The 288,358-nt window shown below is 44.1% G+C and overlaps 3 protein-coding genes and 2 long non-coding RNA genes across 15 annotated transcripts; 2 read left to right on the forward strand and 3 right to left on the reverse strand.

Moving 5' to 3' along the window:
• Nucleotides 1-462: 462 nt before the first annotated feature.
• Nucleotides 463-24,068, reverse strand: RIOK1 (RIO kinase 1). 2 transcript variants are annotated; one of them, XM_077180955.1, is made up of 17 exons: nt 23,901-24,068; nt 22,848-23,052; nt 21,581-21,671; nt 20,519-20,588; nt 20,029-20,071; nt 19,243-19,335; nt 18,409-18,521; nt 18,201-18,281; nt 17,593-17,679; nt 16,848-16,985; nt 16,099-16,202; nt 14,335-14,441; nt 13,235-13,300; nt 11,522-11,641; nt 11,183-11,236; nt 9,930-10,079; nt 463-2,132 (listed from the first exon to the last, which is right to left on the reverse strand). In XM_077180955.1, the coding sequence occupies exons 1-17, from the start codon at nt 23,969-23,971 to the stop codon at nt 2,100-2,102; spliced, it is 1,626 nt and encodes a 541-aa protein (XP_077037070.1). In that variant the 5' UTR covers nt 23,972-24,068; the 3' UTR covers nt 463-2,099. The 2 variants fall into 2 exon arrangements, with proteins under 2 accessions (XP_077037070.1, XP_054491990.1); XM_054636015.2 differs by lacking the exon at nt 463-2,132 and adding an exon at nt 8,212-8,426 and having other exon boundaries at nt 23,901-24,067.
• A 10,555-nt stretch (nt 24,069-34,623) lies between these two features.
• Nucleotides 34,624-35,553, reverse strand: LOC143694481 (uncharacterized). 2 transcript variants are annotated; one of them, XR_013182968.1, is made up of 2 exons: nt 35,435-35,553; nt 34,624-35,075 (listed from the first exon to the last, which is right to left on the reverse strand). It is a non-coding gene; the product is annotated as an uncharacterized LOC143694481 (long non-coding RNA). The 2 variants fall into 2 exon arrangements; XR_013182969.1 differs by having other exon boundaries at nt 35,401-35,534.
• Nucleotides 35,554-35,715: 162 nt separating this feature from the next.
• On the forward strand, nt 35,716-46,377 carry SSR1 (signal sequence receptor subunit 1). Of its 2 annotated transcripts, XM_077181028.1 has the most exons (9): nt 35,716-35,848; nt 37,839-37,951; nt 39,648-39,735; nt 39,909-40,171; nt 40,538-40,614; nt 42,295-42,373; nt 43,141-43,234; nt 43,794-43,808; nt 45,585-46,377. In XM_077181028.1, exons 1-9 carry the CDS (start codon nt 35,764-35,766, stop codon nt 45,650-45,652), a joined length of 882 nt encoding a protein of 293 aa, XP_077037143.1. In that variant the 5' UTR covers nt 35,716-35,763; the 3' UTR covers nt 45,653-46,377. The 2 variants fall into 2 exon arrangements, with proteins under 2 accessions (XP_077037143.1, XP_054489074.1); XM_054633099.2 differs by lacking the exon at nt 43,794-43,808.
• A 12,183-nt stretch (nt 46,378-58,560) lies between these two features.
• Nucleotides 58,561-180,877, reverse strand: RREB1 (ras responsive element binding protein 1). Of its 8 annotated transcripts, none has more exons than XM_054633070.2 (13): nt 180,764-180,876; nt 180,470-180,669; nt 123,973-124,092; nt 122,431-122,633; nt 117,977-118,066; nt 116,493-116,656; nt 97,709-97,853; nt 96,434-96,573; nt 82,871-83,060; nt 78,509-81,245; nt 65,001-65,206; nt 64,463-64,724; nt 58,561-62,346 (listed from the first exon to the last, which is right to left on the reverse strand). In XM_054633070.2, exons 2-13 carry the CDS (start codon nt 180,507-180,509, stop codon nt 61,841-61,843), a joined length of 4,803 nt encoding a protein of 1,600 aa, XP_054489045.2. In that variant the 5' UTR covers nt 180,510-180,669; nt 180,764-180,876; the 3' UTR covers nt 58,561-61,840. The 8 variants fall into 8 exon arrangements, with proteins under 8 accessions (XP_054489045.2, XP_054489021.2, XP_054489056.2 ...); XM_054633046.2 differs by adding an exon at nt 135,329-135,701 and having other exon boundaries at nt 64,463-65,206; XM_054633081.2 differs by having other exon boundaries at nt 64,463-65,206; nt 79,211-81,245; nt 180,764-180,877.
• Nucleotides 180,878-207,620: 26,743 nt separating this feature from the next.
• On the forward strand, nt 207,621-235,236 carry LOC143694483 (uncharacterized). Its single transcript, XR_013182972.1, has 3 exons — nt 207,621-207,945; nt 218,104-227,995; nt 231,197-235,236. It is a non-coding gene; the product is annotated as an uncharacterized LOC143694483 (long non-coding RNA).
• The last annotated feature ends 53,122 nt before the right edge of the window (nt 235,237-288,358 follow it).

The following is a 288,358-nucleotide window of genomic DNA, read 5'->3' on the forward strand; positions in this document are numbered from 1 at the left end:
GGCTAACATAACTGTGAGGTGGCAAAAAGCATCAGCAAAGAGTGGCCCAAGTCTGAAGGCGCTGTTATAGTGCACTGGCACCCTGAAGGCAGGCATGGCTGAGAGCACACACTGATCAATGACAACATGCACTCTGCGCTTTCACATTTAAGGATTTAAATTGTGTTATCTTATTTTTCTCCCTCACTTGTCCCTCTTCCTTTTGGTACAAAACCATAGGTTCTCCTGTACCAACTACCTTCAGGATTTTATCAAAATGCACTTCACTTTCACTTAAGCCTTGCCACCAAACTGATTTAATTCTCTCAGCTCCCATCTCTTACACTTCACCATCCCAGCCAGTACAAAGCAAGAGAACATCACATCACCCAGCCTCACATATTGTCAAAAAATTGTACTCGTTAAACATCTCCCAGAGCAATGCACAGAGCAATGCACAGAGCAATGGCAACAGAACCAACATTGTTGAAATAGTTAATTTTTTTCCAGGTCACAGAATATTCTGAGTTGGAAGGGACTCACAAGGATCATTGAGTCAAACTCTGAAGTGAATGGTTCCATACAGGGATTGATCCCAAAACCTTGGTCTGACCAACTGAGATAATCTCAGGTTGCTAATTGCATACAATTGTAATCCTTTAATTCTGCACAGCACAACCCATAGGCAGCCACAGGGCACTTAATGTAATTGATGGGCTTCCTATAAAAGGGCCTGGCTGGTCACAGAAGGCCAACATCTCATTTCTATTTATTGAAGTTGAAATCACTTTGTAGTAGCATCTGTGGTCATTGCTACTCATTTCCCCACATGAAAAAAAATGATGAGAATGTTCCTGGTTCACCTATGGGAAAGGAAATAGTCCACAAAATAAGTTTGACAGGGATTTGCCAGGATCTTGGGAAAGTTTTATATTTAAATACTTGGAAAGCCAACACTGGAGGCAAGTTGAAATTGGTTTTTGATTCCTTTACGCAATAACAAATTTTGTCTGTCTTTTCTTCACTCTCAAATAAATAAACAGTTCCATTACAGGCTGGAGCCTGTTCAACTTTGAGGAAAGACCAGGACTGGCTTTTCTCTCCAGCATGTGTATAATGCTGAATGACATCTTAATGCAATCACTTTGGGTGGCTGAAAAGAGATCTTCACAAATAGGGTATTTTCTAATTTTTCAGGGCTATAAGCAGTAATCCTTAGAAGCTCAGGGAAAAGAAAAAAAAAAAGCACACAATGGATTCTTCTGATCTCTTCTTTTAAATGCTTTTAAAACAACTTTGAAGGAACCATTCAGTTTCTTCTATTCCACCAACACTAAAGCGCCAGAACACCAAAAATGTGACACGATCAAGAAACCCCTTTTTCAGCTGCAAGCTCTTCAGCCCCATTTTAAGTCAGGCTTAAAGTTCCATTTCCTTCAGTTGAACTTGGATTTGAGCCTTCAGCAGGACTGAGCCCTTGGTCTGGTCCCTTCCCATCCCCAGTAATGACTCGCACCCTGTGCTGCATTGATGTACCTGATGTCAGGGAGTCAAGTCACTGCAAATCTGCCACCTCAGCCATGTACTCCCACAGGGAGTGGCTTTTCAAACTAGTCAAAACTTCCCTGAGAAGAGTCTCCAACTCTCCCTGCTGTTCCTTTGTTCTTCCCCATCTGTAGCTGGCATGTAGCCTGTAGTGAGGAGCTGAGACAAGGCCGGATCATTAAGGCAGAGGGAAAGTACCAATTGGTCACAGCATCCAGAGCAAGCAGTGGTGCAAAAGAGGCTGAAGAACCACAAAGTGACAACCCCTTCTCTCCTCTTTAATTGCTCTTTCCCCTCTACTTTCGTCTCTCCAGACCACTGCTCCATCACTTGAGCTACCACTGAAAGAATGAGTGTTCCCCATATTCACCATTATTAGAGCACAGCAAGTTGTACAAACTGTGTGTTTCACACAAAATGGTAACACCTCCTTACATTTCCTCCAGGGTCCAGGTATCTGTCACACCTGAGGTCCACAGTGCACAGTGGTAGCTCTCAAGTCCACATAAAGGCCTCTTCATAGCCCAGAGAGACACAGTGCTCTGCAACACATGTCCACTTCACACTCCACAAGCTCATGCCTGACTGGGGAGCACAGAATGAGAAACCTGGCAAGAGGAGAGAACAAACAATTCCTTAAGTTTCTTTTCTACCAAGAAGCAAAAGCATTGGAAGCGACATCTTATGTCAAGCACAAAAATTAGACTTATTCTTTCAAACAGTAACAAGCAGCAAACCCTCTGCTCTCTAGTTCTAGTCAGTATCAGCCTTCATCTCATCCTGCCAACTTGCAGCTCTCTGTGCATCCCAAATGCAAACCCTGGCATGCAGACCAAAACTGGTCCTCTTACCACCTCAGAGCAAACCTTACCCCAAACAAACTCTACACTCCAAGCATCTCCTGAGCACTCAATCCTTACTAGATCTAGTGAGAGGCCTGCTTACCCAGCCCTCCCTGTCCAAACCTTGACTCCAGCCTGCTTTGACTCTTTATAGGTCAACAGCAACCTTTTGAATATGGCAACCTTAATTTACATATCACAAAAGTATCAGTCTGCACAGTGAAGAACCCAGAAAGATACTACACCTTTTCAGACTTGCTGTCCACATCCCTAACCAAAGCACTGGTGGAAAACCTGCAATATCTCCCTGCTCAGAATTCAGCACCAAACATCCATTCAGACTTCAAAGAGCTGCCCATCCTGAATCTCATCCATCTTTCAGGCAACCCACAGCCAGCGCTAAAGACAGAAAGGAATGAACAGTGAATTTAATTTCTGGACCCTGGAAGTACCAGCAAACTAGGCAGATTCCAGACATTTCCAGCTTGGCAAGCTGCTGGCTCCATCTGATCATGGGTGTAGATTATGGGGTGAAGGGGCTGCAGAACCAGCTTTGTATCTTTCTTGTTTAGGTGCCAGCTGGTGCTGATCATACCTCCCAGAATGATGTCTGGGGAACACTGGACTTTCCAGTTTCAGGGCAAGGCTACAGTTGGAACTGGGGTTAACACTCAGGGCTGGAGGCACTAAAAAACCAGATGGGTAGGGGGCTGCAGTCAGCTACAGAGAATCAGCCCCGACTGAGTCTGGGGGGGAAGTGACAGCACAGAGCACAGGGCTCATGTTCAGCTTCAGGGGTTGAGGCTCAGATTAGGCAAAGGGATGAAAAGAATGCTTGAGAGCAGGAATGCCAAGTAAATGCTCTGAATCTCTAGTAGATAACTATTTATTAGGCTTCCTGTCCTCATGCTCCCATTGCCAGGCTTCATGCCAGCCCTTAACCCAGTCCTAATGCCAGGAGAAGGGTCACTGGCCATCCTTCACCCTGTTCTGCAGCAGCCTGCTGCAACCATAGCCTGCTGGCTTGGGGGGGGGGGGCAAGAAAAGAGAGGAAAAAAGGAAACAACACCCAAAACCCCCAAGCAATCCCTGCCAGCTGCGAGGCCCAGCCTTGCGGCCTTTGCTGCAGACATGGATCTCTGGGCTAGATGAGAGAGATAGCCTTAAACCTACTGCTGCAGGCTAGGTCTAACATTCACACTCTGCTTAGGAGAGCCTGCAGTTCCAGGCTGGCTGCAGAGGAGGAGGCAAGTTGTTGCATGTCAGGAAGAAAGGCCAAGTTTGTTCTTATGTCAGTCCTTAGAAAAGAAACAGCTATGGAGGGGAGGTGGGGAAGGGAAAAAAAACCATACCAGCATCTGTCAACAACTCAGACTGTGTTTAGGGCTAGTGGTTGTGGCAAAATGATTGCTACCTGTTGCATTACAAAAAAGATGGATGTTTATGCCGGTGAATTTGGGCAGCTGAAGAATTATATCCTTAATATTTTTTAGATTCTTACCACGAGCCTTCATCTTTTGTACAGAGGGAAAGAATTCTCCGTGGTGTTTGCCATCTAGAACCTCTTCCTAAACCCAGCATTAATACCATTGTTGTAGGCCTGGCCTGGCCCAGAACAAATTATGCCCCTATGTCCTCAAGATATAAAACTTTGTCCAAGAGCTACAAATTCAGGAGGAAAAAAACCCAAATAACATCCGGGTGCACGTACAACTCCATCAAATTTTATAGAAAGTTATGTAGATGATTGAAACATAATTAGCACTTTTGACATATTAAAGGAGCTTTGGCACTTTCCAACAGTCTGAGCATGAACTTACTTCTCCCTCTAGAGGACACGGAGATTAGCACAAGGAACATAAGGTTATGTCAAGACCAGAAAAGTAACGACATGCTAAGGCAAAGGGTCGGCATTTTTGCTTTGAAAGTTTACAAGCAGTTCAGAAGGACAAAAATTACAACTGTAAAAACACCGAGTCATTAAGTTATGTGTTTATTTTTCCAGCAATGCTCTGGAAAGTTCGAAATAAATTCTGAGTTAACTTTCTGAGTTAACCTGGTATCCTGAAATCCAGCCCTCACAGCTCTTCATCATCACCTCCATCACTACCTGTGACCAAAACCTGCAGGACACATTGATCCCCAGAAAATGTCAGCCCCGCTTCTTTTGTGTCTCCAAGCACCACAGGTGAGAGCCTTGCCTCAGTACACAGGCCAAAAGCAAGTGTGCAGCCTGCCACAGCTGGTTGTGCACTGTTGCATAGTTTAATCAAAATATTTCAGCATGGAAATCAAATCCCTCTGAGCAGACGTATCCTTACAAAGCTGATTTTACTGGCTTCATCACAGGGAAACCAAATGTACAAAACTCCACCTTCCAATGCTTCTACAGCTACGTACAATAAAATGCATCATGTGGAAAAAGCAACAAATTAATATCAGCCCGGTACAGACCTCGGACCTGAGAGGAGGCCTGGTACCAACTGCTCAGAGTGCAAACCAGCCTTACAGCACTGCAGAACTTCAGAGGAGTGGGGCGCTGAATCCTCCCAAATAACTCCACCACCTCACTAATGAACTTTTTTGGAATTTTACATATTTTATTTAGCAGTTACTCCTTCCAGTCCTCTCCCCCTGAATCCCAGTGAATGACTACAATTTCCTACTTGGAAAGGCCCTGGAAGATGAGATAAATTGCTTTTGGACATTTTTATCTCTGATAAAAGAGTTGTAAGTATTTCCACTCTACATACTTAAGCTTTCTAATGTCACTAAATCTTCTGGCCTCAAACTCCCAGAAATGCATTTTTCCAAGCATCTGACCTGTGCTTGAGAATTTGATGTCTTTCACATGCTCAGCCTGTTTTAAAGAAGTATATTAATAATAATAATAATAATAATAATAATAATAATAATAATAATAATAATAATAATAATAGTAGTAGTAGTAGTAAAAATTAACAGCATCTCAGATTAGACAGCTAATTTCAAGTCCATTCTCACCCACACTATTGCAAACCCCACAGGCAGCATTCTGCCAAAACCCACCCACAGCCTGCCCTCTGCATAAAGCTTTTTTAAAGCCAATCCTCCTCCACTACTTTAAGCCAGAAAGGAGTATCAAAGTAGTTGAAAGTTCTGCTTTTGCAGCTGTAAAAATTCCTTCTGAATGCCCGACAGAACTGGACTCCAATCCATTTTCAGAGAAGACAGAAAACAAAACAGTTGTGCTTTGAAAAACACACCAGACAGTTACCAAAAGCCCTGCTTGCAGAAACATTCCCAAAGCCTCAGCAACAAAGCAAGAGAGTTTATGGCATGGCCTCAGTAAAGATGTTCTCATTCAAAAGGGAAAGAAATGTTAATCTAAGTGCTCCACTTTGACACTGGAACACCCAGTGAGCAGAGGAGAAACATGTTTGCAGTCAGCAGAAGAGAATTCTCAGTCTTAGGGGCAGGTATCACACCTGCACAGTTCAGTCTCACTGCTGCTGGGACATCTCAGGGTCATCTCCTGGCTCCACAGCCCACCAGCACCCCACAGCCCCCCTCTCCAGGCTCTTTTGCTGGTGCTTTGACATGAGGTGAGCTCCACCATGGAGATTCTTGCAATGGCCCACAAGAGACCCAAGAACCCTACCAGCAAGTACAGTCTTGGGGAGTGGAGGAAGAGGGGGTAGGAGGAAAATTATGGAAGATAAAGGGGAAGCATTAGCTTGGAGCTGGTTTTGTCCCCATTATTTTTATACATAGAACTGGTATATATGGTAATGCTACTCTGTCTGCACAGGTGCCAGCAGCAGGGCACAGCAAAAACATGCTGCCATGGCAAACAGAGTGGGCCTTGTAGGATCCTCATCTCTGGGGGGGAAATGGGGTTAACTGAGTCTCTGTGCTACTCTGAAGATTTTTCTTTAGCACAGGATATAAAGTCATGCCATCCCATCCTCATCCTCCCCACACCAATCAGACTGGTGCCTTTTGGTAGTTATGTGTAGCATTCTTCAACCATTCTCTTGCTTTGGGGATCACCAGGAAGATGCTTCATCTCATGGCTCTGGCCCAAGAAGCTTCCCATCAACCCATTCCTGTGGACTGCCTCCCTTTAGTTAGTACCTGTCAGGCCTACAGTGGCCAGGACACACCAACTGCACTCACAGCCCCCCTGTGATGAGCACATACCCACTGCAGCAGCCCTCCCAGGCCATCTGCACTGCACATGGCTTTTCTGACTGCGCTTTACCCCAGGTCCCCTGCCAACACCCCGACCGGGTACACCTGTCCTCCAGCAAACACCTGAGGCAGGCAGCTCATGCTTTGAACAGCCTGCACAGACAGTCCTGCTGCACATCACTGCGAGCAAGGTTCCAATCCAAAATGACAGATCCAGGATCCTGCTACAGGACAGCTAGAGCCAGGCAAACTTGATAAGGCTGTGGTGCATGGCCTGGAGGGAAGACAAGGTTACGTGGGCTGGGACATTTCCTCTTCCCTCAAGCACAGATGAGAGCAACCTCCTTTCTCTGAAGTGTCTCCTCAGGTAAAGGAGGTAAACACCACCCCGTGGGACATGCCCTGTCTCTGGGGCTTCCAGGCTCTTTGCCAAGGACCAGCACCCATCCCTGCCTTCAGAGGAGCCAGACCCAAAGAGAAGGTAGGTGGCTGTCTCTTGTGTCTGACAACCCCCACTCACAGTGATCAGCCACAGACCAGTTTCCTCTGGAGTCATGCACTGCTGAGCTACACAAAATAAAGCACACACAGCTTCACAGTCACTTAGGCTTAGCCCACTTCACTGAAAACACCGAGGTCTGCCCAGTGCACAACTTGCTCCCGGGGAAAGGCAACAACTCGGACACAATTCCCCTCTCCATCCAAAACCTTTAGGCCCTACACCCACTTCCTGGTGCACTGTCTTCATGAATCAAGGCAGATGGGCACACCACAGCCCTGCTAGTCAGCAGGGAGAATCCCCAGTCCAATGGGACTTCAAGGACAAAGCGTACAAAGCTGTTACTGCTTCAGTCACCTTCAGCACTGCACTGATGACACAACCAGCCAGGCTCAGGGCAGCCAGCACTGAGGCCACCTCTGCCTGAACACATCTGTACACAGGCAGGAAATAAGGTGTCCATGCTTCTGGCAGCATCTAAGCCCTTGGTGTCATGAGAATCACCAGTACTCCCTCACCTCTGGATATGGATCCTGCAAGTCCTCCTTCCTTCACTTCCAAGTTGGAGGTTAGCCCCTCTCTTGTGCCTGATGTAATGCCATTTCCAAAATGCATATATTTCATTTCAGTGTCCCAACAAACATCCCCATTTGCAGAGAAAATACCAGTCCTGCTTGTTCCAGTAATGCTGTCTACACTTACATGAGTACTGTATGTGAGAGTGCTATCAACCCCTGTGTGGATGGAGAAAGGGAGCAGAGAGAGAGAAAGAGAGATCTGGAAGCCCTGATGGGTTCCTCTCTTACAAAATTCTAGCCAAAGGCACCAGAGAGGCTGTGAAGGTCGAACTGGGGATTGCAGCCACGTGTGCACTTGGCCATCAATGGAGATGCAAGCACAGGGAGGCAGCAGAGCCACAATGCCTGCAGGGGTATCCCAGGGGACTGTGAGAGCCTGCAGAGCTCAGTTTGCTTCCATACTGTGAAGAAGGCATGGGGACTTATGGAGGAACAAATCAGTGTGAGTTTAGCAAAATGTCAAACCTGCACAGGTAAAGAATTTTAGCAGGCACAAATATTAGACTCATTCTTTCCCATCGAGAAACCTGTATCATACACTCTGTTCAAACAACTACACCATGTTATTAACAAAAAACACCCTCACAGTTTACACTGTATGTATATAAATAAAGGATTTTTAATTTTTTAATAAAGAAAAAAAGATGATGGCTGACTAATCCACAACAAATCATCCCTTTCTCTGAGCCAAAGATGATTTTATTTGCCTTTCTTCATTTTTGCAGTTTTTTCTTTCCTCTTCTTCACATGCTTTGGGATTTTGGTTTTTCTCTTTTCTCTTTGGGCTTCTTTAACCAACTTTTTCCTTTCCTATAAGGAATCAAACACCATTCATTTAAAGCCAGAAGGGAATGAAGATTTTTAAGCAAGTCAATCAATTGTTACATTAACAAGTTAATTAACACATTACATAAAAACAAGGTTATCAAGATAAAGGAATTTTAAAAATCAATAGAAATGGTGAGGGGATAGGAAAAAGGAGATACAGGTTGGGGTGGAGCCTAGACCTGCACACTGCTAATGACAAACTAGTCAGAACCTGAGTTTCATGCAACCTTTGAAGAAAGTGAACAAGAGGCACTCTTAACTGACGCTATTTACACCTAAGATTACAACAGGTTGTCTGGTCTACATTTTCTGCTACCCACAGAGCTACTATAGTATCTGTTTCTATGTGTCATGTATCAAAATATTGATCCAGTAAGTGCTGATAGAGCAAGCTGCTCACCAGCAGGATTGGCAGGAAAGAATGCCATGCTACTGCAACACACCGTAAATCTGTGCCAGACGGAAGGGACGAGACTCAACTAGAAAACAAAAGGTCAGCAAAGTGGAAGGGACAGGTAGAGGTAATTGCTGCTAATCAGTTGTTCAACCTACAGCTAAACACAAGTTACAAAATACCCTCATCTCACACAAAAAGAAGTCCAAATGAAAACCTATCAGATGAGAAGTGGCCAAGACTTCCCTGTTTCACATCTAAAAGGCAGCAGCTCTAGACTGGTAGTGTGTAGTGGAGTGCTGCATTTTTATTTAACAGATATGAAATATATTATCTTACCTTTTCTAGGAAGAAAAACCTAAAATGCCATGTCCCAAATCTTGAACCTCTTAAGCCTGCAAGTTTCACCCTACCTTTTTTTTTTTTTTTTTTTTTTTTTTTGCACAGCACCTAAAAGGCTGCCAAAAGGCTCTCACTCATGAATATGAATGATACACTGCAGGAAAGCCTCACCAAAACTGAGCATATTGTTCCACAGTTTAGAAAATTAAACCTCAAAGAAAACCCAAATCCCAAACCCTAACCATAATCCTTTTGCTGGACTGCATTACATCTCTTGCCCACAGCAAAGCTAGCCAGCCTGTACTAATGGTACTGCAAAAACCACTGTGGTACAAACACTGTCACCAAATCTCCAGCTCTACAGACCAAGTGGTCTCAGCTGTCTGGGCATAAGGAGGTTCATCAGGGACCACAGCCACAAACCTGAGCACCAAAGCCCAGAAAAGTAATCAGAGGAAGTGAAAGCTGTCCAGGCTTCACTGAATTCTACTTTGTGTAGCCCTATAATTTCCTGTAGAGATCTCTTTTCTAGCTTTGCCTAAGCTACAGAGAGCTGTGTTGCACACTGCTCTACATAAAACCACCTTTAATAAAGCACCCCCAATGAAATTCACTGCCTCTGCTCTTGTTCTCCACAACAGGAAAGGTCCACAGCTTGTTTCAAGAAGAAGCAAGAATCATTAAGTTTGGATGTTTTTGTGTCATATAAGCAAAGGTGGGAAAAAATAAACATTTCCCAGGCAGCTGACCTTTTTGTCCATGCTAACTTCAGCAGGTTTATCTTTGGGATGTACAGATTCTTTACAGCCCAAATCAGAGTCCTCTGAGCTGCCACCACCACCATCATCATCATCAGAGTCTGTTTCTGAATTGTCTGCCTCTTCAAGGAGCGCAGGAATCTGCAAGATACATCAAGAATTACATCAAATCAAAACCAAGAACCTTAATGGCAGCACAATACACATACAGATGCACAATGTATATATATATTCACAGAAAAGAAAACAGAATCTGCTGCAATGAAGCCCTTGAGCAATCTGATGCTATCTCCCTTACCACAGCCCTCACTGAGTTTCAAGATAAAGAATGAGAAGTAGGTTAAGCCAAACTAAGAAAAAGGAATCTAGAATGTACACCACAGATTCTTTTAGGTCAGGGCTCAAAGCACAGCTGTTATTTGCACTCCCAAACTAATTTCCCTAAGTTAAACAGCAATTTGCTAACATATGTGGAAGCCTATTTTTAATTATCCTTGGATCATGCCCAAATCTACCTTGGGGGCACAGTATGTATTCTATATTGCAAACACAAATATCTGCACTGAACACTCACTTATTCTTAAACAAGCCTGGAGACTGTGTTACAGCCTGATCCCATCCATATTTATATTTCCATTTTAAATCAAGAGTCTACACCACTGCTAGAGAATATTCACAAAGTAAGGAGGGGGAACCCACACAGGGCTTCTGCCTTGAATGACATGGCTCCAAGTGATCTGTATCCAACTTCTCATCCAATCTACTTTACAGAAGTGTCACTGTCAAGTACTTCAAACACAGTAAGACATAATATTTTATGGCTTATACTGGAGGACTGTTCTTTATGCAATATTACAACAGATACCCTATCACATCAACATATCTGATACTATATCTGATAACAGAAACATATCAAAACTTGCAGTCATGCAACAGTTTAAATCAATTACATTTTCCAAAATCAGAAAACATTTTCCCTCATCTTCACCTTAACTTTAGAGATCATGGCCACAACAAGGATTTTAATTTCATTCTCAAGCAACCCAGCATCAGCCACAGTGCAGGGAAGCAACTTCTGTGTTGTGCAGACACTGCCATGCCAGACCCATCCTGACACAAATGGTCACTCTGCATACAAAGGCTTCTTTCATGGTGTCAGCTGCAGGACCAGGCATTCTCTGAACTACCTGTAAGCACTTTTCTGAAAATGGATAAAATGAAGGATTTTAAAAAGACCCTCTCACCTTCTGAACACCAGACAAATCCTTCTTCAGTCCTGTCACAGTCTGGTAGAGAATCTGCTCCAAGGAAGAGAGGAAGAAATTGCATTATCCAATTATATCTTAATTCTTTGTGCCCAGAGAAAATTACTATCTAAAAATAAATTTAAAGAAATAAAGACCAGGATAAAATCCACAATGTTAGCATTAAGCACGAACCAGACACTTTTAAAGTACGATATAGATTTAGTACTCCACATCTTGGTAGCAATGCTTCTTTTTTTGTTTGTTGCTAACAGTTTCCAGTAGGAAGAATTCATATTCCCTCTCTCTCTTTTGCAGGGCCTCAGCATGTCTACTCACATTATCTTGCTGAACATTCAATGCCATATCCTCTTCTTTCAATTTCATCATTATGTCCACATCTCTCTCATAGTTTTTAACTTCAGTCAGAGTTCGAGGTATGTAGGCCTTCTTAAATACCTAGCACAGTGAAGGGAAACACAGAGTTACTAATTTACATATAGTGTCATGATGTTCTTCTCTCCTAATTATGCATCCTTAGGAGAATAATCACAAAGAAACAACAAATGAACATAGCAATCATCCCTCACCATTTGAATTACAGAGTTGTTTTTTGTTTGGTTATTTTTTTGTAGGGGCAGACTTAATGTGCAACCTAGACATTATTGATAGATCACAACTAAGAAAGCTCCTTCCTTAACCTGACTCACACCAGCCCACTTACAAAATTCTCCAACTATCTCTTAGCCCATTTGAGTCCTAAGGTTTTGTATCCTAAGAATTTTTCTAATGCTTTTATTGTAATAATTATAATGCCCTCAGGAGGCAACTCCATTGCAATGCACTGCTAGAACTTAATCTCTTTATGTAACAATACCCGCTTCAACCTACAGTACAACTCTAAAAAGGTTCTTGCAGCAGTACAGTGCAATAAAAACTAACTGCAGTATCAATAACATACTTAAAGTTTGTCACATTTGGAACAGTCTTTCAGCAAGCTTATGATCCTACCAGATCAGAGAAATGTGTTTTGCTTCTCTGTTTCATGGTATCAGTTCAATCCCAGTACAGATTCAGTACCCTTCATGATGACTGCTCATCTGAGAGCTGTGCACAAAGCACAGTTCCCCACTTCCACAGAGCTGCCCTTACTCAGCTTTGCTCTTTAGCATGGGAAGTGGCACAAATTAGCCATGGTCACATGTAAAAGTCTAAGACAAATGAACTGAACTTAGATGCTACGAAACCACCTCTCTTAGAGGTCAGTACCTCATATAAACAAAGGAGTAACTTGCTTGCAGAAGATGGGCTTGCTACCAAACACTTGAATCTGACTCTACACCTGAGTAGTTTTATGCTGAGGTTATACTGGGAAACAAAAAACATCTTTCCTTGGCAAAACCTGAAGCAGTTAGTGAAACCTGCTGAGCTCCAAGACAAAAAAGTCTTGAATAAATCAAGTTGTACTGACCCACAAGATAAGAGGCTTTTGTTGGTTGTTGGTTTTGTTTTTAGACTCTTCTGGAACAGACAGTTAAGACTAAGATGGAAATGGTTCTATCTTTACATTAAGTATTTCCAGAACATTAACAGCTTTCTGTAATGGATTTGAGATGGCTTCACTGAATGTAAAAGCAGTGGAAGAACTGAATTAGACTGGGAGTGGAGCTAGATAGGCAATTTGGCCAATGCACTTATCCAAATAGCCTGCTTCTGTATCACTGCTCCAAAACCACTAGCACAATCAGATCTCTCTACTCAGGTTTTTTATTAACTAAACCTGAACTGGAAGATACATCAAGAGACATAGATGTCAGCAAACAAACTGGTTTAGGAAATAGAGTATTTGCCTTCTAACAGCATATTGCTGTCAGCTTTTACACATGGCATCCCTTAATACTTCACATCTCAGCTAGGTCAAGATATCTCAGCATCAGAAACAATGTTTTGTTTATCATCAACTGTACATTTTTCAAAGGAAACACAACATATTTCAGTGTTTAGAAGAGGTAAGGTTAACATTAATTTCATAGCAGGAACAGAAATCCTCACTTCCTCATCCACTTTATCTTGACTGGATCTTTCCTCTTCTGTTCTTTTCGATGCTATTTCCATTGCCTAAAGAAACACAAAATATTACAAAAAAATTATCATTCTTTAGAATCGCACCACTAAGCCTTTAGAATCACATCCAACTATTCCCATCTGTGTTTCTCCCTGTGCTCCACCGTCACTCACACGCACTCCAGCTGTCCCTGTGGGAATGCCTTCAGCGACACCTAATGGTGACCAGCCCTGCTGCGAAGCACCTGACAGCTGCAGATCAGGGCCGTACCAGCAAAAAAACCACACGTGCAACTCCTCCCCCCCAGACCAAACTGCGGCAGGCCCAGCACGGCTATACGACATACAACACCAGTCTCCATATAAGCACGGTTGAATTTCTGCAGAGCTCCTCCTTGCCAGAAAGGAAGAGCTAGCTTAAAGCATCCTGATTCTTACAGCACCTCAAACAGACATTTGAGTCTTCATGATTAGACAGACTTTCTTGTAGTGGTGTTCGCAGGGGTCCCAGGACGAGGGGAGAGATGAGAATCTGGACTCCATGTTTCAGAAGGCAGATTTATTATTTTATTATATATATTATATTAAAAGAAAATGATATATTAAAACTATACTAAAAGAATAGAAGAAAGGATTTCATCAGAAGGCTAGCAAGGAAAGAAATGGAATGGAATGATAATAAAATCTTGTGACTGACCAGAGAGTCCGAGACAGCTGGACTGTGATTGGCCATTAAGTAAAAACAACCACATGAGACCAATCAAAGATGCACCTGTTGCATTCCACAGCAGCAGATAATTATTGTTTACATTTCATTTCTGAGGCCTCTCAGCTTCTCGGGAGAAAAGATCCTAGCAAAAGGATTTTTCATAAAATATGTCCAAGACACTTTCTGAGACAACATGCAATGAAAGCAGTGTCACTCTACAATGGTATAAATGGAAAAGACCTATATGCATTTTTGAAGCACTAGCACAACAATGTCATGTGCTGGCTTCCTTAGGATGTAGAATAAATGAGATGATGGAGCTTGAACTAGATCTGATTTTGCTGTCCTCTTACTCAGTAACAAGGCCATGAGGTCTTACCTTAGACAGGTAGTCATCAATGTTTTCACTTGTGATAGAAGGATCAGTAATAAATTCAAACAGCTCCCTCACTGTCATCACGGCAACATTGTGCTTCTGGAAAAAGTCTGTCAGGAAACAAGGGAGAGACAAAACCCATTAGTAATTCCATCTAACATACACAGCTTGGATGTTAAAGTGACAATTCCAGCAAGCCAGCAACTCTGATGACTTGGGGAAGTCTAAGCAGCACATTCTACATCATATGGAGTTTAGTTAACAGATGATTCTTGGTCATCTGAAATAAAACTGTTCATCTCCCACATGCAACAAACACTAAAAGGAGAAAAAGAGAAAAACTGCACAAATATAAAAGCCAAATCAATTTCAGCAGGATCCTGACTTAATGGAGTATGGGCTAAGAAGTAAAGAATTCAAGACAGGTGTAGTATTTGCAATGACTAAGATAAAAAAAATATTTCAAATAAGGAATGGGGACCTCAAACTTTTGCCAGAGAGAAACAAGTGGCCACTGAAATACAGTACATTATGATCCACCCAAAAGGGAAGACACATTGATGTCCTAGAATCTTCCTCGCTACTACACTCAGAATTGCTTTCTTAAATCAGTTATGACCAAATTCATAGGCTGCACTTCTGTTCTGAAAAACAGCAGCAAGTGACAATGAGGACTGTTTAACAAGTATTTTGTACTTAAAATTCCCAGAGGATCTCTCACTGTGAGAAATTAATCATGGAAGGATTAGAAAAGCACTTAGTTTGGCGGCAGCTCTCCGTGCTCACTGAACCACAAATCTCTGCAAAGATCACACCTAAGGCAGAACCAGGTGTTTCTTACAGTCTCTGTAGAAGGCTTAGACAGAGAAAGATGCAGTGACAGAAAACAAACAAAACAACACCAAAACAACTGCAACTCACTGAGACACTAGAGTATCTAGGTAGAGGAGCTCAAATGACACGCATAAAGAGCAAGGGTGCGGCTAGCTAAGACAGAAGGCAGTTACTAGAAATGCATGAACTGAAAAGGAATAAGGAAAACGTAGCATACAGGACATCAACAACATACAGCATGCACACAGTTATGTGTGCACACTAATTATGTGCCAGACTTTCAAGAGTCTCTGTAAAATAAGAAAAAAGTCAATGTGAAAAGAAAGGGGAGACAAAAGCAGCCTATAAAGAGAGATTTTTTTTGTCCTCACAGACACACCCTACCAGGAGGTGTGTATCTGTTACACAACATGTATATTCACACATGAAGACCAAATTCTCAAGAGAAAAACACCATTAAACTTTACTTATCAAAATACTATGACAAGTGATAACATCTCTAATTAATTACTCTGTGCCTCAATCCTCTCAGCTGCCCTTAGTGCAGGGAACTTTATAACACACAGAACCATCTTGCCAGTTGAGGAATCCCAGATGTGGATCCAGCTCACAGAAGGCAACACATCAGTATGTCTGCACAGTATTTTAAGTAAGGGAAGTTAAGATTGGAGTGAGCACTGCTGCAGACTCTGAGATTCAGTCATGGCACTCATTTAAGAGAGATGACTTCTAGCAAAATAAGCTGCACTACTCTGAACTCAGCACAGTACACTGCTCCCTGAGGAAGTCACAAGAACACAGGAGAGGAAGTATTTTAAAGCAATCTTGACAGCTTCTACAGTCAGTTACACCTGAAAGAATATAAGGTGAACTAAGTCCATCCTGCTAAACAAACCAGGTGTCAGAACAAGGGCTGGAGGGAAGCCCCCTCACCGTTAACGTTGGCACAATCCTTGCGCAGGAACTCCAGCGCGTGCGGGTGGTCGTGCTCCACGGACTGAGACACGTCAATGATGTACACGTCCCCTCCATGGTACCTGCAAGGAAAACCCACACAGAGCTGCACCAACTCCACCAGATACTGAGGGGCAGGGAACAAAACATGCCTCAAACTTAAGAAGCAGCAAAAAAAAATCTTAACTTCTTTCTTCAGCATATGCCTTGTATGTGAGGGCCAGGGTGGCTTTTTTTAGTCAATCATTTCCCTCCTCTATACAAGCTGTATAATTAAACTTTTTTTAAAAGTAGTCTGCTCATGAACAAAAAAAAAGCAGAGAGGTGCATGAAAAAGAAATAAAACAAGAAACAAGTTATAAAAATATAGCAGTGAAATGATACCTAACTAATATAAAATACCTTACATAAAAATGCTACCTTACTAATTTTTGCTGGAGTTGATGGGTTTTTTTCCAGTCTGAGGGGGTTTTGTGAGGTGATTTTGTTGTGTTTTTTAAATTTTTTTTCTTTCTTATTTTATGGTTTCGTTTGTTTGCCTGTTGGTGTTTTTTAACAGAGAAAGCTCAGATTTGGGCTAAAAGCTACATAATTAATTAGAAAAGTTACAAAACCCAGTAACGACAAGGACCCCACCCTCGCTGAAAGGTACATCAGTATTCTCACATAGAGGCTGCCAATGCATACATTTTAGATGTCACAATTCAGAGCAAGGATTAAAAACATACAGCATATTAAATTCACTGAGATCTGCATGAACAAGTCTGGCATCTTGGTACATTCTTCTCATGTACTGGATGATCTGCAGGTACAGCTCCCGGACTTTGGAGTCAGACAACTGAGCATTCTTCAGCAGAGGAGCAGGTCTTGAAATTACAAAGAAAAAAAAAAACAACAACAGAAACTAAAAATATAGCCAAAACTAAATAGAAACTAAATACTTTTTCCTTTTTCACACCAGCTGCAAATACTTCAATTGCTGTGCCTGAATCTTTCACTCCCTGAGTATGTCAAGCAAGTCAGGATGAGCAACCAAGTGCAAGGAGCCAGCAGGAAGGGGAGCAAAACCTTGCTACATGCTTGCCAAAGATTCTGAAGCTCTATTTTCAACAGGAGTGAATTCGGACCGTGCTACATTAATGTCAGCAACTACAAAACAATAAACTATCTTCATGATTAGCAAGCCTTTCCAGCATTAATCTCTGGTTAAGCCACTTTATGAAATCATTTTGCACACAACCAAGGCTTCAGAATCACACAGATTGCCTGCAGTAGTAGCTGACAAATGTCTGGGACCATTCCACAGATCACATGCACATGTTAACTTTACAGCCCTAGAGTAACTGTAGGTAAATTCAGATGGTTGGTTTGGCTGGTTTTAATAAACCTTTGGGAAAAGCTATTACTAAATTAAAAAACAAACAAACAAACAAACAAATAAATTTAAAAAAATTCTTTTCTAAGGATACTTACCTATCACCTTTACCAATAAAGCCCATGACAAGCACATGACTCCTTAGCATAATTGGCTCTGGGCAAGGTATCTGGGCTGTATTCAACCTGAAATACAGGAACAAAGCCAAAAAAAAAAATAAAAACCAAACTCTATTTGCTTTGCACCAGTGCAAGGAGCTCTGCAGCTTAGAACATAACACAGTGAGAGGTCAAGAAAGTGTCCCTTGTGAAGAACTAGGAAATGCACACAAAAAGCCACAACCATTCTGACCCTTTTTTCTAAGCATTCCTGTGTCAAAGAATCTTTTAGACAGTTCAAGTTAATCCTAGATTAACCCATATCACAGAGTGTGTTGCTGCTCAGCAGCAGCTATTTCTAGCTTCTCCTTGCTGTTCAGTCATGTCAGACAGAGTTCAGACACTGAAGAGCTTCAAGCATTAGCAGGAAAACAAAAGATCTTTATTCTTCCCTCCCCTTTTGTTTCTCTCCCATAATGAAGCTTAAGACACTTTCCTGAACACTCCAGAGACCCAATAGGGTAGTGGTAGCCAAAGAGAGAGCATCTCCTCTAAACTTAAAAGTTTTTGTAACCTCTGCATGATGAAATAAAAACAGGAAGAATCACCTTATTAAATTCCTCATTTCTTTTTCGGCCCACGTCTTCACCATTTTTCTTGGGTTGCCTTTGCAGTATCCATGACGAAATCTTTAAATAAAAAAATAAAAGACAACAGGGACTCTTAGTCTATCAACACAGCATGAGCACCAGTGATTTTAATATCTTTCAAGACAATCCCTCTTCCCCAGTAAAATCAGGCAGAAGTCAAACTCACCTGAATTCACCACTGACATACTTATCCCGATCTTTAAACATCAGAATAGAGGTTTTGTAAATCTTTATTGCTCTGTTCTCCCCATTTGCAGTACTGGCATGATATACATTGGCCTATTAGATTAAAAAGGGAAGAGATAACATTAAAGAAAAGCTCTTTAAAACAACATAGTCTTCTCTCTTCTTCTCATTCTGACACCTGAAAAAGGGCTGATCCCACCCCAGCCCCTGTGTGGCACCCAGCTGAAGGAGACTGCACACCAGGGCAATCCTTTTTCCATGAAGGGCAGCTTGCAGGAAGTACATAAGATGGGGCAGGGGTGCAACAATGCCCTCAGAATAAAATCAACATTGCACAAGAAAACTCTGCCTCATGCACACTTGGGAGACTGAAGCAAGCCCTTGTGTGAAGGGTAAACTTGAGTCTGTGCACTGTTCAGGACCTAAAGCATGGGCCTAATGTCTCATGTTTTCACGTCTACACAGGACAGAAGTACGTCTTGAATTGGAATTATCTGGGTTTGTATGGTTTTTAGGCACTATTTAATACTATGGGTATACATAACTTTGCTAAAACCTTTTGTTGAAAGATGCAATTAACAACATCCACAAATTTAAGATAATATTAAAGCATTCTTAGAAATCTTTCATACTTAGGAAAATTGGTTTCCTTTAACAGAAATATTTTTTTTCTTAAGATAACTTCTTACCAATCAAGAAGCACAAAATATGTAGAACTAAGCCCAAGTATTTCACTACATTTTCTGAGCATCATAAACTTTCACCCAGCTGGCTAAAAAAAAAAGCCTACTACATTATTTGCAATAAAACTTACTTCCTTCCCTGTGCTGATGCAGCCATTGATTTCTGATATGATACCTCTAGAGAGCATCTTGAACAGAATGATTCGGGTCCTTGGGTCCAACACCTCAAATTTAATACAGAAAAGTCAGCAGAGAAAAAAAAAACAAATAATAATGCCCAGTCCTACTATCATATTAAAGAAGCCTGGGCATCAGAATGTTCTCAAGGATCAAATAATAATCTGAATATATAATAATAATAATCACTCAGAATTTTACCATGAATCTAGGAAGATATTTCACTTTTTCTTCAAAAATTTTTTTCTCTTTTTAAATTAAGCATATGTCTTCAATCTAACTCTAGAAGAGACAAAGAAATAATGTCCCACCCATAGCTGCATTAAATGTTTTAAAGTAAGATATATCTTGGGATACAGATAACATAACTGAGATAGGACAGCCATGTGGGCTCAGCCCAGTAATAATTCAGTCTTGCTAAAGAAGAAAAAAAGAAAAATGCAAACTCAGCATTTTTTCTTGTTCTTTGGAATGCAATAAAAGCTTAAGATGGAATTCTGCATTACACATATAAACAAATCACAATGTTAAACACAAAAATGAGCTCTAAAATGTTTATGGAACCAAAGTTAACTTTCATATGTGAAACAAAGAAAGAAAGAAACAACAGGTCTCTTCAGCATAACAAGAGAAACAGAATTCCAAAACTCTGTTCTTGCTTTAACTGTTTTTTCATTGATTCCAAAATTCTACACTATTTGCTCTGGTCAAAAGGGAATTTTGATGAACAAAGGCCTTACCTGTTCAACTGTTGCTCTGTCTGACTTGTCTTTGACTCGGTACCTAGCAGAAGTGAAAATAAAATGTTACAATCCCATATATGGGCTGGGTACTTTGACAGAGCAAACTGAGCCATCCTGTGCCAAAGGTTAAGATGACAGCCTTAAGAAGTAAGGCTTTCAGGTCATACAAAACCAAAGGTTTCTCCTGCAGACAGAGGGATGGAAAGGAAAACATCAACAACGTCTGTAGTAGGGGAATGACATCCATCACTTCTGTCTTACTATACCACACCAACACAATCATTTGTGCTACCAGTGACAAAAGATTCAAAACCTTGGATGATTCCAAAAACTGATTTGGAAACCAAAAAATTGAAGACCAAAGGGCAAACTGCATGTAGACAACTAACTTCATTTTTCTTAACAAACTTATTTAAACAAGGAAATATGCACTATACTTCTGGGTTTAAAGTATTTAAGTGAAAATAGAAGCATAAGTAATACTCACATGTCTGCTTCCTTCTGCCTAGACTTTTCTGTGACTCTGTTTATAACAGAATCATCAAAATTTAACTTATCTGAAAAACACATAAGAAGTGATGAAAAAAAAACCAAAACCCCAAACCCAAAGAAGTTTTCTACACACCAGGGTTAACCTAACACTTCACTCTGTTTACATTTCAGGGCAGGACTATAAGGTAACAACACAGATGAGTGAGACAATTCCAGAGACTTGGAAATGTGATACCAGTAATCCCTTTTGGATAACATCTCACCAATAAATTTGTCTGTTCTTTTCTTTTCAACAATCAAATGCCATTTTTCTTAACACAATAAATAATAGCCTCCCAGATTCTCTTCAACAATGCATTTAAATAGTGTTTGATGAAATGCTAAATGTATAAAAACTGCTGTATTTGGCTACAAATACCAGCAGCCTTCACCCTAGCACCACTTTGTTATAAAGGAAAACCCAACCTCTGATCTCTACCGTGTCAGAAGGTGCCAATCACAGCTACCCCTACTCCTGACAGGCTGTGCTGAGCAGCGACTTCCATCTCAGGGCAAAAGTCAAACCACACCAGCTGGGACAGCAGCCTCTTCACTCAGCACAGGATCTCTGCTCCTGGGAGAGAACTGCTGCATAATGTACCCCCTCTAATACTACAGGGGACTACTGCATTTGTCTAGAAAATGCAGCTTTGGTAGCAGCTGTGGGAATCACCAACATCACAACAGAGAGTTAATTCCCTCCCCCCACTCAAGCAGCTTTTTCCTAAAGACAATCCAGGGAAGAAAGACTTCATGTTGCCTGGAGAAATCAAGGAGAAATAAAAGGCCCCAACAAAACAGCCATATGGTTTTGAAGGTGGAGAGAGAGAGCAGTATGACAGCCAGTTCTTGGAGACTAAAGGCAACTTCAAATACAAAAAAGCCATTTTTAATCTCTCTGGCAAAGGGTAACTCATCCATTCCAGGGAGTTCTGGCTTAACATAGGCGGAATTAGTCTGAGAATGTCACAGAGTGGCAACTGTTTAAAATAACAGACAGCAGTGCAATTATACTCACCTAAATTGATTTTGTGTTCAAATTTTCTTAAAACCTTGCCTGCAGGGGTTGACAGTTTTGCTGAAGAGCAATTAGGAGTCTGTCTATTTGCCTGAAATAAAGGATTTGTTAACATAAGTCACGTTCTGTACACAGCCCTTTGAAATTCAAACCATTTCATTGGAAAAGTCATCTCAAATGCCTATGCCTAAAGCTGTAAGATAAAAACCACATGGAATATAAGGAAACAGATATGGATTAACACCAGATTTTACTTAAATCAAGAAAAGAAAATACAGGTAATACGCCAGTTAAAATTCTAAAAGTGCTCCAAACCAGAGTTATTTTTTAGTCTAGGAAGCTACAAGTCTCTCACACAGCACTTTTTCTGTCTGTAAAAGGAAGAGAATAGAAGACAGAAACAAGGAATAAAACAAGAGGGAAAAAATGCAGAGGCAATGAACTGAGAAAACTTCCCAAGATTCTGTCTTTCCTTACATGTAGTCCTCCCCAAACACAACTAATACCTGAACATGATTTCACCATCATTGAACAGCATAAACCTCTAAATAAAGGCAAGAATATATCACCTAGGACAAATGCTGCCAGACACGCTATGCTATGCTATGATCAGCACCACTCTGATTTATCTCAACTATTCTGCTAAGTTGGTATCAATAGGAAAAATGAGGTTTTGAACCTCTAGTGTCCAAGCTGATGTGAGAACTAGCACCCTTCTTACCTTCATGAGTGCTCTCCATTATGCACAACACCAGAGTTTCTATGCCAACACCATACACTCTAAATTAATTCACTTCAAGCACCCCCCTCCATTTCCCATGCTTGTATTTTTCTTTGTCTTCTTCACTATGAAGTCAAAAATAGAACTGGTTTCACTCCGGATAGGACTAGCAGATAGTCTAAAAATAAACAGAAAGGCTGGGGAAGAGGCTCAGAAACACAGAGAACAAATACCAAAAAGTAAGGAACATCCTAAGGGTGAGCAAAGAAAGAAAAGTTGAGAAAGGTAAGGAAGAGAAGAAAACTGCAGTGACACAGAGAATCCAGCAACAGGGTTTGAGACAAGAAAATCAAATGGAGGTTGGGCTACAATGTACATACACATACAGCAGGTCACAGGAACAGATGCAAAGGAAGGGGATTCTCTCAAAGAAAAATTTCTGCTTGCATTTGTCCCCAACATAACATTAACAACAAACAAAGCCTCCGGGCTGGCCCCATTAGCCCTTGGGCACCCTCAAAGCCCACAGAATAACCTTCAACATACCTGTGGATTGCATCCACCAGCAGCATTGTGGCGCTTCGTGAGTCTTCCCACCTCATCATCCCAGTCCCAGTCTTCATCTTCCTCTTCAGCATCGTTGTCATCATCACCATCTCCTTCCTCAGGATTAACTTCTTCACATGTGCATAACTGGCAGCTCTCAGGGACCTCACCCTCTTTACATGCTTCTGTGTCTTCCACAGATTCACTGAAAAGAACCACAGATGTCTCTATAACTAAAAATTATTGTTAGTCACCAAAAATTCCATACACTTATCCCCATAAATAACTTTACATTTTCACCCGTGTTTTAATTCACTGAGTCCAGTTCTGAGGCCCTCTATTCGGGAAGGATATTGAGGTGCTGGATCAGGTCTAGAAATGAAGCTGGTGAAGGATCTGGAGCATCAATCCTGTGAGGAGCAGCTGTGGGAGCTGGGGGTGTTTAGCCCGGAGGAAAGAGGCTCAGAGGGGACCTTACCATTTTCTACAATTCCCTGAAAGGAGGCTGCAGCCACGTGGGGGTTGGCCTCTACCCCCAGGCAGCAAGCGACAGGAAAAGAGGACACGGCCTAAAGTTGCAAAGTTGCACCAGGAGAATTTGGAAGAATTTCTTCACAGCAAGGGTGGTTAGACATTGGAATGGATTGCTCGGGGAGGTGGTGGAGTCACCGTTCCTGGAGGTGTTTAAGGAGGACTGGAGTTGTTACTCAGTGCCACGGTCTAGTTGGCAAGGTGGTGCTGGGTCACAGCTTGCCTCGATGATTCCAGAGGTCTTTTCCAACCTAACTGATGCTACCATTCTGTCATGTCAATTACATGTCGCGGCTTTCTGCCAGGACAAGTACGTCCCAAAGCAGCACACATCATGGAAAAGGGAAGCCGAGAGACACACGCAGCCTTTCTTCTCATCTCCTCCCGTAGCGGGGCAGCACCGCCCGCTCTCCCTTCCCCGCTGCCGGGCAAGTCCCAGGGCTGCTCCCGCTCTCGCTCCGCGTGTCCGCCCGGCCCGGCTCCCCCAGCGCCCTCAGCCCCGGCCCCGCGGTGCGCCCTCACCTGTCCGAGCAGTCCGCATCGTCGAACTGCCCCGGCACGACCTGGCTCATCACCAACGCCCGGTAATCCATGGCGGCGGCGGCGGCAGGAAGCAGGAATTACCGGGAGGCAGGAATCACCGGCAGCCGGGATGCCCACGGCACGCAGGCGCCAGCCCAGCCCGGCATCTACGGCGCCGCCAGAGGGACCAAAAGCAGCGCGGGCGAGCGCGGCTGGGATGGGCCCTCCCCGCTTCCCGGGCTCCTCCCCGCTTCCCAGGCTCCTGCGCCGGGAGGGCCTTGAGCCGGCAGACGGAGGGGCTTCTTACAAGGGCTTGTAGCGGGGAATGGCTTTGCACTGAACGAGAGTAGGGTTAGATTCGATATTAGTAAGAAATTCTTTACTGTGACGGTGCTGAGGCACTGGAACAGGTTTCCCAGAGAAGCTGTGGATGCCCCATCCCTGGAAGTGTTCCAGGCCAAGCTGGACGTGGCTCGGAGCAACCTGGCCTAGTGAAAGGTGTCCCTCCCCAGAATCACAGAATGGTTTGGGTCGGAAGGAAAATTTAAGATTACTTAGTTGGGATGGAACTGAGTGATCTTTAATGTCCCTTCCGACCCAAACCATTCTGTGATTCTATGAATCCCCAGCAGCTGCCAATACATCAATACTGAACTGTGGTACATCTGTATAATATTAAACAATTTAGCCTTAGTGCATTTTCAAGCCCTTAATTCTTGACTGGAAATGACCATTCCTGCCACAGATTCATGGTTGTTTTCCCTGAAACAGATGATGATCTGTGTCCTCTGTAGTAGATACTGAGAAATTTTATTTAGTGTACTCTAAAATATTAAATTCCAATCTTTATTAAAATAAAGCTCTAGTTGAAGCCAAAGGAATTCCAATTTTGCAAGCCTGGCTAGAAGCATCTTAGCTTAATCTATAAACAGATTATAATATTATTATATACTGTTTATATACCTATATAATGTAGAATGAAGAAAATAAAAGTGAGTGCTGGGCTTTTGCTATCTGGTACATAAGGGCAAAATTTTAAAATGCATTCTCTTTATTTTTGTAAATGTTTTTACATAATCCGAGTGGTATGTATAAAAGCTATAAAAAACCTGTGATTGTGCAGAAAACATGAATGCTTGTGCAGAGATACCTTTAAAATAGATTTGATACGATAGGTGTCATTTGCATCTGCAACACTTCCATAAAGTCAGCTCTTTGAGAGTTTCTGTGCTCATTTTCCCCAATACACAGCCACCTCAGCAGAAATCAGATTAAGATCACCTGTTTACTGATCTTTTTCCTAGAACCAGGTGTTGGAGGACTCCTAATCCCCGTGGGTTAATCCATGTGTATAGAGAAGGTGCTGTTCTACAGGATTATTTCACACTCTAATAAATTATTGAGTGCTCTTAAGTAAACATACCCATTTATTGTAATGACAAGGGACTGTTTGAAACATAACACTGCCAGAGGATTTCCACATTCGTTTTTATTCATTCTATGCTTCAGGCTTCTGCGTAACTTTTTCGACAGCCTTGGAGTGCAGCCCACTTTTTTTGTCCCAGGCTTTAAGAGCTCCTTTGGAAGCAGGCACAAACTGTTCTACAAGCAATTCAGCTGCAACAGGGTTAATCCACTAGGCAACGGTGATACTTTCAGAAGGAGAATGGGAAAAAAGGTGTCTGAGACCTACCAGTTATCACCCCTAATCCATGACAGAACAGACATCTATCAGACTATGTATTTAGCTTGGACCACTGTAGCTCCATGTTCCCTGTCCCATGAGACTCCTCAGGAAATACTACCTCCCTTACTCTTCATATGGCTACATTATTGTATTTCCTGAAGATTAGGAGTAAAAATGTTTGCTAACACTCCAAGATGCACTAATTCTCTACTTAACATGACATATTATGTAGGACAGACATACATTCTGTTCACGCTGAAGCTGGGAAGCTGGGTACAGAGACCCTAGGAGAACTGCAGTGCTGCTCCTTCCTGGAAGAAGACTGACTTGAGAGGACCACCAAGAGCTTCCTTTTCATATTTGCAGGATGAAATGTACAACTCAGTGGCAGGAAAAGATGCTGCCTGCCAGCTTTGTGAAGCAACCTGTGCTTCTGAGCCCATCTTGGAAAATCTGACATGCAGTATGTTCTTGTTGGTGAGGCTAAACATGAGAGGGAATTCAAGTGCCATGTGCTAAATGAGCAAGTTATAATGACATTTATCTGTCACACTCCCCTCCCCTGCCAAAGTATGCCAGGCAGTACTTGGTAGTTCACAGTGCTGTCTAACAGATCTGTAGCTGGTGCAAAGCCCGTTTAAATCAACAGACTTTGTTAGATTTTGAGGTCAGCTCTTACTGCCATGGCATGAGTGAAGCACATGAACAATATGGACTGCACAAAGCAGGGAAGACTTGAGAGGGAGGAACAAAGCATGGTCAAGGGACTGTGAGATGATTGACATGAAAACCTATCTGAAAATAGAAAATGGCATCTATATCCTGAGCAGTTATTACAGCAACACAGCAAGTGACCAGGATCTTCTCTATCTCATGCAGTATGATTGATATTACAATATTCTAAGCTATATTTCCACTTTGTACAAGACATTGGTTTAAATGGAACAGGCTTATATATATATATGAAAGAAAAATTAGCTAACTTGAAAACTGCTGTGAATGTTCATGTAGTTCCATCATATTTTTGATAGAGGACTCCTGATGAAGAAGGATACACACTGAGGAGGCCAAGTGATACATTCATTAAATTCCAAGCAAAATACCTGTTTTCCTCAGCTGTATTATCTCCATGAATATCCTCTGAAAACACTCTAAAAAACTTAATTCTTCTTTTAAGTCCATATAAATTTTGGGATACCTCTCAGAAAACAAGAGTCTCTAAGCCATAGAAACACTCACTGTAGAACCAACATACCTTTCTGCATAGTCAATGGACTATGGAAGCAGTCTTTGGGTGTGGATACATTTTTCCCAGAGAAGGAATCCCTAGGCAAGGAAGAACAACCACATCAAAGGAGAGTGTTGGGTTGGCAAAAATAAGACAATACTAAAAAAGAGTGCAGGAGCCTGGGAGATGTTTCATTGCCAGAATAATTATCAGTTAAGCCTGTTGTAGGTCCTCATGAAGGGCCATCTGCAGAAATATGGAGTCACTGCTGGATTGCATTAATGAAGTATCCTCCATAACAGACATGTCTTATTTTCTCACTCAAACTCTCACCCTGTCTCTCTATTCTACATACTCAGGTTTTGATACTGAGGAACAGTTTACTGGAGAAGATAATTTGAACCAGCTAGCTATACTCCCTTTCCAGAAGAAGCCATAGTAAGATTCCATGGAGGCTTGAATGATGAAAAAACCCTTCTCTATAAAATTAGTAGAAGTGGTTTTTTGTAGTTATATTGCAAAATTTTATAAGTAAGTGCCAAGCCTTACAGATGTATGACATAAAAGAGAAGTGCTAAGACAGAGGTCCTGGAGTTGTCCCTTGAATTAACTGAGTAATGAATGTAGGGAGTAATGCATTTGCATTGCAGTTCCCATTCTGATTACAAATAATTTAAAATTTTAATTAATATTTAAATTAAATTATGTTTAATTACAGTTATTACAAATTTAAAACATCAAATTAAAATTTAAAATTAAAGAAGTTACAAATTACATGCTTTTGGTAGGTAGCCACTGGACAACAAATATAGCCTCCAAACAATTGGAGAGAGACTAACACAAGTATATCTGATTCTTTCCATGAGAACACAGTGCACATACCAGGCCTGATACAGTAAAACAGAGAAGTGAAAATAGGTATAAAGAATAGTGTAATACACAACAACAAAAGAGGAAATACTCTCAGAGGGTTTCCACCAGAATCTAAAATGCTTTTTATTTTTTACAGGTTTGGTGTTTTTTTTCAGTTACAGGTGGTGTAAGAAAAAAAGTAAATAATTTAAACATGGTGGATCAAATGTGACTTCTGTTCATTGCTAAATTTATTATATATCTAGGAAATTCAGTAAAAAAATGTATAGCCTTCTCCCAACAGACTACCTCAGTAGCATTTCAAACATGGTTTTTGCCTTCTTTCTTTGTCTTCAGCAAGTAAAATCTCCCTTTAATCGACCTCCTCAAAATTCAGTAAAGAGAACAATTCTTAGAGCATGGAAGACTATTTAATTTCTTCTTTCTTTAATGTTAACATTTATTTTCTTGATTTTCTACAATCAAAGGGGTCAGCCAACAGCTGAATTTTGATTTATTGGTGGGTTTTGTTTCCTTTTTTAAAATTCTTGCTTTAAAATCTGGGATTACTGTATGTTAGGGCAAAATCTGAAAATTACACTCTTTAGACTTTTCACCCCACTGGAACTTGATGCAGGTGCAAGGATTGTAGGCACTGTATAAGGGTGAACTTCTTAATTTTCATCATTTTATAATTTTGCCTACACTGACTTATCTTCACAGATGGAAAATTTCCACTGAAGTTGGTAAAAAATTAGTTTGCATAAACTGAATGCAACCTCTTCTTTTGCAATAGCAGAATGACACAACTCCACTACTACAGTAACAGTATGGGTGAAGTTTACTCACATTTTTCCTCATTTGCTTTTCCACTTTCTCTGAATAGAATGCTGTCAAGCCATGTGACCTCTCCTTCTTCTAATTAGTTATGATAGAAAATGTTGTTCCCCCAGGAAATGCTGAAAGTTGGTAAGGACTTTTTACTCCAGCATTTTGGGGCATTACTTGCTGCCAAGGAAGAATGAAAACAGGGAGATAAATGAAGGGATAAAGATGATCCCGCTGAAGGGAGTTTCTCCACTCACAGAACAGGGAGCTACTTGCAGCTCGCTGTACACAGCCCAATCTTGTTGTCCTTCTTCCTCTTTATGTACAGCATGATTTGGGTGGAGTGATAGTCATATATATGTTCTTCATTAAGATGTTAGCACATGCAGTGATGGTCATATAGATGTTCTTCATTAAGCTTGTTAGCACATGCAGGGATGATGCTTTAATCTTTAAACCACCCCTAATTCAACAAAAGTTACCTTTTGACCATTGTGTCCTTCGAAGTTTCAGTGACACAACTTTGTTTCACTCCTCTGAGCCAAAACAGGAGCTTCCCATCTCTACAGGTCTCCTCCTTTGGCCAAGTCAGCCTTTCTCAGTGTCAGCTACACAATCTCCATCTGCAGAGATAACAGGGAATGCGCACAGTGTATCCACAGATAGTAAACCTTAGCCCTGGCCTGGCTCCTTGGCCAGCATCCTGCAGCACTGAGGGAGGAAAAGGAGGATCCACACAGAAATGGCTCCTGTCCTTGGAAACAAAATTCCAGGGAGAAAGGGATGACAAGCTGGCAGAAAGTCAACAGCCACTATCTAAATATAACAAGCTGGCTCCTTGGCTTAAAATCCTGCAAGCTGAACTTGAAAATGAGCAAGCTGAGATGAAGAAAACACAACAACAGATTTCTGAGTTCAGAAGGAAGAACCAAAATCTGCAGCAACAGAGGGTGAAAGACCAAGGAAAACCACATCCTGCAGCTCAAAACCAATGGAAAGAGATATGATATAGTCAGAGAACGACAGACAGCTACAGCATAATTCAGTCTGATGTTGTAAGCACCGAAAGTATCTATAATGTACAATCCTAGTTGCCATGTGCAGCAGTTCCCACTTGCCAGGTGCAGCAGTTCCCCTTCCCTTCTAGGGACAAACTTCCACAGATTCCAGCTGAGGGTTCTGTTAAAAAAGCTACTTTAAGAACTTTAAAGGTAAGATAGTGCTCCTGAAGTCCTTTACTGGATTTGAATCCAAGTGTGGAATTCTGTATAACACAGATATTTATGCAATAATCTAATTTCAAGCACTGATGAAACTCTTTGCAATTTATTATTTCAAGTAAATGAGGGAATAAAAAGATAATGAACTTTTTTTTACATCTTCAAGAGGAAAAGGAATGAAAGGATCAGAATGTAAATGTTGCATAGTATGTTAACTTCTCTCTTTCTTCAAGTTTGCAGAAGCTTGCAGATGGTTTTATATGTGTCTTGCATGGGTTGGGAAACATTCAAAACTGGACGCAATATTCTAGATGCAATCCAATAGAGATGTAGAAGTCACTCACAAAGAAAACAGATCTGCTTTGTTCATTTTCCATGGCATGAAGTGTAACATCTAGAAATAAATCTTCAATTTTCCTTTGTTTTTTCCTTTAACATTGACATCTCTATCTTAGCCATGGTGGCTTTCTTACTTACTAATTACTCCAAATGCAATTACATGTACACGTTCTCTTACTGGCTATATTTTGTTTCCCTATTGTACTTTAGGCTTAAAATAGAATTTTGCTTTCACCATATGTGACAATATACTCACAATGATAAAACCAAGAGATTGGGGGTTGCTTGGATATACTCAATGCTGCTAGCAAATACTGCTGCAGTATATGTAGTGCACTCCCTAGGTGAGAAACACTGGACTTGTGAAATCCATGTGCACAAATCCACCAAATAGCCATCCTATCACTGAATTAGTAGCAATAATTAACTTGCAGTGTAGAATAAAAATAGCTTTTTATCTTTTCATGTCAACAACTTTGTTTCTACTTTTCACACAGAGGGAAGATAAAAAATCTGGTGGCTAAAAATACTCCATGTGCTTTAAGCTGTATATATTACAAAACCATCACCCCAACCCAAGTGTTGCACAGAATCTTAAGCTGGGCAACCTTGGACAAGGCCAAAGGGACCTCTGAAGTTCCTTTCCTGTTACCATCATATGGAGCATACAGAATCCATAAATCTGATTAAGCAATCATAGTTAACAATTACAAATTTATCTACACTATTACAGTTTTCATTTGATGTTTTCCAATTCTCAAAAAAAAAATCGAATTATTCAGTCAAGTTTGTGGAACACAATTTCCCATGTATTTCTCCAAGAGAGATCTCCAGAGAGGTATCCTTCTCCTTTTTTTTTTTTTTTTCTCATATAAAATACAGAATCTGTGTGTGGTTGAGACAATTTTCTGCAATAGGGTAGCTAAAATTCCTTCCAGCAAAAAAACTTGGGAAAGCACCAGCCTTCAAAGAACCACCACAGGCAAAAATTGAGCAGATCTCATTAAGAGCTCCTGTGAACACTGGTTTGTCTCCTGTACTACCACCCAGTCAGAAGAAGCTGACAGGATTTCCAGGGATGGGGGTTGCTGCATGACCTCTTTCTGCGTGCATCAATTTCAGATATGTTGATTCCCCACAGTTAAAATCAGTGGTGAGAAAGAATAATGTCAGCTTGACAGGTCTAAGTGGGAGATTCTCACTGGAATTATTAATAACTACCACATACAATAACTGTTTGTATTTTGAAAAGTACTATAGAAATTAAGGGGGAAAAAAGCCTGAGAATTCAATATTCATATAATTTTTTCTCTGAACTACAGAAAGCAATGAAGAGATAAATCTTAGTACGATTATTTTTGAAAAACTAATGTTATCTCTTCTGATTTCAACAGGCATGACAAAATATGGAAGGGTACAAAATCACCAACTATTAGAAGAAGATTTTAGAGCTTTTGACAGTTTCTGAAAGCAAAAAAATTGACTTATCTGTGAGCCCCAGAAAAGTTTCAGAAGAAAATAGCAAGCAAAAATAATAAGTTACATTTTTGGGGTGCACTGGAATAGTGGGTTACTTATCAAAACTACTGCATCAAGCTGAACCTGAAGAGAACTGAGAAGGATGCAGTTCTTGGCACATGATAGCAACTGCAAGGTATTAACACCTACAGCAATGTCCACAGAAAAATAGCTGAGAAAAAAATAAACTCTCTAAACATTTTGCTAACATGTAAAATTCCATGAAAACTCAGGGAGCAAGGGATCCTCCTGATTGTCCCAACAAAATTTCCTTCTACAATACAAGCAAGCTCTCTATCCTAGTCAGATTATATTTCAGCCAGCTTTTTCCTGACACAAGAAGCGCCATCCAAAAGTGAGAAACTGGAAGCAGAAAACAGGTTAGGACTGTACATGTGACACTGCTCCTTAAAGTGCTTTGCTGAATTTATCTCTCATAGAAGGTTCTGAGTAAATAATGAAGAGGTAGTCCAGCTGATTATTGAACCCTTGGCCATGCCAAAAGCAATTACTTGCTTTTGTAATTATTTTTGCAAAAGTAATAAGTCTCTATATAAAGTTATTTGCCTTTTGCTGATATCTTCAAAGGGGAAACAACACATCTGGGAGATTCATTTAAGAAATTCAAAATGGAAATGTAAGGTAAATATTACTTATAGATCACACACTAGGAATGCTCACTCTTTTTGTAACACTTGTTATGAAATTGAAGGCACATTTCCTCCTAAGAGTTTTACGTGTAATTTTTAACGGAAAACCCTTTTTTAAATGCAGGATACAATTCTTGTACATGACTGCAATCGCATTCCCAGGGGCAACATGAACTCTGAGTGAACATCAGTCTTAGAATTAGCATCCAACATAACAGATGTCAAAGCTCAATGCCACAATAGTGGCAAATATTGTCAACACTTACTTTATTATGCCTGGGAATAAACACACAGAGCAGTCCATGCAAAAAGAAAAAAAATCTCTGCAGCTGGTTTCAGGTTTTCCTAGAGACTTTTCTTTCAAATTATAACTTGTTTAATGTGGGTAGAATGCTTAGCACAAGAGAATGCAGCCTAAATGGCTTCCAGGTACAGCTGTAACATCGGAGTCAGTCTTGGCTTGGTTGCTGAAGCTGGTCAAGGCACCGCAATTATTTTCAGATAAAATTTTAATTAACATCTTTCTGTGCCTCCACAACATACAAACCCAGTAAGAGCACCACACAGGTTAATTAATTAGTAACACCAAGAACAGTTAACTCAGATGGAAAAGCAGCACTTAAAGTACATAGTCACTGTGTAGAAGACACGAAGTGCTTCAGATCTGGCAGTGCTATATAGGAAACCTCCTACAGCATGCCAGTATTCTTTTACTTTCCTGAAGAAAAAATAACTAGCTGCTTTCCCCCCCCCCCCCCAAAAAAAAGTCCTCCAAAACAACCAAACCACGACTAGGATAAAGGCATCACCACCTGGTGAAAGATCTTTACAGAAAAAGTAACATTATATCTTTGGGTGGATATTACCTGACTAGAAATACTTTTACCAGTAGCAATGAATGTTTTCCAGTGTTCATACTTACACATCACGTTCAGTCAATACTTAACAGCATTTCAGTAACATTGTCAGCATGTTAAAAAAAGATTAAGCTGAGCTAGAATGGTTACTTCTGATAAATTTTTTTAGTGTAATTTGCAGGTTCAAAATCAAATGAGGGAAATTGAAAAATGAATGCCTCAAGACTACATTTACCATTGTCATGACAGCAAGCTGCATATGCCCAAATGACAAATTAAAGTTACCTCAAAATATAGAATGTATCTTAACACTACTCTTGTTTCATTTTACCTTGTATGCAAATTGCTGGATAAACTGTGGGAGAAAAGAGAAAGCATGGAGGGAGGCTGGTTTGGGCCTTGGCATTTTTATTTTCACTGAATGTTTTGATTGTAGGGTTTGGGAAAGCTCTCCCTTTTAACATCCCTTGCATTGCACTTAACAAAAGGTCTACTGAGATAAAGGCAATGTATCAGTATCATATTCATTGCCTATCATGCTTTGGGAAACTTTCAATTAAACCAGCAAATATATGACTCAAAACCAGCTATTCTAGAGCAACATGGAATTTTGAGATTTCCATAGCACCTTTATTTCAGTACTATGCTTTATCCTTGGTCTGTCCAGAGGTATGTTGGCCCATAGAATCACAGAATATTCTGAGTTGGAAGGGATCCAGTGTTGTCCAGAAAAAACTGGACTTGTTACCTGGTGTGCGATAAGCCAATAATTTCACACTCAAGAGAGACATTGATAATTTTTTCCAGAGTTGCACCAGCCTGGCTGCTCAGTGGTATTCCACAAGTCAAGCACACCACCTATCAAAACTTTTCACTATTTATACATTTAGCAAAGAAAGGCATTAACGTTCATTATCTACAAGTTACATATTTCCCTTATTAAGTCGTATTCGATCTTTTATTGGTTAATGAATCTTTCACTTCTCATGCTAATTAATCCACATGCTCAGTCGTTCTCTGCTTAGGAGTCAGGGGGTTTCTGGGGTCGGTGGCCTGTGAGTCAGTGGCTGTGATCTCCATGTGCCAGAATTGCCTTTTATCCACACAGAGGTAATTCAGCACAGTTACTGCATTTATCGTCCTTATCTTGAGAGTTCTGCCAAATGTCCTTGTGGTCTGTAAATCCTGCATTCTTAGTGTTCACTATTATTGCTACATCCTTCTTCCCAGGCTCTGCCCAGGTCTGAGATCATTGTAGCATGTCAAGGCCTAAACCTCAACAAGGCACTTCTACCGACAACTAATTTGTCTTTAGACATCACACAGAGCTTGCTTGTTGGCTGCTGTTTGACAGATTACATCCTCAAATCCCACATTCTGCAGCGCCACGAGGACCGTCGAAGTCCAACCCCTGGTGCCATGCAGGACCGCAGACCGCCCGATGTGCCGGGAGTGCTGTCAAAGGCTCGGTGCCGCCGGCCCTTCCCGGGAGTGGGACCCCGCTCTGGGAGCTGTTATAAATGAGAAGCTTGACTAGGCCAATATTCAAGCAGCAATCAATTTATTATTTAATATGGTAAAGTATGAGCAATACAGCGCTGGGTACAGTGAGGGAAGTTTTCCCTCCAACTACACACCGATAGTTGAGGCTTACAGGTATTTACAGGGGTACTCATAAGCTTTCTCAGCAGTTTCTATTCCCAATTTTTTCTCATTAGCGGTTTCTATTCCCAATTTTTACGTCACAATTCTATACACTATTGTGATTTAGTTTTTCTCAGGATGTATCCCAGAAAGCAGTATTCCCAGATGGTGGTGGTTTGGTTTCCAAAAGAAGGAAGAAGCAACCCATCTGGTGAAGTCCAGCTCTCCAGATGTGGGTCCACCTTTTAATTGCAAGGACTATAAATCTCGTAACAGTGATGTCCAGCTTCCCTTGGTTGAAACTATTAATCCTTGAGTTGATGTTCATCTTCCTTTCTCAAGCTGCTTTTCACTGTTTTGTTAAGGCGTGAGATAAGCATGTTTCCTTTTTATATTTTCTAAAGCTATAGTTTCAAGGATACCAGCTATATTCTAAAATTATACTTCAAAAGGTTATTATTGCAAAACTCTTTAAGGCTTAACTACAAGCAGAAAGTTCCTGCCAAAGAGCAACATCCTTAACGCTTTAATTCAAATGCTCCTAAATCAACTTAAGACTTATAAAGGTTAATTGCGAACAAAAGATAGGTTCAAAGGCCTTCTTCCATGCTTTACTTTCCTCAGTTATTATTAGAATTCGTCTTTATAACTGTCCCATGGTCGGTTTCCACACGTACCACAATCGCAAATACACACGTTGCCTGTATGTACCTGACACGAAACACAGCTTTGTATTTCACAGGGCGCTGTCCGAAGGCTCCCGGCAGGCTCGGTGCCGCCGGCCCTTCCCGGGAGCGCAGGAAGCGCCGCCCCCGCCGGGCGCTCACGTGGCCGCCGCGCCTCCTGCCCGGCCGAGCCACGTCCGCGGAGGCGGAGCGGGGTGGGCACGGCCCCGGATGGAGCAGCGCGGGGAGGCGGCTCCAGCTGCCGCTCCAGCCCCAGCGCCCGCCGCCGCCGCCATTTAGACATCCCGCCGCGGCAGCCAGCGCCGGGACAGGGTGCGCGGGAGGGCTCGGGTCGCCGCCGTCCTCATCGCCGCCATGAGCCGCCTGTCGCAGCTGCTGCTGCTCGCCCTGCTCGTCTTCCCCGCCGCGCTGCTGCTCGGGGACGCCCGTGGCGGCCCAGGTGAGGGCGGGCGGGCGGCCGTCACTGCCGGGGAGCGGGGCCGGTGGGTGTGTGCGGGTGTGTGGGGAGATCTCCGCGGCGCCGCGGGGAGGGGGAGCCGCTCCGGCTGGGCCTGCGGAAGCTCCGCCGAGAGGTGGCGGCTCCGCTCATTCATCGCCCCGGCCGCCCGCGCACGTGGCGGCCGCTGCTGCCGGGGCTGCGGTGCCCGCGGGGCCCGGGCTCGTTCGAGGCTCCTGGAGGGTGCAGGGCCGCGCTCCGGCCCCTCCGGCGCAGCCACCCGCGGTGTCAGGCAGGGCCCCGCGGGCACCGGCCTCGGGCCCGGCCGTGACAGCGGCCCGGGAGAGCTGGAGAACCCCTCCTGAGGCGGCGGCAGCGGGTTTGTCCTTCTCCCCGCTCGCCCGCGGTGCTGGTTGCACGTTCCCTAGCAGATGCGCTGGCTGCCACCCTGCCTTCCCACCTCGTCTGCCGCCACCCCCCGAGTGTCCTTGGCGACACCGAGGAGCGCTAATCTCTGTTTACGCTGTGGCGTTATCTGATTCACGATCTGGAAATTGCCTCCCTACTACTAAGTTTGGGAAGGCTTTTCGCCCAGCTCCTGCAGTGGGCTGCAGCTCACGCCGTGTGCGAGTCCTTTCCCAGAGCTCTCCCGCTATTGCCACATCATCAGCCCCTCTGACATCCATCGGAAACACCGTGAGGGGTCTGAGGGTGTGCTGGGCAGCCGATGGCAAAGAGCGCCTACAGCCTATCTGTATGTTGTTCATTTTTAATTTAAAATCCCGCGCCTTTATTTGTAAGAATTTTTGTAGAAATTATTTTTTTTTCCACACTTACAAGTTTAAAACATCAAATAAAATCACTGTAGTTAAGGCTTAGGTAAAGTATTGCACATGGTCGAGCAAAAGTCTTTCAGTGTGCCTTCTAAAGACACTTGAGAGGAGAGGTTGGGTTTGCTCTCTCTAGCACTAACTGGCAATTCTTAAGTCCTTGGATATACTTGTCCTGCTCAAGGATTCCTATTTCCCATGAAAATTTTAAAATATTTCTTTTAAATTTTGTATTTATAGCAGCTAGGTCTTTTTTTCAGACCTATGTAAATCAGTCATCCATTCATTTCTACTCTTTCCTATTCAGAAAACACTACATTTGTTTAAAAAAAAAAACTGTCATTTTGTGCACGTGTTTTAGATCTCAGCCTTGCTTGCGTGCGCTCTGAACTGCAAACAGACAGAACTTTGTCCCGTGGCCAGTATTTTTATTAATCATATTTGCCCAGTGTTTGAATGTATGAGGCTTGGCTCCACGAAAGCAAAGAGGCAGTGGACTATCAGATTGCACTTGTCTTGGAGCCTTGCGCTAGGTCACGTTTCTTTTCTGACTGGTGGTGTGGTTCTGTTGGATATATGGCTATACCTGATTTTGAGGAGATTGTAGTCAGAAAGATTTCTTTAGTTTCAAAACTTGGATGAAAATAAGTACCCAAAAAAACCCCACAAAGTAACTTTTTCGGTACCTTTCAAAGTGTTCTGTTACCAGTGTGCTAAAAACTTGTTAGACATGCTAGTCTTAAAAGAAACAGTAGTTACAAATTAATTTCCTGTCAATAGGAATGCCTTATATTCACTTTTGTAATTGCAACCTTGAATTATTTTCACATATTTAATGTAACTTGGTTGCCTTCTGCAAATTTAGGCGTTGCTGTGTGAATGCTGAACTTTTTGTCATCCAGCTGTAAATTTTTGGTTTTGAACTTAGTGGCGGATAAATTAGTAAATGAGAAAGTTTTTAGCAAAGGAAAAAGGCTGAAAGATCAACACAAGTATCATTTGAATAGGAGTATTTTGCAACTGAGGCTTCAAAACACTGTATTGGGCAGGTTTTTAAGAAGTTCCTCAAATATTAGTTTGAGAGTTGTACTTAAACATCAGGTTTTTTGTTGATTAACGAGACCTTTAAAAGACTTTATTGTATTTGCATTTTGTTTTGGCAGGTTTATTAGTTGCAGCCCAAGATGCTACAGAAGATGAGGAAGCTGTGGAAGATACTATAGTTGAAGATGAGGATGATGAAGCTGAAGTTGAAGAAGATGAGCCAACAGACTTGGTAATTGTGCATGAATGTTACTTCAAAAGTATGAATTAGACCAGAAATGCTTGAAGCTGGATAACTTAAATAATTGAATTTACTTACATTGCTTTTTTCAGGTGGCTATTTCCATGTATCTGATTAAGCTTGTGTTCAGTTTGAAGTGTCAGAAGGATTTATCTTTTGTTTCTGAATTACCAGTTGAAAAGCCACGTGGGGGCAACCTGATTTCTGACTATCAAAACTGTAGGCCACAAAAAAAAAAAACCCAACAAAAAAATCCCAAACAAAAAAACCCAAACCACCAAGTGAGAGAACCACATTCTCATAGGAGCCCTCTGTAGTCCTTTTCTATCTGAAGCTTCACCTTGGTAAACTGAGAAGAACATTGGGGGATAGAATGACTTCATTCTGAATTCTTTGATACTGATTTCTAAGTGTGACAGAGTTCTTAGTTAAGCTCAGAATGAATTCTAAAACCCTTGTTAAAAAAAAAAAACAGCTTAGTTTACAACACAAACTCAAAAAATTGCCCAGAAAATCAAAAACAGAAAAGTGAAATGTTTTACATAGTTTTCTGATCTGCTTATAGCAGTGGCATGTTAGGCTTGGTAGGCAGTGTGCTTAGAGTGGTGCAAAATTTTTTCAAATCTCTGATGGACATTAGTAGGAGAAAACATGCATAACAAAAATGAAGATTTTGTAAAGTGTTGCTTGATTCTATGAGATTTTACTGCTGTTATTAAGTTGGTGAGCTTATGGCTCACCAGCTTTGCTAAGTTGTAGAAGGTATACTATGTCAACATTGACAGAATATTATTAAATAAACTTTTGGATGTAATTTCCTTTTAATTATTTTTGGCTCAGGTACAAAACATGGTGCTTTTTAGGCAGTTTCTTTTATCTGTCACTCAAATAAAAGGGTTTTTCATAGTGTCTTGGAATCAAGATGCTGCATGCTCAGCTGTGGTTCCCTAGTTCATAGTATGTGTATGACTGATCCAGTAGGACTTCCACTGCTTCAGGAGGTTGTTTTAGCACTGAAATCAAATGATCCAACTGACTTCTCAGCACTTGGCTGAGACTGTTCAATACTGGGTCAGCCTTGTTTTTGTTTGGTGGGGATGGTGATGATCCCATGATCCCCAAATGGAAAATAAGCTCTTAATGCTTGCATTTGTCAAAAAGTGATTCATCACAAGGTGAGCTTGAACGAGTCCGTGGACTTACATAGTTCTAATAGCCTAACTATTTCCAGGCATACATAACACTTAACTAATTAAAGCTGAATAGAAAATGTAAACACTCCCTGTAGCGAAAATAACTCATTTGTTTTATGGCTGTCTTTATTTTGAAATGCTTGTTTTCTAACTGGAAATAGCTTAAATGTGAACACTTAACGTTTAGATTCTATTCTTTCCACCCCCAAACAGAAGCATTACTGATGCTTTTTGATTCCAAACCCTTCAATAGAGCTAAATGTGGTTCAGGTTAGTCACTGTGTAAAATATAACAAGTAGAAAGATAAATGCTGAAAGGGATGCTCAGCAAATCTAGAGGGAGAACAGACTGTGGTGCTAATCCTGCAAGAGCAGGATTTGGTACAAATACTTGCCACTGTTCCTTGCTTTGACATATGGGATTCTCACGAACCAAGCATGGTTTTAGCTTCACTGTTCATTATAGAGTTTTTCAAAAAAGTCTCTTGTCTTAGACAGAAGAAAAAGAGGAAGAAGACTTGTCAGGAGAACCTAAAGCCTCACCCAGTGCTGATACAACCATCTTATTTGTGAAAGGTGAAGGTAAGAGTCCTCTGCTAATCCACCATTCTCTTTACTGTTGCTTAGACTACACCAGTGTTTCCTGAAACAGTGAAACCACAGAGTCTAGATATCTAGTTCTAGATACTCTCTGTTTGACTGTGTGTGGTGCATGAGATTTCTCATGGTTGAATTTTTTTTTGTGTGTGTTTCAGACTTTCCAGCGAACAACATTGTAAAATTTCTGGTGGGCTTCACCAATAAGGGTACAGAGGATTTCATTGTCGAGTCTCTTGATGCTTCTTTCCGGTACCCTCAAGACTACCAGTTTTACATCCAGAACTTCACAGCTCTTTCTCTGAACACAGTAGTTCCACCACAGAGACAAGCCACGTTTGAGTACTCCTTCATCCCTGCTGAGCCTATGGGTGGTCGTCCTTTCGGTCTGGTTATCAATCTCAACTACAGAGATGCCAGTGTAAGCCTGATGCTAGTTCATCTGGAGGTGTCAGGAAGGAACTGCTTAGTCAAGTACCTCTCCAGAGAGTGAATGCCTCTGTAGTATTTAAGCAAATCAGTGGGTACATAAGCACAGCAAGTGATTGCCTACATGCACCAAAAGTTGTATCAGCAGTGGAAGCTGGGGTGTCTTAGAACTGTAGAGGACAACAGAACATTTGTGCTTTTATGTGTTGAGTGAAAGTAGCATAACTTGCAACCTTGAGAAAGTCTTGTGCAGGAGTTACTGCTTTCTAGAATTTCTCTAAGAACATGAAAAAAGGTAAACATTTGTGTATGTGTTGAAGAAATCAGTTTAAAATGTCATGTGCAAACTTTGTTCTAGGGCAACGTTTTTCAAGATGCTGTCTTCAATCAAACTGTTACAATTATTGAAAAAGAAGATGGGCTTGATGGAGAAACGTAAGGAGACTGGAGATCCTGGTTTAGTTGGTGCACTGGTAGAACAGGTTATTGGTGGTGCCATTGAAAATAGTTCTTATATTGTCATTTTATTGAGTGTTAGGTCTGCTGTGTTTTGTGTATGTTGTAGCAGCATTTGACAGACTGAAAATACAAACTTTTCCCAAAATTAAGATCTCTATTGTTAGTGGGAATCTTCAGGACTGGTACTGTGTCAGTGAGAAGTTGACAGATGTGCTTTAGCTCAGAGGGCTTAAGCCTGGTGTTATTCAGCTACATAGAAATTCAAAGCTGTTAAGCTTCTGTTATGCTACTGTGCTTTTTCCTAAGAGCTAAAAGATGCAGGGAGTCCGTAGTATCAGGCTGTGGGTCCTGCTGTCAGGACTGGAATAACTTTCTTCTGAAACACTGCAGTGTAATCTAAGTTTACATAAACGAAAAAATGTATTTGGAGTACCAGAGAGCGCAGCAAAGAATGACTGACTTCCTCTAAACCCTGTTTGTAGTAGGTATCTTCCAGGAGTGATTTTTTTCAGACTTAGGTAGATCTGACACACCAAATATCTTTCAAGCATATGCTGTGCTAAAATGCTATTAAATATTGTAGCACTGGAATGGAATTTTAAGTGAAGCTGGGAGTTAGAAAAGTTCATGTTCAGAAATATTTGCAGACAATACTGAATATGTGAATTGTCCTGGCACAGGTAGAAATTGCCTGTTGAGCAAGCTTCCTTTTAAAAAAGGTGATCCAAAAGAAATAGCTGTTGTGTTCGTTTGTAATTCTCAAATACAATGGTATAAATGAAAGAACAGTTGGTCACATGAAAATGTGTGATGGTCAGAAAAAGGAGCTCTCAAAACAATTCAGATACTAGAATCAGTTTGTGTGAATGTCCTGTGAACAGATAATTGCCCTATAGCAGGTATTGAAATTAAGTATCTTCTTCAGTTTAACTCCCTAATTTCCTTTATCATAAATGAGAGTTCAGATGTTCAGCTTGGAATAAGCTTTTTACTTGTAAATTCCTTAATCCCCAAATCAATTTTAGCTATAACTTAGCTTTACTTTTGCTAAGTATCAGCAGGTACTTAAGATAAAATTCTTCAAACCAAACCAGAATGCACAGATTAAGAAAATTGATATTGTAGATAGAATTCTAACAGTGGAACACAGAGCAAGATAAGCAAAGTCATTCAAAGCTCTGTTGCAAATTATTAGTGTCTTAGCAGTACTTGTTTTGCAATAGCATGCTAAAAGCATATAAGAGACTTTGAAGGGTTTTAAGTGATGAAAGCTGTCACAGACCTAAATATTGCCTGTGACCCAATATCTTGAAACTTCGTGATAGTGCAAAAGAATTGTTAAAGTTAGTGAATTTCAGTATTTATTTATTATAACATTTTCCTAATTTATACAGCATTTTTCAAACATTCTGTTGTTCAGAATTATATTTATGATTACAGTTTCTAAAATCCAAGTCAGAATAATTGCATTATAGTTGTTAGAACTTTAGTTTCAGATTCCTTGGGTATTTTCCCCTCTTACCCCCTACAGAAGTTCTTGAGAAAGTTTCAGTGGATGTGCGCCCAAAGTTAGGCTTAATTTCTATGCCTCTTCATAAGCTGTCTTCAAAACTTGACATTTTTAGTTAATGCATTGTTTCTTAAACTTTTTTAAAGGATCTTCATGTACATGTTCCTTGCTGGACTTGGTCTGCTGGTCATTGTTGGCCTACATCAGTTGCTAGAGTCTAGGAAGGTGGGTAGCATGTGTGTCTGTGTACTTGTTAATACAAAACCTTTCTGATGTGAAAAGAAAACAATTCAGTGATTGCTTCTGGCATATGATGGTAAAGGTGCGAGATTTATTTTTAGAACCTTAGAGGTTACTGGGAAAGCTAGAGTGTTCTTTAAAAATATTCCTAATGGAAGATACTTTGGTTGCTGAGCCTTGTGCCCTTTGGGTCTGCCCTTTGGCTCCACACTGAAGTGGTTGAATTGGAATACATTGTAATCACTGGGTGTCTGTGTCTGCTGATCCAGTACTTACTTTCCCCATGCTCTCTATTTCTGCCTATTAGTCTAATCCAGGTCAGACTTCAGGGGAAAACAGCTGTCAGTCCTTTATTTAGTTCTTAGCAAAGCTTTGCCATAATGTTGATTATTTTGCAAGGTCAGATCACATGTGACAATATTGTGCTAATCTGTGAAAGCAAAATAAAACTTGTCATCACAAAGTTTGACTGATCATCAGCAAAAGGTGTAATGAATTTGCCCAGGTGTGCATGAAATATTGGTGCCTTTATGTGGAATAAATGTTGTAAGGTGTTAGAAGTGGTAATACAAAGCTTAGGGGAATAAATTGCTACTGGGAAAGACAGCTCTGTGTATTGACTAGCCTTAAGTTTGTACCTTAGTGAAATAATTGTAATTCACTAAATATTGCTTTTTTAGTAATTTCTAATACTTGTGCTATCCAAGTCTTACTTAAAAGAAAAAAATCTTTCTTCTTTCTTGAATTTTCAGAGGAAAAGACCAGTACAGAAAGTAGAGATGGGAACATCAAATCAGAACGATGTTGATATGAGCTGGATTCCCCAAGAAACTTTAAATCAAATAAGTAAGTAGTCTGCCTTTCACAGACTAGACCATAACAAACCTAACTTTACTACTTAATTGTAAGTGAGTAAGTAGCTGATACCAATTTCTTAGAGTAGCATGTATCTTCTAGGGAATTACAAATTGTCTCAAGCACTGTACTTAAGGATGAGATTATTACTTTAGCAGCCCATTCCTTGTATAACCAACTTTATTGGTTGATAAGATAATGACTACTGGTGACTTTTATGATTTGTTCTGTAGAGTATTTTTCAACAGTGTAAGATCTCTACCCAAAACCTGGATTGCAAAGATGGTTTAAATCGGAGAAAGTAGATGTCATCTCAGAGTTTCTGAAAGTTGTTTGGAAGTTTACCTATAGACCAAAGTCTTAAGTAAGCATTAGAAGTGTGTTTTAACTAAAGACACATAAATACTTATTATTAATGTCCTTCACAAATCCAAAAGTTCTACTTGATACCTGAAGTGCCATCACTAAACCCAATATCTGATTTCTTTAGACTGTGGATATTTCTAACTTCTCTTACTCTTTCTTCTCTTTTGCTTTCCCATGGCTTCAGTGCAAAGTAGAAGAGGTGAGGCAGACTCTTTGTGAGCTGAAAAGTGCTTGGTGTGTTGTCCATGTAATAATTAAGCATGGATAGAAGTACAACTTCCTGCATGCTGTGACTGGTGCTGTAGCCTGAGCAGTGAAAGATGCAGAACAGATGCACGCAATGGCATACATTTTATATACTTCTAAATTAATGTTTTCATGTATTTTCTGGATCTATTTCTGGTTATATTGTAGGAACATAGTTTCAGTAGACTGTTGATGAAGTATTGTTGTCTTCTCTCACGGTTCCTGGAATCCTTTTTCTAAAAGGCAGATGTTCATTTTGCCTTCCCTGCTCACCTTGGTGTATCAGGCTGATAAACTCCTGCCATCAGTAGCAGTCACTGCTGTGAGCTGAGAAAGCCTCAGTGAAGTGCAATCTACACGAGATGCAGAGAGTTCAAAAACCCTTTGCAGGAGCTGCCCTTACTAGGCAGGGACTGCTGTTTTGATCAAATATGCATATTCTGACCTTCATTTGGTGCAGAAGGCTAGAGGCCTTAGCTGTGGTATGAACTTGTGCCAGGAGTTAATGACTTTGGGCTTTTTAAATTCCTTTACCTTTTTTAAGAGTACTTGCACCCCATAGGTTTAAAGACTAGTGCTTTACTTGTGAAGATAAAAGCTTTCTTGTACACTTTCTTCTGTTATGCACTAGAATAGTATAAAATCCAGACACAGGAATTGGAAAAGCCTCCCTCTAGCAAGAAAAACTGAAGGTCTAAATACTATTTCTTGCTAAAGAGCAAGCTGACTTTAAAAAGATTCAAATTCTGGTAATGTTTGGGCCCTACCACCATCCTTTTCTTAAGCCAAATAAGTATTCATATCTGAGCACTTGAAGTTTAGGAAAAAAAGAATGGTTAAGTTGTTCTTAATTGCGGTTTTCTCAGCTCCAGGTTAGTTTCAGATAGAACTCTACACTAGAATTCTTTAAAATAATGGCCTTTAAGATATCTGATATCTTTTACTTTTTTTTATTATTGACACTTCATACTGTACTGATTGGCCTGTAAGGGCATGATGGCTGCTCCTTATGTTTGCACAAACTCTAACCAGGGAGGCTATTGGAGATTGTTCTGTTTGAGAAAATTAGTCACCAGATGCACATTGCAATCGCTTCAGCATTTCATGGAGAGTATTGAAGGTTATTGAAAGTGTTCTCTGCAATAATCATAGAACCATAGAATGCTTTGGTTGGGAAGGGGCCTTAAAGGTCATTCAGTCACATGTGGATGCTTCCTAGAAAAGTGCAGTTTTCCACAACAGTTTTCTTCTGCTGTTAGTTGTCTGAATGTGGAAATAGTACATGCAAGACATAGCTGTCTAAAGAAGAGTCAATCTTACATTCTTCAGCCATGTAAACTCAAGGCAGTGGCCACCCAAACAATTCATTTAACTTTCTAAAAGTGTAATTACTGAACATGAAAATTTTCTAAGCAGCAAAGCCTGGAGTTTCACATAGGGATGACAGGGGTTTTTTTTTGTTTTGGGTTTTTTTGCATTTTAGTAACTGACAAATAAGATAAACCTTACCCTGTTGTTGCATGTTACAGTATTTTTTGTTACCTTCTATTTATGGTGCTGGTAGTTAAAAAGCCTTAACAAGTTGTTTGAACTGGCTTCTCTGTGGTGATGCATTGCACTAAAAGGACAGCTTGTCTTGTGTTTGGGAGGAGAAAAATACATGCTCATGTAACAATTGCAATTTATGCAACTATCTCTTTTTTTTTGTTTGTTTGTTTTTTTAATCTAGATAAAGCTTCACCGAGGAGGTTGCCCTACAAGAGGGCACAGAAGAGACCAGTGGGCTCTGATGAGTAATGTTAACTAGTGCAACAGTTGAACCTTTACTAATTCTGCCTGTTTGGTTTTTTTGGATTGGAGTAGTGCAGAGAACCCATACCACCATAAGGAAAATACTGCTAAACATTTGGACTGAACAGATTAACTGAATGGTGTTTATATTACTGAAAATGCACTTCTCTTTTAATTTTTTTTTTTTAATTGTTGGGGGTCGGGGGAGGTAGCCATTAAGATTTGTGCCTGCGTGTGTAAGCGGTTGGTCTTAACAGAAACGTGTTACCTGAAATGTGCCTTTAGAGTTCTTTGTAATGCTGGCTTGTCATCTGTACATTGTCATTGAAGGATTTCTCTCCTCTCCCTAATCTGAATGTCTGGTGACTTTAATCTGTCTTGATTGTATCATATCTGTATCAGAACCTGAATGCAATTGTTCTTATTCAGTCAGTAACGTTACTCTTTACAAGGTGCGCGCACAGAAGTTTGTGTGTGGGGTCCTGTCTCAGTGGCCAGGCACTGATCATCTCAACTGCTGCATAGTCTTCATTCTAAAGGCACAATTGGGTATAGCTGCTTGTAGTGGTAGATGTTTTGCTGCTGTTTTGATCTGGGCATGCAGTGACCTAAAATTCTGAACTTAGCTGCATAGATCTTAGGAAGACTCTTGCACAGCAGCAGAACTTGTGAAGCATGGAATTTGTGTGCTGAATTGGTATTACTACATAAATTTCTTTTTTTTTACCCAATTTGTTAAATGGTTAGTTATTGAATTGTGCCAGCATCTTAGGTATTCAGATTATAGTGGTAGTTCTGCAATGTTTACTCAAGAAACTGTTGAATAAGCCAGAACAACTTTTCACTGAGTTCTTGGTTCTCTCTCTTAAGAACTAGAATGTCATATGTATCAAAAGGCCAATTTATTTTTTTTAAAGCTTTACAAGGATTTGCTGTACACACTTGAAACTGAATTTGAAAAACAGTTGGATTCAAATACTTCTTTTTATTGGCGAACTATTTAATTCACCATTTACAGTTTTTAAATCTGAGACATCTTTACACTGGTCAGTACATTGGTCTGAGGTTTTTTTCACCTAGTCTTTCTTAATTAGTAACACAGATGTGTACTCATCAGTAGCTGCCTGTTGGTTCAGTAGTCGAGCAGAAAAGCTGTGTGCAAAATCAAAGCAAGATTTCCTTTTGTGGCTTACATGATTACCAGGTACTGAGGTATTGATCCACATCCACTGTGTTTAGGAATTAACTGACAAGGAAAAGAGCCAGTTTGCAGAACATCAGTTTGCTTGGGCAAGGCTTGAACTGTTTGCATCTCAGCTGCCTCTCTTCCTATCTCTGAATGTTATCTGAAGGCTTGTTGAGTTCAGGTAGAGGCACAGATTTGAGGCCTCTGTTGTCTTTTCCTCCCTTTTGTCATCCCCACCTGTGAAAATGCCCTTTTAGTTCCACACTTGGTCTTCAGGGACTGAACATCTGAGCCAGTGAATGCTGAGTGATCCTTCCAAATCCCTCCACATTGTGTTTGAAGCATCTAGGCTCTGAATCTACCTGTGCTGGCACTATTTTGTTACACACTTGGCCAGAATGAACTGTGTTATTGACTCTCACATTGCTATGGAGAAGATGCTTTGTTCAACTTCCTGAAAATACAGCTAGTCCAGGCAGAATATTTTTTGCAGTTAAGGTTGCTTAATTGTCATTTGGATAATTTAGGAAACAGTTGAATGCTGCCCTCATAAGGGGTGTCTCCACTCAAATTGTGTGGAACAGCTTTATTTGCCTTTAGTAATATAATCTGACTGGTTCTGTGGTAGATTTGCAGGGTTGTATTCCAGCTTGCATTGATTCAACAGAGTGTTTATGGATTAAATGCTTCCTATGCTACAGTCCCATAGTGATTGCAGCACCTGATGCACTGAACTTGGAGGTTCCCTCTCTTGTATTGTGTCTCTGACCTGGTGTCAAGAGGGGCTTTTTTCACCTTCTTGGAATAGGTCATCTTGAACTGTATATTCTTAATTCTTCCTGAGATTTAAAGGTACTCTTTGAGGGGGTGGTGATGATACAGTGGTATGCCAGGAAAAAAAGACAAAGGATCAGAACAGAGGATATTAATTTGTAATATCCTAGTTTTATTTCTACAAGTAAGAAGTATTTGAAGGCTGAGCTCTCTTCTCTGTAGTCAGTGGCTGATTTCCAAATGCTTAAGCATGAAAGAAGAGAGAAGGCAGCTTGCACTGGAACCAGCAGTGGGAAAGTCCAGGTGTACCAAGGCTGTTTTTCTGATGATACAACATGGCATTCACTGTAGATGGTTCACAGTGACTTTCTTAGCCAGAAGCAGTTCATAAGAGCAGGAGCCAGTAGACCACTGCTGCTCATGATGAATGTCATAATATTTTTTAATTACTTGTTTCTCATTAATTTGTTGTAGTTGAAATTTAGCAGTAACATTCCAACATGCAGTGTGGTAACTGAACTTTGGCATCTCTAGTATTATTTCTAGTGAATAAGCCAGTCTATTACACTCAGTTTTCTTAAATTGGGGACACAGAGTTGTTGCTTTATCGTATTGGTTATAAACTTTTATTTTGGTACTTGAATTTTATACCCAATTTTTAAACAGGGATAGCTTAGTGTCACAGGTATGTTGCTGGATATAATTATTATTCTCAGCTGAGTAGAATGTAGTTTTGCTTCTTAAAGATGAGACAGCAGCAATTCTGCCTGTCTATGCCACCCATTTCCATTTGGCAGCACAAGCATCTGTATAATCCAGCATTCTTACCAGTTCTCAGCCAGCTTACTACACTGCCACACAACTGCTCCTGGGGGGTGCTGAGAGGAGTGACAACTGTGAAAGAAGCTGTGGGCTAGGGTCTCTTTATTAGTAAAAGATCATAAAATGGTTTTAGAGAGCGAATGAACTATGGGCTTAGAGTGAAGGACCTCTGTGAATTCCTTTCTCACAGCTCCTTAACTTAAAAAATTGTGAAGACCTAACAATTCTACATTTGGGGTAGGAAAAACAGCTTTAGAGTTCACATCTACAGAGGCAGCAAAGCATTAATTCAGGCTACCCTTGAACTGCATGTGACACCTGTAGCCCTCTGTTTGCTGTCTGCTTTCTGGCAGCAGTTCATTTTTTCCCCAGTATCCTTCAATCAGAGAAAGAAGAGTGGCTGCTCTCAGACTCAAGGATTGAAGTTCATTCTCCATGTACAAAATTATTAAGGTGTAGGCTGTGGAGCTGGATGGAACAGAGTAGAGGTGGCAGTGCTTCTGCTTGCTCTAAAACATTTATGCTCAACGTCTTCCTTAGCTTGGAAAAGGTGTAATCAAAAGTATCATTTACTGGTTATTCCTAGAATGCATGGTGCTACACAAAATGTTGCAGGTGAGAGCTCTGAATTCATTCAAATGCTAAAGTAGGCTGGTTGTGCTGTTTCTCAGTGTGCTTGATGTACTGAGCAGTAGAGAGTCTGTTCTCTTTTCTTCTCCAAAGGAAGGACAGTACCTACCTCATAGGAGTGACATAAGGGCTGTTTCAAGAGTGTTTGAAGTTATTTGGGACTTGCACAATACACTTCCATGGAGATAGTAAGACACAGCACTAGTGTAAATGGTTGGCAACTGTACACATAGATCATACTGTACTAATTTAATCCCCTCACTGACCAGAATTTAGCAGCTTTACACTTTGACCATTTCTAAAATACACAGAGGAGTTGCAGTTAACATACAGAGGGGAGAGCAAAGCCAGAAAGATTTCTTAGTTTCTGCAAAAATTTATAGGTGGGCTAAGTAACATTATTCTGATATTTTTCCATTTATCTCTAAATTTTCCCAGGGAATTTTTCTAATCAGTTGATACAGATGATTGTTTATGTAGCTACAATCAACAGTCAACTTAAGAATGACTGATTGTTTTGGATGATTAAGTTCAGGTGATGTATTGCAACTGAAGTGTTAAATTATCATTTAATTTCTTACCTCCTGACTTGCATTTATAAGTGAGATCAGATCTCTTGAAAACAGCTGCAGGTTTTTTGTAAAGTATACTTGATTTTTTTTTCTTAGCATTGTGTAGCTTTTTTTTTTTTTTAATAAAGCATGAGTATGGCACCAAAAAAGGCCTTTTCCTTGATAAGCAATCGGTAGTAGCAAATATGCAGAGTGTAAAAACATGCCATTCTTAAAAATCTGCCTTTCTACATGTGTAATTGGAATGGAAATAATATTGAGCAAGTTTCTGTGATGTTTTGGACAATGGACTAATAATTAAGATTAGAATTCTTTTAAGGGAGGGCCCTGGGGAAATGTTCAGTAAATTCCTGAATTCTGATGGGTTGAAAGTGAGCCATAGTGCCCTACATTTCTAGAAGGAATAACCTCCTGTTAAACCATAGGCAGCATAAAAAGGATCTGTTAAGATGCTTAAAGATTGCTGAAGCACAAGGCCAAATCCTTCCTGTTTTTATGTGCATGCTGTTGTGTGACCAAGCAAATGCTCACATTCCATGCAGTTACTCTGAAAATAGCAGTTCCAGCAGGTGTTCTGCATCCAAACAGAAGAAGGTAAGGCTTGTTGGGGAAAAAAGCCAACAAAAAACAAGACAAGGTTTAAGAATAAAGAATGCTGGGACCCCTGTATTTGTGAGCTATATCTGTGGGTAAAAGAGGGGAAAAACTAGAAGCAGATGTGTTGATGTATTTTTAGGTCCCAGAACACATAAAAACTACTAGAATTTGAAGCCTACCTCATCTTTCACTGAAAAGATCAAGATAGATAGATTGCAATAGCTGGCTCAGAAAGAACAGAGACCAAGACCAAGATGAGGTCTTAAAAATCTGTCTGGCTGTCTCTTCTGTCCGCTCGTGTAAATAGTCTTGGCTATAAATTTATATTAACCATGATGCAGTAAAATTTCAGCATGACAACATTGCAGGCCCTTAGCTGGTAAGGCAAAGCTGAAATTTAACCTGCCTTTCCTCATCATTATCAATCTGTTCAGCCTGCATGGAAATCACAACTGTTTTCCCTCTGCCACCTAAGTTCACATAATGAATCGGTCACTTGAGAGCTCTCTTTCACACAGCAAAGAGAACACTTGAGTTGATGCACTTGGTCTCACAATGGTCTGAGCCGATTTTCAAGAGGACCCCACCATCTATGTTCTAGTAAAGGAGGTTCAGTCCTGCCCTGCTGGGCCTGGATGAAGCTACACTGTGTATTTTCCATAGAGATGAGGCTGCAGCAGTGGAGCATTAACCCTGGAGATAAAATACAGTACTAGGTTCACTAGATGGAAATTATTACAGCCAGCAATTCCCCCATCTGCCAGCTGAGGGATCTCCCAAGCCTGTGACAGCTGCTTCTCCTAGCAGACAAGCACAAAGAGAGATTTGGCCCCTTCTCAAAGAGCAGGTTCTAAAGGGAGGAGTCAGAGCAACTGTGTCTGGACTTTCTAAATCATTCCATGCTTTATCTTGGCCACTGAAGTAAGTCTGGGCACTGCACTTTTCTGTGCTGTTCAGAAAATAACAGACAAATGTGAAGCTTGAACTCAGAAAAACTGTAAATGCTGGTGTCTGGTATTACTTCCAAAAAAATTCAGGGCTGTGGCCACCTATAGGGTCAGCCAAATTGCAGAGGTGGAGCTTATAGTGACACACTGCCTCTGCCACCTGGTGTTTGGCCCCACAGCCAGTTTTCCTTAAAAGCTAAATTAAATTAGATCTTTTAACCCCATGTGTACCTTGACCACATGCAGACACAGATAGGTTCCCATTCAGCTTTTTCACGCAGGCTGAATCCAAGAGCCCAGACTGTTCAGAACACTGAAGGAGCTCCCTTGGCAGAGCCTGGATCCACAGCCCTGCAGAAGCAAGCAGGGGACAGGACCTTGCCCTGAGAGGGGATTTGATCCAGTATCAGGTGGCAAGTTTTCCACCCATAAGTTTTCAAGAGTAAGAGAAAGAATGAACAAACACCCTGTTTTCTTTCAGAGAAGTCTACAGAGCAAGGAGGGCAGTTAAAATGCCCTGTTGCAGGTTTCCATTGGAAAGGAAAAGCTAGAATTTAAATAGCATCTGATGACTGTTGAGCACAGTATGGCAAACATTGCCACCAAAATAACAGGTTATATTTAGAAGCAAGTTCAAATACCCTAAAACATTTGATTTGGAAGTGTGTCATATTTTCCTCAGAGCCTGTATTTAAGGCTTGGTTAAGGCTTGGTTGTTTGTAATAGTGGTTCATTCATAGAGCATGGAATTACTTCTCACAGCTGGAAATGACATTTTGCCCAACTAATCCTAACTTGTTGCTGCTATAAAGCAAGTTGGAAACCAGGAAGTACATCTTGCTGTTAGGCACCACAGCAAAGAAAAAAACTGAAGAAATATTTTAGAAATACACTACTCAGGGACCATCTCCTTTCCACCACGTTATTGGCCTGGCAGATTACAGTTCTGCAGCATTCAATTACCATGACCCCAGCTAAAAGTCACCAAGGGTGATGTATGAGGCACCAGTCACAGTCATGCAGCCAGAACAATCACTCAGTAGCTTTTCTCTGTGCTCCTGCAGGGCAAGACATTCCCTCAAGGTCCTCCTGAGGCTGAACTCCTGCTCCTGTGCAAAGCATCTCGCTGGGTGTCATTGACTGTTCCTCCAGTGAGCTGCAGCTCTCCTTGTGGTTACTGCTTTCCTTTCACTGGCAGTCCCCAGGACCATCACCCTGTCATTCCCATTCTGCCGAACTTAGGGAATTGAATGGAGCCAGATGTCACTGATGCAGTGCAGTGGGAATAAGTACAGGCCACCAAGGACCTGCTGACAAACTGCAAAGCATCCCTCAGCTGCAGTTCAGTAAAACACTGCCTGAAGGAACTGGTGGAGAAGCTGCTATCACTTTCAATTGAGTATTTTTCAAATTAAGTACCTTAATTTTTAAGCAGGTGTTTTGCAGCTGCTAAAGAGAATCTTAAGGTTCAGAAAAAGTTAAAAACTGTCAAAGAGGTTTGATAAAAAAAGTAATTGCATTCATAAAAAGTAATAATTAAATGTATTAAAGGCAGCATGTGGCTCTGCATCCTGTTCCAAAATGGATTACCACAGGGTGCCCAGGTTGCTCACTTGTTCAGATCCCTCCCTTTCCATCACCTACAGCCCCAGCTCATTTTCTAGTGAGTTCTGGGTCTTGAGTAGCTGTGCTAGGCAGCCTCTGTGGTTTAAACTCCAAGATGCTGCCAAAGTGATGTAGACACAAGATCAAAGGTCAGGCTCACTGTGTTGTGGTGCAGGCTTACACTGACTGCTGTGTGTATGCAGACAGGTTGATGCATTGATTTTCTCTGACTGTGGAATATTGTGGACCTGGTGCATGTAACCTTGGAGCCTGTAAAGCTTCAGTCATACAGGCATCTTGAAGGCAGCAGCTTAAATGGTGTTAAATATCCTGCCACCAAAAAGGGACTTTTCTGGCAAAGTGTACAAATCTGGGAGTGCTGGATCCCATTCAGCACCAGTGCATGCAGCAGGACGTGGGAGGTACATGTGCTGCCTCCTCCCCAGCTGCTGCCCAGGAGCCCTATGCATGGAGCAGGGCTGGGCTTTGGTAGAACTAAACAGCAATGACAAAGGTTACAGTCTGTTTACAGCCAGGTTTTGCCCTTCCCAAGCACAGGTCATGCAGTAAAGCTTGAGTTGCAAAAACTTGGGAGGAATATTGGTCAAAGCAAGCCTGCATCTCACAGCTAGCACTGCCATCACCCCAAATAAAGTAGAAATACTTATTTTGGGTGCAGATTCCTTGGAATTCAGATGCTGCTCGTTACAAACAACAAACCTAGGCTGTCATTCTCTGCAGGATCAGGTAACAGGAGATGGAAGGAAAGGCTAACACACCAATTGCTTTTGTTACCCAAATACAGCTCCATGTCTGAGGGCAAGGGCCCATGGACCTGTGTGCACACGTTCACAGGAGCATTTATTTCTGCCATTCCTCCTACCCTAGTGCTCAGGGCAGGCCCTGTCCTAGAGCCACCGACCCCTCTGGCTGACATTCTGTCCCAACCTTGGCACATTTTCATGAGCAGCAGGGCCGTGCTCCGTGTGTGGTTACAGCTAAAAATGACTGATGGAAAGTCAGCCCGCAGTGGCGCTGGCCTCCACCGCAGTAACCTCTGCCTCCGAGATTGTAAAAACAGATCAGGCCTTTGGTGATGAAAAGCCTTTTCTCCAGCAGATTTCTCTTATTTACAGCCTCCCATTAACTGATGTTCGTAAACTGCTTCACAACCCTCTGCTGAAAGGCTCTAGAGAAGTTCAAGTGCTTTCACAACAGCGTATTCCAAACACCATCGCCCAGAGTTTCCTCATACACTCCTGGCAGTTTTCCCTGCCAAACAAGAGACAGATCTGGCACAGGAGAAATAAACAAGCACAGCAAAGGAGAAAGCTATTTTCAGTTCTTACTAGTTGGGAGGATTGCTACAACATTTTCTACTGCATTACGCAGTGAGGTTGGGTGAGCCAGAGAAGTCTTGCCATTTTACTACTGTTTAATATATTAAAAACTCCTGCTTCCTTTTTGTAAGGATTTTTTTTAGTATTCTGAGAAGGGTCTTGAGAAATGAAAGTAGGCAATACTAGAATTTTTGAAAAGCCTCAAGAATGCTTCTCAACTCCATTTAGTTTCACTTCTTCAGGGTGATTTCAGACACATCTTGAAATGAAGGCATCAGAGCCCCTTACCTGGCAATACTCTGGAGGTTTACATCTCCCCAGAGAGTTCAGTCAAGCTTGTCATCTGTCAGGCAGCCTCCTGGCACACGTGTGTGGGTTACACATCACTTACCTGAGGTGACACTTGCATACAACAACAGCAAGGCAGATGCTCCTGTATCTTTTGGGATCCATTCTGTGCAGTGACAGCACAGAATGCAGCAGTCTGTGTCTTCACTGCTGCCTTTGAGCAGGCAAGCTGCCTCTCCACCCTTTTTCTCCCAGGTACTAATTGACTCCTTTTTTTAAAAAAGATACTTCTGGAAAAACAGCCTCATAAACATCTTTTTACAATACAAAACTTGATCTTGCTCACAAACAACTCCCCCCTTGCCCACAGCCCAACCTTCGCCCCTCCCCTTGTTTTAAATAGGCCTCCCTGCCCAGCTGAAGCCACTGATGAGGCCTGGCAGCCCACAGGGATGGTGCTCTTGCAGCTTCTGCACCTTTTGTAGTGGTGCAGCTGGTGACAAATCCTAAAAACACCAAATAATTCTGTGCCAAAGCACTCCTCCCTGTGCTATTCTCCCCCTGCCCCTTCCCCTCCTGTCCTCTGATATTTCCTGAGAAATACATGCACACCTCTGGACAAGTGAGTCCCTAACTTGTCACAGGACCAAGGACACACCATCTGTGTCTGACACCAATTCATCCTGTGGGAGAAACACCTTGGGCTTACTTGGCATAAATCATCCTTTCAGGACTGGTGAGAAAAGTTTAAATCACCTAAAAATGCATTCCCTGAAACTGCATTGCAAAAACACAATCCTCAGCTGAGGGGACAAGGAAGGACACCATGGAGGCTGTGTTGAGAAAGGCCAAGAGGTCTGAATTTGCTGAGTGCAAGACCCTGGACCTGCAGGAGATGCTTTAGGCTCTGGCAGGGGCTCCATGAACAAGCCATTATTCCTGTTAATGTTCTTATTTCAAAACCAGAGGAACAGACTGACCATACAAACTCTCAGCAGAGCTTTGGCTCAGGAACCCCAGCTGTGCTGTACCTCCTGTCATTTTAGGGTTGTTTCCAGTTTTTCTAATCCTGTGATCCAGCATGGCACTAATTGCCCAAGGCTAGGGAAATCCTCTGATCCGCCAGCAAATCTGCAGGTACTGGCATCACCAGTTTCCAGACAGGGACAACAGTTTGCTCCTGGATGTTGGTTTCCCTTATTCCTTGGGCATGCACATGAGGACATGGGCAAGGAGAGCAGGTCCAGTGTGTGGCTGGTGGCCAAAGCCAGGAACTCCAGAGCACAGCCTGGAATCCAGGGATCACTGTAGTGATTGCGGTGCTTCCAACCTGCGGAGCACACGCAGCCAGGTGACCCATCATGTCCCCAGCTCAGACGCCACCCAACCTTGGGTGCAGATGTGTATGCAGATCAAGCCATCCCACTAGCAGGTGAGACCTTTCCTCATACACACTCTTCCCCCTTGCCAACCTCAGACCATTTTTCATGGAACATTCAGCTCTTCCCTGACATGGAGGAGGTTTTCAAAATCTAAGTCAATTCCTTTATTTCCAAGCAGATTGGAGCCCAAGTCCCAGTATCTCCCTCACAGCTTCTTTGGCTGTTGCAGAGTGGATGCAGCCTCTCCCTTGCACATTAATTACTGCCAAGGAAGGGGATGAAAGGGGGGAAGTACTTCAGTGCAGCTCCTCCTCAGCTGCAGGGCTCAGCTGACCCACGACACCCAAAGATGCTGGTGCCTTGTTCAGGTTTTACTCACTTCCCTTCCTGATGCTGGCTACTCCAGTACTCAGGTTTTGGGAAGTCCTGGTGTGGCCCTTTTTTCCACAGTCCAGCACTTAAGAGATGTTCCAATTGAACAATCCAATTTCTCCATCTTTTTTTTTTTTTTTTTTTGCTTTGCCAGAGTGGGTGATGAAAAATGGTGCCTCTTTGACATACAAAAAGTGCTGGTTATTCTGTGCTGAGGTCTTGAGTCTCCCTTTGCATGTAATCCTGAACTTCAGGGTTTCCAAAAGTGACATTTTCAATCATAACTACAGAAATGCTGAAAGAAAATGGCATGTGTGAGTCCCCAAACCGGAGACTTGTGAAGAAGGAAAGATATCAAGTAAACTTTTGCCCCTTGCTGCCTTTGCTAGTTGAATTGTGACTAATTTTGAAAAAGGCTTTCTCCAACAGAACAGGCCAAAACACTGTTAAGTGTCAACAGCAAATCACGTCTCATTGCACTCACTTTCTGAAGATCTTGGTGTAGGTGTACAGCCCTCCCATCTCACAAATGCTGGCTACTTTGAGACAGCTGCATAATGAAAAGCAAGGAACTTTATTCCTTTCTCGTTACTTGTTTGCATTTCAGTAGCAGAAAACAAAAAAAAGAAAAGATGCTCCAACCAGGCTCCACATTCTGTTTTGGGGAAGTTTTCACCCGATCCTGCTATCTCCTGCCCGTCCCCACAGCTTCACACTCCACACTGCAGGAAAAAACCCACTTTCCTGGTGCCCCTTGCTGCCAAGGATCCCTCTGGTAGCAGAGGACTTGGGTCTTCCCCAAACTTTAATGCTCTGGGCCAGCATGTGGCCTCCACGCCTGAAGCACAGCAGTGCCTCAAAGAGGGGCTGTGCCATTCTCCCTGTCCATGTCAGGAATTAAGTTCAGCTTCACCCTTGCCAAGGTGGGAAAAAAAACTTTAGGGAATGAGGTGAGGAAGCAGCAAGTTGCAGGAGGCACACAGAGACACCTCCCCACCTCTGCTAACCTGGGTTTTCAGGCCAGCTCCAGCTATCACTGCCATGGGTGCTAGTGTGGGAAGGAGTGGAGGCAGGAAGAGGGAAAGGGAAATGCCAGCAAGGAGCACAGTTCAGCTGGTCTGCAGGGTGTTACCCTGTCCAAGGCAGAAAGAGCAGGGGAATTCCCAACTCAGCAACAGTTGCTGTCAAACTGAGGTAGAAGCAGAAAAGGGCTGCAATTATACTCTTCCATGGCCAAGAACCAAGAACCAAGTGCTTTCTAAGTCATCTGTTTTGTAAGTTATTAGTCACCATCACTTCCTAGCCACATAAACTCATCCCATTTGATTTTACACCTCCTGACAGGTCCCCAGGCCACTTGGATGCGAGCTTCCCATCAGTCTCACGAGAGGAGAGGCGATTCAGGTCAGTGGGTGGGAGAGGGAAAATTCTTTTCTGCAGGTTTCCTCCCTCAGAAATGATGTTTCCACCCAATTAGCTCACCCAGAGAGCCTTCAGAGCTCCACTTCATCAGATATCCTTGGTTTGGGGCTGAGCTGGCTGAATGCTTCTGTTTTAACCTGTCCCTCCCTGGGGGTGAGGGACCAAGGTCTTTAGCAGACCAAGTGCTGTGAGGCATTTTGAACTTCCCTGGGGAAGGTGCAGGAGGCTTGAGGGAGGAAAGCAGCAGCAGTGCAGCCCCCCAGTCTGTCTCTCATTCTGAACCTGGTTCACTTCTCTGCCAGAAAGCACCACCGCAGCAGGACTTAGGAAGATGTGGATGCTCTGCTTCACTGCAATTCTCTGGCCTCGAGAGCTGGATGCACAACTCAGATATTCTTTGGCTCACTGTCCTGTGAAATGGGGTTTATTTATAGGAAGGCATATAAAATGCAGCTAAGGCAGCTCTGACAAGCTAAAACAAAGGATTTGTCTCTGTTTATGACACATGCATGTGGCTTTTGAATACATCCTGAAGAGTTTGCGGCCATTTATGCAAGAAGGAAACTATTGTAGCAGAAACCTACTTAATTTATAAAATAGTGACTGGTATACTACATGCTGAGAGGATGCTCACCTATGTGACCATGGGGCTACCATTAATTGAAAAAGGATCCTGACCCTGTCTATGCAGGAAAATCATCATTTTCTGCTGTCTTCAGTTGCTGCATTGAGGAATTGCACTGGGAGACAAGAAGCATTTCAAAGGGGCCTGGCTACCAGAAGATGGTGGTCAAAATGAACACGAGTTTTCAGAGTGCTGCAATCATCTCCAGCCCAAATTCAGATCAACCAAAGGAAGAGAAACAGTGATCCATTGGCACAGACAAACTCCAGCTTGCACGTCGTCCTCCAGCAGAGCTAAGGCAGAGAGCATCACCACAAACCCACAAGAAGAGCCACGCCCATTTAATAACCTATAATTTTTAAATATAACATTTTATTGCTTAGATGGTTTGATACAGAACAAGTTTTACTTTTTATTTTGAATTTGGAAGTACTGTACAACTGAAAAAAAGAGGAATAAAAGTACCAAAACTATGTGTGATTCTCTGTTCATGTGGCATAAACCAGTCTTGTACACAATTCGTAGCAGCAGTTTAAGTTCCCTTTAGAAAAATATGAATTCTACACATTTATTACTGTTTCCTGCATGGGATGAAATCACTAGGATTAAACTTCCTTCGTGGAGAGAGAAGAGAGAGAAAGGAGACACACAGAGAGTAAAGAGAAGATGAATCATTCTGAAAATGGAATCAGACTGTCACATAGCCCCCTAAAGTTATTTCACAACAGCCTCAAACAAGGTTCTCTCTTTTTTTTTCTTTTTCCTTTATTTTTTTTGCGCTTTCACAGTCAAGTGCTTAATGTAGTGATTGAATTATCTCCATGTTAAGTCCATTGCAACTCAGGCAAAAGAATTTTAGAAGATTTTTTTTTTGTTTTCTTTTTGTTTTGTTTTTGTTTTTTTGTTTTTTGTAAAAGCCCTGAGAGAGGAAAAAAAATAAAAAGATTCAAACGAAAATCGTATAGAGACAAATTAGCTGAACATGCAAACTAAAGCCTAAGATTCACCCATAGTTTAAACACATTATAAATTTCACAGTTTAATATTGGGGGAGGAAGGGAAACAAAAAAAACCCCAACAACAGCAACAGTTCTCAGTCAAACTCAACTAATAAAAATGTCAATAAAATGTGGCAAGACCTTATACTCTACTAGGATATAGATAAATGCTAAATAAAGCTTTAAATCAATAGTGATTATTGCTAGCAGATGTCCCGGCAGGCTGCTGGGAATTAATTACTTGCTACATTGTTCTGCAGCATATAGTTTAGTAATGGCTTCTCCCCCACAGTATTGCGCAGTTTAGTGTGGAGAGTTGCAAAAAAAAAAAAAAAAAAACAAACCAAAACAAAACAACAAAACAACAACCCCAAAATAAACAAACAAAAAATTACAAAAACAAAAAAATACCCAAAATAATAATAATAATTATTATTATAATTATAATAGCAATAACAATTTAAGGGATGCGTGAACTGGTTTTAATTAAGTAGAATGCACCTGGGTAGAGTTTCAAATGAATCATTGGTTGTGATTGATTTATCTATATCTGGCGTTAGCTTCGTTTCTGAACTGGTTCAAACATCCCTATTTAAAAATTAAAAAAAAAAAAAAACCACAAAACACAAAAAAAAAAAATAGAAATCACATATACCTCAACCATTTTTTCTTATTCTATTTGCAAGAATATTACTCAAGAATGTTTCTCTTCCTTTGAATTCTGGACAGTGAGATTTCAGTCTCCAGAAATTTTTCAGAGAATTTTTAATATATAGATATATATAGATATATATATTATATAATATAGACTGGGTCCGAGGCCCACTTCCTCCATGTCTGGTGAGAGCAGGAAAAGCGATTCTGTGGTGGGAAGGAGGGAGGGTCACAGTGCGGGCTGGGCTGGGCTGGGCTGGGGGGCTGCAGTGGTGGAATAGCACAGTGAGGCTCCGGCAATGCTATTATGGCTCTGTCTGTCCCAGAGGTCATGACTGAAGGACAATTAACAAACAACAATAACGACAACAACGACAAGAACAACAAAAATGCTGGGCACTCCTAAAAATGCGCAGCTACAGTAGGATACATTTCGTTTAACCCCTTCAATATTGGAGGCTGGAGTGTCTGTCACCTGTTGCCGGCAACAGGAGCCATATGGAGAAATTCCAGCTGCCAGCATTAAAGGGGTTAAATTACTGATATGAAATTTAGACACACACCTCAAGTCTTCAAGCATCAACCCCAAAATCTCAGGAAGAATTTATTTCTTTTTTTTTTATTTTAAATTAATTTTATTTATTTTTAACATGTCGTATATCTGTAGTTTTATCACCAGTAGTATTTTCTTGCTCTTAGAACACGACAGAAGCAAGACGAGGGTAAGGCTCGCATTTCTCTCTTGCTTTCCACTGGAAGACGGGATAACTTTGCTCTGTGAGTGAGTGCCCGTCACCGAGGTGAGGGCAGCGAGGTCACTGCGGCACTGGCGGTGCCCCTCTCCCGGTGCCCCTCTCCCGCAGCCGGGGCTCCGCTGCCGCCCGTGCCCACCGCAAGGGAGGGAGGGAGGGAGGGAGGGAAGGAGGGAGATGTGCCCCGCACAGGCACGGTACCTCGCTGGCCTCCACGGGACGCTCTGGTCGGAGGAAGGGGTTCATGTAAAGTACAGTAGAAGAGCTGCAACAACAGGAGGAGGAGGAGGAGGAGCTGGTGAAAGCTGATGAGTCAAGAACACTCCGAGACGGGATCCAAGCTGCGCTACGCATCTCCGTGGGCAAATATTGCCCATTGGCTTCTGCTGACTGCAGAGACAAGCGAACTGATGGATTTATAAAATAATAATAAAATAATAATAATAATAATATACTGAAGCAAATCAAACATATGTAACAGCGGGTGCATAATTTCCATAGGTTACGTTGCTATGTAACTCTTCTCTGTATACACGCTCAGTCCGTGAGGGCCAGAAAAAACCCCTAGGATTTAGAAGACACTTCTAATGCTGAAAAGTGGAAACAAGCATGAGGTTGAAATTAATTTGTGTTTCCTGCTTTTGGCTTGAACCACTTTGAACACCTTCAACTGCCACGTTGTTCGTGCCTGGAACAGGCTTAATGCTCCACCATGTGGCAAATGCAAGAACATCTACTGAGAAAAAAAACAATAAATCAACATCTCCTCGGCATCTCCTCTGACTATTTCATATGAAATTCACATCATTTTTCTTCCAGTTATTGGCTATGGTATCCAAGGGCCTCCCACCCCACTGCCCCATTTCCAGCTCAGAGAACAAACACAGCGACTATCACAGATATACAAGAACAAGCTCACGCACACCAATACAAAAGGTAACATTAATGCTTAAATGAAAAAGGGTCCTCTCCAAATAATTCTTTAAAATATTAAAATCATTTTTGAAAAAAATCTATAATACCAAAAGATCTAATAAAGTAGTAAGGCACTCAAATCAGTATATACTGTAGTCTCTTGCATTATTATACTGAAAGGCATATGGCACCACGTCCAGTCTGCCATACTCTTCCCCATAGCTGTAAGGTCGCTCTTCCAAAACCAGACTCCAGAAACCTTGCTCTGCTGGCTTCAGTTTGCCTGCTGAGACGGGTCCAACCTCCAAGCAAGTCATTCCACCCCCAGGAGCTGAGGCGCGCTGTCGGCAGAGGCCAGGATGTGATTCATGGGAGACGGAGCGTTGTGCATCTCCAGCAAGTCTTGGATGAAACCCGAGGGCCTCTCGTGCTCAGAGCTGCCCCGCGGTTCCTGGTCCTTTGCCGCGTGTTTCTGCACGCTCTTGGCGGGCTCGGTGAGGCAGGCACCGCTCCTCTCCTCTCCGCAGGGGGAGTCCGTGACCGTGCCGGCCAGGGGCTCGCTCCGGCTCCCCGCCAGGGACGAGTGGCTACCGACGCCCCCCGCGGAGTCGCACTCGCTTTCGGAGATGGGGTTGGTGCCGCTGTGGCTGGACTCGTTCTCGCTGTCTTCTCCGCACCGCGACTGCGTCTCCTCCTTGTCGCTCTCCTTCCCATGGTTTCGGGCATTTTTGACTTTCTGGTGGATGCGCTGGTGACGGACCAGGCTGTGCTTCAGAGTGAAGGTCCGTTCGCAGGTTTGACACTTGTAAGGTCGCTCACCTGGAAGAGAATGACAACACAAAGTCAGCTGTGAGGTCACACATGCGCCTCCCTCTTGTTTCAAGCAGCATGAAACACTTTGCACTTTGGAAATTCACAAATTGAACATCACATTTATGCAGATTATTTGCTTCTGTACTAGCAAACTAGCTGATGGAGTGCAAGCAGGAATACAGGTAAATGCCCACGGCACAAATGGAGCATTGAACTAAGTGTCTACGAGCTTGGCGAGGCCTGCACTGAGGAGGGAGGAAGGCCGTAAGCACCAGGTGCTCACCAGCATCCTGCCTAATTTAGTCAGCAACTTTTCTGGAAAAAGTTTACAGTCGATCTCTGGAACTCAAAAACCTTTATGAAATCAGTCCACTACGTGGACTCCCTGATGCAGGTCAGCCCCAGACACATGTGGAGAGAGAGAATACTTTCCTCAGCAAGAACTCATTGGAAAACAAAGCAACCACAACCCCACAGACAAAATTCTCCCAAAATACAAACCATGCACACTGCCCCAAGGTGCTGTCTGCCCTGAAGAAACAAAAGTCCCACCCCAACCTGTCCTCCTTTTCCAAGTGTGCCTCTTAAAGACTTTTCAGTGGTGCAGTTCCATCAAGACACCATCTTGTGCCAATGAGCATCAGACTGAGACATGCAGTAGGCAGGCAGAGGTTTCTTGCACACTTCAGTGTGTCCCAAATGTTCCTCTTCTGAGTAAACAAATCCCAAAACCCTACAGGTATCTTTACTAAACCTCACACATTAAAACTGAAATATAAGGAATGTGCAACCTGACAGTATTTTGTCAATATAGTTGAACAAGTGGGAAGGAGACAAGGAGAAGAGTCAACCCACAGCATTGGTGCAAATTCCTCAGCTGAAAATATGTGTATCTGACAGTAGGGGTAGGCCATAGTTACATTTATGAATTTGAAGAAAGCACTGTGCCAGGTTCCTGTTCCACACCTATTCTATGTTAAAACATCCTTCAAGTGTCAAATAAGAAAGAGAAACAAACAGGAAAAAAACATACTGACAAAGCCCACAATAACCCAGTAGGCAATGAAAACAATTAAAACACTGAGTATGGAAATGTCCATGGGCACACATGGTCCATGGAGGTAAAGCTCAGTACTTTGGATATCAGCATTTTCCTGAAGCTTCTGCACTTGAATGAAAATAGGCTCTAGAAAGGGACCTGTCATGTTTCACTTGTGGCTCAGTGGCAGAAGAAAACAGGTCAGTTTTGCACTCAATAGGTGAATATTTATGTTTTAGAAGGGTTGAAGCTATTCAGGCATTACTCTCTGGTGTAGTTTTCTAAAAATCACTGTAAATTACAACACAAATATTTTGTCAATGGCAAAGATCTTGTCTTCAGCAGAGAGAACCTTCAAAAGACACAAAATGTCAAAATGGACCAGTTTTCCCATGTCAGAGCAGCTTGCTGGCAGGTAAAATACATAATTAATAAGGATGAATGATTAATTCACCTTTGAGCTGGTTCATGGCTTCATCTCATTTGCAAGGCACTGTTGCAATCTGCCTATCATATAAAGCAATCCCACTGCCCAGTCAAGTCACTACCAGTGTTCCACCTTCCCTGCCAAGTGACCACTGGATCTCTGCCTTGCACCCAAGCAGCAGGTCGCACACATCATCAGCATGTTACCCATATTAGGCTCAGATGATCAGACAAAACCAAACTCTTTCTCTCTCTCTCTCTCTCTAAACTTTGACTCAGAGGTGAGGTCTCATTGATACAGTTTCTCCACTGCTGGTCAAATATTGGGAAGAAGTAAAGCCACACACGCATGGCAAGAAAGGAGTCAGAAGATGCCCAGGGATCTCCACACTTGCCCTAACCTCTGAACTCTCAAGCAATCATGGGGAAAAGAGTTTGGGAGTTGAAAATAAAGCAGTGGCTGCAATTCTTGCTCCCTCCATAGGCTTTTTATGCAGCATGGGGGACTGGGGCAGAGAAGACACCTTGCAGATACCTTTAGGACTAAAAGCAGTGTCTCCAACCTCAAGTGCCGGCAGCAACCGTGCACCTCCAGAGCAGACACCTCAGTCTGGTGGGACACCTCATGGTCTGTTCTGCCCTCAAGCCTCCTCTTACCTGTATGAGACCGCATATGTCGCGTCAGATCTTGCAGAGACCAGAAACGCTTGTTGCACACAGTACAGACTTTCTTTCTTTTGTCTGCTTTTGCAGTACTCTTAGCCCCATCAGTCTTTGGTTTGTCATCACTGCTCTTCTCAGTGGACTTTCTCTCTGTGCCTTCCCCCTCAGAGATGCTTTCGCTCTCTTCATTCTCCTTTCCTGTTGCCTCAAAGTCCACAGGAGACTCCACTACCTTCAAGTCCAACGGAGACTCTTCCTGCTCAAGACCAGAGTCATGCATCGAGGGAGCTCCTGCATCATCCTGAATGCTTTTGCTTTCATCCTCACTGCTCCTTTCATCCTTTCTGTCCTCACGAATGTGGGCCTTTTTGTGACGGCTAAGAGTGCCAGCAAACTTGAAGGTTTTGCCACAAATGTCACAGGCATGTTTCCTTTCAGTCTGAGAACTGCTGCCTGCACTCTGGTCACTCTCTGCCAGCTTGAAGTCCATTAATTTGCTGGCAAAATTGAGGTCAAGACTTTTGTTACTTACAGAATCTTCCTCAGGGCCCTCTTCATATCCATCCACTTTTTCTTCAGCATCCTCTTCTGCCAGAAGGGAATCGGCCTTCTGCTCCTCCTTGGGGCCGTGCTCACTCTCTGGCAGCTCTGTCATTTCCTCTGACTGCTCCTTCTCCCCACAGCTCAGGTTCAAGGCTTTGTTTCCTGTAGCTAGTGCCTCTGCATCCGCCTGGCTCTCTGCAAGGAAACACAGAGAAACTTTCAGTGGGATTCCCAACTACCAGCTGTGAGTCTGCACAGGGACCCAGGAGCATCGTTTCTGATCAAGCATCCCAACATCTATTTCTCTTGTCTATGACCTAGGCCAGCAACTTACAGCTGAAAAGAGATGAAAATACCACAGAACCCAATTAACAAGATGATACAAACTCTTTCACAAAATGCTTTCTTTTCCAAAACAGACTCACAAACTCAGCAGCTTCCTGCAATAATTTTTAATATAATCACTTTTAACCAGAGAACACAAGACACCGAAGAAGAGCTGAGGTCACTATTACAAATAGACCATTCCAGAGGCACATGGATGTATTACTAATAAACTTGTGTATGAAAAACATGAACACAGACTGAAATAATATGCAACCTGCATATTTATCAAACTAATTTTTGTGTAGCAAGAAATGTTTTTCCAAGGAAATGTAAAGGCCTCACGCAACCACCTGGTACAACTAAATGTGAATACTTAGTGCAGACAGTAACACAAAAGTTAGCTTAAAAAATTGGGTATACACCATGAAAGTGGAAGATGTGTAAGTTTGTCCACACCTGAGTCTTTGATATGCCACTTGGAATCAAAACGTAACAGGCTTTGCTGTTTCACAGTTACCTCACAAGAAGACAAAAATTACCTAAGATGTGGTCCTTAATGGTGTCCTATGCTTACTTACCTGTCTGCAGCATTAATGTTGCTAAAGATGTAACAAATGTCCAAAAAACTGAAACAGGTAAGGTGCTTAAGGAGAACAGAGGGCTGGAGCTGTTCTCCTTCCAAGCTCCACACAAATAGTGCATTAGTAAATAGGAAATAAGCTGGTCAGGCTCTGGAGGCCAAAGCTGCTGCTGATGTAACTGCATCCCCAGTGCCACTTCCCAGGAATTGTTCCAGGACACGAAGTTCGCAAGTGGTGCTTTCTGAAAGCTGAAACTTTCCTTTAAGTCCTGCACCCCGCCTCCTGCCTATTGACAGCAAGCAGCAAAAGGAGCCCACAACCCAGCCAGCATTTCAACATTCATCTGCAAGAACGATAGCTGCTGAGTAACTCCAGGGATTTAGAAACTCTAGGAGAGCAGTGCAAGCTCTCTGTTTGACACAGTACAACATGTGCTTGTCTCCAAACTGCCCAGATTTTCTATTACAGGCTTTTTCCCTAAGCAAGGAGTAAAAACAGAAGATAAGAAGATGGTTCTCAGGCACATATTAGTTTGAATGTAGTCTTGCAACATGATTTGCACTGGGCCCATCTCCTCTCGCTAGTGATAATAAATGGCCACTAAACAAATGTCAAAGTGAAGCAGTGTTTCTGGTGATAGTGAATGATCACTTAATAGTGTGCAATTCTTGGTATGCTTTTTCTTGGGGGAGTTTAAGGGGGAGAAGTGACCTATCACAAAAAGTAATCTCACCTTTTAATCAGAACAGATCTGTTTACACAGACAGTGGATTACACAAAGTTCATTGCTCATCTAATTATCTGCCCGTTAGAACACGCAAGCAAGCCCTAATCTGTGTGTAAGGCCACAGAATGTGAGGATGGGGACGTCTGAAAGCAGACGTGGGCTGCCCTGTCTCATCCCCTGTGAGGTCAGGAAATGCTCCCCTGATGGGATGGATGTGTGTTGGGCTGAAGAAAGGCTGCCAGCACAGCACAGCACAGAGGGGGTTCATTAGGGAGAGGGGCAGGAAACCATGTGAGCTCTGTTAGGATGGAGATGAGTGAAGAGCACAAGGAAACCAAGATGGGAAAAAGCTCCTCTTAATCGTACCCAGAGGGATGTTCTGTAACTCTTTATTGACCAAACAGAAAACAGTGGATGCAGAAGGAGATTTCCTTCCTGTTTTTCAACATGAAACATCAGAAGCAAGGTGAGTGAGGAGAATGTGCATGGGTGGCACTCAAGGTAAGAGCAAGCCAAAACCATTATGTCTCTTAATACAGAAGTTCCAATTTCAACATTCAATGACATACATCATTCATGATTTTCCAATTTTTCCATAACTTTTTCTTCTTCTGCTTCTAGTATTTGGAAAAATAGATCATTTTTCTTACTCATTCTTCAGTATATTCTCAGTATACTCATTCTTCAGTGAATTGTACTTGAATTCTATCTCCTTTCCTCTCCTCTGTGCCCTGGGCCTCTTCCAAGCTGTTATTCTGTTCTTGCACATGTGGCCTACAACTACATTTTCTGGTGCACAAGAGAAAAACACTTCAAGGGATAGGTGGTCCACAGGTAAGTGATGTACTGGCACAGGCAAACAGATGAGGTCTATATAAAGAAAAACAAACCCTTAAGTTTAAACAATGTGCCTTCACAAAGGGCAAAGCCCACTCCAGATCCTAGGAACACAAATGTACAGAGGCTTTCTCTTCTGAAGCTCCTCTGGGCAGGGCAGCCCTGAAGGAACATTCAAAGCTCAGGTGGTGACATAGCCAGAGATATGCTGACACATGTACATGCTTGGGGGAGCGCTCTTCCTCCTCCCCTGCACAAACCACACCTGCCCTTTTCCTTGTCAAGAAGGAATTTCACAGGCCCCTTAGGAAACTTCATGCATGTACCTCACATAAAGCAGCAGTTCCTGACTAGCTGAGCTGCTCTGTGGTTATCTCCAACCTGTGCAGTTGGTTCTGCAGCTGGTGAAAAAGTGAGCTGCTTTGCACAAATCCTGGTTATTGGGGATGGGTGAGAATCAGCCCAGTTCTGCCTCTGATGAACTGGAATAGCAGCAGGGAAGCTGTGAAGGTGTGTGGTAAACACAATGGTTGTGAAGACAATTGGCCAGGTCCAGTGTGAGACTTCTCCTGCAGTGCAAGAAATGGCTGCAAGGGTAGTCTTGCACTGGCAGCTGCTTCATCCACTCCAGCAGAGGTTAGGCCTGGCCTGCACTACTGTTTTCTGCCTTCTTACATGCCCACTGTAGCAACAGAAACCCTGCTGGCCACACGGCTCCAGCAGGCTTCTATCTTACACAAGGAGGAGGATTTTGACTGAGCCTTCAAATCTGGGCAAACATCCCTCCAACAAGACAGAGCTCCTCTCACATGGATAATTCCCATCTCCAGAATTTGGCTGATTTATGTTGCAGAGCAGTCACTCGATTCCAGGCAGTGAAAGAAACAGGATGCACAGGAAAGGCCTGCTGTTTCTTTTGCCCCTTTCCCATTTTTCACTTACTGAGGCTGTAAAATGCTTTCCAGTCCACTTGTTATCCCACAGAATTTACACTTGGTGAATCAAGAGGACAAGAGCAGCGAAATCCACTTCTCAAGGCTTCCACCCACTGCCACTTCTTCAGCAACCATGGGAGCAGCACACGTTACACCTTGTCGTGTGCAACCAGCGTGTCACTCCCCCAAAATGAAGAGAAGAAGGTGACACTATCTGAAGATCTCAATTCTGACACCAGAGTCAAAAAAGATGTGCAGGATAAGGAAGAAAGAGGAGAAGAGCAGGGAAGTACGGACATAGGGAGGAAGGTGACAAAAAAACCACTGGTAACTCAGCTGCTGCCTCGTCAGCTCCTGGGAAAAAAAAAACTTCTCATGAGATGTATTCATAAGCTAAACCTCAAGGATGCCATCTGAGAATCCAAAAACTTTTCCGCTTGCATGAAAGAAACCACTATATAGATGTAGCCAAAATCATTTTTCCTTCAAACTGTGGAAAGACAAGACTGCTTTGCTGAAGTCTATTTACAAATCAAGTAGCTGTCTTTTGTCAGCCCAGTGAGAAGAATCCACTTCATCTTTTATTGGTGGCAAGAAAGAGGAGGGAACTGCTTCCCTACATATACAAACCAAATTATGAAGAGGGACACCAAATGTGAAAAATTTCAGATGAAAGAGGAGATACAGATCAATGTGGGGAGCTTGCTGGCATGATTCTTTTTGTACATGGTTTTATTTTTTCCTGGAACTATGGTGGAATAGAGAGTAGAGCTTGAGACACTTCAAAGTTAGTAGACAAAACAGGAGGTAATGAAAAACATTTTGGTGCTAAAGCAAGTGTTTATTGACAAACATTCCTAACATCCCAAGAGAAGAGTTAGAAAACCCATTAGATAAATAATCCTCAAAATTGGAGTAAACAGACCACTGGAAATGGATATGGTACAAGCAGTTGGCATTATCAGTCAGATGAGCTGATGATTTACTATCTTCCCTACATTAACTGAAATAACCCCAGCTTGTTTTATATTTTACAATAGAGGCAGCCACCACTAGGTGGTAGCAGTTCTAGTAAATTTGGGATTTTTTGGACTCACACACACAATGCTGCTTCTACTTCCACTCATGAACTGGAGAACATCTTTTAAACCCAGAGAACCCACTTGAAAAATTTTGGGTGTTATCTTCATCCATTTTTATTGTAAACATTCTAAATAATAAAATTCAGCCACCTTCATTACATCACCTGCAAACACTCAAGTTAAATATTTAATCATCCCTCACACGGTTGAGAGAGCTTCGACTGTGTCTTCATGCCTCGTGAAATGAAAATATTCAAGCTAGAAAAGGACTATTTACAGTAAATGGAACTGAATATGTCTAGGGAAAAAGAAAAACAATTCTGGGAAAAAACACTTTCTGTCTTTAACACACACTATGATTCCCCAGTACCTTTAACAGAGCAGCTGAAGTCATGATGAAAAGTTTTCAGGATTAGCTCTGACTGCACCTACCATGGGGAAATCTGCATTTAAGGTAGCAGGGGCAAAGCCCACACTATGAGCTTATGATGGATTGCACCATTCAGCAGAAAGGCAGTCTGATGTAGAGCTGCCAATACAGCCAGCAGGCTATACATCGTCTCCTCAGTACCTTCATACAACAGCTCTAGCACTCAGGCTAGAGCAGCAAATGACTCTTGCTTTACCCTGAGCTCTGGCTCTAGAGCGGCTGTTAAACTTTGCCTGACACTAAAAACACGATTTCAAGCCCTTTGTCCTCTAAGAAATACCCACAAATGTAGTTCAGAGGTACAGACAGCTAGAACAGTTTGGAAAAAGTCCCCCACTATACCCAGGGCTCACATGATTTCTGGAGGGATCACAGTGTGCAGATATCTAGAGCAAAGATGAATTCTGCTAAATGCTAATCAGAAAATTCACTGTTGAGTATACTTTGTAAATATTTGTCTAGTTAACACAGAGCAGTTGTGTTCGACCCTCTCACATCAGGGGCAAGTCTCTTTACGAAAGGGATCTTTCCTTATTAAGTTCTCTTTCTCCATTATGTAAGAGATAATCCCTTACCCCATTCCTATCCTACATCTCTGTCAGCTGTATTTTATTGCAAGAGGGGAGCATTAAGACAGCCCTAAGGAGACTAAGGCAGGGCTGCTTTAACATGACGAAAGTGGGCAGTTAATTAAGCTGCTCCACATTTTCCTTGTATGCCTCTCTGCCAGGACAGCTCTCTGCTGGTCTGACTGCTGTGAGCTGGGGGAAATGCCCTCAGTTTGCTTCAGGCACTTTAGGCCATTCCCTTCCTCCCCATGTAGCAAAGGTATGAGCAAGCCCCATCACTTACACAGCCTCCTCATCTCTAAATCCTGCTCTAAACCACCATCCTGTTTTTGTTTTGGTTTAAAACAAGACCAAAAGAAACCCTCTATAAACTTGTTCCCATTGACACTCTATTGAATTGCACTTCCTGTCTTACACCTCATCCTAAAGTTTTGCTTCATTTATGGCTGACCAAACACCATCCAAGCATCTCCCTTCATTCCCTTTCCTTCTGGCATACAGTGAAATCCAGATGACCACTCACTTCCAAGGACAGCCTTCACAAGGACTCTGCATGTGAGCCCTGAGCATGCTGCTTACCCACCCAAAGAAACCACCTCATTTTAAACTTAGCATGGTTTCAAATTCTTAGTTTACTTCCACGGATTTGGAAATTCCTTTTTCTTGGACAATGGAGGGAGACCACAAGTCCAAAGCTGTTGAATGATTCTGAACTGAGATTAACCACTGCCTGGTGAAGCCAGTTATAAATGCTAAGCTGTGCTATAAAGTGCATGTGGTAACTATAACTGTGTGCACTATTGGATCTGGGCTCCCTCCTCGATGCCTAAAGCTGCTATTTGAAGACACAAAGCACTGACAACAAAGCCAATTTCAACAGCATCTATCCCCAGTGCCTCCCAGAAGATGATGCTAGCTCCACACCTCAGCTCCATCCATGTGCTTGCTCCTTTAGGGCTGTTGTGCCAGCCAGATCCGGGAACTGATCTCATGACTACCAGTCCCTCCCCTTGCCCTTTAAATTTTTTTGGGCAGCTGGGTCAGCTACAGCTGCAGGGATGAACAGTTGGGAACAGGTCGAGCCAGTACTGCCAATAAGTGCTTTGTGTTATCCAACCATGGCCCAAGGCCCTGTCTGCCGGGGGCAGGTCGAACCACTCTGACCGGCCCGGCACCGGCTGCTGAGAACATCTACCTTGCACCCAAGTCCTACCCACCCTACGTGCTGCACCAGTGCTCGTCTAGCAGCTTTAGAAATGCTTGCCTCCCCACACCACCAAAGAGCTGAGCTGCTTTAGGACCCCTCTGACTATAAAGAAAGTCTTCAGTCGACTCAAGTAGAACATTTCAGTTTTATTCTGCCAGGAAAATTGTCAGAGGTGAGCACTTTCAGAGCCCTTCCTGCAGACTTTTGTTCTTGGAGGGGATCATGTCATAACACGAGTCTTTCTCTCTCAGGCTGTAGCCATCTGTTGTCTGCATAGGCAGGATGGGCCCACGTGACACTGCAGACACCATGCTACAGCCCTCTGAAGTTACAGGCTGTTAGCATGGTAACGAAGCAACTTAGTCTCTTCATGATAGGCAAGATCAAACCATGTCATAACAGGTCCCCAGCACGGCAGATTGCAAAGCCAGACTAGTACTGAGACCTGTATTACCACATTTGGATCACTGCAAGGCAACCTGCTGTATTAAAAGAAGCAGAAAGGATGAGAGAGGCTGGCAAGACAGCAGACTTTCCCAAACAAACTGGTGCATGGGGATGTAAGAGAAAAATCCTGTGCACACTCTGTGCAATCTGATCAGCAGCTACCCTGAGGTTGAGAGTAATAACTCATTTGTAATTTTAACTACCCTGACGTGCAGAGCCAACTTCTTGTTGCTTTCAAGTTTGTTACTTCCAACAATTTTCCCATGAAACCAGCTCAAAGTGACACAAAGTGACGCTGTCTGTACTGGAGGTGTGAATAACTTAGAGCAACAGCTCCCTTGTGCAAGCAGTTTTCAGGCAAGGGACATGTACCACCATCTGCTGAGCTTCCTTCTTGCACCCATCCCATTTGGTCAGCACAGAGTGTCTGTGCTCACCCTGGGTTTTGTGTCAGCTCCTCCTTTCTGGGTGAACGCCACTCACCTGCCTACAACGGAGCCTAGCATGATCTGACAGCCAACCTCTTTCACTACTGACAAGACAGAGGGGGCAGTATGATGGCAGGTGAGCTTCAGTGCAGATTAACACAAGGTAAAACAATCTAAACTGTACCTTTGTGATGCTGACTACAGTACTGGCAGGTACATCCAGGCAGGAGGACTCAAAGCCATTGCTGATGTCTCTCCAGGATCACTGACATGGCCTGCAGCAGCAGTCAAATTAAAATCAGACTGCATCAGCAGGCTCAGAAAACAACTGGAAGGACCTGCAGACAGCAGCTCCATAAACAGGTTGTAAGGGGAGTGGGCAGGGATGCATCTCCAAGCACGCGACCCTAAGGAAGCAGTTGTGGATGCTAATAGAGCCTTAAGAGCAACAGACCAGAGGAAGTGGCTGTGTCCACATGCTCACACTAAAGAATACATCCTCCTGCTACCAGTGGAGACCAGAGTACCACTGCTCCAATGTGGAAGGGCACTTCTCACATTCTTATGCTTTGCTTGCCTGCAGTGTTCAGCCCAACCAAGTAAAACTTGGCCTTGGTGTTCTGAACAGCTGGGAAAAATTGTGTGTACCACTGTAAGATCCAACATCCTCTTCCTTAGGCTGGGGGATAAGCACATTTCTCCACAGATAGCAGCTGGCAACTCCAGGTTTGTGGAAATTCTGCTAGATTTGGTAGAAATGACACCACCTTTCTGACAGGGGAAGGGCTTCTGGCCTGACGCAAGATAAAATGTATGAATTTACCCTGCTCTGTTATAAGAAACTTCCTTGGTTTTCTTCCTTTGCCTCTGTTATTGCTTGCTGATCAACCACAATATCCTGACTGCAAGCTCCTCAACAGCAGGCTCTCTCTGGAAATGCCTATCACCTATGAGAATTGGACACAATTTCCATCAAAGCCACAGGGCATCTCTCCACTGACTTCAGTGGAATCAAGGCCCATACGTTGAATAAGCAGTAAATTATTTTCCCTTAGGAGAAAGTTTTTCATGTCTATAATTCATTTAAATGACTAGAACAGGGGAGGGACTAAGCACAGGAAAAGTTGAAAGAAAAGCCAGGATCATGCAGTGCAATGAGGACGGCAATCCTGCAAGACATCTTTGTGATGAAGAAAGAGATTGAGAGGATAGTTACTTGTAAAAGGAGATCAGCTCCTGTCACACCTTCCACCTCACACCCAAAACCCCTGAAAACACAGGCACACCACCCACCCCCTGCCACAGCCAGCAGCCTCTTTGATACAACATTGTGGGTATCTCTTTCACTTTCATCTTCTGAAAGTTGGCTCTGTTCTAGTTAACATCTCAACCTGTACCAGGGACTCCCTGCATCTCACAGACATCTCAGGAGCTGCTTCTTTCTCTTCATTTTCTTCCAGTGTCAACACAACTTTTTAGATGCATCACGGTACTGCTTTTTTGTAGGCTTTCAATTCACTCTTTCCTTTTAGATGCCTGCTAATTCACCCATAAATTTATGGCTACAAATATCACTGTTTTTTGCACTTCTATCTGGCTTCATTCACAATGCAAATACAAAACTTCAAAGTCAAGGAGAAATCCTTTTGCTTCACGGTAGCCCAATTCCTTTCCACATTTCTTTTCAAGCATGCAATGACAGGATTAGCTAAGGATTAATTACTTGAAACTCAACCTGCATCTCAGGTCACAATTTTCTCATATTTTCAGCACTTAAAATCTTTGTATCAATCAAATATTTGTCATACAAACCAATATTTGCAACAGATAAAATATACTTCTTTCCACACAGATGTCCTAGCTGGGGGTCTCAAAACCCAAACAAAAATTCCACTTACTGTGCAAACTCCAATCCTCCCACCTGAAGTTGCAGTGCTTTCCAAAAATGTCACCTTTAAAGGCACAAAACCAGAATTTTCAGGAAAAGCAGTTTTCTCTGCCTTCTGTATTTGTCCCTTAAAGGCAACTGCTCTTCTGATAAAATACATTTACTCACTGGAAGGTAACCTAAAAAGTCAATGTGATTTGATTTTTTTATTAAGTTTTTCCATACAAATAGTCATGGCCTGTAATAAAATACATCTGTGCCTAAATATTGACTTGGGACTGACTGTAAATTTTGTTTAGCAGCACAGCAGGACTAGCCTAGTCTGCCTACATTTCATAGTAGCCAACTCTTTGAAGAATGTCTTTTTCAGTATAAAGGGTCACCTGAATAATCAAAGCATGTAAGATCAGTCCTCAAGGTATCTCCTGCCACTGCTAGCAGAAACATGTTATTCACCATGGTAATTACAAATGTTGCAAAATAAAGATGTTTACAATTTTACTTTGATTTAAATCATAAAAGCAAAGATTAAAACTGCCTCAAAGTCCTTTTTTTTTGGTGACTTGTGACCTCCAATCAATAGGAAACACTGAAGTTCATGGGCTAGATATAAGAGTTTTCTATTTATTTATTCCTTTATTTTGTTTATAGATATTTCTTTGTATGGTTTGTTCCTGTTGTTGCAGCAAAACAAAACAAAATCAAAAAACCTCCTCTGCCATTAAATCTCGCTTTTTACAAAATTTAATCTTGGGCCAATAAGACCTGCCAGTACCCCTCTGAAAATATTCTCAAGTGATTCTTTGCAAACAGATTAGGTTATCTATAACAAACTGGTGGTTAAAAACAACCATTACTGTAATTTTATACCGTACCTAGTCTGATCTGCATCCTATAAAAAGGAGCAAAACCAACTGCATCACCTGCAGGGCACATCTTAGTCACAATTCTGAGAATTAAAAAAAAAAAAAAAGCAGCAAACTGTGTCGAACATAGGAAAGTAAATTATACATTAAAGACATCAAAAGAAAGAAAGTATTAAAAGCAAGTGCTCGAGCATGTTCAAACAAAACACAGCTACTGCATTAGGCACTGTATAAAACCAAGCTATGCCAAATTCCCAGTGTCCCACTTGTGAGCTCACCATTAAAATAAAAAGCCACTGAGGAAGGTGTATGCTTCTTCATGGAAATGTTTATGAATTAAAAAAAAAAAAACCCACCAAACACACAGTGGTGTTGAGGCAAGGTTCAGCAGGGCAAAAGCTTCCCTGAGAGACACTTCTGGTTGCATGAGGGATGTGGGTCACTGGTAGCATGTGCATTTTTGCACTTTCACAAAGGAGAAATAGGATCTTGACACCACATGGAAGGTGGCCTCTGTGTTGAAATTTTATTGAACATGAATGACAGACTTGCAAAAACCTTCTTACATCTGTATGGATACAGCAGTTCAAAACTCATAATATACAGATAGCACTTAAATGCTCAGAATGATACACCTTTTCCTCATCCTAACTTAGACCACTTACATGAATTACCTCCATAACAACTTTTCTCCAAACTGACACAGAAGAGCTAGGTCCTGCTTTTTAGATCAAACAACTGCTTTGGGGTTAGGTTTTTTTTTGTAGCAGTGTTAAACAGTCAGCTTGCCTGCTGTGATTGCCTATGGATCACATATCCAACATATGCAGTTTGGAAGCAGATCACTGGGAATTTCATCTCTTCCATTCACGTTAGCCTGTTCATCCTTTCTCTACCCAGGTCAGGGAGCAGCCATCAAACACAGACATTAATAAAGTTCTCTTTTTCTCTTTACAAAGATTAGCTAATAGATTTTTTTCTTAACTAATTTTAAAAAACAGAGCTATCTGACAAGTCACAAGTTATCTGCCTGTGCAATAGGTGGGGATAGGAACACTGTGCAGTACTGTCAATTTCTCCACAAGAAAACCAGTTTGCCCATCCAGAAGATAAAGCCAACAAACTGCTGCATCTATCACAGAGCTGCCAAACTCCCTGCATGCCACCAACACCTGACACCCACCACAAAAACACAGGGCTTGCTCCACCTGAATGCAATCCTCAGGCCTGCTTTGGCACCACCTCCCTGGCCAAAATTTCCTCCACCTTCCCAGCTTAGCTTTGCCCCTCCCCTCCAGCAGGCCCCATGGACGCTGCTGCCACAGGGGAGCTGCTGGAAACTACCAGTTTAGAAAGAAAACACTCATGCCATCTGAAGGCAGATGCCCCAAGGCCAGCCAAAACTTGGTGTGGGGTGGTCCTCCAGCAATAAGTCTCTCTCAACACCGAGATGATGATTAGAAAAGAGCTCAGTATTATCAGTGCCAGATATTCCAGATCACTGCTGGAATGTGGATTACTGCCACTGCTGTAGTATCACCAAAATTCTGTATCTGTGGTGAGGATTTAGTCCTGTTATGGCCACAGTTGCTTGCTCTCCTCGTGGGGATTGCAGCACAGGCTTTCTAAAAGGACAGTGCCCCCTTCCAAGCCTGGTGGTCGTAAGGGAGACAAGTTTTACCAGTATAATTCACGGCTGAGTGAATTTTCCTGTCTTCATTAAGGGTTTACACCAGTGCTGCTACCTTGGAAGTCTGCCATCAATAAGCAGGTCAAACCTCTTAGTCTGGGAAAAGCCTCTCCATTGTCTTCTGTCTCATGGACAGTTCTTCAGTAACTATGTATTTTTTTTGGAGACCAGGGTGTTGGAAAACAATTGAGATATGAGTAAAGCGTTCTCCTTCACCACAAAGTAAACTGTATGCTTAATAAGATGAAATAATTTGGTCTCTGTGGACCAGAAAACAATAGCCTCACTGTTGCACTGATATCTTTCAAGTTATGTCCTCGTGTCACCCAAAGCAAACTGTAATAGGGACTGCTCCACAGCTCAGATTCCCTTTAAACCCCTTAGCTAACCTCTTTTACCTCTTCAGGTTTCCCTCTTTACCACAGTCATTTCAGGAAACCTCATTTTCTTAAAAAAAAAAAAGCAGCAAAAAAAGTGCTAACTTTTATAAGGCCATACTCAAATCCCCTATGTTTCTTATAAACATCCCTAATTTTTATTCTTTATGCCAGGAGCTGAGATGCATAATGAAGTAAATAATATCAACAACTGTGACTGACTTTGAAGGGCACAACAGCAAGTAGAGCTTTGCCCTCTCCCTCCAGAGCAGGATGAGAATCTACTAATTACTTTATTGCAGTGTGGGTGGAAGAATGAGGGAACTTCAAATCAGCACAGCATTCAATGCAGTATTTCCTTTATAGTGAAGAACAAAAAATAACCCCAGACCTAGAATAAATCTCCCTACCCAATTCCTCCTTTTGTTTACACCAGGTCTGAGGTTACTTACACAGCAGCACAATGCTAGAGATTCCATACACATCTCCACACCTTAGGGCATGTGCCCACCTTTAGTTGTCTATCTCTGAGGAGAAACTTTTCCTAGAGGCAGGCTATTATGTAATGCTCAGGATGAGCAGTTTCTCACATCTTCCTTTGATCTGTTAAATAAAAGCCACCACAAAGAAAAAAAAATGCTAAGCACTATATTATTTTATTTTCCTGCCACAGTTCTACACCTATTGTCTCTCATTTTTAGAGATCTTTTTTATCATTACTGATGCTAACAAACAGCCATCAGAAGCAGAAAAATAAACCACGTAAGGCACAATTAAATACTCAACATACTCCCCTTCAAGACAAGAAAATAATAACAAAACAACTGAAACCTGAGCCTCTTTCCAGCTACACTAAATTATGCCACTGAAATCAAATGCTTATTAATGGTTTTATTTACCCTCTGATACTCAAAGACACGGAGATTATTCCATTTCTGAAAAATCTACCACCACCACTGTGCAACAGCAACAGCTAGGGATTAGCAAAATAATAAAGGAAAATACAATTCAGACATCAGAGAAAGGAAGATTCCTCCACAGAGAGGCCCTTCCATGGGGAACAACCTCAGGATCTACAACCTACTGTGAGCACAGAGCATTCTTACCTGTGTGACTGAGCATGTGCCGCTGCAGGGCACTCGCCCATGGAAAGACTTGAGGACAGTAAGGACAGGGGATATTTTGCAGGCAGTCTGAGTAAGTGTTCCTCTTCCCTCTCAGCAGCTTATCCTTGGCAGTTTCCTTCTCATCCTCACTTGTTCCATTTCTGCCACTTTCTTCCTTGAAATTGTCAGTGGACTGCAGAAATGGGCTAAATTTGTTAGTGTCTGTGGTAGCCAGCATCTTCTCTATGCTAGCAAATTCCCCACTTGACTCCAGATCCACACTACTGAGAAGTTTGGGCTTATTTTTTGTTCCTTTCTTTCTACCTCTTTTCTTAGTCAACCCAGCATCAGCAACAGGAGACTGCTCTGGATCACAAGCCTGAGACAGGTCACTGGGCAGGCTGGAGTCTTTCTGAATGGTGCTCACGATTGTCACTTTAGCTTTGGCATTCCCTGATTTGTCACACCCAGCGGAGCTGCTCACTGCCTTGGGACTGGCATCTGCAGCCTCCGTTTTCAGCAAAGTGGGAGCAGAAGACACAGATGAAATGATCTGTGCAATGGAAGCCAATGGTGGCAGCTCTTTAGTTACTGAAGGCTTTGGCAAGAGAGGTGGTGGTGGCTTAGGCCTCAGGGGTCTCAGCAAGGCAGCATTGCCAGGGAGAGCTGGGGAAATGATCGGGACAGTCAAATGCAACGAACCTTTCAGTGGCTGGGGATGTCTGACACCCCGGTTTGTTTCTGAGTTCCCATTGGCACCAAAAACCAAAGGACACTGGAGACAGTTATAGGCTTTATCACTGTTCCCAGAAGCAGCCAGCTCTTGATTCCTGGCTTCACAGGGGACATCATCTTTATCCTTCTTCAGGATTTTGGGGATGGACAGGTCAATAGGCTCCATGGAACAGTCATAAAGGGACAGAGATGAACCAAACAGGTTCTCCTGCTTCACCTGCACAGCACTCAGGCTTTTGCTCTTCTGAGAGAAATCCAATGGCTCATCAAAATCCATGGGGAAGTTGCCCACAGGTTCACGTTTGATGGAAACGTGAGATGATGTTCCCAGCAAGAAGCCGTTCTGTGGCTCCAGGAAAGGCGTCATGGGCTTGTGGTCCATATAAGTGCTGTCCTCCAATAAAGAAGGGTCTGTCTGGCTTTCCTGGGCACTGCAGTCCACCATTAAGATGTAATTCTCGATCTCCTTTTCCTGCACATGCAAGTGCTGCTTGAGGATGTGGTGAATGCAATTCCTCTTGGCCGAAAAGGCCGTGCCACACTCCTTGCACTCGAACGGCTTCTTCTTCTGGCAGCCGCTGTGCGTCCTCATGTGAATGCGGAGGGCCCGGTAGTGCTTCAGGTCCTCTCCACACAGCTTGCACACCGTGTCTGGTGAGCAGAAGGCATCCACCATCTCTGCAGCATTGCTGGTGACATATTCAATGTTCTTCTCAATATCTTTCCTGGTTGTTTTGAGGTGCTTCTTTCGCAGGTGCCTCTCACAATTGGCTTTCACTGTGAAGGGGTAGTGGCAGATTTTACAGATGTAAGGCCGCTCCCCGCTGTGCGTCCGCAGGTGCCGGATCAGCGCTGCCTTGTCAGCCGCGATGTAGTCACAGATGTTGCACTGATATGGGGAAATACCTAAGTGAGAACGGATGTGAGCTCTCAGGACACCAGAGAAGGCAAACACCTGGTCACAGAAACGGCAGGGGTACAAAACTTTCCTCATGGTTGGGGTCTTCTTGTTCGCTGCCCCTGCAATGATGGCTTTGAGTTCTCCTTCTGTGACTTCTTGTTTGATCTTGGCTTCCATACTTAGAGGCAGGAGAGCTTCAATGATGCTGTCCTGCTCCAGCTGTGTCTTCATTTCGTGCTGAGTTAACGGCTCTACTTTGGGTTGGAGGAGCAACTGTGAGGAAGGACTTGATTTGGCTCCTGGCTGGGGTAGATGAGAATTAGAGGCAGATTCCACTGAGTTCTTGATCAGCCTCAGAGGGGGAGGTGGGAGGCTTGGGCTGATGCAGCCAGGGGAGGCTTGCTGGGCACTGATAAGAGGAGGAGGTGTAGAGGTTGCGACAACTGTTCGGGGCGTTACCAAAGGCTTTGGCTTCAGTGGTGGCATATGCTTGAAAATAGACTGCACGGGGACAGAAGGTGCCTTAGAAAGTGGAGGAAGACTGATTTGAGGAGGAGCAGAAGAAGCCATCTTCAAGATCTGCTGAATATCTGCCAGCTCAATGGCAGACTCATTGGAGATGGGTTTCACCACAATACTGCTGTCAGGCTGGATAATAAAACCCTTCTGGAAAGGCTGCAGCGAGAGAAGCTTTATGTTTTCTTTTGTAGGGGGAAGGACTGAAAATGACCCTCCCATGGAGGCAGCTTCCAGAGGAGAGAGGCTGAGCAGACTGGTGCTGCCAGGTTCCTGAGGTAGGTTACTCTTCAGAGCTCTGAGCCGCATTTCTTGGACCTCGTCTTGTGTATTGTCCTCCTGCTTGACAGGCTTGATGTCTTTGGTGTACTGTAGGCCCAAGGATGCCATGAAGACTTTCTGGTCTGGGCTCTCACCGGGTGGGGTTGTGGACTGTGGCTTGTGCTTGTCTTTTCCCTGATCCACCACGTGAGTTTCTGTGTGCAGTTTGAGTGCCGAAAGCATGGGGAATGCCTTGTTACACATCTCGCAAATGAATCGATGGAAGTCACTGATGCACCTTCGCAAATTTGTTTCACACCAGACCTGCAAGACATGCAAAAATATTTAGAGTAGGAATCTCAAACTGCAAAGGCATCACAAGCTGCTGCAAAACACAAACAGTTCACTCTCTCTTCCACTGACTAAGTTAAGAGGTTTAGAGCAGCCCTCCCCTACCCGGCATGAAGATATTCCCACTTCACAGCCTTTAGTCTCCTAAGGGGTATATCTGAATTAGGAGCTGATTCTCCACAAGTTCCCTTCTACAAAAGTAACCTCCTTCAGAAGGCTATTCAGGCTCTCAAATTCTTTTCCATCCTAAATTTCCCTATTAGAAACTTCTCTTGTGTCATTGACAGGACAGGAGCCTCAGCATACTATACAGCAAGGAACCAGGCAGTAGACTATCTCATTTAGCTCTACTACAAAGAAACCAGGAGCAAAGAAAAGAAAAGAAAAAAGAAAAAAAAAAAAAAAAAAAAGAAAAAAAAAAAAAGGCATCCAAGAAGCTAAACCAATGTAAACCAACCAAAATAAAATCCCCCAAAAGCAGATCAATGAAACTCAGAGCTTAAAGCAGAGTGGTTTTTGGTTAGGGAAGTCTGATTACATTTATTCTCCCAAGAAAAATACTAGTAGAGGGCTGGCAAGATCTTTACAGACTTTAAATACTTTATAAAACTTCTCTCACAGTGCAAGCAAAATTATTACAAAAGGAAAATACCAACATTCAAATCCCTTAATAACTTTAAATGTCTGTCATTAATTACAAAAGAAATAAATTTTGTTTAAAAAGTTCTTTCTTTTGATATTTTAAGTTTTATACAAAAACTGTAACAGACTGACAGAAAGACCTACATGCTTCCCTGGTCCAGCAGCAAATTTCAAGTCTACCACTTTGCAGTCAGAAGAGTTGGAAATCAATATTTTAACCCCGGAAGAGTAAGAAAAGTGCAGAAACTAAGCATGGTCCTGGTGGATTGTGCTGTTGATTTTCTAATAGATAATGCAGCTTCATCCAGACCCAAACTAGGATAGGCAAGATTTGACAGCAGGAGGAATCATATCATCCAACAGAAATGTTTATGGCTCTCAGAAAAATATTTACAGACTACCTCCCTGACTTTCCCCATCCACTGTCCTTCAAACTTTACATGACCAACATTGTGGAGTGTTTTGTGAAGGAATCACTGAAGATGTCACTCTTTAGTTAGTAAGGCGACTGCTCAAAGTTTTTTGTATTAAAAACTTTCATATCCCAACTACATCCTTGTCAGAGTAAACTAAAATAAATAATGTCTTCCTTACCATGTGTACTCCCTGTTGATTTCAGATGTAGGATTTTTTGGGTATGCTCAAAGGGGTAAGGATCTAATATGATCAAAGTTTTCCTTCAGAATTTTTTATACATCTTCACACTGGTAGCTATCCACTGTAATGGTGAAAAAGCCATTACAGCGGATAACTGTAATGTTACTGGCACATTACCCAGTGTCAATATTCTTTAGATGAAAAAAGAAAAGGGAGAGGCTTGAAGTGTTTAAAGCCTACATGAACAGTGGTGATGTACCTCCCATAAAATATTCTACATGCAGGATGAATCTTTCAATGACCTCATCAGATAAGCACTGTAGCAGCTGGCACCTAAATCTACTGAGAACAGAGAGTACCTGAGAAATGCGGGGGAACTTCCTACAGGAGAAGTCCGTGAATCCCAAGTCGTGGAAGCCTGCTGGAATTGAAGGGTTGTTCTGAATGAAAGGCTTTCCCATGGGATCTCTGGGAAGCTGCTTGTGGATAACTGCATTGTGGCGCAGTAGGCCCCGATGAGTACGAAAGGTGATACAACAGATGTCACACCTGGAAAGGAGAGGAATGAAACAGAAATTACTTACTGACTGCTGCAAGCTTAAGAACTAGCATTCTTCTTGCACTGGGACATCCTCTTTCCTCTCACCCCATGATACCAAGAACTTGTTAAATGCAAAATAAAGCCACAGTGTATCACCACAAAAGGCCATTTTGGTCACAGTCACTTTCTACCAGTTTCTGGCTAGTAAGTCCACTGGAAGTTTAAAGAATGCGAGAACTGACAATCTCACATGGGCAGACCAGAGAATGGCAGCTGAGATAACACATTCTGAAAATATTTACATTGTCCAACAAAAAATATTTCAATGGCCTTACACCATTTTATTTTTTCTGAAAATTCCTGTTAAAATAAACAACATTTTAAAAAAATCAGCGTCAAGGAGAGGCTAAATCTGACCTAAATAAAAAGCAAATGTAAAAGCAGCACCTTTCATATCCACTACTTAAAACTTACTGCTGCATCTACTCTAATATCTGTGTCAATCATCATCACATTGCTTTTCCATAAATTTTCACTGGTATTTTTTAAAGCTGTTATGAGAAATAGACTGTTTGAAAAGGAAAACTAGTGCTCCTTGAATGGGAGAAACGTTCAGAGGAGGAAGACCTGAAACAAGTTCAACACTTCTGACACTTTTAGATCCCCTTCACAGCCAGTTTGCCCTGAAGAAAAATGCAGAAGCACTGTCTTTTCCTACCCACACTTTATTGCTGTGATTTCTTGTTTTTCTTAAGTTCTCAAATCCCAAAGTCAGCTAAACAAGGGCTTCTCACATAAAACACTGAATTAAACAATCAAAGCTATGCTGCAGGCAGGAAGGGCTATGCAGCAACATTTGGTCAACAAGTCAACAAAGCCTATTGCCTTTTAAATATTTGGTATGTGAGCTCTGCAGCATGACAGGTCATGTCCAGTCTACATTCAGTAAGTGACACACAGTTTCACTCAACCTCAAGTTCCTTGTGGCTATAGGTCCAGCTTCCAGCCAAAACGTGGGTTTCCCAGAAGCAAAACACCAGTGGGTATGAGGCAGTCAGATTTTGTCACTGAGAATGTTATATGCACTAGGAGTTTTTCACATCTGCCTGTGGCCTTGGTTTTCCCCATACTGCCTTTGCTCTCTACATCAAGGAAAAGGACATGTGCCTAGTCATTAAAAAAACATCCTGCAATTAGAAATGGCTTCTGACAAAATCCTGAAACCACCCCCTCCCTGCCCTATCCCTAACAAACTCCCATTGTTGTGCATTTTATCACTACATAAACTCCCACAGCCATTTTTTTATTCTCTGAAAACGAAAAGATAACCAAGTCACCCACAAAGCAACTGGCCTCATAGTCCCTGAGTGGTGAAAGAAGCAAGTGTGAAGTGTATATAACATGACCATTGTTATCACAGTACCCAGAAAGCTTGGACATAAATATGCACTGAAGGTTTAAACTGTTTTAACTCTCCTGTCAATTCACTTGCATCCTACCTGTATAATTACTGCTGACATAGTTCCTGCATTCCATTAAATACCAAACCAATGCCATTTACAAAGCAAATGTTTACTTAAAGAGGTATGCCAAGTGTGACAACAGTCTCAGGGGTGTGGGGTGGGATGGCCAACACATAGTACTTCAGCATCAGTATCCACGGCTCTCCACCAGCTCACTTGGCAGCACCTATTCTGTGATGCAAAGCTTTCATCTTCAGTGAAGACAAAAACACAACCACCAAAACCACTGGGGGCCAAAGAATATTAAAAAATTATGAGTAGTCACCTGAAGAACTTGCAGGCTACTGAAATTAATTGCTTTTAGAGGTGATGAAAATACCTTGCATGAAAACAAGCAGTGCTTCTGACATGTTCCTCCTGGTATGTCAATATACAAACAAGGAGGGTTTGGAAACAATTCTCTTGCACCACTGGAAGCATTGCAGGGACACAGACCCTGACCTCAGGGGCATCCTGAAGCATCTCTGGGGTCCCAATGTGCCTGGCCTGTCCTGGGCCCAGGAACCCAGTGCAGCAGCTGTATCCCCTTGTGTGTGACAGGGCAGGTGCAGCTTCCAGTGATGGCACCACAGAGCTACTGGGAGCACTGACACCTGGCACTGTACCCCAGGATCTGGGCTGAGCAGGAGCCAGTGATCCTTGTCAAGCAGCCACACATCCCACAGAGCAGGGAGGTGCGCCTTATTCATCTTGCACTCCTCCTCGCCTCCCTCTTGCAACATGCTGATTTTCAGCGCTACTTTATTTGGGTGTCCCATCAAAAGCTGCACTTGAGAGTTAATCTTTCAGAGCAAACACCCATGTGAAAGTCCTTCACAGTACACCTGTATCAACTGCTAGCCTCAGGACAGTAAAATTTTGCAAGTTAAAAATGGTGTTTTCCATGCAAAGGGAACCACCACCCCTCCCCTAAACCTAAGTAATATATCTTATAAAAGGAATATAAGCTTTCCCTTTTTTTGAGCGTATTTTTTTTCTCTTTCTTCCTTATCTTTTATTTTCCTTGCTGTGAGTGAAGAAGCAGCAAACAAAAAAAGAATGTGGGACAAAGATTAAGCTCTTTTTTCATTAGGTCAGAAAGAAGCACCTGGCTGAAAAAAGAAACATCCTCATAAATCCTGCCTGTCACCTCAAGCTGCAGGCTCTTCAGGGCATATAAATGCACTGCACCTTGCCCTGGTGGCACAGCTTACAGAACCACATGGGAAGGAGCTGTGGATGCCCTGCCTTCCTCTGTGATCCAGGTATGGATTCCTAGCACCTCCAAGAAAAGCTTATAGCTAATAAGTGTCAAAACCTAACTAGTTAAGGCAAGCATTGCTGCACTGACTAAGTCTTAGGTTAATTTAAAATGGAGTAAGCTGCCATGCCTAACAGTGCATTAACTGGAAGCATTAGGTTTTTTTTAAGGAAGTGTAACTATTAATTTCTCTGTTTTGTCATCAGTACTATTTTCTATCTTTGAGTAGTGTCACTGTCTACAGTACTTTTAAACCTAGATCCACAGTTTAAGAAGGAAAAGAGAAAGGAATCCTAGGTGATATGAACATTTTTTCATCTTGCTTAAATTGCTTTAAAAAAAAAAATAGTAATTGTGGGAAGTCTGAAAAGACCAGCACATCAAATAAAGCATCTGAAACATATGGTAATAGTTTGCTCAAGATGAACGTAAAAAAAAACCAACAAAAACAAACAAACCCGACAACAACAAAAAAACCCCAAACATACAAAAAAACCCACCAAAACAAAACAAAAAAAAAACAACAGAGAGGCCCCCCTCTCCTTAAAATTTCCCAAGTCTGCTCATGTGCAGTTAGTTCCAAGTCAAACATGGATGGCATGGCTGCAGAGAACAGTGATGGGAACAGGTTCTGAGGTTGTCAGCACCACAGGCCAAGCAGTGGCTCAACACCTGTGCAGAAATTAAAGCACTCTACTTGCAAGGCAAGTCTCCAGATGTATCTAATAAAAGCTGCTGTGTTATCATGTGATTGCTAGCCTTGGCCACAGTCTTCAATTTTTCTATGAATATGATTACAGAGTAAGGAGAAAAAAGCTGTTCAGTTCCAAGTATAGAGATTAAATTTTAGGTAAAAAGGAAAAAAATGTTTTTAGCAGCTAAGGCCCCTTTAAAATTACTTTAATTCTCAATTGCCTTTATGTTTTGGACTTGCTCATATCTGTAACATGCAAATATAAATACTAAGGCTCTGGCTCACTGGCAGAGGTATAAAAAACAAGCAGGTAAGGAAACAGAACTCCAAAACACAGAACCAAAATATAACAACGCAAAAACCAGGCTGCCCCTGGTGTTTGGGCCATGTATCACACCAGGCAGGTCTGATTAATTATTACTACACCAGTGCACCTTTTCTTTCTTTTTAAAATTTTCTTAATGCACACAAGTGTATGCATCTTTGTGTAAAAACACACCATTAAAAAGCTTTCTTCTAAAATAATTTCATATTCTTGAAATCTGTAATGCTAATTAGGATATAAAATCATTTTAACAGGCTTTAAGAAATAGTCAGTGCTTTGCAAAACTTGTTTATTCAAGGGGGCAAGGCAGGATTTGCTACACTTCATAAGTGGCACCTCTGCAAGGAAAGTTTACATAAGCAGTGCCTGTTACCTTGCATTACACTCTCCTTTGAGACAACTCCAATTTGTCTGCAGAGGAAATAGCTGTCCTTCTTTAAGAAATGGAAAGACATTTTAGAATGGAAACACAGAGCCAAATTTTTAGCAAAATTAATCAGTCTTGATTTTGATTAAGAATAAGGCAGACAGCCACTAAATCCTTCTAGATTCTATATTTCAGTAGTCAAGACGAAAATGCCAAATATTTGTATTTACTGTTATGTTACCAAGAAATTAAACAAAACACTATGCTCTGCATTACCCGAGACTGCTGGTGAGCAAGTGACATGTACCATTGTTCTGCTTGTACTTCTGAAACCACACAGACTAAAACCTGAAGTTTTCACCCATGTAGCTCACTAATACAAAGTTGCCCATATTGTGGATGTTAACAAATAAAAACAGTCTTAAATTTCTAGGCCTTATCAAAAATAAAAAGCTTGGTACCACTTTGTTCCTTTCCTGTCTGTGCTCTTTAGCAACTTCCACAAACAGAAGCAAGGAAAACAAACAAAAAGAATGAAACATATCCTGAGACAGAAGTCATTAATACACAATTAAGTTATGAAGTTGTCTAACTCCTCCCACTGAAATTCCCAGTCAGTACCGTGTATTTTTCTATCTCTGTTGTTATTATTCTCCTTTCTCTCTTAAAGTTATTTGCAGAATTAATGTGGCTCTCATGAGCAAAGAAATTCCTATGCTGACCTAAAAATAACACAACTGGGTAGCAGAGAAAGATGGGTGATTCCCTGCTGATGACTCATGTCCACACCGGCGGTGGGAGCAGGCTCCCAGCCTCCACACTGGCAATGTCCCCCGCAGCCTGGCAAGGACAGGGAGATGGAGAAGGGATGGTTTTAAATACAAGGGCTTTCACCATCTCTGAAAGAAAAGCTAGCAGGTTACAGACATATTCCCCTTCAGGAAATGATTCCTTTGCTTCTCTTTCACTTCTTCAGGGACAAGGCAGTGAGAGAGATGAAAAAGAGCCAACTGGTTTCTGCTCCTGTGCAACCCCACCCAGGTCCAGATACTCATCTCCTTTTGGATTAAAAAAACCAAAAAACAACCTTTCCTGCCCTCCACACCCAGGGCCTTGGGAAATAACATCCAACAGCCATCACTAATGAGTGATGGAAAAGCAGCAGTGCTGCGAGCCCCGTTCCTGCTTCCCTCCAGGTCCTCCTGCTGTCCTGCAGTGCCCGCTCCTGCCTCCCTCCCCCGCAGCTCCCCAGCGTGTCTGACCCCGAAGGACCGGCTGCTCTGCCACCTCGACCTCGCCCACCGCTGTGGGGATGTGCTGGAACCGCAGGCAGCACCAGGAGCCAACTCCCTGCCAGCTGCAGAGGCTCCCCTCCCCTTCCCTCGTTGCCTAAGGGGACGGACACAGCCCGCTAGATGTTCAGTGCAAGCTGCTTCACAACCTCGGCAAAAGAGGCACTTTTTTAACTTTTCCCTCCTTCCACTGCCCCACTGGCCGTCTGATTTTGTTACCAATGTTCTGTCGCTCTCTTTAATCCTCTCCCTCAAAGAAGCCACCCTTGGGTGCAGCCAAGGCTGAACCCCCTGTACCAACCCTTCTATTAATAGAGGGATGCACAGCGTTATGTACATTCCTACAGCTGCACTGTGGTCCAGGCAAGAAAAGTATCATGTAGGAGCCAGGACAGACCCGATATAAACCAGGGTGATGTTGTGCTTTAGAAATTTGTCAGCATGCAGCAGAGCCAGTGTCCGCACCAGTGACTCCCCCATGAGGGTAACTCCAGTGAAATTAACTGCTGTAAGGTTTAATAAAAAGGTGCAAGCCATGCTGTGTCATGTTTAAACTTCCTTTGTGTGAGAGCAAAGAAAAATGAGTAAAAACTTCTTCCTAACACTGGAATGAATTGCACTTACCAACAACACTTCAACAGTGCCAGATTTAAACACCTCTGCCCTGGTGAAACAGTAGCTTACTCTACCATTTACTTCAACACAATTAACATGCAACTAAGACAAAATAATGGGAAAATGGCAGATGGCCAGCAGACACTCACACGAAGTAGTCATTTTCTCATAATGACTTTTTTTGCTTAATAAAGGTCAAAGTTTTAAAAAACAGAAGTATCAACACTTTGGCTGGACAGAATCACAGAGAAAGAGATGAAGATCAACTTAAACAATGAAGGGTTTAATAGTTAGGGCAAACATATCTGGAGGGCAAAAAAACCTGACCAGAATAGTCCTCTACAGGTACCAAAATTAGAAGCTGCACAACATGCAGAGTAACAGTTATTTGTGCACACCAACTCATGTGAATCTTCTGGTATTCTTTCAAGGTAAGAAAATGAAAAGCTCTTCCTATCTTCTAACACATCTTTCAAATATGAAATCCAAGTGCTTCTGTAATTTTTAAATTAACAGCAAGAGTTAAAAAAGAAATCTATGTGTCCACCATGTTAAAAAAAGGCCACCGCTTTTCATGAGTAACATAAGGAGAAATACATCTCTAGGGGTTTCTCTATCCTGTAACCACCTGATCAGAACAGGGCTCACAAATAGGTGAAGCTGAATCTGGATTGCAGCCCCTTGCCCTTATCTACATTTGCAGGTTAAGATATGCTCAGCATGCAGACATGACTAACAACATGCTGAGCAGCACCCAGCACTCTGAGAGAGCGTGCAAATAAACAAATCCTGCTCCTTAGGATGAGGCAGGCGTGCTAATAACCTATTTTGGCTCAGCCCCTTTTCCCTCCTGCATGCCCTTTTACAAGCAGCTTTCCTCTACAGTCAGCTTTGCATTTACCCACTTTCTATTCTGGCAGCCAAGCTAAGATATTTAACAGCATGTGACACAGCACACAGTTTCACATGAGAGCATCACTCCCTGTGTCCATTCACCAGCCAATATTTTTATCCAGCTGCTCTGGATTCCCAGTTTCCTCACACAATGAGCTCCCTGATGTGAGCTGACCACTTCTAGGGCAGCGCTGGCCTCGCACTGCTCTTCAGATGTTTCCCAGCTCTCTTTTCTGAACAGGAATTTCAGAAGGCATGTAACATGCAGTTCTGTTCTGCTTTTGCAAGACAACCCACTGATTCTACTTCTCCATTTGCTCAGTAAAAGGATGCATTCACCAGCTTGCTTGCATACCCTCTCCTCTGCCTCACCAAGAACTGCATTGTACTGCAGCATATTTCTGGTCACAGAATTTACCAGAGCTGGACTTCATTGTCATCAGCTGTCTCATGGAATTGCTCCTGCACTGAAAATGCTGCCAGCAAGAGATTAGGAATTGGTTCCTAGTTTCTATCAGAAAGACATTGAGCAAACAGCTTGAGAGCTGAATTGGCAGTGTCACATCACTGCCCCTTGTCACCTCCATCTTTGGCTGTAACAAGTTTTGTAGCATTAACTGTATTAGTTCTCAATAACTCCACAGCAATTTCTGCCTAAACTGTCCTTGCTGGTAGAATCTCAGTGACTAAAAAAGGAGTGCTGGGCCCAAAATATAGTATGGCAAAAGCAGAGCTCAAGGAGGTCCATGAACATGTCTATGCTGGAGTGCCCTCCATCCCTCTCAACAAACGTGTAGGATACAACAACCTCAGAATTATCCATCTTCATAAAAACAGCATACTGTTTCTTATTTTGAAATGCTAACAAGGAATGAGGCTATGTGCACATCAACAGTTGTGACAGAGAGAAAAGTAGTATATAACCTCACAATGCTGAATGAAGATGAGTTGTCATTGATCCTTCAAGTTGCTTCCAATAACAGCAGTGTCAACTAGCAGGAAGAAGCTTCCTCTTCCCACAATGAACCCATAGTTCTGTCTCACAGTAAAATTAATTGCAAAAAACATCTAGTTTTCAAACACCTTCACTTCTGCACGTTTGTAGCATCACTAACACTCTCTTCCCACAAAAGGCTTGCCACATGTAGAGAGCAGTGTGCTTCAGAATAAGGAAGTCAGAAGGATTATCCCTACTATATAAGGAGAGAACAGATAGAAAGTGAATTCCTAAACTTGCTTAGATAGGCATTTGCAAAAACACGAATGGCACTAGGGTCTTTTTCTGGCTGTTTTCTTTTTCTTCCTTTTAACATTCAGTTTAATGTACTTTTACATGGTCAGACTACTGCTTCAAAAATCTAATATTGCACTAGTCTTTTCTACTGGTGCTAATGACTGAAATAATCTCCATACTTTAAATATCCATTCATTTCTTTCTTATTTTATCTCCCTAAAGCCAGGGTGCAGAACTGCCTTGAAGAATGGTAACTGGGCAATAAACGTACCATATTCTAAGTAGCTGGTATCTTTTTCACCCAAAACCCACTTCCTCTTGCCTTGACTTAAATGGAGGTGCTCATGCACATTGTCTAAAATGAATAAAGACATAGGTCCAGGTGCCTGGCAGCATCCCACCACACTCTGAAGAATGTGGATGTGCTGGCAAAGGGGGAAACCTGGTGACCTGCCTGCCTGAATTGCAAACTGCACATAACAGCTATCTTCCATTTACCCACAGAGTCCAGAAGACCATTCCTATGGCATTTGTCTACTCCATATTGGTGAAGCCAGGTAACACCAAGAAACAACAACAGCATTTTTCACCCACAGGTGTTTTCAAAAACAAGACCTCACAGTGGTTACCCTGGCAAAACCAGAGGCAGATGACCACAGATCCTAATGGTCAGACTCCTAACACTTTTCTTTCCAGGGTCTGAGTTCTTCTGTTGCTGTGCCTGTTACAGACCTGGGAGATGTTCAAAACAATAGCTTTCCATGGCAGTGTTCAACCTCTATACAATTTCAGCAAAACCTGGGCAGGCTGTTTTGAAGAACAAGGTAGGCTGTAAACAGCTTTTGGTGTCCTTTGATGGAGGTTTTACAGAAGCACATAACCCTGGGGGAAGAGAACTGCTTTTGTTGTCCTTGTGAAAATATGGCCAGGATTTTCAAGTTACAAAGCTTAATATATTAAGTCACTGTTTGGACAGGCTCTGTAGAAGGTCAAAAACTTAATCTCCCCTGAATCCATTCATGGTAACTGGTTCTGGTCACCAGGTCAGCTGTGTGACACAGGCAGAGAGTAACTTTCACACTGCAATGTCTTATTTCTTGTATCTTACAAAAATATAGCAAAACCAAATCTTGTAACTGGAGGCAATGCCATACTGAACCAGCTGTGATCAGAAAGCCTCATGATATTCATTAAGAAGCAACCTTTTACCACATTCAAACTGCAAAACTATCCTGGCTGAGAAATGATATTGGAATGAGTATAAGAAAGGAGGTAACTGCAACACCATAACTAGCTCCCTCCTCCTCTCCTCAGGAAGATACCTAGGCATGAGAGCAGCATAATTGTCTCTTTGCTGCTGTGAGGAAGGAAAAATTAAAAATACTTTAGCTCTTGGTACAGCATACTGCACTAAACCTCCTGGAGGAGAAGGAGAGGAAATAAAAAGGGTATGCTCTGGCTACAGTGAAATCCAAGAGAGGAATTTATAGTTCATGTACTTTTTAAAAAAAGCCACACATTTTACTTTAAGCGTGTTCCATTGTATTTGCCAAAAGAAAGAGGAGAAACCCAGCATAGCATCTGGAGAGGTTTCTCCCCGGGAAATCCTCACATCTCTGCTTACACTGCTGACGTTGCTCAGAGCTGTCAGGTGACCTTTACAAGCACAGTTTCACGTCTGACAGCAACTCTGAGCCACTAAAGTTTCCAGAGAAACTCCCCTGCTCTGTGAGGTTTCTCATTTTCCCTATCGGCTGTGCAGCGTTTCAGCTCTCTGCTAATTATATCAACACTCAGACACAAACTCACCAAAATAGACAGTGTCCTGCGGCCCCAGCTGCAGGGAAGCAGACTTCTTTAAATAATACAGGTAGAGAGGCCAAGGGGGTCAGAAAGCACTCCTGGGCCACCTCCCACTGCTAATGGGCATTGCAGACAACCTTGCCGGGGGCCAGCTCATGTCTTTAATTAGGGTGCAGGGCACGGGGCTTCAAAGGGACAGAGACTGACCAGGGGGTGTAATGCCATGAAGGAGATGCAGTGCCACAGCCCATTGTCAATGGGACAAAGGGCCCTATTATTACTCTCAAGACCAGGGCAGTTCCTACCGTAATTAGGAGACAAAGATGCACGATTTAGGATTTTACATAATCAAGAGATACCCTCCCAAGCAGGAGCCCCTCTCACACAATCAGTGGATTAAGAATTGTTTATTCTGCTGCAAGTAAACAATGAGGTGCTCACTGCTCTGGGTTTTACATGAAAAAGCATTTTTGGGCAAGACAATGGGGAGTGTCTTTTCATCTGACTTTGAACAGCTAACCCTGTGATTTAAAGTTGTTCATTTGACAGTATCTGGAAGGGTGATGGCCCACCCTGTAAATTAGCTGCTCACATACTAATCCCAGGGCTGCTAGACAGCCTTACCTTTTCTGCTGCTTAGCAGACGGTGGTGGGGACAGACAGACTCAGACAGCTCTGGGGGCAAGAGGCTGTATTTGCACAGCACCACTGAAATAGTGGGATTAAAGAACCACAGAGAAGCCAGGCAGAAGTTCCTGCCCATCCTGGCACCTTGCCTCGGCCACGGATGCATCTCTGCAGGGAGGCTGGTGCCACCATCAAGACAGTGCACACTGGTGCACTGCCTCAGAGCCAGTTTGCAATCCTTTATATAGGAGCTGGGGGAGCAAAAAGGAATGGGATGTTTGACCTGTGCCTTTACAACGAAAGGCATTGGCTAGGCAGATTGAGCATCACTTATTTTTGGTCATGACAAAATAGTCTGTCTTGGGCTACTGCCTACTGCAGTAGCTCCAAACAAACCACCAGACCCAGAGTATCTGGCTCTGGCATACACATCCTTCCTCACAGGTCCTCATCAAGTGACTCTGCTTTTACAATATGGGCAATAAAAGGAGACTGGGGGTGTTAGACTCCCTGCCCTTTGCTCACAACACAGTTACTGTGCTTTTTCACTTGTTTGAACTTTTAACAAGAGTTACTTCCCCTTGTCTTCTATAATAAGGCAACAACAGGATTTGATGAAAGCCTTCTAACATTCAGCAGTTTGCTTCCCTGACACAAGTACACCCGTATACACAGGTCTCCTGGTCTACTACTCTAGCAAAATATTCTCATTTCTTCGGCTCTTTCACTCAAAAAAACACCCTTAAGCCTCACCAAAAGGACTTCAATCACTTGTACTCAGGACTGAGAAAGGCATGCTACTTTCTCTGTGTCTTGCTGAATCCTATAAACAGTATTGCAGAACCCTGGGAACCAGGGGATTACAGCCCCTGCTGGCCAAGGATTTTAACCCATTTTGTTTTCGATGAAAGAGTCACCTTAACAGCAGTCCAAACTGCTCTGCTTACTAGAGGATTTTCTGTCAGGCTGGGCCAGGCAGAAAGTGTCATTTGACTTGTCTAGACTAGGACAAAAGGTGTGGTTTAAACCAGATGGGCAGGCTAAGTTGCACCTTAATGTATTAGCTGCCCAGAAAGGACCACAACTTCCTTGTCCTGTCTTCACTGACACGTCTTAAATGGCTAAGGCAAATACCTGACAAAATCCCTTACTATCACCTAGACAATTCTATAAAGATAAGCATCCCAGCACTACTCTTAAACCATACCCATAGAGCTTGACAACTGCGACTTTGATTTAGGGACATGTTCTAGTCTTTGCTGCTCAGCAGAATCAAGGGTAGTAAAATCCATTTCAGGAGAATATTATCCCAAAGCAAGTCTAATGCCAGAGCAAGAGCTGCATAAAGAGGAACAGCATGTCTGCACAGCCACTGTGTCTTTCTGCCTTGCCACAGCAGACTGCAAAGCTGTCAAGCTACAAGGATATCTATTCCATTATCTTATCAAAGCAAGAAAATCCACCTCTCCATTCAGGTCCATGGAGTATAACTTTGCAAAGAGGTCCTATCTTCAGAGAAGTTTCAAAATGAGGGTAATGACCTAATATGTCAGCTGCTTTCTCTAAAGCATGAAGTGTAAGGCAAAATTGTTCAAGACTCCATTTTGTAGGGGTTACAGAGCTCTTACTGGAAAACAACTGCTTCAGCTTTGATCTATAATGAAAATTTCCCTAATTTACTTCAGAAACAGCAAAATATGTTTAATTAACTACTATTGAATGGACCAAGCTTTCAACTCTTTTCCCCAGTAACTGCAACATTAACAATGCCTTTAAAAAGTATTTTACATGTATTTACAAAGGCTTTCTAAACAAAAATTTAGGAGAGGGAAAATTTAATAAAATTAATCCAATTTAATAGAATGGGATGCCTCTGCTCCATGTCATTCTATTAAGAACCTGTATCCAGAAGTGAGTGTTGATATTTCAAGATGCTGAATTCTTCACCCATTCAAAAAGATCATTAGAGTCAAATGTCCCAAAATAAGTTTAAAATATTGACAAGCTTCTGAAAACAGACAATCTCCTTTCTACATGTTTCAACTAGACATGAAAAATTTCTTTTATATCTTGATGTATCTGGCTCTACATTTTTCTGTGGTAAAAAAAAGGAAATAAAACAGTTTCAGGAGTCCCAGAGGCAATTACTTGAATCAAAACACAACATTCAAGCACCTTCCTGAACAATTAATAAATAATTTTTCCTTGTTAGGAAAAGCTCATTTAAGCCAAAATCCACATCATTCCCTAACCTCAAAAGGCCGAAAAGCATAAAACATTTTGTTGAAAGTCTGAAACCAGAAACTCATCTACCTTAACTCACTCCAATGACTGAAAAACCCTTTTTGTCCAGCTGCTGCCTTCTCCACACAGAATCATCTCATAGGATGACACCTCAATACTTTTATCAAGTTTTTTTTTATCAAGTTTTAAGCATCTTCAGTTTATCTTGTTAAAATTTTGCAGCGTTGGCATTTTACAGTTTTATGTAACAGTGATGTGTTTCAATGGGATGAAGAAGGGCTTTAATTTTTTCTAAAAACATTTCCAGCTATTAACTGGCAAGATTCCTGTATTTGCAAAAAATAATAAAATTAAGCCCTACAGCACCCTGGTGACACAAGATGAGACAAACCATTTAAAAACCTACTCAAAATCACAAAGGAGGGCAGCTAAGAGTGCAGGGGGCTGAGGGGCTCCTGCCCCTCCACAGCAGGCTTCTTCAAGCTGTCTGGTGACCAGAGACACTCTGGGCACTATCTCTTACCTCAATGAATTATCTGGATGTGTTTCCATGTGGGACTCCAGCCCATACTTGCAAAAAAAGTCTTTGAAACACACTGGACAATGATAAACTTCATCGTCAGCCCTCTTATCCCCTTCACCGGAATGGCCATCCTCAAGAACCTTCAGAAAAAGAAAAAAGAAAACCTCTCTAGACCAACTCATAAGCAACAAACCAAACTTGCAATCCATTCAAAGTCTTTTACAAAAAGTTGCAGGCTTCATGTGTAACCTTGCTGCAAGCAAACACAAAAGCATTCCTTAAGAGAGATGGTAAGTGCCAGAGCCTTGGCACATGTGTAAGAACATGCATGATAGAAAAGGAGGCTTGGTAGAAGATAAAGTGTGCAGCTGAGTCACAGATATATCAGTTCTAATGAGGAACTGTGATTTGAAGAACTTATAAACCCATGTGTTCATATACCACTGAACTAGCATTCCTCCCCCTTCAGAAAGCCAGGGGAGCTGTCAGCCTAAATTATTTATGCCACTGAGATACTGCCAACTGCTAAGTCAAATGGTTCAGGGAGAAGCAATGAACTTCTGCATGTTTTCTATACTTCTCTTCTGATTAGAGGGAGAAAAGCATGCACAGAGCGAGGGATACTGTGCAAAATGGAACTGCTACTAGCTTGCCATTTAGAGATAGTAAGTGGAGAGTTAAGTCTGGCAGACACCATACATTTTGTACAAATGACTGAGATGTGTTAAAATATTTTATAAACAAAGCCCTAATGGAAACGTCTAGCCCTCAAATAAATATTTTCTGGTCACTCTTGCAACTCCAGTAAGGTAGGATTATGCTACTGTGAAAGGGAAATGTACTGTAGACTTTTTTTCCCTCCAGATCTAGGCAAAAGCAGACTTAAGCTGCTGCTGCTTTTGAAGTAAAATTGTTTTTTTTAAGTTTAAATCACCATCCTCCAAGAATACTACAAAATATTTGGGAGGAAAAAAAAAGCTAGGCGAAAGCAGCAGCCAAAGAATAGTACATCCTGTTGTCATCCAACAATTATTATTTATGAATCAGAAGCAAATTCAAAAATTTAAGCAATAAAGAATTTTAAAAACTGAATTATTTCAATCTCTGAAATTAGAAAATAATATTCAATACCAGACAACTATGTTGGCTACAACAGGATAAGCAAGGCAACTCATATACAGAGCTGCAACAAGTCTGTGCTGACTGCACAAACCAAACAGCTGACAATTTAGGAGGTAACCAGGAACATCTTTTGCTTCATGCCCCATAAAGAACCTTTTTTGCAGGTGTCCTCTCCTCTCTGTCCAGCTCAGCATCGTGACTGAACTTCCGTTTCGAAGACAATCGCCTGCGCTTCAGCGGTGAGGGGGGAGTGGTGCTTGCTGTGCTGTTTGGATCCTTCTCATGAATCTTCATGTGCCTGAGCAGGAGGAGGAAGAAGACACCATCAGCAGGCAAATCTGGGGCAGGAAGTCCAATGTAAATTTTAATGCCAACACCACTTCTAAGATTTGCCTTTAAAGGACACCATCAGAGATCCCATAAACTGGCCTGAACTTCTAAAAAACAGCTGGGGCATGATCCAGCACAGGCCCTTTGCAGTGCCTGGGCCTGTGAGGGGCTGCAGCAGGGAGCCCACAAGCTTTCCCCCATGTCCCAACTCCCAGCACGACACTTGTCCTGCTAACATCTATTTCCATGAGCACTGTGCCCATTCTCCATCATCCATGAGGTCCTGGTTCTGCCTAAACCTGCTCAGCAATCCACATACCCAGCCTCCCTGTCTTGTGGCAGTCTAGTAAGCAAAAGCCTGCAGCTTAGCATCCACTTCTCTCAGTGCAAAAAAAGCACCTCATCTTCAACCGGCTCTCTGTCTAGAGTTTGAGACTGCACCTCAAAGAGATCTGTATATGCCAACGCCAGAGCAACATTTCTTAAATATATTTGTTTCCTTCTCATCCTTAACACAGTGTTGGACCCCAGTATCAAATTTCAAGTGCAGCTTTGAAGTCAGGATTATCTGGTCCCACTGTTACAGTGCACTAGGTACAGCTTGCAAAACTCTGTACTGCCAAGGCATGTTCACAAACCTGCTTTCCCAGGAAAACAACTATTTCTTGTCACAAAGACACAGGAAAAGGGAAAGGAACAGAATTACTCAGGAAGCAGTATCATTAATATCTGTTTACCTGACCCACTTGCCTCTTGGTTTTCTGTATTTGCAACCTGAGGAAGCCACTGTTGTCTAGTTCCCTTCAGTTAGATGGAAGGTATTGCTGCCATGCTTTTTTTTCTGACAACTCAAAGCTCAAATTTCAATTTTTTTTTAAAGATATGGCCTTTAACTTCACTTCAAATTTATATTGCTATTGAAAAAAAAAAAATCAAATGTATGCTACTAGATACAATGGAAATTTTTTGCTCCTAATAGCTAGATATGTTAGTGCAGGAGGGAGCTGCCATTTGTCCATGACTGACTTCAAAGAAACACAATGGAGACAATGTTAATGGCACTAGGGCAAATCTTTCAGAAGTCACATCCACAACTCAGCTCAGGACAGTGCCATTAAACATGACTGCACAATATCCTGTTCTAACATGAGAGAATGTTGTAACCCAGACAAGTCTTGCACGTCCTCATAACTGCTTTGGTGTTATGATATAAAATCTGTTTTAGTTTTGGATGCCAAGGGCATGATGCTTTGAAATAACACATTGGACCAAACTGACCCACAGCAGACCCCACTGGAGCTGCTGGGAAGACTGTCTCATCACATCATGCTTTTTTTTAAGCTCAGAAGCTTTAAAAAAAAATAAGGCATCTAAATCCCTGTCTCAAAGTATAGCCTGTCTCAAACTGCAGGGTGTTGTGGAGGAACAGCCTCAAACCAAAAGCACCACAGGTACCAGAACCAATGTAAGATTAAAATGCCTGTTCAGCTACTGCCTGCTTTCAGCATCCATCAAGGCTGGGGCTGCTTGGAGGATCAGGTCCATGAGGAAAAATCCTGTTGTTTCCCCAGATCCCCAGTAACTCTCACTGGTTGCACAACTGGTGGACAGACACTGGTGACACCTGTCAGTCACATCTATGTGCAGATGTGCCCAGATTAGACATGGAATCATGGAAGTGATGCTGAAATTGTCTGACCTCTTTCCCTGCTGATCACCCATTTGAGAGAAGAAGGAATGCTGAAGGTTTGAGCATTTGGCTCTCTCCAGGTTTGACAGAAGCCAGAGAAAACCCAGAGTGCTGACACAGCATACAGAGTGCTGTGCACTCCCCTGGCCTTGACCCTCTGGTAGCTCTGGCACCACAGGCACCAAAGCAACTGATTCATCCACACAGTGCTACCTTGTCTCACAAAATCTGCGGGAAGGCATCTATAGATACTCTACTGCCTTGTTTTCTTCACTCTTGTTTTTTTTTTTTTTCCCTGTGACACTGATTTAACTTCTCATGCTAGTTAGAGCCTCTTTCATGGGTGATAAAACAGCAGCAGCCTGAGCTGCAGTTGTCTGTATTCACACAAGAATAAAGGAGAAGAAACCAGTTATTTGTTCAAGGGGTTCCTGTCCACAATGATAGAAGATAAAATTCAGAAAGCATCTTGGAACAAAAAGTCAGAATATTCAACTGCACAGCAAAGCAAAACCTGGAAATTTGGATTGTTTGTCTATGTTTTTATTACTTCTTTTTGGTAAAGACTGCTTTCCAGTTTCCTATGTCCTTACTTGATAGTAAGGACAGAGGCTTTTGCTGTGCCTGTCTGTGCCTGCACCCCAGGCACTCACACACAGCCTGACTGCTTAACCCTCTGGCAGCTCAGCTGAAGCACAGCTAACTCTACTTGGCCAGTTACTTTTCAGATAGCTAGAGAGCAAAATCAGTCAAGATAAATCACATTCATCCTGAAAACAAATAACAAGAAAACTGCTATGCATTGAGCATGGGACTTTTTCTTCTCATTTTATTTTAAAGTCTCTTTCCAACCATTAACAAGTATGCACAACTCCTGTTTAGCAGCTACCTATGCAAAACAGCTTCCTTAGGGCTAAGTTCTTTTCTCCTGCTGTTTGTCCACCTGCTGAACTCTGCTTGTTTTGATGGAGCTGGCTCCTACTTGAGAGGGAAGCAATGGCACATCCACAGTACACCAACAGGAAAAACCCTTGGGACCTCCAGATTAGTGCCAGCCCAACCTAGCACCTCTGCCTGGCATGACCTATTGCATGCAAACACACTGGCTTCTGCAAGTCCCAAAAGCAGTCTAGCTATGCTTGAAGTGTGAAGTTTGCCAATAAGGCAGGGCTTGCTAACATGGGCACAGAACCACAGTGATGGAGGCTTTGCTATGTCTGGTGTCAGCCAGCGGCTGCCCCAACTGCTTGCAGTTCTCATTCCTGCAACGTGTGTGCTTTTGCCATGTCCTAAAAGCCACAGCAGAAATCCATACCACAGCAAGGAATGTGGTGACCCCCTTCATGATTTAGTTTTGCACATTTGAAAGGAAGCAGCCTAAGCTATTGAGCTATAAACAGGAAGATACCCTCACTGCACCTTTGACTTTTACTGTGTAGGCCAAACATCACAGCTGCTGTGATAGCTCTATGCATGTGATCATCAAGGAAGAAAAGAAAAATTCTGAAATCAAAGCAGCAGGTTCCAGAGTTCTCAAGGAGAGTCACAACCTGCCCATGTTACAGACAGCAGGTTGTTCCTTTGGCAGGTTAAGCAAGTTTCACTGCATCAAGTTAAGGGTGGAGAGGAAAAAGATTACTAGAGCTACAGCCCAAGATAAGCGGGAAGATAAAGCCAAGAAGTACAAAGGGATAGACACAATCTTCATCTCTCTCTTTTACTTTGCAACATGGATGTCATTCTGCCTCCAGACAACATTTATCACCCAACATGGGCTGAACTTCAGCAGATGCCAAGTCACATCCACATCCACAACCTTTCTTTCAAACACTCCCTTCACTGAGGCTTCTTCTACTTAAAAAATTTCCTAACCATAATTAAGGGGGGGGGGGGGAGTATTTGTGTTGCTTTACTCCTTTAGAGGAGTTTGCCTTGATTAGATCTTACATGTAACACTGAAAATATTCAACCTCACTGTTTAGCCTGCCAAGATACAAGACGAACAGGAACAAAGCTGTGTTTAGAAGTTATTTTCCCTTTGTGACTATAACAACATATTTTGGCCTGACAACATTGGCATACTTAGAATGTAAAAGACAGGCTCATAAGTCAGGCTCGCTTTCAGCATCTTACAGTGATAGAGAAAAAGGATATGACATTCATCAGTTCCAAAAAATAAAGATAAACACTCAACACTTTAAGTGAGAATGTAGTTCAGAAAAAAAGAAGGGCAAAGTAAGGACATGTACAGAAATGCTTATATTCAGTTGCAGATACAAGTGCCAGCAGCTTTTAAGTGACCACTACTGCAGCTCAGAAGACATCCAGAATCACAGCAGATGAAACTTGGATTTCTTTTCCTAAATTAAATCAATGAATTGTGGCTCTGAGCCATTCTACAGAGCAACCAAAGTACAGCAGACAAGTTCAGGAAGGTACAGAGCCCTGAAATCTGCACCTCACAGACTTCCCAGCATGCATGCAAGTACACATGCACTTGGGAAAGTGCTGAGGGTAGAACACTAAAATCCAGCCATGATACACAGGATGACAGGAAGGAGATAAACACTTGAGCTAAATATTAGGGAGGACTCATTTGCACTAAGTGCTAGCTAGCCTTGATTAACCTCTCAAAGAAAGTGCTGGAACTCTATTTGAAATTAGACCAGAGAAAGAACCAGAAAAATTTGCAAAAAATAAATACAAAATGAAAAGAGGAAACTAAGTCTTTTCTAAACATGGTCTGATCCACCTCTGAACTAAACCCTTAATGTTTAAGAACTGCTATGCAAAAAACGTGAAATACCTTGCTATATGATATGCTTTATGCAGCACAGCTGTATAAGAAAAAGCTCTCCTCATAATCTCTTCCTACCCCCTCACATAAAGAATTCCACAGGTGAGCCAAGAGGATCCAATTGTGCTAGGACTGTGTGCCAGTCACTCCTCCCAACAAAATCACATTTTTTCAGGTTCTTGACTGCCTTTCATTCCATCCTCCCACTGAGGATCACCTTCTGCTTCCCCTCTTCTGCCACAGATCTCCTCTCCCCTCTCAGTGTCACATGAACAGGATGACTAAGATGATAGTGCACAAGAATTCCCCTGGCTTTTTTTTTTTTTTTGATTAAGACAAATGGGCAGAAAAAGTTTCCAGCCCCACACTGTAATGCAGAGCATGATTTCAGGAGAGCAACTATTCCACTAGTACAGCAGCAAGTGAATATTTTGCTACTTTACATTGAAGAAGAGACTTCTGTAGTAATAGTAAAATGCAGAACACAAGTGCCTTTTTCCTTTTTCTCTTGTGATGGTGTTGGAACAGTGTCTGTGGGAGGTGACTCATGGGGAGGGCGGGGAGCATGTGGTCTCCTGAAGGGACATGCAGCTCCTGCTGGTCACATCCCAGTTTTTACCAGATCTCTAAAAAGGGCTGATGTATTTTCATAATGCCAAGGGGATTTGCATATTGATAGTATAAGCTTTCTGGAGGTCTCAAAACAGGGCAGCCTACAGTTTCAATGCCAAAACCAGAACGTGGGCAGGTTTTGACTGGCTGGCTCAAGGCTAGAATGAGCAGCCAAAGCATCCAGAAGGAGGCAAATGCAAGATGCAGCTGCTCCTGGCTCTGGGTCCCACTGAATTATGAACAAAACCAGGAGCTTCTGCTTTGCATGCAGATAACCTGATCAGCATCACTTTGGCTCTTGGATAGAAATCATCCCTCAGCATGTGTGGGAATCCCTCACCTCTTAATTCTGGGGAGAAAAAAAGTACACTCTAGCTGCACCTTGAGTTTCCATGCCTCCTGATGTGCTTTAGGTCCCAAAGTAAAAAGGCCTGTCTGGCTTGGAGGCCCAGCCTAAAGGAAGGTATGGAACAAACGGGTGCATTTGCAGCCCCTGAGCAGGGCTTAGGGTTAAGCTTCTCCCTTAGAACTGTGGCAGCACAAGCACTGCTGGCTTTCAGTCAAGAGAGGTTTATGCCAGGTAGGTCTGATTAGAAGGAGCAGCATGTCCAGAGGGGGAGCAGCAAGCAATTTCACTGAGGCTTGGTTGGGAAAGTCCCAGCATCTAAATCAAGATTAATTCTTGAGCACAGAATCCAGTGTATGTATAAACACCCTCCTCCTCCCTCATGTCTGTGGAAATGCAGTGGGGAGGCCAATGAATCCGGGCATTATCAGTCCAGAGAGATCATCTGACAGTGTCAAGTTCAGGTTCTGGCTTCATATCCCACATATCATTATAAGTTTCTCCATTTTACCACTAGATGTACCCTATACTCTACTGTATTGCACATGATTATTCCTCATCTCCCTCGTGATTTCTAGGCAGTTTAGTACCAAAACCAAGTGGAAAATCCACTGATACATCTGATGCTTATCTGAAGACAAGGAAGCCACACATTCAAATCAAAGGCAATCATTCAAATCAAAGGCAAAGAATAAAAATCAGTGCTTTCCATCCTCCACCTTATTTACAATACAATTTGTTTTTCCCCTTACAACAAAAAAAATTACTCAAGTTCTCAAGCTGGTCTGGGAAGGACTGTGCTGGTCAGTACAATTCAGCTGATTCAATTGCTTTATATCTTTCACTGCTTTGCGTCTCAAGATCTTTCACTTACACTATTCCTCCCAAGTAACAGTAAACAAACTAAAGAATCATAAAACCCCTTTTCAATATTAAAAAAAAAAAAAGTCTATCCTTAAGAACATGACCAAATATCTCTGTTTAGAAAAAAATAGTCTGCTTTGTTAAAGCTTTGACATAGGGCCATGGTATCAGAACGAACAGGAGTGCAGGATGCATCCAAGACAGGTTGAAATTTGGACCATGATGGACCATGGGGCACTTCATGCCCCATGAAATGGAAAATGTCTCAAAGAAAGAGAAGACAGCCTTTAAAATTACACTCCTTTCAGTCATGTTATCTTTGTCACATTATCTTTGTCACTGTTTTTGTTTCATTCTTCTTAAAAAAATGATACTTTAGCCCAAGTTGTCTGGAAATGTAGGAAAACACAGGGAACTTCTCTTCAAAGCTCCTGCCATTTGATGCATACAGGAAGCAAATCCTAAACAAAGAGAAAGTGAAGCAGCAGTATTTTTAGGAACAATCATTTAATACCCTGCTGCTAAGTCCCTCCTTAAGAGTCTCGTGAATATGACTGAAACCTAAGTCAAAAGTGCAGTAACATTATGCCCTTGGGTTAAAGACTTTAGTCAGTTGTTTGTTTGTTAAAACATGTAGAGAATCTGTATTGACAACGTATTTCCAGTGTTAATTACCAACATCACCCACTTAAGAGAGCAATCTACTCAGCCCTTGCCAGTTGTGATTACAGGAACCAAAAAGATGCAGGTAATTTTGCAAATCAGACATGATCTGTACTAGGACAAGTTTCTGTTTGTCTTCTCTTTTTGACATAATATTTGTATCCTCAAAAAAATCCAAAAATGGCCCAAAAAGCCCTCAGACACACACACACTTCACAGCAAGTCATGAGACAAATACCAAAATCCCAATCACATGGGAAACTCCCTCTTACAACTGCAGAGCAATTTCAAAACAAACTCCAAGGACCCCCATATACTCTAGAGGTTACCTTAGAGCCCCAAACTCCACCTTTAATCTGATACCCAGACCCTGGGGAAATGACTTCTTTTTCCCATGGAAAACGGCCTCCACTTGCAGCTACTCACACTGGCAGACCGTGTGGTGCCAAACAAGAAATTTGCAAACTTTGCTGGATTTCTCCAAAACTAAAGCTGCCAGCAACTAGGACCCTGCAAGTCCTTAGAGCCCCAAATGTCCCATGCTAGAGCTGAACCCTAGCATGGGACAAACCAAAGGAAGCTGAGCAGTGGAGGCCTCTATGGCTATGCTGGTAGGAAAGTCATTGCAGAGCCTGCAGGGAAAGGGTAGGGTGGGGCAAACAGGTCCCAGGAAGGATCAGATTGGGATGTCCTGACTCATTTCAGCCACATGTGTGCAAGCAGGCCCAGCAGGAGATGCTCCTGCCAGCGCTCCCCACGGCAGCCAGGCAGTGCAATCCTGCCGGCATGGCGGCACACCTCATCATCCTCATGGAGTCTCCAGCGCTTGTCACGCTGTGTACCGAGGCTAAGGTGGCCCAGGGAGCCTCTCCACACAGCAGCATGTGGTGGCACGTGGGTGTAGCCACCCCCTCAGCATCCCCCAGGTGCCACACAGACGTGGCCTCAGCATCCTCCCCAGCTCACACCAGCTGCTGCACCACCTGGCTCCCAGTGCAGTGAGGTTCTCCCAGCAGAACGCATCGCTGGGATGACAGAAGTGCTGTTATTCAGATCCACCAAGGCTGGCTGGGTGTGCTGAAAAAGCCACCGGTGATTGAATTCAAATGACAGATTTCAAATCTCTTTTCAGTGCTGCTGGGACAGTCTGCAAAGTTAGCCAGTACCACACAGCTGCCAATACATGATACCTAAGGATATGTGATACACACACATGCACACAGAGCATTCTATATTTTTATCCTAGAGAAAAAAATTTGCTTTGCTGTGAATAAAGGCAAGTTGTAAGCATGAGAGGAAAGATAATGATCTACAAATCCAGTGAGGGGGGGTACCACTTTTGAATAATTATTCTGTATTCACATTTAAGCAACTACGTGCTACACAGACTCAGCAAGTTCAAACAGGCTGAAATTGATACAACTGCATTCCCAGCTTGGCTCAAAGTTACTCCTATTCCCTAACAGTGACATTGTCAGAACACCTCAAAGGAAAAAAAGGGAGACAAATATTTGCCTGATGATGCTGTGACAGGGAAGTGATTCAAACCATGCCTCCAAAGCAAAGCTTCCCAAAGGACTGCAGAAGAAAGCAGTTTGCATTAACCCTGGCATAAGGGAGGGCAAAAGAGGAGGAAATGCAGTGTGAGCTTCCCAGTACCTCTTCACCAAGTTGTCACACACAGTTTGCATTATGTTCAGAGCAGACCTAAATTAACAGTGCCAAATACTGCAAGGAGACTTCTAAGCTGTAAGAAACTTTTATATGGGCCAAGATCCTCCTTTATTAAACAAGACCCTTCTCAGGCCACCATACTTTCTTAAGCTTGGAGAAAAAAGTGTATTAACAACAGTAAAATCAAGCAGAAGTAATATTTTTTAAATGTACAAAAAATCTGGTCTGGGCCACTCTGACTGTTTCCTTCAATCTTTTTGGAGATTTGTGGTTTTCAGGCATGTCCTTTAGTTACCAGACTATATAACCTTATTCGGTTACTTCACTGCTGATTTTTCAGGAAACTTTATGTTTCAAGAAAATAAGTGTTATTAAGAGGTAAGGATAATTAAGGCCATTTTAAATCTTAGTAACAGGGGGAAGAAGGAGAGAGAGGGAAAGAGAAAATCAGAGAAAGTATATCACAACAGGGAAAAGATTTATCCTAAAGAGCAAATACAGTCAAAAAAGTCCTAGGTATGTCCTGCCTCCCCTCAAGAACCACACCCTTTTCTTAACCAAGCAAACAAAAGCCTCATCTACTTCCCAGAACCAGGCAAGCCCTCTTGCTGTTGGTTCCCTCTCACACTCCACTGTTGAGCAATCCTGATGGCACAGCACAGAACAACTTGCTGCGTCACACAGCTCAAGGAGGAAAACAGAGGGCCCCAGCACTGCTGGGGACGCTGTGCAGATGGAGCGGGGTATCTCTCCCCGACACACACACACACACACGAACGCACACACAACAGACGCACGCACGCAAGGAAGCTGCACGAGATAAGGGAAGCACATCTTCCTTAAAAGCAGGTTCTCCACATTACCCCGCTATCAGCAGCCACCAAGTATCTCAAGGGGCAAGGAAGTAAAAGGTTATCACTGCACACACACAAACTGCAAACTTCCCAGCGCTGAGGATGGCATCCTAGCAAAAGCGGTTTCACATGCTCAGCCCATTTCCTCTCCTGTTCCTGAACATGTGGTCCTCCTTCCTTAGTGTTCCCTTGCTGAGGAGAGAAGCACAAGGAAGAAGTTTCACATCTTGTTACGTGTCTGTTTAGTCAAACTGGAAATAAAAGTCCCCACATGACTGGGCTACAGGAGTTTGAGAACTTTAGCCCTCAAGTGGAATTCATACAGTCCATGAAAAATTGTCACCTTACTCTCCTCTCTATCTGAAACTGTCAAAAAAGATACCACTGAAGTGTCTTGGTGTAAAAAATGAGCCACACAGAAGTCGGGCACCTTCTCTATTTCAAGATATCTTTCCACATGAGTCAGCACTGGAAAGCTGACTCGGAGGATTTACAAAAAAAATCACTTCGAGTGTTTAGCAAACTTCAACTAAGAGACCAGTCTGAAGAACTTGGCATATCTATAGATACCCTCAAGAAACAGAAAACAGTATTTGCATATTGTGTGCTATTTAGCAGTTGTATAATGGCACTACCACTTTAAAGACCGTGTCTTTGCCTAAGCTGTGTACAGCGTGCATATGAGCATCAAGGCTCAACAACCCGAGTGAAAAGAGCTGGCTAAGTCCAAATGACAAGACAGATTCCCCTTGCTTTTTTAATTTTTTTTTTTAACAGCTACAGAAGCTTCCCCCAATGCTGTCAATGTACTGTTATGGAATAGCCTATTTTTAAAAGAGGGGAGGAAAGAAAAAGGAAAAAACTTGCTGACCCTGAGAGGGGGTATGTTCTGCTGTTTGCTGGTTCCAGCATGCTGAACTAGAACAGGTTGAGCAGGTTAGATACTGGGGGGAAAAACGTAAAGCTGGAAGACATACATTAAAGGTGGAATGACAGCAACCACAAATGCAGTTTGTGATAGACTTTTTCCTCATTCTCGTGGGTACTTTGCCCAGGAATCTTTTCAGGGGATAGGAGGACAGGGAATACATGCTCATAAGAGAAGTGATGCAAGTATTTCTGATATGCATGCACAACAGGCTGAACAAAGATTACCTTCTTACTCTCTCAGCAAACTTTCTCACCACCAGCATTTTCTACAGAGAATCAGCCAACCAAAGTACAAGCTACAAGACAAACCACCAACCGAAAAGCGAACAAAACAACACGTTATTTGTTAACCTTGAGAGCTAACATGTCCACAAGAATCACATGTCAGGTTTATGGCAGAGGACTAAAAGCACCTCAACTCCTCACAAAGATCACCTGGATTTTCTAGTGCTTGCTAAGTTAAGGCTTGTATTTATTTTGTAGCTCTTCAAGGTGAGAAGGGGAGGAAACATCCCTGAGAATACTAGACCTTCAGAGGAGGTGATATTCCTGAAAGGGTACTTATGTGGAAAGATCAAGGTCTTGCACTGCTATGTGCTCTGAGACCAGAGTCTAATCTGTCAAGTGGCTTGTGCTTATTTGAACTGTGACACGGGTAACAAAGCAGCACTAAGCCACGCTGAATACGCTCTGTTCTGCAGGAGATTCATGTTACTGCCCCTGAGCAGGGCAGCATCACCCTGCCACGTCAGACCACCTTCTCCTCAACACAAATCCCACCAGAAACCTGAACTCATTAAGACTGTCCCCTTTTTTTGCCTTGCAGAAAACCAAAACATAAGAACCCACAGCCTTACAGTGCACAAGATTAGACTTGTGTAGAGGCATACACAGAGAGAGGCAACACACAGAGAAAATCTATGACTGAAAAATGCACTGAAGTCTCATGTTTAGGTACTGAGGAGCTCTGGAGATGCAAGAATAATGTTCCTCATTGTGTACACTTAGGTTCTCAAGAACAATGGAGCTAATTAAGGTCTGCATATAAATCTTAACTCTGCACTTCCTTGCTTCGCTTGATTCTAATCAGATCTCAGCATTCATGTTTTTGTGCTAACTTCCTTTGCTGTTCTTTAATGATAACTGAAGGGGGATACTGTCCGAGCCTAAAAGCAGCATGTAACACATCTGAAATTGTGGCATCTCCTTTCAGCTCTGAGGGCTCACAGAGGTTCTGTGGCACAGGAGGTCATGCAGAGTCTTTTACTGCTGAAGATACTGGTGGAGGGGTTTTTTTTGAGCACCCTATTTGTGAGCCATGTTAATTAAATAAAAGTCTATATATAGTCTTTCCAGAAGTAAATCTGCAACAGTGAGACAGACAAAAGTTTCTTCCTGGAACAATTAAAAATACTGTAGACTTCTAATTCAAATCAAAGACACAGCGAAACATACTTTTCTCTTACTGCCTTATTGTTGTTGAAAAGGCTTTCTTTCTCTCTTTCTAATTTAACCTTCTTCAAAACTTGGGGGTCCCAGCAGAGTACCAAACACATATTCTGGGTATTATCTGCTGACAGGAGAGGCCAAAAAGCTTCCTTCCACCTGTTTCTCCATCCTTATTTACAAAATGTACTAGCAAAAAACGTAATAAATATTCTTAACTGCAAAGAAAGCCAAAACAGCTATCCCATCTCACCTGCATCCCACAACTACAGTCATCAGTTACGAGAAGCAGAAGTTAGTCCTTTGTGTTCATTATCCCTGATGAAGAATTAGGGCACTTGCATTTGCTGAAGCTTATCTGTCACAAGTATGCTGACAGTGGTTAAATCATTCCCCCACATATAAGGAATGGATTTAAAAGCCTGTAGTACAGCCTTGTTCTTAATATTTAAGAGCACTGCTTACCAATTACTACACTGAAATAAAAGCTCCTTAGGAGATGACCAAAGAGACATTTCTATTGTGCAAGACAATGAGAGACAGCCTTTTCATATGTTGAAGTGTCAATCATTTTCTGTGCAGCAAGCTCCTTGGCTATTTGTTTTTAGCTTCAATATCTTGTAGGTTGAGTTTTTCAAAGCTACAGCAAATTTCCACTTGCAAACCACCAGAAAGCCAACCATGTTGTAATAAGGCAGTTCCTCTCCTCTTCTGGGAAAGAAAAAAAGGTCTTCATCACATTTGGCTATGTTGTTCTGCCTCCAAAACTTCCATCTTAAGCAAATGCCAGCCTGCACGTGCTGGACTACAGAGATCCTATTTGTACTTGGAGGCTGGGCATTGTTACTGTGCTACACCCCACAAAGCAAACACAGCGAACTGGAAGCAGGCCAATGCCATAAATAACATGGGAGCGATTCACAGGTGGAATGCAGGGAGAGGATGGATTCAGCCAGATCTTGAGGACACTTTGCCCATTGGACATTTGCAGAGTCATAGGTGGCCTGTGTGCATGCCTGCCCATGACATACAGACTGTTGTTAAAGGCAGCAGGGAAACCTTTGAAGTGTATGCATCCCAATCCCTATGCCTTTATCAGGATCCAACACTCATTTTCTGAGCAGTGCATTACAATCTTCCAGACTTGCACGCTCATCATGTGCCAGCAAAGATGGCTGGTTAATATGTCAAAATTCACAGATTACCCTCCAGCATGTGCATTTTCTGTCTTTCTCAAGAAACTCAGTCAGCAACACACAGGTGCACATATAAAGTGTTGTTTCAGAAAGACTTGAACATCAGAATATTACCATATCTTGATTAAAAAGACAGCTGTTTATCTCTCCACAGCGTATTAAAATCAGAAGTTTGGGAAAACTATCTAGTACTGAAAGTAAGATTGAGAAATGAAAGTGCCTTCTTAATTAAAAGAAGAAATACCTTCTTTGATAGGACCCTTTGTAAGAATGCTTCAAAGCATAGCTTCTGCGATCCAGATCTTCCAATCTGAGTTTCAAAGACTTCTGCATGTGGTTGTTGCATGTGGTGTTTCACATGTGCCAAAAAAAAAAAATCCCCAAACTTTGAGACCTGCTCCTGAGAGATGGTACATAAACAGCCCACAAGTACCTAAGCAGGATGTAAATAAAAAGCCATACTAAATATTTTTGTCACATATGGGGCAAGGAATGGAAGACAAGAAAGGAGGTAGTAGATACTTTCTACATTTTAGTTTCAAATGAGACACTTCAGTTAGTTTGCATTACTAGACTTATACGGACAGTCTGGAGAAAACCAGCCATGGACAATGCTCCTTCATTTACCAAACTGGGGAAGCTGTGGCTCAAACACATGTGTTATCCCTTTACTCTTGTCAGACTTGCCACAGAGCCTTTAATAGCTTCCCACTGGAAACTGGCAGGAAGGTCATTTCTCGCCTCCCTTTTGGCATTTATACCCCATTAACATTTTCTACTTGCATGGAGAGCATGTCTTTGGCAGGGAGGAAAATATGACTTTAAAGTGATAGGCACGGACTATCCTTAGTCACAGAAATGGAAAAGGAACTGCTGGCAAAGTATCCTACCCCCAAAGGAAACACTTTTGGAGCAAAGCGGAGGCATCACCCTTCCCACTGAAGGCTGATGCACATTCTATTTGAATGCAACACAGTAAGTCAAGGAAATTTTTTTTCTCTACTTCAAGGTCCTTTCCTTATGCTCACACACCACCACTACAACCACAGCAGCAGCCTAACTCCTCTGTCTGCATTTTGGGGAGAAGCAGTGGTAGAGATGGAATAACAGACTGAAATCTCCTATTTGGTGTCAGAGTCTAGACGCAAAAGGGCTCCTCAGAGTTGGCATTATTCACAGATAAACTCCCTAGGGAGTTACTATGACAGTACAGATGGAAAACCTTTGGAAAATCTTTAGTAGTTGCAGTCTTTTGAGTGGAGACAGTACACTGGAAATCCCCAGCTCTTCTACAGCTACAGAAACTCTTTATACACCCCCTTCCCCTCCCATATAGTCTTTGTTCCTGATGGAGATATGAGTATTCAACTTTAACTCACTGTGACTGAGAGAAAGCCACAGGGTCTGTCTCTCTAGCAAAGAAGGGTGAGGATAAGGCATATCCTAAATTGCAGATTTTCTTATGTATTGATCATCACACAGCCAGTTACAGGAATGATGAACTCAAAACTACCATGATCTAACTCTTTCCTCCAGATTCTTAAAAAGCCCCAAGAAAATAATGCTCCCAAATCTCTAATCAGCTCCTGATTCTACGAGGCTTGCTATTTCCAAGAAGATTTGCTCTTTCCAATACTGGTCAAAAACAAAACTCTAAAAAACTCAGCATCATCTCCAAGTCTTCTTCTCCAGAGTAATTCCTGATGCTGATACCAGGCACTAACAGATCTTCCAGCTGTTGTATCAGATGGCACCAACCCTCCACAAACAGTAGGAGCAGCACTGATATGGCAGCAGACAGTCTGACAGCACATCAGGAAGAATGAACAGTTTTTTGTTCTGGACATTGAGCATTCTTCAAAGACCTTTGCTCTCTCCAAATGTGACTGTCCCCATAGAAGGCTCAGGTCACTCTTGAACATTCTGGCAGCCAGTAAGAGAGTTTTCTGAGATACCCAGGGCTCAAGGTTCCCTGTTGAAAATCCTGGCCAAGAGTCACACTGGTCAGAAAGGGAAGCAGGTTTTAACCTCTTTTTCTTATTAGTATTGCACAAGAGAACCTTCCCACTCCACCCCAGTCTGCTGTGCCCATTCAACTTAACTTGTTGATGAGGAGCCAAAGAGTACAACAAAAAGAAATTGGACTTCATATGAGAGGCTATGACTCATTTACAAATGAAGTGTTGCACGTATTGTGGGAGTCAGGAAGGCCAGCATCGATTTCACAAGTGAAGAGTACATGCAACACCCTAGCACAGCTACAGTAACTCAAGGAAGAGATGTGCAGGAAACAGCATTCTCACTCACACCACAAAAGTTCATCTGTTGCACAGTAGTTTTACTGTAATGCAAAAGAGCATCAAGTAAGAGCTCTGGAGGTTTTTTTTCTCCCTTGGTAAAGTGAAGGTGGTGAAAAAATACTTTTGATGGAGATGGTCAACACTTGAGAGTGTAACAGCATTGGTAATAATTTTCTAACCCAAAAAAGCAACCAAAACTTGTCTCCTTCCCTCCTCTACTGAGCTGAATGCCTAATGATGTGGCTGCTTTGAGGTTGAAAGACAGATCAGAAATTTCATTCTGTGATGGAACAGCAGCAGTAAGTATTCCCATGGCACAGAATTTCCCTGGACAAAACCATTCCATTGAATGTTTTCCCCTAAAAGGTCTTTTAAAAGTCTGGATTTTAAAATAGTATGGGCAACTAAATAAGAGCCAGCACATGGCAGGGGGAAAAAGAAAAGAGAGGATGGACATGGCATAAGCCTACACATTTTTCTCACCATTCAGATACCAACGGACCAACTTCTCCCTTGCTCATCTCCTATAAAATAAGCGTATTTGGTGTAAGTGCAGTAAATCCTGGGAAACTCCTGCAGGACCTTCACAAGTTACACTGATTCTTTACCAGCACATCACAAGTTTCTGCTGAACCTGTAACTCCTCTCTCTGACCCCATGCTGTGCAATGGTCCAGGGATACCACCTTGCTGGCTACCAGGGGCACATGAGAAATTTTTTTCTTGTTTTTTTTTTTTGCTGGTTTGGATATATACATGTCACTACTTAGATACTGTAGCACAAAAATAGAGAACAATAAAAGAACTGCACACAAAAGAGGAGAAAGATGGAGTTGTAGTATCATCTAGCTGGTACAGAAGAACAGACATGTCACCACCAAAGAGGTGGCCTGCAGGAGTTACACATGAGGCAGGACCTGGCAAACAGGTCCTTGCTCTAGAACCCTGAGGCAGAAGCAGTTTTGAATGAGATGTGAGATGGATTCAGCCACAGCCCTGACAGTCTACTGGACATGATGCTACAGCTAAGTTTGAGATGCCTGAAAAAGAAATTTACTTCACACCATCTTAGACCAGAAATACCTGTTTCAGAAGGAGGTACTGGTGGGCAAAATGAATGTCTTCCTTGTGAGTATGTCATGGCATCAGGTAAAAAAATTTGATTTCACGATTTCACTTCGCATTTATCCTCATCTGCCTACTTGCACATTCATGCCTTCCTTCAGCAACAAGATCCAGTATTACAGTCAGTTACAGCAACAAGAAAAGGTTATTCACTGAAAAAGACCAGAAGGCACAGTCTGCCAAACACTACTCTCCTTCAGCAGAACCAGCATGTTTCAGTGTGCTCAGGATTTTGCTTGTCATGGGTCGGGGGTCACTCGTTGCAGAGATACCAAGCTCAGGAACAGCATTCTGCTGCTGCAGGGCAGCCCTGCACAAGAAGGAGCTTAACAGAACCAACGGGTACCCATCAGAAAAAAAGACTTTTCATATCAAGATTTTCCTTTCATGAACTTAGGCCCTTCTTAGTGGGGTCAGTAAATACAACACGCCATGCTGCTAATTTCAGGCATCATCTTGTTAAGAGAAAAAATTAAAACCAAACTATTTTCTCATCAGAAGGTACTGATTTCTACTTCTTTTGGGCAAGTCACTGAGTCTGGCAATTCTGGCTATAAATTTGCTACAAAAGCATGCTAAGAATTTCTATATGGGGAAACCTGTATAAGCAAAGGTGACTACATCAATTTCTTATAGACCTGGAGTCAAGTTTCAGGTGAAGCCTCCCTTTCCTGCTTCTAGAAGAGCATAAGAGATGCCTAGTGAGCAAAAACTCAAATAAACCACACAAGCAGTCCTTCAGCAAGCCACCCAGACACAAATATCTGACCATCCCAGAGTTCCACCACTGGAAGTCACCCTTGGATACTGACAGTGGCATCAGTTGCAACTCAGCATGGCCCTGCCTCCCCCACGTCATGCAGAGTAATGACCCGACCTGGCAAACATGGCTCACAACACCTCTGGTCAGATGAGTCAGATGTGTGATTTATTCAGTGCCCAAGGCCAGTATCTCTTTGTCTTCTCCCCTTCTCATTTTTTATCTATCTTGCTAACTCTCCCCAGTTCCAATCAACTGTAAATTAAATAAATATGGAATCACAAAACTGCATTCCCTCTCTTTTCACCCAAGTGTTTAACAGGAGTAAAACTATACAGAGAAGGTAATGCCGCAAGTAGGTATTGCTCCTATTGTGCAGGACTATGTTATCTTTCCTACTGTCATCAAAATCACCTTTTCATTTTACCTATAACACACTGCTTGGAAAATTATTAGTAATAACCAGGAAAACAAGACTTCCTTTCCACACAGAAACAGTCTGTAACCGTCACTCCTGCCCTTTTGCTTGTAAGCAATATTCTTTTCCCCACCTGTCTTACTATTTCTTTATAGGTTGTAAACTCTTTGAAATGGGGACTAAAGCTATGTGGGAATACATGAAGTCTTAATCAGTTCTGAGATGTTCCACCCATGCAAATAAATGAATACTGAATCAAGGGATGAGGGAGGGGAAGGAAAATCCATGTACTTTAACATTTTGTTTCCCCAGTTAACAACTGTACATATTGCTACATCCCTACAAAGGAAACTACATTTGGAAATTTGGACTGCAGAGAATTTGCCAGATCTATAGTGAAATAAGTTGTATGTAGTGCAAACAAATATTGATCTATGTACTTAGAAACAAGATAAAAATACCAAAGAGGCATCTTCTTGGTGGCACTTGGATACTTAAGTACATAACGCCAACAAAACCGCAGATGTTCCACTACAACCACTTGAATCCATGACTCTGAAGCTACAGAATTAGAAGTTACTATATAGCTGGGCTATATATTTTTATCCCCTGAGAAAAATCCATTTGTCATACTATCCATTTGTCATACTACTACTATTACTAAAAAAAAAAAAAAAAGCTGTAACAACTCTTAATAATACTTAAAGAAAGCTAGAACATTTTTCTCAAGTCTGATTTCCTCCCACTACTCAATTCTGATTTCCTCCCACTACTTAAGCATCCTAGTAGCTGTAGTGTGTGTTATACCACATTTGTAGGTCCCAGATACTCCACGTTTCCTGCCCAAGTGTCTTTGCTAGTCCCTCCAAGGAAACAAAACAGCCCCCTGTGCTGTAATCCTTTCCAAACTCCTGGGACGCGATCAGCACTCACCTGTGCATGTTTCCATTGGTGGTGAAGGACTGTCCACATACTGAACATTTATAAGGCCTTTCACCTGAGTGCACCAGCATGTGGCGATCAAGGGAGCTCGCTGAGCTCAGAGACTTTCCACAGATGCTGCAGGAATGGTCTGTCCCTCCAGTGTCAGTGTTATGCTGGAGAAAGCAATGATTTTTTTTTCATTGAATGCCCCTTCTGGAGTGCCAGTAAAATATCAGCAAGAACTATAAACATCTTAAATTAAGCAGCTCTAAAGAGCTACTTGGCACAACACCTTAAATGAGGGTGTGCCCTGTAGATACCTCTCCTCCCCAGCCCTCCTCCCTCAACTACAGCCCCCCTCCTCCCCCCTCATCTTTAACCCCTTAATGCACCAGCACAAGTAGCTGTTTCATACAGCCTGCAATGCAGCATTTCTGCTGGGTCTGCAGCAAAAGAAGATACAGAGGAACTCAGCAACAACCCATCAGACAAATGGTACCTTGGGATACTTTAAGCTGTGCAGTGGTTTGGAGCCATATGAGTGGTAAGGAAAGAGGATGGAATTATGAACTTCACAGCAGAAGACAGACACTTAAAAATAAATTCTCTTTAAAGATATTAATTTTTAACTTACTGCATAGCAAGACAACAAAACTAAACTGCTTCTGAGTGTACATGCAGACTTCTATGGTCGTGAAAATGCATTACAAGGTCAAGTTATGGCCATAGCTACAGTGCTGTATGTACCACTCTTTCTCACTTGCATTCAGAGACTTGAAGATTTCTTCACATACAAAAATATCCCCAAAAAACACCAGGAGAGTTAAGAAAAAAAAAATTAAGTAACAGTTGCAGTACAGGAGGAAAAACTGAAGTAATAAGTATCTAGTGAAGCCAGTCATCAACCACACCTTAGCATCCAAAGCAGAACCTTCTGCTAGAGAAAAGGGCAAACCTCCTTATTAAGTATGCATATATTTCAGGAGGAGCAAGAACAGGCCTGTAGATGACAAAAAAGTGCACTATCCAGTAAAAAAAAAGAAAAAAAAAAGCCTCTCAAGACTGAGAGTCTCTTCTACACTGAGTTGATTTAAAAATTATGTCTTCCTGCTTCTTAATTTGCATGACCAGTAAAAAGATCTGTACTCAAACAGGATAATAAAACAGGACTTAGGCCTCATGATGGAAGTGGTTTTCCGGATCCTTGGGACACCTTAAGCAATGCAGAACAGGACACACATCCTTGTTTGAGCCACTGGGGGGAGGGGGGGTGGAATGCCAGGCAAGGAAGGGAGGAAAATTACCCACCTCAGGGTTAGGTTTGTGGGGTGTGCTTTTTGAAGAAAATGCAAGAGAAGGCTAAAATAAAAGTGAAACAATGGAAGCATTTCATTGGTTTGCATATGGAACTGTTTTACACCACTGCAAAATGCAACCTGGCAAAGGAAACACTCTTAATAAAAGTAAGAAACCAAGAGCTGGTATCTGCATACCTGACGAATGTGCATAGTTAGCTGGTGCTGTGTAGTGCAAATCTTTTCACACAGAGGACAGGTATAGGAAGACTTCTCTTCTTTTGTTTCCTGTGGACAAAAGAGAACAAAATAATCAGAAGGAATATCAATGTAAAAGGACTAGAAACCTGTAAGTGATGAAGATGGAAAAACATAATCCATCCCAAGTGCAAAAGGCCACTGCTAAAAGAATAACTCACATTTATACATTTATCAAGTGATAGATCCCTCAAGCAAGTTTCAGAAACTTCTGAATTTATAAACAGGGGCCATTTTAACTATCACAGAAGTACAGCAGCTGTTTTAACAGCACACAGATACTCAGCAGTAGTAATTTAGGACAGGAAGTGAAGGCAATTGCAAGGAGCTCGAACTGCCAGAAGGAATTTAGCTGACTAGAAAATAATTCCTGGAACATCATCAGAATACATGGGCAAACATCATTATTTTTCCCGAAGATTTTTAATAGCACAAGTTGTCAGAACTTCAGATTTTCCACCTCATCTTGATGGCAAAGCACTATCTTGGTGCCCTTTTGTAGGAGCTGCATGTTCTCCATGGCTGACTCAGAAGGAAGAGTGGCATTTACTGAATCATCAGCACCATTTCCTTCAGCATCCTGTGTTTCTGCTGGAAGCATCCCATCCAGGCACACCAGCCAGGCCCCACCCTTCTGAAGCTCGCAAGATCTGATGAGATCATAGCAAGAAAGAGGTGACAATGCAGGAGTGTACGTGACTCCAAAAAAACCCATTATGAACCCCATCATTCTCTGCCCAGGTGAGAATCAGGAGTTGATGGTCAAGCCACAGTACAAACAAGGAAGCCGACCCGGAGAGCTAAACCTGATTTAAGTATGCCCTTGAGACACGGAGCAAAGCCACCACTCTTCCAGCCAAGGATGAAATGACACACTTGCAGGAACCAAAGCTGTTTGCCTCAATTTGTCCACAAGGATGGCTACTGGATGATGTAAAGGGCATTTTCACAACCTCACCAGAAGCCAGGCATGGCTTATGCACCAACGCCTGTATATTAAAAGGAAGATGATTTGGCACTCAAAATTAAACCTCAGTTTTCAATTAGAATGATGCACACCTCTAGTGACAAGACAGTACAAAAACCATCTCTGCATGACCAGTGGGAAAGCATAATTTTTATGCCAAGTGACATTTTCATTGAAGTTCTTTGCAGTTGTCTTAAGTATTATTAGTAAAAGCTTGAAAACAAGCAAAAAACAGAACCCATTCTCAGCCCTTCTTTAGCTGCAAGCTGATGGATATGAGTGTGTCTATGCATTTCCTCTCTCCACACAATTCTCTTTCCCCAGTGATATTCCAAAGTCATCAACTCAGAAGCAACCATTTCCAGGCTGTCAGACACAAGCACTCACAAAGAACATTGTGAATGACTAACCCAAGTCTCTGTGACAAATTCACTGCCACATTAGGACGGTGAGATGCTGACACAGAGTTAGAGAAAGTTCTTTTTTATGTCTCATTAAGAGCAATATTCCCTCCTGCATGATTTGGGGAACCATTCTAGAGAGTACCCCTATTATGTTTTGTTTTCAAAAACAGGGCCATAATAATTTTGCAATAACTTCTGTGACCTGTGGACATGGATGAAGAGCTGTTACCATTTGTTCTGAAGAAAACAAGTCTTGAGACTTTGTTTCTAAAATGAAAGGATTAGGTTCTCCCACTCCTCCCCATTCTTTTGCTTGTACATGTTTTTCCAACCTCTACATCCCAAAGGTAATCACTGTAGGCCACACATACAGGCCAAGGTCTAATGTACTAGCACTTGCAAAACATTATGAAGAAAGCAAGAAAGGCTGCCATTATGAAGTCTAAACACTTAAAGAAAATTAAAATGCATTATCTCAGTGCCCCTCCCCCAATTTTTTATATACAAACGTGTCATTCACAAACATTTATTCCATCCTACTAATACAACTTTAATTTTACTACATGCAACCCGACCGTGGAGTAATGTTCAGCTCCAATTATACTGCATCCTGTTAAAAGCTGGCTCAAGACAGAGCACAAACACACTGTGCCGTGAGGAAAATCCCTGCACACGTGCTGACAGTTTAGATGATGCTTAATCCCCAGGCTATTTCTGAAAAATTATCAACCCCCTTCTGGTTTTTTGTCCCCCTCCTCTTTAAACGAGTGCTGCAGTTCTACATGATGCACTTGATGATTTCAAAGCCTACTTTCCAGACTGCCTTCTCTTCAAATCAGCAAATTAACAGAAGACAGAGTAATTACTAGTTCACCTTGAAGCAAAGATCAGAAACACACTATAGCTCAGCCAGAGCTGATTAGTATTGAATCTGGGGTTTATTATTAACCAAAACCCAAACTTTCTCCAGTGGTCAGACAGGCTACAAGCTGCATACCGTAACACAGCTCAAGCAAATCCGTTGACTAACCCAATCCAGGCCAAAAAACATTAGCATCCCTACTGTAAGAGTACCCCCATTCACCAATTTAAAACACAGCATTCAGCTACCCCACCAGAGCCAAGTTGGTGAAAACACAGTTCTTGAACTGAAAGATAAAATTAGCAGCTCATTTGTCAGCTACTCTCCCTTTAGTAAGTCAATCTGGCACAACTGCTCTGCATTCAACTGATGGCAAATGCTTTTGGAGCTGTGCTTTAAGTCTGTCTGTTTTTCTCCAGCCCAAAAAACACCTCTGTTACGTTTTTTTATTTTCATCAAGAGCAAAGCAAATGAGAAGTTAACATATATGCAGGTTGATGTGAGAACATGCTTTTTAGACTATGGGTAGACGGCAGCCAAGATAAAGTCAGCATTATAAAGAGAACCATAGACTTTGGGACAAAGGTTCAGGGCAAAATGTTTCACTGCCAACTCGTGGGAAACAGCAGTCAGACCCAGAAAATCAGCTGTTATTATCCTTGAAATTATAATAAGGGGCATATTCTGACCAGAATCTGAGGTCCCTGCATTGCTACATACTAAAACAATTCAGTGCTTTCATTCTGCTAGCTGGAAGTGGAAATTTGCTGTATTAGAGCCTGCTAACAAGATTGATACCCGCTTAGTATTTCACATCTCACTTCTATTTTCTCAGTAATGTAGCCATTTGCCCCTCTGGCTTTAACAATCTTTCAGCCTAAAGACAAATAGGCAATTTACTATGTTTTCGATGTATTTGTTTATTTTTATGCTGTAAAAATCCCTCTTAATCCTGTCACATTTACTCTAGAGCTTCCTTTGATTCGATGCCCACCGAAATACCAGGTGGAATAAAGGTCACCAACACTAATAAACTTCCCTGAAGCCAGACCACATGGTGTACTGGTGGACAGCTGTGTAACAGCACTGCCCTGAGACTGGTCTGGACTCCAGTGCCTCACTTCACATGATGAAATCAAGGAACCAGAGCAGCCCCTAAGTGAGAACATTGTAAATACACCTCAGAGCCAGGTGCTAATCAATAGAATCCCACAAACACAGCTGTCTGTATACTGCCCATTCTTCATTCAAGGATGTGCATCTACAGCTAATGGCTTTTAACTCCTTTCATGCTAAAAAATCCAAGACAAGTCATAAGTCTGTCAACTGGGCAGCTACTCAGCAAGCTATTAATAAACTACTATAGGAACATCACATGAGTCACGCCTCTCAACCTTTCTGGTCCCTGTTACATCTTGATTCGTTTACAAAGTCTGTGTGCTTCACCTCAAGCTCTAAAGTCAAATCCCCATAGGGATTTGGGGTTTTTTTTTTGATATTCTACAGCACCTTCTTTGGTGGAGCTTGGCTCAGCAGGAGAAAAACATGGATATAAATAACTACAGCTTAACTGATACGACTCTCTCCTTTCACTATTTAGATCAATATTGCTACCACCTGGTGCCATCAACGGGTAAATGGAAAAAACCCGATAAAAGCTACATATATTTACTCTGCAAAATTCATACAAGGCATTCTGCACTAGCTCTTCAGGCTTTTATTAACAAGGAAGTTAAGGGCACCTTACACTACACATATGAACTGAGCATCCTGATGAATATTTTGTTTCAGAACCATCTTTAACCATAAATTACTTGAAACCTGAAGAAAGGATGCAGCAGGACAAAATGGCAATTCTTAGGTGACTTTGCTGCTGCTAGGGGCATCTGCTAGACCAGCTCAACATTGCATGGCATTGGAGCTTATGCTCAAATATTTTTTATGTGTCAGTCCAAGCATGTGGACCCTTCTCATTCCCAGTTTTCTAAGTTATGGTCTGGAGAGATACCAGAAAACATACAGAGAGGAACAATGGCAGGGGCAAGAAACAACTGCTGAGGGGGAAAAAGACAAACAGTCAAAGAAACATAAATTACATCTTATCACTTTCCAGGCAGCTGCTTGTCTCCCCTTTGCCCTCCCTGCATTTGGGTTTATGTACCTGGTTCCTCCTGCCAATCCGATTTGGTGCAGGAGACTTTGAGGGGGATTTGACATTTTGAGAATTCCCACCGTTTTCAGCAATCTTCCCCACATTCATCACTGCTGACATCATGGCGTCAATGGAGGACAAGTCTGCTCCGTCCAAACTGTTTGGGGAACTTGGTGATACCTTATAGCTGTTTAAGCTTTCCAGCTGCTTCTCTGGAATTAAAAACAAAAACACACATAGGAGTTCCTAGGCTATCTTAAAAAAAACCCAAACAACCCACAGTATTTTCAGCTGCCTGTAACTCACATCACACTCTGCTGGATCATCATGGAGCACAGGCAACAGGCCATAGTAAGTGGAGTTCTTGTAGCAGGACAAGATTCTCATATTGGAATGCATAGGACAAAGTGTACATTTTTCTCAAAGGACATTCCCATTTTCTTCGTTTTCAACCTTAATTCAATATGGAGCTTATAGAGTGATTTACTTTATACTCTCTTGCTGTGAAATGGTATTATTTGTGGTACCTTGTGATCACCATGAACTAGTAGAGCAGTACTGATGAATGCACACTCTGGCAAGCAGCAATCATTCAAGCAGGTATGTGTTTTAAACAGGACTGCACAATTAAGGCATTAGTAACACAGTGTAGGGTACTGGGTTCCCTTTTAAGCATGGTTTAAACCAGCTCTGTATACAGAATAAGCTAAAGTAGCAAAAAACCAACCAAAACAAAACCTTGTATCCCCCATATTGCCTCTTTACTGCCACAGATGGCACATATGTGATTTTGGTATGCCAAGCCATAGTAGTCCATGGAGAATATGTGTTACATACATGACTAATGTCACAGCTAAAGCTGTCGAGGTTCAAACTTCTCCATCACATGCTGTAAGCAGCAGGGATGCTTCTATCTCTAATACACCTAAAATAGAATCTCTGGTTTCTTAACAAACAGACATGTCAAACACACAGGAAAGGCCTTCTATTTTCTTCTTTACAGGTTTGAAATGGAAGAGGCTTTCAAATTAAACACTCCTTTTCCCTACAAGAAGTTTCCCTAAGAAACAGGAAGACCCTGCAAGTCTACTGCTCTGTCACTGCTGGTGGAAAGCACAGAATCTTAAGATGTTGTGAGAAAGGCACTGCAACAGAAGAGTATGTGAGGGTGAACAAGGAGGAACACGTTTATCTGTGAACACTTGATCTCTGCATAATACTGTCTTTGGAACATAAGTTTGAGGATTATAAACAGGTGGTTTTTTGAGGCTAAGTTATGTGGTGCCAAGTTACTGTGAGCCAAGAAAATCTTTGTTTGGAAGCCTGCAGTGGTAGCTGAGAATTTATGTGCCCATGCTTCTGTTCAACCTATTTTATACTTTTCAGACAGATAAAAGTTAGGGATGGGAAAAGAAATGTATGCACCAGTGCTTCTGTTCAATATATCTTATACTCTTCACACAACAAGGTGTATGGATGGGTGAGAAATGTTTCTACATTCTTAATCAATGCTCTAATTTATAGAGTCACAGAGCTAGTTGAACCAATTACCTTCATCTTTCTCCCCTGATTGACTGTGGCTCTCTTCAGGGTTGCTGGTCTCCTCACTTAGTGTAGTATGTACAGTTGCGTCTGGCTCTTCAGCCTCTTCTTCAGCAGCACCCTCTAGCACTACATGAGGGAGAAGAAAAGAGAAAGAGAGTAAGCTTTTATGGAAGCCATTTTAGGAAAGTAAGACTACTGCCCTTTGTTTTGAGGGCTCCCCTGACTATCAGATAGGTCTGATGACAGAAGCACTCCAGCAGTACCAGTGCAGCCAAGCACCCACTCTCATGAGTGCCCTGGCACTGAGCTGGGAGATGCTGCTGCTTCCACCAGGGGCAAAACCTGGGCAAATAAAGAAACACCCACCAGCTTAGTCTGCAGCATTAAGGCAGCAAAAAATGGAGGAAGAGGGAGCAAGCTAGCATGTCACTGACAGTTGTGACATTTAATTGAGAAACTGGAAGATTATTCTGCACCTAGAGAATTTAGGTGATTCAATTTCATACATGCACTGCTCCCCTTCTCTCTCCTTGGATGACTACCATTTACTCCAGTACATGAATTCATGGTGGCCACCTTCTTCCTTCTAGCAGTGGTAAAATTACTACAGAGGTTTCTGGGACCATTTGGCACATTCCTCACATCCACTGCCCAAGGTTCCCACACAAGTTGAAGATGTAAGTAACCATTGTATGTACCAAGAGAATTCTTCCACACCCCTTTCTGAAACCACAAACTTATCATGCTATCATTGGGGTTTAAGGAAGGGTGCCTGTTCTCTCTGGAGAATGACAGGGCAGTTAAACATCATTTTTAGAAGTGATGGGGAATGATCAACACATGAGAAACAGTTGTCTGCCCACAGCACTCATGGCTATAGCCTCTGGAAAAGGTTATTTGTAAAATGGAAAACTACTGATAGGTTTTTAACAGAGAAATACACCTTTATAACCTTAAAAGCAAAATGTTTATTTCATTATGAAAACAAACACACCGTGGACATTTCATCATCTCAGATTTACAAATCACAACCAGTAAGCTCAATACAGGTTTTCCTTTTATCAAGGGAACAGAGACAATTGCCTTCAAACCACAGTTAAGAGGGTTTCTTCCTTTTAAAAAAAATGACATTCTCAAGGATAACATGAAAATCAGCCATGCAACACATTTTCAAATGCTGTTTGAACAGCATTTGAAAACAATCAATGACTGTGTTACCCCAACTGTCAACAATTTGGAGTGCCCAAGAACAGGCAGGCAAAAAGAAAGGGCCCACCTTGTGCCAAGTGGTTCCTCATTTCACACCATGCCAGACACAGCAGTGGATTCAACCTTCCTACATTTAGCTGCCAACCTTCTAAGGAGCGGCACACAGATGCAGCCTAGAGACAAAACCTGGGACCTGACTAAGCCCAGGTAGTGCAAGGCTCAGGAAAACATCAACCTCTTAACAAACACTGCCTTCCATCTGCACTTTCAAAACCAGAAAAACAGACTAACCTGAACAACTCAAAATAACTTCTCCCTAATTATTTTTGTACTTTTCTGTTAAGAAAATACTAGTGATCCCTGTGACACAGGGATTTCTTGCTCCAAATTGAGGCCAAGCACCCATCCTTCTGTGTTTCCTCTAGTAATTATGGGAGCCATTTATTTGTTTGGCTTTGCTTTAACTGTTGTAACTTTACTGTTATTTTGTTTGTTTTTAAAAAAGGTCCATCTCATTCAAGAGCAACATAATTATTTCTTTCCCCCCTGCCCCCGTCTTATTTCAATCACTTATGTGGTAGCTGACTTACTTTTGAATAAAATAAGCAACAGAATTATTTTCAAGACTGGCCTAAATGTAAAACTGCTTGCTCCCTCTACTTAGCACTACCAAAAATAAGGACCAGTTTGAACTATTTTGAAGTATTTCTGTTACAAAAAGTAAGTGCTTTAGTCCTTACAAAACCCCTAAATAAACAAAATACACAATTCCTTCCAAAATACACATATTCATTCCTCTTTCATTCAATACCTAAGCACATTAATGTCACCACTGATACATCCTGGAAGAAAATCTATTGTGTAACTGTGAAGACTCCTGTGTTTGCCAAGGTAACTTAAAGACAGCTTAGTTGCTTCCCAGAGAACTACAGCCAGAATTCCTAGTGTTGCTTTTAGCAACATGGAAAATGGGAAATGCACTTTCCAGAGAGAGCCTGTGGAACAGGCAGGCATATATGCACAGTAAAAAACCCTACCTACTGTTTCATACAAACCTGCTACCTTGCTCTCTGTTTTTTTTCACAAGGAAAACTATGTATTATACTATTACAGCCTTTTATAGTTTCCATGAGCCAACAGTTATTTTTCTTTTCTGAATCCAAATATTTTCCTCCAAAGGCAAGGAATATATTTAGTCAGAGATCTTGTCCTTAAAACCATTTTCTGCATATTAAAAATTTCCAATTTTGAAAGCAGTCTAGAGATCACAACTGAACTGCTGCTGCATGCTTTTATTTACCTATGTATTTTCCATTCTCTTGCATGAAACAAAAATGCACCACCAAAACAAAGACAACTGCATGAGCAGCACACACCAATTTCAGAAGCATAACTTTCTATTTGCAATAGGATATAGAAACAATAAGAACGCTGGGCCAAATCACTCCTTCCTGTGGGAAAACCCGTGGCAGAGTGCCTTCAGGCAGGAACATACTGAGAGATTTCTCTTGCAGCCTTGTTTTTGGTTGTTTTTTGGTTGGTTTTTGTTGTTTGTTGTTGGTTTGTTTTTTTTTTTTCTTTGGGCTGGTTGGTTTTTCGTTTTGTTTTTTTTTTCCTCTTTAAAAAACTGCATCACTGAGGATGGGGAAGTGTTGGGATTTTCTTCTACAGCACCTATGAAGCTCAGGGAATCAGACAGGCAGCAACCAGCACAGATGCCCTATGCCATACTGCCTTCAGGACTGTAAACCCTCCCAGCTCACACCAAATGCCCCGGCGTAGAGGTTGTGCTGACAGAGCCTCCTTCCTCCCTCTCCCCAAAAGAAAACAAAGACCTCCAGGAAAAAGGATAAACAGGAAATAAGCTGAGAAACAGTGCAGCCTCAGGTTACATTCGACATCGGACCAAAGCCTCTAGGAAACAGGGAAGTGGTCACAAGCATTCAAGTCATCTTCTACTTTGAAGAAACCCCCCAGTGTCACATTCATCCTGTGTGAAAAGGAGGAAAAGCAGAGAGCAAGTGACTAAGCAAGAGTGCTGACAAATGGTAGGGGGGACAGGACCAAACAAGACAATGCAGCCCTCTCTGCACGGCCACACCAAGAGACCTCTGTCTTTTCTGCAGAAATGTGTTCCTTCCACTTGATGAGGTTGCTGACAACTTGAAACTGGGGCAACTTCCATCCCACAGAGAGCTCTGAGGGGCCTATAGCTCCTGCTTCTGACAGTGGTTCGCCCCTGATGCCCCGCACAGCCAGCTAATGGCAGAGAAACTGCAAAAGCAGAGTTTACAAAAAAAAAAATCCAGCACCTTGTTGCTTCCCATTCAGTCTGTACAGGAAGACACTTGCTAGACCTATTTCCTCCTTTGGGATAAAGTGTGACTCCACTGTATGTTAAAGCTGAACCGATCAACAGTTACTCCCCCCACTTTGCTTATGTCTATTTATTTGGGGTTTTTTGTTTGTTTGTTTGTTTTAAGACAACTCTAAATAGCTACAGCTGTCTCGCCTTCTGGTGAAGAGCATCATGGATGAAGCCAAAAGGAGAACACAGGCCACAGGAGAAGGAAGAAGAAAGGAGAAAAAATGATGAGTCTTCAGAGTCACAGTCACTTGACTTGCAACTGAGAGGCAGCTACACAAGCAGAGCAGCACGTCCTGGCCCCAGGGAGCTGGTACAAGTCTCTGTTCCAGATTGCTCCACTGTCTTTGCACATGAGCTCTCCCTTTGGAATAGATAGGAAGAAACGCACAATACAGGCAAGAAGGGGGAAAACCTGGTACACACAGCACAAAGCTGCTTATTGTTCTGCCTTCCGAAAAAAATCCACATTAATGTTAAAAGTAGAAGCCATACACTAATTGGGCCAGGGAAAGATTAACACTCTTGGCCAAATAGTTTTATTGGTTTCATTAAACATACTGTAGTATTTCGTAAAGAACACAGTGGGGGAGAAGAAACAGGGAAAAGAAATGACAGGTTTAGCAACGTGCAGCCCCCCCCACCATGCATTTCAAACTACTTTTTCCCATGAGGTCCAAACAGGAATCCTGAGCCTTCTTCATCATTTCCATCTTAGCAACACTATTAGCTTAGTCAAGGCTTTCCCACTGTTTTTTGTTCTAAGTGGCATGAAAAAAACCCAAGGATCATTTAAATGAAGGCCAGACCTGCTAGTATACAAATTTGGACAAGAACAGAACTTCAAAGAGAGATATCGCATTTGAATAAACAAAGTTTACTGTTTACCCTTGAGATTATAATACCTAAGAATCGCTACACTGCACTCCAAACTGCTTCTGATGCACTGGTCTCCTACTAAGCTTCTACACAGAGGAGAGGATTTTACTCCCAGAGCACAAACGCTCCCAAGCACAAATGGTCGCTCCCACCCCAAAAGTGATGCGCGCTATCACCCGCACTACCTTTTGAACATAACTTTCTGTCAAAGCTGGCAGGAAGGAAAAAGGGTGAAAAGGCATCGTGTGGGAAGAAAAAAGAGCTAACACTATTCAAAGCACTGCCTCAAGGCAAAGGAAAACCAAATGAACAAAGTTTTCCCAACTGACCTTTTTTAATACCAACTCTGCCCTTGCTACTGAAGTGCTGGTGCTGACTCTGCACCCCAGCACTAGAAAATTACACTGGGAGTGTCACCTCACCGTCACCACTGCTGGAGCACCACTACAGGGCAGCCCATGGGAAAAGGAAGACAAGCACAGAAAGAAAGAGAGTAGCACCAGAATATCTGGGGGCTGCTCTTTCACTTAACAGTAAAAACTAAGAATGCTACCCCAAAGCTTTTGAACTTGCTCCTGTAAGTAACATTTTCCTCTACAAAAAAAAAACCAAAACCAAACACAAAACCAACAACCAAAAGGAGTAACATCTATTGAAGGGAACTCTCTGAGCATCAAAGAAGACAGACTCTTTCTATAAACTCTGAGCTATAAGTGAAACAATCATTTTACCTGTGTTAGTGCAGGTACAATACTTTGCCTCTTGAAATAACCATGTGAGTCTACAACATCCATATGTCTAACTTGTATACAGACAGATACACTCAGACATGGAATAAACAAGTGAACCACATGCTCATGGACATGCCTTAAAACTGAGTTCTGGACAATCTTCTGGTGGGAGCGGGACAGGGGAAGAAGCGCTAAACAAGAACAAGATGATCCCAGACTATTTCCAGACTATTTTGCATGCTGTTGCTATAACACCTAACAGTTAGGCTAAATTTTAAATATTCAAACATATTTACTCCTCCTGCTTTATTTCCTTGCAAGCACAATGGGATATATGCGTGCGTTCAGTTTTTATGTAGCTTTTGAAAATCCCTTTTTGGTGACTTATGGACTAGTAATGCTCCTCAGGACTTTGGCTCAGATGACCAGAAGCTTCTCTCCAAAATCCTAGCAGATTTTGAACTTAGGTAATGCCTTTAGTGAACAGCACTGAATCACCACGATACTCTGGCATTACATCGGTGCAATACACTGGAAACAAGGAAGTTGTACTAATATAACAATGAGACACTATACTAGCAAAGCAGGGGTTCCTGGGTAAAATTCACCTTTACAGTCCAACTGGTTTACAGCAATGCACACAGCTACTGGGCAGCTTTAATACAAAATGAATTCATGCCCATCCTCTTGGCCCTGTGCTCCATTTGCTAACTTGAAGAGGGGAGCCACGTCTGCACCTTTTGCAAGTGCTGTGTGCTGTGGGAACAGCCCTCACACAGGAGCCTGTGGTCGTGCTAGGCTAGAAAAGAGAACTCAGGCAAAAGCTGCTCCTGCACCAAGAGTGAAGCGAAAGCGAAACCTGAAGGCCCCCTGGCTCCCAACAGGAAAGACCAGCACACTTGGTAATCACCTCATAGAGTCTGATCTGAGCTTGCACTGAGTTCCTGACCAGCACTGCTCTCTTTGGGGACAAGAGTGCCACACAGAACACACAGCACTGCAAGAACTGCAATAACCTACGGCTGCACTTAGGATCAGCAGCTGCTGATGAATTTTGAGACTTTTCTAATATCTTAGCGCTCTTTCCCCTGACCAAAGACGTATCTGTGAGCTGCTCCTCATTTCTGCTGTTTGTATCAGCTTGTTGGTGAGTACCTGACCCTCCAGGAAGCCTTTGTCACAAAACTGCAGCTAGCTTTGAAGAGTTTGCTCAAGCAAAAAGGATACTGAGATTTGAAGACAGCTTAACAAACCTGGGACCATGAACCCCACATTTAGGCAACAAAAAAAGTCAGGGCAACAGGAGAGTAAAACAAGTGGCTCTAAGCAGACATCCATCCATTCCTTCCCATGTTGACAACTGCAAACACTCCTCCATCCTCATCCTTGCCTGCCTGCACAGCTGTGAGGAGGCCAGTGGGAAGGGAGTCTGGCTTCCCCCAAGCACTGGGAATCACGGCAACGTAGGGGGAACACGGAACAAGACAGGCCTTGGGCTTTACCCAGCACATCCCCTCCCCTGCGCCCTCCCCACTGGCTGAGGAAGGACACAAAAGCAATACTGTCTGTCCTTATAAGCTCTGCTTTGCATGTGTTCAGGGAGTGGGGACAGCTGTGCGGACGGCTCGCAGAGTTCCAGGAAGTCAATGTGTTTCTTGGCTTTAACTCCAGTTTATTTGCCTTAGCTGAAGTGGCGACACGAGAAAGTCCCTTTGAGTCTCCCCTGAGCTGGCACTGGCTGTAGCAGGGCAACACTCCTTGGGACACGGCCTGGGGTCTCTCCCCACACTACCAGTCTTCCCTAGTCCGGCTGCTGCATCTTTCACTTGGGCCAGGGCTGGCTTGCATCCCACTAGCCAAGGGGACAGCCTTGGAAGATGGTGTGGGAGAGGGTGGGACTCCAGAGCAGAGCCAGAGACTGGAGCAAGGCCCTGAAGGCGGGATGGAAGTATCCTGCAAAGGCAGGACAGGTCAGGCAAGTGGCATCACACTGCCTGCCAAAACCACTGCCCACACATCCTGAAGGAGCCCAGGGCGAGTCAAGAGAGCAGAAGGGCAGGGGGAAGCTGAAGCAAGGATGAGGGGGCAACCCCACCGTGCCTGTGCCCATACCCAACAGGCCGAGGAAAGAGAGATGCACCTGTCTGAGGGGAGCAATCCTAGGGAAGCATAGCCCTGGGAGACAAAACCTCATCGCCTGCTGCTGCTGCCATCTCAGACAAGGAAGAGGGGATTGCAAAATGAGGAAACAATCAAAATGTAGCTTTTTATGTTTGTTGCTTGGGGGATTTCTTCCTTTTCACGCTACCTTGACAAACCCACTTGACCTAAAATCCTGGAGAGGATGTGGGGGGAGCTATAGGTTAATGTCCCATCACCTGTGTGCCTAAGCAAGACTGTGCTGAGGAAATGAGATACTTGTCGGAGAGCCCAATAGGTGAGCTAGATGCACTGCACTAGGGAGAGTCAGATAGAAAACACTTCTGAGTAACAGAGAAGAAAAGAGGACCCCCCCCCCCCCTTCAATTACTCCGAATTACAGCACCCCTCTCTTTGACTGAGGAGAGGCTGCAGGCACGCACGGCGGGCGAGGAGGGACTGGGCTCAGCTGGGTAGCTGTGACGGAGATGCTGACATCCCCAACAATATATGGCCAGTCTAAACCACGGGATATCTTGTCCTTTTAAGGTGGGCCAAGAGCAAGCATCTGTGCAGCAGCAGCAGCACAGCCCCAGCCTGCCATCAATAGCCCCTGGTGTCACTGAAAAAACAGGGGCTCCTGTGCCATACCAACTGGCTGTGCAGATGCCTGGGCACCCACCCCAAGAGGAGACAATCCGTCTGGTTGTTCCTCTGCACAGCATCACAGAAACAAGCAGGCACATTAGTAACGAGAGGAAGACAGCCACGAAACCATGCGGCCGGGCTGCTCCCTGGCAATTGGTGCCTGCAGCTGTTGGGGAGGCCGGGAGGGAGGGAGGGAGGGAGGGCCTGTCCCTGTCCCCATCTCTGTCCCTCACCCTGATGGCCAGCAGCTCAGCCAAGGGCAGCTTCGGAGCCAGCACTCAAGGTGAAGGTTTAAAGCAAATCTCGGGAGGGAGAAACAAGCAAACATTTCACCCCCTCACACTTGCTCTCTTCACATGTAGCCAGAGCTGCGTGTGTGTGCAGGACGGGTTCAGCAGGGATTACAGAGGCAGGATGAATCACACTGAGGAAGACACAGAAAATCTTCTGTGCTAGTGCCCTGCTTCTTGTGCGCTGCTCTGGTTGCAATTCTCTTCCTCCAAGATGAGTATGTGAAGAGTTTCACAGAGGAACTGAATGCACAGGCAACTTTACAAAAATCATTCTGAAAATAGGATAAGCTAGAGACCAGGAAAAAACTCCTCTTGGAGTAGCTATGTCCCACATGGTGTTTCACCACTCTAACTGCATCCATATGCTAGCAAACACAGGCAAGCCCAAGGGGGAGAGCATCAGTTTGCTTATTGCAGAGCTCCCAACTCATCCTTTGCAGCCCAACCACACTGTCTTTGCAGGAGATGCCAGCGCACACTCTGCTTGGAGCACTGTACCAGGTAGCTTGCCAAAACATTTTATGCTTCACAAGATAACGCAGCAAAATGAGAAAAGAAAAAGTAGAAATTACAGGGATTTAAACCCATTTCCTGGTGGTAGTGTTGTCAACCACTAAGATTTTATCATGAGCCTGTAAAATCTGATGGTGCTACATTACTGCACAAAATCTCAAATTTTTAATGCCAAAGTTCTAGTTTTTTGATTTTTGGAAAAAGGACAAAAACATTACATGCTCAGCAAAATACAAAAAGCAAACTGAAATGAACAGATTAATTTTAAAGCCTCAAGCTTTTCAGGATAACCATGATCTCAAATGCTCAACCTGTAATTTTTTAACATACAGGGATAGCAACACAGTGTCCCTTCTCTACGCAGTACATTTTGTACTCCGGAAAATATACCTTCTAAAACTAAAATGACTTTTTTAAAGAGAGAAAAAAATTGCAATATCTCAGCATGTTTCTAACATTTTATTTAAAAGCCAACACAGCTGCACTTTAATGTTACTTAAAGATGGAAACCTACATCAAATTACCAAATTTGTTTTAAGCAGACTTAACATGCAAATATTTTGAAGATAGAATGATTCAAGAGTTTGAAGCTCTTCTCACTGCTCTTTTCCAGGGAGCATGACTTGCTGACAGGATTAACTACTGCCAGGCTCACGAAGCTGGCAGACAGCTGCCACATGGCAGCCATTTATTACAAAGCTCCACTCCTCTAAAGTTAGGAAAGAGGCAGACCGTTTCATCTGTGTTATCAGCAGGGTTCCTCTGCCCCACAGGCTTTAGTGACTAGGCTTTTTCTAAACAAACACCTCCTTTTCTCCCCCACCTTGTTAACATCATATCTTCCTGTATTCTGTTTCTGGTCAGCACAGAAACTATTCCTCCTATCACATCCTCCAAACAACAAGAACAACAATCTATAACCAAGATAATTTTAAAAGTTCAGAAACACAAATCATATCCCTACCCTCTTCCCCTGAAATACATTTTTAAATTAGGGAGTTTTAGCTTGAGCTTTTCAGAGGGAAAGCACAGCCCACAGGGAGGAGAGAGAGAGAGATGCTGGAGCAAAGAGACTCAGAAGCATGCTGTACAGCCCTCCCTCTCCCACCCATGCTAGGAGGCACTTGTAATGTCAGCCTCCAGCTGCAATATCCCAAGGGCCTACCCAGCTTTTCATGAGCAAGATAACTGGTAGCACTCCTTCTGAGATTGTATCTTCACGCCAAGCAGACTCTGCAGGCCCACAAGCCAAAGCCAACATCTGCCCCCCACCATAAGAGGCACAAGCAGATCTCAAGCCAACCAACTCCTACAGTGTGCTAAGGACCAGGAACAGATATAAACCAGCTACATAATCTCCATGTGATATTAAGCACAGACAACCATCAGCTGACATTGTCCTGATACTGTGAGCCAGAATTAAAAGATACAAACTAGCGGTTTTAATTTTACAGGGGGTTATTCTAGATATGTATTTGCCACAGATGCTAAAACACCAAAGATCACTCAGACTGACGTTTATTGCTCCGTCCAGGTGAGGGAGAAATCCAGCCTTCAGAAAAATAGCTCTCTCCCACCACCTATGAACAAGGTGCCACAGGTTTTGTGAGCACACCCAGTGGCTTACACCCACTGGCCAGTAGCCTTTGGGCTTGTTTACAGAGCTCTAAATTCTGAAATAAAAGGTTTCTTTCTTGGTTTAGTTAGGTAAATTAATTACAACAATAGATAGTGCTGGCAAGACTCTCCAAGCTGAGATTCACACAGGGAAGCCACTTAAAAAATTTTAAACAGCAGAGCTACTTGCCAGTGGTACTCTTCAGTATGAGTTTTCTTTCTATTTTGAAGTAGATGCAGTGCAAGTAACCTGTGGGAGGTGCTTCCAGCACACTGACAAAACGAAACAGCATCTGTTCATCAAAATAAATGTGCAACACACATGCAAAGAAAGGGCACAGGGATCTTGTTCATCAATTTCTCATGGCATTCAGAAGTCACTCAGCTTTATCAGAGAGTACAAGAAGCCTTCTCAGGAACAATATATCTCTATCTGACCTGAAAAAATATGTGTTTTCAAAACAAGAACTGCATACACACACACACACAAATCCCCCTTCATCCACAACCATATCCAGCTGCTGACCTTCTGAGTTCCTTGTACTATAGTCTATGCTCTGGGACTTTAAAAGCCTAGCAGGCATTTCTAAAGGATTTCACAAAGTACACTGGCCTGGCCTTGTAAAAGCTCATGAGGAATCCATGAAGGTCATCGTGCAGCTTAGACAGTCTGCAAACAGCATAATCCACGTGCTGGTGAGGTAAGAAATGACCAAAGTCGGGCGGATAGGCCTGAAGACTTCTGCAAGGAATGTTTCCTCCAACAATGCTGTAAACCCTGGAGGAAATGCCTGCTGATCTTCAAAGCCCTTCAGTAGGAACAGCCTTAAGTTTCCTGAACATGAGCATTCTGGTTGCAAGGCCACAATCCTCTTAGGCATACAGAGAAAAACATAAAACCAAAGGAAATAAAAAAAAAAATTAAAATCCACTAAGGTTAATAACTGCAAATAAGCAGCAGGACTGACCCTCTACTTTGCAACGAGCTGTCGGATCCATCCAGCAAAGTTTTGATGTTCCTCGGCACAACAGCCACACGGATCAAGCAGCAGCTTACAATCTCTGCAGCTTTCCTTTTTCTACTCCAGGCAGTCCTCCACACGTGCAGACTCCTGGACAGCAATACTCAGTTGTTCGGACTACGAGGGGATGCTACAGCTGTGGCTGCTGCACAAGGTGTCCACCGTAACTATATCAAGGCCCCTGCAGTGTGCTGCACTGCCAGCAGAATTTTAGGTACAGCCTTCAGTTGCCTGACGGGTTTCACAGGCGACCATGAGTAAAGGGGAGTCTGGACACCTGCACACTGCAAAGAATTGCAGGAAGTTTATTTCAGGAACGCTGGGGAAAAAAAAAAAAAAAAGAACAGACAAAATTGTGAACAGGTTTCTTCAGTAAGTGAAGTTTCAAGTTGCTATTCCTCGAACCAAAAACGTCTGCTGCTAGTACAAAACCACCCTCTCCTTCCAAAAATCCAATTCTACTGCTAGTGCTTCACACTTTTCCATGAAACAGATGATACAGACAATTCTTGAAACAATTCACATATGAAAAGGGAAATTAATTTCCTTCTTCTGACTCTATTGATAAATATTTAACAAAAGCATTAGCCTGAAACAAACTAGTATGAACTATGTACAGGTTCAATCCAATTCTGGATAAAGTAGTAGTTGCAAACAGAGAAAAATGAACCAACAGCAACAAAAGTGATCAAGTGGCCTGTTCACCTACCCCAATTTCTGCAGGAGGACAGCAAGAGTCTGCCAGTGGAAACTTGACTAATCACTTTCAAATATGCACATATAGCAAAGCAACATTGAAATATCATCATCAGACCTATGATACTGAAAATCACACTTCTTTTGAGGAGTGATGCTTCCACATTTACATTTTCTGAGGCATATAAACATACACCCCCACACAGCCACCTTCTTTTAATTCTAAGTATGAAACTGCCTTCCTTTAAAGTTTTAAGCCAATATACACTATAACAATATTTTTATTTACATCGATCTTGCTAAGGTCACTTAGAATATACAACCAGAAGTGAAAAAAACCTTAAGTATTTTAAAAGAACCGCAAAATTAAAAAAAACCCTGATATATTATTAATTGATTATGTTATAACTCTTTCAAGGAACAAACTGTTATTTCTACCCAACTGAGAGATTCAATCCTCCAAATTTCACACAAAAATCGTGTTCATTCAGAGCAAAAGTAAAGGACAAAGAAACCTCAACACGAGAACTCATATTTTCACTCAGATGCTAAATAGCAGGAGCTGTTTTCCACTTCCACTTCTTTGCAGTAAGTTTTATATGTCTCATGGAACTCAACCATTCAATACAAAAAGATACAAGAGAAGAATTCAGGCAATCAGTAGCTACCTCAACCTGTACAGCAGACAAGCATGTATTATATATTATGAATGAGTTAAAACAGGAAACTGAAAGGAGAATGCAAGCAAAACCACTAGTTAAATGAATTATTTTTTTACAGTAAGGTAAAAACTTTTCCGAATCTACCCACTCATTTCACACATAGTAACATGCAACTATCATTCTACCAAAAATTAGAAAAGAGTTACCACCAGATTTGTTTCATTCATTTCTTCGTGTGAACTTCAAAATGGGGTTTCTGAAGCTAGAAGATTTTGCCATCCCTATCTAGTAAGAGCTGAAGACAGAAATTGGCCCTTTCCTTATCTCTTAGGGTCTGGCATGCCATGGGGGCTATGAAGGTAGGCACTTTCATAAGCAGAAACATGTTCAGTGTTTTCACACCAAACTTGAAACAATATTCAATATAAATTTGACATAAAAAAATATGAGAGCTTACAGGTTCAAAAGAGTCTCAGTAAATACACCCCTTTAAACTTCCTAAAATCTCCAAACATGGACAATTTCTGATGTAACAAGGTCTTTAAAACAGCAGTAAGCAAGCTCCCTGAAGGGTGGGGTAATTGGGAGGGTTATCACACCTCTGGGGAAGTCACAGGCTCTATCTTGGCAGTGTTTCATCCCCTCATATACCCAGGGGACTGATTAGTTCATGATAAGCAATTAGGCACCCCAGGGAGGACGGTTAACCGTCTTACCAAAACAAAAAGGCTGCACAAATGTAAGTCTCATTAGATTAAAGAAACACTATCTGCAGAACTGCAAATTTGTGTTTATTCCCTTCTACTGGAACTTGCAAGTACTACATTTTGCCTACATATGGCACACACAGATCTCAGAAATCCCAAATTTGAGCACGTACTTGATGCTAAATTGGTAACAAATGCTCTGAAGCTAGTTCTTTCCCAAGACACTAGTGCTGTGATGCAGGAAAAAAGGAGGAGGGACGGAGGGGAGGAATACAGTAAATACTGATTAGAAGATTTGAACTAGCAATCTCATTCAATTAAATTCTCTTCCTCATTGTTGAAATAGTTCCTAACCAAGGATGAGCTGCAGAAAGTGGGTCCTGGAAAGGCTATACATGGCTGAATGCTGATTGAATTTTAGAATGAGACCCCAAGTCAGCAGCAGACCCACCATTACATGCCTTGCTCCCAAAAAAAATGTCTGGGAAGCTCCTGCCTGCTGTGGGGCTTGTGGTGAGGCACCTACGCATATCACAGTCCTACCCATGTTAAATCTTTATCTCTGATGAAGCAGAGGGACAAATTCATCTTTTGCCAACTGATGTAAAGCTCCAACACACCCCAATATGGCTGTTCCTGACTTACATCAGGCTCAATGTATTTCAAAGTACTTCGATGGCTTAAAATATGAAGGAATGCTTTTCAATTAGGTGACCCCCTGTCCTTTTCTGCTCTTTTATCTTTTTTTAACAGTTTGCCATCCAGTGATAGGAGGGAACCCCAGCTGCATAGCCTGAGCTTTTATCTTCTGCTGACCATGCAACAACACAAAGCTCAGTGCTGGATTTCCTGCTGCTTGCCGAAAGGGGCTGTTCAGCTTGTTTAAATATTACTTGCCTTGGGAGCCTTGGAGTTGTGCCCAAGCACTGTACTGTATCTTCCCAGCATCCATTTCAGCATGTACTTTAAAGGTCTTCAGGTTCCATGTACTATGCTCCCTCTCTGCTACGGGAGGAGTCTCCTGACTCCAGAAAAGAAAAGAAACCCCATTCAACTCCTCCCTCTCTCCCCATTTTCCCCACTAATCCCTCTGCCTCACTCCATTACGTAGGTAACAGAAGTCCATGTTCATCCCAAAAGCATGCAAACACATTTAGTCCTGTAAACTGAACCAACTGCAACCAAGGTAAAAGACATTTTGGTACAAAAGGCTACAGCTAGGAAGAAATCAGATGCCATGTGTCCTGTACAGCAAGCTACCAGCGTGCAGTGAGCAAGCAACCAAGAAAGTACAGCAGCAAAAGTGGATTGAGTACAGCAGCCTCCTGCCATACTAAATTTATAGTCTCCACTGTGGATTTTAGAAAAAAAAGAATCTTTTTTCTAAAGGTTGTTATACACAACCTTCTCTGAATTTGCAAGCTTAACATTAAGGCGCTTTCCTATGCCATCCAGAGCAGTGATGAAAAAACCCCACGGTTTTCACAAAACCAGAAAGGATATTCCAGCCTATAGGAATTCTTTCAGAAGCCCTCCTTTTCACAATTACCGTGCCAACGGGAGGCTGAAGTCTGGCTACAAGGTCAGGAGGAGATAACCTTGGCCAATAGAAATTATTTGCATCAGCCCAAAGGCAGCACCAGGCCACCCATTAAGCAGCCCAGCAGGCCTCACTGTTAACCTGTGAGCAGCCAGAAACAGCTGATAGGAATGGAGAAGCAGGAGGTAAAAATCCAGATTCACAATCTATCCATGAGAGCTGTGGACACAGCCATTTGAATCAAGAAAACTTCAGTAAATACTGACTGTGAGAACTGTCCTGTAAGAAGATGTCTCTCATTTGCCATGGCAGCTGGGATGCAGAAATACATGCACCCCCACAAGCTGATGCAGGATTGCAGGAAACTCAAGGCTAGAAGCGAAAACCTGCTTTTAGTCCATTCTGCTTTGCCTCAGCCTTCAGCGTACAGACTGATTTAACCTGATGTAAGCCACAGCTGTCATTCAGAAGGACAGACTGCCAGTCCTTACTTTACCCCACAGCTCTGGCCACGTGTTCTCCCTCCGGCCTCATGCCAGTTCTAGAGTTTGAACAACCACATGGTGATCCAGGATCATGGAACAGATCTGAATTGAGATTTGTGTTTGTCTGTGTTTGGTTTTTGTTTGTACTTAAAAATGCACATACATACAGTTTCATCAACAGCCTTCACACATGGGAGCTGAGACATAGTCAAATTACACCCTCTATTTGAGTGAGAGATGAGAGACCTGAGCAAGAATGTTGTTGGTAACTCTACTCCTGCGGTGCTGCAGTACCAGGGAAAGATGAAAAGATGTAGTGGAACGAACCCACAACCGGCTCCATCTCCAGACTCCCTCCTCCCGCTCCCCCCTCCCTCCCTCGTCTCCAACTCAGAGCTCACTTGCAGCATCTCTGCCATAAAAACATCTAAAAATATACCTGAAGTTCAGTTTTCTGATTAATCCCAGTGAAAATAAGTTCACAATAAAATAAACTACCACATTAAAATGTCTCTACCGCACCTCTCCCATGGCATCCCTGGATGAGGAGAGTAACAGAGCAAGAGCAGTCTTAGGCAATGAGCTAGTACTTTTCTGCTTACCTATCCAATTTTTCCTACATCAAGAACTGGGTGTAACTTTTGCACAGTGCTAAGCACAAAACAAACACAACTCGAAAATATCCACCTCCCTTCCCGCACATGGCTGAACTAAGCCTAATTTTAAACTCATTTGTTTGTTTGTAAACTTTTGTCAATGACCCTTTCCCCATGCACAAAGACAAAATTTACCCCCTCCAATACCACTCATGCTTCATTAAATCACATCAGTAACAATGCTGAAACAGCCTGCCACCGTGTGCCACATGTACCAACCACAGCTCCAGAGCCACCAGCAAGTAGGGCAAGCAGCTCACCTGGAGTCCCCAGATACTTTAGAAACAATATTTACAAACCTTGGGCCCTTGGATTTAACATACAGCACAGTGGGAATGGTACACATGCTTCCACAGGGGCAGCTCACCTCCTAAAGAGATTGGTGTTTATTGTAAAATGCATCACCTTAAGGGGATAGGATGGGACAGAAGTAGAGAAAAGAAACCAAAGCTGCAGAGGGACAGGACGTGTTGCCCCTGAGCATGTCCTCAGGCACTGCTAGCTCACATTGCTGGCACCATCTGATCTCTCAAAGCTAAACATGGAATGTAGGTAGCAAGTCATAACGCTGTGCAGGCCTGGAGACGTGACCCATCAGCTGTTTCTGCATTATAATTATTGCACTGGGGCACAGTAGGACCCAAAGTTTGCCTGGGCAGATTTCTGCAAAGTTCTGGCTTGTTAGAAATGACAAGAAAGGTCACATGCTGCTTTCAGATTTGTGATTACAGTCACTTTTCTGCAGGACTGGCATTCCCTGTTTAAAATCCTCGGTCTGCAAGAGAAGTGGAAGGCCCAGAACTGCTTCATGTTATTCAAAACTGCATTAAGAAGTGAGATTGTACAGAACTGTGATCTCCCTCACCCCCCTTCATAAGACAGCCAGGAGTTTCTCACAGATGCAGTGAAGCAGCAACTCCTGAATCACGGTTCTCTGCATTTCTCAGCTGATCTTGGTCATTTCCCCTTCAGGCTACTCCTGCTCCCAGGCTTTCTCTCACTCTCTTTTTATTTTTAAAGTTTCTGTTACTAATAAAAAAATTATTGCAATACCATCATTTCCTTGTATTATCATATTCTCTAGTGAACTGATTAATTCTCAGAGTGATCCTGACCCTCAGCTCCCACTGGGCCTCAAGTGATGCAAAAGGCTTCTTTCAGATTCTCCTCCATTTTATTTTTGTCCCAACATGCACAGGACTCAGTTTTGCAACTCTAGACTTAAAATGCAAATATCTTCGCTTTCAGGAAATCTGATTGTTTCTATAACATGCTCACAATTAAGCAAAGCTCAAAGAGTACAAGTCAGTAAGGAAATTATTTTATCCAATATACATTCAATACATTGCACTGTCCAGACTTTGCTCTGTAAGTAAACTTTAAATTATTAAGAGCCCAGTTTTGTCAGGCAGTGACATGAAGTTTAGTGCAACGGGTAATGGAGAAGCCTTTAACAAACCTGTAGAAGGACAACAAAAGCCTACAGCAGTACACAACTGCAGCATTTCTGTTACACAAAACACAGTAGACACTGCAAATCTGGGTAGCACAGCCCTTTCCAAGTGACTGCCTTTAGAAGATTTGCAGACTGGAGGGATGCTTTCAAGGAGGCCACCTTCAGCTACATCAAGCTTCCTGTTTGACACCATGTGGACTCACCCTGCCCTCCCACCTATCCCTCAACCAAATAAAATAAAAATCTTAGCACTATTTGTGTATTTCCCAACCAAGATGCACTCAAAGCAAAATCACTGTGAGGGCCAAACACTACAGGGATATTGCCCGAACTTCTAAGGCGCTATTTTTTGCAAGAGCAGAGAGGTATTGGGATGCCAGGTGGTTAATGGGGAGATGGACACAAGGAAGACATCAGTAAGTGATGAACAAGTCTGTAGGTCAGAAAAGGCCACTTGAGGTTAAGAGACCAAAAGCTCTGTTAGCACAAGAAGAGCACCCATCTCTAAGAAACCACTTTCTCCTACTCTCCCCATCCCCTCCCTGATACCCTTCTCCCTACTGTAACTCAGAACAGCAAGGCAAGTGATGTCTAACCATGCACCAGAAGAACTGGCTAATATATTGTCACCCAGCATGAACAAAAACCACCATTGAACCCTGCTAGTGGTTTACTGCAAATTTTTGCTTTACTGACGGTATTACACTGCCAAGGGTTCCCTTGTCTTTGCACACACACTGCCCTCTCACAAACGCCAAATCTGCTCAAACCCAGATTTACAAATACATGCACAGATATTCTACACATCTGCTTCCACCTGGTGGATTACCAGAGATGGAGACTGCAGCATTTTTTAAACAAAGTGTAAACCCACCTCTAAAATTAGTTGCATGGTAATTCTGTGGGCTAGTGGAGAGGGGCAGAGAGGTCGGGCTCAGGGGCAAGGGAGAAGTTTGCAAGAAATGGAATAAGAATCACTGAACTGTTTAAACCATTTTTCAATTCAGTTTTTCCCTCTTGGAAAACAAACAAAAAAGGGATTTTCTTTCATCTTGAGGAGTTCTTTAAAACAGAAGAGGATAGAACTATTCAATATTGCTCTGGGGTGCTTAACATGAATAAATAACTTCAATCAAGTGTCTCGTTAAAGAACTTAAAATTCTCTTTCCACAGTCCCCCCTTCCATAATCAAGCAAAAAAATATATATTTTACATATACCTGATATATAATCAAAACAAACCCATAAAGTAATTTATTGCTAGCCATAACTACAGAAAGCAGGGGTTCTTTTAACACTTTAGCAAAGCAAATGAGAAATGACAGGGAGTATACTGAGAAACTCTCTGTTGTAAATTCTTTCATGTCTGGTTTCTAAAAATTTTCTTGCCATGATACCTGCAAATGCAGCTTTACAGTAACTTCCAGTTCCATTTTCATACACGTATTTTTAAATATAGCAGCAGCCTTTGCCCTGTGTATTGACCACCAGGGGTATTTCATTCTCTCTGGTCAAGGTTTGCAGGAAAGCTGACTGGAGATCCTAGAGGTGTGGCACATTTCTTTTTTGCTCTAAATACTTCTGACTGGAAGCAAAGGTAAGTATCACTCCAGCCTCAATCTGTTTCCCTCTTGCACCCATAGCAGGTTAGTAAGATACAGTCAACAGGCTACTGCAAATTACATTTAAGGGCTCATTACAAATCAAGGCCTCAGTCTTGCTAATGAACGGATACTAATAGGTTCATTCTGTGGAGGAGAACCATTAGCTTCAGTAGTGGTCCCTAAATCAGGAAATTTGTTTACATCACACGCACAAGTATTTACAATCTTCTGGGCCCTTGTTTTTATTTAGGAGACCAGTGGTGTTTGGCAAGGAGTGCAAATCTTGTCCAACAACTTTCAAGCTACCCTTACTCCACATGGAGCAGAAGTGCCTACAGAGTAAAGCACTTTCACAAGAACAGTGTTTTCATCTTACACTAATCCCTCTACCAGGAATTCTATACCTGTACCTGTACATCACAGTGCAAGAGAAACAATCACGCATTCCCCACATATGTTTTGCACCTGAAAGAGTGGACAAATACAGAGATATATGTACAACATCACTAAAGTGCTTACTCAAGATGTGGGACTAGGTTACCAAGTTCAGTCTTTACAGAGCTGAAATTACCTACTCTGCACGCAAGACAAACATGGGGATGCTTGGTTTCCACTGGATCATGCACAGCCCCTTTTACTTCCGAATTACAAAAGACATTAGGACCAGACCACACTGGAGAAATCACCATTGCTGTTATCAGCGATGATAACAAAAAACTTATTCAATTGATGGCTACAATTCCAATCTCCCACCCACTTTGTCTTTCTCAAATCTCAATGCCCCAGCATTATAGCTTTGAGAACTTGAAGAACAGGTCAATGTTTTTCCCCTTTGTTAGGGATTCAACGTTTGCTGTTGTTTTTTTTCTATTTTCTATGAAAAAGGGGAACATGAAAGTAATTCAAAGCCTGAAGTCGCTTTTCTCTCATCTTTATTCTCAGAAATGGCTGAAGAAATTTTTTTTACTACTTACTTTTCTTTCAAAAGCAAATGTGGCCTGAAGCTAAACACCTGACATGCAGTGTTTAAGCACAAATGGTTAAAGCTCTGTAGAGCCACATGCAAGAGAAAGCAGGGGCAGTAATAAAGCTGCCTGGTGATCTCCAATTGGAAATCCTCCTGGCAGCCCAGATTCTGACTGAACTTACTGACATTCTCTCTCCATTCCTCTCCCTGATGACTCTCTCACTACACCTGGAAATTTGAAAGCTGACTAAGCTCCCTGAAAACTGGTCTGGTTAGCCCCAGTCACCCCTGCTCCAAAATGGTGAAAGCAGACAGTGTGATATCTCAGCAGATGAGGTCTGAGACTAAACTGGTGGATTTGGCAGCAAACATTAAAGGTACCTTCTTTTCTCGAGTTCAGTTGCTGTCATGGACCCTCATTCTAAAAGTCAAGAGAGATTTTCAATGTGTTTTTGGGCTTGCTGACTTTAAGCCCACAGGATAAACTCCACTTGAGATTGTTCACAACTCAGAAAATGTTTGGAGAAAGGAAGCAGAAAAAAGCTTAAATTCTCTCACAGTCACATAAGCCCAAGAGCCACAACCTTAACACCACCAGTTTCCCATCTCAGTAAGTGTCTTGCAATACTTGTTTTTGTAATCGTTTTCCATGCTGTCTACACAAAAAAAGTACCTCAGAAGCCAGAATCACTACATTCCTCAAACATGGACCCTTTCCAGACTCACCCCAAACCTTTCTGTGCTTAAGGTCCTATACACACATGAACACACAGCTCATTTACAGGCCCAGCAGTTAAATCACCTTCAAGTCGCCCTAATTTTGAGGCTGAACACTTCCTAAACTTGTGCATCCCTGACGGCTGTCTGAGGGAAGGCAGGCTGCCTCCTGCTTCCTCTGCATTCCCTGCTGGCAGGGCAGGACTGCAGCGCGGCCTATCCATGCTGCTGTGCCCTAACCACGCCGCTGTGTCCCTGCGCACACGGGGGCCATCACGGCCCCCGCTGCGTACACAGATCCCTTCTTCACGAGAAATTCAGTGACAAACTGCCTGCTTTCCAGTTTTTCCTTTTCAACTCTTTTTTTTTTTTAGGACAAAGACACCTCCTCACCCTCATTTCCTCATCACCTCTGCTCAGAAAGCTGGAGGCTCACTGATCCCACAGTAGACGGCAAGGCCTTTGAATGAGTGTCTGTTAGGTAATGTTCAGACAGGGCACACATCACAAACTCTCTTCCAGAAACTTTAAAATCCAAAATGCAAATGGCTCCACCCATCACCTTGAATGCTGCCAGGCAGTAAAAACACTAATAAAAGAAGTCCCAGTAGGAGAAGTCTCTGGCTACCTGCCTGGGGTCTGATGACTGCCTTGAGAGGAAAGGATGTGATCCAGCCACCACTGGTGGTTGCTTCCTTCAGATCCTCCAGCAGGTCCTGCCCTACAGACCAGGCCCTGTGTTCAGCTCTCCTGGGTTCCTACATTTCTCAGGCATAACAAACAGTAATGGCAGAACATCAGTAAGAGCCACCCCAACTCAACAGTGACCATGTCCTCGTATCACCCTGCCGCGATGCCACAGACATCCTGGGGCTCAACACTACCAACTCCGAAGTACATCCTCTCTGACTACGTCAAAACAAACCCCGTTTTGGAAAGGTTTTTAAGAAGAAAAAGTCATAGTCCTAATTTTTGTGCAAGGAACAAACCCTGCAATACCTGCCTTGTGTGCTTCAGGCCCTGAAAGCTGCCAGAAACAGCTGAAGGATGGAGGGAGAAGGAAGATTTTTGTGATGAATTCTCTTTTCAGGAAGTTTTAGAAATAACTGTACAATCACGCAGATGCAATGCATTCCTCAAATACGGATGAAAACTCAGAACAGGAACTATTTTAAAAATCACTATGGCTTTAGGTTTTATAATAATTTACTGGCTTGACTGCAAAGGATAAATGGTCTCCTGTAATAGAAAATTACTTTTCAACTTCAATATATAATTAACACCAGAATTGGTAGCTTTACATCTTTCCTATGTATTTGTATAATAGACTCTATGGCACAAACACAAGGATGCCTACCTGTAAGGTTCATAACCACACCTCTGCATTAAAAAGATTACTGAGCAGTCTAACAAAAGGGTGTTTACTTTTAGTGCACCCTGATTCTGTATCACTCAGCCCATTTGCAATCTGTAACACTGATATCACTCGACTGATATTTACTGATATTTGAAGACAAAGGGACCATGTTTCTCCCTCAACCAGATTTAATAAATCCACAAAAGTAAAAACAAAACAAGTCAAGAGACAGGAGAATCAGGCCTTTGGGATGCTATACTACTGCCTTCAGTGTGGCTAATTTTGATGAGCTTGTTGAAGCACAGCCTTTAGCCAAGTGCTTTTTCATACAAACATCCACAGCTCAGAGACGATTAATCACCATTTATTACTCACCTTCTGGCAACACCCACTCTAAGCTAGGCACCATCCAGACACATTAAGACAGACAGTCCCAGTCTGAAGGCTTTGTGGTAAAAGAAAGCCATTTCCGAGCCCCGATGCTGATGCAGAGACATTTACAGACCCCCCTGGTACTCAGCACAGCTACTGGATCTGCCAGAATAAAGGTGCTGGCAGGAATGCTTAATCACAAATATCAATCTTTCAAAAAGGGACAAGGTACGTATGAAATACATTGGCTATACCTACTTTTCAGTACCTGTCAACTGCTACTGGTGTACAAGTAAGCCTCGTGAAAGGATTTTGCTGAAGAAAGAGGGTGAATCTTCATCGATTTATCTATGAGAGCCCCTCACTTGGTACAGGAAAGTAGTTATTCTGTTCTTCTGCAGCATTAGTAACTTCTCAAACAAAGAAGCCTGATTGAGGCAGACAGTGAGGGGCTTATCAGCTTAGGAAATGGGAAGGATGGTCCAATTAACTGCCAAGCAGTCAGACATAATTCACTCTGACCAGGCCAATGAGAGACGAGTCCCAGAAATGCATGTCCTGTTCATTTATGTAACACCCAAACATTCCCCCCTGCAAAGGCTTCCCTTCTGGAAGCACTGCCTAAATAAGGAGCAAGCCTCTATAAGAAAATCCACCTGTATGAGCATCCATAATGAGCATCCAAATCCACCTGATTAAGCAACCATCTCAGTGGTACAGGAGGCATTGCTAGTCACCACACTGCTGAACTCAGGCACTAACAGGCATCACCAAGCAGACAGCCAGAATGCTCTGTGCAAGGTTACCTGGGGTCTACACCACTGCGCTGTCTTCTCACACATCAACAAACGACAAGATGTAGAAGGCACAAAAAAGAAAAACCCCATCCTGGTGTAGGTAGGAAGGATTCAATATAATTTTCCTGAGCTACTTCTGCCTAGCACAGAAATAGCCAGATGTTATTGAAGTAATTTCACAACGTTAAAAACAAACAAAAAAACCTGAAGGCAAACTGTATGTAAGACCTGATTAGCTGTGAATCCAGCCACAGTGCTGCTCTTTGTGCCCTCTGCCATGCTTAGTACCCTGCTAGCACAGGGTAAACAGAAAGAAGGCCAAGAGAAAGAGTTAAGGGGAGAAATTCTACAAAAGATGCTAGAATGAAAAGAGAGAGTTCTCAGTTAACCAAAGCTTTAACTTGGGATCCATAACCTAGGATGAAGCAGGCATTTAAAGTTGAGAGAGGAGAAAAAAGAAAAAAAACCCCCATGTCCCCAAAAAACTGATTAGTAAACACAACCATCTGATGTTTAGGGGAAGCGTGGAACCTTTATTGTGCAAAAAAATGCACATGTGGGATCTGGTCCATTCTCTGATACGTTACCTTGTTTTGTGTAATCCTCTCCATTTTTAAGTGCCAGACTTAAGACTGCCACAGTCAGAAAAGCATGCCATGAGCAGGAGAGTAAAAAAACCGAGTTGTGTGGAATATTTATGTTACATATGGCAACATCCTATTTGTCAGGCAGTTACCAGGAGCTAAGGAATCTGTGTGGTACCAGCAAATTTGCCTTGCAGCAGGGTGTTAGAGCAAGCACAAAACAGACTATATATGGTATGTTTACTGAATGATTAGGCATAAACATGTTACAGAAGAAATGATGTCCTGTATTAGATGCTGGGCTTCCTGCTGCAAGGCAAGCCATCCTGCTCAGAAAGCAGTCTCACATATTCCTCATCTGCTTCTGGCTGAGAGTGCCAGTGAAACCTCTAGAAAACAGGAACAGGTTATGTGGCAAGTAATGATTAACTATGTGGAGGATCAGCCCTCTAAGCTCCACCCGCCAGCATTCCCTGTCTCCTTGCTGCTCTTCCTCCCCCACTGCTTTTCAGCTGGGACTGTTTGCAGGGGAAGCGGAGCCAGTGGAGGGGATGAAGGCACTCACAGGCACATGCCGCACTGAGCGCTGCCTCTGCCACAGGATGACGGGCACGGACAAGTGCACCCTCTCTTTCTTCAGAAACAGCTGGCAGCAGGCGAGCGAGCACTGCAACCATCCATCCGCCTGCCCCACGTCCAAACCCAGCTGGCACAGGACTATTTCATAAGGGGGAGGAGGGGGGAAAATCCTGAAAGGGTAGAGGGAGGAGGGTGTACTGAAGATGCCTTAAAGCGCAGAAGAAGGTTCGTATCTGGCTTCTGCGTCCTGCCTAACCTGTTTTGTGGCATGTTCCGGTTAACTCTCCTTTTGGTCGAGGTTGTTCGTTGTTTTTCTTTCGGCATCCAAAGCCAAGCTGCAGCCCCTTCTCTCCTCTGACTCCTTTCACGCTCCATCACACTCCAGTACAAACATGGGCACACAGAACGTAGATGCCAGAAAACAAAATGCTGAGTTCATCATAGACTGAAACTGGATGCAGAGGTTCTTTACTGGAAGGAACTGGATCTTCCTTGTCAACTCACCAGGACCATCAGCCCTCAGGTGCCAGACTTCTCACCTTCATCACTGCTTTTTGACATTAGCAACTCATCAAAAAAACTTTTAACTACACAAAGTGGTAAGGGGGTGGAAAAACAAAGGGCAAAAAAGTCCCAAACCTCAAAACACACACCTGGAAGACTGCGTGCCACACAAATCTAACCAAAGTGCAGTGCAGGAGCAGCAGCAGTGATCACAGCACCAGGACATACCATCACCACCACAGCAGATTGATGCCTTCACTGTGTACAGTATTCACAGGGTTAATGAGCAGCCCAAAGATGAGAAATAAACCTGCTGATCAACAAAAGCATCAAGTCCAAGCAGTGCTGGGTGGTTTCTGACAGGATCAGTAACAAGTGACAAGAATTTGGTGGTGGTTCAGTAGTTCATTTTAAGCAGCAGATACATTAATCATGGGAATGCAGTAACAAAAGAATCAGGAGCAAAAGCATGCTTCAGAAAGGAGGACCCCCTAAAAGCTCAGCAGCACACACATACTCCTCTGTCATGTGCTAAATAAACTTAGAGAAGCCAGCAAAGAAGAAAGATTATTCCATGACCTCCAGAGCACAGCAAATCCCTCAGAGCAATGAGTGCTAGGCATCAGAAACTTCCTGGTTTCCAGGCCGTTGTTTCACATGTTTTCTGGGGAGTTTGCATGCTGTGGGAAAGATTCCCAAGTACACTGAAAGCAAGCCTGAAACATCCCCTTCCACTCCCACAGCAAGTATGCAGTCCATAAAAGATTAAAATGTTGGAAACATATGCTTGAGCAAAGATTCCTCTTTTTTTAAAAAAAACACATCAACCATTTAGCAGTTGATGCATTTATCAAAATATTTTGCCATCCCTTTTTTAAGACAGCAAGGTGGGGGGCAGGGAGATGGAGCAAACAAGCAAGAGCATGTGAGACATGTGCAATCTGAAACCTGAACACCGTTTTACAGATGTATTTACTATCCTGCTTTTCTTTGGGGGCTTTTCAGGCCAGGGAGGCTTTTGTCTCTGTGCTATATGCCAGCCAGCTCATAACAAATGAACAATCACAGAGTAAGCAGATCTGGCTCCTTCTCTGAATCTACTGGGATGCTGAGGCATGAAGATGGGCTTGAAAAAACTGTTCGACTATGAGCCTGATCAACCCCTTTGGTCACGCGAGCGCCTGAAGTCTGGTACAATTATTAACTGTGCTGCAGTCACATGAAAGAGAACAAGCTTCCCCCTCCCACCCTCATCCCACGGGTAACATTATGTGGGCAGTAAATATATGAAGGAACATGGTGAGGCTGGGGGGTATATGTAGAAGCCTCCACAGAAAGGAGGTTTCATAGCTGTGCATTTTATTATTTCTTTTTGGTGGACGAATTATGGACATTACAGGCAAGCCTGACTGATGCCCAGACACGTTTGGGTACCCAAAGGAGAGTGAAGTGGGGAATCCTAATCTCTACTCAGTGCTGCCTTCATTCAAGAGGGAAAATCATAGGTGTTTCCAATTTTCCCCATTTCTTAAACACCATGATGATGGAGCATGGAAAATATTTTTACTAAAGTACAAATGAGTAATTTCTAAACTGGTGGGCTTGCTTTTGAGGTGTTCTTATTTGTTGGAGGGGATTCAACAGGTATGAGAGAAGAGAGATGGGAAAAAGAGAGTACTGTGCTTCTAAAGAGAAACTCTTGGCATTGGGACAAATGAGGCAGGCAGTGTTGACTAAAACCCTAAGCTGTGATTCAGCTGTTGGGACCAGAGTCTCATGGAACCTCCCTTCCTTACAGCTTGCACTCACATAACTAAGAATGGAGATGGCACTTTCCAAAAGCTGCTTTCCAGGACCGAGAGGGAAATGACAGAGAAAGAGCATTCAATCAGCACAGTACCCAACTACAACTAACCCCCAACTCATGCACGTCTCAGACTGCCAGAGGGCTGCTGTGGCACTATTTTAGCTGTGAACCAAACATCACAGGTGTGTGCACGCTGTAGAAAACTGAGCTCAGAAACCCCAGTTGGGATGGAAGCTGTGCCTGGCATATGCGCAGCCCCTCCGGCCTCCCCGGACATGTCCTGGCCCTGCACAGCAGCCCCTCCTGCACAGCATTTCAGCTGAAAACAGTAAATTCTGCTGACCTCAGAAGGGGGGTAAGCAGGGCAGGTGGTGAGAAAGAGCGCCAGGTTTGGCATAAGATGACATTTCCTAGACATAATTAAAAATATAAAGCGCAGCGCATCTTTAAGTGGTTCCATCTATACAGTCACTAGCCCTGTGACACTGAACAAGAAAAGGTAGTGGTGGGGGAGATAAACAGAGGGTTGATGACAAACAATAAAACATAAATGAGCACATCCTCTTTCAAAGTGCCATGTGTAATTTCTGTTTAGTTATAATTGAGTATGTCCTCAACAAAACAACTACATTTGTAATATTATACCATGCATCCATTTTATAAAATATTTTAAAATATGCTTTTGCCTTGGCCTGCCTACACAAAATAATGAAGAAATATCACTCATCAAGAGCTCCGTAAGAAAAATAAGCCTTAAAATAGCATGATACACTTGCTGAGTAACACGTATTTCTGCAAAACTCCTGTTCTTTATATATTTTGCATCTGAAAACTGCAAGTCTCACGCACACACAAAAGACAGACAGACTGCTGCTGTGGACAAAATGGTGCCATTTAATACAAAAATCTGGTTTATGCATAGCCTGGCTGTAGTGCATGCTGGGCCCAAGCAGAGTGGGATGCAGCCAGTTATATCGAACAGTTGTGCCCTCAGCAACAAATGGTGCATTCATAAAACTGGAAAAGCCTCTGTCTAGGGGATCGCAGCTCTGCAAAGGAAACAATCGCTTGCTGACATTTCTGAGGGAGGATATGGCCAAAAGAGGTTGAGGGGGAGAAGTATGATCTACAGGAAAGTTATGTTCAGATGAAATACCAAAATGTAAGGGAAGAAAACCCAAATCTACCACTGAGCTCCCTTTGCAGTCTCCCTCCATTAGCTAGTCTCTAACAAAAGAGCAAGGCCACCTGAAAAGACATGTGGTTAGAAAACACTTGGCCAGTCAAGAGTATAGAAGAAAAAGAAGAAAAGAAAAAGCTTTCTTGTAGAATGCTGGCCCATGAAGAAGCGACAGCCATCATGCAGGCTGCACTACACAAAGCTGCATGTGACAGGCAGTTTCTCACAAGTTTCTTACCCTTGCCTTTATTAGCTATGCCACCTCCACACTGGTAACTAAAAGCCAACATCTGGTGCTAGCTAAATGTCACCACAGACAATCCCTTTAATAAAAATTTAAAGAGTCTGAATCCCAACAAGGAAATCATTAGTGCTTTGAATGTAAGACCCTATGCGAGTGCTTCAAGACTGGAAAAAATCCTGGCTTTTAAGCTGCCCAGAGCAGTGACTTTGGCGTGCACTAAGCCCCTTCTCCAGGCCCCTTGCCACCTCACTCTGGGGATGTTCAATTCACAGCTTCTGACCCATGTGTAGCCCATCTGGACAGTTCAGCTGGACAGCACCCTGTGCTGGGAAGTCCGAACAGATCTACGGATGTCCAGGTCTTGCTGCAGAATGAGAACATGCTGTCCAGTCTGCCCTTGGCTGAGGGAGCTCTGGCTCCTGAAGCTGAAATGCCAGACACTGCAATCAGCCCCAAACACACCTGACATCTCTGAAAGCAACTCTGACCTGTCCCTAAGATGCACGAGACACCCATGCAAGTCTATGCAAAAGTGCTCCCTTTGGAGATAAGCAGCTAAGCAGCATGGCTTATTAATGAATACCTGTCACCTGCTCCCTTCTACTGAGCTAAGCAATAAAGCAAAAAAACCCCCACATCATACACCATAACTGAAGTTCAGTGGGAGAGTCAATGGCAGTTCCTGTAAAACACCAAAAGAATTACGTCCCACCCGCACATTGACAGGAAATAAGAAACAACTCTCCCCAACCACTCCTGGTTGCCCTGAGGCTGTGCACCTTATTTCCTCATGGCACCCATGTAGCATAGAGGTCTCATATCTCGCCCAGTAGAAGTTTTCTGCTAAAAATTTATCTCAACAGTTTGGGAGAACTGACACTTCCACAGCCAAGGCAAACCCAGCTGAAGGAGAGATGACAAAAATTTTGTGTCTGACAGAATGAGTCCCTCCATTGTATTATCAAGAGAGTGTGTGTTTTAAGACATTATTAATAGAGTCCTCTGGCACTGAAGCCTTTGCAAGGGTATCTAAAATGGGGATGCACGTAACTCTTCCTATCCCCAGTGCACCTAATGGTCTTCTGAGAGCCTATTATGAAACCATTTCAGAGGTGAACAGGACTGTGGTCCCACAGACTGACAGTAAAAGTATTTTTCCACTGAGGTTTAAAAAAACCCAAGCAAGAAAGCAAGCAACCAACCAAAAAAACGCAAAACAGGATGAGTGGTTCTTCAAGAGAGAGACAGCCATTCCTGCACCTCTGTGCCAAAACAGCCAAATCCTGCAGGTCCACTGGAGTTGAGGAATAAACACTGGGAGCATGCACAGCAAGCTACAGTGCTGTCAACTGAGCCATAGCTATTAAGGTACTGGAGAATGAACAGTAATGCTTCTGCTTACCAGCTGTGCACTGCAAATGACTGCTTTTGCAAGAAAGTTTGCACTGTAGTTGCATAAATAATTTCAATAAAACTGTAGAAAAAGCCACTTCATTAATGCCAGTTATCAGCTGGAGACCTACAGCAAATACAAAACTGCAAAAGTTTTTACAGACGCATCAAAGCAATCTAAAAACTGTCTGACTTTACTCGTTGGTCAGTTTCCAGGCAACACAAAAGTCTACACATACATGTAATGTTTTGTACATGCTCCCATGAAAGCTGCCCTCGGCATTCTAGAATTAAAGTGGCACACATGATTTGGTTTTCCTCCATAGGCTTTACAAAAGCTTCTAATACAACACATGATCAACTTACTAGGAAATTTTTTGTTAGTTTTAAATTTGGAGAAGGCAACAAACTGGGAAACTGTGGGAGAACATCAACAGAGCTGAAAAGAAAATTACATCCCAGCCTCCTGAAAAACTTTAATATAAAGCTCTTTAGGAAGTCTCTGAATAAGGGATGAACAAAGATGTAATCCATTTGAGAAATGTCCTTCCTTTGAACACTGAATCACAGAATACAAGTCTCCGCATCACCTTGCAAAAGAAAAAGGAAAAATAAATCCTGCCTGAAATGTGTCACTTTTTTGCTACTGTTTACACTGTTTGTTTGTAGTGGTTTTGTAAAATCCCACAAATATTTCAGACCGAAACCACAGTCCGTATTTTATATTTAGATGAACTATGGCATCTTTCAAGAAGCTGTAATGGCAAGCCTGCATGTAAAGCTGTCCCAGTGCCTGCCTTGGGACCATGCAGCCATTGCAGAAGGAAGGACATGGGCCACCACTGCAGCCCTGCTGGTGACCCTCCTCCATGTGCTGGCCCAGCCACCCCACAGCTCAGCTCCAGCAGGATGCGAGAGTGAGTCCTTGCACCTCCCGTGACAAGGGATGGTTTTGAGTAGGATGGCTAATGTCTGTAGGTAAAATTTAAAACCAACAAAAAAGTCTCTTCCTTTCTTTCTTTTACTTCCCATCTGATCCAGGTGGGACAAACAGGATGGAATTTGCCTCTCGTGCTGATGCTTCCAGTATCAGCCCTGATTTGAATCAATAAAACACAGTAGGGAAAGGAGCCTGAAGGTTTCTAACCGGGTGTGTTGAACATCATGACCTCCTCACACCCCCGCCCCACAAATGCTTAACTGCTGAAAGAAATTCCTCTCGTTTCCTGCACTGAATCATCTGTGTCACCACAAAGATGAGATTTTTAACTGTGCGCACACGTTTCTGATTTGAGGGGCATGCAGTGTAGGGTGTTTCTCAAACTACTGTCAGACTAGCCACACACGGTTTGGATTTCTTCTGTGTTTGATGTATCATTTAACTAAATCTGTGTTTTTCCAATGAGGTACAACCTCTCAGTGATGCTGTTTTCTAGGAAATACGCAGGTGAATGCTGCTGCTTCTGTTGCAAAGTATTATTTGAATGGAGCTAGGAGGGACAGGATATGCTGATTTGCACAATTAAAAATAACTTACAATTTGAACTGTGGCATCAGATGCTTCAACAAATTTCATTAGGGCAGATTACATGCTCTTTTCAAAATGCCTTTTTTCCAGACCGCAATGTAAAATCATTTCATTAATTTAGCCACAATTACCTCATTTTCACTGCTAAGCTGATCAACTATTTTTTAATCACTACAGCAATTCATTCTGCTGGAAAGTTAGTAGCACTGTAGCCCTCAAATGCAATAAAGAAACATCCAAGAGAAAGAAAGGTGAGGCAAAATGCTAAACCACAGTTCCTTAACCACCCTTCCTAACCAGGATGGCTTTGTATTGTTGCAGGCACAGAAGGGAGGGAACTGTGATCTCTGTTTGGCTGTGCGCTGCAGAAGTCAGTGGGATCTTTGTGGATGCTGGGTGGGAACAGGCCCCTAAAAATATGCAACAAGCAATAGCAAAGCTTATACTCTGCTCTGGATTGATCTCAGTCACGAGGAGGTAAGCTGTCAGTCAGCAAGAGTGCAAGGAGGGCTGATTGTTCTGGTCATCTCACTGGAGCAGAAGAAAAATTCAAGATGCACATCCTCCTTGCAGCACCCCCACATACTCTCACCCAGATGAAAGCTTAAGGACAAGAATCATGTTTTCTCACAGGCCTATTTTTTCTACGAAGTGTTGTCAACCTTCTCCACCCCTTATTTTAATAAAAGAAAATCTACCATCCTTTTGACCTTGGACTTGTTCATTTTCTCTGTTTCTCTCAGTACATGCTCTTTGCTAACCATTCAGCATGCTGCGAGCCCTGATAAAAGTGGTTAATGTTTACTGAAACCTGCGTATGAACTGTACTAAACCTGATGCAGGGGGAGGCAAAGTTCTGCTAGCAGCATCCATGACCAATTAAAAAGAAGCCTTAGCTTGTTTTTCTCTTTAAACTCATCCCCCTCCCACTAAACAGCTGCATGAGTAGATGGGCATGCAGCTCAGGGAGAAGACTGAAAAAATTCTTCAAATCCATCCACCTAGACACTTCAAAATAAGTCCTTGTTCTGAGTACCACAGGCCTTTCAAGGATATACAAAAGGAATGAAATAACTACTGGGGTTCTCTTTCTGGGGGATGGATACTTTACCCCCAAATAATTGTTTTTCAAAACAGTCTGAAAACCTCCAAGTCTAGCAGAACTGTTGAGTGTTTTCTTTTAGCTTTTGCTCTAGAAGTCCACACACCCTTGGCTTGAACAGTCTTCAAAACATCCTATCAATTAAGTGAAAAAGCAGGATATTACTACTGTAAACTCAAACTACAACTACCAGTTGATCAGTATTATTCAGAGACTTTAAATTTATCATCATTTCTTCCCAGCAGAGACAGACTTAGAAACAATCAGCAGTTTCAACAGCTGTATCCGTGCACTATTTAGGAGCAATATTTTGTAGCATAGACTAAATGTGTGCATCGCCCCTTCTTAGCTTACTGGCATTTTCTCCATCTGTATCATAACATCCAGCCCAGAGAGCTCTTACAGACAGCTCCTGCCTCCCTCCCATTGTCTGGTGACAGTGGGATGCTCTCAGGTGTTTAATGACAATTTTTATTTTTTTTTTTTGTACTAGAGGGCAGCAACAGTGCTGCTGTCACCTTGGAAACAACCATCACCCACTGTTTGCAGAACAAACAATGGTACCTTTTCAGCCAGCGCAAGGCAGGCAGGGCAAGAGGCAGCCAAGCAATTCTGGGACTTACAGGAGTGTTAACATATTGCATTCATTCACTGCGTCAAAAAATAGTTCAGCACGAGGAGCAAGGCGCTCTCAAAGTGAGAACCTTTGGCTGCAAACCACAGACAAGTGCACAGGGCTCAGAAGGTCAAACAAGTCTCCCCAGTCAGCAACGAGGTCTTTTTCTCTGATTTTTTTACTTGCCCTCCTGTTCCCCTCTCTCATACACACAGAAGGAAGAAAAACACACCTATTTAAACTGATCTTATCCACGAAAAGTCAAGTGTTCAGCTTCCAAGTAGCACTCTCTGAAGTTTTCTCAGTGTGCCAAAATATTTTAAAGAACTGTTTACCCTCACTTGTAGTGCTTTGTACCCAATGCATCAAGAGCCGTTTCCAGAAGCGTTCCTTGTGAAGCTAGCGAGGATTGTGGTTATTCAGCGTTTCAGACCGTATGCCTAAGCACTCCAACTGTTATATACTCCTCTCTTCTCAAAATAATTCCATTTTCAGAAGACAGTCTGCCTGCTTTAAAATACAGATGATGTACATCTGGCTCTACACTAACCTCTCAGTGTCTTCCTGTCTCCTGGAGACTTTTTTCTCTGCTCAAAAAAAAAATCCTCAGCACCAAAGAAGCGTTTTTTACCTACAGTAACCACAGTGGAAAGCTAAATATTTAAGGATTCAAGTTTTATCAGTTTAAACACATTCTCACAAAGGAGTTTGCTCTTGTGGCCTGTCACAAGCCGGGTGTTTAAAGCAGAATGGAGACTGAAGTGTCACTCAGATACTTTAGTGCTTTACAACCTTCCCACACCAGCTCACAGACACCTACATTGCTGAGAGCAAACTGACAGCAGTCCAGCTGCCCAGCTCGTCCGTATGGCCACTTGGCAAAGGATTGCAAGGCCCTACAAAACCACGCTGCTGCTTGACTCGTGCATAAAAGGGCATCCAGGTGTGCTGTGAAGGAGTGCCAGGCACAACACACCCTGCTGAGAACTGCACTGAGGTGATGAGAGCTGTACAAAGGTACAACAAAGCAGCTCTTGGGCGAGATCTGTAGATTTCCACATCACAATATAAACACTTTTCTATAGCCTTCCACTCATCTTTCACAGCACGCTCCGCTCTGGCAAAATAAAAAGGGAAAAAAAAAAAGGCAGATCACCTTTAGACCGTCAAAAACAGTGTCTGGTGCTGTCCTGCAAACTGAAGCCTCCAGCAAGCTTGTCCATCTGGGCTGGACAGGTTCACTCTCAACTACAACCATGGTAGCTCCATTGAGTCAGACTAACATTACTAAAAACCTACCTAAATGTTCATTAAGATGCAGGTTAGCACATTAACTGGTCTTGCACAGCCACAAACACAGCTTTGGACATGGTAGGCTGTACCTTAAGGAGCATCAAGAGAGCTTTTTTTTTTTTTTTTTAATTGTGTTCGGCTAACTCAGTTGACCTCAAACAATTGAGACACACACCCTTTTTGCCTGTCAGGACAGGGTCCTTCTCTGTCTTGCACTGCTGGGACAGGAGAAGTGAAATATGTATGGAGGTGATTCACATACAACCCATCCTTCACTTACTCCTAATAGGGGGTGGAGGGGAGGGAAGCATATGGGTGAAAAGCCGCAGCTGTTCCAAGGCTGTTCCAACTTTACAGCACACGATTTATGGAAAACAAAACAAGAGGAGCAGAAAAATAGGATTTGAACATTACTGACCTAAAAGAATCATTGTAAATACCTCCTGCTCTGTGCAAGGGCTACCCTGGGCTCCATCTGCCTTCAAGGCCGAGAAAGGAAACATTAAACTTGAACATCAGCCAGGATTCACTGTCTGCTTCCTAACACGCTTAGATAGGGCAGTCTCTACCTGTGGCAGAGCACAGGGAGGGCACTGCCCAAGCCTTGTTCCTGCTTTGTGCTTGGCACTGTCCCTGCAAGTGCCAGCCAGAGCCTGGCCAAGGGGCAAACACAGCTCTGCCCCACAGGGCTGCCCTCTGCCCCAGCATCCACAACCTGCTCTGAGCTGGGATGGGAGCACGTTCCCCGCACCTCAGCAGCCGGCTCTGGCAATTTTGGCAGAGGCACGTACTCCAGAGGGCTCTGGCACAGCTGGCAAGGGAGGTGCGGGTACCAGCGGGACAGGAACACGCTCCTGCACAGGACAGGCTTCCAGTGGGCTGGGGCTGCTACTCAAGGCACCGCACCACTGCCCAGACAAACAGGGATGCAGGCACATCCCCTTCGCTCGGGCATCACCGCCAAAACTCCCCGTGGCCGTACCCAGGGGAGCCAGGCCTCCCTGCCACGAGGGCGAGGGAGCAGCAGCGGCTGGAGCAGGGCCGGCCCTTCCCTCCCTTCCCCCGCGCAGCCGCCCCCACCCTCCAGGAGCTCTATCGCAAATCCCCAGGCCGCGCCGACTGCCAGCTGACAGAACTGTTTAGTCAGCAACCAGGGAGAGAGGAGCGGCCGCCCCCCTCCATCCTTCCCGGCTCCTTCCCGTGGTACCTTCCCCGCCGCCAGCAGCGCCGGGGAAAGAAACACTCTCGTGCTCCCCAAGCCCTCCCCAAAACGGTGAATACGCGAAGTATTCACATTTCCGAAAAGTTTGTCGAGCTTTGCACGTAAGCTGAAGGATCCGGGTTGTTGTTTGGCTTCTTTTTTTTTTCCCACCCCCTCCCCTCGGTGCTTTGTATAGCCCTCTTTCACCACCCTGCCCCATCCCCCAGGCGAGAGGAGATCCAGAAGCGCTGTGCTGCTACTGCTGGAGGAACTTCCTCCATTTGCTGTGAGAACATCACTCCGGCGGCCCCGCGCCCCGCGCCGCCCCGCAGAGGAAGTGCAACATAATAGCCAGGCCCCAGGTGCCAAGGTTAGCCTGTCCTTTTCCTCTCCCCGGGATGATTTCCACTCCTTTCAATACCAGCCTCCCCAAGAGCAAGGCCTTTAAAGCTGCGTGTTAAAGTTGTGAACAACAGCAGCAACAACAACAAAAAACAAAGCTGAAACCTGGTCAAGCACCACCACCCGGCCTTTGCACACCAGAACTTACATGATTCAGAAAGGTTGAGCACTGTCTACGAAGAGAAAAGTCTGGTTTCATCCGTGCACTAAAAAGCTGAACAACTTTACCCGTACTTTTCTCAGTCAGAGCAGCAGCCCAGCCGGTGCCAGCGAGGCAGCAGTGCCACCAGCGCATGGAACTGCCTGTGCTGGCCTTCTCTGCTTGCCCAGGGCAGATGTAACAACCACAGCAATACAAATGTCTCGGCTAAAAGGAAAACCGCATCTCAGGCCAGGCTGGAATAATGAAAACCCTGGGCAAAAGGCATGGATTTAGTCTACAAGGAAGATGGAGATCAGCACCCAAACCGTGTTTCTCAGAGCATTGAGTACACAGTTTCCATTCTCTATTCTGACAACATCTGCAAAACTGAAGGCACAAAGTAATTTTAAAAAAAATAGGTTTTAATGGAAAGTCTCACAGTGTCTTATTATACTTTTCCCTTTTCAGTTTGCTTGCCTGGTATAAAAGCATGTATCTACTTCCTCCAAAATGCAAAAACTCAGTGTTGAGGGAAGCTCCTACACTGGCTCATCTCACAAAATCCTCTGCTTTTCCAGGTGGAACAAGGAGAGATTAAAAGGTGTAACTATGCCCTAGGTGTTATGATGTAATCCATAATTTATGCAGAAACAAAATGTCCCATACTGACATCCCTGTAACAAAGCATTTATTTGGCTTATACAAAAGTGTTTCATGGCAGAAAAAGCAAAGTCTCTCCTTTACTCCTCTCCTACCTATAACAAAATACATGCATGCATTCTTTTTTGCCTTTCCTCCCAGCTGGGTATCCATGCAACTGGCTCCAATTAATTTGATTACTAAACTGCAGAACTGAGGAAAGTGAAGAGTTAGCAACCTGTCTCAGTTTATATGAGACACTCCTGTTACTGTGAACATGAGTTACCGAAAGGAAAAAAACCAACCCTACAGTCTCCAAATAACTAAGCAATGGTGAGGGCTGAAATTCACTAGAACAGAATGACTGAAGTTCAGAACTCCTTAATTCTCTCTTCCACGTTTTAGTGCTAAAACCTCACATTCTACACAGGCTGCCTGCTGCCAAGAGATAGACAGCTGCAACACATAGACACAAAAAGGAGGTGTCTTTTGGCTGGAGTTTTAGATTTCTACATGCTGCCCTGTTTTATATGCTACTCCCCCAAACAGTTACAAAAAAAAACCAAACCAAAACAAAACAAACCTGCAGAAATCTAAAAACAAGTGGGACTATTGTAACTGAAGATAGCTACTGATAGAGCCTGTATTAAATGTGCAGATGCCATAAGGCCCTTTCACAGTCCATGTTCCTCTGCAACAAGACAATTTTCTTGGAAATGTGATGTTGCAGTCTTTGTACTTACTTGGCTTTTAGCATATGTTTAGTTTCACATCTTATAATAGAAGCCTGGGCATTCCAATAAAACCTACATCAGTCTTCACTCTTATTTTCCTTAAGCTGGTATTTCTGGGCTGTGATTGATACTCTGTCCCTGGCAACTCAAACTGACTTCTTTCACAAAAGAGACACCAACACTGCCAAAGCTGCACCAGATTTGTACCAGTCCAGTCAGAACAAAACCAGGACCACAATCTTACATGATGAAACATGATTTCCTTACACAATATCAAGCATGATTAAGAAAGATACTCTCTCAAGATGGAAATTAATTTGAAAACAGAAAGAACAGCTAAAAGAGACCTGATTTACAGAATTTTTTACACAGCTAAAGCAGTAACAAGATTTCCATCAAGAGAAAAAACAAAGAATGTGTGATAAGGTGGGAAGATGAGGCTATATCTGCAGCCAAAACTCTCAAACCTCATGATAAAAACAGCACATAGTTTTGTGCTGCTTGCACTGAGGGTCAACATCTCTCCAGAAGCTCTTCCCTTCCTTCAGCTGCCCATTTCCATGCCAGGGAAAGCCTATGATTGCCTCCCCTTTATTGATCCAAACAAAAGTTGGTGAGGTATGATTGTTCAAAGTCACAAAAAATTAAAGAAGACTGGCTACTCAAAATGTTTTGGAGATAAAGCTTACAGTGAAACCCCACAAACACTTGTATCAGCATCTCAGAAGATTACAACAGCAGGAGTGAACTGCTAGAGGTGAGGCGTAAACAAATTACAAAAAAAAAACCCCAACAACCAAACCTCTTCAAGCTGGTTTTACCACTTCTCCATCCTATGATGTCAAATGCCCATTTAAGTCGCCAAGGAATCCATTCTGAAGTCACTAATTCAATGTTATTATGAATTTTTTTTTAGTTACCAAGGCAAAGACACACCAGAAAAGGGAAAGCTGGGAGGAAATACCTAAATATCAAAAGACTCTTAAAAAATGCATCTTCAAAGAGATAAAAAACATCAAGAACAGATCTCCATTGAGATGTTTCCCTTTGCATTGTTTGCAGTCACATACCTGGAAGAATACTTGCCTTGAAGTGGTAGAGGGAAGATGCTTGAATACAAGTGGTGTCAAACACAACCTTTAAAAGCAAACACCACAATGTACCTGAAAGACGGAGGCAAGTGGGAAAAGGAAAAGGGGAGGGGGAAAGTGGCTCTATTAACATAAGCCTGCCACTCTTAACAGTTACTGGAATCACAGCAGAGACACCCATGAACTGATAGTAGCCATGGAGGGGATGCTCATTCTCACCTTCAAGTAGGCTGAGGGCAGCTAAGAACCTACATGTTAAAAATGAAGCATCTTTAAAAAAATGCAAAATGACTGTGCTGGTTTTTCAACACCACAACTCTGAGACAGCAAAGATACTAAGTCTAACATACACAGCAGATGCAGTTCCTATAGACAAGGACAGATAGAGCAAACATTGCTCATCACCCCCCACCCATGAGCAAACTTGAATTAGGCTCTGTCTGCAGGAATTCATTAGCCTAGCAGCACGGATTCCAGGATCAAGGATCCATCCTACCAGGCAATGCATCTTGTTGCATCCATGTTTGACTCAAGGACCTTGCAAAGATAAACTGGCAAAAAGGCATTCCACTTGATTCTTCCACTTTTCATCCTGGCTCTTGCTTGACTAGGAAGACATGATGGTTCTGATGGTTTGAGCAATGGTCTTTTTAATAATGGTTGCCTGGGCTTTTAAAATCTGTTCTACCTGTACTGCAATCAGAAGTCCTGTCATCCTCTGTTCTTCTCCCACCTCCTTCTTCCAGCACAACTACATCACCGGCACAGTAAGTCTGCTAAGAGAACTGACTGAGCCAAAACTGAACTTTGAAAAGACAGAGGGACAAATACAAAAAGTTCTTATCAGCTTTCTGGCCAAGCACTTTAGGGCATACCTTTAAGGTATTTAAAATATTTATTATTTTGAATACATACCCCAAGAAAACAAGCAGTCAAGAAAACACTTCTAATTAGAGGAACATAAACATGCCCTCCTGCTTACACATATACAATGACTTTATTTTATGTTTATTTTTAGGTTTTCCTGATCTAACACCCAAGAGCAGAGAGACACCTGCAAAGCATAAACCATGCTAGGGCTTCATTCCTTGCTCCTCATATGACCTTTATGATATGAAATTTAAATTTAAGCCACTAAATGCATAGAGCAGCAGCAGAACAATACAAGAGGAGCTTTGAATCCAACAATCAGACCTACAACCACAGCTTGATAGTTTAAAAGAATAGCCCCTGCCCCCTTTCTCCAAACACATATGCTTGCTACTTTCAAATACTATATAATTCACAAAGCCTACAGAGCTCAGTATTAAGTGCTGAACAGCTTATTTTGAATGGTTTTACACACAGAAACCTTCAAAGATTTTCATCATAAATCAGAACTACCTGATGAACAGGGCTTGTTTCTCCTAAGACCACTACATTTCATCAGTCCTGAGAGGCTTAGTACATAGAGTAAGTAACACAGTGGGAACCAGTGAGTTCCCACTATGGAAGGCTTTCCCTCCCAGAAGGTTTCAAATCACTAGTGTCACCCTTGCAACCAAGTTCCCAATTCAGGCACCTTGGAATAAAGTTTTCAACAGCTGAACACAAATCAAGCAGTACACATCATTTGGTGGGCAGGTTAAGGTAGAGCTTTAAAAGGCAAGGTTCCTTTTTAGGCCATGTCAGCAGTGAAGAATGTGCAGCACACAGAGGAAGAAAGGGGTTAGCATGACCTGATCCAAACCTCTCCTTCCTCACTCTCCACAAGCAGCTGCATTCCGGCAGCCTTGTAAGCACTGATTTGTAAAGCAATCTAACTAAGTAAATAGCACTATGCCTAGCAATTAAGCAAAATCGTTTCCTTTGCAAAAAATAAAATCTCAAAGTCCACCAACATGGACCAGTTAGTCCTACAGGTGGACAGGTGGGTTCACAACTTGCAAATACAAAAAAGGGGATGGAGAAACAGTAGAATTGCAGAATATTACTTCAGAATTGCTAATTTTACTTCAGTCAACTCAAAACAATTCCTCTGATACCGGCCAAGAATAAACTGATGGATGAGTCCTAGTCATCATCCCAAATCAGCAGGCAAGCATAGGAAGTGGGCAAACTTTAATGTGGGTAATATCTCTCCATTTAAGTGGAACCTAAAGAAACATGCAGAGGGAGCAAGGACAAATGTCCCTAGTCTCTGGTAAGTTGTATTCACCAAGGTTTTAAATATACAGGGCATGCTTCAGGCTGCCATTTGTAGGGAGGAAGCAGGGGGGCATATTAAGTGGGGGGATACAGGGACATTGCTCATGGAAACCAGCAGTATATCTGGAAAGGAAAACAGGAAGAAAAGCACCATTTAAACAGGCAGTCCTCAAGCAATCAGGATGGAAGTAACTGAGCCAGACCTACAAACAACCTCACCAATCATCATCTTCTGACTGTGACTTGCCAACATGGAGAAAGTTTCACAAAAAAGCTGCTGCAGAATCATGGCAGCACCTGGAAATCTTTAAAGTCTGTCCAAGTATATGTCTTACAGCAATAAATATCTAGGCAAATAAAGTATTTTTGGCATGTGCCTGTGATAGATGTTAACAAGGCAAAGCAAAGCTTTTAAAAGCATTGATGAACACTGTAATCAGAAGTATGGAACAATTTCTGCATAATAATGGATACTCAGATTAGGACTCCAACCTGGGAGGAAAGCCACAGAGGTGATACAGCAGAGGTCCAGAAAATCCTGAAAGGTGTGGAGAAAGTTGGTAGCAAATGAATACCTGCTACTTCCCTTAGTACAAGTCTTAAATGGTATTAAGTGAAAGCATAAAATGAGAGGTTCAGAAAATCAATTTTTCAGCTCCTCTCCAACAGAGCATGCAGTTAAACTGCAAAACTCACCATCACAACATACCAAGAGTCAGTACAGGGTCAAAAAGCCACTGGACAAGCTCACAAAAAAAGGATTCTTGAAACTAAATACTCTAACTACACAAATACCCCTTGGCTCAAGGGATTCCAGAAGCATGTTGCTGGTAGGCTACATTAGGAAAGCATCACTAATAGGTGCCCTCTTGCCATACTCTCTTTTGATAAATCCATATTGACCAGCATCTTGGGCATGGCAAGCTTTGGGTCTGACTTGGTATTAAGACACAATCAGGATTCCCACTGATTTTCAGTTTTGTAGGCACAAAACCAAAAAACACAGCATGACCTACTCTACAGAATTTAGCACAGAACTGAAGCACCTCCTGCAACAGATCCAGAGGCATTTCTGTCAGCTTGAGGAAGCATCCTCTGCTCTGAATCCAAGCTTCACTGGAGAAGCAGGTACCAGGAACTGCTCATTCCAGGACAGGGCAGTCCTGAGGAAATGTCACCAGAGCCAAAGCTTCAACGTGATTCAGGTCAGGGTGATTTCAGAGGTTACTGTACCAGGGCTGTCATCCCTGTCTGACGGCCAGTGGTTACTGTGCTTGCAGCAGAGACACGTACAACTCCAGAGATGCCCATAATTGAAGTTTTAACTACCTACCACTCAATTCAATTCAAACACAGCAAACTCTGAAGTGCTCTGCTTGGGAGGAGACACATCCACCCTTCTGCCTCCTCTGCAACATAAACCCAAGTCCTTCATCCAGGGTCAGACCAACAGGACAAGAAACCTTTGGAAAAAAATTAAATTTTTTCTGCATCAAACATCTGCCTGAGGTTCTCACCCAGGCAGTGAACCGGGCATGCTTAGTTCCAGGTCTCTGGAGAGGGACAGTCGTTAGCAGCTCATTTGTGGACCACCTCCACCAGAAGAGCCCAGGACAGAGCCAGGCCTCTTGTTGGTACTGCCACAGGCCATATTAACTTGTCGCCTTCAATATGCATCCAGCAGAGTTCAGGTCATGGATTTGTTGGAAGTTCATCACTTATTCAGGCTTTTGTGTGAGAGGTCATTGCTGTCAAACTGTCTGCTTTCACAAGCACAAAAGCTCATGTTAAAATGTAAATACTTACAGGTGTTCCACTAGGCACTCAAGATGAAAGTCAGAGCAAATATATTAGTCCTAGCCGTATTTTACAATGCTGGTAGTACTTGAATGTCATCTGTTTGTGAACTGAGGTTTTTATGTGGGTTCATCTGCCTAGACAGGAAGCATGAACTAATGGTGGAGACACAGGACTGGATTCACAGCATTTGGGCTCTTTTTCTGCACCTCTTACTGTCTCCTTCTGTGACCTTCAGTAAAGAAATTCTTCATGCCACTGTCCCAGTTGAAAAGAATGTGACTAGATGCTTACTTGGGCACGTATGAGGCCATGACCTTATGTAATTTTTCCTAATTACTACAATAATTCTGGAATGATACGGAAAAGTTAATCCAGCTGATAAAGTTAACCTGAGTTAACAAAAAGCAAGAGCCTTATAAAAGAGCACAACACCCTCCTCCCCCAATGCCTGTGTTTCACTATTTGTTTTTCAAGACAGAATCTCTGCAACTTATTATTACATTGCCCTTGATGGAGACAGCATTTTGCAAATTCAGCTTTGCAAGAAGCCCGGGTAGGCTGGCTCACCCCTGTCGCCTAGATTTACGTGCTGCTTACCACTTTGCAAGCTATTCAAAGCACAACTTCTGTGTTGGGGTAACACCACAAGACTAGCAGCAGGACTATGCTGGCACGGGCCTACTGGGAGAATCAACTCCCCAGCTGTGGGAAGAGGCAAAGCCGGCAGAGACTGCAATCACCACGTCACCCTGGAATCCAGTTTCATGTCCAGTCCAACTTCGTTCTGTGACTGAGCTGCACAGTTCTGGAAAAGCTGGTATCCTCTTCCCTCAGCACTTCCAGCTACACGTCAGATTCTCTTGTGACTTCTGGAAACTGCTATGTTAGCTACTAAACTGGAAAAAGCCATCTTTGGTCTGAGAGGAACTCCCATTCATCCAGTTCAGTACCTATGACAGGGGTAATTTTGCACTGTGCATCCCACATCATGGAAGTCATGAGAGAGCCCCCTCCCACCCTTAACAACGCAGAGGCATCTCCATCAGGGAATTTGGTTATTAGCACACCAGAAAAGCACACAGCTTTGGCAAACCTCATGGGTGACACCTCTCTGACTCCATTCATGGAGTGCTGCCTCTCTGGAACAAGCAAGGGGAGTGAAAGGAAGCTGTGAACAACTGTGCTCTTCTGATGTGCATTCCCTTCCTCTGCTCAAGCACGCGCAGGAGGCCAAGCAAGCGCACATGACATGCTCCCTGCAGGATGCCACATCCTGCCGTATTTCATACAGCATCCCAAGGCAAGCCAGATACTTTTCAAACACAGTATGATCTTTGACAGTATGATCTGTCACAGTGTGAGAGATTCCCAGAGACAACATAGGGGACAAAGGAGGGAACAGCACTGACAGATTTATCCAACAGTGACAAACTGTTCCTAGCCACACTTCTCTTAAAAGGAAAAAACCCAAGCAAACAGACTGCAGCCACATGCAAGTCTTACAATGCATATTCCTTCTGTTCTTTGCTTTTGATAACTTGTTTTAGTTTTGTGAACTCACCCAAACCCTTCCCATTCCTATAGAAAGTAGAGATCTGTTTAGAAGGGGGGGGGGTGAAAAAAAGAACTGTGGAAGTGGTTTTATGCACTGCTTAACCCTCTCAAGCTGCTCCCAGCCTTGCTCCCTGTCACCCCCCACACACGGTGCTGCATTTTAAGGAGCACTGGTTATTGCTGACATCAGTGAGGCTCCGGGGGCCATCTAGGCAGCTGTTCCTGCTCCTGTGTGTGGCCACGAGCCAAATCACTCTGCCTTTTTGGTGATGTTCCCTCCTGCCGGCTACCCCCACTCCTGCCCACACGTCTGCAGGGTGGGGCAAGGTGGCCACTGGCAGCCTCTCTGAAGAAACTCAAGTGGAAAAAAAGACTGGCAGCTTTCATTTCCAGCCTATAGTCAGAAATGCTCAGTGATTTTTGACAGCGTGCTGTGGATTCAAAGAATTGCAGCTTCCCTTCCTGGAGAGCCAAAGACCAAGTTGCCCTTAGGACTTTGTCATCTAGAGGAGAAAAACACGTGCTCTGCCTTTCCTCTCCCCACGTGCAGGGGCAGCCCAACATCATGAAAACCACTCTGTACAGCTGTTCCCCTTTTAAAGCCGACCCATCCATGGAGGCAGAAATTCTCCGGCCAAATGATGATAGCAGAGGAGCAGAAAGCTCATCCAGGTCGACCCAAGTACACAAGACGGGTGCAAGAGATCTTCCAGGTGCAGAAAAGGAGCACTTTTTCTTCCCTCTGCTGCTCCCCACGAGGGCAAGAGAGGTGTGCCAGGGCACCTCTCAGCCCAGCCTGTCCCATGCAGGGAGTATTGGGTAGCAGGCTCTCTGCAGCCAGTAATCCCAGCGGCGGGGTGCGTCCCTGTGCTGAGCCACAGCCAGATCCAGGGAGTGAAAAGGTGACAGCCAAGCCAACTTCACATACACCCTCAGAGCCTGCAGCTCAGACCCCATGTCAAGATTAGGAAAGTATGCGCACACAGAGAGCACATGAGCTGCTGGAGTACTTTCATTTAACTCTTGCACACACCGTGTATTGAAGAAGTTTGGGTTCATGGCCACGTTTTTGGCCACTTCTCTTCAAAACTGGCTCTTCTCAGGCTGCAAGAGCTGTGGCAATTCCTTGGGCTGAGCAATGCTTCCTGAAGAAGTTGGTGAGGTGAGTTTGGAGATGTGGCTCACAGGGGTTAAAGATTCTGGCTTGCGTCACCAATACTTTTTCTTAAAGTTTAAGGCAGGCCCCAATCCCGAAACACTTCCCCTAACTTTTGCCCATGCCAGTATTTTGACTTTAAAGGAACAATCTGCTTAAGTAGAATTGTATCTGTGTTTAAAGTGTCTGCAGGATCAGTGCTTGGCTCAATCTAGACTTGCCGCTGACATATGCACACACACACACAAACCCCCCAGCAAATTCAGAAAAATACCTTGAGAGCTAACAGAATAAGACAAAAAAAAATAAGGATGAAGATGGTAACCCCCACCAAGGCGTGTTTAAAATTTACATGTGTGTATGTTGGAGGATGATTCACCAGGGCAGAAAAAATAGAGATGCCTGACGGCTATGGCTGGAAGCACAAGAAAGGTCCCTAATACTCAAGTTTATCTGGGCAAAGGGGAGTCCCAAAAGCAAACAGGTTTGTACACTACCAGCACCAGAAACACTGATAATTCTGGGACTTATGCTTTTAGTTTTATCTCTTCTAAAGAATAAGAATTTAGGTACTGTAATGTTAGCAATCCTGTAATGCAAAGAAACACTCCTTCAGCCACGAAAACAAACTCGATTCCTTACTTCTCTGTACCGAGCACAAAAGCAGCACATAGAAACACAAGTTTCCCTGGAACAAACCAGTCAAATTCATTCAAATCTTCCCGAAGCACAACAGGGCAGAACCCATTCCTGTTCCCAGAGCTTATTACAGTAACATGACTAAACATGCTCAGCAGTCCAATGTGATAGGATGCATCCATTTGCTGATGCCAGAGGAAGATGCGTGTCTCTCCTACATGGCACTGCTCTCACAGGCTGCTTTTCAAAAGATGTTTTGAAAAGCGACCTGCTGCGTACATTCTTAACAAGTCATAGTATCACCGGCTGTACAAGTGTTTGACCTCTACTTGCTATGCACTGTGGACAAAAATCTGACATCAGCTTATTCCAACCTTAGTAACACCAAACTGCTTCTGCAAAGCTGGCTGGAACAGACTACAGCAATGCACCGATAAACTCCCAGACAGACCCCTGGAGTGCTGAAAGTGCAACTAGTTTAGTACATGAGCCCATGTGTTTTAAATTTGGGTTGGATTAATCCAAGTAAGTAACCTGATTAAAATGGGAGTCTTCTCTGGAGGTCTAATTTATAGACGTTTCCATTACTCCATATACTTTTATGCTATATAAACATAACGAATGATACATACATCACTTTTGGGATGATTTAAGAATTCAGTTTAAAACTACAACAGAAGTCATTCAAGGCAACAGAATTAAATTACTTTGTGAATGGTAAGAGCCAGCAATTGCTCTTCATTTCAGTCTTGGGAAGGTGACACACTGAAGGGGTAACATCTTTCTATTCCCAGTTTCTCCTTCTAATTTCCTAATTTCAGAACCCTGATATTTGTCCCTTTTATGTACAGACCTAAAGCAAAAAGGAGAGAGAAGGATGTGATTTGACTGGTGCTTTAAAACACATATTAAAGCTAGGAATGTATTTGCTTCTGAACCAAACAACCAGAGGCAGACTCCTGAACATGTGTATATACTTGCACCTATACCACCTAGAAAAGAAATCAGTAAATAATCTGTCCCTCACGTGCAAAGCAGGCGTTTATGAGAGCTGCCCAAATGCTGCTTTGCAACCAAAGCTGTCTATTTATAAGGAGACACCTCAGCAGGAGCAGTGCAGGTTCCCAGCATGCCTCTACCTTGGTATCTGGAAAGGCTCCACTATGGGGTAAGAAGATAGTTATAATTAAACATTTATACTGAGGTAGTGCTGTGCAGGTCGGTTCCACAGTGTGTTAGGTGGCTTTTCAAAACTCAGTAATTGAATGCTGATCCCTGCCCCGAAGAGTTTACAGAGTAGGAAATCAAAGCATAACACTTGGCATCTGTATACCAGGAATTAAACAAAGACCACCACCAGTTCATTTCCTGGGTCTTTGGACTAGGCAGCTCACATAAACATCCATTACCAGAAATACTGGAAATTTTAAAATCAGCAGTCTGGACTTTCCTAATCCACATCTGTGCAGCTCTGTTTGAATTAGTAGCTGGGACAGTAACTCCAGCATGCAATTTGCACATGCTGCTGGCATCTTCTTGTCCAGTGTAGATTATTTTTGGCCCAAATACTTTTTAGCAATCATTTTGAAAAGACAGCGAGCACACAAACGGAAACATTTACTGCAAGTCAGTCGATTCAGGCCCTGCAAGCGCAAGAGAGGCTGCCAATGCACGAGGTCCAAAGTCAGGCAACAGCAGATCCTTCTGTCCTGAATCTCCAGGACAACCCCAGGGAGGCATCAGTACATCCACAATGCAGTGCTAGCACACGTCGGCTCGGGGCAGACCATGGCCACGCGCAAGCCTGTGGCCTATGTGGCGTTGCAAAGCCACTAACCCACATCTCTTTCTATGGAGACTCAGTTACGCAATGGTGCAAATAAAAACTCTGGCCCCAAACACACAGGGGCCATCTCTGTCCCAAATCCTTCCTCGGGGAGAATTCTCTACATTCCCCTTTTCCTGCAGGGAAGCACAGCCTGGGAAAGACAAGTCCAACTCACCAGACTGAATATGCTCAAGAAAGTAAAAGCACAACCTCTAGGATTTAAAAAAAGGACACAGCAGTGGCCAGAGTTGCAATGATGCCCCAAAACCTGGATGGAAGAATTTAGTCAAAATAGACTATTATGCTGCAAATTCCATTTGCTGTTTATCAAACAAGCTCCTAAAACAGATGCACTGACTTTGTAACTACACCCGTAGGAATTTCAAACACCAAAAAAATACAAAGACACTATTAGTATTTCAGTTTTTTAAAGTTTCCTGGCATCTTTCATGCTATGAATTCTCAAGAGCTTTCAGCTGTATATACCCCACATAAAATCTTAGTCCAGAGAAGCCTGAAAGAATTTTGCTGTTGATTCCAATGAAGACACGTTTTCCACTTCTACCTGCTATTTACGTATCTATTGATTTTTTAAACATGGAACAGCAACTGTAACGGGGCATGATCTGTGTTCACCTTATCTACTTACTTGTTCTGCGAACACCTCAACTTTCGTTTGTTGGCTTTTGAGCATTTAAAATGAGTAACCTTACTATTTATTTCTAACTTTTTTTTTTTCCCCTCAAGGGAAAAGGGAAGCATGGAAAATCCTCAGTCACTAGATTTAAAGAGCTTACAAGTTCCAAAAAGCTTTGCACGTAGAGATTGGGAACTGCTTGAAACTGCAGTTACTGAGGCCACAGAGTTTACAGAATCCACCAGATCCTTCCTGCAGAGTTTATAATCTGCATGGCTTCCTCCCAAGGTAACCAGCATCCACTCTGAGGTGCGGATCATTTCCCTCACCCCTAGAAATTCACCCCCTGCTTTGGCTGCACACAGGATTCACTGCACTCAGCAAAAAAAACACTGCCATTTTGCAAAAAGGAGGAATGGAGATAGAGGATGGAGAATACTTCTCCCATAAAGTGCAGGCAGCACTGATATGAAAAAAATCTTCACTTTTTGAACAAAACCAGTTTCCAACAACAAAGCAAGTTTACACCAGGGAAACAGGGGTGCTGTGATACAGCTCTCTTTACACTTTTACCACATGGACAGTCAGGCTCCTGACAGTCCAGAGAGTGACAGGAGATTTTACCAGGCAGAAAAGACACCTATCTACTGTAGAGGCTGAGACATTGCTCCAAGACTTCTTCCAGAAGTTGCCAATGCCTACAGTCTTGAAACTTACTTGGAAATACAGTAGGATGTACTTAGCAACACCTGGCTGGGCCATCTGATAAGGTAGAAAAACAAATGATGCAGTGGTTGGAAGAACAGACCAAAAGAAATATACTCAACAGCTAAATACAAGACAAGACGTAAGTTACATCTCTGTAAAGAAGCACTTGTTACTGCACTCACAGTTCTTCCCCTGGAAAATACAGTCAAACCTCACAAATGGAATCCCTTAGTAACCCAGCTACAGCTCTTCTACAGCTGGCTTCTCTGGTGCGTGCTTCCACTTCCTGAACCTTCAGTGTCTCGCTTAGAAAGCAAACCTCCTTCTGCAGCCCTCCTCCCTCCCACCCAAAAGCATAAGGATGTACACACAACTAAGTATGTGAGCTGTGCTGCAAGTTATCCAGCTGAAGACCATTTCAGGATACCTTAATGCTTTTGGGAAGGAGGGGATGAAGCAGGTAAGCACATGCACAAGACACCACAGACACCTTGTGTGTTTCCGCAATACAATGGCAACTGCATCAACATCAGAAAAGAAATGCACACTAGGATGAGGAACAGCACACAGGTATTCATGACCTGGCTGCTTCTCATGTTCTCAAAACACAAAGAGCAGTAAGATGTGATGAACTTAATTTAATGAAGAAAATACATTTTGTGTAACAAAAAGAGGAACTTAAACTAGGGTCTTTCCCCTACCCAAAACTGTGAGTGGTCCAAATTAACAAGGAAGTAGTGCTGCATATTGGTGCAAAATCCAAAGCAGCTCTCTCTTGTTCAAGCCCTGATGTTACCAGTGTGAAGGAGTCCAGCCTGCACACAGCAGTGGAATTTATTGCTGTGATGCAAGAGCTCTGAACAAAGCACTCCCAGGTACTGATACACCTGAACACTGACATCACCTGCTGTATGAAACAGGACTAACAAGGGCTCCAGTTAAAGCCAGCTAATCACACACAATAAAAGCAAAGGCCAGCTACACTTCAGCATGAACATTTTGTTTCTCTCATCCTCAGATAGGAAGCACATACCTAACTTAACTAAAAAAAGTTTGTCAACTGCTGACCATCCTCCATTTTCAAAGACAGATGATGCAAGCCCCCATTCTTAAAACACTGCGGGTACATTTGTGCTGTTTCAGGAAAGCACATGCTAACACCTGTTAAAGTATCTACCAGGAGATGCTACGTGGAGAAGTTCTACATGTATGAGAGGCTGGAAATTCCACTATTAATCACAAAATATCTTTCTCTTTTAGAACCAAATTAACAAGTCATTTAGGCACATTAGCACAGAAAATTTCCAAGAAGCTTAATACATTTTTTATCCAGAGTGACTTGAAAGTATAAATTTCATTTTTCAAAGCTGACACTGGGAAGTCGCTTGGCCATTGCATGCAAGGACCTTTCCCACACTTTTTCAGAGCATTACACAAATAACATCCCTTGTGCAAATGGATCTTCAAAGAAATTTCAGAAAGCAGGATGTAGGGATGTCTTCTCCAAAAGGAAAATGATCTCTCAAAATCCTGAGATTATATAAGTAAATAAGATTAAACAAAAAACATTTTTACTCAGGAAGGTTAGATGCAGGAAAACGAATTTGAAAGTTGCATTCCACATGCTTCTACAGGAAAACTGCAAAGGAGACAGGAGAGGTCATCAAGGCCTGAAAGGCCTCCCTCTCTAATGGTCCTTGGAATACCTGTTTTACCTCAGAAGCCTAACAATGCCCTGGGGGATTTTGACAGTTTTTCTTTTCCCTGGCTGTAACACCTCTGTGGATGGCTGGGACTCCACAGATGAATCCTGCTGTTCAAACAGCTGCCTCTCTCTACATCTTTAAAGAGGTATTCAGATTCCCTTAGCCTTACTTAGTTGAATCACTCTGAATAAACAGTCACCACCCATCAACTATGTATTTTTGTAAAGCACCTAGTCAAAGGCAACCACCTTTATTGATTGCTAGGCTGGCCAACCTGAAGGCTGAAATGTTATTATTAGGGGAAAAAAAAAAAAGGGCAGGATACACTTGAAGGCCTGTGTTGTTTCTAAAGGAAGCACAGGTCCAGGCGTTGCTCAGTGACATCAGGACCATTCCTCTCTGCCTGCAGGAGGCTGCTCTAACAGGTTTCATACCAGCACAGCCACAAGCCAAGTATCCCACTGACTCTTCTCCCTTTTGTCCAGGCCCTTTTCCTTGTTCTGACCCTTTTCCACCACAACATGAACGAGCCGCCCAACAGGAGCCCAGAGCATATGCCCCAGCTGGCAATTATTTCTACTTTCAACATTTCATAATAAAGCATTAGCACAAGCTCCAAATAAGTCCTGTCACCCTGCTCCAAGTAAAATGCTGCAGGAAGGAGCGTGAGATGCTGCGGTACTGCTGGCTCAGGAGTTTGTACTCTTTTAAGTCACTGGCCCTCAAATGTTGCTATTCAAAACAGAGTGGTATAGGGTGAGGTGGAGGGAACACCTTCAGGTGGGAAAAACATCACTGGCAGACATCAAAGATAAGCCATCATCAGATTTCTTGCACCAAAGAAGAACAAAGAGTCAATGCTCCTGAAATTCCTGTTCAGAAGTACCCCAGAACACAGCCAGCACTTCCCACCTCAGCCAACCTCACCTATGTTCATTTGTAATCAAACGCTGATAACCAAACCTGGCCTGGCAAAGCTCTGCCAGTTTCAAGCCCATCCTGGCTCCACACAAATACCTTGACTTTTCAGTGTATCACCAGAGTGACATTCCCAGAAATACCCAAGTCCTGCCTTTGAAATCACTGCCTGTAAAGATTCTTCTAAATGTGCGTGGGGGAGAGGGGGAAACCACAGCTCCCACAGGTGCTGGTTTATGTAGGACGTTAAAAAGAAAAGCTACAAACAAGCAAACAAAATAAAACAATGCACACAGAGAAAGGATTCCTCATATGCCTCCCCAAAGAAAATCTGCTTTAACTGCTGAGCAACATCTAGTCAAGTCAAACCTCCCACCCCAAAGCAAGAAAAAAAAGCTGTTGCATTGTCTCAGAAGGCAATTCCTTCTCACCCTCAAAGTTTACATCTGCTCCATAAAAGACTTCCCAGCAAAGCTGCAGGGTACCTGAGCACCCCATCCATGATCAAGCTGCTCTCAAAAGAACACGAAGCAGTTTCTGGCCCTTTTCCAAGTTGTAGAATGCTGTTGAAAAGGCATATTTTAAAGCTGTAATCCTATGACTGTCCATCTTGCTTGAATTCAGAAAGGAGATAGAAGACAGAGAGCAAGAACTATTCTCACTACCATCAAGAGAACAGAAAGCAGCACTACCATCCTCCTCTACAGACAATTAACTCCCAAGCAAGAAGCTACCACATCAACAAGGCAGCAGTCACAAACTGGTCTAGTAACACAGTCCAATAATACACTCATTTCAAAACAACCTTTATCATGCTGAAAGAGGAAGACATGATTTCACATGTTTTAAGAGTGTACACCTAAAACAGAGATTTCCAAACTTAGGCATCATTCATCAAAAAGTTAAAAGGGGCTTTTTCCACACATGCATAGATTTCAGACTAACAGGATTTACTTGTTTTCTGCCTGTTCCTGGGGAACTTCTGCAGTTTCTTTTTTCCCAAGACTGTCCCTACAGGCTGCTATCCAACATACATCAGATGCTCCTGGAGCAACAGATAACTCTGGAGGGACATTTGCAAAGGGCACAGATCAAGGGCCTGATGTTAGTAAAATTTCAGTGTACTGGGGGAGGGTAGAATTACTCCTGTACGTAGATAATTTGAACATTTGACACAGTCCCCTGGAAAGCTTTACTTATGCATCTACGTATATATATATATTTTATGTGTTACTAGCAAAAGGTGTATTTTAAGTAAATTAAAAAATTATTGCAACTTAAAAAGTGAATCCTTTTCAAAAACACTCAGGTTAATTTTAGCATCCTTCTGTTTAGCTGCTTAGCAACACTTATCCTATGACCTTCTAAGCACCACCTACTTTTACAAGGGATAATGAATATAACCAAAGGGATTTATCTATATGTTTTTAATCTATACAGTCTAAGTGCATCACCAGTTTTTATTTAAATGAGAAATCCAATCCAACTGAGAGCAATTCAAACTATTTCTGTTTAAGAAGAAAGTTTCACAGACTAAAGTCAAGCTACTGTTATGACTGTAGCGTTACTTCAGCAAAGGCAAAGTAGTAATATCCTTAAGGAGTGAGAAAAGCACTGCACAGGTCAGTGTTTGTACACTTTGGGAAACACTGCACTTATCTTTGGTACCAAAAGAGATCACACATACTACTGAGAGGTAATGAAGAGATTCAGTTTTCCCAATTTTGAAACCTGAAGTTACTTCTCAATCCTCAATCAAAAAGAAAAGCCATTTTGTCAGAGGGTCACTGAATACTGTAAAGAGTTAAGAGTGGGATCACAAGCTGGGTGAGCTAAGTCAGAATAAGATGCTTCATTATACTGAAATCTACAAGTGAAGCTTCAAACGCTCAGGTCCAGATGGAAAAAAAAAACAACAAAAAAAACCCCAAACCCCAGAAAAACAGTCAACACTCTGCCATATAAGCCAAATATATATATCTTCTCTAGCATTGTTAGTTCTCAAAAGAAATGTGTAAGAGTGGCTACATAAATAGTCAGTTTTAATGAGCAAATGAAAATTTGACAACTAGAAGCTGTCTGTGAAATGAAAGGAGAATAGAACTTTACTTGATTGCACTTAAAGGATGATATTTTTCCAACGACACAATACGAATTCAGTTCCAAATACGGATGCCAGGAGGAGGAAGGTGAGGGAGCAAAAGAGGCCACACTCGGTCGGGAACAGCTGCCCTGCAGCATGAGAGGCTGGATGCGTCCCTGCCGGCAGGTGAGGGAGAGCCCTGGTACTCTGATTGATTGGATGATGGATTCATGCTGTTCCTGGGATTCTAACAAACAAAAGGGCCTATTCTTTCCTGGATGTACCCAACTCCGGTTAAGGCTAATCGGCATTATGCAGGCCCACCAAGAAAAGACTATATACCCTTAAGTCTTCAAAGAGAAAATTAAAACCTAAAACAAATATGGCTGGCCTGACCCTGAGTCACTGCATCCCTTTCACGCACGCTGACCCTGTGGAAAACAGGAACTGCGGTAACAAAACTCAGTGCTGGTGTCAAAACGACCGACCTCAACGAAAAAACTTCAGCCATCATAACAGCTGTCTACTGTGCACTGTAGGGGTGACAACACGGCGTTATTTAGCAACTGCTCCTGTTGTTAATAAGCAATTTATTTTTCAAGCCATGGGGCTGGATGTTGGAATGGTAGGAAACATCCACTGCATTGGCTGTCTCTCTTAGACCATTGCCCCCAAATCACACTGAACTAGATGTTTACTTTCTCAAATAAGTAAATACACTTGATCTTATCTCCAAGAGAAAACAGGCGAAAGAGGGAGCTGGGATTAAAACTGAATGGTTGGTATGCCCCCCGCCTTCCCTGCAGCAATCAGCCCGGTGGCTCCCGGGCAGGATGCTGGTTCCTCGGCGAGCAGGACCAGAGCATCAGCTGCGGGCCGGACACCGCGGCGCGGCCGTGGGAGGGCGGCGGGGCACGGAGGCGCCCGGGCCTCCGCGGGGTGCGCAGCCGAGCACAGCGGCCCGGGCAGGGAAATGTGCTGAGCCAGGAGAAGCGCTCTCCTCCTTCTGCGCAACCCCGCGAGGATGCCGAGGAGGAGAAGATATCGCAGCCGAGAAGTGAAACGGGGAAAATTATTAAAAAACGAAAGAAGAAAAAAAAAAAGAAAAAAACCCAAGTGTGCGTGCGGAGGGAGGCGGGGAAGAAGTGCAGGGAGAAGAAGCCAAAGGAAACTTATCTGCGACATGACAAAGTTCAATCCACCGCCCTCCCTCCTCTGCTGAAAAAAAAAGTTGCAGCATCCCGGCGCGCCCCGCTCCCGGCCCGGCCCGCGACCCCCGCGCCCCCTCACCCCGGGCGGATGGGGCGGGGGGGATGCCGAGCCCGTGTGGTACGAACTGGGCAGGAGGAGCTGCCTCGCATCCTCAGCGCGGCCCCCGCGGCGCCGCCGGGGGTGTCCGGCCCGTAGCAACGGCGACGGGGAGGGAGCGCAGTCGCCCAGAGACGGGGCTCGGCCGGCTCCCATCCGCACCGGGCACCGCGCCGGGGGGGCGCCAGCCGCGCCGCCCCAAACTTTGTTTTCACCTCAAACACCGCCACTGCGGGAGGGGGGTCACCTCTGCCTCGCCGCTCCCCCCCTCCGCCAAGATGGGGCTGAAGGGGGCGAGGGCCCGGACACCCCTGTGCTCAGCTTCAGATGCTGCCCGGCTCCTTCCTGTAGTGGTGACGCCGCCCAGGCGTCCCTGGCCCCGCCGCGCAGGGATGTGTTCCTGGCACCGCACAAAGGCAGCGGGACGGGGGGGACCCACGGGGGGCAGCACCCCCCGCCCTCCCCGGGCACGGCTCCCCCGCGCCCCCGCCGTGCAGGCCGAGAGGGGAAAGGACACGCACGTCCCTACCGGGACGGGGGGGAGGAAGACGAGGGGGGTGGGGGGGGGGCGGGTGAAGAAAGTGGAGGAAAGGCAAAAAAATCAAATAAAGTAAGGAAGAGGAGCACAGGAGAGAGGGGAGAGGTACCAGGGTGCCGAGGAAAGGCAGGCGCGGCCGTCCGGCCCTGCCGGGGGAGCGGAAAGTGAGCGGAGAGATGCGCGGCGCAAGCCGGCTCTACCTGCGGAGAAGGGGCGCCTTCATCCCAACTTTCCAGCTCCGGCGCGGCCCTCCCAGCCGGGAACAGCGGGCAGGGGCCGCCGCGGGACCCGCCGCCACCGCCGGCAGGAAAATAAGCCTGAAGGAAAAGTTAAAAGGCAAGCTCGGGAGACGGGGGCGAGCCGGGCTAGAAGATGTTGCTTCCTCGCAGCCCCATCCAAATTGTGGCGGTGGCTGGTTAAAAATAAACTTTGCAGCAGGAGGGGGGGGATGATCTGGCCGGATTCCTGAGCTCAGACGGTTTAATATGGATGAGCATCAGGTCCTGAAGGCAAAACGCCGCGGCTGGTGCCGCTGGTTGGTAGAAAGTCTGCAACAGGGAAGGGAAAAAAAAAAAAAAAAAAAAACAGGAGCCGCGGAGGGAGGAGAGGAGAGGGAGGAGCGGGGGAAGGGAAGAGGGAGGCTGCACGAACTCATCATCATCTCCACCGCTGCCAGCCAAACTTTTTTCCTCCTTTTTTTTTTTTTTAAAGGAAACTTTTCCCCCCCTCTAAGAAGCATTTCATTTTTTTAAATAAGTCGCACGACCAGCCGACACGCTGCAACGTCCTCACGCCCGCGCCTGCCCCCTCCCAGAAGTTTATTTTTCCTCATCTTTCTTCCTGCCCTCCCTTAAGAAAAAGAAAAGAAGTAGGAAGAAAAAAAAAAAAAGAAATAGATATCACTCCAGAGTTAAGGCACGCTCCTGCCCTTTGTGAGGGAGCTCCGCGGCCGGGCAGCGCCGCGGTACTTACGCCGGACTTTGCTGGGGCTGGGCTGCTTGCGCCGCGACATGCCGGGAGGATGGGCCGCCGGGGGGGCGCGGGGGCGCGCCGGGGGGAGCGCGCACGGGAGGGAGCCGCAAACTTGTTCCGGAAAAAGGAATCAAAATGGCGTTTCTGTGGATGTGCAAAGTTCATCAACTCCGCGCTAACTTCCCGTCCTCCGCGCCTCCCTGGAGGGGAGAGATGGGCACGGTTAGGGACCCCGCCGCGCCGCGCTCCGCGGGCGCCCCCGCCCCCTGCCCGCCCCCGCGCTGCCCCGCGCACCCTGATAAGGAGACACATCACGTGTCGCTCCGGCTCCTCTCCCGGGGACGCGCTACCGCGGCAGCAGCAGCAGCCTGTTGCAAATAGCATCTCTAACTCGCCCTCGTCGCGGGGAGGGAGGGGCGCCTCCAAGGAGAGGAGTGAGCACAACTTTCCCCCCCCACCCTTCCTCCGTCCCTCCCTTCTCCGCCCGGCAGCGCAGCAGCAGCGGGATGCCCGGGGCAGGCGCGGGGGGAGCGGGGGGGCGGCCAGGTGCCACGCGGCGCCCCGCGCCCTCCCGCTGCTCCGCCGGCCGCGCCCGCGGGGCTCTCCTGGGCAGGCCCGGCCGGCCGCGCTCCCGGCCCGGCGTGCGTGTCCCCCGGCGCCCGGCCGCTCTCCCGGATCGGGGCTGGAGCGCATCCGGAGCCGCCGGTGGCGGTGCCGCGCCGCCGGCTCTAAGGAATTCACCGGGGCTCTCCGCTGCCGTGGAAATGTCTGTGCATCCTCCTGCGCCTCCCAACCCGGTGCCTCACCAGGTACAGCGGCCGCAGGCAGCACAGCCCGTGCTCCGCGGGCAGTAGTCACCTTCTGGGCGTCTTTGGTTCCTCAGAAACTTTTCGTCCTTGCGCGATTTGGGTCCCCGCAGGGCTCAGTCATCCATCCAGACCTAAAGGACACGTTAAATGTAACAGAACCGCGAACATCAGCACAGGAACAGGAGGTGCAAATCAAAGGCAAGATGCGGCCGCTCGCACGTACAGGTACTTACGCTGCGCGGCTCCGCACGCACCATCCTTCCCGTCACTTTCCCTGCAGTGGAAGTTCAAAGGTGTAGGAAACTTAGCAAGTGATGGAGAAGTGTTCAGAGCGGTGAGGATTTCACTGTAAAGCCGGTACCAGTTTAGAGTTGTGTGACAAATAATAACAGTACATAAAAACAAAATACCTGGCAATACTCCATCCTGAAAGCTCGATGGGAAAAAAAGAAAAGTAAACCAACACTGCTTCTGAGGAGTGCCTAATGAGTATAGGAGGAACCAGTTTACCTTTAAGGAAATGGTTATTTACACTACATCTAGACCTACTAAAACTAGGCCTTTTAAAGCTGTTACTGGTGAGGTGCAACCTGGAGTCTCTGCCTGGTTTTTAAAGAAATCAAGTCATGGCCTCTCAGCAAAAGGCTTGTGCCAGCTTACATGGTATTCTATCTCCTGATTGAAAAGGGATTCACCTGGAAAACAAGGTGAAATTCCAGGTATGTGGCGGTGAGCCCTCAACTATTTTCAGAGACTATTGCATGTAAAATGTCATGATTAACTTCATTTGCACCATTTTTTCAAATACTGGATAAAGGCATGCAAGTCAGGAATACAGAGGTCCTGTCTCCAAGCCATGAGCTGTGATTCATATCAGTATAAACCTCATCCCTTCTGGACTTGCAAGTAAAACACATGCAGGTCTGGTGAACTGGGAGTTTAAGATGCCACAACTGCAAAACCGAAAGGTAGCACACGTATATTCAGAAGGTGAAACTGCAGCTTTAGCTTGTGTATGATGTGGTGGTTTCTGCGGGCTCAATTTTTGCCACTTGTGCTCTCTACTGAGCTCTGTGCAGTACTTCCCAAGTGGACTTGCTGACTGACAGAGGAGCAATATCATAGTTTACCCCACAATATTAGCAACAGACATGAGAGAAAGCACATTCTCATTGTTCTAAGGTTCTTATTTTAACCAAAAAAAAAAAAAAGAGAGAGAGGAAAGCCATTAAAAATAAACTGATAGCAAAGTGTCATTAACCTTTTCATCTCTGTCCCCTTGTACCTGCCAACTTGCAGTGGCAGAACTGCTGGTAAGTTCAGCAGCTTTACAGCCAGCTTGCATCTTCATATCATTTGCTGTCAGGCATCCAATTAATCAAAAACCTGAGCAGTTTATCCATCTCAGGCTCAGCCCTTGAAACATTCTATTCACATTGGAAGACTGCTGTGATTTAAGCCTTCATGGCACACACATACAAACTCACAGAGACTGGGCCTGGTTTGCACAGCCATTTATTTACACAAATGGCTGCAGCTGAAACTGGTGAAAATTCCGGTATGGCTAATCCTATTTGGAGGTTAGAAATGCATGTCTCATTGACCTCTGGCTAACATTTCTAGAAGAGTCTTGGAGGCATTTTGGACTATCTCAACATGAAGATTCCCATCCTTGATGTATTTTTTAACCTTGGAGGTGCTTAGAGCCCTTTGATGTGGGAAGTTTAGCAAGCAGATATATGGAATAGATGGAATAGAAGAACAAGTGTTTCTCACAGCATTTGAAATCTGCTCTGAAAAGGTGGACATGTAAAACTCACATTGGAAAAAAATCATGATTTTAGTCTTTGGAGAAAATATGCAGGTAGTTTTTTATAGCACTTACCCCTATTCATTTTGTAAGATGGAATGAAGCATGAACCAGTATATACTGTGTTACATTAATACTGAAAATTAAAAAAAAAAAAACCCAACAGAAAACCCAGTGATGAAAAAAAGTTATGTAATAACTTTAAAACCCCATTAACTACTAGGGTTTATAAAATAATTAAAAGTGATATGTCTTTTAACAGTTAAGGAATTAATGATAATTCTGGGTTATTAGTGGGCAAGAGAAATTAAGGAACTCTTTCAGCCTTCTGTCATTTGAACTTTTATAATGCATCAGAGAGGTACAACACCACTGTGGTCTAGTACTGAATGTGAAGTTTTGAGCAAATGGTTCCTTTTTTCTATTACTTATTTTAGTGAAAGAGAAGGTAGAGGTAATTTCTGTCTAATAAACCCCACTTTTATGAATGTCTCTCCCAAAATGGTACTACATGACTTATATGATACAGCTATCCTCTTCGTTCTGCACGTTTCACCATTTGCATTACTGTGGTTTATCCCATCTCCTCTGACCACTCTATGACAAGATAAGTAAAAGTTTGGGGTTTTTTTTCCCTAGGACTATTCATATTTGCTATACTTTCTGGATATTGGGACATGAATACCCACATGACTGTAAACACACTCAGGGGCAAGAAGACTTTCTCTAGCTTCTGTGTAACCCTCACACACCTTTCTGATCCTTCACAATGAGGTTAAATACAATGAACAATAGTAGAAACAAAAACAATAGTTTTGTGAAGATGTTTAGAGTGTTGCCAGATTCATTGACACCACTGGGTGACACAGCAATATTGGTGACAAAAGCCACCTGCTGTGGTCCCAAGAAAAGGACAACTCCGCCCTTACCCACAATTTAAATATCAGAGATGCTGATTAAAGGTATTCAAGGAGAGAAGAAAAACAGGATGTATAACTTATATGAAGGCCACAACCTGAGGATGTCTTAAAGCACAGAAACTAAAGCTAACATTAGCGTTAAGAGAGAAGTTAAAGGTTAGTTGGAAAATACTTTTCCCCCATCTTATGAGACATTATCAACATTCTGTGGTTTAAATCTTGATCTTTAGAAGTTACTGTAATTTATTGCAAATTTACACGTCAATTTCAGCCAAAGCAGCTCGGAGTAAGGCATTTCTCTGGCTAACCAGACACATTTTATATGCTAAGAGGCAGGACTGAGCCCTGACTTTACAACACCTTACAACTGCTGGGTGAGGGCAGCTGCCAAGCTCCAGCTCCCTCACCCTGATGTGGCTGTCCAGCCACAGAGGATGTCAGAAGCATTTGAGGCCCCGTGTCCTGCCTGAGGTTGTGCTGCTCAGCATCCGGAGTCCTCTTGCTGCCATCCTTTTCCTGACGTCCTCACTGGTGCCAAGAGGGAGAACTCGGCTGACATATTAACACAGGGGAAAGCCTGCTTGGAGGATCAGAGAACACAGCCCTGAGGGCTTTGAGAAATAAATCTTTATAAAACCTAAGACCAAAAGAAATGTTTGAATTTCCTTTATGTTTCAACCAGTTATTTCTTTAAATGAACAAACATGCCATTGCTGATTCTTCTCATGGGTTGAGGGTTTTGTTTGCTTAGAGGGTTTTTTTCCTCCAAGACACAGGTTTCTTGGGTCAAAAACCCCTTAAAAACTTAATGCAGGACTGACAAATGTGACCACCATAGAGGCAGGGTAATTATACAAAATAAAACGGGGAAAGTTCAATTAAATATATATCCTATAAATTGCTTGGAAAATTTGATGAATTTGTGCACTGGAAAACCACACAGAAGAGCATAATCCATGAGCTGCAAACTCTCTCAGAGCATTTGTCTGAAGACACAGACTATCCTACAGCATTCCCATTTTCCACATGCAGGGAAATGTGATGCACCACCATGCTCAGCTACCCTGGCCTCTGGAAACTGGGAAACTGGGGAACAGGGGAGTGGTGGAACTTGCTCCTGCAACAACCCCACTCACTATATTCAAGGGAAGCTTTGGATGAGCTAGGCCAAAGCTTTAGTCCAAACTTATCTTAACATTAGACTTTACAGAGTGAAAGAAAAGCTGATGTATCCCAGCCTGCTTAAGCACTTTCCCTCACATCCCAACAGGCTGGCAGTGGCAGGGCTGGAGTTAAAACTAGTATTTCCCCCAAAATCCCCATGTAGTTCTCCAGGCACGAAGCCATCCACTCTGCTGGGTGTCTCTTCTCAGCAGACAGTGTGTTAGTGATAACAAACAGCAAAAGATCATGTGTAAGTGTGCGCTGCCTCTCTGCTCTGAGACATTTCAACAGCGCAAAGCAGTCCTTGTGCTGGCTCACCTAGTCAGCCAAGACTACCTCTTGGCTAAGGATTCATATGGAAATATGAAGATAGTGTTTCTGAAACTCACACCACTTCTTTCCCCCCATAGATCACAGCCTGTAGGACATATTGCAGGACTGCTTGGAGTTTCTGGCTGCAATAATTGCTGGTCCCATCTCTTTCTCTCTTTTCACTGTGGGAGTCTCCTGCAGATGGATGCAATGCAGAGCAGCCCTGCTGCTGGGACTGGACCAGCTTGATGAACTAGTCCCTTTCCCCAGCTCTAATTTTCAGGAGGTAAAAAGTAGCATAAACTATTCACCTAAACTATTGTAACAATAACCAGTGTTTCTAAACCCTTTCAGGGGAAGTTCACCAGCCTAAACCTATTTTTTCAGGATATACAGTCGTAACTATAGAGAATGGCTAAAAGGATAATCAGCTGACATATCTTTCAGCCTTATAACCAAAACAAACAACAGAGGCACAAGAGTGTTATTACAGTTTTAATAACAAAAATTATTTAAAGAGGAGTATTAAAAATAGCACATTTTAAATGAATGAAACTAAGATTCCCTCCTGCATATTGAATTATTTAGCAAATTTTGGAGCAGCACAGCCTACTGCTTCCTCAACAGACTGTTTGAAAACATAGCATGAAAAAACTAGTGGGTAGATGTTTGACATTTACATTCTCAAGTAATTCTGTGATCACTAATGTAGAGCCTCAGAAACAGCTTGTATAACCCATGTGCAAGTGTGTCAGTGTAGAGACGGAGCAGGTAAAAGAACAATAAGCAAAACCACCCACTGCAATACTTTTGTTTGTTTTAAAACTCTGCATTGTTGCCCAGAAACTTTTGTTGCCTGGCAATGCAAAAAAAAAAAAAACCAAAAACCACAGGTGTGCAAAAAGAAGTCAGTATTTAATGCCCAGCTTGTGATTTGGTACTAACATGTTTCATTCTTACTGACCACCCAGCCTCTCACACCTAATTGATTGTTAGCTTAAATGTTATTATTTTCCCTCCTGAAGGCAAGTAGTAAGCCAGCTGTGTGTTTCCTTGTGTCTCATTTGCTAGGGAGAGTGGATTCTGAAGCCTCTGACAATCAAAATAAATGCATGTTTAAGCATTTATGCTTAAACAAAATAAATGCTTATGTTAACAGTCACATCATGCTCAGTTGTTCAAATGGAGGAGACAGTGGCAGCTAAAGGAAGGTGGCAATATCCAGTTGAAGCATCATTTATTATCTTTTGGTATCATAGATTAGAGGTGAGAAACTCTTACTATCCATTCTCCGAGGCTGCCACAGCAATTCTCTGCTCAGCACACTTTTCAGTACTGTCTTGGCTTAGCTTTAAGTATTCTCAGTCATGGGGGATTCAAGAGTTTCTGTTGGGAGCTTGGGCTGTACCCTTGCTGACTTTGCTGTTAGGATGTTTCTCTTGATTTTTCTAGCCTGCATTTTTATTTTCTTAACTTTGGGCCACAGCTAATTATAGCTTACAGAGTGCAAATAGAAAAGGGGATGGAGAAGAAGGAAACCCCCGTTCCAGGGAGAAGATGGTAGGCAGTGCTTTGAGATGCACCCAAAAAGCAGCAGAGAGGGCCAGCAAGCAGCAGAGAAGTGAAGAAATAGGAAGTGAGGCAGCAGTCATGAAGAAAGTAGGCAAGGAAGCAGTTACCCTGCAGGGAAGGAAAAAGCAAGACATCTTTGAAGGGCAGAGATTAATACAACTTGGGGGAGGCTGCAATGACAGGATTTGGGGAAGAGAGGAACCAAATTACCAGGGAAAAATAGCCAATGGATGCAGTAGGCAAAGAATCAAGGAGGAGGCAGAAGAAAATGGTGGGGCTCAGGTAAATGAGTGTGAAAAGAGTCATTATGCTTTTGTACCTATTAAATTGTGCTCTGTGCCTCCTTAAATCAGAAGCAAAATTGCACTGGGTCAAGTCTATGCCATAAAGTTCTGCAGGCAGATGTGCAAAGGAATATGGTTTGCAACTGAGCTTAGAACCCAGCTGTGCTACCAAAAGCAGTGAATGTGCAGAGTTAGGTAGTCAGAACCATACTTTCACCAGCACAACTTGTGTCATTCAGACAATGATAAGATAAGCCATGCTGGCAAAAGCAGAGTCTTGCTGTTGTAAATGGTACTGGGGGTAGTTATACCTCTGCTGCAGTGCACAAGGCTGTAACTACACCAGGAGAGCTCTGTGCTTGTCAAAACAGCCATGCTCTGTTAACAGATTGTCCATAATGGATGCATGATTAAGAGAGGTAAAAGGAATTCTTCTACTGACGTGACTTCCACAACCACAGCATAAACTGTCAGCACAAGGTTTTTCCTGGCAGAGGAAGATAGCTGTTTAGACCAGAGGGGTGTAAGATACAGACATATTTTAGATAACTTCTGAAGCTTTCATACAGGAAAGTATTTGCTTCTACTAAAAGAAAACTCAGTAATTGCCAAGTGTATGAATTTAGGGCAATGTGGATAAGAACATTTAAATCCTTTTACCTTTATTTATCATTCAACATTCACTTGTTTGTAAATATAGGTTTCTTGACAAGAAAGTATTCTCAATATATTTTTCTGCATTCCTGCCTTCAGCTTGAATAACAGATAATATGCTCCATAATCTTCTTTCCCTCTGTGCAATGCAAAGAAGGTGAAACTTCTCTTAATGAGCATGCAGAGAGGAAAGGTTTGGTAGATAGATAAACTTTTTGTTTTGGTTTGGGTTTTGTTTTTGTTTTCAATTGCTTTGCTCTAACTGAACTGAAACTTGAAAATGAAAAAAACCCCTAAACCCCTATTATCAGAATGAGTGCAAGAGAGCTGTTACCTGAAATGATTCACTGTATGGAAATCTCAACTCTTGAAATAAATGATTTCTAAGAACAGGGCATAGACATCAGCCTCTTCCTCAAAAGAACTCCAAGTAACTAGAAAGGGCAGAGGACATTTAAACTCCCACTTTTCAGCTTGCAATCAATTTTTACAGCAAAGGATTAAAACTCTTGGGATTAATGTCTATGAAAATATCCTGAAATCCTAACACTCATGCAAAATTTTTCCTGCAGCCTCTTGTGAACTGGTAATAGACTGCTGTGGCTCTCTAAACTCAGCAGAGAAATAATCTTCTGAGCTATAAATTTGGATGAAATGGCAACTGCAAATAAGATTTTCTCTAATCATTTCCTGAACAATCTTATGTACTCATTTCATATATACCTTCTGAGCTTGTTTCATTAGGCTGTTTTCCTCCATGTCCTTTCCCTTTCAGAAGTGGTTGAAGGTAATTCTTAGAGTGCAAATGAGCAGCCTGAATAATTCAGCAAAATTATTTAAAAATTATTAAATGCAAAAAAACCAATTAAAAAAAACCACAAAAAAACCCCTGAAGAAGAGTCCCAGGGGTAGAGCCTAATGTCACTAGAATAAGAGTTATACAGCAGATAATCCAAGAGGAGGCTGAGGAGAACACTGCTAAGGTGACCAGTGGCACAGTGGATGGGAGCACTGCATTCTTACCTCTTGTGATTTGGATGAAAAGCCTGATTTAAAAACACATTAAAATGAATGTGATTAATTCATCTTAGAGTCTTCAGACCTTCTGGTGAAGGACACTAATTCCCTCCACAGCTGCTTATCCCCCTACACACACATACACATGTGCTAAATAAGGGTAAAAAGCTGCATGGGTGTTCTGACTGAAAAGTAAGATTGCTTTTGTTTCCTGTTTAGTTTTATCTGGTATTTAGAGAGTTTTGCTATGGTTTTATGCAATAAAGAACTGTGTAGTCGATATTCTCCTATGTGACTTGAGATTCAGAGCTGTGGTTTCTGCTGTAAATGGGAGTGATTCACCTCAGAAGAGCTGGTCTGTTGTTCTCCAGGCACAGACTTAATCAGTAAACTCCAGCCTGATGTTTTTCCATTGCTGCCTGGTCCACCAGCCAATGGACAGAATTCACCACAGTCCATACAGTTTTTTTGGGATAATCTCAAAGACAGATCCACTGATGATGTTCCTGGTCTAGACTCCAGTTTACTGACACTGCAAAAGAGAGGGAATATTCCCTGCACTAGCTTGAGTGTGGTGATTCAGTAGAGCTGGTATGGTAGAGCTGGTACATTCGTTCTGTGCTATGATGAACACCACATTCATTACCCAACCACACTGGAAAAGAATGAACAGGCTCAGATTTCCTATCTGGAAACTGAGAGCTGTTGCAAAACTTGGTACATGGATAAAATAGAAACAATGTGTATGTTGCATGTAAATAGGAACAACAGCAAAATCTTGTGGTAGTAAATTGAGGTTAAATTGGCATAAAAGTGGTGAGTTTTGGAGAGCTAGGACAGCAATGGAATGAAGAGAAAGTAAGATGGGAGTGGTGTATCATAGTTCAGTATACAAAAGTTTGGTAGCATGGAAATTAATACAGACAGTTCCTGGCATGATTTTGGGCTAGTGCTGACTGCAAGAGGGCTGCTGTACAGCTGGGATACTCGTGTGAAAATGTTAGCAGCATATGTAATAAAAACCACTAAACTGGAATTATACAGAAATAAGTTATTATTGAAACACAGCTGTACTTTGAACAAAGCATTGAAGAATTTATAGACTATGATTTGCCAAAGGGAAACAGCATAAACTTATCTCAGCCAGAGAGCCACAACCAGTTCCTGTGGCTGCTCCCCACCACTGAGCACAAACTCCACTTCCCTCCAGCAATGAAATGGGGACCAAAAGCTTTAATTGCATGGTGTTCTCCATATCAATTCCTATAAATTGATGTCTTCTCTTCATATGAACTAAAAACACGTGTCAAGTGTCTTGCAACTTTTTCACCCTCTTTATCATTGCTATCACTCTTATCACATGAAAGTTGATCACAAGTGAATTGTAATTATTCAGCTAGCAGCTAAGTGGTGAGAACATCAAAGCACAAGTATGTTTATAGGGTTAATGCATGATTATTTTAGCATCCCAAAGGCTTTGGAATGCCATACCATCCAATTATCCCAGGGCTATGTGAGAAGAGGGAATTTCATGTAATTAGGAGGGCCTAAACGAAGCTTTCAGGACCAGTAGAATACATGATGTCACATTTCCCAATGCCAGCTGTTTCTCCCCAAATTTTACAGAACATAATACTACAATTTTTAGAATTTAAAAAGTGAAACAAACGTGTAAAATCAGACTGTAGGATTAGTAATTACATCATAGTTTTTTAATAGAAAAATCAATATATTTGCCAAACATTATAAATATGCATATCAGATCTGCCACTTCTGAATGAGCATGAGATCCATTAAGTCATATGCTCTGTTTCTGCTAGGAACCAATACTTCACCCATATTCAATAATTTTTTTTTTTAAAGATTTTTTTTTCTTCTAATTAGGATGCCCCTAGTCAAATATTTGATGCTGTATTTTCTAGGCACCAACATAGCCTGATTTTCAGAGGTGTTGAGCACATTCATTGCTTCTGTGGCTGCTGAGCAACTCTGAAACTTAAGCATGTGAGTACAAATTAGATGCCAAACTACAGTCATCCCATTTAAAAAATTAATAGCATGATGAATATAACTAGTTGTGTGATCTCTGATGAAAATAGGATAGAAATGAATGGAAATATTTTCCTGCATCTTGGGATTCGTTTAAAAGTGAAACTTGATGAGAAATATTCATTTAGAAGCCTCTATAGTTTGTAAAATATGCTGCAGCATGTTGAAGCACTTGGAAAACTATTACTAAGGAGACAAGTTAGATTCTTTCCAATGAATTCTAAATAGTTGGGAAAAGTGGTGGAGACCACTGTGATTAAGGGGAGATAGGAAGACTGCTGTGAACACAAAAGAAATGACTTTCAGGAATAAAAATAATATAATGAAGAAATACATTGAACTTTAAAGAAGAGTGACGTAAGTAAAGAGGTGTTTATATAGATAATTTGAAAAAATTATATTAAATAGAAATATAAATGATGACTTATTACAGTGCTTTCCATTCTTTGGGGCCTACTTTTCATTTCAGCATTTTATTTATCATTTGGCATTACCATTAACTCTCCAAAGCAAAATTCTTGATCCCATCACACAGACACACTGGTCCATTGTAGGAATATACAGAATTATAATATCACCTGCACTCTGCTTTCTGGGACCTTCTTTGGAAAACGTGTGTCTGACCCCATCAGGACCTAGAGGTAAAATGGTGTAAGGATGAAGAGGCTCAGCTTTGGATTACTAAAATGTAAAACACATACAACTGTTGTGCACCTTGCACTGCTGCTTTGGTGGAAAATTATATTTTAGGGGATGAGTTGGAGAAGAGTGAAGATGCAATGTAATTACTTTCCTCCCCTATACAGAACTCTAAATCTGCATCTGCGTTTCAGTTGCTTTTAAAAACAAAACTGAAAATATCCATTAATAAATTCAGATATCAGATTAAGGAGCAGTGCCTCTGGTATCAAAGTTGTTTACATGATTCAGTGCAATGAATTACTATTTTTTTTTAATTGGGAGGATTTTAATTCCAAGTTACTTTGTGCTTCTCATAAAAAAAAAACCTTCAGTGTCTTGCTGGGCATATTCAACAGCAAGAAAATAAGGCAGTGTAACTAACAGGTCTAAGTGCTTATAAAACTGTTCCTGAATTATCCAACATTTGCCACATCCTACAAGACTAATTTCTGATGCCTGCTCCAAGAAAAGATAAAGTTACAGAAATAACTGTAAGGAATTCTAAAACTGTAATTCACCTACTATCAGTTTTCTGTACAATATTAAGAGATATAGAGTAGCACTTAGTAATAAAATAGGAACACTTAAATTACTAGAAACCATCCTGATTTCAGAGAACAAAGGAAGAGATGCTCTTTGTACAACATTTATTACCTCCTTGTAAGTACAGACTGTCTTGAGGTTAATAACTGTTTAAGAGAGAAATACCTTTTTTTTCCGTATTGCAAATATTTCTGCCAGGATCTTGAAAGATCTGAAGCAGACCACACTAATGATATCACGCTGCACAGGTATTTTCTTATCTAAGATGCTATTCTACCATAGCCAAGCTTAAGAGTAGAAGATGCTAACCTTGAATAAACTCTTGCTGCCTTGTGTGTAGCAATAAGGTGTTGGAGAACTCTCCATGGAGCAATACTCATATGTAATACTTCTGCAACAGCTCTGGCTGTCTAATTTAATCCCATATTCTTCATCAAGAATCTTAACTCACTTTATAATAAAACAGACAATTCTGGGAGCACGATTGCACAGCTGAAGTAATGGCAGTGAGAGGGCAGCTAGATGTAGAAAGGCCAAGAACAGGAGCCCCCTCTCCTAACTCTGGGCCTGCTTGTATCAAAATGTGCATTTCAGTGCATGAAATAGAGTAGGCTCCACTTAATCAGGGAGGAGACGTGTGAGCTGTATAACCACGTTTAAAGAAAAATGTTTAGAAATTGTAGAAATCACATCATTGACTTGTACACTCCTACTTTTACAGCTTCTGAATGCAAACCAGCCTGTGGCTGGACCTCTGCTCTACACACATTGGTAGAAGAAAAAGAATCTGTTGGTCCTTGATAGCTCAGGAACAGACACAAAAATAAATATAGGGAATGATGGATTGATGCTTCTGGGAAGGCAAGCTGTGGGTTGAATAATACAGGGGGAAAAACCAGGGAAGACAGAGTAGGAGGCAAAAGGAAGAAAGGTTTAGGGGAAGGATTTTGCCTTATCCAGTGCTTTTTTTGTGTGGTTCACTTCTGACCTTAACTTTTAGGGTGAAAAGACCTTGTGACACAGCAGAGCTGGTGTGCGTTTGTCACATGGAGAAATAATTTGAGGAGAGTGTACAGGTGTTTCCTGTGTTGCAGAAATCATCTCTACAGAGACTCTTGTTTGCCATCACCCAAGACTTCAAAGAAAATATCAAGATGGATGTCTAAAAGGTCCTGCCAATAGCAAGATCCACCATCTATTTCCTAGTTACTAAAACAGACACAGACACAGCTCCCAGGAATGCCTATGAGGAACCTCCATCAACAGCAGCTCTTCAAAACAGCCCTAGATGTAAAGGAGACTCTTCCTTTATCATTCCCTGCTGGGTAGCATCTCTTGTGAACATTTCTAGAGTTGGGCCCTACATTTTTGTAATACATTTCTCTCAATCTCCTGATTTTTCTTAAATTGTTCTGCTGCTGACCAGCTGTACTAGAAAGCTCTTACCCTCTAGGTGAATTTCATGTTTAGTCTTAGCTGGTCTGCTTCAAACCCAGTCCCTCTCACTCTAGCAGGAGGCTACTATTTGTTTGCATCAGCTTTCGTGTCAGGAAACATCTCCTGCAAAAAGACATCTACAATTTCCTCTAAATCTTTTTTTTTTTTTTTTTTTTTTTTTTTTTTTTTTTTTTTTTGTGGCACTCAGCTCCGATTTTTCAGAGCAAGCTATATACTTTTCAGAGGTGCTGAATCCTAACCTGAAACACTTTGCTGCACACCCAAAAATGGGGTGCTGAGAAGTACTGAGAAATCTGAGGATGGAAAAGGGGGAGTCAGGAAGTTGGTGTGCTTTGCAAATTCCATATCCATGTCTTCCCTCCTCAGAGCTTCAGTGCAGAACAGGCACTGCCAGGTGCCTGCAGAGGAGCTGATCTGTCAGGCAGGCGCTCTCACTGTGCCCTGGGCTTGGGTGGGAGGACCCGTGCTCAGACCTGTGACCTGAAGCACAGCCCTTCTTCGGGAGAGAAAAGAGTACAGCCTTGGGCAATGAAACCTAATTTCACTTCAAGGAGTGCTAGTTAATAGGAACTCGGAGAAAGCAGCATTATACACAGTGACTGTTTCCAGTGAAGTACGAAATGTCTGCATCTCTCATGGTCCAGTCACTGCAGAGCCTCTCCCGTGGGTGTTGGCTGACTTACAGTGAATTAAGATAAGGGGAGCTGGGTGGGTAATTAAGGCTTTTACATGCATGTTTTGAAACAGGATCCAGTAAATTCACTGCTAAAATTTTGAAAAAAAGCAGAGTAGGTTAAGCATTTTAAGTCCATCGTGTTCTTTCTTGCAAGATGCAAATCTTCTTAGTTCTTGCTGTAGCATCTCACTGGAAAAGGGGCTATAAATTGTAAAATATTTTACTTTTGTTGTTTGGGACAGTACAAAAACCAGGGAAAATATGTTTAATGAACATTCTTCTTGTTCAAAGCATTTCGGTGGCTCAGCTCTGATATTGTTTCAAAACTGTTTTCTCAAGGCCCTCCAGCACATGGTGTTACAAAAAAAAAGTTGTCAGACTGGTTTTAACACATCTTTTCAATACTGATAAGCAAAAGTTCACTGAAATAATTCCCAATAAGATACATGTGGGGATACACCTTTCTTAAGGCTCTCTTTTTGGATTCAAACTTTAGGGAGACCTGTTGCATTCCAGACTTAAGCAGCCTCTTTCAAAGTTACTAGAAAAGCACAGGGATGTGTCAGATTCTGTGCTGAGGAGCGCCTGTGTCACATCCTGTTACCCGTGTCTGCTTTTAAACCTGTTTCGTAAGTGCAGCCAGTGACTGACAGTCTTCAGCTGCAAACATCTTTGAAACTACATGAGCTGAGTTCCAAAAGAAAACACTGCTGTATTTTGGTTGCTAGAGGTAAAACACTCGATAAGTAGTTAGTTTTTCTTAATTAAGTAAACGATTTAATCTTGAAGCTACTTTGCTTAACAATGCCATCATTAAAATGGTAATGGGCTTTGAGGTCCTTATTCAGCTTGGTATGGCATCCTACCTTTGCTGCCATTGTTTCATCCTGTTCACACAAAAGTTTCTGCAATTCAGTCTGGTAACAGCAAGATGCTAACCAAGGAACTAAAGCTCAGAAATAGAATGTGGCCAAATCTTTGAGTCTATCTTAATAAGGTCCTGTCTATCCTCCCCTTGAAGCCACATAGTCACTTCAGTAGGATGCAAAATGGTTCCTCTGCTAGGTAGAAGCAAAATGAGTTAATATATTTTTTAATATTATTATTATCTATTTTGGAAATTATACTTTTAAAAGCCAGGACATGCTAAAATTACTCAGAAAATAAGTATTTTACTAAAGTATGCAGACTAGCTTGCTATAACATGATTTGGTAAAAATTAATATTTTTTTTTCCTGTGTAATAGCCATGGGACTCAGCTGAACACAGTTAGAAAAAGCCCATTTAAATAGTGGGGTTTCCCCCCCTCCTGATTTTCCAGTGTACAAAGCAAGTTAAAGCAAAAACAAAGGAAAAATACTTTGGCAGATGGACATAGCTATCAAACCTGGAACTTTCCCATGCTTCTTTTTCCACACTTGTGCATTAACCAGCAGCCTCTCACTGCAGACCAGGCCTATGCCCAAATCTTGGAAATAGAGGTCTTGTCTGAGATGCTGTTTAAAGCAGCCACAGGTTAAGGTCAAATTCTCTGTTATACCTAAGCTGTGCTTCATGCTTTGCCACATTATCTGGTCCTTCTGGGGACCTCTAAGACATCCCTGCAGATTTAGAGTGGTGTCAAGGTCCCTGTCATTTACCCTTGAATAAAAAGGCCTTTGCCACAGCCAAGAAAAACTAGAAAGCAGCAACTTTCTGGCCCCACCTCCTTCCTCACATCATCCCTACAGAAAGGGGCGGGGGTAATAGATAGGAAACACCATGCTCCTGCACAGAGCACAGGAGGATTTTGCATTTCCATAAGCCTTAGTGTGCCCTTTGCTTGGCCACAGGGGCATAAACAGGGCCCCAGACTAACAACAAAACCAGATCCTCCCTGCCAGTAAGGAAAGGAATGGTTGGTAGCACGAGCACTTATTTTATAATGTTTAATTTTCCCAGCTCACTGGGTTGCCTCAACACACAGGGAAAATTTGCTGGCAACAGGTGGGACCATCAAAAATTTCTGTGTGAGTCCACAAAGAGAAAGTTTCTAACCTGGCATTTTCACTGACAATGACAGAGACTTGTGGGATCCCCCTGCCCCAATCTGCAAGGCAGCTCAAGGGCAGAGGCCCTAGCAATCAGGTGCAAGAAAGACTGTCCAGTCACTGACTGCTCAGCATTGCCAGGAAAGTTGACAAAACCAAGTAATGTTCCACCAAAAAAATAAGTATGACATACCTAAGCCATTATGGATTTTAAAACTGTGGATGAAGACTGTCTAAATATTTTCCTTTATGGAGTCAATAGGCTACATTCATCTGTAAGGTATCACCCAGGCCCTCCACTGAGTTCTGTTAAAGAAAAGCTTTGTGGCCCATAATATTTAAACCATTATTAGTTTCTACTTTTTTTTCTTTTTTTTTTTTTTTAATAAAACAGGAGTGATGGTACAATATATTAGTTATATTTCACCACAATTTGTTTATATCCATGTTTCTTTTTTTATTAAACTCATCTTTTAGTAGAAAATGATAGGGGAAATCAACTGGGAAAATTATCTCATGGAAAAAGTAGAAAGAGTAACATTCATTATGCATCCTTGAATGTCCTTGAATTAAAGGGCATGTCTGCTTTTAAACACTGAGTAGCTTTCAGAGGTGGAATAAGCTAAAGGGATGTTTATCCACAGCAATACTGCCTTGACAAATATTCAAGGGAGTAAAAGGAATAGCTGCACAGTTTGCTCCAGTGACTTTTGTTCCCTTAATGAAATGCACACAAATACCCTCATCCATAGACTGGATGCACCCCTATCTGCTGTGTGGCCTGCACTGACAGTCCGTGTGTCCCTTCGCTCCTGCTGCATCTGTAAGCTTGACAGGTCAGTTCTCTGTGGGTCCTCAGGCTGGAGCAGAATGAGTCATGATACAGCAACCCATTCTTTCTTTAGAATACCAGTGTTTTAGAAAAGACACAACTCTGGAAGAAAACTAAAGAAATTGATATATCACAGTATATGTGTTCTGTGATTCCTTTCAGTTCTTCATTCCAACTCTGAGAAATTATTTCCCACTCTTGTGAATGAAAGTGTTTCTTATTAGAGGAAGATAGAAATCAGATGATAACAACTGTAGGGAATAGGGAGAAATTAGGCATAATGGGCCCTCAAGTTATTTGCTTGTTATTTTAGTTTGCTTTCCACTTTGCAAGTAGTTTGTGGATTTCCTTTAGAAGCAGGGTTGATCGGTTCTCTTTTAATCTAAGTAACAAAATTGAAAATTGTTAGTCTAAAGTAAGAATATTTAAAAGAAGATGGATGAAAACTTAAGGTGTTGAGCCAGCCTTCACCTTCTTTCACACCCCTTTACTTTCAAAAATTCAGACCATCAAACAAAAATTTTTTGCATTGAAAAGGGCTGTCAGGGCTACTGAAGTTGTGGATGAGGTCTGTACCTGATGCTACATGACTAAGGCAGTTTACTTTTATCTCTGTTTTCTTAATAGTTTACAACAAATAGGTGATAAATTCTGAGAGTTTTATTGCATGAGAAAATGTAAAAGTCGTGTACTTAACTAATACAGTTCGTTGGGATATTTTTTAAACATTTCCTGAGCCGACTGCAAGAGCTGTCCAGCCTGTACAGTTCCAGCTTCCTCCTCCTCCTCCTCCATTTAGCAAGGCTCACCTATGCTATTTACTGCATCATTGCATCCAAGCCAAACTTGGTTACTGCGGCAACTAAGTTTTTCTTCTCGAAGGGTCACAGGGAAACATCCTTCAGGATCCCCTAGTAACCGTCAGCCGCCAGGGCTGGGGAACATCAACACTGAAATGCCTGCTTTCCATCGCTAAGGCAGCGCCGCCTGCGCCTGCAACAAGGGGGGCAGAGTCTAGTTACATTCCTGACCCACTTTCACATCCCTCCCTCCTCCTCCTCCTCCCTCTCCTCTTCCCTCCCCGAGCACAGCAGCAACCAGCAGGGCAGCAGAGCCTCCATTTAGCAAGCCTCGCACACCCGCAGCCCCCGAGCTGTCTCCTGGCAGGCAGCGGCAGCGCAGGTTTCCCTAGCAGCAGGCGGGGAGCGGGAGGGGGGACTGCGGACCTCCGGGAGAGGAGGGAATTCCCTCTCGCTAGCCTGTCTGTGCAGCGGTGCTGCTCCTGCCCTTTGCCCGGCCCTTTCCACCCGCATCCATGCCTGCACCCTCACCAGCTGTAGCGTGAGGCTGTGCCCCTTCCCTCTGCTTTCCCAGCCACTCCTGGACGGGTGTTGAGCTTTCTCTGCCAGCGCCCCTTCCACCATCCCCTGGCCCCCGGATCAGCCTGGATGCGCACACCTGACTGCCCTGCTCCCCTTCGCGCCCACCACCTCCTTTATGTAACCCTGCCATTCCTGTCCCTCTCTCGGGCTCCTGGCGCCCGTCCCTTTCCCCAGATAATTGCAACACCTCCCCCCGCCTCCCGGAGTGGCGGGCAGGCAGGTAGGTGAGTAAGAGTAGGGCGCTCCGTCAGCTCCCCTGGGACGGACACTCCCTTTTCCTGAGGGCAGCTGAGAGGGATTTCGCCCCACATCGCACCCGCCTCCCCCAGCCCGCTTATCCCCGGCCTTGTACTCTGGGCAGCCGAGGCCTCTCCAGGCCGTGGGAGGGCCCTGATGTTTGGGAAGGAGGTGTGGACAAGCCGGGGGCAGGTGCCACCCTGAGGGTGCCGGCGTTTGGAATGGGGCTGGGGCTCACGAGGTCCGGGATGGGGGCTGCCAGCCCGGCTCCGCCTTTCCTGGCTCCCTTCGGGGAACAGAGCCGTGCCCGAGGCAAGGAGAGAGGAGGGTGGCCCCGGTACGGCCGGATCCCTGAGCAGGTGCTGGGTGTGGGAGCTCCCTACACAGCGGGACCTGGAAGGGGCAGCTCCCCGAGGATGCAGATGTGCCGGGCCTGAGGGCACGGTGGCGGGAACAGTGCCGGGGATCAGGGGAGCCCAGCAGCTGGGACACGCACCAGCCCACCGCGGTGGCCATGAGACGTGCTAATAGAATCCTCTCTCCTCTCCTCTCCTCTCCTCTCCTCTCCTCTCCTCTCCTCTCCTCTCCTCTCCTCTCCTCTCCTCTCCTCTCCTCTCCTCTCCTCTCCTCTCCTCTCCTCTCCTCTCCTCTCCTCTCCTCTCCTCTCCTCTCCTCTCCTCTCCTCTCCTCTCCTCTCCTCTCCTCTCCTCTCCTCTCCCTTTTTTATTTTTTAGTTCTGTTATTGCAAAATACCAGCTATGACCAGCTCCTTGCTGTGAAGCCCAGCCTGCAGGAGTGCCCTGGTTTGTGCCAAGGAAGTGCTCCAGTCCTGCAGTTTTAGACACCTACCAGCCTGGGGACCTGGGCTCATGCTATGAGGCAGGCAGCCCTTGGTGAATTAAAAGGAAAAAAAAAAAAAAATCCCACCTCCTCTATGGTGAAAAGGAGCCTCAGTTTTTAAATTATGGCTTAGATTTCATGTGTTTCTTTCTCAACCCTTTTTTGGGGCTCTTTTTTTGGGTGGTGGAGATCGGAATAAAAAGAGCCATTTAATTTCTGAACGCTAGAAGCATCTGCTTAAAAATTAGTTCACTGTTCTTTGTCCTTGTATAACTTAAACCCACCTGTTTTCAAGTTTGGGCTTGATACATATTTCTGCTCCATTCCTGTAAGCACTTCAGCACATGTTACACATATGCTTACATCTGCAGAGTCCAGGGCTGGAATCTTCAATGTCACCCTAAATGTTTAGTGCTGTACCACATTTACAAACCTGGCTGACTAATAGATTAATAATGACTCAAAATAACATGACACATAAACAGTATATTATTTCCATCACAGCGGAAACAGTGGTTTTCCAGATAGTCTCTCTTTCTCTCTATGTAAATGTGCTTGTAGAAGAGGTCTAGGTACTCAGTATGAAGTACATTTGTGTTTTTACTTACTAAATTTGAACTAACTTCTCAACTAACATTTTACACACAAAAGGGCCACAAAACATATTTATTATTTAAATAAGCTTTAAAATAGTGTGCACTGTCCTGTGTGCTGTGAGTACTAAGCTGGTAGCAGTAGCTCAAGCATCTTTAAACTTTCCTCTGCACTAAGGAAGAGTTACACACTTGCAGGGAGGTTTGTAAGGGCACAAGATTGCACACAGATTATTTCACTGCTTGAAAATGTTTTTTAGTTTGAGTGATTACACTGGGCTTCCCTGCATCTGTTGTGACCACGAATGACAGTGACTGTGTGCTGTGAAGTGCTTTTGTCAGTGGCAGACATTTAACTGGAAATGAGAAAAGAAAAAATAGAAAAAAAAATTGGCAGGAACCAATGAGAAAATAATAAATGCAGAATGTCAACAGTGATAGATATAAAAACTACGAAACTAATTTTTAGTGCAGTATTTTTCACCACAATAAACAAATCTTGAGGCTGAAATAATATACCCTTCTGAATAGGCAGCAGTAGCTATGCTGCAAATGCATTTTTCACCTTTTCAGAGCTTTTCAAGAAATTAAAATGCAGTGACTATTTGCAAAACAGTTTGATAGGTTATTATTAAAATAGTAGCATCCTCATTCCTAATGTCAGAAGACATGATTGGAACAAACTGCTAGGCTGTTTAATGAATGATCGGCCATGAACAGCACATGTCTTTTTCAATAAAAGATTTTTATTCTTATTAGGCTTCCATAATTCTATCCAAATCACAAACTACAAGATATTTTCAAGAAGACATGTAGAGAAGAATGTTTTTTTCTGGATTTGTTGCATATAATATTGCTTTGTAGTATTTTATAGTGAAGATTTAATAATTAAAGAGCTTGCTTGGGGAGCTTTTGTGATAGTTCCTGGAGGTAGCAGAGAGGGCAGGCGAAATGAGGTGATGCAAGTTGGTACAGCCAGTAAGCCTAGCTGCACTTGCTCAAATTTAAAGGTGCTCTGCAAGGATGTATTTTCTGTGCTGCAAGGGTGAGTTTTGAGGTTAAATCTTTACTACATCTGCTGCAACACAAATGACACCCAAGTAGTCCTAATATCCTGGCCACACATTCTCTTGTGGTGAGTCCAGGTTAGATTGAATGGTTTGCTACAGAATAGACACTGAAATCCTGTTAGCAAAGGGGTAAAGGGGACACACACGTAGGAGGCTTTGGGAGGCATAAAAGAGCGTGCAGGGGAGGCTGTCCTGGGATGCTGGCATGGCACATGGGAGCACACAGCCCAAGACAGTTAGTTAAGGTGGCTTTTATTCAGGCATCTACTGCAGCCATAAAAAGAGGTGTGCGAGGGAATATCTTGGGAGAGCCTTTCCCAATCAGCAAGGCATGCCTCGAGGCACAGCGTCATTAAGGGTGGGGTGCAGAGGGGCCCTGCTGTAACGAGAGGCGTGTGGAGGATCCTGAGGACAGCACGGAGCAGGAGGAGCCAGGCTGCAATGGAAATGGCTCTCCTTGTCCCTCCCCACTTCCCTGCAGCTTCCAGCCATGCTGCCAGCCACGGGGCAAAGGCCTGAGGTTTGGGATAAGAGAGCCTGAACCATGTGGCAATGTTGGCGTGGAAGGGAGAGGGAGAACAAGGGATAAATATGCCCAAACAACCCCTTTTTCATACTCTTTTTTTCAAAACAGACCTTAGGACCAGTCTTTCCTGTGCTCAAGGATTTTTTATGTTTTTTTTTTTTTCTTTTTTAAACCCTGCCATAACTGCTGCTGATGTAGGCGAGTCCAGCAGCAGCCCCCACTTGACCTTGCCTGGTTTGCCTTGCAGTGAGGCTGAAGTTGCTTTTTTACCTTGGGACAGGCCAGAAACACTAGCTTGAGGTAAAAAAAAAAAAAGCATCGCCTTGCAAGGCAAAGCAAGGCCTCCCTCTGCCTCAGCCATCTCTCTCAGTAATTGGAATTTCAGCAAGTACCTGCCCCTAAGATGAATGCTATGCAGCATTCCCAGGCACGCCCCACCTCGAATGCCAGCCCTGTCTTCCTCCGGGCCCCAACACAGCATCAACAGCCTTCTCCCTCCCGGAGCAATGCATGAGGCTCTGATTCATGCTGCTCTCCCATCAGTAAGCAGGGAGATGTCTGCACCGTCTCCAGCACCTGGGTTTGAGTAGTTACCCAGGCAAAGTTCTTGCTTGCAAAGAAGGTCTTTTCCTCTCTCTCCTGGCCCCATTTCCCAAGATTTATATGACCAATTTCTAAACTCTTCTTAATTGTAGAGATAAGGTATTTAAAACATATGTGCTTCCCGTAACGCCGTGGAGTGCTGTCTGCCTCCTGCCCTGTCTTCGTTCACAGAAGGTGCTCATGCATATGGAAACAATCAGGCTACCCAAAAGACAACACACTTGATACTGCTAATTACACGGAGTAAACACCACTGGGACTATAACTGGTCTCTAGATCTGAGTCAGTGTTCTGCTGCTGAGCTAAAGAAGAAGTCTATTCTGTGCATTCATATTATAGCCAGTGAAGTCCCTGCTGCACATATTGCTGATTTCTCTACATGCTACATGGCACAGAGCCAAGGAATTGTAGTGCAAACAGGATTTTATAACCAGCATTATTTAAGGATGGGCAAACTGTGAAGCTCCAAAAGTTAATGATTGTAGTGCACTTTCAATTAATTTTTATTGTCAAGCTGTATTTCAGGGCACTAAAGAGCTCTTGTGATGACAAGCAGGAGTGTGTGGGAACAGGCGGGAATACAGTATGCATTGTTATTCTCTCTGATTTATAGATCAGAGAATAACCTATCTGGCTGACAAGTTACCTTTTTCCTCTCATGTTAGATGAAATTCATCTCTGTGTTGAGCCCCCTCCAGAAAATGCATTTTAGCAGTATAAATACAGCATCAGTCATCAAATTTACAAATGGTACACATAAGCCACTGCACAGAAGTAAATATCACCCTTTTTCACTAAGGATATCTGTGGTACTTTTGTTATTATCTTACAATAGCCCAATGCAGAAGTCACTGAATGGATTTAAAAGTACTAACTACATTTTAATGACTCCGAGAAGGAACTTCTGACAGGATGCTTTCTTTTGAAACACAAGTATACACTGAAGTCTACATGCCATAAGGTACAAAGTCTGGATAAAGGCAGGCTGTGCATGAGCAATTACAGTGACAAAGCCTAGCCTTGTATGATGAGCGCCAAATTCACCACTTCAGCTCCCTCCCTGTCCCTCTGAAGCCACAGGCCAGAGCCGTGTGTCAGCTAAAGAGCAGCATTGGGTAGCAGGTGAGTTTTGCCTGCTTTTCCCCTTGCAGAGGAAACAAGTTTGGTCCTCTACCCACACACTGACAGATTTAGAGGGTCGTGCTATGTTTGAAACTCTCACAGATTTGACTGAGAATGGGACAACAGACTTGAAAGAGATTACAGGAAAACTGACAGAAAGAACAATTCATAAGTCTAATTTATCTAGGAAATGCAAGGGGAAAAATACCCAGCAGAAGAGCAATCCAAACCAAAACAGACACTTTGGAAAGTATAGGTAGAGCTGGGTCACAGACAGGTGTCCAGCTTTAGCTCACAGCTGAGGGAGGTGGCTGCTCTGGCCGGCTCCTTCTCCACTGCCCCAGGTTACTGCTTCAGCAGCCGTGCTGATGCAGCTGTTTGTCTAGCTGTCCTTTAAGCCAGTCCTGTGAAATGATCCATTTCAAAGAAAAGACATGCATTTCAGGGAGAATGCACGGTGGGGGTTTTTTTAACCCAAAGGTCCTTAAAAAAAGTCTTTGGAGCTCAGCTACACAAACAGTTGACTTGATGGCATGGGACAGCAGGTGTAAGTCTCTCTGTGGGTTTGTGAGGAATGAGGGGGAGCTACACCAAAGGGCTCTGCTACAGTCCAAACAGTTGTGTGTCTGTAACCTGAAGTGTTCCTCTTCTTCTCAAGTCCACCAAGACCATGAAGTGACCCCAGGCTTGCCTGTGTGGTGCATGCACCCACTGGGTGGCCACTCTGTGGCTGGCTGCCATGCTCACCACAGGGTACTGTGGTGCTTCCTTTGCACCCACCACTTTTGGCAGACCTAGTCTGCACTGATCTTTGCCAGTTAAGCTACATCATACTGATTCCAAAATCTAAATAATGGCAGTGGTATGCCCACACCACTTTAAATGTTAGCCAGGACTTAATGCATTAGCACGAGGCTCATCTCCATGTGACAAGCCAGAGGATAAACTTCTGGACACTGTTACCCTGCACTTAGGCCACAGACATTCACATAGGCTGTGACAGAAGTTTCTGTCTCCAGCTCTCCCCTGGTGCCAGAGGTTCCTGCTGCTTCAGATCCAGGGAGTAAGCTGTGGGTTGACCACTTCCTGTCATTTGGTGGCAGCTTGTAATGTTGAAATACTAGGCCTCCTCTAACCTACCTCATTCAGCCTGAAAAATTGTGAAAAGCATTCAAGCACAGTTGAGCAGAGCAGGCCTGAAGGGATGGTAGTCACAGGCTGGGTTGATGCACTTCTCCAGCAGCACCTCAGCTTGGGAGGATGTACATCTGCAGCCCAGTCCCCTGTGCAGACATTGTTTAATTATCTTGAGAGTGTTTATTGCAGAGACAAATGTTGCTTGGTGCTAGCATGAAACCACACAGCTCCTCCTTTGGGTTGGCATTGTCCTCCAGCTAGTGTGGGCAGCTATTCAGATCCTCCATATGTCTGCTTAAAATGGGTGCACAAGACCTTGAGTGTGCTGAGTGGGAGGTAGCTCACCCATCTTTGAAACACAGGTAAGCTGCTTCAGTGCTGGTTGCCAAGCAAAACATCTTCTTCATGGGGAAGCTTTCTGCTGAAACCAAAGTGAAACTTACCCTTAGCTTTCTTATTGCTACCTCTGGAGTCACCACATCCTTCTTTTGCCATGAGCACCTCATCGTTTAGAAAGCGGCAACAAGTGACGCTGCTAAGCACTGAGAAGTGGGTCTCTCTGGGCTTGTGGGGGAAGGGATGAATTTTTGGAGGGGTTAAAATTTGCTCTTTGAAAGCAGTGAACACCGAAGGGTCCACCTGGGGAGAATGTTCCTGGCATGCTGCAACTTTGTGTTGCTTCCCTACGTTTCTTGTGGAGACAAGCCCCAAGGAATCCAAAGACTTGGCTTATTTTCCTGATCCTGCAACAGATTCCCTGCCTTGCCCAGCCAAAGGCAAGTCATTTAAGATCACATTTTCGAGCACGGGCTTTAATTTTAGCCCTGTAGCTTGAGATATCCAGAATCTGTCTTACATGTGTATTAATCACTTACAGCTCTAGCCAAAATGAACAGAAGCTGCCTGTACATAGAAGTGCACTGAAAATTAGATGTTACTTCAAAAAACAGGGCCAGGTCTGTCTTACTCAGCGTGCTCCTACGTTCACTGGAGGTAGTAAGTAACACCTGTCCAGCTGGGGAGACATCAAGATAAATTAATTTTTATAAAGCACGTGGAATGATTAATTACTTTTTAAACATTATTTGCAAATGTAACAGAGAAAAGTTCTTGGAGCATTGTTTCTCTTGTTTGGATATTTTTATTGGATTCAAATAAGAATAAGCATAACCTCCTTCATCAGCAGGCTTACTGACCATAAAGAATTTTGTTTTGCTTTCAGGGATTAGGGCATGAGATTTTGGTTTCTCTCACTTGTTTATGGCACGAATTTGCTACACATAAATCACTGCAGGTCAGAACATTGCTGTTCCCTTAGCATAAGGTAAGAGAGCACAGAATCACTCTTTAATGTTGTGCAATTGGACAGGATTTGGCTTGTCCTGATTTTGTGTTTGGAGAAGTCAGGCTGCCCTTTGTGCTTGATGTTTTACCTCTTTTCTCTTGAAGGTCCAGTGGAGAAATCTGACTAGGTGCTTTTGCATCACTCACTCACTGCCTGATCTTTGTTTTGCTGAAATTAAAGTGCAGCTTCCTAGTCTGTGGCTCACTGTGGGATTTCCCCGTGTTTCACCAGGCTGCAGTCGGATGTACTCTTCAAATACTGGAAAAAGTAGTTGTATTATCTTTACACCTGGTCCAAAGTGCATGTGGCTGTAAGGCAGACCAGTTCAGGGGAGAAATCTGGCTCAGAAAATGACAGTCTCTGTTTTTCAGTCAGTTTAGTTTTGTGTGGTTCAGTTGGATGGTAGAGCTGAGCAGCAAGGGCAGGTGCAGAGAGAGAGAGGGAGTCAAGCCCCAGTCCTTCAGGTGTCCTTGTGTGGTGGTGTTTGCAGAAACTGAGGCAGTTGTATTGCCCTCTGTGTCTTCATCTCTCTTGCCACTATCTCTTGGGGGGTGTGTGGGTGGGGTGGCAAGAAGTTAATGTTACTCAGTAGCCAGCAAGCAATGGGGATAAAGACCCATATTGTGCCTTTCTGATCCCAAGGCTATCCCCCTCCCCCCTTCCATTCTTTGGTTTACTCAGTAGAGCTACCCTGATTCACATAAGCTAACAATCTGTTTGAGAAGAAACAATTAGGCCCATAGAAGTTGTTGACATCTTATTTTCATTTTTTTCAATGGCATAATGGGTGCTCCAGTCCAGCTTGTCCTTTTGTGTTCTCCATCCCAGGCATTCCTCCCAGATGCAAAGTCCCTGTGAGGTTGGGGACAGAACAGTGGCTCTCCCAAACATTTTGGACCGAGAGCCTGCTAGTGACACTTAGCATTTCTCACAGCACACGATGTGGCTGCTGAGCAGGCTAGTAATTGAAAACACTGCTGAAACCAGGCAGGCTCCCCAGGCCAGCTGCGGGCCACTTCCCGTGCCTGCAGAGCACAGGGCCGGCATTTGCTGGGACCAGCTGTAGGGGCTGGGGAGGATGCACTGTGCTTGCAGGAGGCTACAGGAACAGCTCGGGTGTCTTTTCCAGGAAGCTGGGTGCACACTCCCCGCTTCTTCTTTCTCTGTGGTCTTTTGGAGTTCAGCTTAAATCAGATCTGGAAAACAGCATCCTGCTGCAGAAGAGCCAGTGGTCCTAGAAACAGACTCCTACTATAAAAAATCTTACGGGAGCCAGATGCCCCCGACCCTGACAGAGATTGATCAAGTGGCTGGTGGTATCACCTTTCACTTTGCTTTGGCAAGGGGGGAAGCACGGAATGATGGAAAGTTTTCAGGTGGTACTTTCAGAAAGTATTTAAGGGTTGTTGTTGTTGTTGTTGTGCTTTGTTTAAGTGCTGCAAACAGGAAATCAGGTCATTCTACTCCACACAGTGCAAGCACAGAGACAGAAAGGGAGGAGGACGGTGGGTAGCAAGGAGCAGTCACTGCTGAGGAGCAGCCCTTCCTGACTGCAGCACGCTTCAGATGCGTGCTTTGTCAGAGGCTGCAAAAGTTCATCGCCATGGAAAGGAAATCTATTAAACGTGCCTCCTGGAGGTATGGGAGGCTCTGCGACAAGCCTTCCGGGACAGCGGGAATCTTTGGCCAGAGAACCGCTTTGGAGAAAAGAGATGCTCGGGTGTGCCACCACCAGCCTTTGCAGACGCGTTGCGCCAGGCCTTCCCGCGGGGTGTTTCTGCAGCGGGGGCGGTGTCCCGCCGGCCGGTCGGTAAGTGCGGGATTGTCCCTGGGAGCGGGGCAGGGATCGGCAGCCGGGGCGGGCCGGGCGCTCCCGGCAGGTGCTGCCCGCGCCGCCCCCACGCGCCGCCAGAGGGCGCTGCGCCGTGCGCGCCGCCGCGCCGGCGGGGCCGCGCCCGGGCCGCCCCCGGGCCGCGGGCACCGAGCGGCGGCAGGGCCGGGGACAGCGGCGGGGACAGCGGCGGGGACAGCGGCGGGGACAGCGGCGGGGACAGCATCGCCCCGGCACCGCATCCCGCCCGGCCCTCGGCTGCACGCCCTGGGCCCTGGGCGTGCCCGCTGTCCCGTCCTGCGCCGAGCATCCCTTTTAAAGACATCGCTGGGCACAAAGGCGGTCCCTGAGAGCAGGATCCTAGGCTGAAACGAAACTTTCTTGGAATAAGTAAATAGCAAGGGTTTGTAGCCTGTTACTCCAGCAGGGCGTTTGTTCATCCTGCTGCAGTTTGCAGTGTGTAACCAGATACGGGTGGGTACTTGTTGTCTTCCTTCCTCTTTATATTTCCAGCAAAAACTTGGTGAAAAGAATAACAGCATCAGAGAAACACAGAGAGGAAGAAAAAAAAAAAAAAAAGGATGAGGCGGGCCGGCCCAGCAGCCAGCCTCAGGAGATGGTGAGACAGAAGAGCTATTCATTCTGAGAGCCAGTTGCTCTTCGCCCTGCTAGATTATAAATTGGACACCTTATTAAGAGCTGATCCTCCAGCAGCCCCACCCAGAGCTGTGCTCATGCGCTTAACCAGGGGAACGTAATCCCATTTCACTAGTGATGCCTGTTACTGGATAAGCACATGTGCAAGCGTGGCAGAGGATACAAGGAAAACAGAAGCAGCACTCTGGCTGCTTTCTGAATTGTCGGTTTAAGAAAAGAAGATAAGAGTTTTGAGAGAGAACAGGGAGGAGGATGGTTTGCACTAAAATTTGGACACTTCCATGACGATGCTAGCTGCCTTACCAAATGATTAAACTGACATAATTTTTGTTTTTATTATTTTGCTTTTCTTCTCAGTTGTAACACAAAAATGCTGTTTCTCTGGCACGACGTGCCAGCCCAAATGTTGCTGCTGGAATCAAGCACTGGAAGAGCCTGACGAGATATAACCCCACCAAGGCAGAGGCTTGGCATGGGCCTCTTTGGTGATTCCAAGTTTCAGTTGTGATGGTTTGTCTGGCCACTTCTTGTCAGATGAGCCCAAAGGTCTGAACAAATTTAGGCAGATTTCAAGTTGAATGGTGGTTGCAGTGAAAATTTCATGGAAATTTTTGTTTAAAATTTCAGCAAAGTTTTATCAACTTTGGCAAGACTTCCAAGTTTTTCAACCTTCACACACCTTTTAACCATTTGAAAAGTTGTCTACCTTGCATTTGAAATGCACAAAGTTACTGCCAGTTGTTGTCAGAAAAAAAAAAAAAAGCCTGATATGGGTTTATTTTTGTGCTGGAGAAAACAGGATGTCTTATTATGAACGTGTTTTGGTGTCTCTGAACAGTATCCCTGCTCATACATGCACATTTTTCCTCCCAGGCAAGACCAGCTGGAGGATTCATGGAATTCTAGATGCATCGTGAAAATTCTGCACTGTCAGGGCATTTATTCTGAACAGTGCATAGATACATGTGGGGTTGGTTCCCCTATTGGGGCACCTCTGCTTTACTTTCCTTGGCAGGGAATTTAAACATAGCTAGATGCATTGCAAGTGAGCAGTGGTCAGGAAATGAAAAAGTAACATGGAAGTGCAACTTTAAAACAACGTCCTCTCCCTGTGCAGCAGTGAGTTATGGACATAAATTCAGGTGTATTTCGGTGGTATCTCAACTTTTTGCCTTGTTTTGCATCTCATATTGAAAAGCAATCTTTGGATTTGTTCTAAGAGGAAATAAATTTCTGTCAGATCTAATTATCATTAGTGACTCATTTGTCATTTGGAAATGTTTGTAGGATTCTCTCCAGGTTCTGAGTTGCTGGCTGTTACTGGTGTGTTGGAAAGCAAGGACTCCTCAGATGTTCCTGTATACCTTTATCTATCTGCCTGCAATCATTTTATGAGCTCATGAGAATGAACACAAGAAATCTTTGACATCCTTCTTTCTCATTTCCTCTCCTGTTTTTTACATACAGTGCTTTTGCCAATAACTCTTTCCTGGTAAAACAAAGCCTCTGAATTCATGAATTCATGCTATGTGTGTCTGTCTGTATATGTGATTCCATGTGCCTTCCCTTCGCATCTCCCCAAAAGTTTGAACCTGTTGACAGAAGAATACAGACCTGAAAGTGAAGCTTCTGTGAGTTTGAGAGAGAGGGGCAGATGAGTACATGAAAGAGCTTGTTTGTGCTGAAGCATCAACATGCTACCAGCCCAGCTCACCTTCTCATCAGACACCAGGGAACTTCCAGTGGAGACCCCTGGAAGTCAGACTTCCTCCAGTCTCTCACTCATGGGCTCCTTGTTCATGTTGATGGTTTTGGTATAGTTGCACCAGAGAAAGGAAAAAAAAAAACCCTGGAGTTTCTCTCTTGTTCTTGCACTTCTGAGATTTATGTTTGTCTCTTGCAGGTTGTGTCCTAGGCAGCAGGGGACCTCTGTCCCTGGTGCACACACCCTCCAAAGTGGGCATTTATTTTGTGACAGAGCAGTGTTACTGTCAGGTTTCAATGGTGTCATGTTCCAGAGGTGTGGATGCCCTTAAAGCAATTTTTGCTAAAGTCATGAAGGCTTTGAAAATAAGAGCAAACCCTTGAATTTAAGCTGGGACTGAGTAGTCAACAGAGCAAAGAACAGAGCTTAAGCTTGTTTGGTGGTCTTGTGCTGCTGAGTAAATGGCCAGAAGCACTCTTGCATGGGTTGTTCTAAGTCCATTAGGTTGTAGAAATCAAGCATAAGGGCCAAATCCAATCTTTTCAGTTATTTGATTGGAAATTGTGCTGAAGGATTGAAGCTTTTGCAGAAACACTTATGGGGTTTTCAGGATGATGGAATTCAGATTAAATCTTCAGTTAGTCTTAATGCCAGCAATGGACATTATCAAAGTGTAAAATACTTTCCTGTATCATCGTCAGCCCAGGCTCTTGCAACAATTCTGCTTCTGCCAACTTCATTCATTTGCTGATCTTAGTCAAGCCCTTGAAGAGCTGAGTAATGGTGTTATTTGCATGGGAGGTGAAGAAGATAATGTGGAGATGGGTGTCATATGTGTACTGCTGACAAGTCAGTCTATGGTGCCACCGAATCTTCTCCAGAGGCTTTATATAGATATTGAACAGGCTGGCTGAGAGGAAAGACTCTTGAGTTATTCAGCAGGTGGAAAAGGTTTTGGAGGTTAAGGAAAGAGCAAGTGTTTATCATAAATCTCTTTGAGTGTACAAGAGATTTATGTAAGGGATGTCTGAAGATGTACCAGCTCAGTTCCATAAGGCTGTGGATGGCATTTATTTTCAAACAGCTGAGCTGGTTGGAAATTTTACAGCCATTCCAGATGCTTGCTACCAATCCTCTGCTGTTGGCATCTTTATCCCTTGCTCTGTTCTTAGAAAAGGTTGTCCAAGGTCTTCCTGTCTGTCAGGTGAAGCCTTTCAGATAGTTCTAAGTGCAGGCAAGGGTGGTGCTTGTTAAGCCAGCTGACATTCCTTATGTTTAAGAGAGAGCACTTTTACTAACACTGCTTTACCCTGAGTTTTAGAAAAGAAGGAGAGGAGAGAAAGTGGCTCAATTCTTTCCCACAGAACACAAACAGTTCCTGCATTGCCTCCTACAGGTCTGGAGACGTGTGGGACTGGATGCATCTACTGGAATAGACTATATTAGTCCTGTTTCATGTGCATGTGCACCTCCACATTTTGTGCCAAGCATGTGTGTAAAATATGTGTGAAGTATTTATTTGTTACAAGAGCAACTAAAATGGTGCATTGGGAACTGTGTCAGCCTCCTGTGTAAGCAAAGGCTCTAGGATGGTACACAGTGGGGTAGAAGCCCAGGTAACTAAGAGATCATTATTTTTCAGATTTACTAACAAAGCATTTACAAGAAATTGATATTAATTATTACGTTATTACTTCTGTGGTTAACGCTGAACCAGTGAGTTATAATAAAATCTTCAAGAATATCCAGTTGGGGCAATGAAGAAAGGTCCTGTACTCAAGGGATCATTGATAAATGGGAGGAAGGAGGAAGAAAATGGGCAGGTGACTTTTGAGAGATCCTGTAGTTCCTACAGGCTTCCCACATCCCAAAACACAGAAAACTGTCAAAGAATCCTTGGTGCATGCACAGACAAAACAGAGCAAGTTATAGTACTGTGTGTAGCCTAATGGTAAATGTGTCTGTGTGCTGACAGTGCTTTGACACAGAGAGACCTGCCAGTACTCACCACTACGATTTTCAGCTAGGGAAACGTGCTCTCCTTTATCAAATGGTAACCTCTGACGACTGGTGAGACTAGGAGTCATCCCAGCATCCATGAAACAACCTGCAGCCTTCCTGAAATGTGGAGACGGGGACATGGTTCCTAAATTACTCCTTTCTTGAGGAAAAAACCCTACTTTTCATGTACAACTGCTCATTTATTGTATGACACAAACCTGTAAAAATGGACCACCTCTAATGTCTGAGCCTGACTCTAAATGAGATCCCAAATTTACTGGTCATCCTGTTTCCAACTGGGCCAGATTGGAGCATCCTACCTTAACAACCGCCTGAAACTCTAGCGGAATTTGGACTCTGATCCAAACTCAAGGCACAGGCTCTTCTCTGAATAAAAATAACTAGATCACAAGCTATTCTGGGGTGGTGACTTTTAGACAAGAAACGTAGGGCTTACATAGGTTTTTACTCCTGTCAAATACATCTGGATGCTGCCCTCCTTCCAGCCGATATTCCCAAAGTGCTTTCATTAACTCAGAGCCAAATAACCCTAACTGGAAGTTGGAAACTGTAGAACAACTGACATTATTCATGGTAAACACTGGTGGTTTTCTTGGTTGTTTTTTTCCTTGCAGAATATTCTGCTACCCTGGTTGCTGCTGATGCTGATATAATTTCTGTCGTGGCCTGTGATGAATAGCATGAACAATGCTGGGTTGAGATAAGAGCCAACAGTGTGTTGGAAAGCCTTCTCTGAATAGGAATCCCTGTGGTTCTGACTTTCTCAACAGAGAGGTGGCTAAATTGATGTGCTTGGTACCATTTACACGGCTGCCAAAGCCGCTGGTCACCGGCGCCTTCTCCCCTCCCATAGCACCTGCTGGCAAATCTTCTGGGATTTTTCCTGTTTACTTGGCTATTTCTAGTATAGTGATAGGAATAGTTTCCATTCATGAAGAATGTGGTGGGTAGAGATGGTTATAAGGGATAGGAAGCTGGGACTAAGGAGCAAGCACTAAAATATGGTTTACATCCGTGGGAGCTGGCTGTGTGTGGTACCCCACTGAGAGCATTCCCACTGTGCTCAGCAGATGGATGATGGGAGGGTTTTGTTGCTGTGTTTTAAGGTAAGAGCACTTTTCTCCTTGGGAGCTGCAAGAAGTCTGTGCACTTCAGTTACTGGAAAGCTCTGGACTGTGTAAATTATTATCCTGTTGGATTGAGGAGCAAACTAGTTTGCTTAAGATGTCACAGGAAGTTTTCAGCTTTGTCAAGAGCATAAACTGCATCTTCTGACTTGTGAATCTGGGCTATAATTGAAGGGGTTTTCTTCCTCTTGACATAGCTGGCCTACCTTCTCTTTGATATTATCCCAACTTCCCCTAATCACTGGGTGACATCTGATCTCTGTGACTTTTGTACAGGATCCAAGATCTATTGTACTTGGTCCAAGATCTCACCTTTCATTTCTGGCTCGTCTAATTTTGTTTCAGGCCCTGGCAAATCTGAGAGGCTCATCCCAAGTCCAGCTGCTGAGCCCTTGGAAAGCAGGGAAGCATCTTGGCGGTGTATCTCACCACGGCATGGATATTTTCCTGGACCAGCCACAGGAATGGTCACAGTGTCCTCCACTAAACTCTAGTGTGGAGGATGGCTATTGCCACCCACACACTTCCTGCAATTTCTGCTCAAACACAGTGATCTTTACTTGCTGCCTGTGGTTGGTATGTAAAGCTGCTTTCTGTAGGTTTGAAGCTGCTGCCCCCTCCAAACTGGCTTTTATTTTAGTGTTCAGTTCAGTGATTTCAACAGAGAACGTACCAGCCAGTATCTAAGGTTTTATTTAGGGTCAAGCTAACATATAGCATTGCTTTAGTCAACATAATTTTTTTTCTTTTGTCTCTAATCTCATTAATTATTTTAGGGCTGTTGTCTCTTTTTTCCCCCCTGTTCCTTTAAGGATTTGCAGTCACTCTTTTGGGCTATGGATATCATGGGCCAAATCCTGCCCTAATTTACACCTGTGAGACCAATGGGACTGAAGACATGCACATGAGAATACAGTTAACAGGATGCTGAAGTTGTTTGACTGTTTTGAAAAGTTGTGTGGAGGATGAATGCTGAGAAATGTCACTTAAGATTATATAACTCCTAAACCTGTAAATAATGATGTATAGATAGCTTCTCTCCTAGCTGCCTACTTTTATTGGTGGTAGAATATATGTATGTTTTCAAAAATTTAAATGTTGTACTTGCTGTAGAACCCCCTACTGGAGTTACAATAATTCAATAGCAGCTTCTTACACTGTACAGCAGTTTTGTCATCCTACCTAGTACTAAAGGCTTATCTACACCAGGGGATTTCACAGGCTGAGAACTGCATTCAAATAATGTTTAATATTTATACAAGGGTGAAGATTGATATTTAGGTTTGGTTTTATTAAGGATTTTTACTGTTCAGATTTGATTTGGCAAATTTTAAAATCTTCAGTTTTCTTACTTCCAACATTTTTTTTTAATAACTGGAAGCTTTAGTTTGAGTTCTGCAGCTTACCTAATGCAATACAAGGAGAAAAAATTACAAGTAAAGTAGCTTTGAAATAGGAATAATAAAGCAGCTATGCTGCATTTAAACATGTTCTATAATGTTTCAACGCACTCTACCAGGAACTCCTTGTTTTCCTGATTTGCTCCTTAAGGAAAATCCTGACCAAATCAGCTGGATTTTGTGATGTGTTTTGATTCCAGCACAACAGTATTGCAGCAGAGGTTTCTTTTCCTGGTGGGTTGAGACAAGCAGGACCAGCAGAGCTGCCCATGCAGAGGGTGTTATTTCAGAAGAAGAGCACTCCCTTACTCACAAAGAGGAGTGATCCAATGTGCCTTCCGTCCGGGGGCAGGAGTGGGAAGGAGGGAGGAGAGGGAGAAAAAGGATGCTTCCTTCCCAGAGCTCGGGGCTGCTGGCCAAGAATGTATGTCTAAATTCAAGCCCAGTGAGTGCTGTGCCAGATCCAGAGAGTTTGGAGTCCCTTTGTCCAGAAGCTTGCAATCTGTGAGGGAGTTGCCAAATGGGATATGTGGCATCCATGTAATATATCTGATGCATGAAGACTGGTTCCTACTGAGCTTACTGTATGGCCTGGGGCAAAAGTACTTCTGATTCCCTACACGATGCAGGGATCACCAGGCCACTGCTGTTCTCTGTAAACCCAGCTCTGATGGCAGCTCAGAACAGCTCCTGCCTCAGGTGGTGTGCACAGGGAGAGGAAAGGTGCTGCTGCATTTGACCCTGCTCTCCCTCTCTGGGAAGGGAGGACCTGTTGCCTTTTGCATTTCTCCCCAGGCTGAACCATTAAGTCTGATGACAGAAATGAACCTTCCCCCCTGGACTTGGGCCAAAAGGCTTTTTTTTTTCATTCCCTTCCCCTCCTGTCTCTTTCATAACCGTAATTTCCCCGTATCTCTGGAACATATCACGTACTACTGTCATGTGCTGTAGGTGTGCACCCCACTTTTTCTTCAGCTATGTCCTGCCTCCCATCTGTTCGATAAGAGCCTCTCCTTGTCTGGCTGATGCCTTTTTGCCACAGATGACAGGGTGGACCAAAGCCATTGCTCCTGCCCCAAGGGAGAGCCTCCACATTGAGGAGGGAGGGAAATCTGCTCTGGAAACACCACCTACAAGCCTCCATGTCAGCAGGGCTGCAGCAATTCCTGTGGGATGAGAGTGTCTGTGTTCCCGTGTCTCACTGGAAAGTTCAGCCAGTTGTGCTTATGCAAACCCCTGGAGGGTTTCTGAGGTTGAGCAGGTGTCAGTGAGGACACAGCCTGGGTTGCAGAACTCCTGCGACAGGCTGTGCCAGACAGAGAGGGATCTCACCTTAGTAACAATTGCTTTTGTGTTCCATATGGTTGCAAAATGGAGGACAGCAGGCAGGGGGAACCCTGTTTGATGACACTTCCCAAGCCAGTGGTACCCAGTTTGGGTTTTCCGTTTTTATACTAATGGATTCACACCAAACACCAAGGTTGCTGAGGGCTGCCCACGGAACAACTCTGATACAGGACATGCCATTGTAGAGCCCTGTGCAAGGGCATTGGTTCAGCCAGTGCCCAGACAGAGGTGCAGTAGATGTTATGTGGTTTGATGCAGCGTGGTTCTCTTAGGCTTGAATTCACAAAGGACCCACCAGGATGTGTGGCAATAGGTTTAATAGCCCAAGTCCATGCCTAGATCCAGGCCATTGCAAGAGAGACTAAAGGAGATGTGATCCCTCCATCCCTCATCCTCGTAACGTCAGTCATGATCCCAGCACATGTTTCAAGAAGCTTTCTGGTGCTTCTTGTTAAATCTGTGCTCCTGCACTGACAGTGAGAGCTCTGGACCAGAAAACAAGAGCTAAAGCTTTTTCCTGGGGCTGCCCCTGAGCAGCTGTGCTGTCTCCTGGGCTGCAGCTCAGCTGCCCTGGCTCCAGAGGCAGCAGCCCTGCTTGTCCCCGCAGTGTGTGCCAGGAGGCGGGTTTCAGCTGTGAAACAGAGCATGGTCTATCCTGTCCTTCCTGGGTCAGGATCCAGAGAGCATGCCCTTTCCCTGCACCTCACCAGCATGGGAGATAACCTTTGCCCTGCACCTCACCAGCGTGTGCATCTTCTCTGTTCACATCAGGGCTGCTTTCTCCCTGAGCACAGCAAACAATCCCCTGCCTTTCTGTCTCATGCTGGCCTGGAGCAAAGCTTTCTGTGTGAGCCTCCCAGGCACTGTGACTTGTTTCTAGCACACTACAGGCAGGCCTCTATTCAGATGAATGTCCCTGTTAAATATGTATGAATCTGATTAACTACGACTTCCTAGCTGTCCAGGTTTTATTCCTTTTTATTAATTTGTGGATGCCTCCTGCTAAACAGGGAGTTGTAACCACGTCTCAGTGAGTTTTGACTCATTTGAGGGGCTGCCCTTAATCTGCCTATCTTTGAAGCTTCTTCCCCTCCTCCTCCACTCCATCCCCCTCTGGCTCATTTCCCCCCTCCTCTCTCTGCAGCTGCTGGACAGCTTTGTGACCAGCAGTTCGGATGGCTGCTTGCCACTCTCCCATGATTGCTGCCGTGTGCTCTTTCCCTTATGCCTGTTGTGCAGTCCAAGAGGAATTCTCCTCTGCAGAGAGAGAAGCAGGCGCGGCTGTCTCTGGGCTGAAGTGGGAGCTCGTGCTTAGCTCTTACTCCATGAAAAGCCTGGCAATATTTTGTTTTATGGCGACCATGTAGACTTGGCAAGCAGCAGCAGCTTTCTCAGCCCAGCTGTTGGCTGCCACTCTGCCGCAGGTTTTTGCAGGCAAAACGTGCTCGCACCTTGGCCATGGCCACGTGGAGCCTGGCGGCTTCCCAAGGGCCACCGGTGCCACAACCACTGCAGGAGAACGGTCAGGGGAGCAGCGGGGGATGCTTTGGATGGACAGGATTTTGTCCTGCTGGCTCCAGTCAGGAGAGGGGATGAGTGGCAAGGGGCAGCCTTGGAGCTGGGGGGGGGGCTTTTTGATGCTGCAACAAGTGATGAAGCTGGAGCAGGAAGCTGGTGCTTTGCAAACAGATTTATTGTTGTGAGTGGGGCAAAAGTCCCTGGGACAGCAGTGCCTGTGTGTGGGCAGGTTTGACTTGTATAACCTGCCTTTGCTGGGACTTTGGATGGAAATTTCAGTGGCACAAAAGGAAGTTCAGTGCCTGAATCCTGCTGTGTTTTGCCTTTTAAGCTTAATGTTGCTGTTTCCCTTTCTCTTCAGGCCTTTTCAGGGAACCCCCCCAGGCAGACCATGCTTGCAGTGATGTGAAGAAAGGGCAGGTTTTGGCAGAGAGACCTCCAAGTGTGCATGCTGGCATACAGGCTAGAATGCCACCTGCTGAAGTGGTGGCTGGTCAGAAACAACACCAAAGCTCCAATGAAATCAAGGACTTGGAGATTTTGCATCCTTCTCCTGCTACATGTATCCTACCAGTGTGTTTTGGGGAAGCTGGTGAGCCAGCCAATGCCGTGGACATAGGAAAAAGGACATCTCCAGTGCCCTCTTATGTTCCCTGAAGATTTTATACTGTTCCTCCACAAGGATGTGCACAGGCCACCTGGATGGGCAAGTGAATGTCAAATGTCCTTGTCCTGCCTAATTCAGGAGGGCGTGAACTGAAAAAAGAAGTATTTTCCCCTTTTGTGTTTTCCTGGGAGTAGTAGTGGCAGTAGCTCTGCCAATGAGCTTGCTGTGGCCTCTGAGCTGCTCCAGCCTTTGACAGGGGTGTTGATTTCCTGTTGACTCCCAGCCAAGCCACCTCTGAAATGGTGGTATGGGTCAGGCTGAGATGGGTCCGAGGAACCCAGGGAGAGTGGCGGCCCCTTTGTCACCCACCTGGTCGTGGGGCAGCCTCCTTGGCCACTCTGGGTGGAGGTCAGCTCCTCTGCTGTCCACAAAAGGCTCCTGCTGTGGGATCTGTCCACTGGGTGATGTTCCTCCAGGGAAAAAGCCTTGTGAGACCCATCTTGTCCTTCCATGAGTTAGGAGAGGACTGTGCTGCTGAGGCAGGAGCCAGTAAGAAAAGTGGCTACTTCTCTTTCCCCTTTATTTTTATGGATTTATTTTTTTACTTTGCTGTATTTATTTTCACTTTGTTCTTTTTTTTAATTTACTTGGCTCAGCTCCATCATTTTTACTTGTCTCCCCTGTGTGCTCTTCAGGCTGACAGTCCCTTTCATCCTGCTCTCTGCACCTCCCTCCCTGCCTGATGGGAAGGTTGTTCCTCAGGTGCTGGAGTTCATTCCTGTGTGCAGAACTCTGCTCAGCAGAGGAAGCTGTGGGAGGGCCATCCTGCTGCCCCAGCTGGGTGAGTGCCTGTGCCAGGCTGCTCTTACCATGTGTGACTCAGGTGTCCCTCACTCCTGCTCCCACACACTCGCTGACCTTTTCCTGCCAGTTCTGAGATGGGGCCACAGGCCACCTCTCATGCAGCCTGTCCCTCTTTAAAGATATGATAGAATTCCTTTATCTCCCAATGCCAGGCAAGCCTGGGATGCTCAGAGGTGCAGATAACATTGCTGCTGTGTGTACCAGGGGCTGGGCAAGGGAGCAGGAAACCTCTCTTCTCCCTTAGCACTCAGCAGGACAGCCTGATCATATCCCTGCCCTTGCTTTTATTTCTGGGGGATCCAGTTTCTCTTTCCAACCCGTTAGCAAATCGCAGTGCAGCCCTTCTGGGTCCTGCTGACTGCCTGGCCATGCAAAGCCCTTGAGGAAGGGGCAGCAGCCAAAGCCAGCTGGCAGGGGTGGCTGGCTACAGCTCCACCAGGAGCTGCAGGACTCTGGAGCAGGGGTGGCCTGGGAGGAGGGGTGGGTTCAGGCTGCAGTGCAAAAGCTAGTGGAGAAGCCAGGAGGTGCATGAAAAAGCAGTTCATGGCCTGGCAAAGGAGATAAGGAGAAACTTGATCCCTGCCTAAACAACCAAGGTTCTTGTTCCTTCAGGTCTGCCCCTCCAGGAGCATAGTGCAAATGCAAATGTCCAGGTATGTATGTGCTCTGGCATAAATTCAAAACTACTTTTGGTACAATCACAGAAGAAAGAGCAAAACTGTAGTCACCAGTAGCACAGAATACCTGTGATGCTCCCATCTAATACACAGTGCGTTTTCCTGTGATATTTTATAGTGAGAACATAAAGCCTGGCATCTTTCAGTTTTATGATTGAAAGATGTTTACAACAACAAAAATATGTGGGAATTCAGTATTTTCCACATCATCGGATTAAAAGCCCGTCTCTCAACTTACTTACTGCTCCACCTAAAGGCTTTTACTGCACCTGTCTTCACAAGCATGGGAGCACTCGTGTTTCATCTGTCTTTTTGTGGCCAGATGAAGTCAGCTTGGAGCATGGGTGCGGTGGTGAAAGACACACACAGTGAATTTACATCTCTTGGATAAAGGGAGAAACTGAAGAAAGATTTCCCCTGTGAGCTGGCTTTTATCGTCAGTGTGAACATCTTAGTCAGCACACGCTCAGACTTCTAAAACTGTGCAGCCGTGTGCTGTGAGAGCTACAGCCTCTGCAGCTTCCTGCTTCCCTGAATCAGCCAAGGATAAAGGCTCCAGGAGCTGGTGTTCCTCTGGCAGGAATGGCTGAGCCCAGGCCAGGTGAGTGGCAGGCTTTGGAACTCTGTGTGTGACCCTGCTCCTCTGGAATGTGGGAAAACACCCTCCCATTTGATTTCAACAAATCACCTCAAGCCAGATCCTGTAGCATGTTGAGCATCAGTGGATATAGACTAGAGAACAGAATTAGCTGGGAGAATCCTAATGTTTTGTGAAATCATTTCCATGACACAGATGTGATACCGGAGTGGGATGCTGCATGTTTAAGTACTCAAGTCTCCAGGAAGAAAGAATATGCAGATACTCTGACTCACTAGAAGAAAAATTACTTGTAGTGACTCAAACACTTGGATGCTGTGGATTCCTAATTAATCACTGTGCTCCACCATGTGTCCAAAATCCTTCTTTCAGGACCAGAGAATGTTTGTGGCCTTGAGGATTCCTGCTCTGGAGCAGCTGTCTAGGTGAACATATTAACCTCTTGCTGCCTGTCTGCAGTACGGTCTGCAGACCTAATTAATTTCTGAGCTGTTAGCACAAATGACCTGGTAGGCTCTGAAAGCTTGATGATGGTAGTGTTGCCTAAAAGAGGGACTTAGCAGGGACCACTTTGTTGGGGTGACCATGTGACTTGAGGAATCCCCAGGAAGGTCTGCTGCAGGTTTGGCAGCAATCTCACGGTCAAGGGGCTGCAGACTCAGACTTTTCTGGGAGGAGTTTGATCCAGTGGTGTGTTGGAGCTGGGAAACCCTGGGGAACCCTGCAACCCTGCCCTTCTTTTGCAAGAGAACAGTATGAGGTGCCTCCCTCTGCCTTGACGTGCCTGGTCGGCTGGGAAGCTGTTCCCATTGGGCAAAAGGTGAAATTTATGTCTTTCATAACTTTGTGTTTGGATTTTGTGCTGTGCTCATTTTGTACAACGTGGTACAGAACACGAGTATTATGCATTGAGATAGCTCATCTCCTCTGCCCTAAGCCCAAAGTGCATGCTGCTGTCACCACAGGAAAATAGTGTGACCACGGATGGAAGCAAAGAATGCTTCTTTTCAAAGTTTGTGCTAATTTTGCACTTAATTGGTATGTTACAAACCTAGCAAATCATAAATAAAACCTGAGTTTTCCTTTTTCTAAAACTTGGTCTTAAAATATAACTTGACTTAGATTTGAGTTGAAAAGGCAAGCTTTTGAAAGAGACGAAGCATGCCCTCATGTGGCAATATTTTTTCCTTATAATACCTGTTTGTTTTGGTTTTAATCCCCAAATAATCTATTACAACGAGTTATGTCATGACGTCAGAGCTGGCATACAGCATGGGTGTTGTGATACAGAGCTGGTGTACACACAAAATGTTCAGAAATAATTATATGAGCTTTAAATCTCCTGTTACTTGAGTCCCTGCATGAGTGCTTTTATTCTAAAATAAGACTAGCTCCACACAGGAGTTCACAAATAAACAAAAGTGTGAAATAAAACTTGTTCTGTCCTCTGCTCTGTGGGAAAGTCATTTTCCACGACTGAGAGCAAAGTTTAAAATTGTTACAAAGTGGACAACTTGGTTTGAAACCAGAATAATTGATTTTAAAGTCAATTTTAATCTAAAGCAAAATAAACTGAAAATTAAATACATATTCACAGAGCTGGCCTGAATAACTCACTGTAAAAATTGTGGTATTTGTTGAGCTGCTAGAACTTCGTCATGTCTATACAAGGCTTGCAACTGTGTAGATAAACTTTTGGAAGCCTGGCTCTGCTGTGAGTTTTACATTTTTGACACATAAAGGTTGGGTTTTAAAACCCCAGCTGACATTTCCCAGCTTGATAAATAGGGAAGTTCTATTCTTTCCTGACACAGCATTGTCTGCTTTTACTGTAGGTCAATTTCCTGTTTTTTCTTTCCTGAACTTAATGTAATTCATAGAAATTACTGGGTCCCAACAGCTTATTGGGACTTTTTATAATATTATTTTTCTGTGATTACATTTGGATTGGTATCTTTCGTCCAGAGCATCATAAAGAGTAAAGAAAAACAATATATGGTGATCTTGGGAAGTCTGACTGGGAAGCATGTGATGGAGGCCATCAAGTTTCAAACTTCAAGGAAGCCTTTGAAATCCCAGAGTTTCCAGTGTGCTGCCTGGTCACTGTTTCCATCAGCTGGCCCTTCACCAGATTCCTGGGAAGATGGCACCTGGCAATCACATGCACCACAGGTTCCCTGAGGTTCATGGTCTTCCTTGCAGAGCCTTGCAAAGCTTGCAGGATGGTTGGGGCTGGCTGAAGAGCAGTAGGAGTTGCTTTCTCCTCGTCTTCCTCTCCAGGCTGCATTCCCTGCTAATACAGGCAGCTCCCTCCTGTGCTGAGGGTAGTTTCCATGGAGTAAGGAAATATGAGAAGCAGAGAAGTGGGAAACTCTGGATCCACTAGACAAGTCTCGCTTCTCCTTGGGGGCCTGAATGTGTGTGAAAGCTGTGGGTGGTCTGAATTTTGGGTGCTTGAGCAGGAGGCTTTGGATATTGGTGTGGATATCCAAGTTGCTTTGAGAATACTTTAGGCTGAATGAGAAGTGAATTCCCTAAATCTCTTCCCTAGGGTCTCACTGACTTTCAGCAAAATTGTCCCTCAGAGGCAACTCAGAGATCTTCAATTCATAGAGTTCTCAGCGATGCTCTGCTATCGAGTTCCCTTTGAAAAGGTTTTTGTGCTGTAATCTGCTGGCTGGTTACTTAACTGGTGCAGCTTACAGACCTCCACTGGCTGTTGCACGTCTTTTAATTTTTAAGGGTTTATTTCAGCTCCTTTGTGAAGTGTAAGGAAATGGATGATTAGCAAAATTCTTCCCAGTATTTTAGAAGCATTAGTAAATGTTGAATAAAGGGCAATCACACTGTTGTTTTCATGGGAACTGTGAAATAAAGACTGCTAGATTAGGTGCAATCCTGATCTTAAAGTCACAACTCTTACACAATGTTTTTTGCACTCTGGTGCAAAAACTCGTATGTGAGAATGTGTGCTAGCAATGAGCCAAGTAATTCAGCACTGCAGGAATCCCACCAACTTCATCTCCAAGCTGGTAATGAACATGGGCCTGGACACGTCCAGCTGATGTGTTTGCCTGCATAAATTATCTATGTACACTCAATGACATCAGTGTCCTTCAGATGCTGGGTTTGATGCAGCGAGCATACGTGACACTTCTGCTTTGCTTCCTCTTCTTAGCTGTGCTCTGCCTTCTGTAATGTAGCCAGAGACACCCTGTTCCTGGGAAAAGGCACCCTGTGCCTGGAAGAAGGCGAGCTGGGCAGCTGTGTTGGTGAACTTGTGTCATCCTCCAGCAGCTTGCTGATCCCCTGTGCCTTGCTGCTCTTTTGCACAGCTTCAGCACCTGAGCCAGTGTGTTTCCAGCTGGCAGTGGTGTGCCTGAGCAGGGCTGAGCAGCAACTGCTTGGAGGACCAGAGTGGTGTGGTTGGAGCAGAGGTGTTTGCTGACGTAGCTGACTAGATGAACTGGTTGACTGGTTAAATACTGGTGGCAAAAGAACTTGCAAAGCTGCTTTGCAGAAGTGGGTGGGTCTCAGCCACATCCTCACTGGCTTTGGTATTTGTCCTCAAGCCTGATTTCTATTTTCTGTACACCCTTTGCTTTCTGCTCTCCTTCTTTTTTGGCAGGAGATGTCAGCCAGTAGGTTGCAGCAGCCTGTCAGAAGTGACTGGAGACCTTTGTTGGATGAACAAAGCCTATCCACTCCCTGTCCAGCCTGAAAATGACACAGAAAGCACGGGGCACCCAGTCACAGTCCTGCTGCTCATCTTTCAAACTGCAGGAGATGAATAGCAATGTCACCCCAGGACACACCACCCTGGAGGCACTGCCATGAGAGTCATGGCAACATCTCAGCAGGTGGTTTTCAGGTGAAGAGCACTTAAGGCCATGGCTGTGAATGCTCTCTCTTTTCCCAGGCCCTTCAGCAATTTAGAATGCTTTCTGTTCAGGTGCATCTGAAACGGGTATTACAAGGTACACAGCTCCTGCTGCTCCCTCTGCAAGGCTGAGGTGCAGGGCAGGTAGTCCCCTCCTCCCTGAGGGGCTTCACCCATGTGTGTTTCCTGCACTGTGGGGCTCCAGCCTGTTTGCAGAGATGGCACATTGACCATTTTTGACGGCACATTGACCATTTTTGCTTCTTGCTGTAGACCAGTGACCCCTGGCTGCTCTCCCACTGATGTAGCTCACCATGCCTGTGGGATGTTGAGGTGGCAGGGGACAGCAGCTGCTGGGGATGTGGCAGGGAACAGCTGGCTGCTGCCTCAGCCCTGCTCCCTGGGGGGATGCTGGCTGGAAAGGTCAGGGGGAAAGGGAAGAGATGCCTCCAAGAAGGAGCTGGGCCACCATGCTCACCTTCCTCCAAACCCATCTGCCCTTGCTCATCTGCAAGGCTTTGATGCACGTAGACAAGTGCCAGGGAAGTTTAATCCAGCTGGCTAGGGTGTTGTTAGACAGGGAATTGCCACCTCAACCTTTTATCACCTGAGCAAGTGCTAGGTGAGCCTGAAAAGCTCAGTCTGAAAATGATGGCATTGCAGAGAAAGGCAGAGGTTTTGTCCAGCACTGATCCTGGCTAGCAGCTCCCTTGTGAGGAATGGGCTGTGCTGCATGTGGTCCTTCAGTCTGCTCAGGCCACTTCTGAGGGGCTGGTCTTGGAGGGGCTCCATCCCTGGCTTGCAGGAAGAGGAGCACTTGTCAGGGGAAATCCTGAGGGCTCTGAAGCATGTGGCCAGTTCTGCTTGTCTTCCACAATGTCCTACAACAGCAGGAATATTGTACAAGGAGGTAACTTAGGCAGTACTGAGGTTTTTCACAGCACATGGCACACCCTGAACTGAAAATTTGCATAAATACCTTTCCAAGTAATGAGTATTTTCTAAATAGAATCAAAATCACATGAGAGGCAGGGAGGGGCATTTACGGGAAAGGCAGGTTTGCTACATTTGGATCTCATGCAAGAAATGGGATTAGTACTGTTCACAAAAGTTAGAGCATGAATTTGTAAGGGTCTGGTTGAGGAAGCTCCTTAGCACAGATGGAATGACCTTGATGCTTTTGACGTGACAAAGCCAGTTAATGCCAAGAATCAGTTTTTATGTCCATGGCAGGGAGAAGAGACCATTAGTCCCAATGACACCTCTTCAGGACACCTCCATGTGAGCCCAAGGGAGCAGAGAAACCCCCACATGGTATAGTGATGATTGCTGTTGAAGACTGCAACCAAAACCCAGGAACCACCCTCTTTTTGAGACAGAGTTTGAGAGGTAGAGAGGAGGCAGAGGAGAAGTCAGTTTATTTAGAATTATCCACTTAAGGTCTTCTTCTCTAGTTGCTCTCAGAGCATTTTCCAGAGGACACTGCTATTCTTACCCTGCCTTATCCCATGGGGAAAAGCACAGCAGTAAGGTGGCTGAGCTGTGGTCAGTGCAAAGCCTGGAGAAGGAAGGATTGTGCTCTCTGGGATTTCAGCTGGATGGTTGCTACCAGTTAAGTTATAAGTCATATAAAAATGTCTGTTCTGTTCTCTTTATTTAGAAAACACCATTTCCAGTGAGAAGCGGGTAGAGTCAGTAATCCCTGCTGCTTCCACTTCTTTTCCTTACTAGTCTGCCTGTCAATTCCCTTTTACCATTTTACATGTGGTCACTTGATACCAGCAGCTGCTTTGGGACATCTCTATCTGTCACATCCTTCTTTTTATTTCAGTGTCCAAAAGTTTGAGTGCACCACAAAAAAAACAAAACAAAACAAAACAAAAAACCCCCACATTAACAAAATGTGAGTTTCCTCCCAGGTTCAGTTCTAAACACGTCATTTTAATGATGTCTAAACTATCCAGCACTTGATGAGCAAAACATTACTGTCTTCTAGCCACATTTGTTTTCCCTGTCTCCCAGAGCATTATACTCACCCAGGGAGAACTGCGTGTTCTACTTCGCTGCTGTAAAGCTATTATGGGTATGAAAAGTTCCCATTAATCTGCTCCACACATGGATGTTTCTGGATAAAGTTCAGTAGCCAGATCCCTCTTTCTTTGTGTGCATCAAACGAAGCAGAAAAATGCCTCCAATTTAAAGACACCAAATGAATAACCAAATAGATGAGATTAATTTTTGTTTAGTCCACGTGGGCAGCAAAGCCAATGGCCAATGTTTGTGTGTGGACTTCTCCCAGGAGTTCATTACCAGCCGAGTCTGTAATAAGTTAATGCAGAGATTCCATGGAAATAGGGGGTTAATTATATGCAGAGGATGTTGGCCAATGTACAGCTTTGAACAACAAAAATAGCCCAAGTCTTCTGTTTTGGATGTGGAATCAATTAACGAGGTCTGTGACATGTACCAGAATTTGTTAAGATACTTGTACTAGAAGGATACTTTTTTTTTTTTTTTATTTTAATAAAAAGCTAAAGAAAATAAGTGGGTAATGGAAGGCAAGGGAGAGAAAGACATGAGACTGGTAATAAAACACTGGACTTTGGCCTGGGGCCAAGGCAGGCTTTTCAATGGGTCTGAAGTTTGGACGGCAGCACAGTTTGAACCAGTTTTCACTAACTGTCCAAAAGGTTCTACCGTAATAGACAGAGAGAGGAGGTTGATTTTAGTTTACCAACTCCCTTCTCTCTGCTGGCAGGAGTGTTATGCTGCTGAGATGCTGTAGTCATTACACTGACGGATATCAGCATGTGGCGCGGCGTGCTGCAGATTCAGCTCCGAAGCTGAAACGCAAAAATTCTCCTTGATGCCGGTTGGCACAAACCTAATTTTTTTCCCCCTTTTCCACATCTGGTTTTAATATAAAATGTGTCTTTCTGCGCTTTTTTTCCCCCCTTGCCACATCTTTAGAAATGGCTTCTTTAAAGAAAAAAAAAAAAAAAAAGAGTGTACAGAATGTTACTCCCCTTCCCCTGTATTCCTAGGTTTTAGAAATAATTGTATGTATGTGTGGTAGCTCAGTAGTGCTGCTTGGGAGATGAATAGAGCACAGCATATACCTTTGTAAACGGATGTTTCATAAAAAAACACCAGAGGAAGACCAGATTGCTTTTACTTCAGAGCAGTGAAACACACTTTTGGCTGTTACAAGTTTTCAAGGAGCCACTTAAACAGGTAGAATACAAATTTGAAAGAAAAATATCTGACCCTTTTTCACCCCATTTCACTTTAGGACAAGCTCTGGGCATGTTCCAGGCATTTCTTAAGTCCCTCACTGGTTTTTTTGTTTTTGTTTTTTTTTTTTTTTCCCCTCACCCCCTTCTTCCAACTTGGTCCCTAAACACATTAATTTGTTCCTAGAAATTATCTACTTGTTTGTTGTGTTTTGGGTTTGGTTTTTTTTGTTGTTTGTTTTGCACACAGAAATCCTCAGACCAAAGCAAACACTGCCACAGAAAAATGTTGCAATTCAACCCAGTTTTGAGGGAAGTGCCCCTGATAACTTCTCAGCTCCAAAGAGAAGCAGTGGAGGCTGGGGCCACTGAGTCTCCATGGAAATCACAGAGGGTAATGTTTCTTTAACTAATTAGTGGTAATCCCAAATAACTCTGTGGGCTGTAATTTATGGGGTTTCCACCAGGTTCTATGTTCAGCTCCTCAGGGAGTGCCTGGATCCCTGGGTTTTGGCACACATGAACTCCTGGAGACTGGCATGGTCTGGAGATCTGAGAGGCCAGCTAGGGTGCAGGGACATGGCTTGAGGTCAAGTGCCCTCCAGTGCTCTGCATCTGGTGGTGGGCAAGCATCATGCCAGCTGTTGTCCCAAAGGTACTCTTGGGATCCAGAATGCACCTAGGACGTGGGCAGGATGGACACCCGGTCTGAGGAGGCTGACTGCACGTGGGACCTTGGCGTGCCCCACCAGGGAAATGGACTCTGTCAGCAGGGGCAATGCAGGGACCACCCCGACCTTTCACCTGCCTGCCTGGCTGCTTAGAGTTAAAGTGTTACCAGGGACAGGCTGCAGCCTCCACACGGCAGATCTGGTGTGACCATCGCCGCCCAGGGCCACCTGGGGACAAGGTCCGAGCACTGGGAAGGGAAGGGAAGGTTGCTTGTGTGGCAGCTCGTCAGGCAGCCAGGAAAGCAGGGGCCAGGGAGGCCAGGCAGGAGGAGGATGTGACAGCAGGGATGAGGTGACCAACCTCGGGCTGTCAGTGCCATGAGGAGATGCAAAATCTGCGGGCCCCAGCCTGCCAAGGGAGCCCAGAGAGCCCCAGCCTGCCAAGGGAGCCCACAGTAAGGAGCAGGTTTCTTAGCCAGTGCATGGGAATGGCAATGCCTTTATTTTGCCTGTAATGCCAGGGGCAGCTTCAGGCACTGTTACAGGTGCACTGAGTGCCAGCATTCAGCTCCCCCAGGAGCCCCCAGAACCTGCCAGGTGTTGGAGCAGGAGCAGGCTACATCTGCTCTCTGGCCGGCCACAATTCTAAATGGAAAAGGTACTTCCCAAGTACCAGAGCACCATTCCCGCATTTATATCCTGGAACAGGTCCAATTAGGGTCATAACCAAGGGAAATGGGAACATCCAGCCCCATTCATGCTGTAAGAAAACAACAAATTTCTTTTGTTTTCTGAACTATCTGGGGAGTGCCATAAGACGGGGGTCTCTACTGTCTGGATCTTTTTAGATTTAGTTCTTCCCTGTTTAGGAGTGCTTTAGGATGGAATGACCTTCTGCTGACACGGTTGGGTAGTGCTATGTCCCATGCCTTTAACACAGCTGAAACTCTTCACAGAGCAAGAATGGGTGATGGCTGCCTAATTCCTCTGCAACCAACCTGAGCAAGGAAGTATAATTATGATAGTTATCACTGGGGGATGTTTCAAAGGGAAAGCATGCTAGATACTTAGACTAAGCACTTAATTTTTTTTCTATCAAATTACTTCCAGCCCAGCAGCTAGCTCTATGTACATAATAGCTCTGTTGGCTTCAATGAGGTCCTTCAGTTAAGGTCAGCTAAATACCTGCCCCATGATAGCAGGCCACAGACCAGATGTGAGATGCCATGGTGTCACCTCATCCACTCCTTTCCTGTTCTGCTGCAGACTCCCACCCCACTAGCTAATTTTCAGCATTTGGCTTTGTGTAGTTTTAAATTAATCAAGCTCCATCGGACTTTACTATTAAACCACTGTTCATTTCCCTTTTAAACCCCAGATTTTTGTTCACACTCTAATAAGAGCACATACCAATATTTTATCTTTTCTGCAGTGTACCTCCAGGCAGAAATTATATTGTAATAATAAACTGGCTAGCTTGTTTTAACAGTTCCTGGCTTTTGGCTTTATGCAACACTACAGGTGTGATTCTAGTAGCAATACTGTAGGTGTGAATTATTATGTTAGTGTAATAGGCTGTACTTTATTGTGCTTTATTGCTTAATTGGCTTCTTCCATAAGGATTCTGCAGTTGTTAGTGGGAACTAATGCCAAGCTTTTCTGTGAAAAGAATGGTACTCTTTTTTTGGTGTTTACTAAGGTCAGTAATTTCAGTGGGTGACTGGCTTTGGGAAATGAAGGAAAGATGTCACTAAATTAATTAAGAAAGTGCTTACTAAGCCCTTAATATAAAGCAGAGCAGGCTAAAAGATGCTCCTTGTTATGTGTAGATACTTGTAACCCCAACAAGCCCTTTGGGAAAACAGCTGGCTGAGCTTTCTGGCAAAGGAAGCCCTCTCCCATGCTCGGGGGATTCCCAGGTGGTGGGCAATATCTCTGGGTGGTTACATGCTCTGTGACCTCCTCTCCCCTCTCTATCCTTCCCAGCACTTTACTTTTTTCAGAAGATGAAAGATCAAAGTTTTGTCTTCACAGCAGCACACAGGCTGATCCCCTTGCCAGTGGATCCCTGTAGGGGTGCACCCCGGGCAGGGGGCTGCCTTCCCCCGCCACATGGCTTGCCTGAAACATCAGGAATGCGGGCAGCCCTCCAGAGCAGATCCTGCCACCCTGCCTGGGAATCAAGGGCCAGGGAGCAGTCCCAGGGGTACCCAGATGCCCCACTGATGCCTCCACCACTTGAAACCTGAGACAACTTCAATATGTGCAGCCACACCCTGGTGTGGGGACCAAGGGTGTTTTTCAGTGGTTTGAAATAATGAAAGCTGCTGCTCCTGTGAGTCATTTAAATTCCCACCATGTACTCTTGCTAAATGATTTCACCTCTGCTTCCCTGTGCTCCCTAACACTGTGCCTACTCATGCTGCTGAAGTTCATTTTTGGTCTCACACCTTCATTTAAGCCTTTTTCTGTTTGTCTGGAGCTGCAGGTTTAGCAGAAGGATCTGTATTTACTTTCATCTGGGTAAAATATTTATGCCTGGCATCTTGTTTGCAGGAGTAGTGAGGGAGGTGATTTCCCAAGTGGGATCTTCATCACACAGAGTAGGAAACTTTTGTTTTTCCCTTCTTGTGATGTTGTTTTCCAAAACTATTAATGTAAAGCAGGCCTGGGCAGTAGCTACAAAATATGGATGCAGATCTAGATTCTGAAGTCATTTTGCCTGGTTCTCCCAAAACACTGAGGCCATATCTGTGGTGGATGCTACCTTGCCTTACTGGGGATCAAACTGAAAATATGCAGAATTGAAAGCCCAGTGCATGGACCATTAATGGCTGGGTTAACAGGTGTTAGCCATGCACAGATTGTCCTTTTCTATGGCTGAGGCAGAAAAAGTTCTAGTGCTCATTTCTTCCTTTTTCCAGGTCTCACCAGGTCTGACCCAAAGGTGAGGAGCAGGTTTGAGCTGTGTTTGCACTGTCTGGCCAGGAAGAGAGGACTCATCTCTGCCACAAAGGTCTCAGTGTGGTTTGTGCTGAAGTGGGATCCCACATCTGGGATCTACCCAAGAGCTACATCATCCTCTCTTAGAGATAGGAAAGCTTCATAAAGGGAAGACTTTGAATCAGGAGTCCACTGTGCGTTGCAACATTTATCGCTGTGATTCACGTACCTCCAGTGTTACTGCAAATCCGGGCAAAGTGTGAAATGATTCTCTCTCTTATCTTTGAGGAAATGCAACGTGCTCCAACCATGCTGACTCTGAAAGTCAGCTCTACCCTGCTTTGGGCCACAGAAATTGTTAGGATTTTTGAAAAAGCTCAACAAACCTCAACACCACAATCACGCCAATTATTTTTGAAGTGCTTTGGGAACAACTCAAGGTTTTTTCTTTTCACCTTATGCAGCTCCATAGAAACCCTTGGAGTTCTGCAGGTACATATCAAGTTATGAAGGAGATGGAGGCACTAAGAGAGCTGGAACATGATTAATAATTGTCAAATTACAGGGAACACTTAAAAATCCTTTAAACCTCTCCCCTCCCTTACTTCATCCTGGCAACTAGGCCGTGAGCCTTTAGCTAGGCTGTCTTTCCCTGAGGCAGTCCCTTCACTTGAGGCAGGAGATGATCTGAAACCACAGGCAAGGGGTTCAGAATCCTCATGACAAAATCATGACATGGAAAATAAAGAGAGACTGGGTGAGCTGCAGCACAGGCAATCATGCGTATGCCAGCACCACAGTCTTCCGACTTTCATCATACCCACAGCTTGACTACCAGATAAACCACCTGCTTTTGTATTCATAATTGCAAAATGGCTCTGCAGCAGCTCTAGCATTTGCTCAGAGAGAAAAGAAATTTTTTTTCTTGCATCCTTAGCATAGCAGGTGTTTTTACAAATTAAAGAAAAAAAGAGATTAATTCTTCATTTTATTTTGGCCCTTTGCTATATCCCTCCTCTGTGTCTGAAATGTTTTCTTCGCCAAAGAGACAAGCAGAGGCAGTCAACTCTTTACAGACAGTGTTTTTAGGTTTATCAATGTTAAGGTTGTTTTCTTGTACACATTTCAGTACTGTTTTTTGGTTTAGATAGCCTGGGGTACCTTGTTGCCCTGCTGTCTTTAGCAGAAATACTTAAGAAGTTTGTTTCTCACTCCTGTTTGCCATGGAGGCCTCAATCCCAGAGAAAATTGTAGAATAAACCCAGTTAATCAAAGGTTAAACAAAATGAATGAAGTTTGTATGGTGCCCTGAAGGTTATTAGACTCAAGGTCTGAGCAGCTGCCAAGGGGAGTGAGTTCCAGGGCAGGAGCATTCATCTGAGAAATTCCAGTTGCTGGACGTGGAGGGGTTGAACCTGGGAGCTGCAGGCGCCTCCCAGCTGAGCTTGGCTGCCACGGCTGCCATGTGCAGAAGGACCCCTGTCCCCTCCCACACCCCTGGTCCAGAGAGCAAATGGATGGGAAGGCACACCCCACTCTGTGGGAGGCAATAAGGACTTGTCAATTGTTCCAGATGCCGGGCTGCTTCCATTACCAGCTGTGGAGTGAGTAGGGAGCTCTAAAACCACAAAGACAGGCAATTTCTGGGGGTCAGGGCTGATAAAAGGGCTCATGGAGCCTGCTACAAGGCACGTCTGGAAGTGGCACAGAGTCAAGGGGTGCAGCAAGCAATGCAGCATGACCAGTGGTCAGCTTGTGTCCTCTGAGCTGCTCTTCATCCACAAATGTCTTCACCTCCCTATCAGAGTGATGCTCTGGAGTGGCAGCTGGTTTATCTTCCACTTCAGCCCAATGTGGAGGTGGAATTGAAATCACAGGGTATGGATGCAAGATGGAAACAGACAGGCAAAGTGTTGTCACGTCCTTTCAACTTCCAAGTGTCTTCCAAGTGCCTCCTTCCAAGTGATATAGAAGAATTTTGACTAAATAAAGTCTTTAAGTGAAAACTATAAAAGCAAATAGAGATGTATCTGGGTACACCTGCACTCTTACTTGTGAATGTTAAGCAGCATGTTAAACCTTCCCACACATCAGTTTGTGTATCTGTGCAGCAGTCTTGATATTTTATTCCTCATTTGTGTCATAATTGCAGGAGTCCTTCATGCCAATGTAGACACTGATCTCACTGCATGTCAGAATTATAAAATATATGAGAGAGCTGGAATAATAAGAATGTGTGTTTTCTGAAAAAGTAGAAGGTTTCTGGAGGAGGAGTTTTCCCAAAGGGAGCTAAGTTTACAGATCTAACTCATTCAGGCCTTTTTCCTTCTGAAGCTGATGCACACATGCACAAACACACAGGCTCCAGTATCTATTTCATGGACACATTCTTCCCATCTCACTGTGTAAAGGTCTTGAAAGCAATAGCTACTGGCAGTACCCCAATTCAAAATATCTAATAGGTCCTTCCCAGTTTCAAAATCACTAAGGACACACATGGCCAAATGAAAGCAGGGCTTAAACTACCTTGCTGTCAGAAGCAATGGAACTAGCTGCCTGTCCTTGTGGGCTTGATTTGTGGGTTCTTTGTTTTTGTAGTTTTGGTTTGCTGACTGCATCTCAAGAACTGTGTTGCTAGAGCAACTTGGTTGATCTAACTCCTGGAAGTAACTCCAACTCCAACTGTTGAATGCAGGACTTTTCAAAATCTAATAATACACTGCAGTGGGTTTTCATTGTTTCAGAATTTTATGGATTAATAAGCTCCAGGTGGAAGGAAAAAAAGAGTAAAATTGATTACCTCTGACCCAGGGGATCTGCTCAGATTTAGGGCATGGCCTGCCTACATACTTAGAGAAGATATTTTGGATGAACATCAAATGGCCTAGCCCTATTGACTTATACAAAGCATTTCCAATTTACATCACCTCAGTGTTTGAACCTGATGTTATGTGTGCAGACATTTAACCAGAGAAGGGACACTGCCTCTTTTCAGCTCCACATTTGACCTTCTCAGCGTTTGCATGTTTGTGTGTGTACAGAGATATGGAAGTACATGTATAAATAGTACACAAAATATCCATGCTTTCCCTTGTTTTCCTGTCTGCTTGGGTGAGAAATCTTAGCTCCAGTAACTATCAGAGAAAACTTTTTGATGCAAACAATCGCTGGAGAAAACAAATTCCCCCAAAGTGGTCCTTGTGATTTGTACCTGGTCAGGACACTGTGAATCTCCAGGCTAATGGGAACAGAGTTCCTTACTGGTTGACAGTAAGGCCTAAATTTCTGTTAGGAGGGTTTTTTTGGGTTTTGTTGGTATGTTTGCTTTTTACATTGCTGTCCCTCCTCACAATTGTCACACTGCTGTTCATACTTCCCAGCCTAGAGGAACTCTGTCCAGGCTTTATCTTAGTGGTTTGTATTTCTATGGTCAGCACAACAGTTCAGGCTTATTCTTTCCAACAAAATTAATTATTGTTAGGTTATCTGGGAGTTTGACTCAGAAACTGTATTCCACTAATAAGCATAATTTTAAGAGCTTGTGCTTAAAAAGAGTTGTTATCTACTGCTTACTGGCAGGTTTTGAATCTTACATCCCTGTTGAGATTGATTTCCTTCACATGCCTAATTACTGATGACACAGTTAGATATAGGCTAAAGAGATATCTTGCAACTGGAAAAAAGGAAGAAAAAAAGCTTTAAGCCAAGTTCTCTTTGACTTAAACAGAAGGAGGCTTAATTTTATTTCATTTAGTAAAGTCACCATGGAAGGATCCTCCTCCAAGAACTCTCAGCAATATGAGGAGTGTGTACAAAACAAGTCCAGACATCAAACAGGGCAACTCCCAAAATGTCTCTGCATTTGTAAACATGCATCACATCTGCTCAGCTTGGCTGTAAGCATGAAACATAAAACTTGGGATATCTGTCTTAGTAATTTAAATGGATACTAATTCAGGCTGTGGCTTGAGGAGATGGAGGATGCAGCTGCAGCTGGCTTGAAAAAATGTTTCAAGAGAAAAGAGACCCTGAAAAATTAAATATGTTTTTATTTAAAAAAAAGGGGGATCCATTGTGTGATCTGATTTGTAGTGCACCCCTAGGTAGGCCATTTGGAACAGCTGCCTAAGCACTGCCGACACTGTTAACCTTTTCCTGGGATCAAGCAACAATCTTTGATCCAAAGGATGTTCACTGATGATGAGAACATGGAGTGAAGGAGAAAAGCTTCTGTGGCATTGAGATATGTTTCTTTTATCCCACAGTATGTGTGAAAATGGTGGGGGAGCCTTTATTGGGAGGAATATGAAGCTTTATAGCCACCACAGCCATGGACTGAGCTGCTTCAGCAGGTGCACTTTTCCAAACACCAGTAGAAAAGCTTGCAGTGAGAATGGACACATAGTCATTTGGATGGATGTAGAGTGGCACAGCTTATCCCTAAGTTAGAAATATTTATGTAAGCATAAACAAATATTTTTTTTTTTAAATCCATAAATAAATATATTATAGGAATATATTTTACTTAGTAAAGAAAAGTTTTATACCAACATAGGTGCCTGTGCAACAGGGGTAGCACTCTTAGAGACTACATAAACTAAACCAATATATATTTGAAGCATACTTATATATGCATAACTATATTTGATACATAATTATAACATGGAGAGTGTATGGAGGTCAAGTCTGAGATGTGGTGTAAAGTGAGTGGCCCAAGGTGACCTTCATTGGTTTAAATGTTAATATAATATTGTAGTCACTATACTCCTGGCTGAAATACCTTTTGGACACAGTTGCTGGAAGAATGTTTTGCCCTGTCCCTCCTTTGCAAGTTACATCTCTAATATTTTACTGGCAGAGCTGCTGATCTGACTTGTCTCATGCAGTTCTGTCAAAATACCTACCTGCACATCTGACTGTGAAGAAGGTGTCTGTCCATAGCCAGGGGCTTTTGACTTGAGGCAAAGCATACTGAGCACAACAAGAATGAGCTGATCAAGACTGATCTGCACTTCCAAGAGTCTGGGGATCTGGAATTATTTACAAACTCATTGAATCCATAAATAGAAGCACAGTTATCATGCCATCACTGGACTATTTTCACACACTAGTTAGTGTAAATATGGTCTCTGTACCCTCATGTCAATATCTAGTCAGATCCACCAGCCAGGCACATTGTTTTCCATGCAAAATGGTCCTCTTTGTAGAAAGAATTTACACAATTTTTGATGAAAAGACAGCAAATCTGTCACTAGTTAAACATGGAAAACACAGTTTTGGGAGTGCTGCAACCTCCTGGAAAATGTTGGGCTTCCCACTGCAGATACTAAATACCATGTAGTGACAACTCTGTGTGCATGTTGGTGGGGCAGAAAGGGGAAAGTAAGGCATGTCCTAACACAGGAAGTGAGGTCTGCTTCTTAAGGGTGCAAAAATGCCTTGACCTTTTGCCTTTGGCAAAACCTCACTTTATACATGTCCTGTGGCCTGTGTCACCTGGCCATGTCTCAAGCTCACCTCTAACATGGCTACCATTTCAGCAATATGGTGTGTGCAAGTGTCCTGGGTGATTATCCATGTGACAACAGTACCCAGAGCCTTAAGCCAGGGCTGTAGCCCTTCGTGTTAGGCACAGAGCAAGTACACTGCCAGTCTCACTCTGAACATCTCCTGGTCTAGAAAGACTGGCAAAAGAGGAGGAAAGGAAAGAGAAGCAGCAGAAAAAAATCATCCAGGGTTGCAGAGTGGAAACAAGGCAGCAGAGGTTCCTGCTAATGGGTGGTTGCTGTTTGCCTGCCTTCACAGCACCCAGTGTTGTGTCACTTAATGCAGCAGAAAGTAACTTTTGGGTCATGTCTAGGCACAGGGCTTTTGCAGCACAGCTCTACTGACAACCTAAGAGCATTTCTCATCCTGTATGACTGCTGTGCCCTGCTGTGCCAGAGTGACTGTCCTGATGCCTGAGTGACAAACAGGTACATGTGCCCATGTAGAGGTTTTTCTAGGGCAAAGTTCAGCCTCCAAGTTTCAAACCGCTTGTATGCAGCAGATCATTGCTGCTGCTGGAGCGGGGCCTCGACTACCTGGACCTCTGATGGCACAGCCTCCATCTTACACTTTGGGCTGAAAGGTGCTCTGTGAAGGCTACATCGTGTTGTTAACATAACTGGTTTCCCAAGGGAGCTGTGTACAAGAGGTTATTTTTTGTTCTTTGGTTTTTCCCTTCACAGAAATGTCTGGTGCTCTCCAGAGTCCAATAGACTTTATCCACGTTGCTAATGATTCAATGCTATTCAATGCTAATGCTATTCAATCTCCTTAACAGGACTGAGTGAGCAGTGACTGGTCAGCCCTCTGCAATGTCACTCATGATCCCTCCTGGACCTTTTGAGTGACTAGGCTGGTAGGAAATGACAACAGAGTGCTGATGAGATTAGCACTTCTTGCTCTTCATAGTGTAAAAAACCCCAGGACTAACTCATTCTTCAAGCTCCTCAGTGACTAATAGTTGTTTTATCATCCTTTCAATTAGAAAGCACTTATCAGCAATCTTTGCTAGCTCACTGCATGAATTGACCTGTCATTCACTGTCTCAGCCCTTGGAACTGGTAATTAAATTTAGCAATCTGCCTCAGCAGCTCCAACTGAGATACGGGGTATGTTTCCATGTGAATAGGCAGACACTTTGGGGTTTCCTTCCCAATGGAAAAGGGCTTTGAGAGAAATGAAGAAGGGTCCCAGGAGATGCCCTGTGTCAGGAACCTGCAACCCTGAAGGCCTCACAAGCAGAGCACAGTGAGTGGCATGGAGCAGCTCCACCATGGCTGCCAAAGGGTATCAGTGGGTATCAGTGGGGCCAACCTGACTACCCAGGGAGAGGAGCAGCTTTGTTTGGAGTTGGCCACCATAAGCTGGGACCAGCACACAATGCTGAGCACCTGCTTCATCCCTGATCTTTCCAAACTGCATGCTCTTGGAACAGTAAAGGAGATTTTCACTTTATTCTCAATGTTGAGGTGTGTCAGCCTTGAAATTTGGGCACAGATACAAAGCTCTGAAGTCAGGGTACCTCTTGGTTGTTGAGCAAGGGGCAAAGCAAAGCAGTTGCAGTGAAGTCATATGTGATGAAATCCAGGGATCAAATACACTGACACAGGTCCTACATCTTCTCTGGTACGGCTCTCCTCAGTGCCGGCAGAGGACATGTCCTATTGACAGTGTAAACAACAACAACAAATGTAAGCCAGCCTCCTGCTGGAGGAAGTTTTTTAAGGGGGCTGGCCCTACGGAAGAGTGACTGAACTGCAGTGGCTCGGTGTGATTTGCCACGCTAACCCCAGGGTAATCCAGCAATGTCACAGGTATTGCTGACATCAAGGCTGCACGCCTGTTGTTATCTCTGGCCTGTCCAGGTATCATTTTCTTTTTCAGATAAGAGGAAATTTGCAGATTGCTTACTCTAAAGCCATACTGCTGGTCAAGGAGCTTTGCCCCTCATCTGGATCTGTGGCTGACGATAGTTGATAGGGGCTGATTTTCAGTAGCAAGCCCACTGTTTGTTTAAGCAACCTTTACTCTGAGGAAAAATCTTAAAAAAACCCACACAACCCTCTTCACAACTGCCAAAGGGTACAGAAATGCCAGGGTCCCCATTACTCACTCCAAAATCAGGTTCAAGTTGTCTGGCTTCGGGTTTTGGAGGAAAGGCACAATGTGCAGAGTTCACTGAACCCCACAGAAGACTTGGATTTGAATTTTTCTGGAGCTGCCTTAAAATATTTCTTACTGTTTCTGAAAATCTTTACTCTGTTTTACCACAGGAAACATCCTAAGGGGATTTTTCTGCTTCTTCTTTTTCCCCTCCTTTCACTACACCAGGTTTGTCTCCCTGCTGTCTTAAGGAGACCACCTACAACTTAAGAAAATAAAGATCTCTCTGAAAAAATACAGGCAAACCCGATATTTATGGGTCAGCTCCCCACAATATTTATCTAGTTGTCTGAGCTGGTCCAACCACAAAATGGGGAAAAGAAATCACTATCATGTGGTGGCTGGGAGGGTAATCTCTGTTAAAAAACAACAACAAAAACAAAGCACAGCAGCGTAAAATTGATGGGAAAAGTGCCAAGTAGAGGAAAGGAAAAGGACTGATATTTATGAGGTATAGTAAATAATAGCACTAGGACGTAGTGCTTGGTGAGGATAAAGCAGCAGATATCTTTAATTTGGAGCAGAGAGATGGGGTTTTGCCTAGTATAATTTATTTAAGAGGTTTCTCTGTGTTTATAGGGGAAAAAAGTAGTCCTGAATTTAAAAAAAAGGCAAAAAAAAAATACACTTTCTTCCCTGAAACCACCCAGAAGTTTCTTACAGGTTTCTGCACCCTGAAGATCATGTGCCTTAACTTCAGACCTGAAAAGCAGAGAAGGAAAGAAACACTTACAATTTGGAGCAAAGGCCGCCTTTCCTCACGGAGAGACTAAGCAGGGATGCAAATTACAGGGTATCTGTTTCAGGCCCCTTTCAGTATACAGCTCCTATAAGAGCTCCAGAGTAAGATAATCCTCTGGAGATCAGAGGCAGCGTGCTATTAGCAGGAGCTCATAGGTTACATTTAGTGGTGCCTGGGGTACCTTTATGCTGAAGTGTTAGTGTCAGCTCAAAAGCACATAATCCTTCTCTTGAGTCTAATTATACATTCATTGCACACGCAACAGAATATTCAAATGTGTTTAATTAGTCGAAAGATTGTGCTGTAAACCCGCAAAAGCAAGGCAGGAAGGAATAAAGAGGAAAAGTCAAATAGGCTCTTTTATCTAATTGCATCTCTGACTACCTGGGAGTCCCCAAGCACCAATGTAAAAGATACTGTAAAAATATTTAAATACAAACCCATAGTTGAATAGGCTATAGCCACAGCAAATCCCTGTGTTTTGCCTATGCTCAATGACCAGTTGAATTGGTCCTGATTTACACAAGTTCATATAAAAAGGGAAAAGTGTACAATTTGTGTCCACTCAGCCCCTCAGTTGGATCACCTGTAACATTGGTGGTGTGGGCAAAAGACCTTCTATTGTTTGCAAAAGAAGTTTGTTACCTGCTTTAAAAATGCCTTATTTACATTTTATCATTAAAGTGTATTAAGTAAAGTTCTCAAGGATTTCCAGTAAAGTTTGGTTAATAGCACAAATAGAGGGTTATATTTAATTATAAACTGTAAAGGCTTCACCCTTGAAAACAATGTCATCATTTTATCTTTTCATCTGAAGTACCTTGTTTTTTCTTGGTTTTTTTTGGTGTGGTAAGCTAACTGGATTCTGCAGGTGCTTTCTGAAATCTAATGGTGACATAATTGTTAAATAAAGTTGCAGCAGCTAAGTTTTTACCATGGAGCCTGTGGCTAAAGGAGAGATCCAGCAAGAAGGAGAATGAAGGCTTGTGCTTCTGCCAGTTCACTCACTACTTATCCCTAGGTGAGTGCTCCTGGCTCAGATTTTCAGGAGTGGTCACTCAGCCCCCAAGCCCATTCATGCGACATTATTTTATACTCATTGCTGAGTATCAACAGCCCCAAAGGAGACCATCTCTGGACAGGCATTGGTCCCCAGCCAGGCATCTCCTCCCAGGGGAGCTGAGTGCCCTGGCCATGCTCTGGGTCAGCCCAGCTTCACACAGCTTCAACTCTGCTTATCCCCACTCAAGTAGTATAATACCTCTATCTCAGAGACATTTTGGGTGGAAAGGACACCTTCAAAGTAGGGTCATCATCCATTTAAAATCAGCTTTTTCCTGGGCCAGGACAGGGGCCTGAAGATATGGGTTTTCCCAAGGTGTGGTCTGTGGTATGTGATTAAGGGCAAAGACAGTGCGAGAGTGAAAGAAAAAACCAAGACATGAAGTGAGCTGAAAATCCAGCTCCTAGAATTAGAGGAGTTAAGGACACTTGGTCCTGCCTTGACAGAGTTCAGACAATTAAAACAAGCCATTACTATTGAGGATTAATTAGCTCAGCTGGGTTGGGTGACAATGAGTGCGCAGTGGGTTGTGACCATGAAGATGCTGTGTCCATGACCCATCTTTGAGAAGCTGCAGACTTTCCCCAGAGAATGGGTGTCAGAATAAATCTGCTCAGTATCCCCAAAAACAAAGGTTTCATCCTGGAAAGACAGGACATTAGTGAAAGCACAGTAGAAAATAGCCACTTCATTCTAACCCATATCATACAATACAGTGATTGTTTTATTTCCTTCTAGGCTGGGAGCATGGTGCCATATACAGAGCATGAAGCAGGATAGAGTGAATTTATTTCTTTAGCACTATTGAAAAACACCATGTCTGTGTATGCAGCTTGTGGAATTTGTCATGCAAACACCTATATTGTTTTAGATACCCTTAAATAGGCTTTGAAAGGGATCTCAAAGAATACAAGATATTGGGGGACTGATTGACATTCTCTATGTACGGCACAGAACTGTGAGACATAGCTCCTCAACTTGCTCTGCACCAACTGAGGGAAGCCTAGGTGGCCATACCTCCCTGCTCTCCTCCCAGCTCTGTAAATAAAAGCTAGGTAAGTTTTGGCAGTCTTTTGCACTCTGGTGCAAGTAAATCTCCTCCTGTGCTGACTCTTTAATATAGGAAATCTGTTTGAGCCACATTTTCTTTCTTCTTCCCCCTCTGCAGCCCCTGTCATTTGGAGATGTAGCTGGGGAGCAGAGTTCATGGCAGTGTGTCTTCTGAGGAGCAGGGTGGCCTGTTTGGATTTTTTTTCACGAGGGTGCAATGACCAGGCTGTGGAAAAGGTGTTGTTTAGAGGCCTGGAGCCATTGTGGCATGGCTGGCAGGAATATTGAGGAGAAGGTGGTGAGGCTGCAGTTGTAACTGTAAGCACAACCTCTGGCCATAAATTTGGTATTTTCTCCTCCTAAAACACCATCTGCTTGCTACTGTTTATATTCCATGCCAACCCTCACACATTCAGGCAAGTCTGTGCTACAGGGACACCTGTGGTCACAGCTCCTCCCTGAAGTCATCTTTGCAGCTTGGGAGGAAGGTGATCTCCCTTTTCAGAGTACTTCAGCCTGAATTAACAGAAAACTGCCTGTGGTTGTGGGCACATTACTTTGAGTGTTTATGCCACTTATCTGTTACTTAAAGATGGAGGTTTTGAAGACACTTTAAAGTGTTGGTTTTTTTTCTTTCAGCTGCTAATCTTACAGTGTCAGGAGCCTGCACTCATGGGAAAGTTGCACTAACTTACTTCAAGGTGCTTTAGGTTTAGTTAGAGCGACATGGGATGAATTATGCATGTGGAGGGTAGGAAGGCTCTGCAGAAGGATCTGGACAACACTAGAAGCAAAGTGTGACCTTGCAGCTTCCCACTGTGCTCTTTCACTTCACTTTTCTGGTCAGTCACGAGAGCTCAAGCAGGAGGCAGCCAACTCTCCCCATCTCCCATCACCCTTGCACAGCTACTGCTGTGTATTCCACTGCAGGGCAGCCAAACCTAGCATGAGGTTTGCTCCCCAACAGGCTTGTGTGAGCACTGGTGGGACTCCAGGCTGTGGATCCCATACTGCATGGGCTGGGTGGATGACTCACAAAAGCTGGGATTGTGCCCTGCCAGAAAGCAGCGAAGTGAGCAGTGATGCTGCCAGTCCTCCGCAGGGTAAAGTGAGCCTCCCCAAGGCAGACCTTCGTTCCTTGGAGGGAAGATGAGGAGGAGGTGTAAATCACAGCTGGGTTTCCACACGGTAACCTGAAGGCCTTTACCTCTGCATGGTGTTTCACAAACAGCATGGCAGGCCATGAGATGACTTTTGTGCTTGTTCTGGTTTTCCCACCCAGTCTGGCTAGGTCCCTCATGAAAATCAGCAGGGAGCACATTTCTTGGGTAACCACTGCTCCACACGACAAAGTGACAGAAAAAACAAACTGGGAATTATGGACTGTTGGGTTTTGCCTTGCTCATCCTTAAGGCCTGTGTGCGGATGAGAAGTGCCAAAGGTCAAAAGGCCATTGACTTCATCTTCTTCCCCTTAATTTTTATGTCCACTGGTTCTGGATGGGGTGGGTCCAGTCTGTGGATACCTGTACCCATTGCTCTTTTCAGGATGCTTCCCAGTGTTTTTGTTGGGGTGAGGACAGGGGCTCCCTATGGGAAGTCAGCCCACAGGGCCCGTTACCACCTCTGGCACCATTAGTGTGCTGAGGGATGAGCGAGGAGGCTCTTGCAAAGAGGAGCGCTCAAATCATGCAACTGCAAAAATCCAAAAGCAAAACAGTGGAAAACTGGCTGGATAAATGTGGAAAGCTCTTGGAAATAAACAGCCCACAGAGGCACAGCCAACCCTTTTGAAACTGGTTTAAAGCGATCCCATGTGGGCTGAGCCTGAGGGGAAGGCTGGCACTCCCTGTGAGGTGTGCAGGGGACACAGCGGGTCCCTCTCCCAGACTCCTGGGACTGTAACGTGGAGAAGAGAAGGCAGCTGGCAGCGTTGGAGGCCAAAAGCCTCCCTTCCCAGGGGCTGGAGCAAAGTTGAGGGCGTTGAGCAAGATGCAGGGCTGGGTCTGGTGTCCCCCGATGGTGGCAGGGGAGGGCGGGGGCATGGCAGGGCTGTGGGAGTTGTTGTGCTTGTCCTGCATCCATCTGCACCGCAACACTTTTAAAGTGCTAACATGCTTTATGACGCCATGCAAGTGAAACGAAATAGTGGCTCCTGGCTCCTCGTAACTTGTGTAAATTCCAGATGTGACAATCCTTTTACTGGCAAATGGAGATGTTTATCCCTGTGCTCTTCTCGAGTTGAATTAGCTCCCACTAGGAAGAGCTCGCTGAAAATGTGCCTGCCTGGCTACTAAAGGGCTGCGTAATTGTCCCTCTGCCCCTTCCCGGAGCTGCACATAAAAAGTGCAATCCAAATTCCTGGGCAAACCAGGCAGGGCCCTGGAGAGCACTTCCCACCCCCCTTCAGGAATTGAACGTCATGCCTAAAGGATAATGCAGGATTAGGGCAAGGGGAAAATGAGTGGCTTAAACAGATCCCAACTGCAGCGAGGCTCAGCAAAATGTGTCCTTATTCCCAGGCTACAGGCCTCTCTCTTTTCTTTTTTTTTTTTTTTTAATAAAATTTGTTATTATTGCAAGGGGAAGGAGGAAAGGGCCTCCAGATTGTGAAAGAGGCGGAAGAGGAACAATGTTAGTTCCCTGAAAGCCCCCAGCCCAGGCCACAAAGCCGCCCTGCCCTCTGCCACATGGCAGCCTACATGGGAAACCCTTCCTGGCCCTTCCCTGCCTGTCCTCCCCCACCTCCTCCTCCTCCTCTCCCGGAACACACAGGCACTAGTTATTAGGGATTAGGTGGAACAGATGCATGTAAGATGCTTACTGCCTTTTCCAGACACAAGGCCACTTTCCAATCAGCTCAGAGGAAACAGGGTAATTAGATGGAGTCGTGGTCAGGGAGTGGGGGGGGGGGGGAATTAGCCTCTTACTCAACCAGAGCCTGCAAGGCCACCTCTCCCCCCACACTCCCTCCTTTCCCCTACTCCCCATTCCTCTGCCCACTCTGTCGTTTCAAAGCTTTTTATTTTTTCTTTCCCTTTTCCAGGAGGCAGCTGATGCCGGCCGGCTGGCTGCCAAGCAGGTCAGGCCTCTGCAGCTGAAACTGCCCGAGATTCCTGAGCGGGATGATGAATCAACTGTGTCCTTTAGGACACATCCTCTCTTGGGCATGCTGCTGGGATGTTGTGTCTCAGAGCTCAGAGCTGCTGGCTGATGGCACTGGGTGGGTTGATGAGTTTGGTTTAACTCTTCCTCCTCCCCCTCATAAACCAGCTTTGCCTCCTGGTGAAGTTATTGCCCCTTCAGCTGACGATAGCAGCTCTGGATGTCTCAGTGGAGGAGAAGTGCTGGGCTTTGAAGGAAATGATGCCTTGCTTGTCATTTGCCTTCTTTTAAAAGCACATTAAGACAGCTTTGGCTTGAGTGCCCTGCAGGCAAGAGTTCTGAGTAAGGACAGGCTGGTTTTCACTGTGTCCACCCCTGCTCCCAAAAAAGCCTCCTGACTGATGGGGTTGCTGTGTGCAACTGCTGCAGACTGGAGGCTGCTGTACCCAGGCTGCCCCATGTCTGATGGCTCTCACAGCATAAGAGATTTTCCTTTACTAACCTTTAAAAGTTCTTGGGTGTGTTTACACTTCAGTGCTTGTTCATCCCTGAGAAGATTTTGCTGGGTAAAGTCCTCCAAATGTGGAGGGCTGTCCTGTCACTGTTATGCAGAGGGCAGCTGAAACAAGGTAATGGTTATCAGGCACTGGGGATGGTGATTAAGAAGCTGACTATTGTATTTATTACCATCTCCTCCCACAAGCTCCTGCCTTGCTTGTTTGCCTTCTGAGGCCTGACTTCATTTCACTGTTGTTTATTGGGAGAGCACTGCTCTTTTCCAAGATGTTTGGTTTTAAAACCATCAGAATGTCCCCAGGGTGTTTGGAAGGGGATGTGCTGTGTCATAAAAGAGTGTTCCCCATGGAAGGACTTTTTCCAAGTGACAGGTCAGTTGGGCAGTAAACATGCAAAGGAGGATCACCATTACAAATGTAAGAGAGCAGAGGAGAGCTGACCCCAACCCCGAGGCAAAGAAGTGAGAGAGTGTCTGGACTTCCCCAAATGCAGGTGCTGCTCCTCACTGTTGGTACCCTTTTGAACATCATGTAGATAATTTTCTGAGATTGACATTAACCTCTTTTCATAAGCATGCACAAGCACCAAATGTTGAAACATGCTTCAGGGCTGAATGGAAAATTTCTGACCATGGTTTGCTGTCAGGAAATGCTGGTTCAGCAAGAGGAAAGAGATGTCAACTTCAACAGTAAAAAAAAAATCAGAAAGAAACAAAAAATATGATACCAATGAAGAAACTCTTCTGGGGGCTTTTTGAAGCAGTGAGGTTTATTTTTCAGTTCCCTGCTTTTATTGTTTATTGACATGTAGGATAAACACAGCCAGAGCAGAGGCTGCACCATCTTTTCCCCTGTGGTTTTGCTCAGTATAGGGTAGGTAACAGCTTCTGCATACCCAACACATCCTTCCCAGTGCCTACCTGCAATAACACAGGTGCTAACAGTGCAGGTAAAGCAGGAGGAACTTTTTCTGATGTACCATCTTTCTCAAGGGAGAGCAAAGTGCCTCTGTGAAGCACAAAACTCCCATGGAGGCATGCTGGGATCTGTCTTGGAGGTGGATTATCACTTTCACACCTGCACTCCTGGCCATGTGGGTTAACTGATGACCTAGTAAAACCATTGGCTCTCCTCAGGTCTTGACATACTACTGCAACTGCTTAGGTCTGGTAATTCTAAAAGTGGCATTCTTCCTGAGCACCCAAGTCCTCACAGGAGTACAAAATTAAATATGCAGGGCAGAAACAAGTCATGGAAGAATAACCCTGTGTTGCATGGGAAGTGTGTGTAATTTTGGTTACTGCTCTGCATTTTTTTATGTCTGCCAAATACATGAGATTGACAAGTAAATAGACAAAAATATGTATGTTGAATCAATCACAGTGTTCTAGTGAAGTTCTGAAAACAGCTAAACAAACAAATCTCCCCAAATACACATCTTTGCTACCCAGGGTGGCTGTTTGGTTCAGGACCTTCCCAATTAGCATTATAAACATACCAAAGTGCTATGCTTTAGAGTAAATCACCTAAATAGATTATTATTGTTGGATAGCAATTAAAATGATTGAGTAGTCTAATCTATGTCCTGGTGTAGTGGCAAGTATCAGAGCTCTGATTTATGCATTTCCCCCTCCTCCCCATGCTACTTCTGAGATGGGGCAGTGTGAGAAGCCTGGCAGTACATGGGACAGAACTCCTCTCAGCACTACCAGGTCACTTGTTCCTTGAATTCCCCTCCAGGAAGTGGGATGGTGAGAGGAGAAGAGACTTGGCGCTTCCCATCCCTGCTGATGAATGGGGCCAGGCTTTCTTTGGACTGCAAGTGAATTCAACGGGCCAGATGCTCAGGCCAAGCCCCAGGGCTGCTTGCTCCTAGGAAGGAAAGGTAGAAGATTCCTGAGGTAATCTTTTTTTTGTTCCTTTATTTTGTGTTATGGAGAAGTTCCTGTCTCAAAAGTGATGTTTGTATTTTAGTCTCCTTTTTCAGTGCTGCCCCCTAAGGCAGAGGATACAAGAAGGGAGCATCATTTTTATGACAACAAGGATGCATCCTTGGCAATTGTGACACCCTTTGGAATGTGGGATGCTGTGGCTGGCCTACTGTGTTTTCTGTCTTTCTCTGGGATGGCTGAAGTGAGTACCACAGTAACAGATAGGTTCATGATGGATGGGCTGGCAGAATCAGCATGTTTTACAGAGGTTAATAAGAGTTTTGTAGCTGTTATTTATTACCCAGACAGGGAACGCCTACATGTGTCCCTATCTCTTATTGCAGTAGTAACGCTTGTCTTGAAAACCAGCTCATCAGCTTTCCTCCAGGCACTTGTCTGCTTTTCCCCTCCTTACAGTTTCTCCAGGCCAGGCTGCCCATTTAGCATGAACTACAAGGGACAGACACTGAGTGTCTGGGAACGTACACACAATTCATATGACCCGAAACAGCCTGCATTTTTTTTTCCCCCTGTTACTGGATCACTCAGGTGTTCTTGCTTTGAATCTCCCTCTTTGTTACCTACCAGGCCATTTGTGGCTGGCAGGCTGTTGGGGCAGGGGCAGTTTGACAGAGCATGCACAGCACAGAGGAGCAGTCTGACCTGCTCACAGCTCCACGCGCTGCTGCTCCAGTGACAGCGGTGATTTTTCATGCCTGCTATTGGAAGAAGAAAGGAACTGTTTGCAGTAAGCCTAAGTAACACTAATCAGGAGCTTTTGGGGACCTTTTCCTGTTTGTTTTCCTCTCTGAGTGACTTGCCTCTGAGTGGGACACTTTGCAGCCCCGAGCCTATGTCAGCCCTGCCGGGGTCTGGCATTTGTCAGTCACTCCCAAGATGGGAGCTCAACTGAGAGCTTTTCCCAGCTGCCAAACATTGCTCCTACTATGGGAAACTTTTGGTTCCAACCTTATAGAAGCTGTCAGTGCTCTGGCTGCTGGGCAATGCTTCTGCCAGCCCGGGGATGAAAAAGGAAAGACAGGGTTGTCCAAGTCTCTGGCCCGATAACGCCCGGATTTCACCGCCACGTGATGCAGCTGTTCAGCAGCTTGTGCATGCAAACGCTGTTGAAAACCAAAGGGGCATGGGAGAAAAGGAAGAAACGTTTTGTTTCTGCTCTCCCCTCCTCTGCCTGTTTTTGTCAGGCTGCTGTTCTCCTGCCCTGCTCCTCAGCTATTTGGCAGAATCGCTGCCCTTGCAAATGTACGTGACTAATCTGTTACTTGAGGAAACGATTCACAGGCATGAATGACCTAGGCGGTCAGGGAGCTGATGGGATCCTGTGCTGGGAGTGTGTTTCGGGGATTTTGGGGGTTTGGTGTGCCTTTTTTTTTTTTTTCTTTCCCCTAAAGGGTTGCTCCCTCTATTAACTGATGGGAGAGAGATACCCATCGGAGTGCTAGATGCACGGATAGGGTCTCTGGTAAAGAGGTGGCCACCCTTTCCCAGCCCCAGGGGCAGATGTGCTGCACCAGGACTGCACGTCCCCCTCCCTCCCCAGCCACGTGGATGCCGTTCCCTCGCGGTGGCACGGTGCCATCAGCCACAGCGTGCTCCCGGAGTGCAGAGGCTCTGGAAGGTCTGGGTGTGAGATTAGGGCAGATCCTTACTCGTTCGTCTCCCAACCAGCTCAGGCAGACGCCCGAGGCCGTGGGACCGGAATGCTGTGACCTGAATACAGCCAGGCACTGTCCCTCCAAGGCCGGTCCTCGCCTCCCTCCACCTCTTTGCTCTGCTCCGTTTCGGCTGTGCATCTTTAAGTGATTCAGGGGCTCCGGGCCAAAGGGCTCTTTGCCCCGCTGGGCTGATCCCGAAGAGAAACGGTGATGTGCCAGGAGGTCTGGGAGGCGAATGTCATTTCATCACTGTTCTCCCGGGAGAGGTAGAAGGATCCAGCATGGGAACAACGGGGGTGGGGGGGCAGGGGTTAATGAGGAGAAATGGGATAAATTAAAGAAGGGAAAATGTAGGCCAAGTATTTGGAGAAAACATATGTTTAAATGCTGTCAAGCCAAGAATTATTTCTGAAAAAAAAAAAAAAAAGAAAAAAGTAAATTCCAGAGAATGACTAAGATATTGGACACAGCTCCTAACTAGGTACCTTGAAAATGTGTTGAATCAGGCTGTTGGTGTGAATTACTAGCCCAGCTCTGGAAAATATACCCTAGGGAGCACCAGCTTTCCTGGTATTCCACTGACCTTAATGCCAAAGTGAAATCTCCTGAGGCAAAGGGACATTAACTAACTTACAGTGCCATCTAGCCCCATCTAAGACATAAGACGTCTATGAGTGGTTGCTAATTTTGTTCCTGTAACCGGGAGGCTGAGTCACTTCAGCTCTAACCCACCTCCTAGGTCATGTGCTTGTGGATATAAGTGTATCTTGGAGCACATCCGTGCATGCACTGGGATGTATTTTTAAAAACCTGTCCATGAGCCATAAACGTAAATGCCTGACCAGGAGCCATCCCAGCTGGACAAATCCTGTGTGTTTTCATGGCCACTCGAGGTGGGGAGGGCAGCTCAGGGTTGCTTAGGCCTGGCTGGCACTTCCCATTGATAAGACCTTACTTTGGATGGCTCAGAGGTTTGCCAGCCTGCAGGTGCTTGAGCTGGGAGCATTGGGTGCTGGGTGCTTGCTGCAGGCTATTTGTAGGGACTTCTCCCCAGAGCAGTGTTTGTAACAGCTCCCAATGCTCAGAGCATGGGTATCCACTCTCTGAGGGTGAAAAAAAGGCAAATATGAAAGCAAAAGTGGTGCTGCTACTGCTCATCTTGTGAAACATGCTGGGGGCAGAGGGTGGTGGCTCCAGCTTCTGCTGCCCACACTGTGCTATGACTGCTCCCCTGCACCTCCCACTGCACCCACCACAGACACATCATCCCCTGAGAGATGGGGCATGGGGTGAACTTTGGTGGGAGTGAACCTATCAAAGGCCACAGAGTGGAAAAAGATGCCTTGGGCTCCTTGGTTCAAGGGTTCAAGGCTCTCTGAAATCTGTGAGAGTCCTAAAATTGCTGTTTTAGCTCTCTGGGCTTCTGCTTTTTTACCGTTGTAGGCTCCATAGGGATTCAGGGGTTGTTTATGGGGCCCATGGGTTTGGTGCAATATTTTTGTTTTGAGTCTGCAAAGCTGGTGCCAGCCTTTCTCTTGTCCCTTGCAAGAGACTAATGCAGGGAAGCTGGCCAGACTGCCACCAAAGGTAGCAAAGTAACCTTTTTCTACGGCGGAAAACACCCATTATCCTAACTGGGCTGGGATTACCAGTGTTTTCTTGCACTTTCTGCTTTATGTTTCTTTTTTTTTCCTTGTGTGCCTGCAGTAATGTCCGTAGCCAGACATATGCTCATGGCCTGGAATGAAGTCGACTGCAATTACATCCTGAGGGAGTCACTCAACGGGGGTTTTGTGGAGGCAGGACGCAGGCTCTGGTGGAGCTGCACATGTGCAGACCTCCAACTGCACTCCCTCTGCCTTCAGCTTTGTGGGAACGAGGAGCAGCAGGCTCAGAAATACAGCCAGTCTGGTGCACATCTGGAGGCAGTAATTGGAGGTAAAGTGTGCACCTTCTGTTCTTGACTGAATGAGGTGTTTTCTTGCATTAGTAATTTCAGCGCATCAGCACCAAAATTCATCCTTTTGAACACACTTGCTCCCCATCTCCCATGCTCTGTGCTGGTCTGAACCTTCCTCAAGCATAAAGGTGTTGGGAGCTGGGTTGCAGGGTCAGGCCTCTCTCCTGTAAGGCTCCTTGTGCTTTACTTCCTTTATCTCCAAGAGCAGCCAGAAGCACATGCTGTGGCAACATAATCATTTAATCCAGGCTGGTGAAACCTGTTCTCCAGATGAACAACTGACAGATCGTTTGCTCTGTAGCTCTGCATATGAATGCAATGTTTGTTGGGGTGGATGGATGCCGGTGCCAGTTTTCCACTCCAGTTTCCAGCAAAACCAAGCAGCAGCCTGACCATGAATCTGCTTCCAGCTCCTTCCTCTGCTCCCTGCAACATCCTTGCTGCAGCCACGTTAGTGCTGGTGCTCTCCCTCCCTGGCTGCTGCTGTGGATGCAGTAGGTACACAGGTTCCTGGCGGGGATGCAGCCCTCGGAGGAGTGCAGCAGGCCGGTGGCGCCCGGGATAGGAACGTGTTTGCCCGGGGAGGCAGGTGATACCTGAAAGGGTGCAGCCAAAACTAACAAAGGTGTGTTCAGAGATAGATACAGTTTGATCTTTAGCCCCTGATACAAACCTTGCCTTGGCTGGGGAAGCTGCTCTGCCAAGCCCTTTTGTAAGAGTGTAACAGCCTGGCGGATTGCTGGTGATCGCAGCCGCAGGTTGGAGTGAGGACATGTGCTGCTGCCTCCCTTGCAACTGCTGTGAGTTAGCAGGGGCAAGGGAGAGGTGCACCTCCTGATTTAGGTCTCTGCAGTCCTCAGGTCTGAATGTCAGATGTGAGGAGATGGTGCTCTTATAGTCTCATGTGCAGTAATAGAATTACAGAGTGGCTTGGGTTAGAAGGACCTTAAAGATCAAGTTCCAAGCCCCTCTGCCATGGGCAGGGACACCTTCCACTAGACCAGGTTACTCAAAACCCTGTCCAATCTGGCCTTGGACAATTCCAGGAGTGGAGCATCTACAACTTGTCTGAACAACCTGTTCCAGTGTCTCACCACGCTCACAGTAAAGAATTTCTTCCTAGTATCTAATCTAAATCTACTTTCAGTTTAAAGGCATTACCTCTTGTCCCATCACGACATGCCCTTGTCAAAAGAAAGAGTCAGTGGTTCATTGCACATTGTGCAAATGCATGTGCTTATTGTAGGTTTTCTGAGTGCCCAGAAAATCTGTAATCTCCTAAGTGCTGGAGGTACTTCTGGTAAGCAGCCTGTCCTGCTCTGCTGCAGTCCTTCTTTGCTGCTTCTCTGGTTTCAGGGTCCATCCGTTCCACATTTTGTAATGCAAGCAGCAGCTGACACTCTCACAGCCCAGCTGATGGTTTGGCAGTGGCACGAAACCAGGGAGAGGGCTGTGGTGTCCACTGGTGGCAGCCACTGCTCGGACAAACAGCATTAGAAACTTACCAGGTGAATATGCAATGGTTGATGTATGATGTATTCTTTATTTTTGGCTTAAGGAGCAAGCTGAGTGCTGAGACTTTACCAGGGCCAGCTTGAGCCTCTTGAATTGCCTGATCTGCTTGTACTGCCTCTGAGGATGGAGAGCTGAAGAAGCTGCTTGCATTCAGATTGCAGTCCAGATGCTTTTTTTGAGACGAGCATGGGTTAAATGTTTCTGGGCCAGCACTGTGAGGTTGGCCCAACCTCCAGAAACAGTTTCCAAAGCTTATTGTCCAGACTAGTGTGCTCTAAATATGCTCTGCTTCCCCCTGCACTAGCTGGTCCAACCTACTGTGACCGTACAACAGGGTTTTTCTCTCAGCTCAGAAGAGATTCATATTAAGATCGGTATTACTTGCGCAGTGAAACAGCTTCTTTTTCTTCCTTGTTCCCTGTTACACACCTCCAATGTCTCTCTGTGCTAGATGAGAGCCTGTGGGGAGTTCAGGGAGTGCAGGCCTGGGCCGTGCATCACCCTGTCACCAGGACCAAGCTGGGAGAGGCCAGTACATGTGCACAGCTCGGAGCAATGTGTGCTGTTCTTGGGGAAGGGGGTGGGGAATGGGAGGTTTGAAACCCTCACTGTGTTTTATCTTCAGTTTAGCATGGCTCAGGTTTGTCAGCAAAACACCAGGGTCTTGAAATGTCAAGCCTGAGGCAGAACTGGGAAAAGAACATCCTAGAGCTCCTGGGTTTCTGTCTAGGGCTTTGGACACAGCTTCAGTCAAAGATTCCCCCTTCCTGAAAGGAGAGAGATGTCAAAGTGTAATGTTGACATCAGTTATGTGAAGTCCACTCAGACCTATTTAACCCCCTGCCTCTGCATAACTTTTTTTTGGCAAGCATTAACTAATAAGGAAGGGAGTAAATCTTGCTTGAAGTTATTTTTCTTCCTGCTCCTGCGTCCCACCCCCAGGCGCCCCATGGCAGGTGCTACAGAGGCGAAAACCAGCGCTCCTGCAGAGAGAGATTAGCAGCACACAAAATGATCTCTCCCGTCCTTGTGCACCCCAGAGCCCGGAAACTCCCCCATCTCTGCAGCCTTGCAGCCCAGCTGTCCCAAAGCCCAGGCAGCAGGGATGGATAACAGCAGGCTGCTCTCTGTGCTGCAGCACAGGCGATGGGGGAGATAATGGGAATGATTTCTTGGTACAAGTACAAGCATGAATCCTCTGAAGAAATACTAAGTCTAGTTGTGGTGGGGAAAAAAAGAAAAATAAAGCAAATGCACACCCTTGCACACACACAGCCTCAACCTCATGTAACGTTAGAGGGTTTGGTTCTGTCTGACTTTTTTTTTCTCAGCTGCTGGTCCTTGAACTCCTCCCAGTGTGGCTCCACCACTGGAGCAACAGCTGGTGTGCTGAGGTGCAGTGCAGGGCTGCCAGCTCTCCTCACTGCAGATCAAGCCTTGCACTCTGTTACTGGGGGGTTTCCTTGCAGCCCTCGTGCCTCTCTGCCAGAAGTGCTTGGATTGTGTGAGAATTGTGCCTTTTGATGGAAGAAAAAGGGGTGGGGGGGAAGCTAATTAAGAAAATGTTTTTCTAGCACTGCACTCAGGATTGTGTAGGAAAATTAACAAATAGGAAATGAGCACGACCTACAGTGAATAAAATAATAATCTTTTTGCCCTGAGCAGGGCTGTATGAGCTGTTTGGGTGACACGTGGTGGAGCAGGGTCGTGGAAGAAAACGGAGCCCTGCTCAGTGCTGCAGGCCTTTTGCCACTGCAACTGAAGGAGTAAAAACTTATTTTGCCCCTCTGGATGCTAACTCACGGCAGGCAATCGCTTCAGCTATGCCAAAGGAAGCCCAAGGAAGGGTCCATCAGATATTAACTCCTAAGCCTTAGGGTGTTTTGCTAAGTGAGGTGCCAGACCAGTCTGTGGAAATCTTGTTCTTGAATTATTATTCCTTTTAAATGTTAGACTGTGCCTGCAAAGATGAAGTGTTTCCTGGCCTTGCTTTTCAGTATTGCTATTCTTTCCATGCTCTATTGCTTCCACAGTGGGTACAGAGACATGAGCTTTCAATACCTGCAAATTTCCATCTGGTTTGTTAGCAGCACTCCTCATTAAGGGGATTATGAAAAGTTGGAGATGCTACAGGTAAGCATCCAAACACTAATCCTGGCTTCCACAATGAGGCAGTGTGTTTTGTGAGGTTAGAGCAGCAGGAACAGGACTCATGAGTGACAGAGCAAAAAATCAGTGATTGCTGTTTGGCAGGAGATACTTAAACTTTGTCAAGCTAGGCAAGTATCTCCATTGTGGTCTCTGACTCACAATTCAAGTATGCTGGGAACATTTGAGGGGGCTGGGTCAGTTCTTTAAGCAGTGGGAAAACAAGGCTTTAATGCATCACGGCATAACTTTGGGTCTATGCTCTACTGTTCTGCCTTTCTTTGAGGAAACTGGTGTGGCTGGCGGTGGGGAGAGGGAGGTGTTGTGAAACCACACATACACACACACTCACATGTGATTTTAATCCCTCCTAACAGTGTTTCAGACTGTGCTGGCTGAGCTGAGCCACTTCTGATTTGCCCTCCTGAAGGTGAACAGAGGACAAGGCTGTGTGGTGGGGCGGGTGACATCCTCTGCTACAGCAGCCTGGCTGAGGTATGCAGCTTGTGGAGGGGGCCACCAGCCCCTTCCAGCTATTCACTAGTGAACACTCTGTGGGCACAAGAGTGTCACAAACTGGCCAGTGAAGCCAGGCTTGCAGCTCTGGTGTGCAGTCACTGTGGTGGCAAAGAGCAGCCGGGCTGTTCTGGTGAATCAGGCTGTGAGGGTAGGAAGGCTTGCCAGCAGCTGGGCTCTCCTGCTTCCTTCCAGTGCTGCAGATAACACCCTCCTGGGGAGGGAGGTGCATTTGTGCCCTTACCAGAGGTGTTTTCTGTTGATATGGTGTGTTCCTGCACATGGAGGGGAAGGCAGATATGGCCAGACATCCTCTCCCAGATCCTGTTGCGTGGGTGAGAGCGGCTGCTGGCAGTGGGGTTGCTCCTTTGTGCTCCTCCGGCCTGGAGGCAAGCACCCATTTGGGGATGCTTCCTGGAATATACAATTGTACAGTGAGCAATTGCTTTCTGTCCATGGCTTTGCACCTCCTGCTCCTGGGAGGGGCTGGAAGGAGAACCAGGAAATGGTGCTGGAAAAGTATGGCCAAAAATGGTCAAGACCAGGTAAGGAGCAGCCATATGGCAGGTGAGCTGCTGGCTCCGTAATTAAGCCAAGTGCTCTGGATGTAAGAGGCTTGGCTGTGCTCAGTTGAAAGCCTGGCTTCCTGTGTGTTCCTCCCTGCTATGATTCTGACCAAAAATTCCATTTTTGACCTGAAAAACCTTCCAGATGAAAATTTAATTATAAAAGTGATGTATTCCCACAAGAAACTTCAGTGTCAGCAAATAAGCTTTTTTTTTCTGAAAAATGATTTTATTCACACACACAAAAACCTGGCTCCCACTGATTCCATGCTAGAGCATTACCCTGGTGAAAACTCTGTTGATTTGTTTAATAAAAATGACTACGGTTTACAATTGGCATCCATTAGGCATACAAGTTGCAAAGAATTGACACCAGTCCTGAAGTCCTCTTGCACAGGATAAATTTTCTTGGCAAGTGATTAAATCACGACCTATGCTATATCAGTGATTTATAAAAGGTTTCTGGCAGTGGAGAAGTGGGATGAATCAATCATGGGAGTGTTAACCCAGATAACAAGATTTTCTTTCCTTTGGTGCAACAAATTCCTTGCTTTCTGCAGAGCAGAGGTGCAAGCATTTTCCTCCAGACCATATGACTTGTAACACAGACTTTGTAAATATTTTCCTTAGGTAAAGATCTTTGCTCGTGCTTGTTATTGGTTCCATATTTACTTGGGATCTTTGCATGCAGAGGATGGCTTTTGGCTAGTGGGGAGGAACTTCTCCCAGTCTGGACCGATTCCCCTCACACTCCTGAGTGTCTCCAAGATTGCCGGTAACGCTCAAAAAGGCTGCTAGGGGCAAGGTGCTTTTCTGTGTCTAACAGAAAATTCTGCAAGCTCATTAATAAAGGCCAGATAAAATAAAGCTTGGAAAGTCAACATGTTCAAGAAGTTATGCTGTTCTGGGAAGCAAGCAGAGAGGAGGTGTGTATTTATGTGGGCAAAAGCAGCCCAAACTGTGAACCATAATATATCTGTTAGCTCATTAATGTGTCTGATGCTGACTAATTCCAGGGGTGTTCCTGCTGCCCTGCAACAAAAGTGCAAATAAGTGGACAGCTGTGATTTAGTGCCAAATATTTGTACACATCATGACAATTCAGGCCACCCACTCTCATAAGTAAATACAACTCCTGGAGAATCATTTCAAACTGGGCTGAAGTGCAGAGCAGCCACTTTCATGTGCATCTCATCCAAATCGCCCTCAAGTATTTGGGGCCAAACTTTGCCTTCTGTTACACCCCGGGAGCCCTTAATTCACTCCAGGGTTTGCACTATGTAGCTGAGGGGCAGAGCTGACTCTTGATGCTAATCTGACTTTTTCTAGCTCAGTAAGTACAATTTCACATGTAAATGTAAATGTGGAACAGATCTGGACTCGATTAGCTCCTGAATCCTTGACAAAAAGCCATAATTGTTTATCCAGATGATATTTCTTTCTCTCTCTTTTATTTTCTCTACACTTTAAATCCAAGGTTTTAATGGGCTTGTGAAATAAATACATGAGTGTAGATTACAGTGGTATCAAAGGTGTGAGGGAAGCCCTTCCATTCTCCTCAGCAGGGCTAAATGATCACTTGGTGCTCACTTCAGTTGTGCTCTCCAGAGCCTTGGGCAGGGGTGGCTGCGGATCTGACTGACGGTGGGAGGGAGGGAGGGTATTTCCAAGACATCACTTAGCCCGGGGCTCTCATTACAGATGTGAAGGACTGTGATATATATCTTTTTTTTTTCCTGGTAGGCAGTGAAATCTGTGCTAGTGGCTATATCTGGGGCACAGGGATGTTGGGGGAGGAGAAAAGCAAGGGAATACGGAAAAAAATTGTATTTATCAGGGTAATCTAGTTTAGGAGCACAAGTACTAAAACATTTTAATCACAGTCATACGGCTGTGTGTCACTTCAGGGCAGAATTAAGGCTATTTGTATTCCTTGGTAGCACACTGCCACACTTCAACAAGTTTGAATTTATTTTAAGCATAACTTTAACTCTGAATTCCCTGGGTTTGTAATGTCTGGTCTGGAAATAAATGCAACCTCTTTATATTGTACTTTACTCTTAAAATAGGCTTTCCACTTTAGCTCCATTTCTGTTGGCTCGGCAAGAGCATGGGCTGTCATTTCCTGCCCTGCTGGGTTTGCTGTTTAAATGGAGAGGGCGGTGTATCCGAATAAAGGAACACAGCAGTAAAAGCTGGGATGGGAGAGGGATGGCACTCCCAGGGCAGCTGTACCACAGCTCAGTTATTGCTTTAACTGTCCATGCCTGACTATCTCCTGCATGAATGTGTGGCTACCTTTGGCACAGAGATGCTTTCCTTGGGGGTAGGAGGAGCTCATAAGGGGTCAAAGTTTCAAATTAGGTTTCATGCTGAGGAAGTGACATTATGATCTCAGCTGCCATTAAGGCCACTGGAATTGGTGGGATGTTGTTCAGCTCACACCAGGCTGCTTGTGAGCTTGGCTGACACCTCTGGGGCTGTGTGCTGTAGGTCTTCATGTGCCACAATGGAGAGGCTGCCCCCAGCCAGGCTGGGCACAGCTGGCCCAGGGGTGTGCCCAGGGTTGGGGCACAGGGATAGTCCCCTGCATGAAAAGTTACTCTGTTTGCCTCCTCACAGGGGAAATCACATCCTCCTCCTCCTGTGATGGGGAAGGCTGGTGGCTCAGGGAACTCTGGGGACAGAGTCCATGCCCTGGCTGTTATTAACACAGATTTCTTCAGACAAGGGTTCCTCTTGATAGGAGAGAAACAGCATAATTCCTGGAGTTTCTCTGCCTGCCTGCAGCCATTGCCTCCTTTTCCCGCTCCCAAACCATCCTGCTAGGCTTCCTGCCTTGCTACACATCCAGAGACACAGCGAATACATACATCCCCCTATCTCTCCTGTGCAAGTTCCCTAACTCTCTCCCTCATTTCCCTCCCAATCCACCCATGCCCTACCTCCTGACTAAAGCAAAATTTCCCTCTTTTTTGGCAGCTGGCCTTCCCAGGGGCCCAGACTAACAGAAGCCTGAGCCCTGACTAACTGTGCCTTGGCCAGAGCAGAGCAACTCTTTGCTGAGAGATAATGTTGCCTTAAAGGAAAAGGGATTTTTTAAATTTCCCTATCTGATTTGCTATCTTGCTCACCCATTTGTTTCTAGGCTCCCATGAGGAGAGTGATGCTTGTGCCTGGGACCTGCTGCCTCCCAGTCACCTACTGGGAGTTCCCCTCTTCCTGGACAATCTTCCTGCTTGTGGAGTTCACCTCTGAGCCAGGCCTCCCATAATTAAAGCAAGCCTTGCTTTTGACTTTCTGCAAGCTCTGAATTTCTGCAAGGCCTTTCAAGGACTTGCAGCTTTCCTCCAGCTCAACCCTTGCAAGCCAAATGATGAGGCTTCCAGGGCTTCTCCTGCGGGATGGCTCCAGTGCATGCATCTCACTGTCAGGAAGCTTTTCCTGACACTCAGCCTAAATTTTCCCCTTTTCAAATGTCATCCTGGCACTCCTACTTAGCATGCACTTTCTGTGTGTCTCACTCTCTCTGAGCAGGCTGTGCTTTTCCCTCTCCACTGCCTGGGCTCTTTCTGGTGCTTGCTGGCTGTCACCCACTTTTCTCGCACCCGCCTCAGCTTGGCCAGTCCAAGCACATTATCTTACAGCTCATTTCCCTTTATAAATCAAACCTCCCAGGCATTTTTCTCTCTTTTTTTTTTCTAGTTCTTTCTTCTTTTAAATTTTTTTTTAATATTTCTCCTTTTCCCTTCTCCCCACCTCACAGGAGGGATTTTTGGGTGTCTGCCCCATGGTTCAGAACATTTTTCTCTCTACTTTTACTGGCAAGGATTTTAGTATAAAGTGCTGACATTTCTTTGTTGCCATGGGCAGCTCCCTCTTGGAGTAATGAATGGTTGGGAATGGGTAAATGCACAACCAGAGGTCCTGGGAGCAGCCCAGGCAGGTGCCCCTCAACCTGTGCCGTGCTCATGCAAATTCTCTGGTACAGACTGAGTTCCTGCTGTTGCCTTCTTCTGTGTGGAGTCATGATCACTCTCCCCTTTTTGGACTCTTCCTGTGGATTTTGTGGATCTGAGGATATTAAACCTCTGCTGAGTTAGGTCTGTGTGGGCAATGACCTTGACTTCAGAGAGGACTGGAAATTAAGAGGGGCAGGCTATGCCTCATGGTGTGCACACATGAAATGGCTCCATGTGCCTCATTTCTTTATCAAGCCAGCCTGAATGTGCTGCCTGATGAGGAACAGAGCAGCATCAGAATGGAAAAGAGTAAGAGACAGGTTGCCTTTGCTACTGTGTCCAACTTCTTTGATACCATATGACATGGGTTTTGTTCAGGATCAGGACCTGGGCTGAAGGGCTGAGCTGCTCTCCCACTTTGCAATGCCACTGGTGTTGAGTTCTTGCTTTGCCGTAGCCAGAAAATGAAGGTTTCTCCATGCAAAGCAACAAACACGACCGCGGAGGTTGCCATGACAGCTCCAAGGAGAAACTGGGTCAGCCCTTGGAGGGGACCAGTCATGGCTGCCTGGTGGTCACCTGCAAGCCCACAAGGGCAGATGTGTTCCAGCACTCATTATTGGGCTAATTGCACTGGTTCTGTGTTTTCTGGGAGGAAACCAAAGAGTTTCAAACTTGGTTACCATTTTAAAGTTACTGTGGCTAAAACGGTTGGTTGGAACCCACACCACTGCCATGGCAACAGATACATACACATTTTTTTTGGAACATGAAATGAGAGCACCTTTTCTGGTGCATAAGTAACTCTTCAGAGCTTCAGAGGAGGAGATGCTGAGGAACTAGAATTAGGAATAACCTGCTGAGGGGACTGGAGACATCAAGCCAGTAGAACTGAATACAGGATAATTTCAAAATTAAAAGGAAGTCAAGAATGAATAGTGAGGCTGAGAAAGTGCTTTGGCCAGTAAAATTCCTTAAATAATAGCATCCTCCATGGACTTCAGACCAGTTATGAAACACATCATTGGTTTCACGTCAAAATAGTTTTTCCAACAGATAGAAGTGCATGTTCATTGATTATTGATCCCTTTGGAGAATGTGGTCACAAATGTTTCAGGGGAGCATTGCTGAGAATTGTGGAAGATTATCCGTTTTTCCAGCCATTTACCCTCATCACCTTCTATATATCCTGCTCGAGGGTATTATATTGATCTGTTAATTCTCCTTTTCTCTTCCTACTTGCCACTTTTGAGACAGAAGACACCAGGGATCTGGGTACCCTTCTTGAAGAACAGAAGGGACAGGTAAGGCACATCAAACAGTCCCTGCAGTGGAAGCCAAAGTTACCATTGTTCCTTTCTTTTGTCATCACCATAATCCTGTGTAGAACGACAGACTGATGGCCCACCTCCCATGGGTCGTGTATTATCAGCAGTTTCATAACAGAGTAGTTTTAGGCTTAAATCCAGCTCTGTTTTTGTGTAGATACCACTGACAGGTAATGGTGTGACCTGTTTAACAGTGTGACTATACAATCTGTAGTTATTTCTACATAAAAGAAAATACATACTTTTGTGGCAACCAGGAGATTTTTGTGGAATTGCGCATGTGAAATATAAATTAATGCATTGAACAGCCTTTTGTACACACACACACACACATGCACACACACAAAAGCATGGATCAAATTGCAAGGTTTGCTCCATAAAAGTGGTGTTGATTTTGAAGGTTTTGCTGCTGCCTTTTGCAGCCTTTTTCCTGTCACAGAGGCAAAGAGCACCAGAGGGTTTGCCCCATGGGGCACTGACAGCTTGGCACTTTGCACTGCATGGCTGGAGGGTCACTGAGCCCGCCATTACCTGGCCAAGAGCAGAGTTGTGGCAGTGACTCTGAGCCTTAGGAAGAGGTACCTCTTCTTCTGTGCAGGTAGCCAGTATTGCACTGCTGGGACAGTGGTTTAGCCATGACAACAGAATGATGACCTGTGCTTGCTGAGCACTACCACTGCACAAGCAGTACTTTTCTGAGATCAGAGCCCTGGCTCAGTCGGCTGGCACCAAGGCTGTGCTGGGTGCAGGATCTTTCAGCATTGGTTTGGAGTCCCTCTGAGGCATCAAAACATGCAAATCCTTCTTGCTCGCCTCCCCCTTGCCTGGTTTCCCTGTCTTTGACCCTCTCTGAATGTGAGTTTCCCACCCAACCTGCTCTATCACTCCCCTCCTCAGCTGGACAGGAGAGAGAAAAGGCTCCTTAATTGAGATAAGGTCAGGTAGAGATCACTCAACAATTACAGTTATGGGCAAAACAGACTCAACTTCAGGGAATTAGTTTAATTTATTATCAATCAAATCAGAGTATGATAATGAGAAATTAAATCTTGAAAACACTTTCCCCTTACTCCTCCATTCTTCCTGGACTCAACTTCACTCACAAATTCTCTACCTGCTTCCCACCAGGCAGGGGGATGGGGAACTGGGGCTACAGTGCAGAGGGAACAGGGAACTGGGGCTGTGGTCAGTTCATCACACATTGTCTCTGCTGCTCCTTCCTCCTCAGGGAGAGGACTCCTCACATTCTTTTCCTGCTCTAGCCAGGGGTCCCTCCCATGGAAGACAGTCCTCCATGAATTTCTGCAAAGTGAGTCCTTCCCACAGGCTGCAGCTCTTTATGAACTTCCCTACTGTAGGTCCCTTCCACAGGGTGCAATTCTTCAGGACCTGCCTGCACCAGTGTGGTTCTCCCACAAGGTTACAAATCCTCCCAGCAAACCTGGTCCAGGGTGGGCTCGTCTCTCCACAGGGCCACAGATCTTCCCAGGAGCTTGCTGCAGTATGTGCTTCCCATGGGGTCACAGCCTCCTTTGGGCATCCACCTGCTCCAGCGTGGGGTCCTCCACAGTGAGTATCTGCTCCACTCCATGGGCTCCAGAGGCACAGCCTGCCCTCATATGGGCTGCACCATGGGCTGCAGGGGAATCTCTGCTCTGGCACCTGGAGCACCTTCTCCCCCTCCTCCCTCACTGACCTTAGTGTCTGCAAGGCTGTTTCTCTGACATGTTCTCACTCCTCTCTCCAGCTGCAGTTGCTCTCATGTGACAATTTTTTCTCCTTAAATACATTATCTCAGAGGTGCTACCACCATCAGCGATGGGCTCAGCTTTGGCCAGCTTCGGGTCCATTTAGGTCTGGCTGGCAATGGCTCCATTGGACATGGGGGAAACTTCTGGCAGCTTCTCACAGAGGCCACCCTTAGAGCACCCCACGACAAAAACCTTGCCATAAAAACCAAATACACTGTCTTGGACATCATCTCCTCTCCAAATTAATCTGAAAGCATTTCTTTCCAATGTCTTTAGAATCCCAGAAGGGATCTTAATCCCTTCATCATCCTCCTCATGCAAAGTGTACCTGGGGTGCCTGATGGCTGAATAACCTCTCATGCACTGAGAGCCATTAGCATTTGAATTAGTGACGTGAGGCTAGCAGGCGATTATCCCATTTAACAGCTGTTGAGTGCTGTCGAAGCGACACCCTCAAGAAGAATGAAAAAAATGTAGTGATTTTTTCTCTTTTAGTAAGGGTTTTCCTGCCTTGTGTGACTATTGACATGCTTGAAAAGTGGTGCATTTTCCACAGAGACATCTTATGATTGTTGAATGTCTTTCCTGGGGAGACCTGGACACCTTGGTACACCTACAGCATGCCAGCAGTTGAGAGTGAGAAAGGGACACTGTCCCCAAACAGGAAGGGAAGTGGTCCTGCCTATTTGGGAAACAGGCTAAGCCAAGCATAAAGAGAACAGTCATAAGAAAGCTGCAAAAAGAAGCAAAAGTTAAAGCATCTGCTCTGTTCTAGAGCACTTCAGCCATAAGAGATGCGCCTGGGATGGGATGGGTCTCACTGCTATTCTTCTCAGTGGAAATGTGACTGCTTCAAGGGCAGGAGGAGCCAGGCAGCAGTTAGAGCCCCCAGTGTGATATAAAAGATGAACAAAAAATGCCCTCTCTGAGGATTTGTCTAGATGCAGAGAAGTGCATTTTCAAATTGTAGGATCTATCAGACATATTGCCTTAGGAAGCCTTTATGTATGCAGGGCATTTTTGCAAAAGAAGACAAAATGAGCAGGAATTACTGCAGTTATTAGTGCAGATAAACCTCTCTCTCCTGGTGTATGACCCCATTTCTCTTGACTGTGTGTTAAGAAAAAAGCCAAGTACCAGTCCTCATCATCACAAGGAAGTGCTGTCTGGGCTCCTGCATCAAAGACATTAAAACATGACTGTCCCCATCTCCCACTTGGAGTCTCGAGCATGACTCATTTCAAGGCTCTGCCTTTTAGAGTAAGCTGAAGGAGCTGAGGATGCCACACTTTCACAAGGATTCACCTATGTCACATTCCACTGGGATGCTGGTGACCTGCCTGCCAGCCTTTCAGAAGATCAGGTCCCTCATTCAGGTGTGTTGTTGATGCCTGATCCCCTTTCTAAAAAACTGTCTTAGCCTTGAGATATTTGAGGAAAGTTGGCTTCATTGTCCCCCCAGGATCAGCATCTCAGAGAAAACAGAAATAACCCTCCCAGGCTTTTGTCTTCAGTGGAGAGTGAGTGGGACAGCGATGTGGGAAAAGTGAAGTGGGTTTTTTGTCCCGCTGTGATTCAAAGCTGATTGCAAGACGTGTGTGCTTTGGGGGAGGTTACCACTGGAGGGTTGGAAAATCAGTTTAAAATGGTGGGGTTGTCCCTGGGGCAGAAGTGATGAGAGTAGGCAAATAGAAATATTTTTCCTTTTTTTTTTGTGGAACTGGAAGTTTTCATTTCCTTTAGACTTAAGGGGGATAAACATTTTCTAACAAGCCAGAGGATTTTATGGGGTACAGGATTTTTCCACTTGACTTCTCAATCTTTCAATACAATTTTTGTTTTCTCTCTCACTAATTTTTTTTTCTCTTTGAATAAACTCCCTTTGAGGTGCGTGCAGTGGCAGTATCCAGGCACAGGTGAGGATATAGAAACATTTGCACTGTTAAATAACATCCTTCCCATTATTTCCTCCCTAATTATTTTTACCCTCTCTGATGACCACTTACAGTTTAATGAATGTAAGCATTATTTCCATACAAAGTAGTGGTAGCAACAAAGATGAAGACGCCTCTTTTTAACCTTACTTGTTTCTAAGCAGGCCTTTTTCATACCATCCTTACCACTTATCTGACCAGTAAATCTGCAAATACATGCAAATGGTATTTACTGTGTTTTTACACGTACCTTGAAGCAGATGGTGAGCCAATACCAAAGCTCACATTTTTACACCTTTATGCAGCATCTGGGGAGCTGGATTAAATTCCTGCCTTGCTTGGGGCTTCACACAGACCTCTGCCTCTATGGCAAGTGACTCACAGCTGCTGCCAATCCCAACTGCATTGTTTCAGGGTATTTTTCTTCATACAGTATGAATAAAAGAATGCTGACAACACTTCCTCCACCTCCCCGTCCCCCCTGCCCACAAGTAATATTTCCAAAGAGCCATGCCAAGGTTTTGAGCCACTATTGTGCATGCTGCTGGTGTCTCAGTCACCTGGGTGCCCTCCTGCTTTTTCCATGCTCTGTGGCCCAGCTCAGCTGATATTGCAGCATCCCTGGGCACTGTGCGTGGGCTGTACAGTGAGGCAGATGCAGGGAGCTGGGCGTGCTGCAGGATGGAACCCAGGACAGAGCGAGCACTCTTTGCTCACTGACATGGAAAAAAGAGTGGGAAGCACTGTTCTAGGATATGAGCTGAGCTTGTAGAAAGACTCCTGGTGACATTAAACCATCTGAAGGGCTGTTGTTAATTACTGTAAGGAGATCAGGCAGGTCTGTCCTGTAACCAGGGCTAGCGGCAGGCTGTGTGGGACTTGGGTGACCCTGAGACATCAGGAGTTGCTTTGACTCATCCACACACTGGGCAGGAAGGAGAGGGCAGTGGAGAAAGGGCTTCCCAAGCTAGGGCCTGAACTGCAGCCTGTTTGAAAGATGCCAAAATCTGCTTGCTGTGGACACACAGAAGCCTGATGCTGTGGGCGTCCTTGCAGTGCCATAGCCACTGGCAGGGTGAGGGGCCATGCCAGTGCACAAGCTGTTCCATCATCTCTTGCAGTTTGTCCTGCAGGCTGGCTCATTGCTCCTGGACATATTGTTGCTTGCTGGCCCTGTGTGCATCCCCCACACAAAGCCTGTGGGGTTAAACATGCAAGATGGGTGTTGCCAGTAAAAGTGAAACCCACCTGTGGAGTTCCTTGGGAAAGTCCTTTCTGCTGAGGAGTTCAGCAGTGAAGCAGCACTGAAACCTACTCATCTTTCCTTGGGTAACACCCAGCCCTGGGGAAAATCTCCCAGGAGATCATCCTCAAACACACACACGCACATACAGCCCTCATCCCAAAGCTCTGCCCTTCCGCTTGCCACCCAAGAGCAGATGATTATTAGGCATGAAGGTTTCTTTCATTAAAATCTGACCTGCTTGGGGTAGGTGTCTTCTGGAATCATTACTGTAGCTCCTCCATTCCAGAGAGAAGTAGATGTATGATGTATTTGACATCTTCTTTGGGACAAATTGCATCTTTAATACGTCTATTTCTCAAGTGGATCTGACATCTTGGTATTGCCAGATGAATTCTTTCCCCCACTCGGACAACTTTCTCATCTATGTAGCCTTCACTGCCATTCCACCCCTGAAGCCCCCACATTCATTTTCATCACCTTTCCTCTCTTTTTATCACTTTGGTTTTGAAGGCCTCAGCTATGGGTCATTCCTTCCCATCCCTGTCTCCTGTACAGTGCCTCATGGTATAACTCTCATCTCCTTGGAACCTGTGTTTCTCCATGATGCTGGTCTTTCTGCATATTTTCTCTGTCATAATGTATCACAATTACCAATCTTCCTACACATAGACTTGTGTTGTCTCCCCTTTCCATATGCTCTCTTTGCCCCTCTCTTCCCCTGGGCAATGGCTTGCTGCCTCTTTGTTCAACCCTGTTCTTTAGGAAACACCTATGTGAGCTGCCCCAAACTTTGCCTGCACAGCAGGCTCCAGCACAGCCATTAACATTGCCATTACCTTGTTTACCTCCCTTGCCATTACCTTGTTTGCCTCAGCAGCCAAGTACTGGTGGACAGATCTTCATGGACAGAAGGAGCTTTATTGGAATGATACTTCACTGATGTAAATTGTCATGTTAGAAGGGAAAACAGGCCTCAAAATGCTCGCTCTGACACCCTGCAGTCAGTTCACCTCCCTGGGATTCACCAGGCTTTCTCTCTGAGCTCCACACCAGGCAGCCCACACCAGGCACAGGAAGGCTGTCCCCAATTGTTGACCAAGCACAAGACTACTCAGGGCTCCTTCTCCAGCAGCTGCTGAGTGCAGGGGTCCTTTTATAACTTTATGTCTACCACAGAGGGATAGCATTCAGGTAAACTGAAACCCAGCTCTGAAACCTTGGAGTGTGATGCACAGTGGAGAGGTCAGCTGGGAGCTCAGAAAGTCTGTGGCCTGTTCTCCATCGAGTGTTGGACTTGTTCAGCTAGAGGTGGACCTTTCTTTAAAGTAGCTTCCTGCCCCCCATGCTGCAATGGATTCTTTCTCTTCTGCTGCTTCAGATCCAGTGATGGGAACTGCTGGGAGAAAGAAGGACTCAGGCTGCAGGATGTTTTCTCTTGTGGCTGAGAGGATGCTGCGTTTATTACCTCTTTCCCTGAGAAAACACAATTCCCCAGGGTGACTGTGCTCTGACACTGTCCCACTGTTTTAACAGTGGCTGACAGATGCTCTTTTAGCTCTTGGTCAGTATTCAGGCCATTTTGGTAATGAGGTACAACACAGCAAGGAGGTGTTTACAGGTCAAGAAAACTTTCCGGGGTAGATGGAAGTGTTTGGAAAGAGGCTGTTTCCCTAGGCATCACCTCAGAGATTACTAATTTTTTTCAGATTTAATCACAATACCACACTGACACAGACTAAGTCTCAGCATGATAAGGTCAAAGTACCCCAAGTCTGCATGCACAGACATTTGCTAGTTTACATCCAGGCCAGAAAGGACAGGGCCTGTTATTTCTTCCTGCCATGGGAGACATTGTGAAGGTCTCCAAGCAGCCTCTGCAGAGCCAGAGCCAGCAACAAGTACACTTGGAACACTGGTCCTGTGGCTCATGGCTTGGGCTGCCAGCACAGGGCTGTTTCTGAAAGTGGGGCACCATGCTGCACTCCTCCGCTGCTGCCCTGCTCTCAAACACACAGGCATCTGTGGGAGAGGGGAGGTACCCCTCTGGCTCAGGCATCAGCCGGATGGCAGCATGCCTTTGACCAAGAGGAAAGGAATGCAGCATCTCCCTGTGACTGAGAAAGCTCCGGTGGTTTTGCACATAGGAAGCTCCTTTAAATGTGTTTCCTCCCACTGCCCGGCCTTTTGTTTTTCAGCCATGCTTGGTGCTGGTGTTGGAAAGCTGAACTCCCCAAAAGTGAACTTCCTCTCCTACTATAAACTGACCCTTGGGGTTGCTATAGCGACTGCAGAGCGGCCAGCAGGCTGTGTAAACACTCCCTCCCGCTTCCCATCATACTGGGCCTGAAAGGCTGAGCCACGGGATGTGCACAGCAACCTGGATTATGCAGGCGGTTGTGAAATGCAAACCCGACAATTTCTGTGCTTCCTCCCTACTTCCCCCGCGGGGAGGCAAACCCAGCAGGCTGGTAGCAGGCATAAACACGCCTGTCCTGACGAATTTGGGCACATGGTGTGGTACCGCAGAAACCAAATCCAGACACTTACCTGGGGAGCTTGAGCAAGATGTGGAAATATATGGTGCAACTGGATCCTCTGCAACATCTGATTCCCTTGGCCTCACTAACTGTGGAGTTTCCAGCTGTGTGGGGGGAGCAGTTTGGTACACACTGTCACAGCTCCTTTTATGTAATTAATTGCAACAATCGACTGAGTGTGAAATCCATCAATTTCTGTGTCCTCTGTTGCTCACTTTGATGTCAGCTCTCCCTCTTTCATTTTCTTCCTTCTTCTTCTTTTTTTTTTTAAATGCATTTCATTAAAGTTCCTGACTTTCTGAGTCACTCTCCAAACACTGATGTTCACGTCTGTATCCATCCCTGTAAAACCAGGTCAGGTATTTCAGCAGCAGTAGCCTGAGTGACACACTGAAGCATGTGGGAAGGTGTTTCCCAAGCACAGCGGGATATGCATCCCCTCCAGCCACTGCAGATGTTCTCCAAAATGGCAGGTACTGCCTGGCCAGGGATTTTGTGAGAGGCGAGCTAAACTACCCTACTAGGAGGAGACAATCAGCTCTGCTCCCATGGCATTGTGATGCATCTTGCAGGGTTGCCTTCAAGAAAAAAGGCTGTTGTTCCACCATAGCAGCCCTGTGACTGCTTGAAAAAGCACAAAGCGCATCATCTCAAAGCTGTGTAAAATGAAGCCCCTGCTCCAATGCTGTCTGGAGGAGCCAGGCGTTCTGCAAAACACCCATCTCTGCCAACTGCCAATACACTCTTTTGTTTCACTGTTACGAGATTTCCTGGCACAAGGATGGATGGATTTACCGATCCCATCTTTATGAGTGCTGGGTGTCACTGACCAAGCTGATCGATACTTACCTTTGATCTCACACCTGGCTATACAATCACAAGTTGTCTGGGAATTCCCTGAATTTCCATCCTTTCTGCCACATCAGAGAGCATACACAGCCTCTGTTAAGCGAGGCAAAGGCGGAAGAGAAGGAGATTTCTGGGAGAGTGCTTGTCTGTAATCCTAAAATGTCCCTCTAATCCCAGCCTGTGACTCAGAGCTGGGGGGATGCAGAGGGTCGGTGTGGTCTGCTCACCCACTGCAGTGAGTCATCAGACCCCAAAGAGAAAAGAAGCCTTAAAGCCTCGCTCTGATTGCTGTGAATGAGGGCAATGGGACATGTTGCACAGAGTATGCTAAATCAAGGGCAATTCTGATATGCATTTTGTTACAATACTCAGTCCCTATAGTGTCTCACTTAACAGATGGCAGGAGCTGAATCTGATTAAACAGGGTTTTCTGAATCACTCTCAGAGACAACTGAGAGGCAGGCAGAGGCATAAAGCAACACAGAGCTCTGAGAGCCTTCTACATCTCAGTGGGTTTGCACTTCTCCATTCACTCCATGCCTGCCTTATTACAGCATTTAAAAATAAATCAGCTGAATTAGTCAGTGTGACTACATGGTCTTTCCTGCTCCTCTCAAAGGAGTGCCCCAGTGTCAAGCAGTGCTGCCAGCCTGCCTGCATTTGATGCAGAAAATGCAGTGAGCTTGGTAATGTGATGACACTGATGCTCCTATTTCCCCTGAAATGAACGTCACAAAAAATAAACAGCCTGCAAATCCCATATTCAGGTAGAACTTTAGAAAGTGTGAAGTGGGCCACGTGCATCTATGAAGTAGCTGGGGGGAAGAGAGGCAGGAGGAAGGAGGAAGGGCAAAACAGGACTACTTTGGCAATTCTGGGAGCTCAAAGATGGCTGGTCAGGTGGGTTTAAATATTTCTCCAGAAAGAATCTTAAGCCAGATTGGCCCTGATGAGGGATGGGACAGCTCAAACAATGCAGCATCTGAATTATGTCCACAGAAGCAGTTAAAAACCTGGCTGCTATACAAGTTATCAAAACCTCTGCAAACTGGGCCTTTTTTTGTGCAAATTTTGATGATTCTTTTTGGGAGGGAGGCCAACTTTTTGGGCCACAAAGACCACTTGGTTCTCCAAGAATGGCTGCCCAGTGCCAGGGCTGCATCTCAGCCGAATGTCTGGCATGGCAGGGAGCACGAGTAGGCACCACTTGAAGTCACCAGCAGTCTTGGTGTTACTGCAGCACTAAGGAAATCTGAAGGAAGGGACCTTTCCAATCTTTTCTGCATCTGGCTCCAATCCAGCTGCAAATGGCCCAGTGATGCCCTTTCCAGATGTGGACTGACACCGTGGCTGTCCAGGGAAGCGAAAAATTTCTGGGGGAGGGAGAGGATTATTAACCTGGTTCAGCTTAAAAATGAGGGGAGGTTTGTGAGGCTTCTGCAAAGTCTTCCTGCTGCAGGGAGCATGTTTTCAGAGGCGCCTCTGGCTGTGGATTGCGAGTGGCCAGCTGGGCGCTGCGGTCGGCTGCTGTTGCCTCCCAAAGCCGCAGCAGCATTGTCGAGCTGCAGACGTGCAGAACAGCTCACGCCAAGACTGCGTGCTCACAGGTGATCTTTTGGTCTGTACATTTTCCAGCAGAGCTGGCAGCTGCTCCTGCAGTGTGCATGCTTCGTTGGCTGTCCAAAGAAGGAACTGGGCGGGCGTTGATCCAGTTGAGGCGGTTTCGAGGAGTGAAGGCAGGAAGGAAAATTACCAACTTTGACATATGTTGCTCCCTGCAGGTCTCTCTTATTATTGCCTGGCGGGATGTCAAGGTGCACAGACACGACCCAGAGCTGTAACACATGATGGCTGCTTCGCCTCCTGTCCCACCCCTTTCACACAGGCAGGAGTGGCAAAACCATTTCTGGCATACCAGGAAATCCTGGTTCTCACTATTATCAAGGAGGGAGCGTGCAGTTATACAACCTTGAGCTGCCATCAGCAGGACCTGTGGGAGGGAGGGGGGGAATAGTTCACTTGGAAAGGAATGCTGCAGTGTAGGGCAGTGGTTTTGACATGCTGGAGTGAAACTTGGCATAAGGGAATAGAGGGAATTCGTTTGCCAGGTAGACGTGGCACTTGAGCAAGAGAATAAATGAAATGGCAGTAGAAATCTTGAGAGATCTTAAGAGGTGGCTGGTTCACATGGGTATGTATCTGCAACCCTTAGAGCAGTTTTCACTGTGCTGGGTGTCCACATCTTTCTAACATTAGTATTTACCTGACCCTCTGGCTCTTTCATCTCGCCAGCACACAAGAGAAACCAGCTGTGTGCATAGGCCCCCAACTTGGCAAGAAATGAAGACCCAGGGTGCAGTGGCCTGAAGTGTTTGTCAGCCCTTTCTGATGGCAGAAATCTACTTAATTTACTGAGAATATTTGTCCACTCTAGTGTGCCAGGAAGAATGTAGTGTGGCATAGCAGCCACGCAGAATGATGGCAAATATTTGCTCCTGGTAAAAAATTGCTTGCCACACATCTTCATTTGCAGCATATCTCATGTCTTGGAGCAGATAGGGGGTGGTCTGCGTGTCCTTCTTAAATGTCACTCTGAAAGGCCTGAGTCTTAAGGAGAGTGCTTAGGTGGAAAGGGTGGGAGAAATACACGTGCAACAAGAAGCACTAGGTGTGCATTGGATGGACACCTTTCCTTGCCTCTCCTGACAAGCCCCTGTCAAGGCCTTGACATCTAAACAAACATGTTAAACCTTCCTCTTCACAGATTCTTTCTACTGGGGCAAGTTCCCCATCGCTTGCTTTCATGCTGTGCTTTCAGCCGTTGTTTTTGTAGTCTGTCAGCACAACCTTGAGAGAAAGGACTTTGGCTGTGAGCTGAACACACAGTACCAGCTGTACTGATTTCCATCTCCTGGTATGTAGCTGTGGACTTTCACACTGTGCCTTCTTTGCCTCCCCCAGTTTTCTCCCCACAGTTTCTGCTCTTTGTGGTGGAACTTAGTTGGCCTTGAGAAGCAGAGGATTTAGCCCCCTGCAGCCCTGCTGTCAGGAGGGGAGCCCCTTGGCAGGGCGCAGCCAGCCATGTGGGATGAGGGGCTGAAGGCATCGGAGGACTGCTGGTGCTCCAACGAACTTTGGAATGAGTGAGGGAAGCTGGAATGCATGAGTGGCTCAGAGAAGAGGAGGAAATGAGTGGAAAAGGGAGATACCGTGTGATAGATGGGAAGGAGAGCAGAAGGGCAGCATAAAATCACACAGGGGATGGGCAGGATTTGAGGAATAGGGGCAATAAAAGGTGAGGGAGTGTTATGAGTGCCTGACTCTTGGGGAGCTTGTAAAAGACTGGATGTCCCTCCCGCCCTCATCTCTGAGTTGAACTGTATTTTGGAATGAAAAGAAACCCAAAAGATATCTAAGTGACTAATTTTTTTGGTAGTGAAATAGGTTGTTGCACTGAAACTTTTTTTTCTTCTGGAATTCTTCTGGTTATAGGAGTGAAGCAGACTAAAACCAACCCAAAAGTACCCTATTTTACACTTTGGCATATGCTTTGCTTTCCTGTCCTTTTCTCCTTTCTGTGACTATGGCAAGGAGAGGTACAAAGCACAGACTGCTGCTCCTCCTTCTCCTTAGCAGGGGTTTTACCCTGACCTTGTCACCCGTGTAATGCAATGTTGCTACCTGGCAGTTATGATGCTCTTTAACCTTAAACAAAGGTTCACGTGAAACACAGGCCTTTTGTGTGAACAGAGGGAAAGAAGATGAAGAAATTGGGTAATGCCAGAATAATAGCATGCCTGGAACAAAGGCTTGGAAGAGTAAGTGGGAAGAGGATGCTCCAGCTTCCTTCTCAAACATCCTGTGGGTGCTGGGATGTGATCCAGAAAGTCCTCATTGTCCTAGTTTCACACAGATGCAAAGGCCTCTTCATCCCGTCACATGGCCTGCAAATGCTGGTCACCACCAGCTCCTTTCACCTGCTTCCCCTTTGCATGCCTTGGAAAAGGGCGTAAAACAGCGTTTCTACACTGTCTCCTTTTTTGCTGCTGTTTGTCCTTCCAAAGTGTACCTAGCACACCTATTTTCTCTGGCAGCACTTTTATTTGCATCCCAGGGGACTTGTAAGAATTAGGGTCAGCTTGACATGAGAGGAGTACTGTATAGAGATATTTACAGCTGTTCGCAAGGCTTGTGTTGAGTATGAAACCAGCAGCAATTAGGATCCAGGCCAGTGCCTTCAGTGAATAATGGTCTTGGTTACTTGGAAATATCAGATGGCTTCAGCTTTATGCAGTTACTATGAGGAAAAGAAGTTAAGTAAACAAAGAAAAAGAATAAGATGAGGGAGTGGTGTTTTTTTTTATTGGCATAGTCAAGGACAGTCAAAAAGAGAGAAAGAAACTGGAAAACAATACCATGGGTCTTCCCTTGCAGCCCAGAGCAGAGAACATTTTCTTTGTGTTCCTTCATGTTCAATATCCTTTGCCACAACTACTTTTGGTTCCTGTCTGTCAGAGACCTGTCTTGGAGGCCAGTATTGTTTATTTGGGTTCTTTGCCCTTAGGATGCCTAACATATGACCCTGTTTGCCACAGAGTCCTGCGACTTTATCCCTGTGAAGCACCTTTACAACTCACAGTCCCCATGGCAGCAGTACTCAGCAGCATGTCCCTAGGGCCAGCACTCAGCAGTTGCCCCTCTTTTGTAAGATGTGTCCAAACAGTCCACTTGGTTTCCTTTGGGGGTTTGAAGATGGGCGATCCTGAGAAGAGATTATTTCTGGAGATTCTCCAGAGCTGCAACACTGAATGTTGCAGAGATGCCTTCCTTTCCTATAGATAAAGGAGAAATGCTTTCAGATTCCTGGAAATAGTTTAATTTTATCTTTCCTTGGGTAAATAAGATAACATGAGGGAACTGATTATATTTCTTAGCGTCCAGCTGTGGAAACAGGCTATTGGCCAGCTATTGGCCACCTTTGCCAGACTGGCCTTGGAGTTCATAGTGTTTTGTTCTTCTCCTGACCAACAGTGTGGGTCCCACCTGGACCAAGGAGCTTCTAGGATATTTGGGCTCATCTTTCTTTTCTGGTGCACACTGGCCCTGAGCATAGAGTCAGACACAAGCCTTTCTCAGCTCACCACTGTTCAGAAATAGAGCAAGAATGTTTTTCTACCCTGGAAGAATCCCTCTGAAGACTCTGAGGTGAGGCAGAACTTCTCCTTGCATCTCGTTTTCCCCCCCCTCAGCAGGGGTTGGCTCCTCTCACAGTGTTCTCCACAGTGGCCCACATTTCCCCCTGGAGATGCTGCCTGTAATGAGATCAAGATGGAAGGACAGTCTTTTAGCAACCCTTCAGCCTGCTCTATCAAAGGAGGAGGGCTGCCAGTGCATCTGTCAGTGGGACAAGATCTGGGTAGTCTTGCCTTCTAGCAACCATGGAGCCAGTACTTCCAGACCAGTGTACTCTCGCTTGTGATGACACCAAAAAATCCTTGGCTCCTTGCAGGCTGCTGGCACACACAGCTTGCTAGAACACTGGCAAGTTTTTAAGGTTTTGTCAGATGGGAACAGTGGTGGAGAAAAGAAAAGTGAAACCAGATGTTTTTCCTTACAGTTGCTTCATATTCATATGAGGGAGGAGAAGAGAAGCCATAAAAATGTCATAACCCTTGATCCCTGAGGCTCAGTGTTATACTATGCAAAAGCCAGCGCTATAAATCCACACCTCTACCTCAGCAGCCGAGGGTCCTGACTGCACAAGACCGTTGCAACAGCTGAGGGGGAAAAATCTTCATATTAGTCAGCAAATGGAGGAAACTGCAGGAAAAAGCCTTTGAGAAGTTAACACTGATAGGCTACTTTTATGGAATCAGTCATTTTTTCAGATTTCTCTGGGGATGCATCAGTGCTGAGTCCTGAGGCTGACCAGCAGGCTTAGAAATTTGGGATGTGTTTGCACTGCAATCAATCTATGCTGCAGGCTGTGCCGAGGGAGAGGAGTTAACTTCATCCTCCCCAGAACAGGCTCACCTGCCAGCACAGCCAGGGCAGCACAGCACTGGGGTGAGGACTTGCTGCCAGGGCATTCACCTGACTGTCCAGACAGGGTTTTTCAGCTCTTGCTGCCCTGTGCCACTGCAGCTACACCTCCCTGACACCTCACACACCCGACCTGGGTATTGCTGCATCACAGTGCAGTGCCAGCAGCCATGGAGAAACAGCTCTGATCAGAGGGTCCAGCTGGCACCACAGGAGAACTGCTAGGAAAAGTCTTACTCCAGTCCTGCCCTTTTGTATAGAAGAGGCTGCTTGTGGTAATCATAAAACAACTACAAGGAGTGCCAGGCAGTCCTTTCCAGGGAAATGTGAGCTTGGGTGAACACAAAGATGGAGGAGAGGAAATGAAAGTTGTGTACACACCGGCCTTGAGCCAAACAAGGATTTTAACAGAATGCAGGCAGGCCTTCTCTGCCCTGTACAACAAGGACTGTGATAACCAGTATTTTTTCTTGCTATTTCTTGATATTTCCATGCTCAGTTTTTGCCTATCTGTTAACAGAGGGGAAAGGCTTTCCCTGATCTGATGCAGACTGTCTGGGGTTGGAGGAAACTTCAGCCTTGCAGGGCCTAGGTTAGGAGGTGATTTCAGCCACAAGCCTGCATTCTAAATCTGAATTTCCCTGCAAGATCAAAAGTGACTAGGTTTAGCCCTATTTTGGGTGAATGAGCTGTGTTACTACCCATAGGATTCAGTAGTTTGCTGTGCTAGGTAATATATAGTGATAGCTCTACTTGTACTAATGGGTAACCAAGAGGAAAACCAGCATGAAAAATGGAGAAGGCACAGACAGGGCTATGACCTTGGACTTATAAGATCTTGTTTTGGATCCTGATTCAGCCAAAGACTCCTGTGGTCTCTATGGTAAAATAATGTAAATGAGTTTTGGAGCCTTCTGCCCTTTTTCAAAAGAAGTGAGCAGCACTTGGCAGTCTACGTAGGGCCCTGAAACTGCACGCTGTCCAGGTATTATGACAGTGGCCCAATTTGTTAGAATGATTCAAAAAAATATTTTCATATGTGAGTTACTCATCCTGCAAAATAATTTCATGAAATGATTGCAGGTTTTTTTTTTTTCATTTTGCAACATGTTTTAATCACAAGATGACTAAAAGTTTAGTCTTTTTGGAATAGGAATTGCAGACATTTTACCTCACTGCCTTATTTCTCTTCTTCATCGACATGCCAAATGATGGAAAGTTGGAGACATTTGCAAGCTTCCTGGCACTGCTGTTGCACTGCTTTGCTAAAATTGGCATCCTGGGCACCCTGGTGCACTACAGCTATCACAGCTATCAGAAAAAGGTTAGTCTGTGGGCAGCTGTGCTTGCATGAACTTTGTATTGACTGGGATGCTCTCAGACAGACACAGTTCCTCTGGTCCTTTGTCACTGATAATGTTTTCTAGGCCTCTTGTCTATCTCACACCTCTCTTCTGGACTTTTTCCAGTTGGTTGTTGTTGAAGAATTGTCTCCAAAACCAGAGAGCAGTCCAGCTCCAGCTTGGATAGTCCTGGATGGAAGGATTACTTCACTCATCCTGAGGGTTTTTCTCCTGTTTATACATCCAGCATGTTGTTTGCCTTTTTCCTAATGGTGTTCACTGTTGACTGACTTTCTGCATACGACCCTGATTTTCCTCTGCAGAATGTGTACTGAGACAGTGGTGCCAACATTCTGGGTCTGGGAATGGATGTATTTCCTATAGCATATAGTGCTGTGCCACTTGAAAACCTATCTGTGACCATTTCTTTATTTTTCATTCGGAAAATAAACTTTTATTATTGAACTCAGAAAATTGATCAATATTAATTTGAGGGAGGCTGGCTTGGGTGATGGAGTTGTCATGGGCCAGAGCACTGGGAGTCAGAGGCAGATGTTACTGGCAAGACTGAAATATGGATGATGTTACAACGCTCAGTTGTGAAAATACTAGTTAGCTTTGTCAGGGGATGGGTGTTGCTGACTGTCTTTAAAAGTCATTACAAAAGATTGCCTGGTTGTAGAAATGAACATAAGAATAGTTTTGCATCTTTCTTTGAGTTAGGGAGTAAGTAATAGCCAGAGGGTGAGGATTTCATGTGCATACCTATCATCTCCTGGCATTTTGCAAAATGACTGAAAACTTCAGCCAGTTTGCGAAATGACAGGTTTCACAACAGACAACATAATGTATGTGCTTTAGAAGGCTCCTGCAACTGGAACAGAGCAGAACTCAACAGCACCTTTGATTGTACAGTGAGAGATGGAGTCAGTCTGAAGAGAGCGAAGTCTTCTCCCTCTGTCAGACATTTTCCCTCTCCCTGTGGCAGTTAAGCACTTTGGAGCCATTAGGAAAGACAGAGTGGCCTTTAGACTTCTGTTAACCTGGAAACTCCCCTAGTACTGCATTCTTTTTGCTCTTGTCAAAAAAACTCCTCCCCCTTCACCCAGCTGCTTCTCCCTGCTCTTTTTGCTCTAGCTCAGCACAGCAGAACTTCTCCGGGATTAAAAGCCACTCTGTCTGCTATGCAAGTGTTGGGAGAGGAGAGTGATTGCTGGGCAACTGATGAGCTGGGGTGAAAGAGTGTTGGGAAAGAGAGCACAATGTTCTTTTCTTTTTATGGAAAGTGATATATTACTATAGACCACAGTAATCCAAGGTCTGCTCTTAGCTACTTCACGATTAGTGAACAGGCCCCACTTGTGCTGTACCAACCATTTGTGCAGCTGTGGAAGGCACGAGGATGTCAATTAATCTTGATTTGTGCTGTAGGATTGCTTCATAGGGGAGGAAATTTATCATTGGCTTTGGTTTCAGGGTACGTAGATGGACATCATGCTATCTTTGCAGGGAAAGCACAGGCCTCTACTGTGCCAGGCGAGTCATTGGTCCTTGCTGGATCTTCCCTGGCAAATTCCATCTCTTCTCGGGAGCCTAACTTGGTCTAAAAGATGGAGCAATCAGCATACAGTACAAAATGTTTTGCAAACTTTGCCCAGTCTGTCCCTGTGTCACACCCATTTCAGGGAAAAGAAAAAAAAAAATAAGGCTTTTGCTCAGCCATACGAATGATTGTCATTATTATTTGCATGGCAGCCCAAACTTTGTGAAAAATGGAGTCAGGTGAAGCCCTGGTTCTGCATCAGAGACCACAAAGCCTGTGTAGATAAAAAACCACAAAAAGATGAAAAAAGACACAGGCATGCACATCCTTTGAGAACAAATGTGTTGTCTCTTAAAATTCCTTCTACCACCATCCTTAACCAGAGAAAAATGAATTTACCTTCCAAACTGCAAGGCTCAGAGAAGCAAATAAGCAGCGAGTACAAAAGTGGTATTCTTACTGGCTTCTTATGCAAGGTCAGGTTTTTGTTGAAGAATGAAACTCTTGTCTCTGAGGTGTGATGAAAAAATATGGAATAACGTGACTTGTGACAAAATAATGAGACCTGCCAAAGTGTTTTTCAGACCAGTGCCCAGTTTCTCCTCCTTTATCCAGCATACCACTCCCTGCTGCATGGAACCATGCTGCCCAGGGACCAGGCTGCTCTGGAATTGTTGCAAGGCAGCACATGCTGGCTGATCCAGTCAGTACAGGTCACAGCAGGGGAGAGGGAGCAGCATGGCCTTCAGCAAAAACCAGTCCAGGGACCCGGAGAACGGGCTGCCTTTGTGAGAGCAGGCTGAAGGGCTGGCTGCTGCGCCCCTGCTGCGGTCGCTCTCTGCCTGACCCCGCTGGGCTGCAGCTAGCTCAAGTATGCCAGACACACTGATTGCAATGTGGAGATCCCTGTGAGTGAGCCAGGGGAGAAAATAGCTGGGCAGATGGTGCTATATTAAGGGGAGAGCATCTCAGAACTGTCTGCTGGGATTCTCCAGGGGCAAGGGTCCGTCTTGGCCTCACTTGCTCTCTGCCTTTCTGCCTTCCCCAGCACCTCCTCCTCTTCTGACCTTATCTCCCTTACAGGTCCTCCCTCACCCAGGAAGCTGTGGGGTGATGCAATGCCCAAGGGGTGCTACCTCCAGCTGGACTCTGGGGATGATGAATCCTGGGCGTATGAATCTTGTGTGCCATCTGTTTCAAGCACGCTGGAGGTGCCTCTGTTCCCATGCTCTGGTCCAGCTCTGTGCTAGGCACCAAGTCCCACGGCAGGACCCAAGTGGCAGCTTTTCGCAGGGATGGGCTGGCATGAGCAAGGGAGGGCATCCTAATCATCTCTGTCAGCAGTCAGCTTTCCTGTCTTCAGATTCCACGGGGGAACGACTTGCAGCAGCATGTTTTTCTTCTTCCTCTCCCAGGCTCAGCTCATCTCCTTTCCCCCCTCCCACCGCTCCCAGCCAGTACCAGCCTGGCTCCTCATCCCTGCCAGTTGTCTCTGCCTCCCTCCTAGTTCTCCCCTCCGGTTCCCAGCTAAGCTCCAGTGAGCAGGGCAGCAGGCAGGGGCGGGAGGGGAGGACAGTGACAAGACACAGCTGCTGGCCGCGCTCAGCAGCTCTGAGAGTGGCCTCTAGTGCCCAGCAGCGGAGTGCATTGGGCATGGATGGCCACATGGCAGGACACTGGCTTCCCCTCGGGAGGTCAGCGCCCGCTCCCTGGGGTCACCCTCTGTAAACGGAGGAGGCCCATGTAGCATAGAAAACAAATAGGAGAAGTGAAACACAAGGGCTGATTATTCAATTGAAGAGCCTGAAGATTTGTCGCTTTTTGCTTTACCTTTAAATGCTGTTGGAGGCACTAAGACCATTTCCTGGTTCAGGGAGGTCTCCCAGAGGCTGGGCAGAAGTTCCCTTGCCCCATTTCCTCCCCAGCACTGCTAGAGAACAGAGTCCATGTGTTGCATGACTTTGAAAACATCCTGATGGATAGCATAAAGACAGCAGCTGAAAGCACATGGAATGGTCCTCCTCCTTTATCAGTACAGGCATCTGGTGTTTGGGGGGCTCAGAAAGGAACAGAGCTGTGTAGTCAGATGTGATATGGGCTCCAGTGTGGTGTATCTGGGCTGTGACTGGGATCCCTAGCTGCTCACCACAGGAGACTGGAGTACAGAAAAGCCCTGGAGTTGCTCTAGGTAATGGATTTTCAGAATCCTGCACTTACAGAGATTAAAATGTCTCCTGTCACCAGTCAGAGTGTGGAAGGATTAAAGATAGAAATATTGGGATTGATTGTCATGGGTGTCAAAAGGGATGCTGGAAGATAAAGGAGCACAGCAGCCGCACAGGAACAGTAATACCAGAACTCAGATATGCTGCAAAAGACATGTGGGACAGTGGCCATCATTTGCTCTATATAGGACACATTTTACTTGGTTAGTTCTTCTGTTATAAGGATAATTTTACCACCTGTGAATGGTTTTTATGACAGTCCTGTTCCATGCAGCCCTTTCACAATGTTTTGTTCCATATTAAACTTGATAGGTTTTTAAAGTGTGAGATTGTCATAGAAAAAGATTTTTGGATTTTTCCATCTCCTGAACTTATAAAAAAATCTTGTCCACAGCATTGCTCCAAAGTATTTTTTTCTAGTTGCTAAAATATGATGCTCCTGGGCTTATATCATGTGCTTCTCCATATCATTGTTACCCAGTGGTATTTTGCCCCAGCATATCAAGGTCTTCTTGAACTTAGTTTGTTATTCCGGATGACTCTGCATCCATGAGGAAGGAAGGCAGGAAAGTCCCCAACTGCCTGATGCAAGCTCTGGTGCTCAAGAGGGGGAAATACTAATTCTGTTGTAGAAAGCAGTGTGACGTGCCATGTGCACAATGAGGGGCAGTTATGGTCATTCATGTTCAAAAAGATTGATTCATGCTGGAACAGGTGCAAAGAAAGGCAGCGGGAGGATTAGGGTGTTGGAGAGCTGAGGTTATAAAAGTAGACTAAAAGAGCTTGGCTTATTTAGTCCAGCACCACAAAGGCTGAGAGAGGGATATGATCGCTCTCTATAAATACATCCTGGAGGTTAATGCTAAGGAGGAAGAGGAGCTATTTCAGTTAAAGGACAATGCTGACACAAAAGCAAATGGCCATCATAAACCTGGCATGCAGAAACCGAGATGGGAAGTGAGGTCGTTGTCAGGCATTGCTGCTGGCAGGCTGAGGGCAGGGGGCTCGGGCAGTGGGAAGGGTGCATGGCTGTCACTGCCTGTGCAAGCAGACTGGGCACAGCAGCCATGGGCTTGCCAGGTCCCAGAGGAGACACCTGTCCAAGCCTGTTCTGTGCCATGCTGGGCAGGAGGCCCAGCAGATCCAGAGCTCTGCTCGGACCCTGAGGGCAGCGCCAGCCCTGAGGGCCTGTCTGGCTGACCAGGACTCCCTCACAGCCCGGCCCTCATGTCAGCCCCCAGGGCTGTCAGCCCCCAGAGCCGTCAGCTCTGGCCCAAACAACGTGGCAGCAGTGCCCGTCTCCATCTCCCCACAGCCTGCCCTGCCTGTCCCATGGGAGATGCCTGGGGCTGGCACAGCTGTCAGGGGCAGACCCCCACAGCCATGTTAGCCCTGCTGGCAGGGCTGGCCTGATCTCTGCGCAGGCCTCTCACCAGCCCACAGGTTACAGCAGCCATAGCAGCCTCAGTTTGCCTGCCTGGAGAGCAAGGAAGCACCACTGAGACAGGGCACCCATTTTGTCTCGTGGCCAGGGGAGGAGAAGTTTCCCCTGTTCAAACCAGGGTAATCTCAGGGTAAGTAAGGAGGCAGCTCCCTGGGTGGCTGCTGGCCGTGGGGCTGGGGCCCGGGAGTGTGGTCAGCTCCACTGAGGGCGGTGCTGCAGCAGCTCGGGGCCTCCCCAGGGGCCTGCAGACATTTTGTGCCTGTGCATGGCTGGCTGCTGGAGTTAGTCCACAGCCGAGGAGCTCTCTGGGTGTGTCTGCCACTTGAAATCACTGGCATCATGCTGTGCTTCAAGTCTCTGACTTGGGCTTAGGCCCTTGCTGCCTCAGTGTTGGCAATGCGAGCAGAGGAGTGAGTTTTTCTCAGTGATGGGAGCTGAGTGGCTGCTGGCTTGCCAGGCTGGTTTTATTTCCACTCTACACCATATGCTTGCGGAGAGGCTTCATCTTTGGATCAGTGGGATGGAGAGGAGCTGCCAGTGAAACTGTGTCTCCTGCTCAAGAGTGCTCGGCAAGGGGCAGAGCCCTGCCTCCTCCCCAGTCAGATGCTGCTGCTTGCTCTTGGGATGCTCTGCTGATAGTCTTCTGAGCACACCCTGCCTTTGGTGGCCAGGGCACTCACCTGAGGACCAGGTGACATAAGGCAACAGGGATTGTACCTATGCGTCAGGGGAAACTTTTATTGCTCCTTGCAAAACAAATAATGTCAGAATCACAAGTATCTCAGCTAAAGTCACAAGTATCCCAGCTCAAGTATTTTGGGGCTTTCCCCCTCCTTCCCTCTCTATTTTCATTGCTGGAAGCTGAGAGCAGCCCATGGGATGAATATTTCACTCCAGACTTCCATTCAGCTGTTAAGTCAGGATGTTTGCCAGAAATGCAATTCTTTCTTATATCTCCAGGATAATAGCTGGGTAGGATGGTGGATGGCTCATTCAGGATGAGACATTACAACACTTTTATTCCTGGCATAGGATGGCATGTGGCTCTACTGCCTGTGGCAAAGTGCTTGGCTGACAGTGCTTCTTTAAGGAGGTTTTTATTTAAAAGTAAATACCTTTTGTCTTGTTTTGCTCAGTGAGTTCTGCAGGCTGGGACATCCCGTGTCAGAAAGGGATCCATCAATGCATGTGTTAGATACCTGCTGCCCTCTAATGGCTGTCGGTCCCTGCGAGCCTTGGGACAGCACGGGTTTTGTGCATTCAGTGCAAGGAATCTGCTTAGCTCAGAACTTTACCCAGTGTTTTTATAGCATGGGACAAATCTCTGGAGAGAAAGTGTGGTGAGATCTCTTCACTATTCTTCATGGTTTAATGTGCCTCTTCCCTGCACTCGCTGCAAACCCCATCATTTGCTCCTTGCTTCTGCCACATCCCATCCTGCTTTGATTCCTGTTAGGGAAGTACTTGCTTTTCCTAACAGCTTTAGATGTGATTTAGACGGTGCACAAAGAATAGCAACAGCGTAGCCCTTGAACTCCATCAACTTTCTGCAGAGCACAGGAGACCTGGTCAGAAAGACACTGCTGTGGACTTGCCCAAACAGCTGGAGAGAGTTCAGACAGCTGTTTGTGAGAAGTTTTTCTGTAGTAATGAAGACACATAGTGTCAACTTCTGCTTGCTCACTACCAGACCTGTAATAATGTCTGCCCTGTTCAGAGAAAATTATCGGTGCCCTGCCTGCCTTGTTGACTTAGAGGGATTACATTTCTTGGGAAGTGGGACCATGCAGTTCCCTGCTGAATAGCTTGCTGCTGCTTATCAGCGGGCAAGGTACAGCATGTTGTTCCCTTGGGAGCATTCCCTGAATCAAGACAGGCTCCCTGAAAAGCCTGGTGCTCATTGAGTGTTGTGCAGTTCTGTTTTATTTTTTCCCAGAACCAAAATTTTTAAGACAGTCTGGAGGTACGCTGATGTATTGGAGCAGCACTGGGGAAGCAGTAAGATATCTGGAAGGAATTTTGCAGATGAGTTAATGATCAGTGAAGTTTGAAGAATGGTACCGACACAGCCTGCATCTCTTTGCCAAGGAATCCAGCATCCTACTGAGGACTGGAGTCCATAAGCAACAGGGGAGAATGAAAGATGAATTGCAGTTAAGCACACAGACAAGCACTCTGAGAACACTTGGAAGAAAGTCCCAGGAGCTGGGGCCTGACTTTGTTCACAACATTCTCTCTTTTGACTTAACTACTTTTGCTAATTTTGATAAAAGTCTCCATGAGAACACAGGATCACAACTGCAATTCCACCACAGTTAACCAGCCTCAGTGAAAGTTTAATGAAAACAGCAAGGCTACAGTCCTTGATATTCCCTCTTCTATTCAGCCTAGAAAGTTCAGTTTCAGTGCTCTATTTAAAAAATATATTTAAAATCTGGGTTCATACATTTTGGAAGGTGGAGGGGGGTGGTGGGGAGAAAGCCTGGCTTCATTCAAATCAGTGGGAGTTTTGCCATGATTTACATGGGCCAGAATTTCATCCTTGTTTATATAGTTTTGCAGCCAGGCTGAAAAACTCTTAGGATGCCTGGGCCAGAAAAAGAAATCTTGAATCTTACTGCTGCAAACAGTTGGGGTAAGAATGCTGGGAAAGTCCCAAGGAAATTGAACTGGCATAGAAGTCATGTTTAGCTGGCCGTGTTTTGGATGCTTTTGTTGTGCTCTCCATCTCCTCCCTCGCTGCCTGAGCTGCGAATGATGAGCTGCAGACCAACCTGATCTGCAGATGGCCGCAGTTCTGACACGTAGCCATCTGCAAAGCCTTCACCAGCAGGGGAATGCCGGGTAGCTTTTTAAGATCAGATAATAGGCTGGTGCAAGACAACCAGAAGTCTGAACGTACTTAGTAAGCAATGTTCCTGACTAATGTAGGCAGCAGTCTGTTTAATAGCAATCTGCACTCGGTAGCCAAAGTGCTATGGGATGTGGTTGGATCAGGTTTGGGCATGCACCAAGTTAAAAAACTGCTCTGTTACACGGGTTGCTTCTCCAAAGCTGCCATTATAGGTCAGTGCAACACGCTGAACTAGGAGCCACGTGTGAAAAGGATTTCTAGGTCACATCTCTGTTGCTGAGCATTTGCCCCAGTGGGGTTTTCAAGTGGTCCTTCTATATCTAGTAGCACTCATCAGCTTCTAAATGCCTCAGTCTGTGTCTGTACAGCAAAGAGCATGTGCAGCTGTTAATTTCATTTGACAAATCCTACACCTCATGTCCCAGAATCACAATGAACATACCTAAAATTTCTATTTTGGATAGAACAGTGAAACCACTAAGTTGCAGTGTAGTTTTTACCTCAGAAACTGCACTGATTTTAAAAATGGCAACATCTGTGCAGCTTCCTTTGTTAAAATACTGGGATGCAAGATGCCTTAAAAACTAACATGAACATCCACATGCATCTGCAACTCTCTAAAGTGATTGTATGATTAACTCATTTATTTTCTCAGGTACCAGCAAAGGCTATTCTGGATTGTTAAAACAGACAGACAACCCTTAAGGTAGAGCTTTGAGCTAAAAATAAGTCACTCCATCCAAGCATCCACATAAGGCTGTGCTATGCTCCATAGCTTATCTGGTCACAGTGACTTCAGAGGGACTACGTTGAAGAATGCAAGGAAAAAATTTGGTCCCAGGCTCTGATCTCAGATCCTCCTGTATCCACAGTAAAGTAATTCTGTCCCTTCTTCCCACAGAATTTCCCTCAGAAACACAAAGATCCAGCCAAGTTAGGACTAGTCCTGGACCCAAACACGATGGCTGAAGAGTTGCTGGACTGGATCCTACAGGCCTTGTACAATACAAAAAAACAAAACAAAACAAAACAAATCCAACAATCCTGCTGACACAGGTTGGATTTTTGCCTGAGGGAGACCTACTAGCTTTGACACTTGGTGAGTGAAAAGTGAAATTGTTGGGGTGACTTTCCCATTTTCTGCAAATAAAGATGGCAAAACTCTGACCCAAATCAACTCTCCACACAGAAGCAGTTTGGGTTCTTCTTCTAAGCAGAACTCACCAGAAAGAATTTTGTTGAATCTCACAGCTATGCTGGTGCCTGTAATGAGCTGGACATAAACAGACTAAAGGGACAGCCCACAGGCCTTCCCTTTCCCCTACCAGTGGAAAAGGGATGGGTGAGATTTCCCTGCTGTTGTTCAGCTGCTGGCTAACAGAAGAAGCTGTTCTCTATTTGAGCTTGTGCTGGTTGAGCAGCCCTGTCTGCAGCTGTATCGTGTTACACACTGTTATGCAACCCCATCCTCCTTACAAACAATGACAGGAGCAACCTAAATCATGAAACATAAAGACTATAATTAAAGAGGGGAAAGTGCTTATTTGGCATTTGGGTACCCACAGCCAATTCAGATTAGCTGAACTAGCAAATCACTTGGCACAAGCTTAATGAGAATAACATTTGCACTGGACTAAATGATGGTTGTTTTACCCCACTGCTGGCCAAGACAGTAGTGTAACCTGAGTGATGCTGCCATGGCTTGGGCAGTTCTCTCCCTTCTTAACAGACAGTGACATTTACAACACAAACAGGAAGAGCCTTTGCAGTCAAAGGCTCTGCCTGAGGTTCTGAAACCATTAACACCCAGAGGAGCTCTGGCCCAGGATGATGCTTCAGGTCTGTTTCTTATGATTGGAAGTTTGCAGGTGTACAAACCCGACAGTATCTGCTCAGGCTATGCCCTGCATTTCCCTGCTGGGCTTGCCCTCCTCGTGCTGGTTGGGGCGTTTATGCACCTGCACAGTTTATAGCTGCACTTGTCTGTGAAAAGTGGAAGCTGCCAGCCAGGAACTCTGAAATTGGAGTGTGCAACTGTGCAAAGCCTCTGAAAACTTTGGAAAGTACTTCTGAACCCTCTGCTCCATCCCTCCCTCCCACCCCTTACAGAAAAAAGGCCCACAGTTTTAAAGATCTGATATTTCTTTCAGAGTTTTCTTGCTGGAGGTCTTCCTTGGGGAACCCCGATTAGTAGCTTATGGAGGCATTAATAAAACAGCAGATGTTGAATGTTAAACAAAGAGAGATTTTCATCCAACTGATTGTTAGATATTAGAATTAAATAAGAATTATTTAAGAACAAAGGCCCCACTTCCTTTTTAGCTTGCAGCTTTTACGCTGGTGAACATCTCCAAGGACCTCTGTTGAGTGTTCTGATTTGTGCTGCAGCCATCAAGACTCCAAAAGATCTAAGCAAGCTGAAAAAAAGGTGAATGTTTTTATGTTGCTGCCTTGGGGACTGTGAAACTATATACCTGCTGGATCTTCAGTTGACCCTAGAGATATTTAGCAGAGGGAGGAAAAGAGCTTAAGTTTAAAATATAAAATATGGGGAAGATGAATCAGCACAATTTTGATGCTGTTGGCTCCACCCACCAGTTTTAATCATGCATCTTCCCCTTTTTCCTGCCATAATCATTCTCTGCACATAGTTAGGATTATTTTACTGTTCACTGAATGCCATAAAGAATGCAAGTTACAGTGTCTCAGTATCAGTGACACCCACATCTGACAAATTTATATTGGATATGAAGATAATTACCTGTGACTTTGGGCAAGTCGGTCAACAGTTTATGGAGGGTTCTGCAAAATACTGATGACAAAACACTGCAGCATCTCTACTACTGGTTGCATAGTGAACGCTTTCTTGTCCCACAGCTGTCTGGAATCCTGCATTATCCCTTCCCACAACCATCCCATCACAGCCAGAAGCTTATCTATCTGAAGAGGCAGGCAGCTCTTCAAGTGGGAAAATGTTGCAGGATATTGAATAACAGCCCTATTTCTCCATATGCATACATTTTTCACAGTTAATCTCTCATTCATTTGCCTTAGTCTCTGGGAGGATAAGTTCAGGCATCTTCATATTGAAAATAGCTCTGTGTTACCCAGACAGTTAGCTAAATTTGAGATGTAACAGGTTATTCCCCAAAGGCATCCTAAATGCTAGGGTCTCTGTTTGCCAGGAGAGTGCAATATCACATTTTACTGGCTGACATATGAGACATCACTTCTGCCAACACAACAAGACAGTTCTTGAGCCATACTCCAGCCTCATCTCAGAGCCCCGCATTCAGACATGCTTCCTAACGTCCTCCAGCTTTTAGGTCCTCATTTGTTTGTACATCCTGTGATGGGAACCTCAGCAGCTCTGGGCCAGCTGAGCTCTACTTTTGCTTAGCTTTTCTCTATACTTTGGGTGCGAACCACGATGATTTTGCACGCTTACAATTCCTTAATTACATTCATGTTTAGATTCCTCCTCCCCTGAGCTGAGCTCCCAGCAAGTGGTTCATGTTCCTGAATGTGTAGCAGGTGCCTGGTCTTACATGCTGATAGAGAGGGGCTTATTAACAACTGGGGTAATTTC

The sequence above is a fragment of the Agelaius phoeniceus genome, chromosome 1 (assembly GCF_051311805.1).
Source record: "Agelaius phoeniceus isolate bAgePho1 chromosome 1, bAgePho1.hap1, whole genome shotgun sequence".
Classification (NCBI taxonomy): Eukaryota; Metazoa; Chordata; class Aves; order Passeriformes; family Icteridae; genus Agelaius; species Agelaius phoeniceus.

What these genes read in the sequence shown, in the direction of transcription:
- RIOK1 (XM_054636015.2), bottom strand. Translation starts at nt 23,971, where the DNA reads ATGGATTACCGGGCGTTGGTGATGAGCCAGGTCGTGCCGGGGCAGTTC. An exon ending in CTGGTGGATGCAATCCACAG is followed by an intron (nt 21,672 to 22,847) that starts GTATGTTGAAGG and finishes CCTTTATTTCAG; the next exon opens with GCAAATAGACAGACTCCTAA. An exon ending in CTCAGTGAATTTAATATGCT is followed by an intron (nt 16,203 to 16,847) that starts GTATGTTTTTAA and finishes TTTTCCTTGCAG; the next exon opens with GTACCATGGAGGGGACGTGT.
- SSR1 (XM_077181028.1), top strand. Translation starts at nt 35,764, where the DNA reads ATGAGCCGCCTGTCGCAGCTGCTGCTGCTCGCCCTGCTCGTCTTCCCC. An exon ending in GATGGGCTTGATGGAGAAAC is followed by an intron (nt 40,615 to 42,294) that starts GTAAGGAGACTG and finishes ACTTTTTTAAAG; the next exon opens with GATCTTCATGTACATGTTCC. An exon ending in AGTTGCTAGAGTCTAGGAAG is followed by an intron (nt 42,374 to 43,140) that starts GTGGGTAGCATG and finishes TTGAATTTTCAG; the next exon opens with AGGAAAAGACCAGTACAGAA.
- RREB1 (XM_054633038.2), bottom strand. Translation starts at nt 180,509, where the DNA reads ATGTCGCGGCGCAAGCAGCCCAGCCCCAGCAAAGTCCGGC. An exon ending in ATCAGGGGAGAAAGATGAAG is followed by an intron (nt 122,634 to 123,972) that starts GTAATTGGTTCA and finishes TTTTAATTCCAG; the next exon opens with AGAAGCAGCTGGAAAGCTTA. An exon ending in GGATTGGCAGGAGGAACCAG is followed by an intron (nt 118,067 to 122,430) that starts GTACATAAACCC and finishes TTTTGTCCACAG; the next exon opens with GAAACAAAAGAAGAGAAGTC.